The sequence below is a fragment of the Lutjanus erythropterus genome, chromosome 21, assembly GCF_056507025.1.
Source record: "Lutjanus erythropterus isolate fLutEry1 chromosome 21, fLutEry1.hap2, whole genome shotgun sequence".
NCBI lineage: Eukaryota > Metazoa > Chordata > Actinopteri > Lutjaniformes > Lutjanidae > Lutjanus > Lutjanus erythropterus.
Genome location: NC_139337.1, coordinates 16,292,617 through 16,580,974, shown reverse-complemented (window position 1 = coordinate 16,580,974; position 288,358 = coordinate 16,292,617). Strand labels below are relative to the sequence as shown.

Here is a 288,358-nt window from a genome sequence, read left to right as displayed (position 1 = left end):
CCAAACATGCTCGTTAATTTAGTTTTAATGGATTTGAGGGAATTATTGATTATTTTTGTTTTGCATTATTGCGCGCTGCCTTCCCAGCTTCAAGACTGATTTCAGCCTACAATTGTAAATGGATGGGAAATGACATATAGAAAAGACTTCAGGCCATATCAAGCACAAGAAGTAACAAGACCAAAATGTGTGTAATGTGTGTGTGGTGTTCATTTGATGTGAGGTATGTGTGTGAGCATATTTTGGCCTGTGTGTGTGTCCATCCTGCTGTTTGCCTCATCAGCACAGTGGCAGGGCAGGATGCTCTGACCCCCAGGCCTTATCTACACCGACTGAATATTTTGGAAATAACAAGTGGTTCGCAAAAGTAAATACACTGGGTGAGAGGTGGGGTCACTAGACAAGTCGCTGATTCATCACAGGGCTGACGCGTAGAGACAGACAACCACACAAGTTCACATTCACACCTATGGACAATTTAGAGTTATCAATTAACCTATAATGCTGCATGTCTTTGGACTATGGGAGGAAGCCAGAGTACCCAGAGAGAACCCATGCAGACAAGTTTAGATTTAAAATATATGAAAATGTACATTATCCACCACAGCTGTAAAAGATGTAACAGGACAAGGATAAAGTATAAGATGAAAACAATGTGTAAGATGTAACAAGATGAAAACACCCAAAAAGACCTAAGAAGACGAAAGTGAAATAGCAAGATGACAAAGATGTAACAGGACCCAACATTTAAATACATGTAAGTACTGTACAAGTACATTTCAGAGCCTGTGCAGTACCGAATCAGTACTTATACTTGAGTAAAAAAAACGTGTGTACTTTTGCCACCTCTGACATGTTGAAAATCTGCACATGCAGCATTCATGTGCCACTCCATCTATTTTTTTTGATATCTCCACTATAGCAGGAGTCAAAAGTTGAGCTTCCCTTTACAGAATAATGCTTTCTAATCAGAATAAATTCCTCAGAAGATCTTTGAAGTTATTTTTTTTTTCCTCTAAAGAGGCAAACACGGTGTCACTCACTGTATATGTTTTATGGAAAACAGAAAAGAAGAAGGGCATGAGCTTTAACACTGACGATAGATCAAACCTCTCTGTGTTACCGATACACTGCCGACTATTTTCTTGCTCTGTTGTCTTTTCTTCCCATGAAAGAGAATTATAAAAAAGACTTCCAACACTGCAAGAGAGGGAGAAAAAGTGAGTGTGAGGGGGGAAAGTGAGTGAGTGTAGAGAGATAGTGTTTATTGCTTGTGGGAGGTGAATGATGGCGCAGCATAAAAACCCCACCAAACCGAGCAGATGGAGCCTATGTGACAGTAAAACCCCAAACGTCCGCTGAAGGTTTTTACCAGTGACTTATGAAAGCTATCTGTCAAAACAAAGGCAAGAGTTAGCAGGATGATATGATAATGAAGCAGCTTTGCTCCGGTGACAAATTATGTTCAAAAGGTAAATTGTTTCTCGACAGAGCCCTCAGTGTGAGCAAGGACGGCGGTGAGTGCCAGATTATTGGTCCACGAAGTGACATGAGACAAGTGGTTAGTGAAGTTCACAGAGAAATGGAAACAATAAATCTGTGCTTTTTGGGAGGAGGAAATGCTCCAACAAAAAAGAAAGTGCCGCAATAAAAACTAAATTAATAAATAACTGAAAAAAAAAGTCATGGTGTCATACTCTTAAATCTCCCAAAAATCGATGATAACATGACTTTTACACACAGTGCTACAATAAGTTCTACAAACAGGCCTTGGTGAAATACGTGTATTATATTTTCTCATGTACTGAACTTAACTACAACTTTGAGGTACTTACTTTATACTTCTACAACACTATATTTTTGAGGGATAATATTGTACTTTTATTCTAAATCAGGGGTGTCAAACATCCAGCCGACTGGATCACTTTGCAAACAGTAAAAAACTGCAGAGCAGTCAATTCCAGCCCTCTGAAAAAAACAGTGAATACTTACTGTGGTCATATTTAGAGATATAGATCGTTGTGCAAAATATTGTCAGTCAGCAGCTTCAGTACAATCTGTATCAGACTTATATCTTCAAACAGAATTGGTGGAACCATATACTGCTGCTGCTGTGTGGTGATGCCAGTGTTACAGGAGTGGAAATGTGTGGGGGAAAAAAAGACTGACGGGTTGTTTGAATCATAAAGAAGTAAAATATTGTTGTATTATATTGTAATTCAATTCCAAAATATATAAATGTTTGTGCATTCTTAGATCCTCTAGTTATCATGAAAAAAGTAATCTTTTTAAGAACTGCCATATTTTAAAGACTTATAACAAAGACATATATCAGAATATTTGTCCAGTAATACTTAATAATGTAACTAGGATCTAATTATGTATTTTTTCAAATTTAAAATTTAATCTGTGCTGATTCCAATTATTTATTTTTGTAATCAGATCACAAAAACAGATCACAAGTAATCTGTTATCACCAACCTCAGCTTATACAAGTAATAATTCTGTAGTTCTATTAACAATTTAATAATGTCATGAATAATAATATGACATCACAAAAAACAATTTGCAGAAGAATGAGTACTTTTCCTTTGGTACTTTCATTTTGCTGAAAATATTTTTGTACTTTTACTTAAGTAGTATTTTGAATGCAGGACTGACTTGCATGACTTCCTGCAAATAAACGTCTCTCTCACATTGAAACAATGGCAAAAAGTGTGGTTTGATGACATCATGAAGTGGTGTGGCATCATGGAAGTTGTTGTCAACCACCATTGCAGATGAAAATCTATCTGACATGAATCAGGCAAAAATCATGTTCACAGATGAGTGACTGGTTTTATCACATCATGTCACATTTGCCAACTTCCTTCATCATTCTGTTGTCCCATGTTTTCCTGGAAATTATAGCAACCTGCAGCTGGTAGGAAACACACTGTTACCTTATGGGAATAAATAGGGATACACAACTCAACAAAATATGCAACATTTTATAGCTTTAAATAAAGAATCTGGGAACTTCAACTGCATTGTCAAGTTATACTGTTTAAACCAGTGAACAAAGTGTACTATAAAACTGTAACAGAAGTTGACAAAGTAGGTTAGTTTATTTCCACATTTAAAGTAAAAATAAAAGCAGTTAAAGTTGAGAGAAAAAGGAGGTTGCTGTGAACAGAGGGGGCATTGTGTCTGCAGCCAAAGCCTATGAAGGTAAGAAAGGGCAAAGCTGCAGGAGGTTCTATGACTGAGTTATTGTCAATGTTTACATGCCAGGTGTCAATGGTGTCACAGATTGCCATCCCAGTGTTCTCAGCAAGGCTTCGGCACAGTAAACAGACTTCAAAGGAGACGGCTCTGCGCTGATACAGGGACACATATGCACGCATGCATGAGCACACAGACACGCACACACGCACTGGAGAAAGCATGTACGCAGCAAAGTGCACACATACACACGTGCATGATGGTGCGTAAGTGCACTGTACTGAACAGAAAATGGTCAATCTATCCTGCGGTGAAGGGAGGATTATTCAGATGCTTTATGTGAATAAAGTCAAGCACAATGCAATCACAAGTTTGAGTCCCACATGAGAAATGCTACTTCAGTAAAGTATGGAAGTATAACCAGGACAATGTATTTAAAGTGTTGAAAGTAAAAGTATTTGATGCAGAAAAATGGTCACTGTGACTGTTACGCTCTAAAAGGTATACATGTGATGTCACAGTAGGCGAGCATAGAGTTACTATGGTTACACACCCTGAGTGGCAAAAAGACGACTGAGTGGCAGTGTTAGTCACGGGTCATCAAATACAGATGTTTTGGGTTGGTAAAGCACAGCAACACAGCAAATATAATGACAAAATAAGAAAAACAGTAGCACGGGATAGGTTCTCTGCAGAACCAGCCACCACCACACACTTCTAGTGGATCATGCGTGATCATTGAAATGTATTATGCTTACATGATCGATAGATAGATTGTTTTTAAGGAAAATACTGCATATTATGCCTTTAAAAGAACAAGATTTCCTTCTCAAATGTAGTGAATTGGAAGTTTGAAGTGGTGTAAAGTGGAAATACTCAAGTAAGATGCAAGTGGCCTAAAATGTAATTGTACAGAATTACAGTAGTACTACAGTAAATGTATTTAATAACATTCCACCATAAAAACCAGTGTAAGCATGAGGAGGCTCGAGCACAGCAACAGCACATGAAAACTGCTCCATTCTGAGCAAAAAGTCACTTGAAATGTCACGCCGGGCTGAAGTACAGTATGGGCATGACAGGGTGGATGATTTGATGTGTGCATGTGTGCTTCTCTGAGGCTATATGTGCACTTTTGTGCACTGTGATGTGCCTGTGCGCATGAGAAAGACTGTGTGTGCTTGTATTTGTTTGTGAGGTTTACCCCAATGGATTGTAGGGATTGCGTACTGCGCTGCCTGCACTATTTAATTAGGATGAACTTTTCAAATAATCCATTATTAGCAAGAGTGGATCATAAAGGGAAAACAAAGACAGGACTAAGTTTTATTACTTTCCTGCTGCCTCAGTATCCTCAGTAAATTTAGATTATTATTATTTACACTGTGAAGCTGCCTCTCTAAATAGGTGAAAGAGCAAATAACACAGCATTACATGGCATTGCAACAGTATTTAAATTATTAATTAACTCAAACGACTCACTATTCTGTGTTGTCTTTGTATGCTATAGGCCAATTGGTATTCCAATTGTATGCAATGTTTTATGAATTATGAAGCCGATAGCTACTGGTGAAATATTTTCCACATCATAAAGAATCTGCTCATATATGCACAGCAGTTGTTAAGACAAAGCCGGAGAATTTGGTGGAGCAGTAAAGGTTTGATGTTTTAGGGGGTTTGAAGGTTTGCAAATCTAAAAAAAAAAAATAAAACATCTCTCATCTCTTATGCAGGCAGAGTGGATGTGCCTTGAGATACACGTTTTGCTGAGCCACGGTGGAGTGTTTGATTTCAGACCAATTTTTAGCTGATCATTATATTTTATTAAAAGCATCTCAGTTCATTATATAAAAGCCCTCTACCAACGTTAGGAAAGATGGGGGGGGGGAAAAGAAAGAAAGCCTTGTATCAAAAGCCACACACAGAACCAGGGAGAGTAAGCCTTTAATGGGAATCGGAGTTTACACATTTATGAACCAAACAAATAAATGCTACCACAAGAGCTGCTGTAGACTGTCAGACTAAATGTATTATTGCTGTGATATTACCCAGTCAGAGTTTTATTCTTTCTCTTCAGATATTACACACTGTACTCCAGTCCTGTGTCTTCCTTCCAGTACCAAATTAGATGGGTAAAGATGGCACAATGAATTTATTTTCTTGTATTTGACTTTGTTTCAGGTGAAATAAACAGAGGGTTGCTTTTCGTTTTTTTTTTTTCTGTTTTTTGTAACATACTCATACAGGACTTTAGTTGAATCAAATCATCCTTTCTCATTAACTTAATGTAAATAAGTATTTATTCAAGGTTAATTAAAATTTAAAATCTCTAGTATTTATCTTCAGAAAACATCAGAAGCTCTTCTAGTTCAGTAATCTCGTTAAATTAAGTTTCTAATGAAACATAATCAGTATATTAGCAGACTTCCCAGCATGCATTTTTTTATGTGTTAAAACTCCTTTTTTTTAGTTTCATTTTAGGGAAATGAACTGATGTAGAAGGAAATCCAATTTGTTTTTTGATTTTCATCAGTGTGCCTGAAGAGTTGTTGGTTCAACTTAACATCTTAAGTTTGTTAAACATGTTTTCTCAAGTACAACTGAACTAATAACAAGTTTATTTGACTCAAAAAGTTCATTTATTTTAAATCATTACAACATTTCCCCCACTCCTTTTTTCAAATTCAGTCAACTTCAAATTTTAAGGCAACCCAGACACTGACTTTATAACAGTTGTTGGTTCAACTTCAGTTCAGTTCAATATCTTCAGCTTAAAATGTTTTGGCTGCCTGGACACTAAATTTTTGAAGTTAAAACAAATTCAGTTTTACAGTGCAGCCAAAGAGCCAATCGGAATTAAGCTATTCCCTCCCAACATGGCGATGTCTAAGGGGGGCACTGTCATCCACAAATCTTTAATATTTAATCATGATAATACAGCAGCAAATCACATCAGAGGCAACGCATGCTAGATCATATTGTCTGATCCAATAGCATGCTCATGTGTTGCTATCAATTACAACTTTGGCACACAACTAATTTGTTTGAGGGCTGGATTGGTAATTTGATTTTCGGGCTCACTCACTTGATTTCCCTTACCCATTAATTTCATTTGCACTTGCCCATCAGCGGCACCGGCACATGTTGAGTCACCCACGTCCCAGAGCTCATCTTAGCCCAGTCTTATTAATACCACCAGTTGTGGCAAGTGCCAGCCTGACACTCACACAGCATGCAGCCGTCGCTCTCATTCCAAGCCATCACAGCCTGCATCTCTCCTTCAGTGGCTTGGAACCTCTTAACCTGTCCACTCTTCACCTCACCAGGCGGCTCACACTCGTGGCTCTGCTGAATATGAATTCTGAGCCTGCGCTTTTCTTTTCGTTTAAACCCTGCCAAACAGTGCCAAGTTTAAAATCCATTCTTTCTTCTTTTTTTTTTTATTATTCTGGGCAACGAATTCTAATTAAATTGGAAAGAAACTCATTACTGCAATTATTTTTAGAAATGGTATGGCAGGGAGAGCTACATTTAGTCAAGAATAACCAATTATGTGATTTAAGGGTTAAGTAAAGAGATGTTAATATTTTTATAAAATGACCAAACAGATGACCAGCCGATACACTATAAAAATAAACTTTTTGTTTAACTAAGTTAATGTTCAGACTGCCTGAAAACTGAAACCAACTGAATTTGAAAAGACTCAGAACGAATCAAAATTTCTAGTTAAATAAACTTGATATTAAATTAGTTATACTTGAGAAAACATGTTCAATCTCCTCAGCCACAATGACAGACATTACAAACAAACTGATTTCCTTTTACACTCAAACAATGCATGCTGGGAAGTCTGCTAATATGCTGATCATGTTTCCTTGGAAATATAATTTAATGAGTTGATTGAATTTTGTATAGTACATTCATTCAACCCATCATTTCAGGTCAAGAGATTTAAACACTTGTGTTTATAAGTTCTGACATGTTATGAAAATAAATACTAAAATGTTTAATTAACTTGAATAAATAAAACGTATATATGTATATAGAAAATGTATAGGGAAATCCATTTTGTTTGCATTGTTCATCAGTTGTTGGTTTAAGTTAATATTTTAAGCTTATTGAACATGTTATACAACTGAATTAGTATCAAGTCTATTTCACAGGAAAAGGTAATTTATTTTGAATCATTTCAAAATGACCTCAGCTTGTCTTTTCAAATTCAGTCAACTTCAAATTTTAAAGCAGCTGGGACAGTCATTGGTTCAACTTTTTAAGTTAACACAGATAGTGTATTTTTACAGTGTAGCCAAGTAAAGTTAATGAAAAAAGATGAGTTGAATCCACTAAATTCCTTGAAAGAATCCCAATTAAAACCTGTGCATTTGAAAAAAAAAACACTGTTGCATTTGCTTTAGAATTTATAAGACATGAGCTACAAGATTAACCAAGAATAACCAATTATGTGATTTTAGGGTTAAATAAAGAGGCATTAATCTTTTTCTGAATACAAAAGGATGAAAGAGATGACAAGGAGATAGTGTCATTATTGTAATGAGTATATTTGAAACATCAAGATAAATTGTTGGGAAAACATATTTGTATTGTAATTTGCATTATGAAAATTCAGTGTTTCCAATTAACCTCTTATGACACTGCCATCAGTGTAATCCTTTCCCGCTTTTATCTTACATTAGAAATAAATGATTTAGCCAAAAAAAAAAAGACTGTGTTGATAGCCAGCTCATAAAGATTGAAACACACAAACAGGAAACTCCTTAAAAATGAATAATAGGATATTCCCTGATGAAAAAAAATATCTACATTTAAACTCACGCAAATCCCATTTGTATTGATGAGCCTACTGAAAAGTGTCATGTGCAAGAGACTTGTGTTATTGAAATTTTAACAAGGATAAATGGCAGCGACACAGTGGCTCCCTCTGGGGAATCTTCCTCCAGCTCGGCACTGGTGTTACAAGGATGTCTTCTGTCGTAATGCTTAAATGAACTGGGCCGTAATTTGAGCGCTTCTCTATTTTTCATATTTCATAACATGTCTCTGAGTGAGCGTAATTCCTTTTCCATATGGACGCTTAGCGGTAAAGGGTGAATGATAAAGGAAACCCAAACAATTATGAGGCTTTAGTCGCGCATCGCTGGCCTTGGTAATGTCAACTTGTCTGTGAGGGGAAGTGTTCTGTCTTAGTTAGAAGCTCTGTCACCCCGGGTCTTTGGATGCCTGTCTGCTAACTGTTGCTATATGGCCTTTGAGGCGTCTAATTTTTTTTCTCCCTCTGATGCCATACAGACGCAGTCTCTTGACACGTGTGTGTGAGTCTCCAGGTCCCATGAGGTAACACAGTCTTTAGAAAACACAAAGCGGCGCTGAAACACACAACCTGAAGTCTCTTTTTCCCCACCAGAAACTGATATTAAAAAAGAAGTATTTCTCAAGCTTAAGTATTGCTTTTCTTTCCCTCTTTGTGCTTAATGTTGCATACAGATGTGGGGGCTGAATGTGTTTTTTTTTTTTTATTCCCGGATATGACTCTCCTCTCCAACCCCGCCACCAATTCCCCTACTTCCCACCCCTCCTGGCAAATTATCAGGGCCTCTTTCATAAATAAGAATGAACGAAAACACATTTGTGGTGTATAATAAGATGCAGTAATTAATGTCATCGATTCACATCTGTAAGGATACTGACTGGGAGAAATGCGATTACTTTTATCACATTTCAAAACTTGGAGTTAGTTTCGGAGCCCTGTAACTCAGTTAGCGTGTGACTGTGGAGAGAACGAGAGGGCTGCTCTGGCTCCGTGATTGATGAGTGCACACCGGGCAGGCTATTAAAAAAGCTGCAGCGTATTCCACAGACAATGGCAATAAACATATTCAGGGTGCTGAATTCAAAATGACTTATTTAGGAAAAGAAAATGCTTTTTTCTTGCACCAACCATAACCATAAACCTTGGATTAATGGGGAATTCCGTGGTGTGCACATTTAAATATGCTGCTACACACACACACACACACACACACATCCTATAACACACACAGACAAAAATGTACACATTTCGCCTGTGCTCCCTTTTATATAAAGGTTATGGATCTCTATTTCAATCAGCAAGACAATAAGATAATAATAATAGTGTATATGAAAGCCTAGATCATCAAATACCAACATTGTCACACAGACGCACAAGGTACCCCATAGCATCTTTATAGGACGCAACGGGCTTTCATGTAAATTCAATGCAAATCCGTCAGGTGATGTAGCATCAAGATCGAGAAAGTCAGCTTATAGTGGAGGTGGGGTAGATATATGGGTCAAATAAACACAGGACTAGAGGTTTTTTAGCTGCTCTGGTTCTGTGGAGCGAAGTGAATTTCCCATTCATTCATTCATTCCACTGATTTTTCAGAAAATCCTTATTTAAAGAGTTTTGATTCAGAGCAAAGACATATATATATATTGGAAAACGGCAGAAAAGGTAAAAGTACAAGACAGTGTACATTGCTATTGCTATTGTTATTGTAAGACTGACAGAACTACTTATCCCATAAACCACTGCAAATAATATTACCTCTTCTTAAATGTGACTTTTGTCATTATTATAGTGCATTTACTGTTAACAATAGTGTTGTATTATGTTGTAGTTTGTGTTGTGTGTGTATATAAATTATATTCACTGTGGCATAATGACAACAGGCCAGCCTGTTAGCATAACCACCCGTTTGTGGATGCGGCATTTCCATGCACTCCACCAATCAGAGACATTACTGTTACACGTAGGGATTGTGGGTAGTGTAGTACTACTCCTTGACATTGAAAATAAAACATGTTTTTCTGAAAGCAAGGCTGATACACAGGTTTGTGGCTTCTACAGGAGGATATACCATTGTTTTATAATCTTATAGCTCGTGGTCAGTCTACCTTGGATGGTTACTCACTGTTGATTATGTTAGGTTTGAAGTAACATAATGCTATGTGCATCATGACACACTTACACAGCAACATACTTGTTTTAACCCAAACTGTGACCTTTTCCCAAACTTAACCAAGTAGTTTTGGTGTCTAAACCTGACCAATAGTTTCAAAACATTAACCATGCGTTAAGAAGGCTGTCTGGCAACCTCTCAAACAGACATGAAGTGTACTTTGTGTGTCCATATGAGACACGGAGGTGCGTGACAAAGGTGTTGGTATTTGACGACCCGTGATAATAACGTGCTGATATGAAGCACGTTGTACCAATGCTCACTGTCAAAGAAATAGTTGGACATTTTGGGAAATAGGCTTATTCACTTTATTGCCAAGACTTAGAGGAGAAAATTGATACCACTTTCATGTCTGTGTGGAAAATTATGGAGCTACTGGTAGCAGCCAGTTAGCTTAACTTAGCACAAAGCCTGGAAACAGAGGGACACAGCTAGCCTGGCTCTGTCCAACGGTGACAAAATCTCTCTACCAGCACCTCCAAAGCTCAATAATTAACAAGTTATATCATATTTGATTTATCTGTGAAAAACAAGTATAACAGCAGCTGGTTTCTTCATCCAGATGACACCAGGACTTCTGTATGGATTCAGTTAACAAGATATAGTCTAATATGTTAATTAGGGAGCTTTATCTGTGCAGGAAGGAGGATTTTGTTACCTTCAGATAGGGGCAAACTAGCTGTTTAACCGTTTCCAGCTAAGTTAAGCCAACCATCTGTTAGCTGTAGCTTCATATCCCATACAAACATGTTGTATTGATTTCTTAGCCGATTCTCACCAGTAAAGGCAGTAAATGTATTTCCCAAACTGTCTAACTATTCAATGATACGTAAGTTCTGCCTTTGGGGTCTCACATTAAAATAATAACAAATTTATAGTTTGATTATGTTATGAGGATCATGGGAGTTGTCATTTTTAAACACCACCATCACTGATGAAACTCTATCTGACACGACTGACAACAGAAATTATGTTCACAGGTGAGATAATATTAAAGTTTTATTCACATTACATTTAGTCACATGCACCAGATTCCTTCATTGTATCTGACCTATTGTGTGTTTTCCAGCTAAGTAGCTAGCATAAGCCAGAAAATGCACCACTACCTTAAATACATTGTGGATTTCTCTGCATTTTAAAATTGTTGGAAACATTTGGGATAATGGTAAAATCGTAAAAGTACACAACTCAGCAAAATATATAACATATATCTAGTGTTTTTTTAATCAATTTTAATGTGAAAATGTTACATAATAGCATTTAAAGGAGAAAAATCGGCTTACAATTCACCAGCAAAATATCAACTATATATTCTGAAAGACTTTGAAAGAAATAATTTGGCAGTCACGGCAGACATGGACCTATCTAGGATTCTGAGAAGGTTATGATTTAAATAGTGCTCCGCAATGGCAGGTGAATAATAGCTTCTTATTTGAAAAGAAATATCTTTGGAGATAGAGCAGGTGATTAGCAATAATGTAGATGCTTTGCAAAATGAGGGAGCTGCTGGGTGGGGAGAGAAAGAGACGGAGAGAAATCCACATTGTTACAAATGGATAATTTATAAATGTGCTGTTCATGGTGACATCTCCAGAGATGACAGAGTACATACATCTGCAAATTGCGGTAGATGAGAGTTTAATAGCAAAGTAATGAGTGTTTTGGCTCTAAATATAATATGCAGCTCAAATACAGTGAGAACCCCTCGATAAACATTTCATCTGATAAAGTTCTTTGCGTTTTTTGGGGTTTCAGCAAACACAGAAAAACATTTACTGTACGCAGGTAGACACATACATGAGTACGAGCGCGCAGGCATGTGTTGTATGTGTGTCGACTGTGGGTACAGGTGCTCCATTATTCAAAGTATCTCCTTGGGCTTTAAAGCTCTGACAGAGAACTAGACGAGGTTTCTCCCCCTCCCTTCAACAACCCCCCCCCCCCCCCCTCCCAACCGCAAAAATATTACCAGAGCTTCCCCGGGGAGAAGCAGAGGGGAAACGTGATCTGGAAGAGAGGGGCGAATCCACCACAACAACAGCTGCTTCCAAATCACAACAACCTGGGGAAGGGTTGTGGGTTATATTTTATGGGTGGAGAGGGACCACGGATGTTCATTTATTTATCTCCACAGTCAGCATTGAGGTGTGTGTATGCGTGTGTGTGTGTGTGTGTGTGTGTGTGCGTGAGACAAGATCTGTCATAGCTCACTTTTTACTTATACAGGAAAAAGCCTAAGGTCACCAGTCACTCTGTAGAGCACTGAGACCTGTAACGCCACATCAAGTCATGTGTGCAAATGATGAATATGTAAAAATAATCAATTTCATGCATCAAAATATTATAATGAATGTATGGAACATAGAAAATCTTATTGAGCTGGTCCAATGCCATTTACTTCCCTCTTCACTCGTTTTCGTAGATGCCACTTCTCCATGGGTATAATTATGCTGAGAGCAATTTCATATTTCAAGTATGCAAATATCGATACTGTGTGGCTACAAACAGTCCATATACAGGAAATATGTAGGCTGCGGCACAGCAATCCTTTTGAAGTGCGGTGCTAGCACATTGTTTAAAATCTAAATTAGCTTGCATGTGCATTTGAACACACACGCACATGCGCGCTCACACACGCGGGATCTAAATTAGCCTAATGGTTCTCAGTAGACCCGACACCAAACACACATGCCTCTGGTGGGGTAAATGGCGGGGCATGTATCAGAGCTGAATACAAACACAACCATTAGCAGCTGGAGCAGGCCAATCTATGGCAACGACCTTGGACATGTGTTGGTGCCGGCTCTCTCCTTCACTACACGCTGTTATTAATTAAATTATCTCTGATTTTACATGCAGATATAATAGCTCATCTGATATTATTTAGCAATAGTGGGAGCTAAACCACCAGGGATAAATCACCAGGATCAGGCTGGAGGAGGTGATAGAAGATGCTGCCAACAATCAACACCTGGACCTGCACACACCTGCCACCTAAACATTGTGTTCATAATAATAAAGTGGTTAAGAAGCGTGTATGTTCAGTTGAAAATATAATGCTGCTGACTTAAATAGTTTCATAAATTTCACTTTACAGATTTGGTTTCACTGGCTATGTTTGTCCTTTTTTTTTCTTCTAGATTAAGGGATTGTGTCGCCGTTCAAATGCACTTCAGAATGTAGGGGAGAGTGGGGGATCTTGGTCAGGCACTAAGTTGTCACACTGGTTATATCTCCAACACCAGAGAGAGCTATCCATTTAAATTTAATAGTTGCATGTGTAACTTTGCTCTAAACATGCCGTACAGTATGTCACTGTAGTCTGCAGTGAGAAATATTTTCATATTTTTAACCATAACACACAAAAAAACTGCACTATTTATCTAAACGTTGACAATTAAATATGTTTAATTACATTATTTTTTGCTCAGAACAAAGGAGAGAAAACTGAAGCTAAAGCTAGCTTGTGGTATAACGAGTAATAGCACACGTCACTTCATTTTCCAAGTCTGATCTAAAATGTTTTCTCTCCTGTGTTTATGACATATAATGATGTATATTCAAGACACCAGTTAGGTTTCTGCTAAAGTCTTCTTTACAGAGAAAATTTGATTTGTACATAAATGTAATTTTTTTGGTGACATCATATGTGCACAAATAGACAAAAATAATCCAGGTGAAGAATTCTTACAGATTCCCATCATATTAAAATCTAATAAAGAGACATTTTACCCTACTCCTGATGTGCTTTATTACACAAGCAAAAGCAACGAGTAACATGTCACGTTTTACATTTTGAAACCATGATTGTTATTTATTTGTCTATCCAGTATGGAATCTTTATTTGTAGCACTGTTTGTTCCTCTCATGTAATTGGCATACATTTGAGTCACAGAGGTAACCATTGAGATAAGATAAATATGGCAACGTACACGAGAAAGACAGGCTATAAATATGAATGTATTTCCACCTGAAACCAAGCAACATTAAAAAAAAAGGAACAGGCTAATTTAATGACTATAATACTCCAATCATCACATGGTGACTCATTTGAAATGCTATATAAATGTCAACCATGAAGTTAAAACACGTGGCAAAATGGTGAGGGATGTTTTTTTTGTTTTTTTTTCTGGTCACGATGTTTACTGATACATGTAATATTGTTATTTACCTGTTTTAGATATGATTCCCTGAGAGGAATATGGTTTTGCCTAAGGCCCTATTTAACCTCTGCCAAGTTAGCTCTTTGTTTTTTTCATCTTTACAGAAAGGTTTGGGTGGACTGTGTAAATAAATAATAGTCATTGAACACACTGCTGAGTCACCTTCCGGCCAGGCGTCGTCCCACCGGGGAAAGCAGTCCCACTGACGTACAAGGTGTTTGCCAGGTGGCTCAAGATTTTGGAGACACTGAGGTGAGATTCATAAGAAAGGGTGTGTCCACAACCGAGCAAGACAGACTCAGTGGACCTCAAACTGCAACTAACTATTTGTTTTACCTTAAAAATATTAGATATGTAATGTGAATTAACTTGCTATTAATTCAGTTGTACTTGAGAAAACATGTGACAGACAGTACAAACAAATTTGATTTGTTCAACAAAATATGAAAGTTCCTTGTAGTAGCTTTAAGTAGCAAACACTTACAGATTAAAGGATTTTTTCTTACAACATCCTCAGAAAATCCGGGTGATTTTATGCAGCTAGTTTTTTTCCTGAAGTATCTTTAGACTTAAAATTTAACAGTTTTTTGCAACCGGGCTGTGTAATTATAGTTTATTCCTTTTTTTCTTCATTAAAGCCACTTTGTGTTTTCCCCATAGGTTGATTTCTTAACTCTCACTTTAATTGTGAAGCCTCATACGTCCCCTGGGCCGCCACAACATCCTGCTATCATGGATTCCTAAAATATGCCGTGTATCAGGAGGACTATTTTTTCCTCTTTCCTGTCTCGAATCACAACTTTTTAACCTCAGTCAGGGGCACTGACTTTGATTCCAAACAACTGATACAGTGACAGATCAAGATAATGACAATCTCCAACATTTGGAGACCGTTGTGTGTGTTGCTATTCCTGCTGTATTTGAAGATGTTTTCTGGACGAGAGATCTGAGAACCGTGGTGCACAACAACTTTTCACCAGGGGGATTCTCTGCCATTCTTTCCCTCTGATGTGGGCCTTCTCGCTCTTATTACCTTTTTGTTGTCTTTTTTTTTTTTTTCAGTGTTTTTGTTCCGCTACACCATCTGTCTGTCCTGTGCTTGTTAAATCAGTTTGCCCATTCATGGCGCCCTCTGCCTCGACTTCACCCCTGGCACTTTCCATTTAGTCTCCAAAACCGCAGAATGATATGCAAGTCTGAGTCAATCCACCCCGAGTTCTTGGATGTTTGTCAAACAATACTAGAACAACAGCATGATTTGTTCTTTGCACGAATCTCAACCGTCTATACCCTCTTGGCATTGTTAAGGGAAGACAGCAAAGACAGAGACAGACATGGAGAAAATATCCCATCAATCTACAGGATATTAGCTGCAAGGCACCCGTTCATACTGCCAATGATGTAACCCTCTGTGCCAGTATGAGCAAGTGCCATAATAAATTACTTCACATCATCCAATGCTTTTATCTGATGATAGCACTCTGTGTGGGTTGTGTGATTTCGAGCTTAAGATTTTGTTGTTGTGGCGGTGGTAGCATGGTGATTAAGAGTGTGTGAGGGGGAGAGGGAATCAGGAAACAAAACTGTGTACAAGACTGTAATTGTACAGGGTTTATAATTTATGCAAAGGATAATGTCTGAATCCAAAAAACCTGGAGACCCCAGCCAGTACTCCCCCAACTGCAGCCACATCTTATTGTTAAAATAATACACTTATTCATCTGACACCTTTTTAATCCCAATTGGTTGTGTTTAGCCTTTTTTGCATGGATAAAACCATGTGTTATTCATTACCAAGAGGTCAGTTTGCTTGTGTATAACAAGGCGAGGATGGCTCTATTTTTAAAAGGACAAGAAATTCAAATTATGAACATGGTTATCAAACGCTAAACTACTTTGTATATTAACTCGACTTAATTGTACTTCACTTATTTGATAGATACAGCACATGTTAATAAACAACAGTATAAAAATACAAGATATACTCGTGCTGGATTATAACAAAAGTGCTTCTTTCTTAGGCAAGTAAGAAAAACAGAGACATTGCAAATGACACTGTGCAAATACAAATATACAATACACAGGTAAAAAGGAAAAAACACAATGTGCATCATGTCAAGCTACAAGTGATCACAGTTTTAGTATGATTTAAGCCATTTTTGAGATGGGCCTTAAAGGTCCAGTCAAATCAAATCAAAAACACATATTTTCCCTCATAACTGTTGTGCTGTTTATCCATCTAGATTGTTTTGGTATGAATTGCAAAGATTTTGGATGTAGAGATTTTCTCTCCAGTATAATGGAACTGAATGGCACTCAGCTTGTGGTGTTCAAAGTGCCAAAAATTAATTTAAAATATGTAACAGACAGCCAGTGTCTCCAAAATTCGGCAGCTCACACCAAAACAACCTAGATGGAAAAATAGCAGGGTAAGAGGAAAAATATGTATTTTTGTTAGTGGGGTGAACAGTCCTGGTTATGCAGAGCACCATCTTATTGCAAATGCAAGCATATTCGAAGTTAATAAAATTCTCACAGCTGAACAAATTATGTTTTTCCAGTGATCCGATTGGTTTAAGTATCATTACATTTTTAAGTGACCAGTTAGTAAAACAATATTCAATATGTAAAAACAAAAATCATTGTGTGTAGAAACATCTGGGCAGCATTAACTGTGTAAATTTGTGTAAATTTTGTAGATTTAATTTTACACTGTTTGATGCGTTCTTCACATAAAGGTTAGTGTGACCCCATGATATGTGAACTCATTTACTGTTAAGCTCCTCCCCTCTCAGGAGCACGTTAAGTAGTTCCTCTGCAGGACTATCCTGTCAGACATTTGTGTGAAATGTTGTCATAATTAGCGTATGAAATCTTTAGTTATGGCCAAAAACCGCTTTTTGTGCCGTCACGGTGACCTTTGACCTTTGACCACTATAATCTAAGTTTATTCTAGTTTGTACAAATGTGAAGAAACTCCCTCCAAGCGTTCCTGAGATGTCACGGTCACGAGAGTAGGACGGACGTTTGAGCTTTGACGATCAAAAACTCTTTGGTTAATTCTTGGGTCCATGGGGATATTTGTGCCAAGTTTAAAGAAATGCCCTCAAGGTGTTCTTCAGATATCACATCCAAAAGAATGGCTTTACAACTGCATCATCTGCATATATTTGAATATTGACATGTGAAAATGTGTTAAGTAGATCATTAATATATTGTGTAAATAGGATTGGCCCAAGGATAGAGCCCTGTGGAGACAGTCAAGGTAAGGAGATTTTGTGCTGTTAACCCACACACATAGCTTCCTATTGGATAGATATGATTTCCTCTTAACTATGTAGCACAGGTTTAGGTAAATATTAACCTCCATTTCCACTCTGAATTCAACCTGTGTGCCAAAACAAAATTGCAAACACCAAATTCTTTTCATTCATTATGAAGCACCCTTTTTCTTTCTTAGCTTTTTTTTCTCCTTCCCATCAATACCTCCAGGCTTGTTTTTGTGGAATAACAGCAGTTTTACTTCATCCAAGCTGAGCTGGCGATAGATAAGAGGAATGTGTGGGCGGTGGGTACCTTGGCATACCTGTGCAACCCTGGACTTGGTGGGCCAGTGGGTGACATTGCCAGACTGTAGACTGGTTGGCAAAGACATCATCACGATCAGGATGAGCCGAGGAAGTGGTGGTGTCCAAGGCAGAGAGAGATTCTTCTTCTTCTTTAGTTACATAAGAAAACCAAACAGAACCTTTTGATTTATACTGGGTTTATTGTAGAAATAATACGTGTCTGACTACCGAGGAAGGAGAGAGAGACAAAGTGGTGGGAGTGTTGGAGGGGTTACAGTATTAATCTGCTTGCTCACTAGTATTAGCTACTGTCTGGCTGCCAACATCCAGAAAAGAGTATTTGCCAAAGTGATGTGAATACCAGGCAGAACATCCATCTCTGTCCCCCCACATAAATCTGCAATGCAATCCTCCCCGGACATTTAACAATAAGACTTACCTATCCATTTACTGCCCATTTATTTTCTGTTGTCAAGCCTCATTAAACTTAAATTTATCACTAATCTCACATTATCGACAGATTAATGTGAAAGAAAGCTATGTAAACAGATGTTACACCAAAACACTTGATCATTTACTAACAAATACTGACCTGTTTACTTTTAATGTAACTTAAACAGGAGGGTGAAGTGGATGTTTGTGTTAGAGAGGAAGTGTAAGTCCTTACTATGATGTTGTTCTGAATCAATGATGGGAAAATAAAGTATTAATTATTTAGGATCATATTGTTAAATTGACAGAATATATATGCAGGTAAGTAGCTATAATGAAAGGGTAGATAATTAGCATTAAATTTATGTTAATTTTTTGTAAAAAATATCATTACAGGGGTAGAAAATTACATGGTCAACTGTGAAATATAATGAAATCTAGTATAATAATCTTGCAGTAATTACAGGAGAAGTAAACAGGATTTTTTTTCTTTTTTGACAATATTTTTTGTGTCAGATATATTTAATTTTCCAGGTATTCTTTAAAAAATCTTGTTTTTGATTCACCCCTTTGTTGGTCCTGGAAGAGAGATTCCTCCTCTGCTGTGTAGATTGAGAAGCCCACTAAGTGTGCAGTTTGTTGGCTTGGAGGTTGTGTTTTTTTTCCCATAGTGATGGGGATTGTGAAAACGGTATCACAGACTAACATTAGATAAACTGGTGCCATACAGTAACTAAGTAGCTTAGCAGGTTAGCAAGGTTAATATCTAGGTAGCATAACTGTGTGAGATGGTGTGTCCAAAACCACATACAATGCACTACATGCACAATATGTGTACTACTGTTCAACATACTTTTTTCATACACATTACTTGTTGAGTGGCTACTTGTCAGTTGAGGACAACTGTGGTAACCAGTGCTAACGATGAATGTATTTAAAAATAGAGTAAGAGTAAAGCAAAGCAAAGTAAAACCTTAAATAAATTTAAAATGAAGCATTATTGATGTTAAACCAAAGCCGCCTCGGTCGGTGTCCGCCCTGCATTGTGGGATATTTATGCCCTATAGTGTTCAGTGCTTACCTACTGGTAATATTTCCCTGGAACTGGTATTACTTGGTGTGCTACTGGTTTCATACAAAGGGTTCAGACATACTAAAAGAAGCTCACACACTGTTAATATAATTTTTTAACATAAATTGTCATCCTACTATGGGTCATTTTTGACCCATTTATGAAAGAGTGCATAGGTTCCAATTACCTGTGCATGTAAATGATCTATACATATAAAATAATAATATTAATAATATTAATAATAATAATAATAAAATAAGATCAAATAAAATGAATAAAATGCCTATAACAACAACCAACCATGTCAGTGATTGTCACTGAAACAAAAGACTGCGTTCTTTCACTTAGCAATGTTAAAATATTCAACAAAGCTGAGATGCACGATGTGTTTGACAAGCTTTCATGGGGTTAAAAACTGATTAATTATGCTGATATTTTCCCTTAATTTGTGAACAGGTGCATGAATAAAAAGCTATGACTCAGAAATTCAAACCTTTTCAAACTGAAAAAAAAAAAAAAAACAAATGCACAAAGAAAGAGTTTGATTTGTCACCTTCAGCCTTACATGTGTGGAGAACATCAGCCAAAGTAATATATTTCTAACAACTGAAAGCAGATTGTGGCTCAATTTAGCAATGATTTTCAGTTAGATTAGTAACAACCTATAATAAATGTACTCCACTATTTACAACACCCACACGTAGTCTCAATCAAAAACACTGGCTGTACATAATGGATGAGGAGAAATCAAAGCGCACATCATATCTTCCAATTTGTTTTCTGCTTGCTGCTGTTTCATCTCCAGCAACACCATGTTTACTGACCTGGCAACATGTCATATTGTGTCAAGTCCTCAGTCCTAAGAAGACTCGCTGAACAGAAAGGTCAGAAAAGCATGCTCATAAAGGGATGTGGACAGCTTTTAGCCTGTGGCTTTGCTTTAATCAAAGCCAAATGCAGTTGCAGTCAGAAAACACTTCTGATTTATTCAAGCAACAGTGAACACTGGCTCTGAGTAAGACCTGTAGGATTTGTGGCGTTGAGGGCATTGACTAAGAAATCGCAACATTTCCTCCAGAGGTATGAGGTGTGCATGTGTGCATATATGTGCAGTGTGTGAGTGTGTGTGTGCGTGCAGGCTGTCCTTGTGGCAAGTCTGTGCCGTGGGCTGTTTTTTCCTGACTTTGTCAGAAACATGTGGCATGAAGCAATACATCTGCAAGTCATGGTGTTAAGTCATTGGTGCTGTGCACTTCACAGTCCTTGGGCCAGTCCGCAGTTAACCAGATGTACTCCTTATCTCACAGAGAACAGCTTCATAACGAAAAATAACTTCCAATAATTTCCAAGTAGCATTTCAAACCTTTCAAAATTACTGCAATAACAACCCAACGTGAACTAATTTTTTGCCTAATTACGCAGATGAATGCATTTTTCTCTGACTCCGAATATAACCGCATCACTGCTTCTATGGCAACAAATACATCTAGTGAGATTGTAGGTTTCTGAAGGGGAGCATTGTGGTGTGTGTGAGAGCAGCGAGCGCCCGTTGTGAAAGCTCTTCCATCATGATGAGAGACGGCCCACACAGTTTCCAAATTGCTGATGAGCTTATTTTTAGTCGAGGGGCTGCCCCGGTGTCTGGTTTACATGTGGGACTGACAGAAAATGTAGAGCAGATTTCCCAGTTAATACTTGTATAGCAAGCCTTCCTGCTCCGTAATTAACCAATTAACAAGCAACATGTCCCACCAACACCATACCTGATTCAGTTTGCAATCAGGAATGCGCGTCTGCAAAGTTTTAATTGTGCCCGAGGCAATAACTTACTGTTTGTAATCACATTCTCTCCCTCCCTATATTGCACCATGGTGCGTTTGGGAGGAAAAAACTTACTGGCGCAAGCTAATTCGGCAAACCTCCATGTTGGAGGTGAGCGCAGTGCACATTACCAGCAGTGCTTGGGGTTTTGCTGAACAACAGAATGAGAGTTAATATGCTCCCCGAATTATTAACACATTGTGCATTTATAGCCTCCAATGAGAGGTGAGCGGCAGGCAGGGGAGCTTTCACTCACCATGTCCCCCTTACGGTAAGCTTGTGTTGAGATCACAGAATGCGGACACATGCAAAGAAGAAACTCCCCGGCTCCATATTTCAAAATGAGATATTGGGTTAATATACTCTCAGAAACAAAGGTGCGAACTAAAACCATAACGGGTTCTTCAGTTTGTCCCCATAAGGAGAAACCTTTTTGGTTCCTGGTAGAATTTGTTTTTAATAAAGGTTCCACTTGGAACCTTTTCAGAGAGTTCTACCTGGGACTCAACATAAAGAGTTATACCTAGAACCATCAGTGAAAGTAATGGAAAGGTTCCACCCAGTGCCTTGCCTGGGGGTTCTATCCAGAACCTTTCCACCCTCTAAGGGTGTGAACAAGAACTGACAGAGAACCTTTTTATATTCCAATGGTTTCATCTAGAACCCACCAAGGAGTTTCTACCGAGAACCCTTCTATAATCCAAGGGTTTTACATAGAACCCACCTAGGGGGTTCAATCAAGAACCCTGTAATATTCCAAATGTTTTTTCTAGAACCCACCCAGGAAGTTCTACTGAGAACCTTTATATATTCCGAAAGTTTTACTTAGAACCCACCCAAGGGATTCTACTGACAATGCTTTTATATTCCAAGGGTTTTATCTATAACATAATAACTTTCATATTATGGTACAAAGAACCCTTGACAAAAGAGCTCTTCAAGGATTTCAACAACCCTTCAGGAACTGAACCCTGCATCAGGTTTACTGGATGCAAATGGTTCTTAATGGAACCCTTAGTCTTACAAAGACCCCTTGCTGAACCCTTATGTTAAAGAACCCCTTTGGAACCCTTATTTTTAAGAGCGCAGTTGCTTGAGTGTATAGTAAAGAAGACAACATTGCAGGTTTTGACTTGCACGGTGGAGGCGAGCCTTGTGCCAGAGCCAATCATCGTTCAGGAGGCAGACATGGCGCACGGACAAGATGAATCACTAAGCTGTCATGTGTCTGTTTCACATTCTGACTGTGGGAAAGCAAATTATAGGTGACTTAATGTTCCTTTTTTCTCTGCTTTCTGGTGCACTGCCAGGCCATACACTGAGCTAAAAGGCAGAAATATGGTCTGTCAGATGGAAGCTGCCACTAATTGTTCAGCTCAAATCCCTCCATTTTCTTTAAGAGACCACAGCCACCCACCACTTTTAAAAAAAAAATACATGGTTGACGCCATTGGCTACAATGGACTTCAAGCAATTACAAGAGTCATGCATTCTAATATGACGGACAGAGGAGAGTCTGGGATTAGCTTTGCACTCTTGATGTTGCATACACACACCCTAACTGCGAAACACAAACAATCTAGGGCAGCTATTCCAAATCCAATTGTTGTGAACATGAAGCCAGCTAGTTTCAGGCAGTGGGGTGAGTTTGGCCCACACATACCAATTAGGCCCGTTTCCAAAGCAATACTGCACAATGCTGCCCAGAGGACTGCAGCAGAACAAGACTTTGATTTCCCTCAATGTGATAGTAATTTCATATTCCTCTGAAAAGCAACATGGCTACAGAGGCTTGAGTCTCGAGATGAGCAATGAAGAGCAATTCACAACAAGATGCTTGTTTGGTCATTTACATACAATTTCTCAGACAAATGCGCAAATATGTTGTGACTGGTTTGGTGTGGAGGTATTTGGAAGACTCGTGTAAACACAGCAGCCTCTGATACACTTTCAGACCATCCAAGGAGACCTCGTTTATTGGACCCACGGCGTCCCTGGGTATAGCTTCGTTAACTGCTTGCATTTGATCAGTTATTGTCTCTCGCTTCCCCCACACATCGGAGAGCAGTCCTTGCATCTGGGATCAGAAATCAAGGCCATAACCGAGAATTGCAGCCTGTGGTCTTCACGCCGGCTAAACGCTGTTGAGCCCGAATCCCACCACAGTGCATCAGACAGATTGAGGAACAGGGAGGGAGGAGGCATGTAATGAGAGCCAGGGGAATTACTACACTCTATTTATAGGGCGGGAGTGCGGGATTGTTTACCTTCTTTCTTAGCTACTTGTTTTGACGGGTGGTGAACTGCTAATGAGAGGAAGCATCTTCCTGTTGCCATATTGTTGTAGAGCCTTGCAGTATAATTACTGGAATTTACCTGTGAGAGCCATAGGCTGGGTTGCACCAAAAAAGATTCATTCTTAAACCAATTTAAATCATGGTTTAACTTTAAATTATATTGCACTAAACTTTAAAACTAGCTTAAAATTAAGAAAGCTAAAATTTAAACCTCAACTTAAATCTAAATTTAGTTTTTTACTCTAAACCTACATTACATTTCTTTCTGTTGCCCCAAAAAATTTGTTGGGCAATTTTTTTTATTATTATTTAAACTGTCAGCCAGTATCAACTTTAAACTTACTCTTATCAAGGTTTAACTTTTAAAATAGCTACCTTTTTGAGAAAATTTAATCCAGTTCCTAGAATAAAATTAAGGGACAAACTCAACCCAATTGAGGTTTATGATGTCTCTTCTTTCTTTCACTCCAGTTGATAATATGGACAAGAAGCTTTTCTCTAAGAAGGAAAAATTATCAGCTTCTCCTGAACCATAATGAGTAAGCTAACTACTTTTTTTAGCCAACGAACAAACAATGCAAAATTTAGTTAACTTTTTGGCTAGCTAGCAAACAATATCAACTGTTTAGCTAGCAAACTATGTATTGTTTAGCTATTTTTTTAATTAGCTTGACATCAATGCATTGCTTAGTTAAATTTTTGGCAAGGTAAAAAATAATATAACATATACAGAGCAACCAAAAGTTAATAGTTTTCTCCCATCTTTTGTACTGACAAGGTCACAATAGAATTCAAATGTATTTATTATTTCTTTATTTTAATTTGGGTAAGAAAACATCACCATATTGATTAAACCCTATGTAATTGCAGTTTACATCACTAAACTTGGATTTCTAAAAATAGATTCTGTTTTTAATTGTGCAACAGAGCTCTGCTTAATTTAAGTCTGCATTTACTCTTTTTAAACCTATTGCTAAGCTCTGATTAGAGCCAATCATAGATTTGTTGGTGCAGCCCAGTCTTAGCTGTTTCTATGATCCATCTTTAAACTCTGTCCTCCCTGTTCGATTGCACTCTCTCTTGCTTCCCAGCGTTAAACACAATAATATTTTTGGTGTTTGGGAGACACAGCAGAAATCGGGTGATGCTTCTTTCAATGTGAGACGATGTGGGAGAACCCATTGTTGGGATAAATCTTCACCCTCTCATTTGAATCACTGGGTATGCTTGATGGTTTGTCACAGGGGAGGAGAGAAACCAAAGTACCCCAAAGAAAGCAGAGGTGTTACTGCATGGAGGCGGCCATATTAGCAGAGATATTCTTCAGGATTATGTGCCCCTTCAACCCAGGCCAGGAATTTGTCAGCAGAAGTGCAGATATGGCTCTATCAATAATCCATGGCATTGTGTATTTCCCAACTGATGCCATTATACGGCTGGGGGATGACAGCACTCACCAACTCCATCATCTTATCCACAGGGACCAGGATCTCATAAAGCGCTCTCAACATAGACATCTCATATAACGGGTAATAACTCCAGCCAGTTAATACAGGGGAATTATCAGGGAGAGGAGCGATGAACCCAGCAAAAAACCGGGGCGGCCACCGCTGTATTATGGCTGTGGAGCGGAGAGTTAGAGAAGGGGGAAGGTGTCGAAGGAGGGGGGGGGACAAAAAGAGAGGTACGAAATGGAGAGGGGCAATGAGAGAGCATGTGAGATAAGAGGGGGAGAGTTGGCGGAAGATAAGAGACGGAGGAGGAGAAATCCGAAGTGAGAGGGAGCGAGGCTGTCCTGTGAAACAGATGAGCAAAAAGTTAAGAGAGGAGGAAGAGGAATGAGTAAGGGGTAAGGAGGAGTAAGAGAGACAAATGAGGTAATGATTTAGCAAAGAGCAGTGTGAGGGCAGAGCTTCGGCAAAGTATTTATGTCATTTTTTTGAAATTTGCTCTGTTGAATATCGTCAGACTTGGAGGATCCTTTGCGGTGAAATGGAAGGTTTCTTTGCAGAAAACTCAGTAATGAAGAGCTTAGACTTGTATCTCCCTAATCCAAATTAAAGCTGTCTGTAATTGTTTTCATTTCAGTATCATTAAGAGGTGGCTATACTTTGGTGGATATTACAGAAAGAGATTAACTCCTTTTTTTACTTCTTTTGGTACTACCTAGTCAAAACTTCTACCAATATAAGCACTTCCACTTGTGAGCAAACTTTGAGTGGAGCCCAGTACATTCATGAATAAACAAGGAAAAAATTATGACATTATGGGTCCCTGGGCACAAATGACTGAAAGACCAACCACCCCTCCCCTGATAGTAGACAATACGAGCTCTTAACATCCAACAAAAAAGCTGAAGGGACAAATACTTCCTCTTGAGCTGTGAAAATGGCTTAATTGTTGTAACATGTTAAATTGAATTTAAAGCAATTACGCCAGGTTTTCTTCAGTGGGATTTTGGCTGACCAAGCCAGAATGTTCACCCATGATACATTTCATTTGTTTTTGGCTGCAATCTTGCACCAAAATATCTGCTCATAGCAACTCAAGCATTGTTAAACTTTTTCTGTTCTGTTTTGACACACACAGCACTTGGTTAAAGTTAAGGAAAGATCATCAGTTTGGTTTAAAGGACCAGTGTGTATGATTTAGTGTCATTTAGTGGTAAGCTTACAGACTGCCATCATATACGTCACTTGCCACCAGATCAGCAAATAACAAAATTCCTTTGCAACAGCTGGATTTGAACCAGTAGAGGGCAGTCAGTTTGGATATTTCCAACACAATTGTAGAATTCAAATACTCTGCACTAAAATGAGTAAATAATAAATAAAACTTTGGTCTTCAATCCATCAATACCACTAAATACTCATATACATTGATTTTCAGCTGAAAAATGTGGTTTGGATGTTTAGTCGTTCTTTAACCAAAACCACAATCTTTCACCAACCTTAACGAAAGTGCTTTTGCTGAACTCATGATGCAAACCCCAGTCTCTAAAGTCAAAGTCCTTGGTTTGTACACCCACCATCCACCCCCAAAACAGTTAGAAAATATTATTAATTGTCATATATCGCTGAGGCTCTGGCTTCAGGCCCCTGAATTCTTGGACCCCACTTGGTAATCCATATGCTTAGCAATAATGTTCTACAAAGACAAGTGTTGGATTTTTTTGTAGGTTGTTTTTTTTTTGTTTGTTTGTTTGTTTGTTTTTTATCATGAAAGATATGTTCTATGTGTGAAAGATATGTGTGAAAATATACGGTTGTGAAATATAGGTTATGCCTGACAATGACTATTCCTCAGCAAACTCAAAATGCAAGAGACTACAAACACATCCAGTCTTTTTTAATTTTGTCAGACACCTCCTTTAGAGGCATTGCAGGTTTTTATCTCTTTGTTGTATGCTAGGTTAGATACCTTTGATTACACTGTAGCAGCCTCAAACACACATCAGGTGGTAACTTGAAGTGAATATAGAGGAAATATGTTGTTTTGAAGCTCATCATTGCTTGGAAAGATGCAAAGTGAAAATAGATATTTAGCTGAAATATGTTATGTCCAATATCTTCCCTTCATTCACAATCCCTACGTCATAAACTATTAGTGTACGGTGCAGTCAGGTGTAAGATTTTGGATAACAACACCATAATTTTTAAGAATGTAGATATAGTTAACTACACTCTTAGACATAAGGGTTCTTTGGATGAAAAGGGTCCTTAATGGAACCCTCTTCATCCAAAGAACCCCTTTTGGTAGAAAGAGTTCTTCAAGAATTGTTGAAATCCTTGAAGAACTCTTTTGTCGAGGATTCTTCAGGGGTTCTTATATTACCATTATACATTAAAGGGTAAAGGGTTCTTAGAACTGCCTAGGTGGGTTTTCAGATGAAACTGTTAGAATTTAAAAGGATTCTTGGTAGAACCCATTGTGTCGGTTCTAGATAAAGCTGTTGGAGTATAGAAAGGTTCACGGTAAGTTCTTGTTAGCACCCATAGAAGGTGGAAAGGTTCTGGGTGGAACATTACACCATAGAAAGAGTTCTTCAAGGATTACTGAAGGCATACATGTTCAAATGTGTTCTTTTCAGTTTAAACAACAGTAATTGTCAGATTGTTAAAATGATGGATGACCACAATATACGTCCTATGGGACTCAATCATTTTTTGTCTCATCTTTTGAATACAATATGGTTCTTTGTAGAACCCTTGAAAGACAAGCGGTTGAAGGTGAAATCCTCAAAATCTATTTTTAGCTCCATTTCGTCCAGGCTGCACAGGGGTTAATCAATGGGAGGGGCCCATGATGCAAGCCATTTTTCACTCAGTTACACAGTGAAAGATATCTGAGAAGCCTGTTAACTTTCTCAGATCTGTAGAGTAAATTTGTACCCAGCAGTGAGTTATCTTAGCTTTTCATAAAACTGGGAAAAGGAAACAGCTGGCTCTGTCCAGAGAATCTGCCCACCAGCACTAGGGGGCTTATGTGCCGGACTGTTTTTTGGACCAGTAGCCAGGCAACTAGCAGAAACTCCAGGAAGCTTCTAGCCATGGGCACATAATAATTGCAGAACTCTTTAGTAAAATGTTCATCAAGGGTACTTGGTACCATTCTAAAAAATGGTTCTTCACACTTAGAATGTGGGGTTGAGGTTCTGAGAGCAAGAATTACACTATAGAAAGGTTCTCTGTAGAATCTCCCAGAGGGTCCTAGGGGAATCATTTCACAGATGGTTCTAGGTAGTCTTAGAAACAAAGGTGCCAACTAGAACCTTATAGGGTTATTTGGCTTGTCCCCATATGAGAACTCTACCATGAACCCCTTTATATTCCAGGGTTTTATTTAATGTCAGTCAAGATTGTTTTTTAAACCAAGAGCCCTTTTACAAATGAAGGGTTCCCTTATAACCCTTACTGATTCCCATAAAATGTCATTTCATGTCAAATCATTTTAATCATTTTAATTACAAATATTTGAACTGAAAAAAACAAAATTTTATGAATAAAAAAATCTCAGAACAATGATGGTTTCATGCTTTTAACAATCCTTGAAGAGCTCCTTCTTCCAGAGAAGGTTCTTTGAATTAAAAGGGTTCTTAATCGAGCTCTTCAGGAAGAACAATTTTGGAACCCTTATTTCTAAAAGTATAGTGTTCTCTGACAGGGTTCCAAGTGCAATCTTTATAAAAAAAGGTTCCACCAGGAATCTAAAAGAGTTCTCCTAAAGGGACAAATCAAAGAACACTTTATGGTTCTAGTTTGCACCTTTGTTTCTAGAATGTCGGTAGCAAACAATGAGTATTTCAGACAAAGCCACTGTGTATATGCAGTGATGTTGTAATATTGCTTTTTTTTGTCACATTTTTTGCCCCAACTTGCTCTCTTATTCAACTGCCTGGACAGTTGTGCTACCCCTTGTCATCTTTGTTCTGTGTCTCTGCCCATTAAATCTTAAGCAACCAATAATAAGCATCTGGCTCCAACCCTTTATCAGGCCTTTTAGTCTTAAATGTGGGTGGGTGCCAGCCACCAGTGCTATTAGCAGGGAGAGGGACAGGAGGGAGAAAATAAATATATAATAATGCCACCCACCAAGCAAAGATATTCAGTGTTTGCATTTCAGGGGACAATAAAGAGGGCCATCTGTTCCTGTCATTCGTGCTTTATTGTTTTCCTCGGCGGGCCACTCACTTTGGAACACCACATCAAGCCCTCCCCCACCTCACATTCTCCGTTCTCCAGACCCCCACGACATACACAAACTACAGTCAAACTGTGTGTACCCAAGCTCTGCCGCACATAAATACACACAGCCAGGCATGTATTGCTCTCACCCTTAGCCTTGTACAGCTGTAAGACAAGGAATGGGCTCAAAGGGCTTTTGCATTTTGGATCTTTGGTGGAAAAAAAAAATGGCGAAGAAAAAGACAAGATGCTGAGGGGGGCATGGCTTTGAATAAATTCTCTGTCCTTGTCTCTCATGTTGGCACCAGTGGCAGTATGGCAAACATTGCCAAATGTTTTTCTTCCATTCCCAAAGCAGGATCATGAGGAGAGGAGAGGAGAGGAGAGGAGAGGAGAGGAGAGGAGAGGAGAGAACTTTTCGTCGCCTGGCTCAGGGTTTACCAAGGAGAAAGTCGGCAATATTGGCTTAGGAAATGAAAGGCTCCTAGGGGACATATCTGCTGCGTTCCCAGTTCCCTTCATAGCAAAATAGGCCTGGCAGCTGGACGTAGTATGAGTCAGGGTCTGTGGTGACATCCTGTGGTGGTACTGCACAGGGGTTAATCAATGGGAGGGTGCATGACGGAAGCCATTTTTCACCCAGTTATATAGCAGAAGATATGGATGATATCTAGCTAGAGCCAGCAGCCAGATAGTTTAGCTTTGCATAAAATAGGAAACAGTAGGGGAACAGCTAGCCTGCCTCCGTCCAAAGTAATAGAAATCAGGAAGATACATAAATCTACCTATTCGTAAAAAAGAAAAACCCAAAATACATGTACACAAAATTGACAGCAGACCCATGAATCCTTGTGCACTCAGGTGAGCCTGCTAGATTCTAGCTAACCAATGTGTGGCAAACTAGTTAGCTACATCAAGAGACTCATACCCTCCATCTCAAAAACCAAAGTACAGAAACTACAGAGAGTGAGGCTAATGCACAACATCAGCCGTGTTACAACTGCCACTGACTTCACAGCTATGGGTAAGCACAAACTAGCGAAAACCTAAAAATATTTAATGCAGTAGGGGTCCATGGCCTAAAAAGCATTTAGGGCCCCTGTGCTGACCAGTAACAAACAACCAGCAGAGACTCCAGGAGGCTCCTTGTTAAGAAATAGTCCAGCACATAACCCCCATTAAAACAGTGAAGTGCTGGTTTTACTAGGAATGGCTCAGTACCACTTTTTTCAAGTCCAATACGGCAACCTTGAGTATCTGCCAATACCCTTACCTTCTTTTTTCCCCTCTCTTAACAACTACACTTTTAAATATACATTCGTATGGATGCACTTTGATTGACCTGCCTATCTAAAGAACATCATGCTCAAACTGTGGAACAAATATTCCATTCTGAAAGGAAGAAGTATAACGCGCAACATTAATCAGTCCTGCAGGAGCATGAAAGAATTTTTGATTGATCAGCAGCATTCAAACATTCAAAATGAAACTTAAATACATTGCTTAAATCAGAAATTGTACTCGCCCATCCCTGATATTTACACTTTACAATTTACTCCATACTTTTTGTATGGAATAAAGCAAACAAGGTTAATGAGCTTTAGAGGCACTGATAGGTGGATTTTGTCACCATTAGACAAAACTGGACTAGCTGTTCCCCTGTTTCCAGGCTTTATGCTAAGCTAAACTAACCAGTAGCTCCATATTTATCACACAGACATGACAGTGATATTGATTCTCCCATCTAACCTTCTGCAAGAAAGCGAATAACCATACTTACTTTAATGTGAAACAAGTCCTTGAACATTTTGGAGATACAGCTTTTCAGTTGACATATTGGTTCATATTGTTTACTGAGCCATTTAAGTTGAGCAACATTGGTTTTGTCAGCCAGGACAGATGTAAACCAACAAACTCAGTCTCAAAGGTACAGTAAATGGGTTCAAGTGTTTTTCATCACATCACACCATATAGATGCATATATTTTTTTTTTTATATCAGCAGCATATTATTAAAAAACTAATAGGCTATATAACTCTCAATAATTTATAATGTATCATAACCATTAGTTATAGATATACACAAAGCTCGAAAACACATTCTTTTGTGCTTTTAAGACAATGACATGACACTTTCATAAATTATAATATATAAAACTGCCGTGGATATATAATATCTTGCAGACACTACCAGATGAAAACACTCACAAGCGATGTTCTCTCACCAGTGATCTGACTGAATGCAAGATTTGCAGGTGCTTTTCCATCACAGTCAGCAAGGTTAAACTCCAGAGAAATTAAACAAATTGCTCCTCTAATGCAGAGTAAAACAAATGGAGAACTTTAGTGCACATGTGGAACCCTCTTGGGTTCTAATTATGTAAAACTATAGACATCAGAAGGCACTGAATTCTTTAATGAGCACTTGAGAGAACAAAGGGAATTTAAGTGCATGTTAATAAGAGAGGCGAGACAACAGGAGGAGGCAAAATGCCACAGAAAGAATCACTACACATTAAATGGGGGCATTTGCTATCTTACCACCAACCAGCAGCTTCTGACAGATACACTGGGTACCACAAGATAGTTGAGAGGAAATCTATTCCTCACTGTGGTTTGTGGCAGTTAGAATGAGCACACAGCTAATGTGCTAATAGGTTCTCCATGGAAACAACATACAATAAATTGAGATGAATTGAGTGTCAGGGAATTGAGATTTTGCTATTAGTGCAGGAGAGAATGAGCCGGTTGGAGATTTCTTCTCCATACAACCTCCAATCAGTGAACTGACTACTTCTCCCCCTGACCAGTGTGGTGTGTGTAGGTAAATTACAGGTTAAACTCCCCTGTTAGATCCCGGGGCTGCCACTGGCTTCCACGGTACCACAGGCACAGTACCATTTGGATTCACTCAATAACAAACAAGGCCTGATGTGTTTGGGAAGCTGTGTTCCACTCCGCTGGTCGGTAGGCTGGCCAATTAGCATTGACAAAGACTCCCGTGTGTACAGGCAGGCAGAACGCCGCCCAGATAGCACATTTCTGTTCAGGAGCCAAAATGGATCGCACTGTGGGGGGTCCTTTATTCCCCACCGTTCCACAGAATAATGTTTTAAATCGAGAAACAGTGGTGCAGGAGAGACACCTTCATACCCATATGTCTGCTCTCTGTGTACCACTGCATACCTTGCTAAATTACCATGTGTGCATGTTTGTAGGCTGCTGTGGTTGATGGTATGCAAGCGTTTAAGGTATGCTTATGAGTGTGAATGCACAGATTTTATAATATTTGAATAATTATGTTATGCTAATAATATAGTTTCTTAATAACTGAGAATGAGAATAGTCCGCTTGATGCTGAGTTATGTTAATGAACAACTAATGATCAGTTTAACGCTGTGAATCTACTGAATACCTTTCTTAAAGCTGGAAGCAATAACTTATTTTAGATAAAATAACCTCTGCATTATCTGATGTTGTTATACACGAATACGGGCACATTTAGCACGCCTCGATTGTTTGCAGCTTGCAACGTTTTCAGCTGACAGTGCTAAAAAACATTCTGTTCAAAGCAGAGCTGCAATATGTTCTTCGCTGTTTTTGTTGGGTTTTCATGCACTTAAATCAACCAAGAAATGTGGGGAATGGATAAACTTCATTTGTGGCTGATTCTATTAAATGGTGACAAAGTCTTTTTGTATAAAAAGTAGAAAGCATTTATGTGACGTAAGCACTACAAACCAAAACGAAAATGGAAATGTGGATGAATACTGGTTCACAGGGAAGAAGAAGCACTCAAAAGTGAAGTAATGTACTAATAATTAGGAATGCGCCGATAGCACTTTTTTTTCAGACTGAGTACAAGTACAAGTACTTACATTTCGGTACATTTGGGTACTAACCTTTAAAACATGTTTTATTTTCATTAGATGATCACTTTCTAAATGTAACAAATCACTGTTGCTGTTTTGTGCTACAAGTGTAAGCATAGTTAACTATGCACATCACATTTTTAGGTTTTTTGTAATTTATTTGTAAGTTACTTTACTGATTTTGTGTTCTTTATTAAGCTGTGCAGTTTACTGTGTATGTGATATATTTCAGAATTAAGTTTACTATCATAAATGGCGTTATATATAATAATTATTTCATTATCATTTACAGCATTTTAACTAGTATTTAATTTAACATTTACATGCGTAATATTTAAGTTTCTTCTTCATGTCTCTCTTGTCTAAGAGCTAATTAGTTCCTACCTGTCATTGTTTAGGGGGGGACAGGTATGAGTGTGGCGCCATGTGTGCAACAGTTTTGTTGACCCTGCTGTGAATCCCAGAGAGTGAAGTTGCGTGTCCTGTGCTGTCAGGACGTTTTGATGAAGATAAAGTACACAAAGAGAAGTTGTAGCAGTTTATTATGAAGAAAAGAGAGTTACAGACTGGTGGCGGCGGTGTTTTTTTTTTTTTATTCGTCTTCGGATTAATTTGCAGAGGGATTCAACTTCTAGTTTAACTCGCCAGGACTTATTGGACAGCGGCTGGCTGCGGTCTGCAGGTGGACTCTGCATTTATTTCAGTTTTACATGGACTTACATAGAATTTTATGGACAGTTTCTCTGCGGTCATTAGTGGATGATGTTGAGGACAGTGAGTCTGATAATGACGGTGCGTCCAAAAAAACAGAAGGTAAGCATCAACAAACACCTTGAACTCTGCATCATGGCGGCTCTTCAGATGTTTACTTGTATCAAGTCGCTACTTTTCGTGACGTGGTGTTGGGTATCGGAGTAGTTTTATGAGTACAAGTATAAGGAGGTCAGTATTGGACCCTGCTAATAATAAAATGAGTGCCAAGATTTTCAGATAAATTCCCTTGCAGTAAACTGTGTACATGCATGAAGTTGGTCTTATTGTCAAATCATGCAAGCGACTTAGTCTTTTTAAATTATGTTATGTCCTGCAGTCATAAAGCAATATCATTTACTTATTGTAGCATTAGACTTATACTTGTTTTTAAGGTAGCAGTTGTTGATGACTTACTGCTGACCAGTTAAGAGAAGTGAGGAGTCAGTTTATATTATCAAGCTCTTCAAGGTTTTCCAGAAGATGTGAATCAATGCAACCAATTAGAGGTCCTTGAGCAGACAGTCATAAACATGCTCAAAAAATATTGATGATGGGTCCAGTTGTATTAACATGCGAGATACATGACTGATCACATGATCTCTGCCAGGTGTGGAACAAAATCAACAATGACGATATTATTCTGGCTCCCAGTAGCTTCCTCTCTGTGGCACTCTGTTGTTCCTACTGCAAATGTGAATCTATTGATCAAAAATGAATCATAATATGCTTTCATTTAAGAAAAAAAGACAAGTAATTTCCTAAAACCCCTGGGCACTACTTGTAGCAAACATTGTAGTCAAAGAGCAGTAATTAGTGTATTTATTTATTCAATTTTTGGCCAAGAATTAATATATATTTGCTTCACTGGTGAGTATTTACAGCAACAGGGCTGTGTCTGTGGGGACGGTCCTGTCTCTTCAGTCAGCATATAACACAACTTTGGACTTTCAAGTAGCATACATAACATACGTCAAAGTCTAGTTTTGCGTGCTGGTAATACGCCAGTCCTTTCCCATAATTTCTGTGGAGAACAGATGCATCCAAATACCACATATAAAAAATATCAGGTGATGTGCTCTAAAAAGTGAGTCCACATATGGAGGAGGTGGGTGGATGGATGAGTCTAACAAACAGGCTGAGGTTCTTGTCCTGTGAGATGCCAAATTCAGCTTTCTTTAAAGTTTTAAATCGTATAACATACATGTGTCATCTGATTTGTGTGAAACGTTCCCCTAAACCTGTGACTTACGTGATGTTACGTAATTATTTTGACGCAAACTCAAACCTAACAAGGTAGTTTTGTTGCCTAAATCGAACTGCAACAGTTTCACAATGTTAACCATGTGTTTATTTTTGTTACCATGACAACGAAGGTCATCTGTTCTGCTCTCCACAGAAGTTAATGGAAAGTATTGGCATATCTCCTGCAAGCAAAATTGGTGTTTGGCATACAGACCGCACGCTATTTGGCACTGTGAAGCAACAATAAATGTTTGTTCTGAGTTTGTCACACCAGCCAAATTTGAATGATTAAAAAGATCACTAAGTCTATAATATAATAATTCAGTCTTAAAATCACAAAACATTATCAGTTTTCTCTGCTTTTAATGCTCTCTGCATTCTCTGCTTTGTAATTTGATTACATAATCCTGATTACATGTAATACGTTACTATCCAACGCTGATTATAATGAAGGAACGTGTCACAGAGTCCAACAGTTTGGTCACTGATTTGTTTGTAGTAGTTTTCAGTATTTGGCTACACAGGCAGCAATTCATTGTTGGTTTTGGACTTTTCAAGGGATTTGTTGACAATAAAAACACACCAGCCTTATCCTCCAGCCACCTGGCAACATAAGCAGTTTGTTTGTTAAACAGTAGCTGGGGAGAACATGTGTAATTAGGTGTGAAATAGCACATAAACAAGAATTAAATTTGTTTTTCTCTTTATATACATATTATAGCTCATATTTTTGCATTTGGAAGCGGTGCATCATGCTGAAATCACTAGGATTGTACAGTTCCTCCAAGATTACCGCGCCATTACTTACCATTTATGTGCCTGCTCAAGTTAAGTAGTGCATCATTTTATCAGGCTGTCGAGCAGCTTGAGCTGTAACTGTGAACGCACCATTAGTTCATAAATAGCACAAACAAGAGACGGAAAAAATTAAGAAAAAGTCGTCATATTCTAACAGCATTTACACTGATATTAATACCCATATGTTGCATTATTTGCTAAGCTACCTGCTAAGGGATTTATGTACCTTGACTGTTATCAATACATGCACTTACATTCTCATATCCGGTATATTTGCATATGTATGAGCCTCTCCAGTAAGTGCTTTGAGTAATTGGAGTGAAGGGAGCCATACAATAGCAAAGTGATTCAAGGTCTGTGATCCAAACTTGTGCTCTCTGTGGTGCTGCAGTTCAGTCAAAAATGAGAGTCTTTGTTTGGCATGAATAGCAGCAGATCAGTACTGTACCTTAGTGAAGCTTGAGCAAAACTACGGCAGTGACAGAACAAGGTTACCACAGAGATGCGGGAAGATGCTGAACCGCACTAACTCAAGGCAATCCTCAAAAGACAAAATCAAAAGGTTTTGTTCATTTCCAAAGAAGTCTTCCTCTGTGACACACGGAAGAATAGAACAGTCTGTTGAGTTAAAGGTCTTGTGAATTATCCATATATTTACCCCTCTGTAGTCACAAGCATTTCCTCATTTACTCAAATGTCATTTATTTGCTCTCACTAACCTCAAAAAACAGACTTTTGCTGTGAAGTGGCATGGCCTTCGCTCAATGATTAATCATCATGACTTCAAAATGCTCCGAGCTTTTTTACCTCTCCTCCAACAGCAGAATTAATACTGGACGAGGTGAAAAAAAAAATCTATGAGTATTTCATCCTATTCTATTCAAATTTCACAGCACCATCTTTGATTTCCATAGTCCAAAGTAAGGTAAGCCCCAGGGCGGTGACGGACTGTCATCCCTCCCCCGGGGGCAGGAACTGCACTCTTCAGCTCCCTAATGATGCGCCTGTCTTTTGAACGAAGAAGCCCCTGCCATGGCCTATCACTTAGCAAGCTTAACCAAGCAGGGGGTGGTGGGTTAGACAGAGAGAGAGACAAAGACAGAAACAGAGGGAGACAGAGGTGAGATGGTGTAGGTTTGGCTTCTGGCAGATGAAAGCTGTCCTTTCAGGATTTCAGGCAGAAATGAGGCAGGTTTAAAGCATTGTTTCCATGACAGGTGCTGTTTTAAACCATGACTTGCTGTAGCAGTGTGGCACACAGGTCACATTAGTTAGTCATTCAGAGAAAATGAGTCAACAGCTTAAAGGGATAGTTAGGAGGATTATTTGATGTAACACTGAATGAGGCACTTATTGATGGTGACTGTTAGACAAGCCAAACATGTCTCTCTCCAAACCAACCAAACTCCACAGGCAAAATCAGCTATTTTACCTCACAGAACACAACTTGACTTGGGTATTTTAAAAGGACAGTTTGGATTCACCTCAGTCATACAATCACACAAACAAACTAATGGATCGAGGCAGCACTAGACCTGCAACTCCTGTGCTCTGTGAGGTAAAACTGCTGATTTCACCTATGGAGTTTGGTTGGTTTGGAGAGAGCTGGCTTATATAACGGCGGTTTCTTGTCCTGTCTGGTTGCAGAGTAGAGTGGTGAAACTATTCTAAATATACTGTATCTTTAAAGGTAAAGTCTGTAACCTCTGTCATTAGGGATCTCTCTCACATTAAGGCGATAACAAAAGACAGTTTGATGACGTCTGAAGCAGCGTGATATCACGGAAGTTGTTGTCTCAGGGAAAAATCACGTTCAAGGACAAGTTAATGTGTTCAAGTTTTATTCACATTATTGTCAAGTGATGTTTGCTGACTTCCTTCCTCACTGTCTGACATATCCCATACATCCCATCTTTTCCCAGAAGCAACCTAACAAGGGAACGCACTGTGACCTTGATGGATTTCTCTGGGTCTGAACATTGTTGGAAACATTTGGGAAAATTTAAGCACACAGCGCAACAAAAAATATAGCACAGATCTAGTGTTTTTAGACATTTTAATGCAGAAATGTTACATAGTATAGCCTTAAACTGGTATTTATTTTTGTAGGTAGACCTTTTTTAAGTGGCTAAAAAACCTTTTGTTGCTGACCCTGTCCACAGAAGTATATTGGTTAGCGTCTGCGCTAGTGCCACTCTCTGCTTCTCCAAACAGGGGGCATGACAACTGGCATCTACTGTAGGTAATACACTGTCTATCAATAAATCCCTCATACAAACCCACTTCAAATAATCTGAACTATCCCTTTAATCTTTGAACTGAACACAATGCGATGAATGACAACAGCGCTCCTGAGAAAGCCCTCAATCTATCAGCAGTCAGGATTCACTGTATTGTGCTCCGTATAAGACGGAGGTAATTGGAGACATGCTGCTATGAAATACATATTGCATAAACAGACAGGCAGTAATACAGCTGTTGTTGTCCCAGTGTCACACTGTAAATATGAACATTCTCAATCTGGACTTGGCATAATCACTGTTTATCCATTATATCCTCCTCTTTCCTGCTGAATGGCAGCACACACAGTCGGATTGCCCTCAATCATTCAGTAATTGATGCTGTGGCATTTCACGCTCATATTACCCAAAACAGCCTTGGTTTACTCTCACCCTCCCTTTCCCTTTTCCCTCTTCCTCCTCCTCCTCCTCTTCCACCATCACCCCCCCTCCTCCTCCCCCCGTCTAGTTCTTCCTCCTTTCCACAAATATCCCAGAGGCTTCTTTCTCTGCAATTTTTAAGTTTAGATTGATTTAAGCTCTCCTGGAAGCCAATTTGGTCTTTTTGAATGTTCTTATAATCTCCTGATTTGATTCACCAGGGGACTGTTGTTAGTTGAACAGAAACAGCCTATACAGCAGAGAAGTAAAGAATAGCATCACACACATTGTGGAGCAAAGGAAGTACAATCCGAGATAAAAGAAGAGCAGCCTGAGGGTGCAGGGAGTGGCCACGAGGACTCCCTTTCTTCCCCTTGCGATTTTTTAAATTATTTAAAAAATCACATAAATGCAGGAGCACCTGGGACAGCCCATGAAGGAGGCAGTGGAGGAAGGAAAGGGGGTGGAGACGGGCTGAGGCACCACCCTAAAAATCCTGTGATTTTGAAGAATATAACAGGATTCTTATATAGTCTGTGGCAAGGATTAAATACAGCCCACACTGCCGAACATAACATGGATCAAGCGCTCTCTTTATTCCTCTCTGCCCACCGCTAACTGAACAGTTTTACTGTGTTCTAAGAATCTAAGAGGTTCAACGCATAACAGAACAGAACAGTTCGATCTTTTGATGTAGGACATGTTTCAAGGTTCATGTGTGGCGTGTTATCACCCCCCCCCCATCCCTCTGTTCCTCAGCATACGAGGCTTAACGGAGGCTAGAAGTGACTAAAGGGAAGCTGGCTTTCCCTTTTCTTAAGATGTTGGCAAAGAATACCAGAAATATGCTACTGGAGAGTGTTTTTTTGATTGTCTTTGCACACATGTGTACATGTCCTGTATTATGTGTGGGTTCGACAGCTGTAGATTTGCTGTCTCAGTGTACAGAAGCTCAGCTGCATCCTCCTCATGCGCAGTCGCATGAAAGACAGGAAAAGGTAGAACCACTTGCCTTAAAACCTGTTTGAAGTAAAGTCAGAACCTGAAAAATTATACGCGCAGAGATGGGAAGGAGGGAAGAAAAGAACGTCGAGGCAGTGGTATCATCTGGTGAACCTTGTGGGAGATAGAAAATCAAGAAGTGTAGGGTGAAAGAGGAGAGAGGGAGATGGAGACGGGGGGGGTGGTGGAGGAAGAGACAGATACAGAAAGTGTTTTGGGATGGGAATGCACTTGGGGAGTAGAAAAAGCACACCACCTTTGCATTTAAAAACACTCCAAAACTTTGCAATATAAAAGGCAGGAGTAGGAAAGCAGGACACAAAAGAATATTCACAATGCCGCGGCAAAAAAAAAAAAAAAAAAGACGCTGTTTCTTCTGCTTCCTCGCCTCTCTCTGCCTGGGTAGAGTCTCTCCACGTTGATCACGATTTACCGTCTGAAGATGCATTGGCAGTTGTTGACAGAGACAGAGTTTGTGATGGTAGTCACAGTTATTCCATAGAGATAGGCGAGGGAGGGGCAATGAGGGGGAGTCGACTCCCCTCCCTTGTTTTCTTGCTGACTCTCTTAACTGTGTTTACTCTTTCAACACTGACATCCAAAGGTATGCAGAGCTGATAAAAACTTTCCTGCCTGCTGAAATTTAACGCTCTTTTTGGTGCATTTTAACCTTCATATTCCTTCAGCATTCATTTAGCATTTAATCCAGACATGAGTAAACAGACTTGGATATTAAATGTAGTTAAATTTAGTTTCTTTTTGAGCTGCATCCAAATTTCATCCTGTGTTTTCAATTAATTTTCATTTCTCTGGTGGAAAACTGATAAAGAGTGCCCCTCTAGTGGAGAAAGTCCAATGAAGTGCCCTCTGGGGCAGTGTTTCCCAAACTTTTCTTTTTCTGAGGACCCACTTTTTAAAATTGACAAACCATCACAATCCAGTTGACAACAGGCCTTATCAGTAAATCTTGGGAAGAGTTTCTGAATGCATTTTACTGCCATTTTCACGCCACATTATGTTTTCTTAATGCGAGTTACTGAAAATATATACACATCTTAAATACTTAACAAAATGAAAAATCATTTAGGCTGAGTTAACAGGCCATCTCACTGAGACTAAATAAGTGCATGTAGGCGGAATTAACAGGCTCTTGTTTTTTCCCCTTAAAACAATATATGCATTTTAACTGCTTTATGAAAAGTGTTCTGCAGATATAAATCTTAAGTTTGCAGAATTTATAGATAGAATTTATTTATTTGATGACCCAAATAAAATCTCCTGTGACCCACCTGTGGGTCACGACCCAGGATCTGGGAATAACCGCTCGAAGGTGCCCTTCTAGTGGAGAAAACCTGATAAGGTGTGCTTAAAGGTGCCCCTCTAGTGGTGAAAATTTGATTAAACACCCTCTAAGGTGCCCTTCTAGTGAAGAAGACCTAATTAAGCCCTTCCATTGGACAAAACATGATAAAGCACCATCTAGGTTGCAGTTCTAGTAGAGAGATGAGTTGGCTTCTACGTGCCTCTAAATAGTAAAAATAGTTTATACCTCCCTTTGTATTTTTATGATGGAGACATAGTTATTGTACTTTAAGTCATATAACAAAACAAGTTCAATCTTATCCAGAGATTGGAACTGTCACCAGAAATTCATCACACCCTCCACCATGCGTCTCACCGCGTACAGCTGTTGTCCTCTGTCTGCCACTGGTTCAGTCCATCAAAGAAGGCGAGACTTAAATTATCCCTTTTTCAGAAGCTAACTGGTTCGGGCTATACAAGAGAACAATAAAAAACCATCTGTATTTCAGAGAACATGAGATAAAAAAGAAATAAAATAGAACACATCATGCAGCTCCTATAAAGATCTACAAGACCATTAGCCTGACTAATGGCCTTGTAAGACGAATAAGATGAAACAGCCTGTAAAAAACAAAAATCAAGTTTTTTAAAAATTAACAGATGGAAGAAAGCCTATTTTTACAGTGGCACGGAGACCTAAACACTCACATTTCCATCCCAGTAATCTCCGAGCCCCGTTTTAGGTTAAATTTAAGGGATCCTATTGTACAAGGCCTTATTCCCACAGGCTAGGCGAGCACTGCAAGGCACTGGTGGCGACGCAGGAGAGGCTGTGATCATGCCCAAGTTTCATCTGAAGCGTCTCTGTGCCGTGATCGCAGGGAAACTTCAAGTAAAAACCGCAAGAGCTAGAGAGTGGAGATGAGAGAGCAGCAAAAAAACAACTGATTTCCATCAAAACAGATTGTCAAACCAGATGGGGACTATTCGAGAACTGGGGCAGAGAGGATGGGGAGGGACTCTGATTGGGCAAATCTCAACACAAACCAGACAGTAGCATCAGAACAAAATGGATTTCCAAAGCACTCTGCTGCTCTGCTGTCATGTAATTCTAAATGGTTTTAAATAATTCTGAATTAAGTTTTTATTCAATATCCTGAATATTAAAGCATTCAAAATGATGTAATTCAGCGTGGGATTGTGCACTTTGAAGGGAGCATCTTTGTGTTTGTGTTTCATGTGGAGCAGTCAGCTCTCTGGAGCTGACTGGAGTTGCAGTCTCAGGGTCAGTCGTGATGGCTGCGTTTAATTTCCTGGACGGAGAAGTGGCTCTGACCTCTCACCTTTCGGTATGATGTCACTGCGTTACCAATGAAGAGCCTGTGAACCAGCCTGTGTGAGCATGTGTGGTTTGGTGTGTGATTCATTAATTCCTCTTGAACCATCAGTGCTCCTGAAATCATTCTGCATGCTCTGACCATTATCATGGTGCCTCTGGCAACACCTGAGCAAATCTCATCAGCATGCCAGCATTGATCCCGCACAAGGTTCTCCCCAATGTGGATTGGCTCTAACGCATCCTTTAAACATGTTATCTGAGCCAACATACGCTCGAGCCTCCAACAAGAGGCTCTTTCTGTCAGCCATAGAGCTCACAGAGTAAACACACAAGCCCACTCGCAGGCCAAAGGGAGGAATACATTAGATGTTGTGGGATAACAGTGTTTAAAAAGCAAAATATGTGATTTCTAATCAGTTGCATCAAGAGGAGAAGTGAAAACATTGACAACATGCAGGGTTTAAAGTCTAATGCATAAGATTTAGGGGGCTTTATTGGCAGAAATGGAACATAATAATCATAAGTCAAGACAAGCCAAACAGTTACAGTAGCTAATTGCAATACTGTTAAAAAATGTGGAATCTGCTATATTGATGTTTTTCTTCTTCCCTCAATAGTGGCTATTTTAAAGGTTTTTAAAGACAACTTTTCATCTCTCCCCCCAGTGTCTCCAACACTCTACAGAATAATTTAGACACCAAATGTATTATTTTGTATTATTTTGAAAGAGTTTTGGCTTCAAAAGAAGAATTAAATGATAAAACTTACATTTAGTCAGTGTCCCCACAGTGTGACGTGACAGGAGAGAATACTGCTATAACCATTTTTAGGCTCAAAATGTGATTTTGAATTTGTTTTCCACTCCAGAAAAAGCAGAAAATGTCCCCAGTTCATTACTGAACCACAGCAGTGCAATTGGGCTTTAAATGATTTGGGAACCCTTTTTCTTTGGGCCCTCTGCAGCCTAATCAGTGGTTAGATTGAGTAGTTTTAAACTGTGATTTACCATATTATGCTCAGCTGGTATTCAGTGATCCAAGTCCAATAGCGCTAACCCTACATTAACCTTCTATTTCTATTTCAAAGAAAGTTTAAAAATAGCTGTGTGAATGCATCCTGTTAATTACATCTTGATATATGGAGTACTGCCTGCTTGAATGCGGTTTTGAATAACATCTATATAAAGAGGACTTTCTACAACCTAAAAGCATGAAATACCATTCAGAAATATAGAGTAATCAGCTCAGTCATCTGATTGATTCTGAACTTTACAACAGTAATGTACAGTATATCACATGGATTTTGAGGCAAAGATATAAATGAAAGCCTGTGTTACTAATTATGAAGGTTCCCTTGAATAATATGATTTAAAACAGGTGTTCTAGCATCAAAATGACCTTCATTTGCCTTCATATTTCTCCCCTGAGCATTTCATGTCAGGTGGGAGAAAATGAAGGTGATTATTGACGGTGAGATGAATTTTCATCGTCACTGCAGTGGACTTACGGCGGACCGACCTCAACTCTCCAGCCTACCGAAAGACTCCTTTTTTTTTTTTCGCCCTTAAACGTGCCTGTAGCATTCCTCAAAGTCCCCCGTGATGCCTCAGGCTGTGGAGAAACTCGGATGAGCACGGGCTCAATTCAATCCCTCCAACGCCCTCCACACATATGTTTACGATAAGATGAGCTTGACATGCTCAGGCTTTTATTTCCTTGTCCATGGAGACATTGATCTGACCTGCAGCAGCATGCAGTTTGTCAATATTGGAATTCTTAAAATATGTAGGCAAAGTAAAATGACATGCATTCAACCCCCCATGAAAAGATATGACACTCACTCTCTTGAAATGTGTTTTTCCATTATAAAACATTTTATTGAGACATGCAGGGGCTCCTTAAATCCATCCTATTTCTGCTGCCACTTACAACACCTCTGAGTACAGTGTACTGCACGGTGAAGCTGGTACTATATGGGTCAAGACCAAAAACGTGCCAATAAATGGGTCTCTACATGACAAAAGCACTTGTATATTTTAATGAGTTCAGGGATACGATTAAATTTGCAGGTTTAGCTGTCATATCTGTTAAGATTTGTAGAAAATCCCTTATGTTTCATAACTTGTTTCACTGACTAAAATAACACAGGTAGGTGTGACTGTCAAGGTGTCCATAAACAATTCTGGAGCAGGAATAGGTAGAGGCAGTGTATGCTGAGCGTCTGGAGCTGGTATCATCATTAAAAGGCAGCATCATGCAGGAGTCCCGGACAACAGCTTATTAAAGACAGACATAATGATGCCTGAGGTTGTCCACCTGGTAAGATGTCCTGTGTACATACTGTTCAAGCACCATTCCTGGTTACACTATGCAATGTTCAGTTTGGGTGTGTTACAGTGAGTGATGAGAGAGACAGAGAGAGAACTTTTAGCAGCACCTGTAATGCATCTCTGTAGCTGACTGTCTTGTTAGTTTTACAAAAATGATTCTGCAGGATTGTGCAGCCTTCTTGGTTTTGTCGCTTGTGTGTTCAAACAACAAAAGAGTGTTCAAACTTATTCACCAGTGCTGACACCTTTCCATAAAACAATTTTACTGTATATTCTTGAATCTGTTTGATTTACGTCTGTATGTGTCTATGCTATTGATGATGAGAACACAATGCTGAATTCCTGCCTCTTTCTCCAAGCACTTTATTGTCAGATATTCAAATATTCATGCAGCGTTTGGTTCATTGCAAATGGTCATAAAAACTATTTTTATGGTGAGAAATAAAACCCCGCTGCTTTCTTAAACCATAAATAAGCAATAATGAAAACTGTTTTTCTTTTAAACTTAGTTTCAACTGTGTCAATATAAAGGCCCTGTCAAAAATATTTACCCCAGTCTCTACTTTTTAAATTCATTTTAATGTAATGATGAAGGGGACTATATACAGTATGTGACAACGTGTTTAATGGTACAAAATGACAATCTTAAAGTGGGATCTAGCCTTATTATCCTTTTTTTTCCACCGGCAGAAGTATTCAGTCAGTCAGTGCAACCACTGCACTGCAACTGTGATATATACTGTCAGGGGTCCATACGCGCTGCTTCCGTGCTATCACAGAGAGTAGTTGAGCTTAATCCCTATGGATGTCATATATTTTAGCCACATGCAGGATTCTGCTGGTGTTGTTTACACCACTAGCACAGAGGCTTTGGAGCAGGCCACGAGGAGATTTCGCTGCAAACCACTCTGGTTCTATATTCCCTTGCGTTACTGTTGTTGTGCAGAATCAGCTAATACAATCACCAGCTGATAACTGAGTTAACAAGATAACAGCAGCTAGATTTAGCAGTAGTTAGCAGTTACTTTAGCAACAAGTAAAGCTGTCTGTTCACTCAAAGCTGTCTGTCCTTCACAATAAAAAAAAAACAACCCATTCTCACCAAAAACAACACAAAGAAATACATTTCACAACATCGTTATGTACTACAATTTATACTCTGTAGGTTAGCTGACTCAGTATCATGGCAGTCAGTTAGTCAAGATGTTTTATAAATATAGTCCCCACTGAAAATGTTCCACATTTGCTAGGCTATCTTAATTTAGCTTGAACAAAACTATTTGTTAGCATACACAGACACAATTAAAAAATGCACAAAACAACATTACTCAACAAAACAATCATGGTGTCCGCAATCCACGCTGACACTGATTCTAAGCAGGTTTATACTATGTGGTGTGTTCACACAAGAAAGGTGACAAAATTATATAATCTTAGGAAAAACATTTCAGTATCTATAAATATTAGTAGAATTAACATAGTGTGGATTGAGGAAGCAGCCATTGTTTGTGTGGGTCCAACTTTCAACATCTCTCTTACGCAAACTATAGTATTCAGGTTTTTTTATGCATTTGTATTCAGCACCCACAGATTGATGTTACACCTATATCTGCTCCACTGAGAACATCCTTTAACAGGCATCACTCTGTGAGGTGAAGAAACTCCTTTTGACAGGCTGATAGAACGACCTATATTTGGCTCCTGATGAACACCTCGTGTGTCATGGGAATAATAACTTTACTGTTTGCATACATTGATGCCATTTTCATCATTTAAGTATGTATGAAAAATTCACAGTTCAGACCACATCACATCAAACATGCAAACAAAGAAACAGACATGTCTGTAGGCAGTGATACGATCAATATTGACCGCATGTTGTCATTACGTCTAACTCTCTAGATACTTATTATCACAGCACCTTCTGTCATATTATAAAGGATGGCTTTTGTATTGGTCGAATGCAGTCTGATAGAAGTAACTGTGGTCTCTCTAGAAAGCAATACAAAAAGCTATGAGTAAACAGCTCACGTCTCTGTCAGTGCAGAACAACAGGTATCATGGAGCTGTGAATACTACACATGCCATCACAGAACAGGACAGTCTTAAAGGAGCATCACGTAAAATATGGCCAGAATTTAAATTTATAATTTTCGAAATAATAAAAATTATCAACAGAATAGTAAGAAGACACATACTTACTAGAAAGACTATGCTAAGCTATGATACCAGGGGTGTAGCCACATGAGTAACGGGCTTTATCTTTTAAATTGACAAACATCATACATGTAATTCATGGCAAAATTCAAACAGGAACAAAGATTTTTGTCTCACAGTTGACTACCATTCATATGTTTTCCAAAGTCAAGTCCCAGGGTGGTCCACTGGAAGGGGAGGGATTTCACCTCCCTATAGGGCATCTACCTGTGCAGCTAACTGAGCTAATCTAGGCTAGTGGGCTAGCTGCAGCCTAAGATAGTTACAGCAGAAGGTATAGTGAGCTGCAGTTAGCAGTTACTTTTGTGATATGCCGTCCCCCATGTGTTTGTAGTCACCTTCAGTAGGTGGCCAGTTTTTACTTGCTGCTCCGTAATGATTTAATACCATTCATGTTTGAAGGTCAACAGGTATCATCAGCATGCTTTTGACAATTGGAATTTTCAGATCAGTTGTTTTTTTTTCCTTCTCATTTTTTTGTATATTTTACAAAAAAGATCATTTATTACAACGATCCATGCATATTAAAAAAACAAAACAAAAACACTTACATGTGACACCTGTTTTGTGGTCTGTCTGGTCCCATCTGCTCAGAAAACAAACTGTGGATGAACCGCCTCAAATACTGAGTTACGCATGGGTTTCCATTAGCAATATAACATATACTGGTTTCTTGGCTGTGGTTGGCGATAGCTTATTTCCAGTTACAGGGGGCAAGAAATGTAACCTTATTAAACCCAGTGTCATATCCCTTCCAAATGATCTATAAAATTACCATAACCAGAATCCACACCCACACCTGTAAAAATAATCGTATTGCTGCTACTGCTGCTCCTGCACTGTATGTGTGCATGTTTGTCACTTTGCACATGCACAAGTGTGTATTTCTGCGTGTGTGTGTCCCTGATTCAAAGGATCAACAACTCTCTGTGTGTGTTTTCTCATGCAGCCCAGCTAGTTGTGCTGAGGCACAGTTTTTCCACATTCTAATGAATGTAGTTAAACTGGTTAGGTGCTGAGATCCAGGATGCTTTCTCTCAGGCTTGCTGCGCCTGAATCTAATGTGTAGACAGATGATGTATTGGAAACCATCACATCAAGGAGTTGTTCATATGAGCCTGGGTTGCCTGGCTCTGCGTTGCCTACTGTCTGTGTGTGGCAGTGGTGGGGGGTGCTGAGGGGTGGGCTTGGACGAGTTGTATTTTCTTTGGGGAATTGCGTGTTTCAGCAGTATGGATATTGCAGGCTGTGGCAGAAGGAATAAACAGACTTTCTCTGTCTTTCTCCTCTCCCCCTTTTCTTCAGGGATGGGCCTGCTCACAGAGGCGGTTCTGTGACTGATGTTTGTCTGTGTTATGCGTCTATTTATTTGTTTGGCAAACAAATGCATTATTAACAAGCCACTGCCACATGTTATCCTCTCGATGTATTCTCCGTTTGCATCAGTGTCTTTCCATTCAAGTGCAAATTAGCTAGGTCACTGCAGAGCCTTAACTGTAACACCGGAGCCTAAGGTGAAATTTGACTCAAAGGATACGACTCATATATGTAACCTCATATAGGCTTTTATTTAAGAATAAAAATATTTAAAGAAAAAATATTCCAAAGTGCAAAACTGCTTAACTCTGTCTCACTCCCTGCACTCATAGAAAAGGGCTCCAGAAGGGTTCTTCCCAGAGGGATGAGGTTCTACCCAGAGCCATCTGCTTCTGAGGAACACTTTTTTGGAGAAAGGGTTTGTCAAGATCTCTTTGTAAGACTAAGGGTTCCATTAAGAACCCTTTTTGGAAGAGGGAGTTTTTTGTACATTAATACAAAAGGGTTCTCCATAGAAACCCCTAGATGGGTTCTAGATTTATAAAATGGAACAGAAAAAGGTTCCTAATAGAACCCAATAATGTGCTCTAAATGAAGCCCTTGAATTATAAAACTGTTCTTGCTAGAGCTCCTTAGGGAAGAAAGGGTTTGTCAAGGGTTATATGTAAGACTAAGGGTTCCATTAAGAACCCCTGTCATCCAAAGAACCCTTTTTAGAATAAAGAGTTATTTGAGGATTGTCAAAATCCTTGAAGAACTCTTCAAATTGTTTGTCACCCTTTTGTTAATATAAAAGGCTTCTCAGTAGAACCCATTGGCTGAGTTCTAGATAAAGCCCTTGGAATATAACAATGTTCTCTGTAGAACACACTGAATGTGTTCTGGATAAACCCTTGGAATGTTAAAAAGGTTCTCCACAGGACCCCTGCGAGGTGTGTTCTAGATAAAACCTTTGGAATGTAACTTGGTTGTTGGATTCTCTGGGTTCTTGTTAGCACCTAGAAGGCAGAAAGGTTCTGGATAGAAGGTAGGTAGGTCCGGGTGAAACCCGTCACAGCTGGTTCTAGGTATAACCCACAATGTTGGGCTCTGTCTGAAATGGTTCCAGGAGGAACCTTTATAAATGGCTGTATCAGGAACCAAAAAACTTTCTCCTATGGGGACAAGCTGGAGAACCCTTTCTGGTTCTGCTTAGCACCTTTATTTCTCAGAGTGTAGCAGAAGAGGGCACAGGTGGTTTTATGTCTCATGCAGGTTGTGTCTCCATGCTTTGCAGACGAAACGCTGCCATTACCATGGCCCCGTGAAATTAGCAGGGCTCATTTGGAGGGGAACCTATGGAAAGAGGTTTTATAAATGATATAAAGAGGTCTGGACCATTAAAAGTGGTGATAAATCCTGACATTCAGTATGCATTTCCTTTTTAACTCACAGCCACATTAGATATTAGATTGAGTGGGCCCCTAAGCGTCATTTCAGACCCAAAAGGAACTGCCTGTAGGTTTGCCTGGGAACAGCTTGAATAAAAATAATGCTGTGAAAGGCTTATTCACACGCACAATCGCACATAAGGCAATTTCAGCCATAACAGGGACTAGGACCGGAAGAAAATGAATCTATGGCAAAAGACACCTTTTCTGAGGGTGTTTTTTTCTCCTCATGCATATCAATGCATTTAGCTCATCTGCAATCAAAAGGAAAGGTTGAAAATCTTGTTAGGGTCTCGCTCCTTCGGCAGTGTGTGTCTTTGAGAGAGATACAATGTACGTCCCCACACTGACTTCCAATAGGAGAGAAAAGAAGAAAGAGGTGTTGAAATTCTGGAAATATCCAAATATCGCATCCAACTTGGCTTCATTAGTCAAACTGACCAGCCAGTGAAATTAACATTCAGAGATAATTGCTTCATAATTTTGTTTGAGTTTTCACTTCATATCTACACACTACATAGCTTCTCGTTATATTTTGCTTTCCGTGCGTCTGGAAGGAAACAAGTAAAGTGAAGTGCTCAGCTCCTCTGCTCTTAAACCACAGGGCTGGGATGGGATTCAAGATGGGTCAGGAAACGATTTCTTAAGGGTCTCACAGTGTGCCAACAGTATCAACATGTTTTCTTGACCCCTGGTCTCTGAATGGAAAAGTAAATGTTGGGTTTGAGGGAGACAGCTTTCTCTGTAACGGAGAAGAAAAGTCTCTAGTTGAGGTTATCGTCAGTTTGTGCTGATACTGGAATCTGTGAAGACTGAACTCTTTATTTGAACACAGAGATGTTTCAAGGTGAAAGAGCCAATTTATTTGTACTTTTATGAAGAAAATGTCAAAAGTCTAGCTAAAATCAGCAATTGTGTATTTTGTTGTAGGTATAGGGCTGGGCAATATATCCAGTATTATATCATTATCATGATATGAGACTAGATATCATATATTTTGCATATTATATTATATTGTGATATGGCATAAGTGTTGCTTAGAGCAGCCATACGTCATGTCCCTGCCTTGAGAACAACCTCGCCCCCCCGTTACAGTAAAACACAGCAGAAACAGCCTGTCAGAATGTACATCTGTGACAGACACTTCATCACAGGCTAGTTAGTGATATCACTGAGTAACTGACATGTGCGTGGATTGCACCTGTAAACTGACGTGAATCATAGTGCTGCTGTGACTAAAGTTTTTACTGTGAAAAACATAAAACGTGATTTTAGAATGGAGCCTGGATCAACAGTACGCTGGGAGCAGAGGGTATTTTAATGTCAATAATTCACATAAATTGAGCTTACCTACCTTCTAATAATGAACCTCGTGAACCGCATAAAGTAAGGTAGGAAGTGGATCTAAAACTGACCTATTTTCTACTTCTCTTCACTCCTAGTGAATGGTTGCTGTATTAAGCTCAAATGGCGATCAAAACAGCAGCTCCCTTACTTTATGGTAAATAAAATGGCTTCTAATAGCTAAAAAACGATATAGCTTTCTTATTTGATGTTTTTAAACTGACAAAGATCTTTGTATTTACCGCCAGTCAAATTAGAGTGGCTGTTTTCACCCAAAAAGGGCGGTGCATGACACAGGAGTGACGTACCTGGATGAGCTTCTCTCATCCATTATAGTAAAGTGATTTTTTTTTTCTGAACTTACCAGAATGTTGTGGTTGTTCTCTTATTTACCTTTTCCCATTTAGTCACATTATTGATGACTTTTCTTCACAAATCTCATTGTCTTAACATTTTGTGAAGGCACCAATAGTAAACCCTACAATATTGTTGTAAAATCGATAAATATCGATATTGTGGTATTTGGTCAAAAATATTGTGATATTTGATTTTGTCCATATTGTCCAAGAACTGTAAATATAAGCTATTTGTTTTAACTTTAAAAAAAAAGTTCATGTCCAGGTAGCCATAAGATTTAATTTAATAAAAATAAATAAATAAAAAGTGAATAAATAAATTTAATAAAAAATAAACTTTTCTAGTCAAAAAAACTTGATATTAATTCAGTTGTGCTTTAAAAAATTCAGTGTTCAATAAACTCAACAAACAGTCAAACGAATATGATTTCTTTTTACATTCAAATCATCCTTTAAAAGATGTCTAGTTAGAAGAAGTAGTGTCTGTAAGTTCTGAAGTGTTCTGAGAATAAGTACTAGATATTTTAAGTTTAATTAACTTAAATAAATTAAACTTGCATATTTACAATATGATAGTGAGAAAAGTTCAGTTTAATCCATGAGTGTAAACTGTTGAGTAGTTTAATCCACAAAAATGCATCATACTCTATGAGACTCTTGCTGTTTGAGAATGAACAGTATGTTATTTTAGAGAGAATGTGTAAATCAAGATATATGGCATAGCCCAAAAATATGAACATTTATAAGAAATATGACCCAGCCCTAGCTTGAGGCTAAATTTTGCAGTGTATATGGCAACTTACAAAAAGTAAGATTATGAGCTATTTCAGCATCAACAAAAGTAAGGTTCAATTTTTACAATTTATTTTTCCAATAAAGACTTTGTCATTCAGGAGAACTAAACAAACAAATAAATAATAGTGATGTTTTGATGCGAGGAGGAAGAGGACGACGGGTGGGGTGGCATTCATGTTGTTTACACAACGAAAAATTCGTTTTTCTTGTTAACATGTAAAAAAGCTGAGAAAAGATGACACTTTACCTGCCAACTATCATCCTTGTTAAAACTGAACAAATCGCCCTCTGAAGATATGCAAAGGCAACGTAATTAAATGTTTAGATGTTTAGAGACTGACTACAAGAGAAGCTGAAATGAATGTCAAAGCTGTCTTGATCTTCAGAGGACGGCTTTCAAATCAACACCAGACAACTTTAATTCTTATTCCTAAAATGGTTTTAATGTTGTGTTTTTTCTTCTGCAGCGCGGATTGAAGATATGTTTAGATGTTTCCAAATATGAGCCTCTTTGTTCAAGGCTGAATGAGCTGGAATTACACTCACTCTGTGATGTGACGTGTGTGCACACATGTACATAATGGTTAAAAAAGTGGAAACGTGTTGGAGCCTGCAAGGGTATTTATACACTAAAAAAAGCTGACATTCTCTGTGGGAGTCTGGAACTAAAGACAACATCCATATGATGAGTGTATTACATAAATCAGACACTAATGCACAGAGCAGTGCTCCACCTTCCTGCTGCGTGGGGCCCACAGTGCAGCCGGCCTATTATCTTACTGCATGTGCTGTGTGCTAGAGTCATGCACATTAAAGGACCAATCCTCAAAAGGATGTGTACCATGAGGACAGCATCTTTAAAGAGCCTGAGCAAGAACAAATAATGCTCAAAAAAAAAAAAAACGAAAAGGCCGTACGAGTTCAGAGCTTTTTAATGGCATCTGCAGTTTTTGTGACTAACTGCATGTGGCCTGCAAAGTGCAGTAAAATGCCATCTGCGCCTCCATTAAAATGGACCCCATATACAAAGACTGATTGTACTTTAGGGCGGACAAATTGTATGTTAATACTCCAACATAACTGGAAACCCTGTATTTACTGCTACAAGGAAAGCCACACTGTAAAAAATAATGTACTTTGTTTGACTTAAAAAAGTTAGTGTCTGGGCTGCCTTAAAATTTTAAGTTGACTGAATTTAAAGACAAGTTGAAGTAATATGTAATGATTCAAAAACAAAACTTCATACTACTTCAGTTGTACTTGAGAAAATGTGTTCAATAAGCTTAAGATATTAAGTTAAACCATGAACTGTTCAGTTACATTGATGAATGTTACAAATAAGTTTTTTGTTTTAACTTAAAATAGTAAAATTCCAAATTTACTATATTTACTAAACTTATATAATAAATTTGATATTAATTCAATTGCATGTTTGTTTAAGAAACATGTTTGACAAGCTGAAGATATTAAGCTTTTTGTTTATGACTTTAAAAAAAGTTTGTGTCCGGGCCATGTTAAAATTGAATTTGAAACTGAATTTGAAAAGTCAGGTTGAAGAAATTGTACTTCAGGCTTTACTTTAGGATTGATTTTAAGTTAATTCTCCAGTGTAACTGAAAAAGTGGGCATTTGCTACTTCAAAACAAAGAATACCACACTGTTAAAAAAAAAAAAAAAAAAGTTAATAAAAGTTAGTGTGCAGGCTGCTTCAATATTTTAAGTTGACTAAATCTGAAAAGACAAGTTGAGGTTATTCTAACTTTGTAAATCAATTAAAACATGTTCAATAACCTTAAGATGTTAAACCAACAACTGTTCAATAACACTGATGAATATTACAAAGTTTTTTGTTGTAACTTAAAAAAGTTAGTGTCTGGACTGCCTTAAAATTTTAAGTTGACTGAATTTGAAAGTTGAGGCAATTTTGTAATGATTCAAGAATAAACATTTCTAATCCACTAAGTTAACAATAAAAACTAATTCACTAGTGCTTGAGAAAACCGGTTCAGTAAGATTAAGATATTAAGTTGAAACAACATCTCTTCAGTCAGGCTGACAAACATCACAAACAAATTTGATTTCCTTTTACATTTTCCCATTTTGACGAGTCAGTTCTTCGTTTCACACTCAAGAGAGTTTTAACACTCATGCAATGCATGCTGGGAGGTCTGCTAATGTGCTGGTCATGTTTCTTTAGAAACTTATTTTAATGTGTTGATTGAGTCTGTACAGCACACTCATTTAACTCATTATTTCAAGTTAAAAAAAAACTTAAAGTTAGAAGAACTGTATATGTAAGTTCTGATGTGTTCTGAAAATAAACACTAGAAATTTTAAGTTTAATTTGCTTGAATAAATAAAACTTGTTGATTTTTACGTTAATGAAAACTGATTAAATGACTAAATTTCTCTATGATAATTTACAGTGCAGCTTGAGTAGAAAACTGGAAGCACTCTGTCATCTTTTATACAACGTTTTGGATAAAATGTTCCCATCAAGTCACAAAGAACTGTTCCAAGATTAAACAAATTCAGCAAATATCTCCCATCTTGCACCATAATAATCCCATCTATAGACATTATATTCTTTACATGATTTAGTCAGACTTAACTGATCGTGTTTTTTGTCTCCATTTCTCATCTGCTGTGTGCACTGAGTACGTGTTTGACGGCTATCTTAATTATCTAAGGGAATCGTTTGGAAACAGACTTTTCATTCCAGTATGGGCACAATTAGCTCTTTATAGGCCAATTTAATACACTCTCCAAATCACTCTGATTTGCTGGCAGTTTCTGCTGCTTTGTTCAGTCCTATTGCTGGCATCAGCAGGCTATCAGCAGGTCTCTCTCTTTGTTCTCAGCTGTTGTTTTCTGTCATACACAAGATGAAGGTATATGGGTTTGTGTTTTTAAAAAGCCACGTAGAAGAAGCAAGCAATCAAACTCAAGTTTCCAGATGCTCACATGTAAAATATGATCAATTACAAATGCAAATGTTTTCCGAGCTCAGCAGCTGTTCATTTTGTTGTGTTGTTCATTTTTTAACCCACGTGAACGCCACCTTTATTTTGTGGTTTTTTCTCATGTTTGTGTTTGACACAGTACAATGGTTAAATGTGTTTCAACAAGGATTATCATGAAGTATTGCAATAAGGCTCTTAACTCTCCTGGCAGATTTACCACAGACATTACTCATAAGTGTTTTTTGCCAATGTCATGCTGGCTTTGTTTTAAATGGACATTTTCTCTACAAAATGGATTTCTGTTTGGATTTCATGATGTTCAGCTAATCAGAAGGTCTTCATCTAGTCACTCGAGAACTTTGTTGATTTAAAAAAGGCTGAAAAAAGAAAAAAGAAAAGGGTTATTTGAAGCTTGACAGCCTAAATTTAGCTGTTTTGAGTTTGATTGAGAAAAGCAATAGCAGACCTCTATATCCCTGCAGTGTATCCTCTCTTCTCTGCACGCAAAGTAATTAAAAAGCAATGCTTTGTATTCAGCAGTGGCCAGTATTTTGTTTGTATTTCATTTTTTTGTTTCCAGAGCTGCTCATGCAGATGTACCTGTTTCAGTAAGGACATTTGCATGCATTACAAAGCCCAACAGCTTCCATACAGGAGGTTTAAAGATGTGTCCCAGAGTGTGTCCCCAGAGTTAACACAGCAAAGTTGACACTACAGTACCACAGCACTGAAAAGTTCAATGGAAAAATTACCTTTTTCAAACTAAGCTGAAGCACGAGTTGACACAGTTTGCCCAGTAGTCTCATATCAGATAGGTCAATTACGGTACATTGATGTGCAAAATTAAAAACAACTTAAAGGTAGAATCAGTAGATTTTGTCCGAGCTGTCTGTAAGCACACCAAAAAAGGTATCTGATTGTTGAGTTTCATTCCCAGGACGTCAAGTGCCGATGTTTTGGCTTGATAAAGCAGCCCGAGCACAGCAAAATAATGAGAAAATAAGGAGAATCGGGCAGAGGGCAGGGCCTGTGTACATACAGCCACCACAACACACTTCTAGTGGCTCGTAAGTGATGATTCAAAGGGATAATGTTCATGAAAGTCTATTTTGTTTTTCTGTTTTTTTTCTTAAAGAAAACATTGCATATTATGACTTTAACCGCAACTTTCATAAGTGTTCAGTACCGTAGGGGCACCTCTCTGACACTGAGTCTCAGCAGTGCTTTTGCTTTAGCTTTTCAGTGCACATCTCAGTTGCCCCAAACTCATCTTCGACTGGTACTGATTTAACAAGAGAAACCGATAAAGGATACAGCCTTTCCCCTGGATATTTTATACATTTGGCCAACACCTAACTTAAAACCTTAAAATAAGGCTATTGAATATGTTATTGTTGGCAAATTCCTCTGCATCAGCATGTTTTTTCCTCCAGTGTCTGATTTCAGAATAAAAAAAATCATTCATTAAAAGATTCTTTCACAGGTATTTGATTCAGATTCAGACCTGGCCTTGAATTTAGTTTGTAGGGGAGGGACTCTGAGACTGTAAGTGTGTGTGCTTGTGTGTGTGTGTGTGTGAGAGAGAGAGAGAGAGAGAGGAAGAAGAAGAAGAAGAAGAGGAGGGAGTGAGAGAAGGTGAGGGGTGATGTGTGTGAGAGAGTGGGAGGAAATATCCAAAAACGTTGATATTCAAAGAAGATGGCATCCAATTATAGGATTATAAAACAAACGGAACACCACTGGGCGGGAGAACTTTGCTCGTGGTAGACTCCAGTACAGACCTCCTTTCATCATTTCAGCCTTAAACATCCATCAAAATGTCTGTTTATTTAATTGGGAGATTCGTCTGTGCTCTGATTCTGTTTCTCTGTAGTTTCGGTGCGTCGTGCGCTGCTTAAAGACGCTCCAGTGTCGTGTTGGGCTCAGATCCAGGAATAATATCACACTCGCCAAACACCCACAACAAGAAACATCATTTTAAAGTCGATTTCATTAAGAAAAATAATATTTTGTACCTATATCCCTTCTTGTGTCTGTTTCCCGACGTGTAACAAGTGCTGCTGCGAGACTTTTTGAATGAGCCCTGCTGTATATTTCAGCACCTCGGACAGCGACTGTCTGTCTTGAGGCCTTTGGTCTCATCTAATGTCATTTACTAAACCCTCACCTCTAATGAACAACATGTTCTCTTCACCTTCTCCTTTTAAATGCAAAGCCATGTGAATAAAAAGCGATAAATACGCCTATACAATACAATATCTTTTATTAAGCGGGACATATAGGGATTCTTCTATTATTTCCACAATGTACATTTGGTGAGCAACGTCACTGAACATTAAATCAGTCAAAGCTACGCAGATTCCGAAATGTAGAACACACAATAATGTGAATATGTAGTTTATAAATTATATAATTATTTTTTTCTTTTAATAAAAGGGCTCTAAGTCGTCTCCGGTGGCTGAAATATGTCGCCTTTTTTTCTCTTTTAATAAATAAACTCGTCGGCGGCCTACATTTGGCTTATTTTCAAATATGTTCAGCATCCAAACGCAACACCATTGACAGCACAAAACATAAAGTAAAAACTTCCACTCGTGCAAAAAAATGCCTTGGGCGTGAAAGCACTTCTTCTTCTTCTTCTTCTTCTCTTTGTTGTCCATAATTCCAGATACTTCACTTGGACGGAAACCATATATTCTTTAAGGCTATACAAACATAAAATAGAGCATAACACACTCGGCCTGTCCAGGACTTCAGTTCTTCCACTCATCTGGTCTTCTTTACCGTGTCCATTTTTTTCCCCATTTTCTGCCCAGGTGCACCCGTTTGTTTGTCTGTTGGCAAACAGTTTGTTTTTCCAAGCAAGAAAAAATCCACATACCCGACAAGCGCACGCCAACTGGCCGATCAATACGTTGAATCATCCAGGTTTGCGTAAAAGTTGACTGATGGATTTTGAATATATGAAACTCCAAGGAACTGTTCATATTTGACTAGATAGTGGACGAGTGTAGGTATACAGATATTAGTCGGCTTCCTTGGCTGACAGTTATTTAAAGTTAAAAATAAATGGCATGTTTTTAATTTCTGTGTTCCTCAGAGTCCCGTGCGACGTGGAGTCATCGCAGGTTCAGATTATAGAGGAAACACTAGAAAGCCTGAGAAGGTGGAGTATTTCCATCCGCCCATTAAGGTGCCACGCTCCAGCTTCAGATAGACCCGGTCCTCCCGCTCCACCATCAGCAGTACTCCGTTGCTGGCCGCCTCTCTCGTCACGTCCTGGTCGCCGGCGAAGGCTGATATAACCGGATAATCATTCTGCATCAGGTTCACCTGAGACGCAGATGGAGAGGAGAGTTTAGTCTCTGAATTATCATCTTTTAAAAGCTGAATTAAGTCCAACTGTTTCATTTTCTCACCTGTATGGTTTGTCTGTTGTAGACCTTCACCACGTGAAAGCTGAAACTATAAATCCCCCTCCTTGGAGCCTGGAAAACACTCGCTTTCAGATCGAAATGGTTGCCGATGTTCACTAAAACCTGTGACCAAAGAAGGGCGCACAGTGAGACAGCGCATTCTTCTTTTTCACTTCACATAACAGCTGTTTTGTGTTATACCAATGTATTGTTTGAGGGTATAAATATATATCAGTCATACTCTCGTTCTGGTATGCCAAATGTTTTGGCTGCACTTCAGTCGCAGTTTGGGATGCGTCCCAATTTGATGCGTAGCTATAAGCAGGCCGCTGTCCAAAGACCTCAGCCGTGAAAACTTATTGTAACATCCGAGCAAAAAGCGACACAATGCACTTGTCAATTCGGCCGAGGCCTGAGAAGCATAAGTGACAAATGATCTTGCGCGGATGAGCATTCGTTTTGGCAGCAGCGCGTCTCCAAATTACGCCAATTACGCACAGCATTACATGATTTTTGAAAGGAAAACAGCATTATATTCTTTAGGTGTAACTCGGGGCGTGAGTAGTGATAGGAAATCAATGAAACATGAGCATTAACTAGTTGCTCTCGCACTGCAAATAGACATGATATATGGTGTAGAGAAAGAAGAGGAGAAATCAACACAAGAGCTACAAGATATTGGCCAATATCTGATCATTCGACTTTTCCTGGGCTGTGTTAGTGCTAAAGTCAGTGGACAGGATCTGACCTGGTCAAAATAGATGGTCATAGACGTGTTGCTCATCTCCGACGGCTCGTGGTTGGTCCCACGCACGGCGGAGAAAGCCACCTTTGCCCCGGCAGAGCGGACTGATATGCCAAGCGAGGAGGTGACCCCCCCGTCCGAGGAAGGGTTCGAGTCGCACACCACCAGACACTTCCCTTCCAGCACGATGGGCTCCGTGTCGTTCTGGCCGAGGCAGAGAGCCACGCCGCATCCCAAGAGGAGGGTCAAAGCCAGCATGGCACAGGGTCCCGGGCAACGCGCGGGCACCATGGTCGGATCGCTGATCCCGTGCACACTGATACAACCCGGCAGCCCCTTGGAGGTTTGTTAGTACTCGATCACCTGGTCCAGACTTACTCCCTTCTCTCCCTCTCTCCCTCTCTTCTTCCTCTATCTGTGATGCTCCCTCACTCTCTCAAACACCCTCTGACACACAGACGCACTCTCCGGCTGTGCACTCCCCTCCCTCCTGTGCGTCTTAGTTGATTTTGGGAGGGTGTTCAGACAAGTGTTGTTGTAATTCCTGATGATTTAAAAGAGAAAATGACAGTTTTCATGTCAGACAACAGCAGAAAATTAATATTATAGAGTTTAGTTTTTGAACTGGAGCGTATTATCCGTGCGTAAAATGGCTATCGTGCGTAAAATGACTGTCATGCGTAAAATGACAGGCAAACGCTGTCAGTAAATACCAAAATCTAAATATTGCGTCGATATTAATGAACATTTTCTATTCGTCCGTTATCAAACCAAGTATTTGTGCTTTCTTCAGCACTTTTTACCAAATTAATTATGCCAGAAATATATTTTCCACTCGTTCTAATTGATAAATGTGATGAAATAAGCACTTTGCAGGCATTTCCGTTGAGGAAAAAAGGTAAATCACGACCTACCTGTGCTCTCCATCCCGCTGGTGTACTCCCTCTGCCTCTCGCAGACAGTGAACTGAGCGCTCAGATCGCTGGTGCTAAAAAAGCAAGAGTCTCTGGGCTCCCTTTCGAGGGACAAACTCACGCCCATTCTTTGTGTGTGTAGCCACTGCAACACTAAGACTCTTCAGGGGAAGTATCCCACGATCAGGAGCACATGCGTGGACTAATGGCTTTGTTTACATATTAATCAGTTCAGTGTTGTGAGCTCAGGGGCCCCTCAGGACGGCAGAGATCACTTGCTCTCAATGTCTTGTCATTTATATGCTGTGGCTTTCTCATGTCTCTCCCTGATTAATCCGGAATGAAGGGTCCTGCTGCAGCGGATAACCTTGCTGTTGCATGGCACATTCAGCATGCATGTATACAGTATGTTACTAATTTGAGACTTAAACGAGCATTTTTAGGAGTCCAATAAAGATACTTGTGCGCCATCCAGTGGCGGGTTTCACTTCTGCAGAACGTGCTGCATCTTCTTATCAGATGCACAGAGAAAAATCAAGGCATAAAAGTATTTAAAACTGTGAGGTATGTCTGTCTAGCATGTTTAATTAATGAGTGTGGGTCACACTTTATTTTACAGCACACTAATAAGACATACCAAGCTGTACTTATTATTTCTAGCTTTTGTCTAATTTAATGTGTTCTTTATTAACCAATTTTAGACCATTATTAGACCCTTATTAGACACCTATTAGACTTTATTAAAGGGTAATTAGGGGCACATTACAACAGAACTGTACTGTAAACTAAACTGTATTGTTTCCCACTGTCACCCATAGACAAAATATTCCTCACCCTCCAGAATTTTGGCATCTGGTACACATTGTTTTCAAATGAGGAAGTAACAGTAATTCACTTAAGTTTACAGTACAGTTCTGTTGTAATGCCAATTAGCTTCTAATAAAGTCTAACAAGGGTCCAACAAATGGTCTAATAAAGAACATATTATTTCTAGTTTTTTTGTCTAATTTAATAAGTACAGCTTGTTATGTCTTAGTAAACTCTAAAGTAAAGTGTGTACTGGCATATGAGCAAAGCATTTCACATGCACATCACACCTACCAACCACCCTAAAAGCAAGTAGAAAGCAGGTGACACTTCAGAAAATGCCCACGTCACAGAGGATGACCCACACCTCTCTGTACCACTCTTACCCTTTTCTTTTCAATTCCTGACACATTATCCTTTGAAGAGCCATGTAGATATGATAATGATGATGAAGACAATATTTGAATAACTTGTATTATTATTAGTGTAATATCTTTATTTACAGAGAAAGACACAAATACATAAAAAAGACAAATACTTTCTCATCAAATGTATTTAAAATAAAATGGAAAATACTGGTATGAGAAATGCATTTGATTAAAATACAAGTTACTTGATTTACATTCAGGAGCAGGAGCAGTCTCAATATAGGTTTGACCTTAAAGGGGCAATATGTAAGATTTTTAGTTTAAAACATTCAAAAATAAAATTATCAACAGAATGTGAAGAAGAAATAGTTTGGGCGTTAAGCCAAAGTCATTTATGTATTTTGTTCCAGAGGTACCTGCTGGTTAGAATGCTAACTAACTAGCCTCAGCCTGTCCAGTCTAGTAATACCACTTTGTACCTCAAGAGGTCATGAGTCACTGTTGTGTCCACTCATCCCTCAGTGCAACAACACTAGGGTTGTTTTCTTGCCAGGTTTGGCTCCTCGCACCTCGGCTATGAAATCACCTGGGTACTGTATTCCCTGTCATCAAACTCACTTCTGTCAGTCTCTGACACTGTGTTTGGTCCTGGTCCAGCCATGTTTACCGGGAGGCTAGTGAGTCTACTGGCTAACTGCAGCTACAGTTAGCAGCTATTGTTAGCAACAGTTAGTGGTTACTCTGGTGATACACTGCCTTTGGTTTTGTTATTGAGTATGAATTTGACAGCCATCTTATTCTTACATATTACACATTTAACCCTCCAACATTGGAAGGATGAGATCTGCTAATTTCCCACATCATAGGGAAGGCTCATGGGAGGCTGTGAATTCAGAGATGTATGCTGGATGGTTTCTGTCGGTCAAAGCAACCACTGAAAGACTGAAGTGGAAAAACTTATTTAAAAGCAACTGGGGGAATCAAATATTTAGGCCACAGTGATGAACAAGTTTGTTCAAATAGGACTGGGCATTTAGCTGATGCCTCGAGATCAATAAATATAAAGTTAGCCGACTTTACAGGCAAAATAGTACAAAACACTACCATTGAAAGTCAATCATAAAGAGATCCCAGTGTCACAGTGTCAGTCCTATCTAGGCAACACAAAGCAGAAACCCACCAACTACATTGATGTTTCCAGCTAGTACATATAGTTGCCCATGGTAGAGCACATTGTTATTTGTGCTTTTCTTCTGTTGCTTCTGTAGCTTGCCTTAGTCTACAATATCTGATCATATCTTCATATTATCATATAAAGTATTTTTCATGCACGTCACATCTACCAAACACCCCATAAGCAAGTTAAAAAGCAGGTGACACTTCAGAAAATGCCCACTTCACAGAGAATGACCCGCACCTCTCTGTACCACCCTTAGCCTTTTCTTTTCAATTCCTGACATGTCATCATCCTTTGAAGAGCTGTGTAGAGGGTCCCTATCAGTGCTCCACACTGGCTCTGAAGAGTCTGAGAGTGCACAGGCTTCACAAGAGGTGAACCCTCACGTTAGACCTTTAATGAGCTGTCATTTTCCTACTTAAAGGTGTGCTACTGGCTACATTATGCACGGTTCTTACATTAAGAGGAGAAGGTACAGTATGGATGGGCTGTCTTCATCTTCATCAGCTCAAGTAAATAGTGGGAGGAGAAGTCTGCATTTCCTTGAGAATAATTCATGAAAACTGTGATCTGTATTTTGAATGCATGTAAGCAAATGGATAGGAGGAAAGCACAAAACCAAATCTTTTACATAAAGGCACAGCTTGGATTTTTTGAAGTGGGGTGGTATGAGGTACTTATCCATAGTCAGTGTATTACTTACAGTAGATGGCAATCAGCATTCCCTTAGTTTTGAGAAGCAGAGAGGAGTACAACTGTAGGAAGCGAAGCAGCTCATTATATTGACCCAGCAGCCATTTCTAAACGCTCAGGGTGGGAAGCTCAAATGCTGTTATCAAAAGGATAATTTCATACTGCAAGGTGTATAAATGTATGAAATCTGACAAATTGTTATCATGTCACCAATTCCCAACTGATGAACAATTTTAAATACAATGGATAGTGAAAATCTGGAGGGACATGGCGCCATATTTCAAGCCAGAACAACAAATCTGACAACCTATTACCATAGGCAAAAGCTAATGTTAGCATTCAACCACCTCTTAGCTAACATTACTTACATTATTGTTTTCAGCACTTTACCTTGCCATCAGGCAGCCTTTTATGATGGGAAATCGCGGATATATAAGCCAAATATCACTCTTTCCAAAGCCACTAGATTTCTTTGACAAAACAAGTAGTTGCTGGTCTACCACTGCCTTTATCTGTTAGTTTGTGTTTTTGCGTAACTGCAGTGAATCAGAACTAGCCCTTTAAAACACTGACGTCACACATAAAACAAACGAACTAACAGGCAGTGGTAGACCCTTATCTCCCATGTTTTTCAAGGTAAAATTACTGCTAAAGGAGTGTGGTTGCTCTGGAGAGAGCGATATTTGGTGTATATAATGCCGGACTCCTGTTGGAAAAGACTGTCTGACAGCAAGATAAACTGGTGAGAATATTCTAAATATAGCATACACTTAAATTGATATTGATTTTTTTTGGGAGGGGTGGATAACCTACGTTTTGCTGCTCACCCTGTCCACAGCAGTACATTGCATAGCGTTCAGCGCCAGTATTCCTGCTGCTTCTCCAAACTGGGGGCGTGCAGATTGACATCCACTGTAGGTAATGCAGTGACTATGGATAAGTACTTCATAAATAACCATTTCAGAAATTATAAACTATCCCTATTATACTGAATGTCCCTATGAATAAGCCTGAAAAGCCTTGACACAGAACAGCACAAGTCTATCAACTACTTCCATAAATGCAGTGTCCTTGTATGATCCACCTCTTGCAGTGCAGAGAGCAGACATTATTTTAGACTTAATCATGGTGATCCGTCCTCCCTTTCTCACCCCACTTGACAAACGCTGCACTGTCAGAGCTGACTGACAAACCATGCGGAAGAGTGACATCAGGTATCCGAGAGCCACAACTGACCGCAGGCCTGCAGAAGGACACATAGCTACAGAAAACATCAAATGTCAAGTATGGGGGGAACATGCAAAGGGAAGGGATGTTGCCTACATGGCATTACCATACCAGGGGCTGCCACTGCCCTAAAAGGGACTTCACTTCCATGAGGCAAGCTGATCGGCTAGACTGACAACAGTGTTACGGTTATTTTCCCTGACAGCTAGCAGAGCCTACTGGCTCCCAGGAACGGGGAGGTCGATTATGTGATGGGTCTTAAAGCGAGCCATCTGCTTTTGAAAAAGAACAGGACTTAGCATCAGTCGGGTTGGTTTTGTGTCTTTCTGGACAAATCAAAATATTCATATTAGCATGATTCACCATCATTTGACAGTGATCTCGCAGTCATATAGAAGTGAGTACTCATACTGAGGACAATTTATCTTATACTTAATACTTCTGTTTCAAATATTATGGAAAATGTCCCACCCTGTGTGCTCATACCACCATATGCTTCATGTCTAAAATACCCTCTTTAAAACAAGATATCTGTATCCATCTGTCTGCCTGTCCATCTGTTTATGTGCAGCTATAAATGAGTCTGTATCTTCATATTTGAAATGAGGTCAGACTCCCAAACAAGTTTATTTGAGAGATTTTCCCTCTCCCTGACTGCAGCCCTGAAAGAAAACCGAGTGAACGGGAGGTAGATTGTGTTATGTCTCTCTTGTCTTACATCAGTACGATGTGACCTCTATCCTAGCATGTGTGAGGAGGCAAATAACATCAATCTGGTCTGTTCCTCCCCTGCTAGTGCTGGACTAACACCCTGATGAGGAGTTATATTGCTAACCCAGAGAAAGGTTACACAGCTGACTGTACTGTGCCTGCTAGAGCCTACAGTAACTGGTATTACTGTACTATGTGTGTGTGTGTGTGTGTGTGTGTGTGTGTGTGTGTGTGTGTGTGTGTGTGTGTGTGTGTGTGTTAAAAAAAAAGAAGCAAAAAGCAGGCTTCCTCAAGGTTAGGGTTAGAGTTAACTCTACAGGCAATCAAAGTAACTCAGTGTGTGTGTGTGTGTGTGTGTGTGTGTGTGTGTGTGTGTGTGTGTGTGTGTGTGTGTGTGTGTGTGTGTGTGTGTCCATATACAGTACTGTATATATCTCAACAATTTATTCCAGCTCCTTTGGTAAGTATTTCAGAAACCACATGTTACACAGATGTGTTGTGCTGCAGGGATAATGAGACAATTTTTGAAAACTTGCATACCTTTATTTAGCAGAATGTACTGTACATCAGACACCAAAATATCTTTAAACATTTGACAATTTTAGTTAACTAAAGATTAGTTAACTAAAAGCTAAGTCAGCCCTGCGATGAACTGGTGACTTGTCCTGGGTGAACCCCGCCTCTCGCCCAATGTCAGCTGGGATAGGCTCCAGCAGCCTGCAACCCTTACGGAATAAGCGGTTACAGAAAATGAATGAATGAATGACTAAAGGCTAAATGTAAAAAAAAATAATAATAATATATAATTAATAATATGCACAAGTGTCAATTCAGTTTAATATAGCCAAGGCACAGTTAAAGGCATTCAGTTTATTTAACACATGAATATGAATTGTTATATTTTTGGTATAATGTCCTCTGTGGCCCTGGGGGAGTTTTGTCAACTCTGAGAAAATAGCTTCGAGGATGTCATCAGAGTTATCTCAGCTTTGGCTTGGAGCCTACAAATTTATAACAGGCAGTCTGTATTACAAACTGTGGGTGAGGAGTTTTAAAAATGTGGGTGTTTATAAGGCGGGGAGGGTGTAATGACAGACAATTAAAGTTTCATCATGGAAAATGTGTGATTCACTGCTTTAGGAGATAACTGTTTTAATTTAATTAATGTTACTTATTTAATCACTAATACTATGACATTGCATAGTCCAGGATGTTATGCTTATTGAGAAAAAAAAGCAAAATTTAATTAGTCTTTATTTTTAATATTGCGACCATGCTTTGATTGTGTTGCAAAAAATATTGTGGAACTGTATGTCATTTGCAATAATCTGTAAATGATATGGGTAATTAGTTTATCTAAGATGTAAGTTTAATTTGTAAAGATTTGGTTGGTCTAGTCCAAATAGTAACAGAGAGACATGCAAATGTGTTGCAACTGTCCCCAGTCTCCCCTACTTAGCTGCTTTCCACCATTGCAGAAATCGCACCTAGTTATAATTGTCATTTAAAAAGAAAAGAAAGACAAGCGATATTATATAAAGACAATCGAGCAAACTACGCCCAATAGTATTTGATTCTGATCACAGACTGTACATTAAAACAGTGCAGTATGCAAACGAACAATTTCTCAGCTTTTATTTTGAAGGCAAATATCGTCACTCTGCACGGAAGTTTTGTTTCTGCGCGTGGAGGGAAGTGACGAGACGTCACCATGGCGACTGGACGCGGACATTTAACAAACGTTAGATTATCGCGGTTATGCTTTGATAGACGGATGGCTACAAAACCCGAAAAACAAACAAACGCTGTTTTTTTCTAGCTAACTTATAACTTTGTTTCCTAGCGTTGTTCTCCGCGGGCTGTAAGCAAAACGCTGTCACACAAACATGGCTTTTTCCAGTTACACGGCTGTGACTTATTAACAAACATAAATTATGTTGTTTCTGTTTCGAAGGGGTCAAGACCAGCGAAACAAATGGCGGAACGAAAAGCAGTTACTTCCAGACAGCGGGGGGCTGTTAGGAGGACGTCCAAAAGAGCTGACAAATCATCTCCAGCGTCCTCTCAAAAGTTTATGGAAAGGTAATCTGTCAGAACATGCTCATATTTCCACCCGCGTGGCATTCAGCACTTCACCCAGGCAGTGTTCAGAAACTGTGGCAAGTCAAGGCTTTATTGCCCTGTAAGTAAAAGGATTTATAGACCGCGTTTGCAGCAAAACACAATAAAAGCCCAGCAAAAATCAATACAGGTGGAAGAACACTTCAATATATGTTCAAATTAGACAGTCTGATTCGCTCCCCATTGAATGCAGGCAGTAAATACAGCAAAAAAAAACACAGCAGCAAGTCAGGATACAACAGGCCTTTTTCACAGAAGCTATGCTGACATGAAACAGTACAGTGAACACAGGTGTTACTATTGACACTAAGTACAGTTATGTTACGTTCATGTCAATCAGAGTCAGAGTCTCACTATTTTGCATGTTAACTCACTGGCAATGACCTGCAACAATAAACAGAGGGGGACTTTAATTAATTGACATCATTGGTAACTCCTGTGTTTACCCTTCATATCATTTTAGCTGCCATGAAAAAGGTCTGTTGTTTTTCTCTTGATGTATCTAAGTGACTTGTCTATTTCATTGGTATGAACTGCCAAACGTAATGCCATTATAGCAGACAAACATTTATACTAAGCAAGATCGTTGTTTTTTTTTGTATTTTGTTTGTTTTTTTGTGCACAGAAAATTCTGTCTCAAGGCTTCAATAAGCACAAATGACTTTATTTTCCGCCTGGTATTAAAATGTGATCAGTATCCACATACATTATCCAGGTTGTTGTACGGATTGTGTTTACACCTACCTAAGACCTCCAGATGTGGTCAGGCAGATCTGATCACATTCTGCTCACGTGGCATTTACACCTTGCATTAACATGCATTTTTCTTTATTTGGATAATGTATTTAGATACGGATAACATTTTAAGACCAAGTGTGAATGGGTTGTCTGTCTCTCTCTTTTTAAAAAATTGGTCACAATTTGCTGGAAGAATATGTCCAAAACATTGCAATGCAAGTAAATAGAGCTACAACTATTAGTAGTTTTTATTATGTTTTTAATTAATCACTCAACCACTGAGTCTGCAACATGTCAGAGAAAAGTGAAAAATGTGTGTCAGTTGACATTTTTCCCAGGTGAAGTCACATTGCTTGATTTGTCTGACAAGCAGTCTAAAACATACTGTATATTCAGTTTACAGGGACATACCAAAGAAAAAAAAACAGCACATCTGCACTTCTGAGACACTGAAACCAGAGAAAGGTTGGCATTTTTAGTTATATAAGTGGCATGGCTCAAGGGATGGCAATGTTGGTCTCTTGATCTTTCCACCGCTTTGGTCCAGACTTTTAAAACTTTGTAATATATAGCATATCTAAGTAGCCTACAGGAAACAGGAAAGGACAAAGTTGACCAAGGTTCCAGGAGGGGTGGGAATTAGGAGGGGTCAAGTATTCAATTGTATTATTTACTGATTAATTTACTGTTGACCCACTAATCACATAATCACTTAATTAATCACAGTAGCTTAGGTTTCATTAAACATCATTAAAATCATTTTATAAATCTTAAAATTAAATCTAAGCTAATCTAAGTAGCACAGGTTTAAGACAAACATAGCACCTTCTTTATGTGCCATTATACTAGCAATGTAGTGGATATATTTTATATAATATTAATTTGTGACTTGTGAGCTTTCTCCTCCTTTCCCCCAGCTTAGAAATGCCAAAAATGACTTAAAACGGAGTCCCTGCCTGTTGACAGCTCTAAGTGTCAGTGAGAGGTTAACTAATTCAATATTCTGAATGTTAAAGCTAAAAAAAAATATGCAACATTCCCCACATTAAAACTGCACCAAAGATGATTTATTCATTTAGTGTCACATTTTTGAAGTTGTTTCATCTGGTTGTTGGTATGCAGTGAAATGTCAGTGATTGACCAGGTAGGTAATGTGAACATGTCATGAATATATCACACACTGAAGTGATTTAATTAGACCACATTGGCATCATTAACTCGGACAGGTGCAACGAGACAAACCTGATCAATATCTTGAATTAACAGATATGAAGCATATCTCAAACCAAGAAGTGTTTTAGTACATTAAACCATGCACATAGGTGAAATAATGATAAAAACAAAACATTGCAGTTGACAGATTTTGGCTTTAACATCCAAGCATACTCATATTCAAACATATTTACCCAAGAAAATTACAGATCTAACATTGGTTAGTTGAGATTTCACACGGATGAGTGCTGCTTGCTGTGCTTGCTGTTCACATTTTGGATCTCACTCACGTTTTAATTCATCACTTCCCTCAGCCTGAGAAGGGTCTTTTTCTGACTACTGAGAAAATGTGTTAGATCTACTGGGTGTCAATTAAGAAGGATGTAACACACTCTCCTGTTTTGTGATTTAGACTGATGAGATGAAAATGTGAAGTTTTATAAGTCCTGAAGTTAATATTGTTTGTCTGATAGCAAATCTGCTAAATGCGAACATCGACACGGGTCATTTAATTCTGTTGCCAGGAGTGTATGATAAGATTGCCAAGTAGTCTGTTGAGAGCACATTTGTCTGCCTCTAAAGAACTGTGTGCTGAACAACAGGTGGCAGGAAAACACTGGTGTCACTTCCTTGTAGTGATGTTTAATTACCTTTTTTGTAGACTGCCATCTGAGATCCTGCTTAAGATTCTCTCATACCTGGATGCCTCCTCTCTTTTCACCATCAGCCACGTCAATAAGATGTTCTATCAGCTTGCGAATGATAAGTAAGTATCATCCAGATCTTGTTCATGCAACACAGACAGAACATTAAATACGTGATTTAGGAAGCCAGTGGAATTCAAGACAGTTTAAATAAATCAGGGAGTTTCTGAGCACTGCACTGCAGAAAGTTATGTTTGTCTGTACTTAAATCTTAAGTCTTTTACCTCTAAACAAGTAAAAAAAAGTACAGGGCTGCAAGTAACAATTGTTTTTGGGGCTGAAAATAATGATTGTTTTCATTGTTGATTAATCTGTCAGTTATTTTCTCAATTAATAGATTAATTGTTTGATCATTGAAATGGCAGAAAATATCTACTCTTGCTTCCCAAAGCCCAAAGACGTCCTCCTCAAATGTCATTTTTATCTACACCCCTAAGATATTCACTTTACTGTTATATAGAAGTAAAGAAATCAGAAAATACTTTTTTTCATTAAAAATTACTTAAACCTATTTTAAAAATAGTTGCTACTTAATTAAATAATTAACAACTAATCAATCAACAGTTGCAAATTATTTTTTGTCATATATTGCCCTGATAATTATTTTCTTGATCAGATAATTAATGTTTTGATAGAAAATAGTGAAAACACTTCATCACAGTTTCCCAGAGCCCAAGTTGACCAATTAAAATAGCTTTTTTTTTTTTTGTTTGACCAACAATCCAAAACCTAAAGGTCTTCCATTTACTGTAGTATCACAGAAGACAAAATAAACCTCGACAGTATGCACATAGTTTTGAACTGTAGATGTTCCACATTTTGGTATGAGATAATATTGCGCCTGAGTGAGGACATTGACCAGTACAGTATACAAATGAGGAAGAAATGTTATTTTTATTCTGATTGTATACCATAGTATGCATTCAAAAACAAGGCCAAGGATTTTTGCACATCAGACATATTTAATATCATTCAGTAATGTTTTAAGTTGTTTTTACTCACAGCAATCTCCTTCCTTTCTGTACCCTCTGATACCATCACTGCAGAGCTCTGTGGAAGAAGATATACCTAGAAAGTTTTGGCAGACTGCAGAAACTTAACCTCATGAATGACCTGCTGCTGAAGATGGCCATGCTGAAGTTGTCAGATTACTACTGGAAGTTGCTGTACTTCAAAGGTGTAACCAAATATGAAATGCAAAACTGGACAGCACATCTTCTTGTCATCAACCCTTATACTGGGCTGCCCAGCCGAACGGAGCTGGTCCTCAGGTAAGAGATGGAAAGAAAATGTGGTTTGAAAGCCACTTAGATGAAGTACCTGAGGTGTATGATTTGTTTAATGTACCGGGCACTTCATTTCACTTACCAGACACTTGAGTATCTTGACAAGTGTTGCTTGTTGTGACTTAAGCTAATCGAGTGCTTACCATGTATTTTCAAGCATTTGAAGCCCTTAGGTACTGGGGTGAGAAAAATGTCTCATTATTTCTCTGGGAATCCTGGTGTCAAATAGTTTCATATCTCGCAGTTTGCTGCTTTGCCTTATCAGGGTTCAATGTTAATGTGTTTTTTCACTTGCCCAGTTGGACAAGTGGGTCAGAAAACTACTTACCTATAGTCAGTATATACTCCCCCGTATGTAATACAGGTATTACATACAGGTATACAGTTTGTACTGTAATTGTTTTCTTTACAAGTGGTTATCAAATAACAACAAAGACTAAAGTTAATTGTTAGTTTGTGGTCCATAGCTCGGTTGGTAATAGTGTGCACCCCATGAACTGAGGCTGTGAGTCCTCAATAGCGGCCGTGGGCTCAACTCCTGCTTGTGGACCTTTGCTGTATGTCACCCTCCATTCTCTTTCCCCACTTTCCTGTCCTCACTTCAGCTGTCTTAAGCTGTATAAGATGTCAGAAAATCGTGAAAAATGTCCATTCCACTTTCTCAAAGTTCAAGGTGATGTCTTTAAATGTGTTGTCAGCCCAAAACCCAAAAATATTCAGTTTAATGTAATAATAAAGAGAGGAAAGCAGGAAATCTACATATTTAAGAGGCTGAAAACAACATTTTATGCGGCTTTAAATCAAAAATTACTATGACCATAATTGTTTCCCAAAGTACAGTAGTTTAATAGTTTAATTCTGTTTTGCCACTTACAAGTTATTTGCTAGATTTACTACCCTGATACACATATATATATATCTTGTGAGAATCATGACAATGGCAATATTACAATTTGTTGACGAAATGATGTTTCACGTTACACACAGCAACATTAAGTGTGACTGAAAGTGAAAGTAACATTGCTATCAGCAGTGTTACCTTCTGTGGAGAGTGAGTTCCAAAAAGGGAGCAACTTCTGGCTCACCAGGCTCTTCCTGTCAAAGAAGCGTGTGGTGCGCGACTTATGTAGCTTCTAACTGAAGGGTTAGGGTTTGAAGTTTAGTTTCTCTCCTGCATTGCTCTTTATACTTTCAGGTATCTGCTGATAGACAACATGTTACTACTCATGAAAACCGTAGAATTCCTTTTGCTTCATAATAAAAGATTTTGAACAGTGAAATAATGGGGAACTTTTATTTATAGGAAATGAAACAACAACTGTTTTATAGCTGCTTTTCTCAAGACAAGCGTGTCATGTGTGCATCACCTTTACATGACATTTTACTTGCTCTGGACAAATGGGCACTCGTCATTGTTAAGCCCTGCTTATAGCCATTAAAATGAGGTTTGTTGGTCATACTTGTATACCATGCTGCAATTTGCCGTTTATTGTCTGCTAGGCATGTGTAGCTGTTTTACAATTGGAAGCAACTCTGAGGTGTCATGGGAACCCGTGCACTGTTCGTGGTTAGCAAACAGTGAAACTTTGCAGATCCACCTTCACTGTCAAGAAAGTTCAAGGGTGGAAGGACTAGAGGACAGTTCAAGCCGCTGGCAATCAAAAACAAAAGCGTGGTTTGTTTTTCATATTGCACTTAATGACACTTTCTTATTAAAGGTGAGAAAGGAGGTCTGTGTCTGAATGCGATGTCTGCTCAGGGGGAAGCCAGCACGCAGGGGAAAGCTCCCTCACTGCCTCCACCGCGGTTTCTGCTGTGTTTTTATAACCTCTGATTAGAGACTGTGCAGCACTCAATTTTGAGGTCTGTGGCAGTCGCTGTGGTACAGAGGGGAAGTAGAAATAATTGTGTTCCTTGCAGAGGCTGTCTGAATTGTTGAAATAAATTACTTAGCCCCCCTACTCCTCATCCAACTCCCCACCCCCAACACACACACACACTCACTCACAGACATATTCACGCACACCTTCCCCCTCCTACCTCCTCCCACCAGCTTAGACAATTCCCTGTGGGGGTTTGTCTGTTAGAGACACTGAGGAGCATGCGATTTACCTTGGTAATAATCATTTCACAAGACATCACACATACAGACAATGCAGAGTGAAATCCCCTGGGTCATCTGGGGCCTCCTGGGCTGCTCCAGTTTTTAGCTTTGTTCCTCCACTTAATTGATATTGGATGGCGCCTCAGCGAGACACCGCCTGCATCACAGTAGGGGCAGCCCTGAATCACAGTTTAGACAGAATTGGATCAAGAGATTTATCACAACAGCTGCGGTTTCATTTCATTTGCTGCATATCATTTCATTAACAAGAACAGCTTAACTGAAGTCATAGTATTCCCTGCTGCTGTCAGAAGCAACCATAATACCCATTAAACTTGTAGTTTGTCCAATTGAAAAAGCAAGAGGCCTTACCCAATACCGCCCAATTATTTGCATTGTATTAACAAGGACTGCACAATTAACCACAGTATGGAAATCGCAATTTGGCCAACTGCAATATCCAAATTGCAAGAGCTGCAGTTTTTAGGGAAATGGTAAAATCTCTGACAAAACAGCATCATGATTAAGTCATATAGTGCTACAGAGATGCCCTGCTCTGTAAATCTTGTTCCCCAGATATAAGAAAACATGTATGTTTGGTACAAAGCCCAATAAATGTCACATCATCATGGTTTTAATAGTTGTTTTTTTTTCTGAGAATAAAAATTGTGAAAATGATCATTTCCACTGATCGTGGATCAGGAATATGTGTCAAAATATCACAGACCTAGTATTAACTTCAAATAAATGTTTAAATATGTCTCCATGTGGCTATTAAAGGTCCAATTTGTAATATTTGGGGGGTATTTTTGTTCTGATTTGAGACGTTTATATCTACAGAGGGTGCGGGTCCTCTTTCATCCTATCCTGTTTCCACAGTAGCCCAGAATGGACAAACCTAACACTGGTTCTAGATTCAATCTTTCACATTTTTCACAGCCATCTTCCACATGCTTGCAAGTGGAGTGTGATGCGAGGTAGGTGTGGGGATCTTTGGGACATCACGGTTTGATTTGATATGATTCTGGTTCATTGGTGTTTGATTCGGAATTGACTCTTGTTTAAATCAATAGAAAGGGGGCACAATTTTCAGAGTGGGAGTCGCCGTGTTGTTATTAATATTATGTCTCCAGCAGTGGAGATCAGCTTCTCTGTTGCCCGTTTCGCCACTGAGTTGGTTGAAGTTGTTTAATGCAGCAGTGTGTGCCGGTCAGCTGATCTCTGCTTCTCCCTGTTCATGTCTCCACATCTCTAGCTGAGAGCACAGAAAGTAATCACAACACACTTTGCATTCATCTCACAAAGGTAATTATTTAGAGATGAAATCAAAGTATGTTTGCAACCAATGACTTTTGTGAAGTAGAATTATAAGCTAATATAATTACAAGATAACTCTTGGCTGTGCACACTGTAGACTGGCTGGGTGCTACACTGCCCTCACAGGTGAATTCTGCCTTTTCCCCCTGTCGACATCATGTTAACTAACAGAAAATCAATTTTTGACATTTGTGAATTAATGCAGAATCTTCTTCATCTGTATCGCCATGCATCTAAGAATCACCTTTTAATTGGCTGCTAAGTGAACAATAATTGCTTGGCTACATGCCTCCAAGTTATATGTAATTAAATTACAAAATAAGGTAGTTGTAATATGTGACAGTAACTGAGAAAAATATTTAATTAAATTACAGTTACTAATTTAAACATTGGTGATTACAAAGAGAGTTTGAATGTTCTTCTTGGATTGCCTGATGGAGACCTGAGACTCTTCTAGTTTCAGCTTTGTGTTTGCACTAGCAGCCAAGCTCTCAACCCCTCTCCCACACCATACTACACTGCATATTGTTCATACTTTAATTGCAAAACCCTGTCATAACTTATCCTAATCTAATCCTGCACTGTGTTATCTTATTGTAGAAGCTTGGATGTCACCTGGGAGCTGACAGTCTCTGATAAGCTGGGGCGTGAGTGCACACATGACCTGAGCTGGTCCCAGTTTTCTGAGACTTCTGTGACTCTGTGCTGGAGCGGAGGCTGCTTGCCCGACTACCAGCAGATTTCCACCCTTCAACTCCACGGTGTCAAGAGGATAGCCCTCAACTGCCCAGGCCTAAAGAAGTAAGACAGCCGGTGTCCATCTCCACACACACTCTCTATGTCTTCGTTTCCTCTTTTCTCTCAGTTTCTTTTCTGTTTTCTTTGCTTGCTCTGTCAGACCTGGCTTTAGGTCCCTCATGGCGGAGTTAGACATGCAGACTCTGACTAAAAGCGCACAGGTCATTGGTCGGGACAGACTGGTTGAACTGAGGCTGCTCCAGCCTGGCATCATCATTGGCATCTGGAGGGTAATTACTTTATAGGCTATTATTCATTAGTTTTTAGTAGCTGAAGAAGTGAAATAGATATCGTTTTTCCTTAAAGGAATAGTTCAGACTATTTGGAGTGGGGTTGTATGAGGTACATATAGTATATAGTCAGTTTGGATAAGCAGAGATAGGCAGCAGCAGGGAAGCTACGTAATGTACTGCTGTGGACAGGGTCAGCAACAAAAGGTATTTTAGCAACTTAAAAAAGTCAGATAGCTTTATATTGCTCTCTCCAAATCAACCAAATTCCACTGGTGAAATCAGTCATTTTACCTTACAGGACACTGGAGTTGCTGGACTACTGATAGCTTGATCTAATAGTTTGTTTAGCAGATCGAGGCAGCGGTAGACTGATAACTACCATGTTCTGCGATGCAAAATTACTGAGTTCACCTGGAGTTTGGTTGGTGTGGAGAGAGCGATATTTGGCTTATAAAATAGTAGTTTCCCCTCAAAGGCTATCTGACAGCAAAGTAAAGCAGATATTCTTAATTAGCTCAAACTGATATTGATTTTTATAGGTGGCTAAAATATATTTTTTGCTGACCCGTGGAGTTCATTGTTTATCTTCCATGCTTGTACATTTCTCTGCTTTTCTTAACAGGGTTATGCAAACCAGCATCTACTGTAACTAATACCTCATATAACCCCACTTCAAATAATTTGAAGTATCCCTTTAAAATGGCTGATTTGGCAGGAGGAATTTCAGTGACGACTCTGTTTGCAGGGCCAGCACTCCATTGCCTTTGTCATGTTCATCCTCCACTTCCACAAGCTGGTGGAAAGAAGCACCCATGGATCTACTCGGTAGGATGCTGCACTTGAACAGACACCTCTTATGCACATGCTTACACAGCGTGCAGTGTATCACCATCAGCTGGTTAGGGCTCAAATGACGACAGGATTCATTTGATGCCCCTGATGTGACCCATCTATGACGCACAGCAGGGTGAAATTTGAAGCGTCAGCATCACTGACACCTGTATTTCACCACCACAGGAGATAATGTGACTGTACCACTTTTTATATATATAAAGTTCTTCTTCTCTTGTGTCAGGACCAGTTACACCCAGGATCTTTTAAAATAATTTTTAATCATATGCCATCATTACTGTGCGGGTGTTAATGCCAAGCAGTTCATGAACAGACTTGAACTCATTAGCACTTTGACCTTAAAACATCCAATTAATTGGAGAAATGTTCTTCTGTTGTTTAGTTTTAATTAAATGGTTGATTAAAAGCCAGTGGGCTTGATTGCTGGTTCCCAACCCAGGGGTCAGGACCCCTCAAAGGGCCCCTGGAAAAAAACTAGAGGGCAACAACTTCTTTTCTAATTTGGCTGTTTTCTTATAAAATATTTAGAGATATAACAATAACAAAAACTTCAAATAATACAAAGACTAGGGTGCGATATTTATCACAATATTAAAAAACAAAGAAGAATGACAACTTGAAAAAAGTTAATCTCATATATACAGAATGTTTTGTTTGTATAAAATGTTTTTATTTTTCATTTAAAAGTGATTTTGCTTTCCTGCTTTAATGAAATAATATATTAAATATTAGAATAAAATAAAATGCTGTAAAACAAAAGTAGGCAGCCATGACCTAAGTATTTGCAAAAAAATTGGCACGATTTGTCTTTACCAATGAATACTTGAATATTGTATGTGCAGTTGCCAAACGAAAACAAGGGTGCAGTCAGAAGCAGTCTTTTATGAAATAAAATAAAATAAAATAATGAATAAAACTATGAATTATATATATATATATATATATATATATATGTATATATATATGTGTGTGTGTGTGTATGTATGTATGTATGTATGTATATATATATCATATAGACTGATAGAGTTGTGTTAGGCCAATACCGGGCCAATAATATTGGTCAAACTATATAGCTGTCTGGCTCTAATAATTACCCATGTAATATTACAATAGATATAGTCACGGTGTGGTACGGTATAAAGACATTTATTTATTAAGATATTGCAATATCTGCTACATTGTTATATCCCTATAAATTGTGGACCCTGTCATGTTTCCAGGCCTGTAAATCCTGGAAACAAAACAGTCTGTGTGGGAAGAGTCACTCTTTGGTTGAGCTACTTACAGCTCTTGTCCACACTCAAGCCATAACATGTGATGATGTGTCACGATTAGACATTACTGTAAAAGGTCAGAAGCAAAACTGTCGGGAATCACTGGGCCAAACCATACAGTATTCACATTTTATTTTCCATGCATCTAAAAATAAAAAAGAATGCATGTTAGAGTGATATGTACAACTGGAGTTACTTGAAGGTGAAGGTGTGAGTCTTGCAATCCAGCACAGTGTGGTCATAGCCCCCTCTCCTGGTTTCTTGTGAGAGCACAATGTTACAGCACATTATTGTTATAGTCCACAAATGTGATAAAGCTCTGAAATGCCCTCTTAAAGAAAAGCTTTTAAAGCTTTTCTTAATGGTCTCAACACTCATTACAGTCTCACAGTAGTTTAATTTACCTTTTTTTCTGTTTTCTTCTTCTAGCCCCTATGTGGAGTCAACGGACAAACCACCTTTTGATGACACAGACCCTGAATGCGGTCTCCATGGTTACCGACTACACATTGTTCTCTACAACACTGGATGCGAGATCATGTCCGGAAGATTTTCCCAGCTCTTCTGCCGGAGAAGTAATTCATTTCTACTTATATTCTATTGAGAGAATTTTTGATTCACATGCATGGTAACTTTTAGAGGAATACTGAGCCGGGTCAATGTAAAGTGTGAAGAATCAGTTTTCTTACTCATGTCTTTTTTTAATCTTGTACCTCATATTTATAGTTACTATGCCTCTGTAGCCACAACTCCAGCACACACAGACTCAAAAACGGCGCCTTTTCTGAGACCATAAGGATAGTGAACTGACATCTACTGTGCGTCCTCAGCCAACCAGCACATTGTCCTCTGTGAATCCTTTGCACCACCTGGAATTCGCACTAAAGCATGTGCTGCACAGGATTTTATTTAGTATGCCTTATAACTGTGATATATTGACATTTTACATTTTTATAAACTGACAAATTGCAGAGCCCACCAACAGCCAGTATACTCTTTAATATTTAACATTTATATCACATATATTTATTATTTATTATTTTAAAATCTTTTTTTATTTATTTTTTTTATTCTCTCTTATTTATAGTATTCTTATTTATTGCACACTAGCCTTTTTGTATATGTAAGTATGTATGTTTGGAGATGTAAATAGCATCATTGGGTAGTTACACCAGGGTGCTAAAATCATTGTTGGCTACAGACATCAGGGTGCTTGTCTCTGCATTGCTAAACTATATACACCCAGGTGCAAATAGCCACATTGGTTATTCCACCCCAGGTGTAAATAGCATCTTCCTTTTTTTCATTGCCTCATATGATTTTTCTCCAACCCACAGAATACCACGTTTGTGAAATGGCGAAGCTTTTTACATTGGTGCTTTTAGCATTAGCTTCTAAATTGACTTTACTCTAAAATGCAAATTATACTGTTTAGACTTACTTGTTGTTGTCTTTGACCAGCTCAGATCTGTGATGGCCTTATCCGGCTGACTGCCATCAGAGGGACAGACTTACTGCAGCACGCACCTTTGTCAAACAACATCACCTTTCCCTGGAGCTGCGATGCCCTGCAGGGCGAAGTACAGGTACAATATGTGCAGTTGGCTAGTTGCACACTATTTCACAATGTGTTGTAGGAAGAAAGAAATTCATGCCCAAAGTATCTTAAGTATTTTTCTGACAAGTGGTTAAAAGTGCTGTTGTTATTGTAATCCATCAAACATTTATTAAAAGTTAGTTTTGAATCTTTCCCTTTCCCTCATCTCCAGGCTAAAGAGAATATAGTTGAAATCTCTTATTTTACCTTGATGTTTGACAGTTTTGATTTTATTTATTTCAAAATTTAATTAGAGGATGACCCCTTCTTCTTGTTTTTTACCTTTATTTATATTTTTCTGATACTATTTATTGTTATGCACCAACAAACCAGAGCAAGTTTGTTGTATGTGGAAATCAATTTGGCAATAAATAATAATTTAAAAAGTAAAAATGAAGGGTAAGTGTGCAACATTTAGTTTGATTTATTGGCAGACATTGTACATAATATTCATCTAAAGTGTATAATCACCTGAAAATGAGAATCTTTGTATTTTTGTTACCTTAGAATGAGCCGCTCCTGCACACTTAGCAGGCGAGTTGGATCCTACTGTTACAAACAGTGTCAAAAAGTTTTATTAGTAAACCCCAGTCCGTACCTGTCAGAGACTTAAGTCTAACTGTCATCTGTGAGGTGTACAGGCCTTTGGACAGTTTTGACCACTGAACTCCATGAGCAATTAGCCAAAAACAAAGACCAAAGATCCTGAAAAGTGAAGTGAAAAGAATAAGTACTGAGCCGATAGAAGTGCTGAGAAATCAGTTCAGCTGGTTCACTCTGTGACTGACTTACCAGGGGTTACTTTATAAACTCTAACAGCTTGTTCCACTGTGAAACAAACAGAAGAGAGAGACAGTCTACTTACGTCCATAGTGCACTAGAAAACCAAACAAAGCAGAAAGATACTAAAACCTAGGGGAATAACCAAAAATATGCAGTTGGATCCCCAACTGGATCCCGATTGAGCCCCAATATGTACCGACCTTGGCTCAAGGGAAACTACATGAAAGAAGAAAACATTTGTTAAATCAAGTTTTATATTTATTAAGTAAGTAAAAGCAAAGAAAGAATAAACAATGTGGCAGGAGTCCCTCCACGCCACTTTGTTTGTTCTTTGTTTTCTTTTACTTACTTAATAAACATAAAATTTGACTTAACAAATGTTTTCTTCTTTCATGTTGCTTCCCTTGTGCCAGGGTTGTAGCACTACACATTGGTCTTTTAAGATTTTCAAGAAGTTGGCACACTGTAGTTTACATACTTAGCTATAATATATAACATTTCCACATCAAAATGTCTAGACCTATGTCATATACAGTATTTTGTTGAGTTGTGTTCCGAAATTATCCCCATTTTTTCCATCAAAGGTCAAACACAGAAAAATTCATAATTTATTTAAGGTAACGGTGCGTTTCCTTCCAGCCACTAGTTGCTATAACTTCTTGGAAAACATGTGCCAGCCTATGTTGTTTACATCACAGAGTAAAACTTTGATCTGTTACCTTTGCCAGAACATTTCATCCGCAGTGATGGTTGTTAAACAATGAAGACAACAACTCCCATGATTCCGTGCTGCATCAAATCGTCATCATTTACGTCTTTTGTTATTGCTTTAATGCCTAGTGGTAGAAATGACATATTGTGCTTTTAATGGACCACACTGAAATCTTCACACTTGTTTAATTCTGAACTTTTTTCCCTAGAATTGCTGCATCATGAATCTGACTCTACTGGACGAATTCAGGAAACCCTTCTGGTGTGTCAGCTCTCCTGTCTCCATGACACTGGAGAAGGCTCCCGTCTCCTATGACTATGATGGTGAGCACTACGTGATTCATTATCAAGACTCAGATGGGCAGGTGAAGATAAACATTGCATCGATGAAGGAACAGTTTTTCATCACAAGCTTAGCCGTCTACTTGTCTGTTAGCAAAGTCAATGAGTATTTCAACAGAAATTACTGAACCTGCAGTATTTCTGGAACAAGTTTTGAATTTTTGTAATGATTAAAGTTGGATGCTACCAGTTTGCTTCTTAATATTTTAATTAAACATGGTATATCTGTATGTGATATGCTCAGGCTTTCAAAATTCTACAAAAAAAACCCAAACAGTATATTGGTCACCGGCTAGCCACCAATATGTCAGGGCTACAGAAGTATGGATTTGCCGAGCCTGCTCAGTCACACAAAACACAGAAACACAAAAGGTGGATAATGACAAAACAAAATGGCAACAAAAAATTAGGAATGAATGGGAGTTTAAGTGGCTAGAATATGTCACATCTAAGGATGTAATATAGTGTGGTGTGTGCAGCCAGTTTCCTCAAGTAGCTGAGAACTCATGCTCATTTTTTCATCAAAAACGATGCTTTGTGGAAACAACACATTACAGCTGCCACATGTATGGAAGGTTGTGTTAAGTTTTATTAACTTGACTGTACTAGGGGTATTATGACTTTCCAAATCCGCAGTTCAGTACAACTTTTGTTTTAAGGTCGCAATATGAATTGATTTTTGATTTAAATTTTGTTTTTTTGTGTTGGACTTGTACAACTGTAATTTACATTTTCAAATTCTTCTTTAAGAAGTTTATATCATATCTAGAATGATATAATGGCCAGTAAGCAACGCTGAGTAATAATACTGTTTCATTATTGTTTTTATGCTGAATAAATTATTACATTTTTAAAGGATTTATAAAATATTGTTTTTGATCTGCTTTGAATTTTTACTAAACTTTTTATTTCCACTGTCCTCTTGTTAGCCCAGAGTTTATTTACCTCTTGGCTTTTACAGTTCAGGTTCATATTTATCTACCAATCATTGGTTTTATCAATACATCATTTTTTTACATCATTAGGAAAGATGGAATAGAAATGTTAATCAGAACACTTAATGAGCATTTTCTAATATGACTATTAAAATGATTTTGAATTACGTTATTTAGATATAGTGACCAATTTGTTGATAGTTTGGATCAGTTAATTTATTGATCATAACAATATTGTAATAAAACAGTCTATAATCATACTTCATGTTTGCACGCAGCGTGTTTGTAATTCTTAACAAAACAAAAAAGAAAATCTGAAAAAATATACCAATATAATAATAATTAATAGTATTTTGTAATTTAGATTTTGTTTGTGATTCAATACATGTTCTGTTGTTTTGTAAGTATTTTGTTACAATTGAGAACACAACTTTTGAACAGTTGTTAATATGTATGAAAGAGGCTGCTGGATTTTAAGTCAGACACATATTCATGCAGATGTGGATCTTTATTATGATGACAACCGAATAGACCGGCTCTATCCTGAGTAGAATGCAGATTGAATATGTGATATATTTTCTACTCTATATTTAAATAAAATTTAGAGGTGATCCAGGTCATTGCAGTTTGTCATTTTGACCAGCCGTATACCGTATTACCACTCCACTAATAACTCAAAAATATTTTGTACATGCACTGTAAGAGCTTTATTTTTCTTACCAGGGCACAGATTGTGATGGTGCATTTATACAGCGCATTACATTGCGTATAGAAACCTTGTGCGCAAGTTGGAGGACAGCTGAAAGTAGGAGTAGGTTGCCGAGAACCTACATCCATCATGTATGCTTTCTGAAATTTGGCCCATGACACCTTAAGGAGACCTCACGGTATCTTTGTCACCCTCCATAGCTGCTTTCATCATTAATAATTCTTATGTCTTTAATGTTTAAATACCGTCGCAGTATTTATCATGCAGTTAAAAAACAAAGGAGAATGACGACATGTTAAAATGTCTTTTATTCAAGATGATATTGATAACATTCAGCCACTAGAGGTCGTACTCCTCCTGCCTCCTTCTGTTGTATTCTAATGATTGCCAGGTTGGCTGGAGTTTTTATTAATTGGCGGTTATCAAATAACAACAAAGACTAAAATTGATGGTACTGGTTAATGTAGGGCTGCAATGTCCAGAAAATTTCCATCCCATTCTATCAAAGTCCATCAAAGATAGTCAATTTGATGCAATACAGTGAGAAAGGCAGGAAATCTCTACCTTTTAGATGCTGAAAACAGTGTTTTCTGTCATTTTGTACAGAAAGAAGTAGTTTAATGATTGACCAATAATCAAAATAGTTTAATAGATTAATTCTTTTTTACTACTCACCCGGTATGCCAAGTGAGTTATTATATTTAGTAGCCCTGCATAAATAAATATAGTAAAATAATTAACTATGTAATATCAAGGTAGATTTTGTCCCAGTCTGGTCCAGTACTGAGACATTTTTTATTATATCGCAACACTTGCGATGTTGTTACATCCTTACTGAGCAGGAATTAAGATTTTTCATGCATCTACCCTTTAATTAAAAGTTTTAACTCTAAATTATTCTTTTTTTATATATAGAAATTTGCCGCTGCAATTTTACAAATTAAGAGCATCCTTTTTTTTTCTTTGTTTCGTCCTTTAGTTTTGTTGCCTTTGCATGATTCTCACAAATCAAGTTTTCTTTTCTTTTCTCACGGCGTTTATACCTGAACACCCACATTACCTCAATTGCATTGTCCGCCATTATGCAATCACTTTCAGATGAAAATTGAGTTTAATGTCCACACCCTGGGCAAGTCTGGCGACAGCGATAGAATTAGTGTGGGAGCAATTGTTGGAAACAGTTGCTGTGCTGCTGATGGGCCAGCACTGCTGATGGCAATAAAATAAGCCAGGCCTCTGGGTAATAGGATTTCAGAGGCTTCCCTTCCTTTTCTCTGTTGAGGGTCATCATCACCTTGAAAAGATGCTTATTTTTCCAAACACATCACCAACTGCATTGGCACTAGATCCAAAATCATTTGGGGGAATGAGCCAGAGGGAAAAAGAGGGGCAACAGTATGTGTGATGAATTGTTTTTTGGTTTTTTTTGTCACAAGCATCACAATTGAATTGAGACAAATAAAGCTATGATGGTGAGAGAGACACTGTCTGAATCATAAGGACTCAATGTGTTGTCATATTTTTTAACAGTTAACTGACCTTGTGTTCTCCGTATCATCCATGTCAGGGCAGGGGATGACCGTATGGCAGGTGAATGGCTACAACAGTACAACTGATTGCTGGCTTGCACACTTAATACACTGACAAGTTACATGAAATTGGCTGTTGAATGCTTGAATGATGTGTACCATGTATGACTTTCAGGTTACAAGTGTGTTACAACACGTCTCCATCACAATGACCTTCGCACTACTATTTGCTGTCACATCATCTGTTGCAAACTACCAATCCTTCATTCTTCATTTTATTAGAAAAAACAGGACCCAAGGGTATTGTGGGATAGATAATGGGCTTGCGAGAACATAAAGCCAGATATCCAAACTGGCTTTATGAGTCGGAGTAATGGCTAAACAAAGAATATGGATTCAAGGGGCAAGGACCATGTGAGTTTTGTCCCTGGTGTTGCAGAAAGTATTAAGTTAATGTTCCTACAATGAAGAATCATAATTAGAAATACAAAAATCATCAGTAGTTGGGAGAAGGAACTAAATTTAATGATTTCACTAGAAATATGGAAGGATATTTGGAGAGAACCAGTTGCATTTTTTACCCAAACAAAATATTCTAAGGAGGCAACTTCAACTTACTGGCAAAAATGTGGGGAGGCAGAAACCAACCACACCCATATATTCTGTTCATATCTGGTTTTGCTGCATTATTGGGCTGAAATATGTGAAGCCATGGATACCATTTTTGGTGCACACTCCAGTTTTTACTGTGTAGAACACCTCAGCCACTTTCTTCAGAATTTGGTAGATATCTTTTTAGAATTTTAAGAGGGGCTGCACTTAAAGGGGCAGTTCACCCCAAAAATATATTTACTTAGGTTTTACCTGAAGTGCTATTTATCCATCTACATAGTTTTGGTGTGATTTTCCGAGTCATCAGTAGAGATGTCTGCCTTCTCCCCAATACAATGGGACTAAATGGCACTTGGCTTGTGGTGCTTAAATTGGCAATAAAATACATTTCAAAAGCTCAACAGAAATGTCCCAGTTACTCAAGATAATCCACAGACCTTATTATGAGCAGTTTCATGTGGGAGCTGTTTTCTTTCTCCAGTAGAATCAAACAGAAGAGAAAATAAATCGTGATCAAGATTAGTAATCTAACTAAAAAATAAATATTATGTTTGAATATTATAGGAATTCTGTAAGACAAACCCTATTCTATTTTACTCCAATTTCTATTTTATTTGTTCATTTTGTATTTTTTTCATGTTTTTTTTTTTTTTTTTTTACATACTTGTTTAAATTTCCTCCCTTTTTCCATTCAAATTTCTTAACAAAATCTATTATATTATTATTGTTTTTCCTTTGTTTTGATTCTTGATTCTGGAATTATGGGGTGGGATAGGGGTGGTAAAAGGTGTTTGATACTTCTGTTTCTATCCTTTTGAGGAGTAACTACTAAGGGATTACAAATTAATAAATGAAGAGTATAGCAAAAAATACAAATATCTATTTATACAAGCATGCAAATGTAGATTTTAGAATACAGTTTAATGTCGGTAGTTCTCCAGTAGATGGCTCTCTTTAGTAAACAATGGGACAATCCGCAAACAGCACAGTGCTTTACATTTTCTCCATCCTTACAGTCTTTGTGAAACCTGCACAAAAATGTCTCATTGCAATGTTTTTATCAGCACAGAATCAGTCTTTTCTGCAAATCATTTATGCACTATACAGAAAAAGCTCTTTTTCTCCCATGCACTTTTTTTTTTCTGCTCTTTTGCACAATAATTGCAAGGCTCTATGTTAATCAAAACTTAAGAGACTTGAACACCAAATAACAATTAAGAGAGAATCCACAGACAAACCACTGAATGGGTAAATTTAGTGACATAAAGCTTCATTAAACTCATCTTTCTTAGTTTCCTCACAGGCTAATCTTGGAAGAAAATTGCTTCCATTTTTAGCCTTTAATTCTCTCCCTTGTGAGTGACCAGCTGGGTCCGCAAACTATTCAGCCTCGGAAGCCAACGACACAGTTCTTATTTAGTCCTCTCATTGGCGAAAAAAACAGTCGACTAATGAAATTCTCAAAGAGGGAGCTCGATTTTGTGTGTGTGTGTGTGTGTTTGTGTGCACACAATCAACATACATGCTTCCCTCATTTACAGTGACCTTGTAAAAGATACTAGAACTCAATTTACATTTCCCAAAAGACTGGGAGATAATCACAGAGAGCAAAGCCTTCTCAATCCCTGACCCCTAATATTGCACGTTTATTACTCCGTTGGGTGAGTACTTTAGGCCAGAGAGGTTAATTGTGCTTGTAATGATCAGAAAAACATCTATCTAAAACACCTACGCCAAGGAAAACACATGCCATACTGCATGATGTAGGAAAATACATTTTATTGACGCCACAAAATAACAGATGGTCAAGAATATTTACATTGCTGGAGGTGAACCCTGCCATGGTACCATCATCCTACTCTTATTCACTTTCTTTGCTTCTTCCACCCTTTTGAACCCTGTAAGGGAGGAGAACTGGATTGTGGGTAAAGCTTCGAGGGGTGACAGTATAATAATAGGCTCATGATGCCCAGTAAGATCCCGCATTTATTCTCCCCTTAAATGGTGCATCAGGACCAGACGGGAGAGGGGAAATCCATTTATATCAAAGCTGCAGCTCATCCTGTGGCACCGAGAGCTCAGTGAGCAGTGAGCCTCAGTCTGCAATGTACAGTAGAACGACTGTAATATTCTTTCATATTTCTGAGGTCTAGATAGTGATGATGACCTGCAGTACACTTACATAAGTATGTTAATACAATACTGAAGCACTTGTGCTTTTCTTGAGTATTTCTGATTTCTGCTACTTTATTCTTCAGCTTCACTACATTACACTGCAGGGCAGTATTCTACATTTTATTTCACTTACCATTTATCTTACAGTTTTAGTTACGTACCATTGACTGTAAATAAAGATAGACGATGCGCTTCCATGTCGTCCCGCTGTACCAAAATGAAGCTAAAATATTGCGGAAACGGACGCTGCCATCTTGCATTAGTGATGCCAGTTGATCAGTTTAAGTAACTCTTTAAGAAAACATGATTACAGATGATTCAACAATTTTCTGACATTTTAGGCAAACAACTATAAATCAATTAATCTGAAAAATAATCCACAAATTGTCTAGTTTCAGCCCTCCACAAGGGACCGTTCTGGACTATTAGTACCTTTACTTAACTTTAAGTACATTCTACTGATAAATCTTTTACTCAAAGCTACTACAAAGAACTTTCATATTTTGTGGATTTTGGACGCCCCTGTGGACAAAGCGGTTGTGTTTGCACTGTAATAACCACCAAATATGATGTAAAAACTAAAATAATTTATAGATAAATCTTCAGCTTCTTTTTTTTAACTGGCTAAAGTACTACTCACTGTAACTTTGTCTGGGAAAATGTAATCGCATCTCCATTTTATCTGATTTCACAGAGAATCGACCCGGTGGCAGACATTAAGAATAACATCATTGGCATCATTGACTTATACAGGTCATAAATGCATTAGTATTAAATCAAGACTGTTTATAACCACTTACACACATTACACATTACAACTTAAGTGTAAATGTGTATTTTTACACAGCGGTGTTAATATTTTTTCCTTAGGAAAAGGATCTGACATGTTAAATAATATACACTTGTTAAATTGCTAAAATTAAAACTGAAGTGAGCCCCTGATTTTCTACATCACCACTTACAGTACATTTATTTTAAAACCTTCAAAGCGTTCAGCCTTGAACATCGTCTGCTCCCAGGGGTCTCCATGTCCTTTACTCTTCTTTACATAATTTGTAATCTTGGACAACTGCAATGGTGAAGTGTTCTTTGTGTCATAAAATAAATTACTTGCCACCATTTCTCTCTCACTTCCTCACCACAAGTTAGTCAGCGTGTGTGCCAGAGAGTGAGAGGGGTGGAATGAGTCAGCACTTTATCCAGTATACTGTAGAGGCACTTTCCACAATTTCACACGGATCACTAGTTTGTATTACCCTCGCAGTAACATCCTGTGGCTGTCTGGTCTCAGAGCAGATGTTTGGTAGGCAGGTAACTGCTTTCTGATCCTGCTGCAGTTGACTGTGGGTTCAAAAAGGGTCGTCTGGTTATCTAAGCACCAAGCTCTGTTCTCTGGGCTGCATTTTAATGGAACAACGCTCAGTTGCTCTCTTGCTGAGAGTTCGATGAGAAGTCTGTACGTTAAATGTGAAGCTGGATCTCGCAGCAGGTTAGCTTAGCATAGACTGGGAACAGAGGATAGCAGCTGGCCTGGCTCTGTTTAAAGATGGCAGCAACTCCAAAGCTCACTAAGTAACATAATATATAGGTGGTGCAACATGGCGGAATTTGTAGAAGAGGACCTGTGCCCTCTGTACATATAAATGTCTTATTCTAAGGTAAGAAAAACACAGCAAGTCTTATTTTCAGGCGTTTATACACTAATGAAAACATACTTAAGAATATTAAATTCCATATCTGCCACATTCTGCAAGTCCTAGCATGCTACTGTAGCTAAAATGTGTATTCCACATCAAGCTACAGACATTACCTCACATAAATAATCACATTTCAACCATAAAATTTGGTGGGGTTTTGTACATTTTCCAATTTTTTATCTCAATCTTGGCCATAAACGTTTTTCAAATGCATAAATGCTTACAAGTGTATTTTGCTTTGGCTACCTCTAAATGGTACAAAAGAATGTCTACTAAGGATAAGGCTAAGCTAACCGTCTAAATATTGAAAAACTGGGGAGTAAAAATTTTATTGTGAATTATTTACATGAAGGTTTATTGACTAAACTACCTGAGTAGCCTCGTATTTACTCTACAGACGTGAGAATAGTATCAACGTTCTCATGTAACTCTGGGCAAGAAAGTGAAACTAAGCTAAGCATTTCCCCAAATATCCAACTATTTGTATTTATCTACCTACTATTTCTAACTAGCTTGCTGTTATTGTAGACATTGTGTATCAACAACAAGAATGTGGCATTAAGCAAAATAAACATGTTTTCCTTGTAACTAAAGCAAATGTCAAACCCAGCACATTTTGTTGGATGCAAAAATCAGGCAGGCTTCACAGAAAACAGCCTCGGCTCTGCTTGTACAGAGTTCCAGGAACAATTGGTTTTAGTGCAAAGGTCTGTGCCTGAGGCGAACTCTATTGATCTGAACCACCATTAAGAGGGATAGACAGAGAGGGGGAGAGGGGGAAACCAAAGAGGGAGAGAGACACAGAGAGGCAGGATTTTGAGACACACAAAGAAAGCCTGCCTCATTATGTGAAGCGGCACACTGAGGTTTTCATAGATATCATGGGTACAAACACCGGACACCTGCAGTTGTGTGTTTTTGATGCCAAATCTAGTGTTGTGGTGCTTTATCTGTGTATGTATCTGAAGTGTCAGTGACATTTTTGGTCAAATACACCAACCATGCTGTTTACCTCCTCTGTAAACTCTCTCTCCAAAGCTATGAATTATTGAAAACCAGTGGTTAGTTGTTTCTGTGTCATAGTAGTTTGTTGTTGAGACTTTTGACATCAGAAAGAGTCCCGGTGGATCATTACTCATCACTTGTGTCTGGTGTCTGGAGTTCTTCACTGGCAGCTTACAGTTTTGACTGAAATGAAAAATTAAACAGAGACTGTTTGGGGTCATGTGAGGTCACTGCTGTGGATCTCATAAGTATTTCCTGAGAAACCAGAAATGCAACATCAGCCATTTGAGTTTCACACTGGAAAACCACTTTTAAACTGAATGTTCTATATTGATTGACATTCTGCTTTATTTTTTTCAGAGGGGGAGATACTGATCTGATACTGCCTACTGGCATCAGTGAGTACACAAATCTATGCACCAGTTGGATACCTCATAATCTGTTAACTCCAAAACGCCTCCTACTTTCCCTCATATGCCATTTTTCTCTAGTATGGTGAAGTCATGATACTTTGAAAAGTATCAATATTTGATACCAGTTTCAATGCCACAGGGAAAATCTGATGCAGTCCTAACCCGAACATTTTAGATTAGTAAATTCATAAATAATCACAGAAGACATTCAGTTTTGGATTGATTTATTTTACCATGTCTCCAAAAAAGACACTGCAGTTCAAGGCTGGATTACAAAGTTTATGCATTTGTGAAATAACAGGCGCAACTTTTCTTGGTGTTGACAAACTGCAGCATTTATTAACCGAAGCAGTGTAACCTTAACTGTACATTTACTGCCAGACTGACAAGTTTCTGCCCTGCTAGCAGCACTGTCACTAAGACCTACGCTACTCTTATGACAGTATCCCTCATTAAAGTGCAGTTAAATGGCAATCACAATAAACAGGCTCTACATGGGAGTATGTTGCTTTTTCACTATGGTAAGAAAAAAAATCCATTCTGTCACATATCTAATTTGTCCCCCAGTTATTGTGTTCTTCCTGTTTTAACATTTTATGTTGCTCATCACAATCCAGACTAACCAATCTGGACAATAAAGTCGCTTCTCCTATTACCGCACAGTTAACAGGGCCAGCTCACCGGTAGCGTATGATTGCCTTTTAATCACATTTCTGTTGTGGGGCCACCTGTGTGCGACACCCATTAAAGATGATGGCAGTCACTGTGGGATAACATTTCCACATACTTGCACCTGTCGCAAAAGCAAATTAAGACAGATATGTGGGCAGTCTGCCACATTGATACTTGGGCCTTTCCTCGGAAACCTGCCAAATCATTTGAATGTCGCTGAGTCATAACATTTTGATTCAGGTTAACTACGGTACCACACAGGCTGCTGGCTTTCATCACTATTGTCTATATGTTCAGTATGAAATTCATCCCATCATCTCTCATGGCACCATAATTGCCATTATAACTGTTCCTTTGCTTTTGGCACTCTATATATTTCTTTTACTGATTCTCTCTGCATCTGTCATTGTGTTTAATATTGCTGCAAGAGTCTGGCTTTATGAGGCATAGCTATTAAACTGATGAGATTCACTTCTCTTGTTACTATGGCAATGACCCTTGACTGAGTGTTTCTGACCTCAAAGGCCACCAGCTTTTGAATACTGACCTTTGGAGAAGAAACGTTCCTGACTTTTCATCTAGCACTACCAGCACAAGATCTACAACTAGATTGGTAAAAAAAAAAATATTACACAGACATTCATGGTTCCCAGAGGATGAAAAAAACAAAACCTTTGCACATCTCTAGATCAACAGATATATAAACAATCACACAAGTCATGTGGTGGAAATGCCATTTAATTTCTGGTCATACATTTGACAGGTAGAAAAACAACAAATGGCCCAATTTCTACCTGGATATCATACACCATGCACTACTAGTTGACCAAAAAAGGAAGAGAGAAGTTTTTTTAATCACTGAAATGGCATGTGGTACACTTCTGTGGTTCAAATGGTGATCACATCAAAAATGAACCTTTCCAGAGTTGACTGGATAATGGTTCAAGACCACCCCTTCGAGGTGGACGCAAGAGCTGGTGTTTGTTTGGCAGAGCTCAAGAGCAGCGTTCACACCGACCCAAACGAACCCCACAAAGGAGCCAAACACTCCAGGGTTTGGTTCAACCAGACAAAACAAGGCTGATGTGAGCCCATGTAAAACTTGTATTTTCCTCTAAATAGCAAATATTACATAACTAAGATGCTCAACAAAGCAAAGTCGGCTTTGTGTAGTTGGGATCATAGATGGAAGATTAGTTCAGTTTGAATACGCACTCCACTGAAGAATGAATGTGAAAGGTCAAGTATGGTGCACCTCACTTCATTACGCTGCCATCTTAATCAAATGCACCTCCTTTTACTCAGTCACCCACACCATGATTGAATGTGTCAGATCTGCACAGGATTGATGAATGTTATTTTCCTGCGACCACAATCCTCGAGGTGCTGTGTTAAATAATGACCAACACACCTGACTAATGAGTGCAGTTAGTAGCAGTTGAGGTGAGAGCTTTCGTTTGTCTCTCCTACTTTGCGTGGCGTGTGATGAGAGATCTCCATTTGCAGGCATGATGATGATTGATAATATTAGGTCCTAACTTTTTCACCGGAGTCTCCACACTTTGTGATCACTCACCTCTGGTATTAGTAAGATGAATGGTCCTCCCTTGTCTAGAACTGGAGGGGTAATTTTCTCTTATACTCACGTGAAAGCAATTGTAGAGAAAAAAAAAGGAGGAAAAAATATGACACAGAGGAAACACAGCTTAATAGTGATTGCTGGAAACAGTATGGATCATTTTTCATGTTTGCATAACTTGTCATGCCGTAAACATTCCCTATAGCTCACGAAGCTGTGTGGAGACTGTGCATTGAGATAAGAGGCTTTCTTTTTAATCAGAGTAAATCGCGGACATTACAGACAAAACCCCACTGGATTTGGCTGTTTGCCTAAAAATGACCTGTAACAGCATGTTGCCTAGTATTTCCCAAGGTATTTAATTATCAGTGTTTTGCTACAGTGATATAGTGGTGAGCAGGAACCCTGGAGAAAGAGGAAGAAATGGAGAGTGGCCACAAGAAGGCACTGAAGCACCTCGAGACTCTCTCAGCCTTTTCTATCTCACAGAGAACTGAGGGCTTTCTACTAACAAACACCTGCTGGTCTTGTGTTTATTTTACTTATTTATTGAGTGTATCCACTGCATATTTTCTCATAAAATGCTGCCTAGTGCTTAATCAGTCATCTTATTCCAAGAACTGATAGTCATCTCTGAGGATTGTACAGGTCATAACCCAACTGTTTGGGCAGATATGCAGAAAATCTATTTTTTTAGGTCTATGAAAGTTTGCTTTATAATCGGTTTAGTTGTTTTCCCTCAAAGCTTGTTTTGGGGGATTGTCTGGTCACGCTCAATAAAACCACACTGATACTGACCCAGTGCTTGAGATGGATGTTCAAACAGCAGTCCTGTCTTTGGTAAAAATGTTTTGCTTGCTGGGCAAATTTAGGCCAGGGCAAGACAATAATGATCCAAGATGATTCTGCAAATAAAGTGCTATTTAATCTGTTACAATTTCAGCATTTCTGCTAAATGCCATCCATCCATCCATCAATCCATACCTGGGGTCAGGTCGCAGTGGCAGCAGGCTAAGCAGCGTATTCCTGACGTCCTTCTCTCCAGCCAAATTTTCCAGCTCCTCTTTTGGGATCTCAATGCGTTTGCCGCCCAGATGAGATATTATTCAGTCCAGCAAGTTCTGGATCTGCCCCAGTGTCTCCTCTTAGTGGGACGTGCCTAGAAAGACTCCAAACGGAAGCATGCAGGAGGCATCCTAATCAGATGCCTGGACTACCTCAGCTGGTTCCTTTCGACACAAAGGAGCAGCGGCTCTACCATGAGCTCCCTCCTGATGTCCGAGGTCCTCACCCCATCTTGAAGGCTGAGCCCAGCCACCCTACAGAGGAAACTCATTATGGCCGCTTGTAAGCACGATTTCATTACTGGTCATCGGTCACTACCCAAAGGCTATGACCACAGATGAGGGTCCAAACATAGATTGACTGGTAATTTGACAGTCTGGTGTAACGCCACCATTATTGCTGACACTGCACCTGTCAATCTCACCTTTCATCTTACTGTCACTTGTGAACAAGACCCAGAGAGACATACACTCCTTTGCTTGGGGCAACAACCTACTCCCCACCCAGAGGGAGGAATCTGCCAGATGTTCCCTTCTATGTCTACTTTACATTGTGTGTGTCAGATTTGGGGAATAACACTGGTGAATTCATTGTCACTGGTTGTTTTAATCAGTTCATAACACCTTACACAGTGGATTTGTTAAATCTTGCTTGCACAAACTCCAAGAAGGCAGAGTAAGGAATTAATTAAGACAGCAACACTGCAGCAAGAATTCATAAGGGAATGCAACGGCACTGTAGAGTACAAGGAGCTTATCTTACCATTTGTTGTCCAAGTCTATGGTCAGATAACATCAGCATCAGTTCAGGAAATGTTCCACTACAAGAGTGCACTTGTAAACTGTACTGTATGTACTCTTGGTTTGTTTACTCACCCAACAACATGTTCAGATGGGTGGAGCGTGAAGTGCAGTGGAGAAGAAACACCCGAAATGGGTCTGCCCAAGGAAAAAGAAGCACTTTATGTCTTATGTCCAGGTGTGATGGCATAAATCGTCTGCTCTCGTGACTCGTCCATCCTCCTCCTGTGGCCTTGCTGTACTGGCTTCCACAACCTCACGTCATCACTTTTTGCTGTACTCGCAACCTTGTGGGCCGGAGCACACCCTGCATCTCATCAGAGAGTATTACCTAACACTCGGAGGACAACATTCATCAACGTCACAGGGCTTTTGCCAACAGTGCATTTCTTTCTGTGGGTGCCCCAAGTCCATTTCAGTTGTTCCAGCAGCATTGCACGGTACCTCGTGTGACCTGTGCCACCTCAGCAGTACATACACAGTATCTCTTTCAAGGTTCTTCAGTCTTAAGTTTCTGCTGATATGAACCACATACTGTACTGTACAATATATCTGTCTGTGTTCTGCTATCAGTTTTATTTTGCTTATATTTTCTCACTGTCCATCGCTTGTGTAAGGTTGGGTAGTGAAACTCTGCGCCAACATGGCACCAGTTCCCATATAACCATTACCTACCAGACTGAATAACAGCACAGAATACAGTGCCTCATTTCGTTGCCACATGGCTGAGCTCTTAATTGAAATAGTAGCCCTCTGTTACGGCAGTGCTCACTCTACATAGCTCTGGCATCAAGAGTCATTTTTCATCAATTATAGTCTTGGTCAATTGAACGTCTGCCTACTCTTCCACCAGTTGATTGGTTGGGGGGTGTTATGAATGTTACACAACATTGGGAACCATGTGAATTACTTATGTTTGACAAATTTTCACATTTAACTAAACTGTTATCATCAGGGCATGTCTATCAAGTACATTTACATGCAGAAGCAACATACACACATACACACCTACCAGTGACAGGAGTCACAGTGACTCCTCTGTGTATAAACAAAACTCAACACTAAGGAAGTGTGCACTGGGAAGAGTGACATTAGCAACATGCCAGCACAAAATTCAACAGGATAATGTACAAAATAATCTCTAGAGCTTATCTACCAACTGACCAAAAGGTGCCCCACTAAAGAATGGCTGTATTTCACTCAAAAGGATTGCAGCGCCGCTGGGTGGGACGTGCAACAAATGTTTAAAAACTATTGCTTGTAAAGGAGTAAAAATCAGGTGATGCACAGGAAACAGTTGAAAACATTTTCCAATACCATTCGCGAAGATCCAAACAAAACCTAGCCCTACTTTTGTGTGAATGTAGCTTTGGCTCTTATATTACTCTCTCATACACTTATATTTATGCTAACTTACTGACACACTTTGACAGGTCTGACAGGAAAAAAAGAAATCAGTGAAAATACTGATGCTTTCTCCATTTTTTGTCTTTAATGCTTGTTAGTGGAAGTTAATTACAAGCAAGCCAGCGTAAATCAGGCTCTTCTTAAGGGAATCATTTCCTTCCAATTTAACAATGAAAGAAAAATCCTAAATATTTAAGACTCAATCATCTCAACCAAAATACTGTCAGTATTTACAGAGCTGATGGGCCAGTGTAGTGAAATTAGGGTACTACTGGGCTTACACAAACCTCCACCAAGGCACCAATGTTGTTTTTTCTAATCTGCTAAACTGCAGCCTCCCTAAACAGTAAGATTTGTTTATCATTTGTGGCCTGTTTTCTAGGAAAAAAGCGCCTGAATGCACATTTACAGGTGATGGACTGCTCGACATCCCTATTGGCATGTAAATACAATCCAAAAACTATTACAAATATGCAAAACCCCTTGTAATTAGTCCCAGATCCTAAAATCTATGAAGTGGATTAGTCCCCAAGGACATCCTGTCCACCAGAACTCAGCCAAATATGATACATTCAGAGGTCTGAAGCTATCGCACCCTTCCAGATGGAAAATCTGCAACAAAACACACCTTATGTCAGTTTTTCCCAAAGGTTTTTTTTTGTCTTTTGCAATATACACACTCTAGGACTTGCAGTAGATGTATGCATAACACAACACCAAACATGCCTAAAAGCAGGTTACACATTAAACTTTCATGAGCTGATATACTGTAACATCATCATCATTTTGAGTGGCAAGTCCACTTAGTTTACAAGCATTGCATCACTTATAATATCAGCGCATAGGCAGGCATGGCATAAGCACTGCTCTGGGGGCTGTATGTTATTTAGAGCCTCTTAAGAACAACAGTCGTCCAAAAACACCCTCGGGAATTTACAATGATCCCACTATCTGAGGGAGTGACGTAAGAGCTACAGCCAACACACAAATGCAGGGAAAATCACATTAGCCACTAGAAAGCCTTTTGATTTAAGAAGTACAAACACGTAAGCTCTGTCAAGGAGGATGGCAGGCATGCGCAAATCATGGCATCTGATTTATTGTCTGAAATTTAACTAGTGAGCTGCGTCCTTGGCATTTTCAACACTGTAGGTGTAAATCTTGAACATAAGTGTTTTGAACAAAGGGGATAGAAAGTGTTTGGACCATGATAAACGGCTGGAGCTTAAGTACGACTATAGGGTATTCAAGAAAGCCTCCCAGCCTATGCAAATGAGTCAAACGGGGATTGTTTTGAAAGCGCGTGAAAGATACAGATAGGAGATTGTAAAATATATACAGTATGTTTGAAAAGGGATCTACACATTTGGTCGCATTTTATTTTACAGTACACACATAAGACATAACAAGCTGTACTTTGTATCAAATTAGACACACACCAGTATTAATATGTTCTTTTTTTTACACAGCATTAGACCCTTATTAGACTGTAATTTTACTAACTCTGTAATTTTGCCTTCATTTGGCAGATCTACATCACATATTGTTTTTGGATGGAGATGTAGTAGGTATGTGATTTCACTTTAGTTTACAGTTTAGTTTACTTATCCCTGCCAGGCATAAGCCAGGAGGGGACTATGTAATCGCTTAAATGTGTGTGTGTGTGTGTGTGTGTGTGTGTTTGTGTGTGAGAGTGATCACTGGAGCTACAGCTTGTCCGCAACTAATCTCAAATACCACTGGACCAATCAGCCAATTTTTTTTTTGTCCACATTCAAGACTGTGTGCTGAAGGACCTCTGTGGTTCAGAATTCTTGAAAAACCTTGAAAACTTTTTTTTTTATTATTATTACTTTTATTTTTATGTTTTTATACCCAGAGGCAAATTTGTTCAAACTTTGCACAAATGTTTACTTGGACTCAAAGATGAATTATTAGATTTTGGTGGTCAAAGGTCACAGTGACCTCACTAAACACATTTTTGGCCATAACTCAAGATTTCATAAAATAATTATGACAAAATTTAACACAAATATCTAATAGAATAATGAGGGGATGACATTTTATATTCTAACGGTTAAAGGTCAACTTCATGTTCAGCTCTCTGGCAGTCCTCCGTCCTCCTCTGTAAAAATAGTCTCTGAGTAAAGACAGTTGGAATCACACATCGCCAAACAATACATTAATACCTTTAATTAAATTCCTATACAGGTTAGTTACAGGTCAGTATAGTTCCATATTAAGTTCCTCTGGTGTCTTCACAGCATACATTATATGGACAGACATGGATGTAAACTGCAACGTGACTGGTTGGTGGAGACAGAAACACGAGGCTGTAATTCTATTTTTTGACTGCTGTTTTTCATTCAATAGACAATATATGTGGGGTTCATGTAAATGTTGGTGAAACATTGCAAATATCATCTGGTTGCATCTGGCAGTTGTGGTGGCATTGCAGTAGGTGCTTCACCATCTGTTGCCTGGTTGTTCTGTGTCCCTATTACCCTCTAAGAAAGCCTAAGCCTGAAATGAAGTGCAACCCACATTTTCATATAAAAATTCCAGCAATGAACAAAACAGCTATTAAAAAAGGCTGCACCGTGGATAATAATTACCCCTGTTCGTTTTATTTATAACAGTCATGTCACAAGTTGTAAACATGACATATGACTAAGCGTTCATTATTGTGAATCACCATGACAAAGCGTGTTATTTTCCGCTACAACTCGTCTCCTTCTCTGTCCTTTACTACTTTGCCCTTTCTTCGAGCAGATCAGAGCGGCAAAAGGTCGACGTGGATCCCGGTGTATACACGCAGGTAGACCAAAGCCAATTTCAGATGTGTCAGTGGAACTGATGCTGCCAGCTTCCTGTGACAGCTTGGGTGGAACAGCCTCAGTCCTCATCTCGAAATCACCTCTGCTTAGTGAGCAGAAACCGTTCGTCACACATGCCTGAAATGCACTGTCAAGTCCTGTCAGCACGCATCTATCATTATTGTTGTATCATGATTATTGTTATTATGTGGATGCTTCTCTGTGATTTAATTGATCATCCTCTAAATCCTGTTTCCTTAACTCTGCTTACATATTTTATGTATTTTATGTTATGATCTTCAGCTGGTAAGGATGGTCACTTTTTGCCGATCGAGGTCCAGATGTGGACCAAATAGCAAATCAGTCTGGACTCAGCCGATAAATTGTCATTGTCAATGAATATGCATTGCAGCTGAAGCCAAGGTCTACACGGGTCCACCCTGTGACATGAGGACATGAAACCTGATCCAGGACCTGTACAGGTTCAGATCATGTTTTATATAGTCAATCAGATCCGATTAGTTCCCGGTCTACTTTCAGGCCAGCATTTCTCAGCTCTGCATGGGTCTGGGTCCCAGCCTCCGAATCATAGACGGGCCTAGTTGTGAGAAGTATATTTCTGGGTCTTTTGGGCTTCAGGCATGAATATTTAGACGCGTGAAGACCTCAGAGCTGGAGATCATTCACAGTAATCCTGCCCCCAAATGAATGTGGTTTTTAAGTGGCTTATTTCCCTATAGTTGACAACGTTATCATGGCAAAGTTAACTGCTGGACAGGTTTTTTCTTTGCAGCTGAATTCATGCATTAACTTCCAAACTGAATTTTCTGACCTTGATTAAAACAAAGATGTGGACCTCTGAGTAACAGCCTGAGAACCCCTGCTTTAATCTTTTATCTTTTAGCTCAGTAACGTCTGTAGCCATCTTGTGCGGGCTGAGTTTTCAAACAGCTCAAAGTTCAAGCCTTAACATTAGCTTATGCTAACTAACTGCTTAGACTACTGTTGCCTTTCAAGCTTTCCATTCTCAGATGAGTTCACAATAATAACACTCATAATTCCTTTTAATTTTTGAAACAATGGGTCCTTATGTTGTATTCACATGGATTCAGGCAGATGGTAGACAGCAGATGTAGGACACATGCTGGACAGAATGGGAAAAACAAACAAGCAGTCTGATGGAACAGCAAAACAAAACACGTGATGCTATGTTGCAATGCTGACATATTATTTACAACAAATGGAATAAAATACATTAAATAAAATTATTTTATGCGTATCATTTTACATAATTATTGGCTATAAAATCCTACTTATTCATTCATTTTTATCATAGATAGTGAAAGCAGAACTGCACTTTGTGTGTCCAATGTTCATGTCTGGATATGTCAGCCTTTCTTGTAACATCTTGGTGCAACTGCAAGTTTTGCAAGTTTTTGTTGTCCAGATCCAGGTTGTAAATTGATTAATCATATTTTGGACTTCTACCACTACCATCACCAGTATTCTCTGCTGGCCTCATCTAATTTTACTGTCCTTCTCTCATGCTTCAGAGTGATATGGTGGTTTGCTGTCTAACGTCTGTCTGAATCCATGTGGATACAACATTATACCTCTGCTCCTATGTCTATGGTAAAAAAAAAAAAAAAAACTCTGTGCACACTACTTCAACATATGGAGAAATCCAAAGCTTGATCTGTTTGTGGTGACTAAACTATAATTGGATAATTGCTGTTTGGGAGCAGGGTTTAGGGGACCTCATTTAACCTCTTATAATAAAGTAGTGAATCAGCTTATACAAATTGCCTTGTTGTATTTTTGTCCCTTTCCCTTTCTTAGATGGATGCCAACTGTGTTCATTAGCTTCACCTCCTCCACCAAAGCTTGACAACATTTTGCATGCTGCTTTCCCTCCTTATTTAAGTTCTGCATTCCGGGATCATTGAAATAAAACTTGTCAATGTAATTGGAGCCTGACAGCATCCCCAAAACCCCAGGCTGAGTGTGTTCTATCTGCAGTGAAGTCGCTCCCCTGACTTAAAAGAAGAGGGGTTAGTGAGACAAGCACAAAGTAAACTTTAAAGCGTGCAGTAATGTATGCGGGCCCCTCCGTATTTGATGCTGCTCTGTTGCATTAAGATCCATCCCTCAATGCCCATATTTAATGTGTCGAGTCGGAGCTTTTCAGTGGCAGAGGGCTGCTGCAGAGCATGGCGGGTGTCACTGGGGAGCTGCGATCACACAGTCGCAGCACTACAGAAAGCATTCTGCGTTGTCCCCCGAGGAGCTCATTCAGCGTATTCCTGCATAATTACCTCAAAGTGATTACAGAAATCAATGGAGCACTGTCACTGCCGAGGGCACTTCCCAAAGCCTCGGATAATCACAGTATACATACCTGTCCAGCTTGCTTGCACAAGATTTTGTAAACACTCAACAACGAGCTCAACACACTACAAATCACACACGCATTTGTACTCCTCCAACCTGTTGCCCTGAGGACGTCTTGTGTCTCGTATGGTTATTGGAAGTGTAAGACTGGGAGTGTTTGCAGCTTTTTATGAAGCCCCGGAGACAAGTGTCAGGATGCATCCCTCCATGAAACCAACAGCATTTTTTTATGAGATTTCGTATCACAGATAATGACTGAGAGCGGGGAGTCTACTAAATCATCCATCCTGAGGCCCAGTTGGCAAAAACCGCTTGTGCTGGTGGTTTTTCTCGGGAGCACACCAGACACGGCAACAAACCAAGCGCACCTGGTGGTCCTTTAATTTTTCGTGCTGTTGACTATAAACTGAAGTAAAACCCAGAAGCAAAGTCTGACCTTGAGAGAAAATGCTCAGTGTGAGGAAGCCAAAACGTGTCTGTGCCTGTAGGTCAGCCCATGTCTTGTGCATGCAGATGCAAATGCATAAAAATCTCTTGCCTGCATTGTGCCTAAGATTGAGACACGACATAATGACCTACAAACCTGTGCCGACGGCTTGTATGTGCACAATTCAAGGACTGAAAGACTGAAGGTAATCTTTGATCACAAAGTGAATTTACTGTTCATCCATCGTGCAAGATGTGTTTACTGTAGTTTGTCATAATATTCCACTTGTTCAATTGTATTACTTTAATGGGATTCTTTGCTGATGCAAGGCATATCGATTTCAAGAAATACCCTCAATACAGAGGCAGTTTTATTCTCATTTTGATGAGCAAACAAGAAATAGAACAGAAATATCATCTGAATTGTGTGTGTATGTGCTGTATGTCAGGGTGTGCTTGTTCCTCTGTGTGAGTGACTTATATACGCCAAGTTTATATTTTACACTTTATACTTCCTCAACCTAGTCTGTCCTTGAAAAAGATATGCACCACCAAGGCACAATGCATCAGGATGACAAAATATCTGAGCAACAAATTTAAAAACGTCCACAAATCTATCAGCAGCTACACACAAGAAAGTCCTAAGATTTTTTTCTATCTCAGCATCGACTAGCAGCACCAATAATATAGGTGGTTTGGGTTATAAGCCAATAAAAACTTTGCCAGATTGAATTCACACACATATACTTAGAACATTTTCAGTTCATCTGTGCCTCTTTTCTTAGCCACATAGATGTTGGAAATAAGGTGTGGGTTGTGTGACCCCTTATCAACAGCTTCCCTTAACTTGTACTGAAAGGCAGGTACAGTTTGATAAAATACAAATTAATCGGATAAAGGGCGAGAAAAGTGAAAAGTTTGAGCACAAAATGTCACAGAAAAACAAAAAAATCTCAAGGTTGAGCTGCAAAAGTTAATACATAATATTTTGCATAATGGACAAACTTACATTTTGAACTTAGGCAACTGGGCACAGAGTTGCTTGTGTCCTAGGCTCAGCGTTCACAGGCTCTGTCTCTGACCCTGTCAGGCCAGGTTCTGCCATCACACACACGACCAGCAGCTCTTGGCATCCTAACTGCTCATTACATGCCTTTGCTCTGTACTGTGTACACTTAACCTTGCTGAAAGTGTGGTGTCATTTTGACTAAAATATCGGTTTGCAAATATACCAGGGTGATTCAAAGCCCTTTCCTGTAGTTTCAGATCCATTCACACAACAGAGGACACGTCAACAAAACCAGCTCTGTAAAAATACTATTTTTTCTGCTATTATTCACTCACACGGCTGTATGTTACTGGCTGTGGCCTGTAAGTCACAACCATTCAAAACACTCAATTGTGCAAAAACTATTTTTCACTCAAATTAAAGATCAGACAGGGGAATCAATGAATGGAGGAGGCATGAATAAAAATATTGAGGAAACTAAATAAGAAGGAAAATATCCAGGATTTCCATTTAGAGCCGAGCCATCTGTGCAGCACCCCTTACAACCCCATTTTAACAACAGGCTAGTAACGATAATATATAAAAATGAAGATGCCATAGCCCACTGATAGCTGAAGGCATTCGCAAAAGTGTTTTTTTAGTTCACATCGCTGTGAAATTGGATCATTCATTTATGTGTGCATCATTTGCACGCAAAATTTAATTTGAAGAAGACATAACACGGTTATGTCTCCCATATTGCTTTCCCATTATTCTATTACAACCCATTTGCGAACACCTATTCATTTGCTGGATATGACTAAATTTGTATTCACAATAATGTGACACTTGTCAGGGCGGCCATTCATAAAATGAAGGTTTCACCTCGAGCACTGACACTGTCACTAATGCAGCAATGTGCTTGATATACGATAATGACTCCAGGGTTGATTGTGTTGGGCCTGTCAAGGACTCCTCACAACACGCTTAGAGCAGAGGTTGCAACCATAATTGGAATTTAGGAAGCTGACAGGCTTTCTGTAATTCACTGACCTTGGACCGGAAAACCTGATACATGCGGGGAAGGAGGTTGGGGATTACAAAGAAGGAGGGGAGCACAGGAAGAGAGAGAACACAACGTGGACCTCAGAGAATATACAGTATATTGGTCATTTGAGCAGTTAAAGTTCAATTTATTTTATTCTTATATCATTTCATATTTTAAAATATAAGATTGCTTTCAAATATTTCATTTTATTGTGAGATATTATCTGTTTTTTTTCTATTGTTTTAGCTATTTTTCCTAGTACTTTTGTACTTTTTATGTTGCTGTTGTTTTGTCTTGAAGGTCGGAGAGTCCCAGGCATTTAAAATGTTACTGTAAAAAGTAGCAGTGCACTCAACTCCAAATCTTGATTAATGTATCGGGTTCACAGTCAGTTTAAGGGGCAAAAACAAATACCGGCACTCAGAACTGTGTTGTTGTCTTGTTTGTTTTGGGTAAAAAAAACGAATGCGTTTCAGCACTAAACCACCTTCAGCGTAATACAGAACAGCAGAGATGGCTCTTTATAAACAGATGAGTTCATCAGCAAAGAGAATACAGAATTACATGACAGGATATATCCATGAAATATAAAGAAAACTGCTTATCTGTGTTTATCAAACACAATTATTCCAGGCTTGGATGGAAATTTCAAAGAACAACATGCTGACATTCAATTTAGCTTGTTTCCTTCATCTCCAATGACACATTGTGGTCGTTTAATTAATTTTGTGCAGTAAATATATTACAGATTTCTCCTTTAAGGTATGGATTCTGTGAGACTTTTCCAGACAGGCAGTTTCAGACATCTCAGGAAATCTTGTAAAACGCATGGCTACACAAGTTTGAGTCCATAGCACAGGAAAACGCTGCCTGACATAGCTGAAGAAATGCATAAGCAGCTGTGTTTTTTCTGAATGCAATAGGCAGGTGTTACATGACGCTGAGCGCCAGCTAAGGGTGCATGTGATGGCGGCATTCTATATGAGAACAAGTGGAAAGCTCAGAAATCCAGAAAAAATGAATCACATCCCTAATGGTGCGACACTCCACAGTGTTGTACACAGGTGGCTGAAACATGACAAATTTAACAGCTGCTTAACTGAACCGATGGCACGATGTCAAGACCTGCAACATCCATGCTGTGGAAGACAACTTGGAAAAAAATCAGTCCACAAGGTTACTGCTAACCTTGTAAATGAGACAATTTACTGTCTTTGTCTGACCAGATCGATCACATTGTCTCTATAATGGGAAAGGGCAGTGCTATTTCAAGGAAATGTTCTGCATATGTTCCACCTTTTGTTATGAACGATGTTGTTCGTTCACTTATTCTGTCACACTTGGAGAACTGCCCAGTAATCTAGTCAAGTGCTGCTTAGAAACACCTTAAAAAACTTGAAATTGCACAGAACAGAGCAGCTAGATTAGTTCTTTGTTGCGCTTTCTGTGCCAATGTGTGTGAGATGCACACTTGATTACCTTGGCAAACTGGAGGCTGAACTGCAGTCTAGTCTTTTGTTAATCGTGCATACTGTCATCTTGAATAACACACCTCATTTCTTTGGTGGTAAACTACTGTTTATTGTATGTGACATGTCAAGTGAGTATCGGGCCTCTGGGAACACCAAGTCCAGGGACAACTGTATGATGAAAATCAACAGATGGATCAAAAACAGATATTTCTCCAAAAAGTCATCAAAATAAAAACAGATGAATTACATGTATGTTCTGTGACTGTTGTTTTGGAATCTATTTATTGATTTTGTTTATTAATATGATACGGTGTGTTTCTGACAGTTTTGGTCCCGCCCTGCTGTGCACTTTGCTCCTAGTTGAGCAAACTTGGTACTTCGGTCATCTTTCTTCTTTCCCTGTTTTGCAACAGTCACATCTTAAACTACCTCATGTTACCAAAAGCTAACTCGCAAGCTTGTTTTAGGAAAATGCAGCCTAACTGGTGTTTGACGTAGATTATCTAGCTAGTTAGCTATCATTTTGCTAAGATCAACTATCCCAGCCTTCTTCAAAATTTAGTTTTATTTTCAACATAAGATGAGCCTAGGACATAGCATTTCTACATACAGGAAACAGGAAAGGAGAAAGTTGATGGCGGTACTAAACCTACTCAGCTGTTATTGGAGCACAGAGTAAAAAGGGCCAGGACTTATAAAGATCATACTTTTTGGGTTATATTGCATTTTATTGTGTTATTAACACTGCATGAGTTTGTTTTGTGTTGTCTCCAGGCAGTCACAGCACCACACCAGGACTAGATGGGGCTATGGTCACATTGCAAATCTGTGTAGCCATTGTTAAGTCTCTTCAAATATTTAGTTATTTTTAAATGAGGAAATAATAAAATAATAATAAAGTTAAGTTAAAAGTCGTTTCTTGTTGGCTGCACTGGATATTAACATTACAACCTGAAGCGGAGCGAGGGGGGGCGAGAGGGAGGGCAGAGAGAGCGGTCATCTCAGGCCCACGGCCCTAAGCGGGCTGACCTCGGGTCCAAATCTGCATGACTGAACTTGAATTTTTGTTATTTAGTTGAAAAGTTTGAATAAAGTTTGCTTGTATGTCTTGAATAAAAAGAAAAAAAAGAGAAAAAAACTCAGACTCAGAGCACGCATGAACAGCGCGGTGTTGTCATTGATTCCACTCCCTTAGTACCCCCTTAACAGGGCCCCACCGCTCCGAGGCAGCTTGACTTTGACTGCGGGAGTTTTAAAAGCTGCATCTTGTCCGTCTGCTGGATTTAAGTTTCTCTCGCTGCTTTAGTAACAATAAAGTGTTTCTAAAAGGATCAGGACATTTCTGAAACAACCAACAACCCAACCTGCCTGCCTGCCACGTGTCCTGCTGCTGGATCCAAACAGGCCGAGCAGAGGAAAAGGTTTGCTAGTTTGGATATCGGACTTTTCATGTGTGCTACACTGGACTCTGTGTATGGTTTTTTGCTGGATTCAAACTGATAGCTGCTGATGAAAACATCACTGGTAAGTTGTTTCTGATTCATTATTTGTGATGACAGGATCGTCATAGATGCAGGTTATCTGCGGTGTTTGTTGCTGCTCCTGTTGCAGCCGTGTCTGCTGGTTATTGTAGTTTTTTTGGCCTTTATGGGTTAATTTTGTGGCTTGGGGCAGTCAGCGTCACTGAATGTAAACCTGTGTATTTGCCTTTAACTCTCATTGGCTACCTGCCCTGTTAGTTCAATCTGCCTCACTGTTTATCCTTTATCTGACTGAGGTTTGAGCACATGATTGATAAAATCCGTGGTTCTGAAACAGACCATCAGCTGCTGGAATAAGACACATTTCTCTCCTTTTCGTCCTTTGACATTATTCATTTCATTTCTGACGTTGTTATATGTCATCTGAAATACTCTCACCAATGCACGATTTATGCATATGGACCAAATGCACTTGTTGTTGTTGTTGTTGTCACATTTTGGATGCTGTCCAGTGTTGAATTCTTTCACCTCTGCATGTGAAGGACGTTTTTGTGATTGTGATTTTGCAAACCTCAATTGCATGAGGCTTATGTGCTATGTTGATGAATATTCTTTGTCTAAATTCAGTGAAAGACTACATTTTTTTCAGATGTGCTGTGTGCCATATCTGCTTTTATTAAAAAAATCGAGAAATAAAGTAACTCTGAAGTCATGAAAATGAACTATTTACTTAGCATCTCACATTTACATAGAGAAAAAATCCAAATAAAGAATAAGGGTTGTCTATGATAGAGCTGGGTAATATGGCTTAGAGATGATATTTCAATATTTTGGTCTGTTCTGCTTTATTCAATATGTCTTGATATATATGTTCTATAAAGCAACATACCACACATTCTCAAATAGTGAAAATGTGATGATTGTAGAGGGCAGGTGGATTTGGACTAAATAAAATATCACTATTTTTTACTAGCTACTTCCAAAAGCTAAGACTATCTAGTCTCATATCTCCACATCAATATAATATCTTTATATCACCCAGCCCTAGTCTATGATTTAGATTAGACTCTTCACAGGATAAAACATTTTAACCAATCTTATTAAATTTTTCAGATTTATTCATAGTAAAACTTTAGTATGGGACACAAGAACAAATGACATGTCAGAGATAAGTGGATGAATGGGTGGGTGTTTGCAGTATGTTTTCAGCATAGAAAGACTTAATGGGCAACTATCCAACCTGTTTTGTCTCTGAATTATGGCCCATAAAGTTCAGGAGATCTTATGGAATTAACACAAGAGTTATATTCTTACACTGTGTTGCTGGCAATGACTCAAACATACTATATTTTGCCGACCTCTTGGGATTTGCGACGTACATTTATTACTAAAAAACATGCAGCTTGTAACATTGAGACTCTGTTTAGACTATATATTTTGGGCTTAAATCATCCCACTTTCTCCTTTGATCGCTTGTTCTCTTCCATCAGCTTCTCGGCTCTGAGTAACCGTGCATGGTAAATGATGACACAGACTTGAAAAACAGCCTCGCAAAAGCCCACTTTTGTCATTTTACACGACACCTTGCAAATGTTTTTTTGTGTTATCTGCTGCCGCTGCAAAGCAAAGCTACTTTATTTTAACCTGTTGTTGCTAATTGAATCCATAAAAGTATTTCACTTTGAGATGTAGAAACAATTGTGCCACAGCTTTCCCCTCAAGTTAAATTATTAACAAGATTTAGTGCAAGTCTATTTTTTACTGTTTGGGGGGTATTATGACTGAGCTGTGCTGAAGGGGAGGCGATTACTCTCCCTCCATCCTGCGAGGGCCTGCAGAGCAGGATTATATGATAAAGTGCTTTAACCTTCAGTCATAAAGAATCATCAGTCAAGTGCATTTGTTTTGCCTCTAATGATGAATGCATTTTATAATAACTCTAATTCTGACGGGGACAAAGGAAAATGGCTCGAGAACAGGTGAAATACCCCATTTAACTGCTTGTTTTGCAGGTTTACACCAAATGTCTGCTGCAAAGTCTCTCAGAGGTATTGTATGGAAGTTTAAAATTGGCTTTCATCAGACTTCAGAAGGAAAGACAAGAGACAGTATATTTCCACACACCTGCGAATATTTCAGAAAAAAACCACAGAAGACAACAAGTAAAAATATAACTTTAATAATATGAAAAAGAAAAACAAGCACAGGCATGTCCATCAGTCCAGCACGAGGAAAGCAGAATAATATCAGTTATTTTTGTGATACAATGTGAAAGACAATTTACTGTAAGTGTCTCACAAAGAGCTATTCTGTAGCAAAAAAAATCAAATTTAGGGCACACTGTATATGTTCAAGATGAGGTTCCCTAACCATTTTGGCAGTGCTGAGCAGTCCTCAGCAGCTGAAGCATCCTTCGAGTGTTAGAGAGTCTGTCCTACAGTTGAACCTGTCCCTAATCTCCCTCGAGGAATGGAAGACAAAATTTCCCTCCCTGGGTAAATAAAAGATACTAAAGTATTCACATTATCACAATTCCATTAAACCCCACCAGGGAACAGAAGACACTGTATTTTTACCAAGCTCGAGCTGTAAGAACACAATCTCATTTGACTGAATGTTCGGTATTTATCTATTATTATTCTAATCTTCAGGCAACAGAAACTGGCTGGTATGAATGTTTAGCATTAAGCTAACCAACGTTTCCTTTCACAGCAGGTAGTCTGTTTAGGTTGGTGTAAAGTGGCTATAATCCATATTTTTATCATTATAAAGCATGAAATGTGTGGCATGACAGGTGTCAGTTGTAGTGACAAACCCACACAATAATAATACCACTGTTTCCAGTGAAAAAACTTTAAAATCCAGTGAGCATTTTGCAGATAAAGGAACAGAAATTTCACATTTAGGAGTAAAAGGGAGAGTGAATATTGGACTTAGATTCATCAATTGGCTACACACACAACTTCAAATGACATCATGTATTTTTTTTAAATAATATAATGAGTTAAATTGAAATATATATATTTTTTAACTTGAAGATGATGGTTGATAATGATAATTAGAGATTAAGGGGGTAAAGATCCATAGGTGCCTTGCCTCATATTTGCCTCCAAGTAGGTTAATCTGCCCATGTTGGTAAGAACTTGGTATAAATGGGACTATTCTCTCGCCCTGTGATGCAGTCTGACAGTGACCTACCAAATTAAGTAAAATAAGAAAATCAAGACCAAGTCTTGAGGGAAGAGAGCAGGGATCAGACATCTCTTTGTGTGATTAAACGCCCGGCTTTACTGAATCACTTCACGCAGCGCTCCACACTTTGATTGTAATTCCCGCAAATACGACATATTGCTAAAATAAACAAAGTCAAGGAAAGTCCACTTCTGCAGCTCCTTCAGTCAGCGTAACAAAACAGCTGTCTGTATTACACTGATTTTGTAAAAAGCTAAGAAGTGGATGATGGGAACTAACAATTGAATAATCAAAGGGTTTTATTCCATCAAGCAAAACACTCCAAACACTTAAAATAACACAGTGGCGCAAAATAAGTGGCACATAAGCACCTCTATATGGTATTTCTACACAGATTAAAGCGTGATCCAGCTAATTAAACCTGAAGACTACAACTGCCTTATAATAATACACGCTGTCTAAGAGCATATGCTGCTGCATTAGCTTCTGTGAGTGTGTGAAGTGAACACCCTGCATGTCAGCACACATTTACACTGCAGTATCTGTTTGTTTATGTGAGACAAATAAACTCAGTGTTTTGCCAACACCTCTCCGACAGCAGCGGGTCGGTAAAAGTGTGAGAATTACTGTCAGCAAATCACTACCGAGTCTGAATCTGTCAGCTTCCTCAGGAGGATGCAGTGTGCAGATGTGCAAGACAGTCGAGATATTTAAAAAGGCAGAGACGGAGGGGGAGTGACTTTACATCCGACAGAAGTTTAATGCCGCACATGCTCAGCAAAGTCCTGACACCGGGACGTCTGAACCCAGCGTACAGTTGGCTGCGGCCGCGTGAAATCTGCCCAAGTTTATTTGAATCAAAGGAGGTGTGCTGCTGCTTGACTGACTGATTACCTTTAACGCCTGAGTAAGCTCCTACTGCAGGCCTGAAACATTTTCCCAGCACCTCTGGGCCCTTCTTTGAATTTCACATGGCTGACAGTGAAATTGAACTGTTTGAAACATAAACAGGATTAGATATGTTTTTCTTCTTCAAAAAGAAAGCAAAGATAACCCCCTGTCCATTCTCCTCTGCTGGTTCTGCACTGATAAAATGTGATTGATATTGATCCTCTGATTATTTAATAACGTTACCTCGCTGGTATGACGTGGTTAATTCGGAGTGTGTGTGTGTTTCACATTGCAACATCGATAAGCAAGTAGAGAGAAAAGCTAGACCACAAATTTTAATATATATTTTTCTATTTTAATTCACTGTGTGTAGTGGCTCAACCACTTGATGCCTGATAAGATAAAATTCATAAGATGCAGCAGGATTATATGATGAAGTACTTTAACCTTCAGTCATAAATAATCATCAGTCAAGTGCCTCTAAGTCAAGTGCCAAATGCATTTCATAATACCTCTCATTGTGACAGAGACAAAGGAAAATGGCACAAAGACAAAACGGAAAAAGAAACTGCAAATGAGTTGCATGTATTGCATGTTAATACTAGGTGACTGTTAACAGTATATCACCACAAACCTGCAAAAAAATTACTTGCCGAAGGCACGAGGCAAAAATACAACTTTAATAATGTGAAACAGAAACAACAACGTCAATCAAATCATAAAATATGTTAAACATTTGTGCATTTTTGTGCCAGCATGTCAAAAGCGGAGTTGTTTCAGCTGAATACTAATGAAAATTTACTTTAACAGCGTCACACAGAGCAAAATGGCAACAGTAATTCAAATTTTGGACATGTCTTCTATGTTAAAGATGATCACCCTTTCGGCAGTGCTGAGCATTCTTCAGCAGCTGAAAGTGTCCCTCAAAGTTTATGTAGTCTGTCCTATCCTTCCTCCCTTGACCACTTAGTGCTTCATTCATAAGAAGCTATATTTGATATTCTGATCATATCTTCTGTTTATCGCAGTTTAATTTGATTTTGGTGTAGACAAGAGGTTCCCTAAAAATATAAAATATGATTTGTTATGCATTAAAATTACCTCTATGAATGATGCTTTTATTGGTTTTAGTTCTACTGTTGTGAAGGTCAGAAATGAAGGAGGGCACCAACTGCCACACAACACCTAATGATTAAAAAACATTTAATAATGCTGAGGGCTTACAACACACGTACTTAACACATAACGGGCAGTTAGCTTGAGTTAAGTACAAATTTGTCTGGATTGTTGGAAATATTTGAAATAATATAAGTACATAACCCAAAAAAATATGTAACATATGTCTAGCATTTTTAGACATTTTAATCCAGAAGTAATACATATTATTAGGGCCTGACCATCACTGGATTTCTGGGGCCAGTGCAGATATTAATATTATGGAGTAAAGAAAATCCTCATCGGGACATATTGCCTGATATTCTTTATGCACATTATAATGTACAAAATATAGAATGTCATCTTTAAAGCTAACAAATAAAGCAATATACATTAGGTTCTGTTAAAGAAAAGTTTTCATATATGTTCTCTGTCTACGTTACGTTTACAAGCTAGGAGATGAGGGGTTTTTTTTTTGTTAGGGAGAATGGAGACACATGCCTTTCTCTCTTTGCATCCTCCAGCAATAAGCAGCTGAATCAGGTGCTTCTCAGTTCGAGGACAAAATCTAAATCTTTTTGAAGACACAGCAGTTCCCGAGTCTCTTTGCACAATCAAAGGCTGTGAACCAGTCAGTGTGCTCCAGCTGCTTTTTTTTCCTTCAGAAGAAAGGCCGCACTGTAACCTGTTTGGTTTGAAATGCCCTTTTCTATATTACTTCAACCTACAAGTTAACATATGAAGTAAATGAGTGAGTTCATTAACTGATGATCAGTTAAGGGTCTAAGGGTTTAATTTCAAGTAACTCTGAGTTACTGAGTTATTTTTTTGACCAAGGAAGGCTCTTCTATGATGAGTACATGCTGCAGGTCAGGACGGGTCACGTCGGCTGAGGGTGGAGGATGAGGGAGAGGCAGACTTTCCACAGGAGGAAGTATTGGCGTTATTCTGTGTTTGTTTGGCTCCTTTAAAGAGAATCTCTGGCGAGGACTCTAATTTGAAGGCTACACTCATAAAGATAGACTTCCACGCAACAAGGCTGCCAGCAAGGTACGAAAGTAAGATAGTAATATAATGAGTAGTTTAACTAATTCCTATTCCATTGTGTTTTCATGTCATCCCAATTTTGTGAATGTGATATCTCCAGAACTTGAGTTGGTTTCAAGGAAGAACTGATTAGTATTTGGCGGTCAAAGGTCAGTATGACCTCATGTTAAATTGAAAAATAAATGTGGTTACATCCAGCTATTCTTTTCGGGTTGCCTGGTGGAGCTCTGCACTCGTCTAGTTAAGCGCGTTTTGCACACTTAGTGTAAAGTGTTAGATCAAAGCTTCAACAGTTGAACATTATACAATGCCAATTTATTCTTATTGCACTGTTTCACTCACAAGAAAATAGGCTAAGCTGCTCCAAAAAGCTAAGCCTTTTCCTGGTTCAGTGGAGCTGAATATCCAGCTGTTGAGGTTGCTTTTGTGCTAAAAAAAATAAATAATAATAATGTACATATGCACGTATAACATTTGTTCATTTTTATTTATAAGTGACTGAACATTTCTGATGTGTCCCTGATGCTTCCTCCCTTTGTTTTCTGGCATGTCTTCTGCTTCTGTAATCTAAAGAGCTTTTATTCAGCACTCACACTGGATACATTTTGTCTTTAGGCTTTATCTTATACTAAATTACATTCTGTATCACTGTGGCATATAGAATAGAGGGATTTGTTTTCTAATTAAGAGTAATGTATTAAGATAAGTGCAGCACTTAGCCTAATAATAATAGCTGCATCCATATTTTTATCCTCATTTAATAATCACTATGTATAAACAACATTACCATTACAATGCATGTAAAGAGGCTTCACATGCATCCTTCCCTATGCTTAAAATCCACTGATCTCTCTCTCATGACCTCCCTTGTAGCATTTTGTGGATGCAATCTTAACTGACAAGCTCAACTGTTTTGCATGCAGGGTGGAAACATTAAAGACTGAGTTAATCCTCTCTGATTCCCTGCTGCTGTCACTCACACAGCCTGACTAAAAGCCACAAAATGTTCCTGAATCAAACAACGCCGCATCACACCTTTGATACCGCGTGTAATTTTAGAGTAAAATACAGTTGTACCCCATCATTTACAAAGGATTTAAATTGTGTTTAGTGGTAATCACATGAGAGATTAAAAAAAGAAAAAAAACAGATATTTTGAGGCGTCCTACTATTCCACATTTCCAATTAGGAGATTGTTCTTTATTTTCTCTGTCAAAAATAAAAATAAAAGTAGATCCATAACTCAGACAGACAGCTTTGCTTCCCTGCCCCTCGCTGAACTCTGGATGTTATTTCAAGGTGCTCATTTCAAAGTTCCTCTTGATTATTGTGTTGGTCATTAATCTGTTGATTAATCATTTCAAGCAACTTACAAATTAATTTCACCGGCAGCAGTCTGTTGCAGCTCATTAGCATATCATGTCCCATTTCCTTGCCAAATAGATTTGTCCAACAGAAAGATAACAAGCCGGCATGCATGTAAATACCCGGATGTGATTTTGGCAGTATTTATAACTGTAACAGGAAGCGTACATGGTGTACTTTTGGACGTACTCTGAAAACTACACTGAAAGTACAGAAAGTCTGACTGGGTGACATTTATGTAGGTCGTATAGAAAGGTATCAACAATAAGTTGAGACTGTTTCAGAACCAGTTAAAAACTCCTTGTAGCAGCTTTAAAAAAATTAAGGCAGTCTGGATACTAACTTTTAAAACTAAGGTTTATTTTTACAGTGTTCATTTAATTTCACAGGTGCAATAAAATCTGTACAATTAGGATGATGAATGTTTTGTGGCACTAATCATAATTCTACTGAACGAATGGAGATAAGGCCCTAACCTTGCTCTTTTGCTACTTTGTTCAATGTGAAGTGGATTTCTTTTACTGTATGGAAATAAAGATGTTTTACGATGCATAATGAAACACCATTTTAATGCTTCTTTTTGCCGGTATGTGTGTTTCACATGTGTGTGTGTGCCTGTGCGACTCTGTGCTGTGTGACTTTATGCAACCAGAATTTCCACACAAAAGACAAAAAGTGAACTTGAACCTGAAATGTAAACAGTTGCAGGGTTTTTCCTCAATCCTCTACCCTAAAGATCAGTGAAATCTTTACTGTTCTCCAAGAATGAGCAGACTGCAAAATACCAGTTGAGGAAATCACTGGAATATAAAAATTCTTGCAACACACTGCAGACAATGTCCACCCAGCCCTGTTATCATTTATTAATCTGTCCATAACGTGACTGTTGTGTACAAATTCTTCTCAAAGTCATACGTTTTATGATCTGTCAGATCAAAAGGCTAAACCCATGCAGCCTTCACTTGTTTACAAATTGTCTGTATGTGGATGTGCAAATAAATCAAAGCGAGAGATAACGTCAGAGTGATGTATACTGTGTGTGGCTCGACGTATCTTTTAAACTTGATTATTCAGCATTGGATTAGAAAAGGACACAGGCAGCAGGAAAGTTAAGCATCTTTGCATTAGTGCCGTGTGTCATTTAAGTATAACAGATGTTTTCTTTATGTCCAAATCTGCACTGGGATGTTTCTGCACTTCTGTGGAAACATTTCAGTGACATACCTTGTTATATTAATATACTTTTATTAAAGATATTTCTATTTTGTTAATATAAAAGATTTATTTTTACAGAGAGAACTTTCCTGCATTACTTTTGCTTTTCTCTTTCTTTTTGTGTGTTTTGCTGTGTTAAATAGCACTATGCAAAAGAATAATTCAATATACGGGAGATATACTTATTCGCTTTCTTGCCAAGAAAGATACACCATGTCTGTACAGTAAATATGAAGGTACGGTCAGCGGCCTCTGAGCTTAACTTTGGGTGAAGACTAGAAACACTGGGAATGCTACGTTTAGTCACATTAACCGCCTTTCTCACTCTGACATGTCACGCCCTCCCTGCTACCCACTGGCACCCCTCACTTTAAAGTAACCGTCACCCAGTGAGTATCTATTCATGTACTAAAGAAATATTTATGAAATTATGTAACTTTTTTGCTGAAAAGCCATTTTCTGCAGCCATAGATTATTACATGTAAACTTCAAAACAGTGTTGTCCTTTAAATCATCAGTTCAAAACTATTAGAAGGTGGAAGTTTTCACCTCTGTTTGGCTCTGGGTCTGATTTTCTTCTTCACTTTAAAAGATAAAATATAACCTCCCTGTCATGATAAATCACAACTACCTCGCTCTTCGGGTGGACTCTGTGTGAAAAGACTTCAAGCTGGTGTCAAAGATTAATAAATAAAGAGACTAATAAAATATTCTCAAACAACATCTCCTGTCGGTGGAAATAAAGATGGGGTGCCAGGATGAAGGTGTATTCCTGCAGTTCCGATGGAGAGTGATGGGTAAATGACAGTGATATCCAAACCAGGAGCAGTAAAGTACAGGCTCAGTGACTCCGCCTGGCATTTGTTTTGTTAAGGTCACATCTGTAATGTAATTCCCTTACTTAACTGCCATACGTATTTGGTGAAAGGCCAGTCTTTATTAGGCAAACGTCATGTACAGCACTGTGGACAGGCAACAGCATGCATTATTCAAGAGATCTCTTTTCTCTCTGCTCTCACTTATGCGAGCTGGATGTTCCCTTGAGGTGACCTCTGTCTCCGGCTCAGCCTGGAGGTGGACCCCCTCAAACCAGAGTCTCAAACATCTCCTTTCTTACTTGTATTTAATAACATCTATCATAACATTTACTATGAAACATCCATAAATTCATCTGTTTTACCACTTAATATATGATTGATAACACTGCTACAATCATATTTAATATAATTACTCATGTGTTAACCTTAAAGAGATAGAGAAGAGAAGAGAAGAGAAGAGAAGAGAAGAGATATATAAATAACATCATTAATAAATATGAGAAATAAGAGTTAGGCCTATTTAAACATTTTCAAAGTGGTTTTATAGTAAGCCAAGTACTGTACCAGTCTTTTATTGTTTCACAAATTAAGGGATTCTATCCACTGAAACACCAGAGGGCTTTAAATCTGAAACAGGAAGTGTTGAGTTTTGTATTAAAACCTGTTGATTCCCCTGACACCATCACATCTGTGCCACGGTTTTGATCTGTCCTCCACACAGCTGCACATCCCACCAGCAGCATTTCAGAAGTGGAGCATTTTGCCCACTTGATTATGTTGCACGTACTTAGTATGTATATGTACTATTATCTGTTATTTTGAAAACTGAGCAGATTCTTTACGCCGTTCCTGTGAACTTTCCCGTTCGATCTGCTCTGTGCTGACTGACATGGCGTCCATCAAAAATAGACTCGGCATGTATTTGAAGAGATGCACCTGTGGGACGGGCCGCTGGCATCACAAGCATTGTGTACGGTGCAGCTCAGCCATAATGCGATGCTGCAATGCTGAGTGGAATCGAGCTGTAATGCAGTAATAACTTTAACAGGGCAAACAGGAGCAGATCAAAACAAGGCTTCATACTTACCTCTCCGTCTGTGTTACCAACTGTACTGAGAAACTATAGCTAGTTAGTTCGCTCACTAACACAGCAAACAGTCAAAGACAGGGTTATATCAGAGTTAGACTGAAAAGAGAAAATGATGAGTCATTAGTAAACAATTCAGCCCTGCACCACCGTCTGCTCAGCTGTGATATGAGCTCTCTTAAAGGTGCTGCAGAGACTGCCTACATGTCCCATGATACCTTCTAGTGCTGGAACACACGACTAAACTTCACAAAACAACTCCGCTGTTTGTTTTTTTATATTTTGCTGTTGTGTTCCAAAATGCAAATCTTAGAGTTTGTTAGTGTTTGTGATGTGTCTGTTCAAAATGTTGTGGTTTATGTCATTGGTAATTGTCATTTTTGTGCTGGATTATAATGAAACACAATGTGTTTTTGCATATGTGATAATATGTTTAACTTCATAATTGATTATCATGAACAGCCTCCTTCTGTAACTTTGGTATCTGCCAACAACTCCTAGTATAATCAGTTGGTGTGAAATTAGACTTGTTTTACTGTAAAACCAAAAACTGACCCAACCCTACAATGAATAAATACTTTGGTTTTTTTAACTAAATTTCTAACTTTAATACGTCCTTAAATCTGCAATAGACCCTTCACTTACTGTTTATATTATAAACCGTTCATAAAACTCTAAGTGGGAGTGTTAAATTAAAGTGTTAGCAGCTGGTGTAATTTTAATCTCCATAGGGGCTTATAGAGTGGGAGTAGTGTATCATAAATTTTAAAGTCCACATACCAAGATGTACTGTATATTTAATGTTTAACCATCTGTATTCATGAAAGAACCATATTTGAGCAGAAACTGCAAGAAACTAGACTTTAGATTTTTTACTCCACATGATATTTAATTTATTGAAACCACATGTTTGTATAAGTAAACATTTTTGGTCATTTTAAGTTCCTCTGTTGCCTTTTGTATCCAGTCACTAAGAATGGAAAGGCTCGGTTTCCAGTTTATCAAAAAGATATGACAGTGGCTGTGATGAGCTCTTGCCAGTGTGAACATTTTTGGCAAAACAGGATGTGGGCAGAGTAAAAACAAGCAGTCATCGTTCCTGTAAATAAACAAATTAAATAACATATGGTCGCCGTTTCGTTCCACCGCCCGTCTAATTATCTCTCGATGCTTCTCTGTAACGTCCTAACTTCCTCCCAGGCCCTGCAAAGTTTGGAATAACTCTTCTAAATGTCTAAATGTGGACACGACTGAGCATGCATCATCTTCATTGACCTTTAAAGACAAATCCTTCTGCATCTGCGATGCCTAGAAGTGGTTCAATAGTCCCTGTGAGAGGGTGTCTCCTGATGGGGCAAAATCAATAACCAGTTTTCACACAACATTCATCATGGTGTTTACATTTGCCTAATCAGCAATAGAAAGAAATCACTGACACTCTGTTCAACTCTCACAGGCCCCACTCAGTAATAATACTGTTGCTAATGCTAATCTGTTATCTCATGCGCTCTGGCATTTTCTCTTGCAGAGTGCCTGTTAATTGGCTATGCTACCCTGATGTTTGCTTATTAAAACTATAGCTGCGGTCCTCCATCTCTTCTTCATTCCTTTAATTCTCGCAGACCCTCAAACAGCTCCTTAATTAGCATATTCACACAGTACAGTTATGAGCGTTTTAGACACTCATCAATGCAGGTTCTCTGTATTTCTTTAAATTGACACTGGGAATACCAACCAGGGATATCTTGAGCTCAGCTTTATCTCTGTGCACTCTCTTTGCCTTTATCTATATTCACACACAGGCTTTGGGAGTAATAGATTACATGTAACGGGATTGCATAATTAGTATACAAAAAAAATGTATGCATGCATGTCCGTAATTTTCTCCAGAGCACGTCTTCTGTGAAAAGTGGCTACAGATTAAAGGGAAGTGTCAGAGAAACCAGCCTCTGCCAGGACTTTTTGACAAGAGTCGAAATTGAACAAGGATGAAAACATGATTGGAGGCATCAATGCTGCAGATGGGAAAACAAAAACCATTATTGAGAATGATACTGCAGAAGTGTCAGTGCATCCAGGGATGGAAAACCCACGGACAGATGATGTGATTTTGCACTGACACATCTGCACATTTTTACCTGCTGATCTATGCAAAGATTTACTACAATATCGAGCCCGTGTGTGGTCAGCCTGGTTAGAAAGCGTCGTGTCTGTCTTCTTATCCGTTTAGCCTCGGTGCCAGCAACATCAAGCCTTTCACACGTGTCAGCACAGGGAGCCACTATATTTCAGTTTTCAATCAGCTCTTAATCATTAAAGTTAGCAGCTGGACCGCTGATCTGTCTCCCTGAGCATCTCGAATGGCTCCTGTGGTCATGGAGCCACACATGATCGATGCCTCGCGCTCTGTTTCTGTCTCAGAGGCTGAGCAAAGGTAATAACCAGACCATGACCCTCTCAGAGACGTTTCCCTTTGTCTTGAACACCTCCTAATCCCACAAACATCCAGATCCCAACACACTGACTGCTGCACACACACACACACACACACTGAAAGGGGAAAAAAAAATACAGTACATTCACAAACATACACCCCCTGTCCCCTGGCGAATCAGAGCTGTGAGTCAGCTATTGGAAATGTGGCAACTAAGGCAAGCACTTGATATGCAGGCATCTGCTTTGTGGCTTATCTCCACTGCTCAACTGTGCAGAGCAATTGCTGCTTGGCTGGCCCTGCAAAAAGCTTTCCCTTTTCTTTTTCTCTCCTACTTCTCATCATTTTCTCGCCGCCTTCCTCCTCGGCTCGGTCGACTCTGCCGCGCCGATGGCTTCACTGCTCTTAATTGCTATTTTGGAAAGACATTATTAGAATTGCTTCCAATTATGTCAATTGCAATCAAATGGATGATTTAACCGTAATGTGAAAGATGGCCCAGTGCCGTTCCAAGAAATGTTAGTGTCGCTGATAGGAGAATGAGGGTGGGAAGCGTGCAGGGAAGGAAACAAAAAAACTTCCTAATCTGTAGTATGGCAACAATATGACAAATGAACTACAGAGGTAATCTGACAACAATGGCAAATATGATTAATCCTCGTTTCACGATCATCTCCAAGACATAATATTAAACACTGAGTAAGCTTTCCATCAGAGCACAAATATAATCTGTGGGGTTAAAGATCTTGACCCACTAGATGTTTCTTCCAAACACAGGTAGCTGTATGGGGCACCTTTTTAAAAGTAATTCTTAAAGGGATAGTTTCCCACAAAATCAAAAATACATATTTGTCCTCTGGCCTGTCATGCTATTTATCCATCTGAATTGTTCTGGTATAAGTTGCCTAGTTTTGAAGATAATGTATTTTTTGGCACTTTGAGCATCACCAGCCGAGTGCCATTTAGCTCCAAAACTTGAGAACTCAAACCAAAACAATCAAGATGGATAAATAGAACCACAGGTATGAGGAAAAATATGTATTTTTGGCTGTTGAACTGTCCCTTTTAAAGCTATGGTCACACCACAGCAAGACTTTGGACAAAATTTGCTTCCAGTAACAAATGCCTGCATTCCTGTGTCTGCCTTTTTGTTGTTAGATTTCAGCAAACCCAGATACAGTATGTGTCACTGCACTGTTTTTCACTCTTGAGACAGGGACAGACTGTATAACAATGTTTCCTTAACATAATAGTGTTTGTCTTTTGTTGGCATGCTAGCTTCAAGTACTATCTGACAACAGGAATATGGAAATTTCCAGTTCAACCACAGGTCAAACTCTGTTTACCACAGCAACTTGAGTAAGACTAGTATTTCATGTTAGATTTTTACACACATACACAACTGTGTTTCATCTTAGTGTGGCATATTCCTTTGCTACAAATCATGCAGGAATTAGAGAAAAAATACAGGGGTTGAGGAGAAGCCGTTTTTGCAGTTGTATTTATAATTTCCTGAAACCAGCATGGAGCCAAGGAAGTTCATTTAGTGACACAAAAACCAAGTGTACTCCTGCAAATATAATTGTTTAGGAAGAAGTTACATATTTATTGAAATAATAAATGCTTCACTGTTGTGCAAGTCATTATTAATTATTCATAACATAACCTTTGTGAAATACTGTATGCTCCATCCAGTATGTTTCATAAATTGGTCCCTTCTTTCTAAATATTACTGACAATCCAGGCACTCCAAAAAATAAATGTAGTGATGGGGAAGGAAAAATTAAAAAGCCTTTATTATACTGGCTAAATCGTTTAAATTATCCACAGGTGTCACAAAGTCAAGGATTACAACTTGACAGTTATTATCCTTTCTATAGGACTTACTTATGCTGTATTGTACATATCAGTAATTCTGGAAAGCCTGCGGTTGTAACAGCAAGAGAGGATAAATGCAAAAGCTTCTTTTTCAGTAATACAACAGAAGAGCAACTGGTGTATCAGTTCACAACACAACCAAACAAACTCACATTGTTTCAATAAAAAAAATCAGTCAGGAATAATTACAACCTAAATCTAATTTCTTGCTGCACATTGTGTGCAAGTAGTTTTCCACACAACAGGATGGGGGGCATAGTGAAGGTGGTTACATTGCTGAGAAACTGAGGGTGTCCAATCTGTTGCCTGCAGTTCCTCATCTAACAGCTCAAGGTGGCTGTTCTGTGTTGTTTCATTACTCCATGCAGTATTTACAACAGGTCTGTTGATGAAAAATCATAAAAAATTACTGTTATCATGTTTTGTAGACACATCTTTCACCAACTGAATGCTTTTAATGTGAAGCATCAGTGGTAGGAAATGACCAGTTTCACAGTGACTAAATACAGCTCTGACACAGTTTACAGTAAATGATGAGGCTGCTGTCAGTGAGATAAAATTATACTGGATTTCATGCATGCATTTTTTCCCTGCAAGTCCCTCATGTTTAGGCAGCCAATCTGAATCCAGTGGGAGTGTGGTGGACTGCACCACTACATGGATAAAGGGCTCATTATTAAATGTAAATGCATCAAATGGTTATTGCAGAAAATCTTCACATTATATTCATTATGAAATCCATATCAGAGAAATAACAGTAAACATTTAAGTTGATGTTTTCAGTTGATTTGTGTTTGTAAAAACGATTTTCCTCATGAGAATAATATCTCATCATGAAACAAGTACTCAAACTGTAGTACTGAATGAGGTAACACAATGGTGATTGAGCCCCTGATGAAAGTATTACAACATTTATATACCTGCAGTATTACAAACTGTCTGTGGCAACATTCCTGGAGAAAATGTTATATTAACTTACTACTAATGCAAACCAAAAGCTTCCTGCTGCTGCAGCTTTGATGGCAAAACAAAAATTGACTTTTATTGTGAAGTAGTTACAGGAAATGTAATGTTTGTCAGTGAGCTTCCCTACAAACGCAAAATGTCACAACAATGTTTTGATCCTGACACTCACCTGTAGCGACATTCTTGCCACATTGCACTTAAAATATTATGCTTCAGCAATGTTTCTGCAACATTACATTTGAAACGTTACACTGTAGCAATGTTCTCCAACATTGCACTTTAAATGTTACGTTTCAGTGACATTCCTGCAACGTTACTCTAAAAATGTCACATTCCAGCATCATTCCTGCAACATTGCATTTAAAACGTTATGTTGCAACAATGTTGCACTTAAAATATTATGTTACAGCAATGTTACTTCAACATTATCCTTTAAATGTTACTTTGCAGTGACATTACTGCATCATTACACTTGAAGTGTTATGTTGCAGCAATGTTACTTCAACATAACATTTAAAAGTTACGTTGCAGTGACGTTACCGCAACATTATACCTAAAATGTTCTGTTTACGGATGTGACATGCAACATCCTGCCAATATGTCATAACATCTCCAAAAAGTGGTGGAAACATCAGGACAATATACGAGCAACATTTAAAACAATATGCTGGCTATGTCATATTTCATCAGTGTCACATGTCACAAAAGTTACATTGCAAATACGTTCTTACATCAAGTTTGTGTTAGTAAGGTTAGCATTTACAGCAATGGTTCATGAAAAATGTGTCTACAAAACAACAAATTGTCGTTATCAGTGTTTTGTTTTTCACAGCAGATCAGTTTGAAATATTACACTTCGACTGTTTGCAGATCAGTGCCAGGTGCATCATAAAATCACTTGCTCACAGAATGATGGAAAAAAGGCCAATTATTTTCTGACTTCTTTATTAAAACCACAATAGTCTGTTTGGCTTTCTTCACAAGTCTGTGACCTGTGAATTGTAAATTTAAGCTGGCTGGCTCTCCTCCTTTGATGGCATAACAGTTAGAGCACCGGTTCTTTCATCCCATCTCACATGGAGCAGATCTGAAATGTCACACTGACAGTGTAAGGCCTGATCTAGTTCAGGCAGCGGCTCAAATGAGATATTAAAATATTAAAATGAAGACAAAAAGTTTCGCCCGCACAGATGAGAAATGTTACATGTCCAGAAACTATTGAAATCTTCCATCCAGTTTTGTATAATGCATTCAATCCACTAATTATTAAAAGGTCATGAGAATGTAACAGCTCTGGGGGCTCTTCAGGGCTTCAGTCCTGTTTGATCCTCGTGCAGCAGTAGCACACAAGTCAATGCAATCAAGTTATATTGAGTTAGAAATAAAGCACATCAAATTGGGAATAGAACACCACATCACCAAGCAATTGTTCCACATTTTACCATCCTTGACAGAATGAAAGGAAATCATAATGTTCATAATCACCCTTTGGCATGAAGACGCCCCCAACCTGCAAATCCACAATCTTGAGTCTGTGATCAACTCACAATATAAATTAAAATACAATATCTCATCCAAAATATGCCTTTATTTTAACCGTTTTATGCATTGAGCGTCTGTGCTGTTGAATAATCTTTGCTGTGCTTCAGTTATTCACCCTGAAGTGTGTCTGAAGTACAGCTGAATAATGCTGATTATTATCATTAAATAGCACAACTGAATTATTTTGTTGCCACTCTCTCAGCTTAATTCCCCCCACCTGCCTGAGGTGCATCTTTTCTCCAGCAAACCTCAAAGTGGATTCATTTATTTTTTGCCTGTGTACACTTTTTTGTATAACCTCTGAATACCTCTTTTTTTTTTTTTTTATTCCCAGGCCGGTGTAACAAGGAGAAAGTAGCAGACAAATGATAAGGACTATTTGTCAGTTATTCCCAGTTCACAGCCATCCCATTACTTTTTTATGAGGGCTTGTGACACCTTTCCCGATGCCCACATCTATCACTTAAGTTTTCTCGTGCTCTCCAGCAATAATCAGGTTGCATGCACTGTCTATATTTAGTCCAGTCAATGTCGCGTAAGGACGGGGAGAGATATCCATAGAGTAAGCATTATGTGAAAGGGGTTGTTAAAGCTGGTCTCTCTATAAAGACACTCAAACATGTTGTCAAACCCATTTATAGGTTCATAATATACTTCAAATGCTTCTTTCAGTGCCATCTCTATCTATCAAATGTAATTAAAGCCCTCTCTCTCTCTATTTCTTGCTGTCTCTCTTGTTTGATGTCAGTTCTACTTTGAACCATTCACCGTGCTGCTTCTTCTGATTGCTCGCTCTGGCTTCATTATGTATGTTTAATGAACAAATAGATTCACAGACACCATTAACTCCTCATACACACCCAAATGTAACTCTTCTAATTGAAATGAGGCTCAAATTACACTATCAGAGGGTGGCAATTTACCCCAAAGTATCATCTCTTCTTGCTGCTTGTAGAGCACTACGCTCTTAGAAATAAGGGTTCCACTGAGGACTGAGGTTCTACCCATAACTATTTGCTCCTGAAGTACCGCTTCTTGAAGCGAGGGTTTATCAAGGGTTCTGTTTAAGATGAAGGGTTCCATTAAGAACACCAAGGGGCTCTTTGAACCATGATATAAAAGTTTTCTCAGTAGAATCCCCTGTTGGGTTCTAGGTAACACTCTTAGAATAGAAAAAGGTTCTTGGTTGAACCCCTTGGTTTCCACGTAAAAACCCATGAAAAATAAAAAGGTTCTCTTTGGAAAGCCTTGGGTAGGTTCTGAGTAGAACCCTTGGAATATAAAAGGACAGTGGGTAGAACCACATGAGTGGGTTCTAGATAAAATAATAATAATAGTAATATAAGAGGTTCTCAGTAGAATCTCCAGGTTGGGTTTCTAGGACTATAAACAGGTTCTCGAAAGGACATCTTGGGTGGGTTTGATGAAAAACCCTTTGAATATAGAAAGGTTCTCAGTAGAACCCATTGTGTAGATTCTAAATAAAACCCATGGAATATGAAAAGGTTCATGGTAGAACTGGATGGGATCTTGTTAGCACTCTTAGAAAGAGGAAGGGTTCTGGATAGAGCCCCAGTACAGGGTTGGGGGTGGAAGACGGGTTTCTCTGTTAAATCTCTCATAGAGGGTCAAAGTATAATGTTCTATGTTGGGTTCTAGGTAGAACTATCTGAAAAAGTTCCAAGTAGAGCCAAAATGAGTTTTTAAAATAGGGTTTATGGTGCTAATTAGTACCTTGAAGGCCCTGGATGGGCTCTAAATAAAACTCTTGAATATAAAAAGGTTCACTGTAGAAGCCCCTGGATGGGTTCTTGCTAGCACCCTTAGGAAAATGAAGGCTCTGGATAGAGGGTTCTGGGCAGAACCATTATACCATAGAAAGTTTCTCTGGGTGAAACCTTTCTCAGATGGTTCTAGGTATTACCCTTTTTGTTGGGCTCTGAAGGGGTTGCCAGTGCAACCTTTTACGAAAGGTTCTACCAGGACCCAAAAAGCCTTTCTGGTTCTAATTAGCACCTTTATTTGTAGGAGCGCACAGTGTAATACAGTTATCTACTGGCTGTCAGAGTTAACAGTTGGTCCAGGAAGACAAGTGACATTGAGTAGCACTCTGGAGTCAGATAGAGTGCCTCTGGGAGACTTTTAAGTGTTGGTCTGGTGTAGTGGCTGCCTGATAAATTGTTTGGTGAGATGTGGTCAATATAACCGATGCTGTCATACTTAATGGATCACTGTCAGTGCTTCACATGACATTTGTTTAAGGAAGAAAGAAAAGAAGAGGGTGTTTTAAATGCAAAGATTGCAACAACAAAGATTTACTCCCGAAGATGAATAAGACAATAAGCTCAGGTTTTTACAGCGAATCAATCCACCTGCGCGACATCCATCCCGTCTGACAATGGTGGCGTGAAATATGAGCGCGGTCCAACAGCGTGTGTGATTGATAATTGCTGTACTGTGGCTGCCTGCCTGCCACATCCACAGTGGCCTGCCAATTCATCAGGCATCAGAGGCAGATCGGCCCGATGACTAATGTCTGTGTCTGTGTGTGACAAACCTCAGCTATACACTTTCTGCCGCAGCCAGGCAGCACGCTACGACTTGCAAATCTGGCTTATTTGTGGAGTGACAGTCCAACTCTTGGCAGCAAATAATTATATTAAAGGGGAAGAAACTGTTCCTGACCCTATTAACACATTAACAGTATCCCAAATCAGTCTTTGGAGAAATTTAAAGGGATAGTTAGGATTTTTTGAAGTGAGTTTCTGAGATATAGTGTATTAGCAGGAGTGTAGGAAACATGTACTGCTGTGGACAGAGTCAGCAACAGGATGTAATTTAGCAACCTAAAAAGGCCCAGCTAAACAAATTAATATAGCTAAGCGTACACTATATTTAGAATATTTTCACTGTTTTACCTCGCAATCAAACAGCCTTTTCTGATGGGAAACCACCCTTATGTAAGCCAAATATCACTTCCTCAAAAGCAACCAGACTCCTTTGGCAAAAACAGTAAATTTTTCTCGCACAATATGGGAGATACTCAGCTACTGTTGCCTCGATATGTTAGATAGTTTGTGTTGTTGTATCATCCCAGTGAAGCCAAAGTAAACTGAAGTCACACAATAATACAAACGGACTAGCAGCTCCAGGCAGCAGTAGACCACCAGCTCTCATGTTCTATGAGGTAAATTTACATTTTTTGCCAGTGGAGTCTGGTTGCTTTGGAGGGTTTGGAGAGAGTGATATTTTGCTTACATATTGGCAGTATTTTGTCACAATAGGCCATCTGATGGCAAAGTAAAGTGGTGAAAACTTACTCAATGTGGCATACACCTTACACAAATCAAAGCCCTTTTTCACACTGGTCAAAGAACCCGCTAACATTTGACTTGGCTTGACTTGGTTTGATGTGTCAGCCAAGCACAGCAGAGTTTACATCCACTAGACAGTGTGTATTTTACTGATACAAGCTAGTCTCGAGTCGAGTGGCTGTAAAACAGTGGATAAACATCCCCATAGATGCTTAACAGTAAAAGTTCCCTGTTGTTTTGTTCTTTAAAAACCACAGTCAAACCACAGTGGTTCAGTTAGCTGCTAAAAAAAATCCAGAGTTTTTAAAAACCTTTCCCTTTGTTCTCCTGCACACACGAGGCTTTCCAGGGCACATCAGAAATAAACATAAAGTGAAATGGCTCTACTGGCAAAAGGAAAGGATTCAGTTTCCTATTTTGAGCAGGTTTAGCTGCATTTAAAAACCCTGTATATACATGTTAATTTTGGTGTAACACCTTTATGATATTGATTTAAAATACAGCAGTACATTCCTGCGGGTACTCATGCTGCTTCTTCAAGCTGTAATACTCTGACTGTGAATAAGGACCTCATGCAACCCCACTTCAGAAAATCCAAAGTATCCCTTTAAAATAGAGCCTTTCTGAAACTGTATTCCTAAATGCGGTAAGTTAGCAGGTGCTGCCAGCTTCTCTCTACACACACCATCCCGTGTGTTAATGAGGCAAGGATACGCTCACTCTCTCTGTTCTTTGCTGATTGACTTCCTATTTCCATCCTTCATTCTTAGATAGGGTCGTTATTAAGCAAATGAGTTGCTGCTCCAGTGGGCTTTGCCATCAGATAGCCGTGACTGAAGGTTAATGGCAGAGTTGTTCAATGGGGAAAAAGGAGCATGGGGGGAGGTTGCTCGCCGAGCATGACGCCCCTGCTGTGTACTGTACATGTGCCCCTTGACCTGCTGTCACCTGTCTCATGCTCTGGGTCCCAACTCCCACGGGTGCACATTGGGCTCATGCAAGCAGCACCAGATGCTCACCACTAAACAGAAACAACATCATTAATCAGAGCAGGTAAAGGTGTCCTTAGTTTACTTTTCGCTTCCGCATAGATTGTTTGTTACAGTAATGCATGGCAGGGCTGGTTGTCGTACAATAAATTAGCTAGTAGTCAAGGCTAATGCACCCAAGACGCAGAGGAGAGGGAGGCTGTTGAATGTGCCTAAGGTTGTTTTAAATTGAGCATCATGCTAGACTGTAATTTACAACACAATCTCACAAGGTACAATAGGTGAGTACACCAGGTTTGTACTTATTATTATTTCCAATTATGTTAGCAGCAGCAATCTTGAGTAAAGATGCTTTGCTTCTGGCAATATGGTAATCAAGTGATTTCTAAAGCAGTGACAGAGCGGCATGACCTCAGAGCTGCGCTTGAAATATCTTTAACGCAGCTCAAATTAATTGCTTTCCCTGTTTGATTTAATGTTACTCCTCTGCAAAACTTTCCCTCTTGTACCAACGTGTTGTTTAACTTCATTCAAGTCCTCTGTGTTGTTAAAACCATTTGCATCTGCTCTATAATTAGGTTCTCTGCTGTTTTTTTCCCCCCGTCAAAGCAAACCAACCAGCAGCTAAGGAGTTTAGCTTCCCTTTTTTGACAAATCCAAAATCCGCACCAAAAATCTTTTGCCGCAGGTTAATTGCCACGTTTGAAAAGTCGACCTCCTTTGCCAGTCTTGAATGAATCCTTTCTTTGTCTCCTGTGTGCCAAACATAAAAAGAAGAAAAATAAATAGCTAGAATCCTTAGGGCTGGCAGTGCCAACAGACATTGTGCTTGGCTCAGTGCCTGGTTGCAAGAGAAGATTCTTTCATTTGCAGCAGGCTTTCCTCCCTCAACAGGGGGATAGAAGGGGGATAGAGGTGGATTTTCCTGTATTACACCAGAAAATCACTCTTTTAATTTGAAATCTGGGTATTTCTTGTCGCTTTTGTCTTTAGCGGGGAAATATGGCAGCTATTCTCAGATGAGCAGCAGGATATACAGTATATTCAATTTGATGCTTTAGGAGTTGCAAGGAAATATGTACCAGTAACAGCCAAAACAAGTAGGCGATAGCTACTGTAGAGGATTTACATGACTGTTCAAATAGCAAAAAGACTTATTAAACCTCTAATTAATCTATTGATCTCAATAATACATCCTGTTGAATTTTGGTGTAAAAAACATCAAAAGAAAAAAAGCACAGCTGATGTTTCATTCAATGCTGAGATTAGTGGATGAAGTCAGATAATCACTGCAAAAAAGCACTTTAGGCAACATTTCTGATTTCATCTAACTACATAAGCCCTGCCTTAGGTAGGCCTGTGCAAAGACCTTTCAGTAGATAAAGCACTTTCCAAGATGATTCCCCCTTCCATTGATGTGTCAATATGTGGATTACAAGACACTCATTCTTCTACAAATTCTGATGTACTCTGATAAACATGAAAGAGTTTTTCTCAAGTATGAGCCACTATTGTTATCTTGAGGCAGCACAGAATGATTGCGTCATTGGCCAACAAATGCCTGGTCTACAGTCAATGGCAGTATTTTTGTCCTATTTAAAGGATACATTATTCAGAGTAGGATGTGTCTACATAGATGGGTTCACAACATGCGCACAGTCTGCTTCATGGATACTGCAGTTAATAAGTGGGTCATAAAAATTATCATTCTGATTGGGGGATGGGTTGCAGGTGGTTGAAATAGAGTGTAATGTTAAGAGAGACGCTGTGCACATTTACACAGAAGCACAGCAAAATAATTGTTGAAGAAATGATTAAAATGACTGAAAGCAGCCTAATCATTAAATCATCTTTTTAATCGTGTTGAGCGGTGTGCGCTTTCCAGGTGATTTCTTTATGGTGTGTTGTATTGATGCCTGAATGTTTTCTTTAATTTGCTTTAATGATTAGAGGAGCTGCTTTCAGTCATTATGTCAGTCATGTCACAACAGTCATGCTGCTGTCGCTCATGCATAAATGCGCACAGTATCTCTTTGGGGAGACACTTCACCCTGTTCCATTCACCTTCAACCTATCCGCTAGTCATAATGTTAATTTTTATGACTCAGCCCATCTGACCTTCAGATTAACAGCAGTGCCTGCATTGCGTCAAGTGGGTTATTTTAGCGTCCCCATTTACTTTTCCGACTCGCAGAACCCATCATGTAAATAGCAATGCACCGGAGGCAGGCGCACCTGGCTCTTAAAGTAAAAATGAGATGACACTCTTATTGGTTTAATTCATTTCATTCTATTTCAACCACCTGCACCCATCCAATTATCATAATGTTAATTATCATGACATGGCCCTTGCAATCACAAATTAACTGCAGTGTCTGCATCACCACAGTTGGTCATTTCATCATCCATGTTTGCTTCTCCAACTTGCCGAACCTTTAATTTAAGTAGCAATGCACCAGATGTAGGCACACCTGGCTCTTAAAGGGAATGGAAGATGGCACTGTGTTACGCCCAACACAACTATGATTAATCAACTAAATTTAACCCCTTTTTATATAGCAAAGTGGAGGTGGACACGCCTTAAATGTATTTGCGTCATGTACTTAAGACCATGCGCTATAGATTGTCTAAATAGGGCCCAAAACTGTAAATGGGAATATGAATATGGATGTGATTGTTGAGATATTGGGTTGGAAATTTTCTTTACTGAGTGAGCAGAACCTAAACATCTGTATTTGAGTTTAACTTGAACCAAAAAATATATTTTATCTCAGTTAGTCTCAGTTATACTTGCAAAACAAACATGTCATGAATGCGAAGAGCGCATGTTGCAAAAGAGTTACACAGAACACGAAGCAGACACCTGTCTGACAAGTACGCACATAAAGCTCAACATGTGGGTGTTTAAGGGAGTGAGACTCTTTGGTCTGAAGGGTGGGGAGGGTTCATGTCTATAGAGGGCTGGTTGATCAGGGTGAATGCTGTGGGAATGACTCTGTCCAGTTGAGGGTGGTGCTGCTGACACTAATGCACCAGAAGTGGCTTCTATGTGAAAGAGGCAGTTGTTCAGATGGAAGAGGTCAAAAGGAGTCCTCTTTTCCTCTTGGCTTGCTCTGACACTGAACACAGCCATCAGCCAACAACCATCCCAGCCAGTTAAATTACATGGTTGCAGGTTTTGGCTCTGCAGCGAGGAGCAGGAACATCCTCTGTTGGGCCATGAAAAAATCGACTGCATTGTGTTCAGAGAGCACAGAGGCATTGATTGCCAGTCAAAGATGAGCCTGTCACTCAGTCCTCATCTCCATATCCTTGCAAGTGTTGACATTTTCTGTGTGATGGGAGCTTTTGCTCATTTCTTTCTCTCAGTCGCTGTTTGCAGATCACTGCTTTTATCTGGCCTGCAGAGCGGAGTGTGCCAACCACATTATTAATTACTTGCTCAGTGATTAATTACAACAGATTAATAGGTATATAAAAGCAATTTACAATGTGACTAAGTGCATATTTACATGGCACAATCAATAAAGCAGTTAATAAACAAAATTAGCAAAACATTCATTAATTAATCAGTCTATTGATTATTCATGATTCTGTCTCTGAGCAGTGAATAAATTTGGCAATTTATGAATGGATTTGTCCAATTATTTTGGAGCCTGATGTTGTCTTGTATTCTAATTCAACTATGCAAAACACAAATGGCAGTTGCTTGTTCAAAGTTTCCTTTATTGAATAAATTATAAATGTCCCGAAGAGCTTTCTGTGGCATTAGGAGTTTAGTAGGAATGAATAAAGATGAACTGGCTGCACTGTATTTTTTATTGCACTGCATGCATTAAAGACTCATCACTACTTCACACACACTTTAAATGAACTACAGTACAGCCCCTTTCAGGCATGCTTGTCTTCATGTAAATGTGATGGCAATAATTATACTGTGAATGTTGGTCATGTCTGAATAAGCTCCCGAGTAACTTTTACATAAAAGGCATTGAGTCAGCCTTACTAGGAAGGACATGGTAATACTGCAGACACGACACATATCTGAATGAATGCTGTCAGATCAATATAAAGAATGAAGCAGCGCAAGTTTAAATACGCTGTAAGAAATGAAATGCACATCTTGCCCATTTGATGAAGATCGCTGTAATACATCTTTCATGTAGATATCATCTCCTGTGCGCACTGAAAATAGCAGTTTATGACTCTGAAACGCTGTGAATGAGCCAGTAGGCCAAGTCTGTCATTGGCCAAGTCGCCATTTCACTCTTCACTCTTTCACTTCCATCTCAGTGCACTCATTCTCAGCTCAGGCAGTGTGCACTGAGCTGCTGAATGAGAGTGCGGGTGGAGCAGCAGCTGGATGGATGGTCTAATTTCATAATATTTCATGTCGAAGCCAGCGCAGGCTGCTATGTGGCATGGACATGAACTTTTGTGCATTTTGTGGTTCCTGCACAAATTCTGACAAAATTGCCTCAAATTATGTCACTTGAGTCAGCGTCACTTGGAGCTGAAAACTAAAATTTAAATAATCTGGTGGTGAGAAGCTAGGAAAAAGTGAGTTCAAAAGGCCAACGTAGCCTCATCTCTGCTCGAGGCTACATTAGCTGTGATTTGTAAGTTCAAATAATCCATCTTGATTTCAAGATTTCAAGTTACGGCACAGTCACACATGCATGAATTTGCATCATTTCTTCACGCTGAGTTCATGTTTGGTGCTGGAAGAAGTAACAGCCCCAGCTCTCAGCAGGTGCTGGCCATTCCTCTGCATTACAATGTGTGACTGGTCCCTCGTGTACAGTGGTTTGGGCCAATAAGCATCCTACAAGCAGCTATTATCATGCTTTAGGTGACAACAGCTGGAAACAACTTTTCATTCAAAAACAACACTGATGGCTTCTAAAAACGCTAGCGCAGATGCATCTATAGCATCAGTTACATCAGAATTGTAGAGTATTTCTGAACAGATGGGAAAACAAAGAACAGCCATAAAGACTTTTCTCTTCTCCCGACAGGGTTCTGCTTCCCTATTATGTATTATCCCTCATTGGTTATCGTTAGCTCATAACAGACAGTAATAGTTCAGCCAATTGCCTGCCAAGTATTTTTGGAAGTGCCTGCCCTTTTCCAAAAAGTCTCCATGGACAGCTTCTCAAATAGTGACAAACCAGCTTGCGCATCAGGTTAACATTAGCCTGTACTTGCATAACATGATATAATCTCCGACCTAATTGTCAGCAGTTGAGTTGCATTGTTGGCAATGCGGGTGGCAGGTTTTAATGAAGATGTAGAATGTGTGGGAAAAAAAGATAGATATCTCATTCTGCTGCATCCTTTTTTCAAAAACAGCCCACTGAGAGTCAGACATTGTTATGTGAGTGCAACGCTAATCAGGGAAATGCTCTTTCAAGTACAAGGTGGATGTAAAGTGACTGAATTGCAGCAAGCTCATTTAGGTCATTTTTGGAACAGTCACATACATATGATTTTTGAAGATGCTCACAAACAACCTATTCAGTCATTTCGTTACAAGGACTTTTTGTCTGATTCATGAAAAGAAAATAGAATAATACTGCCCCGTTAGTCTTTGTAAATTAAATAAGAGACAGGCAGCTGTTACAAAAATGAGTCTCAGATGCCTGGACTCTGAAAATGAGTGCTATGATTAAAGCTTTGCCAATTGATTTTTTTTTCATCATATTACCTGGCTTACTCTCAATTCTTTCTTTATTACAGACTTATGACTAATATATGATACACAAGGGATGGCTCTTTCAATTCCATTCACCTTTTTCAATTAGAAATTAATTATTCAGGAAGCTATCCCAGTTAACTGCCAAACCTTGCCAGTCAGACATCTTTCATTGCCCATTTGATTAGTGATCATTTGTTCATCAGCTTGGTAACGTTTAATAGAGAGCATCCGCAGACAGCTGAGTCCGCGATTCAGAAGTGAGCCATCTGAGAAAGAAAAGCCCCCGGGTAATGATTATGTCACAAGTTATCGCTCTTTTCTTCTTCCTTTCTTTTCTTTTTGCTCTTTTCCAACTGAACTGAGTTCGCCAGCACAACATCAGTGCTTTGGCCCAGAAGTTCGAGCATTTCATCTCCCAGTGAGGAAGAGGAGCGAGCAATTAGGCCCATAAATAAGGGAGAAACCCAAATCCAAAGTGAGTAAGGCAGCCTGTTTTGTCATTGTAGTGGGTTCACGACAAGGTCGAGTGTTAAATATGGTCCATCATCCAAAAATAGCAGACTTGCGGAGAAGAACAAATGTCCAGGAGTTTGTATGCTACAATATCATAAGAGCATACATGCAACAGCCGGGAAGTCTCATCATTAATGATTTATGTATAACTTCCCACGGCAGCATGTTGCTTGCTGTTGGAGTTGACCTATTTATCACGCCCACTGTGGGCAATAAATGATCTCTTGTATTATTAACACTGTCTCCGAAGGACAATTGTCACCCGTTGTAACCCACCATGGAGCGTTGTTCCTAATGCATAATTTATGCCGTGCAATTAAGTGGGATCAAGCAAACTAGCTTGGCTTTTCCAAATGTCTGTGATATTTGAGTTTGCATACTCTGTAGAGACTTTATATCAGCATCAACTATGATACTTGGGGATTAGACCTTACTTGAAAAGTCACACTTTCATCCCTGATCCAGTGTCCAGTTTAAAAGTGAGCATTTTTCTGTATCTCATTTGAATCGCTAAAGCTGAACTTGCTGGATTTCTTATATCAAAACCAATTTATTTTAAAACTTGCAAGACTAATCAATTGAATCTCTCTTTTGTGATTCTTTTCCAGTCATTCTGAAGCAAATCCGTTTCAGCACTTACAGCCCAAATTATCTGCCTTGACTCAGGCCATTGTGACGGGATGAGATGGGATTTAATAAAGAATAAAGGTGAATTGAAGAAGAAAGTTAAGGTCAGTGCACAGCGAAGACAGGTATAGCTTCAATTTGGCCTACTTCTGCTTGACCTGTATTGCCACTGTGTGCTCTATGTGTCCGTGCAGCATTATGCTTGACTGTGAGCTGCAACAAAGCAAAGACAGTGGCTCTTGGGACACAGATACAGTATCATGAGGGTCACAGCAGACCAAGAGGAATTCAGCAACTCTTTATCACCAGGGATGGGAAAGGACGGACTGTGAGGTCATGCGCTTAAAGCATTGTTTTTCTTCTGTCTCGCCTGCTCACAGTCATTTTCTCCATTTCTCTATCCATTACTGGTTGAAGTGAGGCTGCGGCTGAGTTGTTATATTTTCCGATCTGGAAAGATTGTGGGTTTTTGTGAGGGACTGAGGGAGGCAACAGCTAAAACTTTAAGCTGAGTGAATGGTCTTACCAGATGACTGTATAAGTTGATATGATGGGGGACTGGCCATTGTTCCGACTGCCCATTATTTCCGAAAAAAGGCCCATTAGACCAAAATTCCTGTTTGTCTGACAGCCCATTATCCTGAAAACAAAAGGACATGGCTCCTAAAATATACACTCTCCCTGCTGTTGCCTGCTGGCCCTGTCCATGGTGCTGAAACGTCTGGGATCTTTCTGGCCTTACACTAAATGGTATTTCAAACTATTTTACTGTTGCAGACAAGTTTCCGATATCAGAATTAAAACCATGAGTGTTTTACCGCAGTTGGTGCACGCCTCCATGCACGCCTCCAGTCATTATGGGCTTACGTTTAGGGTTAGGAACTGCAGAGAGTGTGTGAGGAGAAATGGCTAATGGAGGAGTGAGTGTTTGTGTTGGGGATAACAGGATGTTGGGAGGACATTTTTCGGGCTATTGGGTTTTTTAACAATGGCATGGCACCTGATGATGAACTTGTTAGTAAATAGTTGTCCATTTACATATCAACATATATGGTGCAACATTAGCATTCATTTGGATTTGCATTTGTGTCCACCTGGTGAAAATAAGTCCAGTGTTCATCTCTTTTATCTCTGTGTTTGGTCTCCACCACTTTCTGATAGAAATAACTTTTTAGCCACTAATTGTTCCACTACATTCACCTGTTAGTCACTAACTGTATCTGACTGTAGTGCTCATTATTGGATATCCAATTGTTACACATTGCTTCTGAAAAGCTTGTTTGAATAGCAATAATTGGATGATTCCTGGACTAGTCAGAATTGTCTTTTTCCCCGAATTGAGGAAATCCTGGTGTTTTAGAATTCAATGCCATGCTTTTTAACCTTTTCTATCCATCACTCTCACATTTGTGTGTGTGCACCTGTGGGCGCCGTTGTGTCCAGCCACTTACATACAGTCCTGCACATCCTACCATTAGCATATTTATTTTACCAGCTCTTTCAGGTCACTCAGAAAGTTAATTGTAGACACACTGCCTTTACTTTCACACTAAGTTTAACCTAATAAACTCAGGAGACATATTTTAGGAGATTGCAAAACATGTATGGCAATTTCATGGCTGTTGTACACATTTAATTAGAAACCATGTGAGTGTGAATAATGTCAACAACAAGCTCATTGCAGTCTCACAAATTACATTTACAGCTGAAAATTTATTTAATGAAAAAACACAGATTTCTTGATTTGATTGAACTGATCCCAGCATCAGTTTGGTAGTGCGATTTTAGCAAACAATCATCATTATTGTATTGAATAAGCAGAAGTTATGACAGACATTTACGCTTTCATTATTTCTGGGAACAAAGGATTAGTGGTAAAGTATGAGGGGAGTTTAAAGTGTGGTCAAGAGAGCGCAGCTAGCTTTTGTTAGTGAGTCAAGTTCTATTAGTTAATCAACTTCAGGAACATCTGAATGAACAGCATAATGATATTGACAGTTAATCATCATTTAGAGCTACAACCACTCTGTAGACAATAGAAATACCTATTCATCTTAAAAACTCACAGGAATGGTAATGTGTGTCATTACAGCCTATTGTCCCTGCTCTGCTATCTCTAATATGGTAGTTTGAACAAGGATTGTGGGTACATGATTGATTGAGAAGGTAAATACTATTATTATAATGTGATGGCCTACAATATAGGAGTGGATTGGGATTCTTTATTAATTATTGTCCTCATCCATCTCTTCTGTCCTTCTCTTCGGTTCCTGTGAAACCTATTTATCCTATTGATTTTTCATCAGACATTAAATTACAGAGCTTCCACTTTGTTTTTTCCTCTTTTCTCTGTTTGCACTTTGATAGTCTCTGGAGATTTTGGTTTGTAATGAGTTCTTACTTCAAGGTAAAATGGTGACTCACCAAGAAAAGCGTTGCATCTGCACTCTGATTCAGTTTCGCTGCTGACCTTTTTTTGATTTTGTGAGTGTGTGTGTGTGTGTGTGTGTGGACTGAGGAGAAAGTGACTGAAAGCGGGATGACAGGAAGCAGATGGAGAGGTAACCTCGAATATATACTATTAGCCACGGGGACATTTATGCCCTGTGTTTAGCAGGGAGCTCCAGCATCAGCTATGAGTCAGCGTCCATAATGACTTCAAACCTTCAAACCTCCATGACACAGAGGTGTTTGTGTTTCTAATGTAGTTACTAACAGGACCACGGTGTGTGTGTCATTTGTCCAGGACTGCCAGTCCCAGTGACTGATTGGAAAAAAAAAGAAAAAAACTAAGCGGACAAAAACCACGTCACCTCAGGATGTCAAAATTCAAACTTGCAGAGTTTATGTTTTTGTTTTAATATGAGAGAGAACCCATAATGGCAGAATATTTAAACTTAAAATATGTAAGTTTGAAATTTCTGAGTGTGTGTGCAACAGCCTGGGCGTTGTAAATATAACTGCAGACACGAGAGGCTTTTGAGAATACAGTCATAAATGTGCACAATAAATTTCTATGTTGATTGGTCCAGTAGTATGTGAGATTAGCTGCAGACCCACATACACACAGACATGATGGAGATAATAATGATCCTCACACAGATGATTATTGTGTACATTTGCGGCTAATATTGATCAGACTATTCTGTCCAAATGATGCAACAATTTACTTAAAATAACTGTCTATCTTTAATCAAAATACCAAAACAAATCACATATTTTACCTGAGAATCACTTATTCTTTATACTACAGTACATGCATGGTCCTGCTTTCTTTTTAAAGGTGCCACTCTGAATGTTTTTCCCCAGCAGGCAGAATTACTGTAAGTGCTACTGGCACTGAGTAACAAACTAAATGAATATTTTTTTTAATTCTGCCTGGGTTTTTTAAATGGAAAAATATCCCTGCAGATTACTGAAACTGGTCAAAAAGGTCACTAGGAGACCCCAAGAGAGAATAATGGAAACATCAGTACAGTATAATGCTCTTTACCTTGTTACAAATAAACTTTGTGCTTATAAAGGCATCACAACAAGTGCTGTGGTGGAAAAAAGGGTCACATATGAAACCGCTCACCGTGGCACGACCAAAGTGCACCTTTATTTTGTATTTAAAACCTGCGTACTGTAATTTGGGGGATTTCATTGGTGATACAAAGCAGCAATCATCTGCACAATCTGTTGCAGCGGGCTCTTCCTTTACATGGGAGAAGAGAGGCAAAGTCTTCCTTTCAACTCAGACTCTCATTGGCTGTTGTGGAGTCTGAAGGTGTCAGACTGGAGGAGGGAATGAGGTGCTACGTTTCTACACTGTGAAAGGAAGGAGAGAGATGATTGGAATTAAGGATTACAGATTCAGATAGCTGTTTTTTGGGGCAGTTTTTCTGGATTTTTTAAAAATGGAAATCATGTGTTTTGGACTGAATATGTCAAAGGATTGGATCAAACGGCACTTTGGGATTTAAAGAAGACTGTTTTTGTCAGTTTTGATCAACATTTGGCTGATTAGGGGAGCCTTGACAATAAGTGCCTCACTGCTGAAATAGGTTTTTTGCTGGCTTGTCACGCTGACTGCAGCAGCTGTTGTGACTGTGTCTGGACATGCTTGGCATCAATGAATCACAAGAATCTCAGCTTTCTGAAAATGTGTCACAGTATATATGTTCACATAATAGTTGTTTGTTGGGTAAATATTTGCAGAAGTGAAAACATCAGCTGGCTGACTTTGTACATTTTGAGGGTATTTATGGATCTGATTGTGTGTTTTGGGCTGAAAACGTGACTTGACTGGATTTAATAGACCTTGCCAGTGTAAACATAGTGTTGAATATTGTTATTCTACAGGGTTACTGTTGATTTTTAATATGCAGGTCACCTAGACCTGCATATTTATTTGCATATTTCAATAGTTTTCTAACTTGTTTGTTTGAGGTGCTGATTGTACCTGCTGCTGTGACTGTATCTGGAAATGTCTGGCATCAATGGAAACACAAGAATTTAAGTTTTTAATGGTATAGTGCATGAGTGTATATGCTCACACAATAGTCATACAGTTTTATGGTGCACGATACATGGATACCACTTAACACTCAGACATTTCACACTTTCAACAGGTGACGAACCACACTGAAAGACAGAAAACTTTGGACAGAGATGACAGTCAAATCATTTATAGAGGGCTTGGGTGGTATATATTTTTTCATACCTTCATACCTTTCTGACGTTTCACTGGGGTATATACTATATGACAATTAAGCTTCTTAGACATGTCTTGATGGGTTTAAATACTTATGGCTCACAGAATAATAAATACATAACACATAAGGACTCTTATTCCATAGATTCTTGCTAATCTATGCAGCAGCTCATCAGTGAAACAACTAAAAGGATCAGGAGTTGATCCAGGCGCTGATGGATGACTGGCATGCCCTACATCAAGAGATTGAGATCCTGGAACCAAGAGTGGTGCAACTGGCTGCAACCAGCTTAAGAAGCCAGCCCAAGAATGAGGAAGAGGTCGATCAGGCCCTCCAAATAGAAATAATTCAGCTGAAGGAAGACCTGACGGAGCAGGAAGAGGACGCCCCTGCTGTTTTACAGACCCTCAAACTCATTCCAGAGCCAGGTCTATTCCGGATGCAAGATCAGCTGCAGACAAGCTCCAGGTCTGTTCATCAAGCATGCATTCTCACACACACACACATACACACACACACACACATGCAAGCAATGGCATGATTTCCTCCAGGCTAATGCTTGGCATTGATAGTAAAAATTCTGCCTGTGTAGCTGTATTTTGTAGGAGTAGTAAAGGTAGGTTGTTAAGCAGTATTACACACAACACTGTAACAACAAATTCTGGAGTGGATCCCAATCATTGTGTGGATACATTATTATTTTTCATTTCATTTAACATGACATTGCACCTTTGCAGACCCACCTCTCCGAGTGCCCACTTCTAGTTTCTAGTGGAGTCTTCTGCTTTTGAGAGACATAAGTGTCACACATTTCATTCATGCTGATGTATTTAATGGCTCTTTTCATTACAATGGAGCTGCTCTATTGTTAAATGATGTTACTTCATACTTTTTTATTATACTAGTGCTTGTATGATGGATTAAATATATCAGTATCACAAAAGAGACCTAAATAACCCAAAGATAAAGACAAATTTGGAACATTCTGTCTTAGCCATGTAGCTTTTGTACTGATGTGTGTTTGTGTCAGTGTATGTGTATAGCAAGTCCAAGTGGCGTGGGTGTTTTTGCACGCACATGTTATATGTCCCCACATGCTTGTAAATTACAAGTGCCCCCACTTCAGATCCTTTGGCCCCAATAATTTGAGTTTGATTGTGTAGCTGTTTCATTCCACACGTAGGTCTGCAGAGATAATAAATATGGGAAGGAAATGTGAACAGGGACTCTCGAACATGAATACCTGAAAGAGCAAGCACTCAACAGCTCAATTTCAGCTTTAATTTTTCTCCCACATGGGCATAATTATCATGCACAAGCATTTTCTTTTTTTACCCTTCTGCCATCTCTAAGCACCTTTAAATGAACACTAGTGTGTCACCTTGTTATCTGAATTGTGTAAAAGTCAAAAATGGAGCCCCCTCGTTCCCTCACAGCACAGATGGGTGCACCTCTGTCATAACTTGCCACACTGACGGCACTCTCTGATTGCCGTTTCAGCTGTCATATCTCTGCTTTTTCATGATGCTTAGTGATACTTTTAATATGAGCCATCAGAGGACTTTCTCTCCTTTCTTCTTTCTCTTTTCATCTTACTGCAGTAATCAGATATTTTACACCACACAATAAAAGACCAAGGGCTAAAGGAAGAATCCCTGACTACTGATTTTGGTAGCTAATCACCCTCAGTGCTCTGTGGGTAATATGTGCAACCTTCTGGACATTAACAGTGGCTTATTGGCTGCAAGTGACAGCAGAGTGCTGTTTTTCAAGGCTGGGGATGCGGGGTGCTGTTTAATATGCATGGACTCACTAATTACAGCCCTCTTACTCTAATGATGTGGCCTTGAGACTGGCATGCAGAGGAATGGGCTCAAATATGCATGCATACACACACATTCTGTCTCTTTCACACACAAGTCGCCAAAACACACAACACCCAGGCTGCTGGATAAGTTTGAATCAATCTGAGGATCCCCTTGAGCAAATCAGCATGGTATAGTGGAAATGTGAGATGGTGCGTGGGATGGCACGGCACATATGCTATAACAGATAAAACACAACACCAGCACATAGACGAGAATGACAAGAAACGTTTAGACTGCTATACTAAGATTAATTTAATCTAAAATTAGTTTTAATTAGAGTTAAACAAAGGTTAAACATAAGTAGATCCAGATTTTAAATTAAGATGAACTCTGTTGCACAATTAAAAACTAATCCTAATTTAGTAAATCCAAGTTTAGTGAGGTAAACCAAAAATGATCAGAATGGTTGTTTACCTAAATTAACAATTGCTGTCAGTACTTAAAATATGGGGGGACTTAACTTTTAGCTGCTTTGTTTTCCTGAACAAAGCATCGGATTGTTTGCTAGCTCACTAAACAATTAACAAAACATTAGCAGGATTATGTGCTAACTAGCTAAAAGTTAACAAAACATGACACTGTAGCCCAAAAGTTAACAAATTTTACATTGTTACAAGTTACAGGTTAATAAAACATTAGCTAAACAGTTAACCAAACATTACATTGTTGGTTAACTAAGTTGGTTAGCTGACACATGATGGCGTGACAGAGAAGCTCTGGAAAAAAGCGTTCGGATGAGACACATCATAAAACAGTTGAGTTGTCCTTAACTTTCTTTGAGGGGCTTGGTTGTATCGTTCAAACCGTCTCAAAAAGGCTGTAAATTTAAAAAGTAAACCTCCTCCATTGTAAGGTTTAAGTTAATACTGGATCACAGTTTAAAGTGTAGTCTAAAGTTTTGGTGCAACAGAATAAATTGGTGCATTCAGAAAGAAACTAAACTGTGAATTAACCGTAAACTTAATCCTTGTTGGTGCAACCCAGCCTTAATGAAATAAACAGTCACATTTGGAGAGATCCAAATAGATAAGGCAGATTTATGGATAAGAGAGAAAATTACTGAAACACACAAAAGATGAACATGCCCATAGAAAATTGTAATATCAATTGGTGGATCAGAAGGGCAATTTTGGTTTTCAGTACAAGAGGTTCAGATTCAGTTTCTCTGGCAGCGGGACGTCGACCTGGGAGGCTGCCTAACACACTGTCACCGAGTGTCAGTGAGTAATCTGAAGTCTCCCTTCCTGCCTCCCTAATCAACCATCTATTACACCGCTGTCTGCAGCTCTCCAGGAAAACACTGCCACAGCTCGCATGTACATCACACTCTTTCAGTACACACACAATTATTTATCTGCCCACGTCTCTCTCTCCAACACGCTCTCATCCGAACACAAGCCCGAGCACAAAAGCTGCAAATTCCCTCGGTACTTTTGTTTCTGTTGCTGTCTCTCACACACACACACACGCACACACAAAAGTAAACACACACTCCCTCTCTCTAGCACTCTCCAAAGGCACTGTGGGAGCTTGCTGTGGCGGAGACATTAAACACATGGAAGCAAAATATCCTGTTTGAGCCAGGGCGCACTGACACCACACTGCGGCTCTGCTCTTTGATGAACGCCCAGCTGAAATTTAGAAAATACACTTCAGCAGAAAATACTGCACATTCAGATGCTGCCCTGTGTCGTGGGAGGTGATTGCATTGTGTTTGTGAAACACAAAGCGAATTAATAATTCACACAAGACAGAAACATATTGCACAATTTACATGCCGCCTTTGCATTACCATGAATCGTGCTGGATTAGTTAACGACGGTACAAGCTTTTTTTATTTTATTTTTTTTTTTTATGTAGGGGTTCTTGTACAAAAAAAAATGCACTGGCAATTCCCTTGAGAGAGCTCAGGCTGAAATTGAAAGCAAGGCATCCAAATTGTTCCTCAGCCCTCAGCAGGGCTTCTGCTGCTACACGGCAGAAATTCCACAGCTCCGTGCCGCACCGTGGCTAGCAGAGGGGGAGATTACAGCATTGTGCATGCTTTCTGGAGCCGTATCTTCGCCCCCTGCTCTGCGGGTGGTTTTCACACCCACAAAATGGATCAATTATCCAGTCACAGACACCCATCCACACCACTCTCACACAATTAACTCGGCCTGACACATGACAAGAGGACTGGATGATTTGGGAACAGCTTCTTCAGTTGTAAAATCGATCTAAATGCATACCCTCTCGACCTTCTCCAAAAATAACAAATCTGTCCTTTTTTCTGTTTTACTCCAGCTCTCCTTCAATCACAACAGGGCCCATCTGTGTAGTAACAGTAGAGGCAACGCTCCCTCGACACTGGCATATGTAGGAATGTGACTACCAAACTGTTTGGACTTAATTAGATGCAAACGAAGCTGAGATGCACAGTTGTTTGCACAGTCTCCAGCACTGACCCAATTGGCAAAGTCATATTGGTAACAAAGGGATACAGTCTGAATGTGAACGCCTCCTGCAGTTTGTTGACAGAGAACATGATGTTGCTTTAACTGCTATTTTGTTCTGTGCTGAAATGCAGAGGACACATTGAGGCAGTCAGGGAGACATTTCATGGGCCAACGCTTAGACAGTGTCATAATGTTTGACTCAATATGTCCTGGTTGGCCTAGATTAAACTGTAATGAGGTTTACATTCTTCACAAAACAGACAAAGAAACGCGGCAAATTTTTTTCTTTCAAGTTTCAATATAACCAGCATTGCAGTAGTGTGATTAGTTGTTTCAGTGATAAGTAGTGTATCAGTAAGGTTACTCAGAAAAAAGACAAATGAATTGTTCCGGTCTCATGCTTTTAGCTTCATTTAAAACCTGATGGATGATTCCTGAATGGAGGCTTGCCAGGGATGAATGTTAGTGGCCCAGCTCAGAACACACAACATACAGTGTAAAATACAACAACTTCAAAGTTCACAGGAGTCACATTTCTCTTTTTTTGGTCAGCTTCATTAATACTGTATCTCCGGTTTCTGTGCCTAACATGAACCAGATCAGTCTGACAACTGTAAACAGAGAATCAAACTTGATATGAACTTTCCATCAAACATAAGTACGACAACAAATAAGTTCCCAAACTGCTGAAATAATCCAGACATAGACGTTTCTGCAAAAAAATGACAGGCATTATTCCATTGTTTTCTCTAAAAACAATCAGGAGAACCCTTGTTTCTTTACTTTAAAGCAACAATAATCAATTGGTATATAATAATAATTTGTAATGTGAAAACAATAATAATATGAAAGGGATTTCTCACAGTGGTGAACCTGTACAAAGCCTGTACACAGCTTTAGAGTAAGTTTTAGCTCATTGTTTAGCTACCTGGTGCATAACTCTACTGTTTTGGTTTACTCTCACTGCTATAGTGCTATTTTCAGGAAAAAAAGACAAAAAACAAATCTAGTTCTAAAAGCCCAAAGTACCTTACCTGCTCAGCACCAAACAGCAGACACAGTTAGGAATGGGCTGTTGAACATAATGGGGTGTTTAGTAGCTGAAGGGACAGACGTTTTCCCTCAGGAGGTGGTGGAGATGAAGTAAATATAGGAATTGATGTTACTAAAAACTGCTGGTTATGAACAACACAAGTTCATCATATCAACTCAGCAGGCGATATGTCGATATTTTGTCCACGACTTGTGTCCGTTTCCCCTAAAGCCAAAATTTACTGTCCGCGAGTGCACAGGGGTCCACGAGGATCCGTGTGGTGCAGCCGTCATCGTCAAAGGGGTGCATGTGAAGCCTCTGTGTGGACGTCCATGTACCCATCTATTTGTTGTGACTACGCAGACTTGTCCATGAACTTGGGATTATAAGGTAGCCAAAAAAAAATATTATGTGTTGAATATCAGTGGATCTTGGGTTTCAAGTTGTGTAAGAAGTACTTGCATTACAGTTAATCCAAGTAATCTTGCATTACTTTGACAATTTGAGGGTTAGTTTGTTTGCTGTCTTGTATCTTAGGAGTTTGATGGTTGGCTGTTATCAGTTTATTATCGGTGTATTCAGTAAATCGATTGATCTGGTAGGCCAACAGGTTAGCTTGTGGAGATTGAGGCACCTAGCTAACCATGTTATGTGTAGGTTTGAAGGATTTTGAGTTGTTTAAAGATGCATTTGATTGGAGCCTCTTGGTAGCTGAATGTCTTTGATTGAGCTGAGATAAATCATGTAACTAGTCAATTTTGCTCATGTTGTGATTACTTTTTCATTGTGATGAGAAGTTGATATTTTTCGAGGAAGTTTCTCAGCTCTGAAACAGGATACACACAAACGAGTCTGCAGACACACGCGCAGCTCTGATGAATCGTTGTACCTTTCAACCCTGATTTTGCAGGTAAAGAGCGTGCAGTCATCCATCGTGCAACTCACCGTGAACTTGTGTGTGTGTGTGTGACTGTGTGAAGGTAGTAAAAGGAACGAGAGGTACTGGAGGAGAGGAGGAGACAGAGAGAAAAAGGCTCGGTGAAGGACAAAGCTGGCTCAGCACTCTGAATCTCCGACAACCTCAACTAGGTAACCTCATCATCACTCTTTGGGGGTGATCATCACGCTGCGGAAAACGGCTTTGCTACATTCAATATGATCGTTATATGAATTCATATATAACGGAGTCACGTCGTGGCAATTACTTTGGGACAAACTTTTCAGAACAACTCGCATTTCCATTAGCATATGTTCCGCCAGACATTTTATTGCCTCCCTGGATTTTTTTTATTGCTCCAGCAGATGTTCTAGTGGCTATCATCAAAGAGATTTATGCAAGCTGATTACAGCCAAAGAGTCTCCAGAACTGAATAAACATATTCAAGCCGGAAATGGACCCAGGCTCCTTCTGTAGCTAAATAAGGTCTGGTCTCCTTTGGTCTGGAGTTTAACCTGCATGTGGAAAAAGACTGGACAAGTTCTGACATGTAGGAAGTCAAAAAGTATGGACTTTTCCTCAAGACTTGAGTGCTTTATAAATAAAGTCAACTCTAATATACAGGCTTAAAGTGCAAGAAAAGTGGATGCATATCAAAGCTGGCTTTCCTTCTCATTCTGTTTCCTTTTAGTTGCTTTGTTACAGCACCAAAAGAAATTTGTTATCATGTCATCTCCGGTTCTCAGAACTTGAGCCTTATTTGCAAGAGTTTGCAGCTTGGTCCCATCTTGTAATGTTCCTGCAAGAAACTGTCAAACTAGGAAGGTTTTACCAATTATCACACACTTCGGCTTTCAATTCAGCACCACTATAATGAACAAAGGTCAAATACAATCAACCCCGACCTCAACAAATCCACTTTCTTGTATTTTGTTAACTTACAACACTATAATTTCCCCCAAAGCAGGCTTCTCAGGCAGCGTTTACTCTGTGTATGACTCCCAGCCAGCTCCACCAATTAAGATGTCAAAAAACTATGTGTAAGCCTACACCTGCACTTCCAATTTCCATCTAAAACTCCCCATTTTATTTATGGAACTTATTGGGAGCTGTACAAAGTCTGGAAATATAAAATACCTCATACTGTAGGCATCATTCAATATAGGGCAAAAAATAATCCAAGATTCTGCACTATTTTATTCTTTTGAATTTAGAGCAAACTATTATCTGGTTCTTTTTCCTGCAGGCCTTACAGGGATAGTTTGGTGATTTAGTGAGTACCTGCATGGAAGCTAAGCAATGAACTCCTGTGGACAGGGTCAGCAATACAAGGCATTTTAGCCACTTTAAAAAAGGTCCACCAGAAAAAAAAACACTACCATTTTAAGTGTACACTATATTTTGAATATTTTAACCACTTTATCTTGGTCATAAGACAGCTTTTTCAGCTGGGAAACTGCTGCTATATGAGCCAGATATCACCGTCTCCAAAACAGTCAAACTCCATTAGTGAAATCAGTAATTTTACCTTGTTTGCTTCCCCGCCTGTGCACCTCTCTGCTTCTCCAAGCTGGGGACATGCCGACCGCCATCTACTGTAGCTAATACACTGACTATGGATAAGTACCTCATACAAGCCCACATTAAATAATCCAAACTATCTTTTTAACATTTGAAACTTTACCTCAATTTTGTTGTAGCAAAATAACAAAAAAAAAAAAAGCTTGCAAATTGTGCCAAAGTTTTTCAGAAAAGCTTTAGTAAATTCAGTCCTAACTGGGCCACAGTAATCCCAATATTCTGCGAGGTCATGGTGGGATATTGTGTGTGCATTCCTGTCTGCCTTTGTGTGTGTTTATGCCTGTGTACTCTCCACATGTTCTATTGTGTGCTGGCGTACCTGCTGCCAAAGCTGGAGTCAGTGACTGTGAACAGCCGGGCCAAGAGTGGCAGCTGACAGTGTTATGTGCTTGTTCCCTCGCCGTTCCCGCGTTCCCGCACCACTGAAGGCAATGAATTAAGCAGTAAACAGGTTGTTTGTCTGCGCTTAAACATTTAATTAGAAACTTCTGACTGCGTGCCTCCACGTAATAAATAATAAGAGTTCCCGACGGCCTCAGCAGGGCTGTGGCCTGACCTATCTATCAGTATTCAACTACTGGAAACATTCAGTCTGAAGTGACACCAATTCATTATAGACATGCAGCACAAGGGACCACCAAGGCTGTCTCCTGGGCTCCGAGCTGTCAATATGAAGGACAGAAAGTCAGCCCATGTCAGCAATTAACAAATAACCTCTTACATTTATTTACTCTTAAATCAAAGTGGAATAGTAAATACCTTGCAGCTGTACTGCTCTCATGAGTGTGAAATGTACTGTTACACGCAGCTCTGGGGCTTCGGGTTAATGAATTCAACTTTTGAAAATCTAAAGTAGAAGAAATTATAGAGTAATATGATAATGAGAGAGGATGAGAGGGCATTTGTATAAAATCATATTTCTGATTTCCTCACATCTATGATGCTAAAGGCTCACAATCCAAATAAACTTTAAAGGGACTCAAAAGGAATTTTAATTTATTTTAAAAAATCGATTTTTATTGGTTATATTTTTTGGGAGGAAAGCATTTATGGTTTGTTGTAAGTTGTGATTCCAATTTTCAGGGAGAATAACAGGATTTCCTTCTGATATTAAAAACTAAATTACAAATGTTTTACACTCAACTGCGCAAATGTTCATTAGTTGTCTAATGTATGAGTTTAACAACATAAACGTTTTGTTCTAACATCGGAGATCCCCTGGAGAAATTAATGTCTTCTGTTAGCGAGCAAAAAATCTTATCTGTTCCTGACACAGCACTATCCTGCTCCAGTCTGAGGGGGGTTCAGCTGCTTTCATGATGAGCTTTCGTTGAAGGCTGAAAAGATTGATTAAAACACCAGAATTATGTGTCTCGCGGCACAATTAAAATCATTGATTTTCCAGAGGGCGGCTAAAAGGGATTTCTGTCCTCATTGATTGTTTGTCCATTCCAATTTGTTGATTATTTCAATTGATCTGAAGCTCTGGTGTGATGACACCTCGCCGAAGTAAGTGCAGTTTTTACCTTAGGCTCATTGAATCTCTGCATTAAAAGGCAAAAACTGTCAGGCTTTGGATTTCTGCACGTCACAACAGTGCACATGGGGCTCTGAGTTAGAGGATGGTGGAAATATATCTCATCCCCCAGACTCACCCACTGTTTCATCTCTTCTGTTGAGATATGAAGGTCTACGGCTTATCTGAACTGTTGTTTGTTAAAGGCCAATAAAAAAAGCATAAATATGATTGAACAATATCAGATATCGCTATTCATGTTATTACAAATGCCATTGATTTTTTTTTATTACCTTTTCTTACTTAATGAAACAGAGCCTGCAAGTTGTGGTTTCACCTTGGCTTTCCATCTACTCATTGCATGGCCTTATGTTTTGTTACCAGAGGTCAGGGTGATATTAGCAGCTCTGCCCTGATTTGTATAAGCTGACATTTCAGCGAACACAGCACAGTTGTAACTTGAGATAGCACCACATACGCCAAAACACTTTGGTTAAAAGCATTTTCTCTTGTATCAATTCAAGTAAAAACTGACCCAGTTAATTACAATATTGCAGAACATCTGGACCCGAACAAACCGCTTGCTTTTCATTTCTTGTGACGAGGATGCTTCTCAGCAAAAACATACAGTGACAATGATCTGTTGATAATCATGTCAGCAACATTAAACCTTTCACTACAGCTTCAACATCTACATCTGTAGTGTCACAGTGCAACACAAAAATACCGCCCTTGATTTTTCTCATGTCATCTTTTTATTTCTCTCTCTCTCTCTTGCTCTCACTCTGAACAAGGTGAAAAAAAATCACACTGCTTTCTGATGTCCTCTCCTTTCTTTTCTTCACGTCTCATCTGCAAACTCATTGTGGAAAGATAGGGCTGGCAGTAGCCGGACTGCAGCAGCAATGCTGCCCGTTTTGTCACCACTTGCATTCGAGCTTTAAGGTAGCCGTCACGCACAGGCGGCATGGCAGGCAGCTGATCTTAAAATGGAGTCTGACACAGTGCTCACTCCTCAGCACACCAGGGCTTTGTTATAGGCTATCACTTTCAGCAGTCTTCATTGAAGAACGAACCAAGCAAAACAGCATCACCGGTCTGTTTCAACGGAGTCGTCTCTGGTCTAGCTCAGCTGAAAACACACTACCAAGCCTGTTTGTAAGGGTACCATGCTATCTACATTTCACCTGTCTCTCTCCTCTGCTCTGCTCTGTGTGTGGAGGGACTCAGCCCTCTGGAGAAACTAGCATGACCATAAATGACACTAAAACAGTACAGAGTGGAGATAAATTAGTTAAAAAACATAAATGAAATATTTTGTTTCTTTCAGAGGGGGGCAGGAAGCCCCACCGGCGTGGGCAATGGCAAGGAAAACACTTGCATGTCAAATGTATTTTTCGGTTTGCTGCGGCACTAATGTCTGTATTTGCATTTAACTGGGTGTTTTAAACAAACACATGCACACTCACACACGCACACAAGTTGGATCTGAGATGGTACGGGCCTGTGAAGTGCCTTCTAGTCCCTGTGGTCTGCTGCTGGCTAAGCCTCTGTTAATTTCACTAACCACCTTGGCCATCTTCTCTACAGTCATCATTAATCATCTCTCTGCTCTCCTCTACTTCCCATTCCTCTCCTCTCCTCTTCTCTTCTCTCCTCTCCTCTACTCTCTACCCTTCCCCCCACATCCTCGCCTTTATTTTCCTCCTCTACAGTATCTTTTCTGCTCTCTGCTGCTGTCTAGTGCTCCAGCATTTGTGCAAGAGCTGCAGTGATGAGATAACACCAACAGGCCTAATGGCAAGAATGCAATAAAGTTGACAAAGAACCTAGTCCATACAAATTATACAGATTATGTGCTGCTACGCTGGGGTGGAACACTGTTAACCAGAAAGTGCTATAAACCATCTACACCAACAATGTAACATATATATTTTTTTAAATTACATTTTTATGATGCAGGTCATTAAAAAAGGCTGCAGACTAAAATGTTGACCAGTATACATATCTAAGCCTGCAGCTTCTTTCTTACTGCTTATAATGAATGAAAATATGCGCTGACATAATGGTTTTTCTTAAAAATTCTCGAGTTCTAGAGGTTGATTCTGTGTGAATCTGTCTGGTATAAAGTGGCAGTATGACAGAGGCTTAAACTAGTGAATAAAATCAATTTATTGTCACACATTATGATATTAAGCCATTCACCATTCTTTTGAGATGAATCTTTTTTTTATATGCAAAGTCAGCTATTATTCATACTAAACGAACAGATGTGCTTCAGTAGAGAAAATGTGGAAAAGAAAATCAGCTAATTCAAATGAGAGATCACAAACGGATATTTTTTACCAGCATCCCATGAAGTGTACATGGTAAGAGATCGGGGCAATATGGCAAGATCCCCGTCTTTGATGAATTATGTAGCTGCCATATTGCAACATTTGGACAGGCCTATGATTCACTCATGAATATGCCACCGTGTCCTTTTGTGTTTTGTTCAAAATAAATGCATTTAACGACATCCTGGTTTCAGCTCAGCAGAACCATTTGCAGTGAAATTTGTCAAACTGTGTGCTCACTATTATTACATCAAATGGCTAACAGCCAATAGGCAGACAGCGGGATGCAGGGATGCAGCTCTGTCTCATAAAAATGGAGACACATAATGCCTCCTGAATTACATTCAATTCAAAATTCAATTCAATTCAAATTCAAAATTTCCAAGAGTTCCAAAGTTTGTACACTATCTTCTGTTTACTCCCAAAATGCCCTTGTTGGAGTATGTTTTGTGATTGTTTGTCATTTGTTATTTAGTTTTTCTGTCATTAGTTGTGCTTACAAAGCTAGCTAGAAAACTAAGCACCTGAAGCTAATGTGTCGCGAATATATTGCAATATATTTCAATGTGAAAATAATTGTTGGATTAACTGTTATGTATTTTACTTTTATCAGTTTTTTTCTTGCAGATTATATGTATAGTTACAAGATTAATTAATGTGATGTACTACCTACCGGACTTACTGTACATTGAATTTTCATGAGAGACGGTGTATGGTCTCTATCGCACTGCAAGCTGACAGACCATCCATCCATTTTCTTCCCTTATCCGGGGTCAGATTGCGGTGGAAATAGGTTGAGCAGGGTATTCCAGGCGTCCCTCTGCGCAGCGGCACTTTCCAGCTCCTCCTGGGGGATCTGAAGTCGTTCTCAGGCTAGATGAGATATGTAATCCCTCAAGCAAGTTCTGGGTCTATATCGGGGTCTCCTCCCAGTTGGACATGTCCGGAAGACCTCCAAAGGAAGTTTTCTGGGAGGCATCCTAATCAGGTGCCGCAAAGGAGCAGTGGCTCTGCTATGAGCTCTCTGGATGTCTGAGCTCCTCACTCTTTCCCTGTGGCAAAGCCCAGCCACCACTTCACTTAAATATATACATGTATATGTTTCAATAATCTCAAGTTAAATCAATTTTAAGTTTCTGCTTTTATTTTCAGACCACCTCAGACCTTATAAGCACGAGTTGTTCTAACTTTTCCTCATTTTGAGTTGAATGACTGTGCTGCAGTAACTTCACTCAACTCATATCACCTGATTAAGGTTAGGTATAGAGATCATAGTCTTAGTTTAATATTAAAAATGTAAATCATAATTAAATCGTGTAACTTATGATTTTTGATTCCTGTCATTCTTGTTTTCCAGGTTTGTTTGTTCATTCTTTGTGTTCTGGTCTAACTCTCTTGAGCCCACGCTTTTGCCAGCGCAGTCTGTCAACAGCTAACAACAGCTAGTTGATCTGGGTGATAAATTTGACTGACACATCCAAACTGCTCAAAAGTAGCTGTTGATAAGATGAATACTGCTTCTAACGTGAACACTTTAGAACTGAAGCTGAGACGTGACATCTCTAATGGCACTGGTTATTTTTGTAAGAAAACTGTCTCTATAAATGTACATACTGTAGCGTTTAACTCGGTGCCGTCTGCAGAATGAATTGAGAAATTCTTCTTTACAGAATCAAACTTGTGACAATAAACTTTAAAGTTTGTATAAAACTTCTCTTTTACTTAGACAAAATCATTTCTTCCATTATAGACATTAAATGCTGCCCCGTGCCCCAGAAAAATGAATTTGTCACACATCAACAACTTGACTACACATATCAATGAGTACGTTAGGACTTCTTCACATCACACAGCCTCTACCCCAGCAGTGCCTGTAAGGAAGATGAGAAAGCTCTTGTTGGAGAGTCAAGTTGTGTTACATAACTAAAAAAATTACAGAAGGAAGTTTGTATGTTATAGCGCTGAAAGAAACGAATCCCACTGGATTTTATTTCTGCCTTTTGTTCTTCACAAGCAAAATCTCCTATATAATCCTGACTTATTTCCCCAAAGTGTACTTCACTGTGACATTTTCAAAAGCAACATCAGTTACTGCAGTTCAACTGAATGAAATGTACCATGCACAGAAGTCGAGGTAACTGACAATGTGGAAACTGAGCGGGTATGTTTAAGGGTGAGAGGATCTCAGCAGCCGGGCGGTGTCTTCAAACATTGGGGCCAATATAAAGGTCATCTCTCACCACTACACACACCCACCTGGCATTTCAGTGGAAATGATCTGCCTGCCAGTGTACAGTGGGGTTCCTTGAACACACGATGAGGACGAATTACATTTTTACACCTCCACACAGAGGGGAGTGAGAGAGTGTGAATTAAATTATACTCCAAATATGTCCCACCCCAGTCTTAGGAATATAGGCTGGTTTATTGTCAGCAAATTAACCACTTGAAATTCACCATAACTTTTGAAATAATGGCTCATCTAGTTCATACAGAGGTAAACAAAAAGGCTTCTCAACTGTTACTGGGGATTTTAGCAGTTGAAATGACTACTATCAGCTTTTGCAAGCTAGCTAAGCTAATGCTAACTTAATTTTATGAGTTGGTTGAAAACCCCAAGGTAAAAAAAAGGTAAAAAAAAAAAAAAAAAAACATATTCTCACCAGTTAAGGATCTTTGGAAAAGACATGGAAATAAAAAATATACATTGTGTATTGCAGGGTACATCTAGTTAGCCCTATTGTAATACAGCCAGTAGTTAGCTTAGCACAAAGCCTCTGGGAAAAGCTAAGTTGCACCTGTAAAACCTCATTATGTTGTTTTAACACATCTGTTTTTGTACAGAATAAACATATAAGATATCTTGGTAATTAGTGGGTCTTAGAGGTGCTGGTAGGTGAATTTTGTTTCTGTAGCTGGGCTAGCTGTTTCCGTCTGTTCCAGTCTATGTGCTAATTAAGCTAACTATTTGTCTCTGTGCACCTCTATATAAGAGTACAGTATTGTTTAAAAAAAGTGGATGTTTTTTTATGGGCCAAGAACATGCTGAGCAACAGTGGTTAGATTTATGACACTTGGATTTGGTTGCTGGACTGTAAACTCCTCTAAACCAAATAAAAAGCGGGGAGCCTTTCTCAGCTCGGATACAGGTTACTTTGCTCCCAACAGGTGAATGTTCCAGTCCTGACAGAGTAGTTTTCTACGTCGTAACCCCACAAAGTGTAGTTAGCTAATGACATCACCCCTTGCCTTTGGAAATAACTCTAGGTGTAGGTTTTTTGCATTCAGGAATGAGGAGTGGATGTCATGTGTGTTGACATGGAACAGCTGTAGACTGTAGGGGGAGGCAGGGACAGTCTCTGCCTGATCACATTGTTCAAAGACATTGAGAAAACTGACTACACATGCACAAATCCATAAACATGTTGCTGCAACTTCAGAGCAGACAGAGGCACTGCCTCAACTTTCAGGAATGGTTGTTTTTGAGAGCAAGCTGTGTAAATAACAGTATGAATGTGGAGAAGTGATCAACAGATACAATTATCATGTAATCCCAATATTTATTTTAAGCTTTGGTGAGGCACTGCCTGCCCTGACAGCACATCAGTGACATGAACAATGTTTTGGCGTGCAAAATCCAAAGCTTGACAGGCCTGCTGTGCCTGTTTATTGTTGCTAAGCTATTGGTTAACAGTCAGTTGCAACAGATTTAGCAAATAAATGCAAACGTGATTCATTGCATGCAACATATGAGCTACGCTGACTTGAACCATTGTGTACATAAGCAGCAGACTGAATCAGTGTCAGCTCTGATTCTGGCTTCACTCATTCAACCTCAGTCCAAAAAACTCTGTGTTTTGGTAGCGGTATGACATCTAATCTCCCACTGGGGGTGTTATGGCCCACAGAGTGTCGCTCCACAGTGTATGACACCCCCCCTACCAAGTGGTTAATGAGGTCAAATGACGAATTACACAGTCAGTTTAACCCAGGGGCTTCATGGGGCTTGATGCGCAGAACAGATTGCAAAGGGTATGTTTGCCCAAATCCAGGACACCTGTGAAGCAGCAAGTCACTGCTTCTCTCATGCTTGATCATATGGACAGGAAGGCCGAGTGAAAGACATCCAGAGGAAACAGAGACAAAAGATCTGCTGAAAAGTGCAAAAAAAAGAAAAACCTTGCCCTCTCATATAACTCCTCTCAGTAGTATAACTGGAGCAGAAATCTGCAGACCAGGCGTAGCAATTCAGCAGACGTTTAGGTTCATAGCCAGTGCAGCTGCCCCTCTTGGGCTGAGATTAATTGCTGGATGGATAAAGCCACTGTGATTGACAGATGAGTTGCAGCATTGAAGAGACATGAGAGAGATGAATGTGGAGCAGTTCAAAGTGAAATTAGCATGCAGGCCTTTTTTTGGAATTCCTCAAAAGAAAGTATGCTAAAACCAAACATTTGGAGTTTATCTTGCAAAATGTGATTTTTAGCGTCATCAGAGTTAGCAACACTGGTCGATTTATAGATGTTGCAGGTGTCCAGGGTTTTGTTCTGACTGGACACTCCTTTGCAAACATTTCTGAAAACTAGTCTAAACCCAAAACTTAAAAAAACATTTATGTAAAAATGGCTGTTCTGTTGTGTATCTGTGCAGTGTTACGTGACTCTACTGATCTAACTTACTAAAAGCATTTTTCACTTGAAGGTCATGTAGTTCATGTTGCCTCCATCTGTAACCACTTATATTCAGACTTTTTTAAGTGTTAATGATCAATTACTTCTAAGTCTTTTTTTAACAGAAGTACAGTCATGGCTGTAAAATAATTTAATTGTCCCTGGTTTTGCATGAAGGAATGGTGGCAGCTTCTTGGTCTTCTCCTGCTCTTTCATTAGCTTTTATCAGGGGGACGTCTCAGTTTTCTGATCTGGACTGTTACAGTGCTTAACCTTCGTCTGCACTTTCTCAGCCCAGTAGGCTTTATTTGTTCCCGGCCTTCATCGCCTCATGGAGAATATTAGATATTCTACTGTGCTGCATGATTGGGGCACATATAAGGTTCTGTGATGCTGTGACATACTTCCTTACTGCACTGCAATAGCTTGTTTAAAGTGATCAAACACCAAACAGCTCATCAATGCTGGTACTGTATACTAAAAGATAAAGAAGTGATGATAATACAGTACGTACTTTTTTAGCTAAAGATTAGCCTGAACTGCTAAGTTGGGCAATTTTACTAATGCTAATGCTTGAGTTGAAAGCCTAAAGTAAATGTGCTTAAAATATTTAAAGTTTTAAAATATATCAGTTGTGTTTTTATGGTTACGGTGATAAGATAAAATCTAAGTTGTCTCACACTGTTCCACAGCAGCACTAAAATAATGTGTCCATTAATGAGGGTAGCAAAAACTAAAAAACAAACAAAATTTACTTTTCCTAGTTACATTTAGTTACTTTTATAAAGCTTTCACTCAGTTAGTAATATTTCTTTTTGGAAGCAGTAATTAGTAACTGTAACTAGTTGATCATTTTCAGTAACTTGTCCTTTATACTAGAAAATGAATATATTGTGGGTTTGGACTGTTGATTTTTTTTTATGTCATCAACCTGGGCTTTGGGAAATTTGATTAATTGAGAAAATAATTGAAAAGATAATGTCATTCCATTATATTATTATTTTTCTTCCACATCATAGCTGCACAACTGGCAAATACCTTATATTTTTCTCCTCTGAGAAGTTCTTTTTTTTTTCCTGTAACCATGTGTCTATCTGATTTTTCACACCTTCCCTCACTTTGCATATTATAAGATGGTCTACCACTTTTTATGGAAAGAGCGGGAGTGAGCACAGGGCGTAAAATGGCATGCTGTATTGCAAACTAACAAAAGCACCTCGAGAAAACTGAAGCCACAGGTAGTTTATGGGCTATCATCTGATGGAATTATTTTCCCACTGGCTCCAGGTGCAGGGCCGGGATAAAGGCAGTCTATCACCAGAGACCCAGACAGCTAATGTAGCATAAAGAGCAGCTCAAAATTCACCCGTGGTCGGAGCGACCCTTTCTTGTAACTGGGTCTTGCTTAATGAACTACAAGGCGCCTTGAATGACAAATAAATTGTGTTTTTTTTTAGGCCAACAAACTGCTCAATGCATCACTAATAAGGTTAATTTGAGTCCCACCGGGCAGGAGGCATTAGCCTAAGTGTTTATCCGCTTTAGCTCTGTCCCCTGTTAGACTGACAAAAAGAAACAGTGCTGGCAGTGTCATTAGAATGACACTAAGTAGAAGGTGAACGCCCAATTTACTCATCACAACTGAGCCAAATGAACAGGATGCAAACATGAATTACTCAGTGGTTTGCATGTGTTACAAGATAATAAACTTGTTGTGACTGTTGTTTGACGTGTTTTACATTAAGTGACGCTCGTGAGTCTTGATGTTTGGGAAACAAGCCGGAGAAGTAATGAAACTGACGCTGGACAAGGAGCAATCATGACGTTTAAAGGGATCATTTAGATTTTTTTTGTTGTGTGAGATACTTAACAATAGTAAGTATATTAACAGTAGATGTTGGTCAACACGCTCCTAGTTTGGAGAAGCAGAGATGAGCACCAACATGGAAGCTAAGCAATGAACTGGACAGGGTCAGCAGTAAAAGGTATTTTAGCCACTTAAAAAAGGTTCACCTAAAACAATCAATATCAGTTTAAGTGGACACTACATTTAGAATATTTTCATTGCTTTTCTTTGCCATCAGAGATCCTTTTCTGACTGCTAAACTGCCTTTACAAAAGCCAGATATTGCTCTTCCCAAACCAACCAAACTCCATTTGCAAAATCAGTCATTTTACCTTGCAGAACACAGGGGCATAGGGATGTAGTGTGGAAGCATAAAGTTGGATAAAATGGAGCTCAAGTAAAGTATAAAATAAGTACAGTACTTGATATAATTGTGCTCATTTACAGTCCACCACTGATTACAACTCTGAACTAATGCAAGATGGAAATTCATGGCTTGACAGTGATTGATGATTTGTTAAAACTATGGAATTTAAAATGTTTATATGTTAACATTCACTTAAGATTCTATGCAAAATATTCTAGTCAATAAATATTGTGGGTATATCTGCTTATTCTTAAGCAGGTGTAACTGTGTGGCAAATGGTTTACATGAGCAGAACAAGCAAAAACAGACTGAGGCAGCAGCAGACCAGCAACTCCTGTGTAGTTTGGTCGGTTTTGGAGAAAGTGATATTTGACTCATATAATGACAGTTTCCTACGTGACAGCAATTTAAAACTGAAAATATTTTAAATATAGCATCGACTTAAACTGATATTGATTGTTTTAGGTAGACCGTTTTGTTGCTGATCCTGTCCACAGCACTTAGCTTCCATCTGATACTCCTCTCTGCTTCTCCAAAGCCTGCATCTGCTGTAGGTAATACACTGACTATACGTAAGAACCTCATACAGCCCCACTTCAAATAATCCAAAGTGTCCCCTTTAACTGAAGATAAAAGAGCAAACAGATAAGTACACGTGTATGGTATTTTTCTGTTTACCTGTTTGTATGTGCTGTATGTAAAATGCGTGGTTCCCGGCCGTTTGGATGTTCCATTTCCCCAAACTGATTACAATTACAAATTTAGGTTAGGCCGACACAGCACAACAGTTATCTCCGGCCAAATGATAGACTTCCTTAATTAAAAATGGCAGACTTTGAGACTGCTGTTGAATGAATTATTTCTGTGCGATGCTCCCACTGCCTCAGTGCCATTCAGTCAAACAGACAGTTTATACATGCTGGAGAGCTAAACTGGAGGCTGCTGTTAAATTCACCAGGGCTACTGTTGCATACAGTGCGCCAGATAAGCCTCATTTGAATAATTCCCATATAGCTGTGCCGCTTTATCTCCGAGTTTACCCATCAGAAACGTGTGGTGTTGTGCTTATAAAGTTGTCAGACACCACAGCAGCACCACTGTTAATCAATAACAAGCTTTGGGCACCGCGTTGTATTTTGGCGCAGATATTATTGACATCCCCTCAGACTTTAAGATCTATAATAGGCTTTGCCTTTGCAGCGAAATTGACATTTTAAGTTCTTTTCAGCCACGTCTTTGTTGTGTTTGTGAAATTTAGGGGAAAGCGGAGCGAGCCACGCTATACACAGTGGGCTTCAAGCTTCATGGGAGTTGATTGTACAGTAGCAAAGAAAGTGACTGGCTAAGCTCCAGGTCTTATGTTGGGGGGTCCAAATCCCAAGTCCATTAAATCACTCTGTATAACAGATTAGCAGGAGCCTATTAGTTGAAAAGAGTTCTGAGATTTCCCACTCCCACACGTATTCTCAAAGTCAGCGTGGCGCCCGCAAAGTTTGCATTACCTGCTATAAAACCAAACACTTTTAGAGCAGTGAGTAACAGGCCAATCTCTGGGACAGGATGTAATTAAGAGGAGGACGTTAGAGACGATAGTAAGTCTTTATCTCAGAAATCTCAAGAGGGTTTTATGCGCTAGAAAAAAAAATACACAGAGGGAGAGAGAGACAGAGGAGACAAAGTCATTGTACTTAAGTCTGTCATGGGCATAACAGCATCCACTATCAGGGCGGTTCATTAACAGTGTATTTTAAGCTGATCCAAATGCTAACCAGTGACATTAACATACACACAGAGGGACCGAGTCCAAGATTGCCTCTGCAGCAAGAGTATCTGAAGATGGATATTGTCTGCTGGGTGCCAAGACTATTTTGGGAGCCTGAGCCCCTGACTTGTCCCTGGGCACCCTCTGATCAGCTTTGTCATCAGGTGTGAGAGCGACTACACACTATACATACATCCAGACACTCACACCTCAGGAAAGTAAAGGGTCTTTGTTACTTTTCTGAGAAAAAATGAAGAAAGGAAAGGGAAAAAAAAAAACCTTCAGACTGCGCTGTACACTTCTCTGTACCTTTCCTTTTTGTTGTAGGAATTGAAAACATGGAAAGATGTCTTCTATGGTAACCTTGGGTGGCAGTTGTACAATACATTAAAGCTTTTGGTGTATTTTATAGTAGGAGAGACCAGAACATGTTTTGTCTGAGCATCATTAAAGCAGCTGTTTACGCTAGGTCTCCCAGACTTTTATTTTTTCCCATATTTGTCTACAACAGTAACAATTAAACAAATTTAATGCCCGGCAAAACGTCTGTCAAGTTTCTCCTTTCCTGTACTTAGATATGCTATGTGCTAGTTGACAAGAAATTTGAAAATGGTTCAAAGATATTACATTTTAACTTGTTAGCAGCATACTAAGTGATACACTAGCAATCAAAATTAGCTATCCAGTTATGTAGTATTTTGCTAACATTAACCATCAGATGTAACTGGCTAGCTAACAATTGATGTAGATTAGCTAGCTAGCAAACAGAGCTAACTACAACCTAACTTGTATCTTGCTAACATTAGTTTAGGTTAATTGGACACGTACAACACATCACAGGTTATGTGAGTTAATGTCAAATACAGCTGGCTGTTTAAGATGCCCCGGGCTGTTGACGTAGTATAAAGAGGGAGAAAGTCTGCACATGGAGGATGTGGGGTGGCTGGATGGCTCAAACAAACACAAGATTATCACCCAGGAGACCAGGTTTCGTGCCCCATGTAAAACCAAAATCTTGTTAAAAGTTTGAAGGCACATATCGTTATGTGGGTCACGTGAGTTTCGTCTGAGTGACGTCATCTGACATGCATACCTTGTGCTTTAGTGTTAGACGTAAGGGGGTGACAAATCGGTGATGTGCAACGAGTTGGGATGAGAATGGGTTGGTACAATAAATAAATGTTGCTCACTGGGATGTGCCATCTCTCTTCTGAGCTCAAAACGGAAATGGGAGTGTCTCCTGTTGATGACATCAGTACAGCACTTTTACAGTTGATCAAACTGACATTGTTACAACTAACCCGGTGTCACAAAACTCCCTGGTCTCCCCCTACAAATACAAAAAGTGACACTATAGAGATGGTAAAAGGGAGTATTAGGTTGTTTTTAACCGGAAACACAGCTGTTACTGTGTTGAGGAGTCAAAGCAGGATAAAAACATGATTTGGTTCTTCTAGTTTCTACAGAGTGCTGGATGTCTATTTCACTCTGCAGCTTTTCTATGTTAGTTCATGTTGATCGAGCTCACTCTCTGACACGTGTGCGTTATTGCTTGTTTATTCCATTTCCTATCTCATTGCCTTTTCTGCTTACCTTTCCATTTTCGGTGCGCGGCACATCGCGGCGAGCTGAAATGAATTCTGCGGCGCGGTTATTGTTCAAACACACACGCGCACACCGGCGCGCACGTAAACACACATTGGCACTTCCCTTTCTACTTTTTTTTCCTTGTGTGTGTTCATGCGTGTGTTTGGATGAAGTCGTGTCCTGGAGAAGTTTTCGATGCGTGCGTCAAAACTACGTGAGGATTGTGGCGCATTGGACGGCTGTAGTGTTGAATGAACGGGAGGAGGAGGGAGATCGTACATTAACTCCTGCTGGCTGCGGGGACTCTCCAGTTGATAGAAGGAGCCAAGACAGAGGGATGCACTCTCAACTACACTGACAGCTTTTTTTTTTCTGAAAGACACAGAAGCGACAAATGAAGCCCAAACGAAAATCCAGTTAATTGTGGTTATCCAAGGGATTTTACGCACTAAAAAGAGAGTAAAGAAAACGCTGCAGAGATGAGTGTTGCGTGGTCTTTCATGCTCCTGAAGGATCCCCTCTCCTGATACAGGGACCAAAGAGGACAAAAACAAGGCTGTCCATGATATTTTCCAAAAGAAGATTGCAAAGGTGGAGCGATTAGAGAAGGGCTGATGACGGGACTATTAATCCTTTCAGTGCATCAAAAGCACCAAAGGGTATTAGAAACGCTTGGATGGAAATCGGGCGAGTGTTTAGAACTGTTTTTGGTTCTATATGAAACTGGTGATTAGTTGATGTGACACATCTGCAAGGATTTTTTTCCCCCACTGGAAGTAAATTTCCTTTTTTTTTTCCTCCCCCACCGAAAGGTTGTAGCCTATGGTATGAGCGGTTTCCCGGCGTGAAAACTCTCATCTCAATCTGTTTTTTTTTCTCTTCAAGTATTCCTAAATCTAAATGGAATTAGTTGAGTCTGAAGCCGTTTGTGAAAGGAACAGACATGGTACATGGGCACAGCTTCCATCACGGTAAGACATCAACATCAGCTGCTTGATTACCCTCGTGAAAAAGAAGTATTCGTAGTAATCCTTTAATCAGCGTAAAAATACCAGAGCAACAGATACGACTAAAAATAGAAACAGAATAGTGCTTTCTTGAGATGAAAGGAATATAACGAAGCGACATACAGACATATTGCATCCTACAACCTGTAAACTCTCTGCTGAAGGTCACACTAAGTTCTTTTTGCTTGTTTTTTTCCCCTCTTTTTCTTTTAAACATGTTTTTGCTGAGTGAATAATGTTATTAAGAAAACTGATTTATGGAAACTCATGATACAGATGTTTTGGTTGTACATCTGTATCATTTTTAGTCATTTTTTTTAAAACAGAGTGTGGTTGAACAGTACAGGCCAAAAGGTTATGTTTTGAGCTGTTTTGAGTAGAGCTGCAGTGATTAATCGATTAATTGATAAGTTGTCAACTACTAAATTAATCAACAACTATTTTGATGGTCAACTAATCATTTTTGAGTCTGTTTTTTTTTTTAGAAAAAATGTCCAAATCTGATTTCAGCTTTGCAAATGTGAATATTTTATGGTTTCTGTAGTCATCTTTGACTGTAAACCGATTATCTTTGGGTTCTGGATAAAACAAGATATTTTAGGACATTAACACTGGCTTTGGAAAACAATCATAAACATTTTTCAACATTTTCTGGCATTTTGTTGATCAGGCAACTAAGTGATTAATCGAGAAAATGATCAACACATTAACTGATAATGCAAATAATCATTTGTTGCTGCCTTACTGTTGCAAATCATGATAGAGATGTTTTGGTATTACATTTTATTTTGTTTTTAGAAATTTCTGTGGTCATTTTTTTTTAGTTATCTTCAAAAATGTTTTTTTTTTTAAAACAGAGTTTGGTTGAGGCTGTAAATAGGTGTGCACACTACAGGCCAAAAGGTTATGTTCTGAACCATTTGAATTAAAAAGCCTTGGATTTTTTACACTACATAAAATATAAATAATCATAATTGATAATATACCAAGAATGACTTGTTATTGTGATTATTTTGGGTAATGTGTGCTGTATTGGGCTTCTTTTAGGGTACAGTCATCACAGGTTTAGCATTAGCATAAGGTGCACAGTCCATGAAAACCAAGACCTGAAATTGTTGCTTCTTGCTGACTCAACCCTCCCCCAGCCGGAATCAAGCTGTGCTGCAAAACAGAGAAAATAAGAGAAAAACAATATGTGCATGCACGTCACACTCTTCTATCAAACACGCATTTGTCTCTCTGTTCTTCCAGTTGTTGCAAGTCTTCTCATACTTGGGTTGTCTGGGGCAACAAGGAAGGATACAGCAGGTAATCTTCATCATCACAGCTGTACGCATGTCTTACCTCCATATATATCCTCCCTTTCAAAGCTTTAATCTCACATTTTCTTTTCTTTTTGTGCATATTTTAGTGAAAAACAATTCTGGAGTGAAGCCTGCAGGTCAATGTGGAACGTGGGTGAAAGAACCAGAAGGAGGGCTCTTCACTTCTCCCAATTACCCAAACAAATACCCCCCAGACACAGAGTGTGTTTACATCCTCGAAGGTAAATCTTCCCTTTAAACACAGCAGCAGCGAAGGTGATCCAGCAATTTATTCTCTAAAGTTAATGCATTCCTGGGGTTATGCTCAGAGGGAAATCACTGTAACTTCTTAGAGAATCATGAGATGGGTTATTAGACAGTAAGTGGCTATTTCAAGCTGGTATTTCTCACATTAGGAGGTGATAGTTGATTGATCAGTGCAGATAATAAGGTTAAAAATCACCAAAGTGAATATAGAAGCTAAAGACTATTACAGCTCTGCTGTTTTAGAGATGAACTGACAAACAGCCGAGATTGGAAGTGTGTATTGAACATGTGGCCGTGCTGATAATGAAACTGGTTCGTCAATGAAAGCATGGCTAATATTTTACTCCCCGCTTTGCGCTAGGTGGTAATTATTTTCATTGTCTTCCAGCACCCCCAAGGCAGTGTATTGATCTACACTTTGAGGAGAATTATTCAATCGAGTCCTCATGGGAATGTAAATTTGACAACATCGAGGTTCGGGATGGACCGTTTGGCTTCTCCCCATTGCTCGGACGCTACTGCGGTCAGCACAGCCCGCCCGATATCAGGAGTAGCGGCCGATATCTGTGGATAAAATTTGTTACGGATGGTGAACTGGAAGCGGTGGGATTTTCAGCAAGTTACAACTTCACTGCAGGTACATTTTGTTTGTATACTTGTTTTTGGCTAATTCTATTTCTTTCTCTGTAATCATATCGGTGCCACTTTATTTTACACTACACTAATAAGACATAACAAGCTGTATTGTATCAAATTAGACAGAAACTAGTAGTAATATGTTCTTCATTAGATGGTATTTGACTCTTTATTAAAGGGTTATTAGAGACACGTTACAACAGGACTGTACTATAAACTAAACTGTATTATTTCCCACTATTAGACTTTCTTAGAGGGTAATCTGGGACATATTACAACAGAACTGTTCTGTAAACTAAAGTGAAATCACATACGTCCCCTACATCCCATTTTAATAACAATGTGAGCCAGAAATGTGTCCCAAATTCCCCTCTATGAAAGTTTAATATGGGTCTAATAGTGGGAAACAATACACTTTAGTTTACAGTATAGCTCTTTTTTAATGTGTCCCTAATTACCCCTAAACAAAGTCTAATAAAGGGTTGAAAAGTGTGAAATAATGCACTTTAGTTTATGGTACAGCTCTGTTTAAAGGTGTTCCTAATTACTTTCAAAGACAGGCTCATAAGGGTCTAATAAAGGGTCAAATACTGTGAAATAAAGAACATGTTGTTCCTTGTTTTTGTGTAATTTGATACAAAGTACAGCTTGTTAGGTCTAATTAGTGTACTGTAAAATAAAGTGCGACCAGTACATCCATGCTTTATAACTCTAACAGAAATAGTCGAAACGAATAACAAACATCATCCAGGGAACGCACCCTTGTGGGAGCCTCTTGCAGTTTTATTGATCGTCTGTCTGCACACACTCGGTATTTCCATTGGCAATATACTGTCATTGGCCAGGACACTCTTGTGACTGGTTGGGCTAGGCTGTTATTTCTTTTCTCTCAAGATCTGGAGTGATGTGGAGCAGTGTCAGATTTTCATTCAGTTCAGCAGCACCACTCCTCAGTTTTCAGGGCTGGAAGAGGCAGAGGGAGTGTACAGCAAACTAATCACCATTGTCAAACACAATCACGGCATTACGGTTGTGCTGTAAAACCTTGGCTTTCCTAATTTGCCCCATCTTTGGTTGAGATCCCATTACGGAGGCAGCGTGAGGATTGATGACAAGGAATCAGGGTATAACCATGATTTAATATTCCTTCACCTACACTTGACTGGGTTTAATAACACTGTCAACTTTTTTTAGTGTATTTGAGGCTTGAAAGGCTCAGTGCCAGGAAACGCGAACGGTATGCCAATTTGTCTCCTCTTCAACTGCACCTTCAGGGATATTTTACCACTGGAGATGTGAGTGTGTCATTGTTTATATGAGGAACACTTATTCAGTACATCGACCTTTCAACCAAAAAACATGCTACAAGCTGCGGGGCTATTGAAAAGAAAGCTATCGGGGTGAAGAGGGACTATAGATTTATCTCTAAAAGCTTTTGTGCGCCTGTTGTTATCGAGAAATCAGGATGGTGAAGCTCTTCATGGGAAATTACGGTGAAGACGTGCAGTCAATAGCGATGAAATCTACTGAGGATAAAGTGAAGGACTTCATACCATGGGTTGTTAAGCAGAAGTGCTGCTGCTTTTCTGAGATTTGTAAGACGAAGTAAATGTAAAACTACACTAAAGGTAAAACTGCTGCAGCTGAGAGTGTTACACTGTCAAATGTGATCTTTTCAATGCAATTCAGAAAGGAGTTAGAAAGAAAAAAAAGAGCAAAGTGCAAGAAAAGTTAAACATGAATCGACACAAATTTGAAGAGAGTGTCAGACGTGGATATGTTGCTGTGTTATAGAGATTGCTGTCTGCTGAAGCGCGAACCTCTTATCCTGCAGCTGTTTTGTACAAATCAGTTGCTCTGTCAACTTCAATTTCAAGTTTTACTATTTAGAAATGAACTTGTGATATTGCTTTGGATGTTTTATTTAGTTTATGGTAACTGTGCTACCATTAAAGGAATAGTTGAATTGGGAAGTATGATTATTCTCTCTTTTTCCAAGTCTTAGAGGAAAAAATTCATCTGGGCTCAACACTAACTCTTAAAAGTGATTGCCAGGCTGGCATCAGCTTTTGGTTGCCGAAACTGAAAATATGGTTGCCTTTTTTTTTTTTCAGCTCATATTTTGAATAATTACTTTGCAGTTATATGTTGTCATAATGAAAATGTGTTGTAAAAGAATGTTTAAAAGAAAAACTTCACCAATTTGCTTTTCCTTTTTCATTCACGTTCATATGGTTCTTTGTCAGTTGACAAACCATTAGTTTGCACATTTGTTTCTGATGATGATTTCAGTTTAACTTTTCACCCCGCTGTCAAACAACGTACAGTAATTTGATTTGTCACTGTCTTTAAAACAGATGCTTACACGCATGTGAGTACACGCATCCACAAGTGCAGTGTTGTTGTGGGTCCGGTATTTAAATATTACTAATGCAACAAATAGAGTCCTCAATATCCTTTATTTTGGGGTGCACATTTTATGTTTGCAGTCCATATTTTTTTATGTTTTAAACAGTAGTTGCCAGTGATGACAACCAAAGTCCAAAATTGGTTGCCACTTTCTCAAAAAGGAAATTTCTAAATTTGTCTCTTTCCTACACCTTTGGCCATTGAACATTTTGTGCAATCCTTATTGATTCCTCCTAAAAAGCCCGTTTACCAACTACAGCATTAGCATTAAATGTAGTCTACGCACAGATTGCATGTATTGTGTTATGTCATACTGTGAAGCCCTTGGATCATTCATGTTTAAACATTTCCAACTAACATGGAGATGGTTTTGCGTCAGTTCATGCCTCAGGGCTAATTTTGCACATTGTTTTTTTTATTTATTTATTTTTTTACTATATATGCAATTTTGTCACCTCTAAAATTTGCCTCACTTTGTGTCTGAACACACCTTAAAGGGCACTAAAGCACCATATCTTGTTTGTTTAGTCAGTACATAACCCAGACTTTGTTTTTTATATGGCTAATCGGCTGTGCTAACCAGCTGCAGCTTATGTTCACCTTACAAAGAGTGATATTGATCTTTTTGTTGTAGCCAAGAAGGAAGAAAGCAAACAGGCTTATTTTTTCAAAATGTCAAAGTATTTATTTAGCATATAGCTGTATTTTTATGTTGACATTACATTACATGCTTGTCCAGGTTTCCTGATGAAGTGAGGGATAGTCTGCATAATTCTCATCTGTAATGGATATGAATAAAAACTGAAGTACAGTATATCAGTGCATCAATACTGGAGCTTCCAAAAAATGTTTAGAAAATACAAATACACAGAAAGCGTAATTTGTTATTTCCACCCCTGATTGTCGGAGATAGAGAATCCAAACCACATTTTCTGTAATGTGCAGTTGAAGTATTGTTTCCTCTGCCTGCTTCTCTTGGGAGTCTCATTGAAAATTTGCTGAGAGGAAAAAAAAAAGCTCTGCCTCTCGACTTGATAGGAAATATCTGTGGCATATGATTTACATAATTAAAGAAGATAAAAGTCCTGAATTCACTCGACTTGATACTCTGAAATCTGGCAATGTGAATAGCGTCTCACATCTGCAGCTGCTCTGCTAACCATGCTAATTCACACAGCTCTCGTCTGATGAATGGGAGAGGAAAAAAAGAGGCAACAAAGGTGACATGAATCAGCTCCTCTTACTCTCTTTGCTCAGTCATTTTAGGAGCAGAGAGATAAAAACTCTTATGCCTCTCCTTCACATTCTGCCAGTGTCCTTTCAGAGCCTCATGCTCTTGATGACTAATGCGGTTAGTACAGCAGCCAGTGAAAGAAGGAGCGGTGACTGGAATCTCACAATATCCGGTATCATATTATATGTTGAGGTACTTCAGTGGAGCACTTAAAGACTGCAGATGCTATGCATTCAATTTATATGTGGCTTCAGAGGAAGGAAGTGATGCTGCTGTACACTAGAGATTGACTCAGAACAGCGACTAAATGAACTTGGCTGCCACAGTGATGTGATGCGCAATTTATTTGTCAAACAAATTACACCCAGATGCCTCATACTGGGTCTTTTCTTGCGTCACAGAACTTTTACAGCAGTCCCTTTCGCCTCTGCAGAATACAGTGTCACTTGTTTTTGCAGAGGTGTGAAAGCTGTAGGGGGAGTTTGACAAAATATATATTTATATATCATCATGCAACTGTTTCCTATGGGATTATTCAACAACAAAGACACGCTTTCAGTGATGAGGCTGTGTAGCACCTGTGTAAGGATCAGTAGGCTGTGGAGTCCATCTGGCAGGCTGCGTGTGTGACTCACTTTAGTTACTTGAGAGCACCTCACACTGTAGTAAGAAATTACACATGTGGGCTCTCAGATGAATCATAGTCACAGCTCATGCAGCCATTAATATAGATGCCATCTATGGTGTACAGTCTACTATACTTCAGCCCGCTCTCATTCCCAGGTCGTCAAATACTGACATTTTTCATGCCCCTCTGGGACTCATACAGAAGCACAAGGTAACCTTTAGTGTCTGCATAACATGCATCAGGGATTCAGTAACTTCAGTGTAACTTCACACATGTAACATGATGCAAGACAACATACTTATTTAAACCCAAACCATCAAGTCTTCCTAATGCAAACCAAACTAGTATTTTCCTAAAATATAAGCAAGTAGTTTTGGTGCCTAAATCAAATGAAACTGTGAACTGTGTAAATAAAATCTGTACAGTGTAACCAGATTCTTGAGAAGAAAATCCGTCCAGCCACACTTGACACTGGGACATGCTGTTTTTTATTGACAAGTCTTCAGACCCTGCCAGTCTATTTTATGCCAGTCTTTAAGCTATAGGTAGTGATGATCTAATAAAATATGATGCATTCCTGTAGATTAAACTGTCCTACAGTATATAAAGTAGGGTTGGGACAATTATGATGATATGTCGGACTGATGCACCATTAATGAGTTTCTCAGAACTGCCAAGATGCACTTAACATTACCTGTTATCCTAATGCCATTTTGCAGCAGCATGCAGAGTAATTGTATCACAGACATCACCACGTTCTGCTGCTCCACAATCAAGTCCACATGTGAAAAGCAGTTAAGTCAATTAAGTGAGGGAAGCCTGGGACAGAGGGTTACGTAGTAAACCACCCACTGGAAGGGCTGGAAGCCTCAGGCTCAGTAAGTCAAGACTGTTTTTCACTTTTCAGAATAATCCCTGGGATGACTTTATTTTTGTTGCTTCATCCTTTCTGCCTTTCTCATTATTCTGCCCACATGTATTTGTGCCGGAGCAATAATTTAGTTTTGAAATAGTGGCAAATTGTGAAAGTGTGATACTGAGCCATTGTCTATGAGCTGATTCCAATAGTGTGTTGATACAAATGGAAACACTGCACACGTGAAGTTGGCCCACATCATGTCTGGAGGTCAGCTCCAAAGCCGATGTGTTACATTTTTGACCGACAGCCTTACAGTCTAGACATATAATATAAAATTGCAGTTGAATACAGCACGGGCAGGGAGGAAAATGAGTCGAGGAAGCATTTCTGTGTGTATGTGTGTACGTGCAAAGCCGGTGGGAGATTTGAGCAGCATTCTGCTTTTCAGGTCGTCCTAGGGCGCCGTGACCTCAGAACCCTGTGGACTGGTAGATTAAGTGGTGTTTCAGCACCTTAAGCCAAAGCCAGAGCAAATAAAAGCTGCAAGTTCTCCCCCTCTTGCTCTCTGCACTCTGATCACAGGCTGTTTGCGGAGCTCAGACCTGGTGCTGAGGCAGATGCTGCTATATGGGGACTTAGGCGGTATTTGTGTATTTTCCTTCATCCAAGGTCTTTTGATATGCTGTTGATTTATTGAAAATACTGTGAGGACGTGAAAAATATGTATACAGTATACTCATGTGGCACATTAGGGTTCTTTGATGGGATTTAAATCTCTTCTGTTGGTCTGTGAATACAGTTTAAAGATGAAATATGGGGACTTTTCTCTATTGCTTTAAGAAAATTGACATGAATTGAATTTGATTTGTGCATTTTGAGTGAAGAATGTTTTTATATGTATTTACCATATCAGTGGTTGTCAGGTGTAGACTGGGGAAAGTCCTTGATAAAATTTCTTGGACCTTAGCTCTAACACTTCTAGTTTAAATTAGAAAATTGTGCAAATTTGTGCCAATCACTATTTGATGAAATAGCGAAATGGAACTTGGTTGGCATGTAATTCAGCCTCATATGTTACGTATTGCACCTTCAGTAGGTCTGTATGTTTTCTTCTATTAAGAATTCAGGCCATGACAAATTAATCTATAATCAAGATGACACTGATTGATCTACGTGCTTTATAGCCCAACTGGACTGAGAATCTTTTTTTCAAATTAAATGACTCAAATGGCATTTAAGATTATGGCTGGAATAGGATATATGGCCCTATCATAAAGGAGGCAGGGCCATGAGATTGAACCTAGATGGGCTAAAACTGGAAAATTGAAAATTGAACCGTAGAGATCGACTCTTCGCTCTTGGAGGGAAGTGACTTCGGCAGCACCACCGACTGTGGCTGGACAGAAAGTTCAGCGACTTCCCAGTTTCACATCTGCCTCCAGAGTCATTTGCCAGTGGCAACACCCGACATTTAAATGTTTGAGCCACATTTTGTTCAACTGCATTCACTAAATTCTCAGAATGTTGTTTCCAAAGACGCTGACATTCACAGCATTGGCAGGAGGCATGTTATAATTCATGATGGCTATCATTTACTGTATTTTAGGACAGAACTGAACCGCAATCAAAGAAAGAAATATGATGAGACAGAAGTAGCTAACAAGAAGATGCTGAGAGTTGGATCTGGGGTTCTTATTCTGAAATGTTGTTTTATTAACAGTCTAAAGCAATAGAAGACGTAACAAATATACACGCATATTTGCTAGAATTGCTGACATAGATTTTTGACAATTAATTTTTGATATACAAAGTAAAGCTCTCAGTCCCAGGAACTATTTTTCAAGGAAATAAAAGTTTCCTTCAGCCCTTTGTTGTCTCCATTTCCACTGCAGTCTAAAGACCTGGGAGACAAATTAGTCGACTGACATGTGAAAAAGCAGCTGTTTTTACTTGTCATTTTTGTACTAAACAATACAACTGTCCATCAGTTGTGTTTTTGTCCATATTGATGTGTCAAACACAACAAACAAAAAAACAAACTGGTTTGTGGCAAGAGATTATCAAATATAGGGGCCAAAATAAAGTGCTGCACTAATCAGAAATGTTCAGCGCTGCAAGCTCTATCCCCAAACTTTTTGTTTTTTTTAGAAAGTACTCCCCCTGAGCAAAGACTATTTAGGGTAAAACAATGTCCATGGAGCTTAATTTAGACCCTGGTCCTTGCAATGGAAATGCAACAAGTTCCTGAAAGGTTCTGAAACCCTGGAGAAAGTTCCTGAGGTGGAAACATGGCCAAAGATACAGGTGGTACATACAGATGGTAAAGAATCATCACTGTAGCTTTGAATATCAACTCCCAATTGAGTCTAAAACCCCTACTTTGAACAGCAACTGTCCAATCATAGCTTATTAACTGTAACTGGGCATGAGAGGCCTGTCAAGCTATAGATGTCTCTACATGTTGAAGTGGTCAGCATGGGACTGTGAGAAGAGCGACACTCAATATCTCAAGAGTTTGGACGGTGTCTTTTTTGTCGTCTTTCAAAAACCTAAAACACAACAGCGAACACGTGAGGAATGAATTAAACTTTGTCTTTATCTGCTTTAACGTCCGCTGCATGTTGTTAACATGTCCAGCTACTAGCTTACCATCTACAGTACCTCCAGCCAAACTTGTGTTAGATTCCACTGCATCTGCCAAAATCATGATTTATTCCCAGGGATGAAATTGGGATTTGTTATGTGGGAGGTTTGTGGAGGAGGATGTGGGCTTGTGGAGAATCAAAGCGGGCTGACGATGCATCTCTCTCGCTCATTCTGTCCAAGCTGGGCAAGCTTAGCTCTTATCCCAGCTCTCGTCTGGGATGAGTGGTTTTAAAATAACTATACCTTACCGTTCTGCATCATATTTGATTACTTTCTTCTTTTATTTGGAACTCTTCTTTCAAAATGTAAGCTTTAAGTTTCCAAATGAGAACAACAATTTTAAATACAATTGGTACAAATAAATATCAGCCTGGTTGGGTTGCCGCTTGCTCTGCAGCAAACCAGCTTGGAGTTGCACAACCGCCAACAACTATCACTCTCACATCATGTCAGTCCTGCTGCTCAAATCACATTACCTTGCGAGGAAGCCGGATTCATGAGATCTTGACAAGCCGCATGAGATCATTCAAGAATAGCTCCTGCCGTGAAAAGAGCATAACCAAATCTCTACTGGTGGACACATTTCTACTGTTGCATAGTATATACCATAATATCACCCAACCTTACAGTGATCCCACCACTGGTGGCAGTGTTTGGTACGTCGGGTCCGGCTGGGTGGTCAGAAGACACCGTGGGTGTCTCAAGGTCTGCTGCACTTAGTCTAATCCCTGTGCTTCCTATCAAACAGGTGACAGTTGTCTCCTGAGACCTACATTTTTTCTGCCACTGATAAGACAACCGCACCAATTGCCAGGCTGTCACTGGTCTTATTTTTATAAAGGAAAAACATGGAAGTTTTTTTCCATATGATTTACCCAAATCTTGAGAAACAGACCGTACAGTTGCAGAATCATGACAAGAACAGTAGTTTAAATAGATGTCTTGCAGTGGAAACTCTTGGGAGATGTGGACTGCCCTTTTCTCTTGTGATACCTCTCAACCTCAATCCAATGAAAACATTGTCAAAACTCTGTCCCACACTGGTACAGCACCTGAGGCACTGCGGGTAAAATTTCATTTTCCACGGCCCAACACTGGTGCGGGTTCAGATTCACAAAGGAGCACAGAGGAAGAGGTAGATGGAATTCATGAACAGAAATGGAGAAAGAAATCTCATGTGGTGCATTTTGTGGTGTTCTCAGGAAGAGTGTTTTTGCCTTGCATATAGTCAGTCCTCATAAATCACAAAAAAGGTCTTCCTTCCAATGTTTTGCTCTAATGCTTATTGCCATTAGTGCTCCCTAGAGTGCTAGTCGCTTTCTCTAAGAGTTTTCTCCCTGATTGTTCGATGCTGCCTACTGTTCCTCTGATCATGATGGGTTTTCTCCACTGGGAAAACACGTAGGTGTACATTACTCACAGCGTAGGTATGCTCCTCATGTGTTATACATTTCAGCGTAAGAAAGCTGATGGTCTAGACAAAGAAACACAAGTGTATTTGAAGAACAGGCTCTCTTTTGGTTTTCCCGTGGAATCCCTGATCTGTTCTAGAGGTGTGTTTTTGATTTCTGGCTGCCCATACCAGTCTCATTTCAAAAAGAATATCCTGTGCTCGTATGTGGTGAGGAAGCAGAACGGTTGCTGCGTTTGAGCACAGCTGAAGACACCCTTCCCTCCACACCGCCTCTGTTTTAGCAGAGCGAGATGGATGGAGCGAGTTAGCATTGCAGGCACACCTCTTGCAGCTGTGGAAGAGGTCGGTCGCACCCTCGCTCTCCTCACTCTCACACTGTCTCTGGTTTTCTCAGCTAACACTGCCTCTTTTCTTCTCCCCCCCTGCCTCTCGCTCCCTGACATGACTGGCTCATGCTCTCTGTGTGTTATGCACCAGATCCATGTGAAGGGAGATGTCCAGGCATACATGTTTTAAATGCGCTCTGTGGTGCTCCAGGAAATTCAGCTCTGCAACCTTTGTCCTATTTTTCATAGTTATCTCATCATCTTTATCTGCAATAATAAGAGCGTACTTACCTATTTAATTGTAGAGATCTGTGAATGTTGCAAGCAGTCTGAAGATTATTCAGGTTTTTAAACAGTCCCCCAGGTTAGCTAAACTACTTTGGAAGGGAAAATAAAAGGCACAGTTTAATTACTGCCCAAAATATTTTGTTATTAATCTTATCCCTTACAGTTTAGACTGCCTGTTTCAACTTACAAATTATTCTTTGCTCACACTATTTCTGTGCAATGACAGATTATTACTGACATTTTAAGTGTTCTCTTTTTTATTTTACCTTAAGATAAGGTAGTTTAGATACATGTGTAATGTAGCTAAAATGTTAAATCTTACTCACAACCCATCTAATCATCTGAAAGGTCATGTTTCTTGCCTTGGCTTTGGTGTATCAGTCAGCGTCAGTCACCATGTTGCTAATCTTCATCAACAGATGTGTACATATCAGTGCAGAATCTTTATGCAAGGTACAGGCTTATTGTCTGAGTGGTACTGACCAATCATGTTCAAGTGAGCTTTGGCTGCTTGCAGGTAAACCTTCCACTTGGTCTGCTTAGCCTCCAACTCCATTCTCATGTCTCAAGTTGGTAATAATTGGACTGTAAACAACAACTGGTGCACAGAAGAGGAAGTATTAGTTTAGATATCTGTTATCCTGGATAATAGTTATCCAGCTATTGTTAATTGGTAAAACACACTTCATTCAAACTTGACAGACACAAAATAAAACTCATCAAAAGTGTCTTGGTTCTTCTTCCCACTTTCCAACATAAACTCCAGTTTGGTCAAAAGAAAATCTGTGAATAAAATTCACAGAGTTGGATGTGAAAATATTCTGGTTCCTCACACTGTTTTTTTTCTCTTTGCCCTAGCTGGCCTCTTTGTGCCACTGGGTTCGGTAGCTGAACATGAGCAGTGGCTCTTACTCATTCATCAGACAATAATCATTAACTTAGCAAAAAAAAACTCTGTGTGTTAGCGATGAACTGAGCCAGTTGCTAATAGTCCACATATTCCAATTATCCAACCCAGACAGGGATAAATTTCTTGTGATACTGTCTGGTATCCTTTTTCCTCTTTCTCTTTTGCCCCACTTCTCAACTCCTCTCCTACCCCTCCTCTGACTTCACACCTTGCTCCTTCCTGCTCAGCAGAGAAGTCCCAGCACAAAATGTTCACCAGCTTATCAGACAAGGAGCCTTCACTCAGGGGACAACCAGTCAGAGTTTATCGCCCCGTGGAACTTAACTCACCATCCAACAGGATAGCTGATATTTATGTCCTTTGGCTGTTTGAGCCGCTCCCAGCCAATTACCCTGCAGATCAATCAGTGACTCAGCCTGCCTCCTGCTTCCTTCCTCTGTGGCAGTTTGTTAGCCAGGCCTGCTGTTCAGCTACAGATGCTGTGGGGGTCAGGGCACTGCTCTGTTGTAGCTGGAAATCTGCAGTAATGTAAACCATGCTGGGTGTGGGGGTTTATTTGTAGCTTGGATTGGGAATTTGAGTAAGGAGTTTGTGCGTGTTTCTACTGTACACAAAACCATATGTATCAATACCCGCAGGTAAATACAGTTTGCTGAAATGTGTATCTATGTGTGTTTGTCTACACCATGCATTTTTCCAATCTGTAACAGTATCTTGGCTGCTTTCCTATTCAAACCCCTGTGTCCTTGCTGTGCTGTATCCACAGTGGAGCGACCTATTGTGTATTCACGCAGTGTTCGCTACATTATACACATGATACATATGGTCTTTGCTCTCAGAATTGCATTGGAAATTAGCCGGGTTGTCGTAAGCGTGTTTTTCCCCCCGCTCCCTTCCTCTGTAGGTATAACAGCTCGCCTAGGGCTCTTTGTTTCATTAGCCTATCACCGTGGTGGATCCTTGGCTGTCATGCTGAGAGCCTGACTCTCTCCATTATGCTGTATTAGGCAGCAGTGAGATTGAGCTGTGCGTTTTATCTCTGCACACATTAAGGCTTCAACCCACTGAAAATGTCTTGGAAGATTATTCTCTTAAGACTTGATTGAAAAGGTCTTTTCATTTTTGGAAGGTGAACGAGTTTTGTTTGCTCCTGATTTGTACCTCTGATTTCGAAGGACATCTCAGAGCAGATTGCTTTCTATGCTTGACGAATTTTGCTTTTGTTTTCATTTTCCCATCAGTTGGAGACTTCCTTAGGGAGCACCTGTATTAATACGCAGGGATAACATGTCTAATAAGTGCCTCAAAAGGGGTATGAATGATGAATGTTCTGTTTCCATTATTTACATGCTGCTCCCCACCATTTTCTTGCGGCCTTTTTGGCAGTGGATTGGACCCTGCATTCCCAGCTTATCATCTAAGAGCAAATTTCAAAGGGACCTAAATCGCATTTGGCATCGGGGTAATCTAATAGGTAATGGCAAGCTTTTGTTTTGCCGCTGGGAAAATGATGTCAACAATGAAGGAGGGCAAGACCATGATGGGATTATGAAATGTGGAATTTGAGTAATCCTCACAACATTTCAGAATGATAAAACAGTTGTGGACGTCCACAACAACGTACAATGCTCCCTTATAGGAAATGACAATAAAATGAGTTGATGGCACATTTCATAAGATGAAAGTGCAGTGTGGGTCGTATACCAGCTGTCCCGCTCTATATACTGTTGGGACTGTGTATGGAGGGTTAATGCATATCATTACCATTTGATAGGCTTATAGAAAGGCCATGACAAGTGGTTTGTAGTTTACAGCTGACTCTCCGCCTCCTCTCAGTCCATCATATTTTCTTTATGCCGGGGTTCAGCCAAGGAAGATAAATGTAATAATGTAACAATATTTATACGGGGTATAAGAAAATATCGACACACTTGAGTACCACAATATTATGTATCAAAAACACTGTATTGTGATATTGTGGCACATGCAAAAATTCATGGCCATGGTTCATTTCGTGTTGTGTTTAAACCCTGGAACGTGAGGTAGCACTGTTGCTATCTATCTTCACTGTTCTAATTACATAGCAAGTAAACGTTATCAGCTCAGATTTTGTGCATATGGTGGTGTTCTTTGTATTGGTGGTTCTCAAACTGAAGGTCAGGCACCCCAAGGGGGTCGCAAGAAAATTTATGGGGGTTTCCAGATGGTTGTGGGGAATGAAATATCCTATGTCCTCCATTGTGTATTATGTGCCACTGCATTAACCAAAGAAAGAAAAGTACAGTGGCAGAATAGAAATGTTAATTTATTTATACCAAAATATGATACTAGTAACTTGTCCCACTTTGCCCCACACACATATTCTTTGTCCAACATTTAATTTGTTAGGATCTAGTCCTTGAAGGACTACGATGGAGTGATGACTTCTCAGAAAAAATATTTCAGCACAAGACTCAGGCCAGCAGGAGACTGGAAAAGATATGGAGACTGTGTCTCAAGGTGGGTCACCTGAATGTTGCCGCCCCATCAACCGAGAAAAGCAGGCGCTGACGTTTCTAACAGAGCCCCAAGCTCCCATCAAGCTTTGGAAATATCACTCCGACTTCATGCAGTATGGAATTTTTTGTTGGGGTTGTGAACACAGCTGATTATTGTAAGAGGTCTCGACTAGGAAGGGTTGAGAACTACTGCTTTATATGGCAGTTTTTCTAAAATGTGATTAAGAAAGCAAGATCACTTTGTTTGCAGTATTACAATATATTGCAATATATTGAATAGTAATAGTATTGTATTGTAATAGTATTGAATAGAATAGTGTCATCATGTTCTTGCTAATACAGCACTACTGTTTATATACAAAGCAGAAAAAAAGAAGTCTGTATTGGTCTGCATCTGTATCTGCTGGGTTTGCAGAGATGGTTGTGAAGTGAGGCCTGATATTGCAGCTCATTCGTAATCATAATGGCAATATTTCAAGGCAGGCCAAGGCTAAATTTTCCACAAAAACCCCTGCTTGGTTTTCCTGCCTCCCCCTATTTTTCCTCGTCTGTGTGACGGATTGCTATTGCACCCAGAGGATCCATCATGTGAGCTTTCGGGCTGCTAAACAGTTCCTACAGGACAGACCGGGTTAAATTTGAATGTTTACTGTCTGACGTCCTAAATGTTGATTTGACATTTGGTGTCCTGGAGGCGTGAGATAGACTGTGTGATGTTCTATGCAGTTGTTTCACTTCACTCTCAGCCATTTTGCTGAAGGTGTCAAGCGTTCTCTTGGCTCTGAAACCTTGAGTCAGGAAAGCTGAAAGAGGTGTCAGGATGACAACATCACAAACATGAACCCGTTGTTAGCGAGGTGTTGGTTTCCATCAGCTTTTCTCGCACATTCCGTCTTCCTTCATCCTTGTCAAAGCTCAAATTGCTCATCCATCTGTGATTATTGAGTTGCAGGGGGGGTATGAGAGAACATTTTATTTCCTTCGCAGACCACTGACTATACACCGATGGAGTTGAGCAAGTCAATTAAGACCATCTTCTTCCATTGGACAACTGAAGTCTTTCTGGCAGATTGCCGAGAGCAAGGACCTGGAAAAGTCAGGAAGTCGATCATGTGTGTTCATCTCCGTTTCTCTCTCAAACAAACACTAACAGCCTGCTGAACAGCATGGCCTTGCTGGCATTTCATTTTCCATTTGGCAAGCTCGATTAATCACAGCACTCCTATACAATGCGACGCACGTGGCCACCCATCGCTGCTGGCTCTCATTATTCCCCTACGCAGGAGAATGTACAGCCAGGGGAGAAACGGAGGCAGAGAAAGAGCAAGAAGAACACCAGAGCCACACTGCTGTATGTACTGTATATATGAGCGATAGAAAAAGAGAAGACAGGAAAGAAGGATTCAGCGATACAGAGGAAGATTTGGATTGCTGTGAATAGGTTACGGCCATGCTGTGAGGAAGACCGATAAAAGATATTGGGGCTGCTCCATGTCCCCTCAAGGCTCTGCTTCTATCTGAATATTCATTGAGCTGACACTGGCTTTTCTCGCCACCGTCTATAAAAGGATGCCAATTGGCTTTTACCTTGTGGCCTCTAATAAGCCTCTGTGCCTAACATGCATACAAACGACTCTTCATGTTACACAGATGAATGTATAGTGATTCCTGGACCTGCTCACGAATAGCCATAAATCAGCTTAAAGGGATAGTTCAGATTATTTGATGTACTTATTAGTACTTACAGTCAGTGTACCCCCAGCACACCCCCAGTTTAGAGCAGTACCAAGACAGAAGCTCAGTCATTAACAGTTGTAGACAAAGTCAGCAACAAAAACTATTTTAGCCAATTAAAAAGGTCCACCTAAAAAAATCAGCATCAGTTTAAGTGTACGCTGTATTTAGAATGTTTTCACCACTTCACTTTGGCATCAAACAGTCTTTTTTGACATGAGACTGGAGTTATATAAGGCAAATATGGCTCTCTCCAAACCAACCAAAGTCCATAGTAATTTTATCTGACAGAACAGAGTTTCTTAGAGAATGGAGTTGCTGGTCTGCTGCATCGATCTGTTAGTTTGTTTGTGTTATTGTCTGGCTTAAGTGAATACAAACCAAACTTTTAAAACACAAAAGTTACGCAATAACACAAACAAACTAATAGATCATGGCAGTGGTAGACCTGCAGCTCCCATGTTCAGTGAGGTAAAATAAGTGATTTTGTCTATGGAGTTCATGGTTTTAGAACGATATTTGGCTTATATAATGGTGATTTCCTATCAGAAAAGACAGTCTCAGACCTTATGCTGCTGACCCCACATCATTCCATGAGCAAAATCAGTAATTTTACCTTAAAAACTGGTTTATCTACTGTAGGTACCTCACACAACCCCACTTCAAATAATCAGAACTATCCCTTTAAACTGCCCTAACGGTTTGCTCTCTGTATGTTTAAACTGCTGTGCATGAAAAATATATTACCACAGTTGATGACAGTTTGTCTGACAGTTGTTTGGCTTCATATCTCTAGGACTGAAATTGAGACTTGCTGACTTTATCTTCTTTCATGCATGCACTATGATTGTTTAGTTATTCTGTATAATGAAATATCTGATCTGCTGCAGGGGATAAAATTGTTTTGGGAAATCCTTCAGTTTGCCAAAAACTAGTAGATTATTCATCCATTCAGCACTTTTATATAATTTTTATTCAGTTATGATCCTGAATAGCGAAGTTTAAGATAAAGCAACTTTTGTAAATTTGTAATTTTGCACAGGTCAGAGGCATTCTTTGCTGACAATAGTTTGTTTTCTGGAAAATCTGCAGACTGCAGAGACAACATCCTGCAAGAATCATGCATGCTGAGTCTGTCTGTGTAAACAAGACAAGTGCCAATTGACTTCACTGGTGGAAAGAGTAGTTTGCACATGCAAAAAGTACAAGGTTGCTCTTATTTTTGTGTCCTTATGAGCTGGAGAGGACATTCTCATCCAAGGCTTGAGTCGAGCTGGATTTTAGCTGGAGGAAACTGCTCAAATCTGTATGCTACTCCTAATCCCTGCCCACAAACACAGACATACACACTGGACCTCCACTGAGCAGCTACATCTGAACCGTCAGATCAAAAAATCCTTTTCATTTTGCTCTCCAGTTTGTTTGTGGAGGTGATGCTAGTTTATGTGCTGCTGACTGCAAGAACAGGCATGATTGTGAGGAGGAGATAATAGGAGTAAACTAATGTCAGATTTATCATATACAGTACGGTGCTGCACACATTTTTGTCTGTTCCCCAAAAAATACTTATTCATAACCATCACTCACCATGTACAGCAATCTTAAATATTCAGGCATAATCCTTGTGGGGCTCTTCTGGTAAGATGTAGAATTCAAGTGAGATTGAAATCACCATCCCTTTCCCTAGATAGCCGTGTGCCACAAGGACATAATTTTCTTTTTCTTAAATTAGAAAAGATTAGGTTGAATCTGCAGGGCTCAGCTCAGAATTTTGTCGCCCTCTGGGCGACACTTTATTTCCCTGTATTTCAGAAGTCTGCCAACTTTACCTTCTGATTTAGTTGATATTTCACAGTCTCTCTAACTCTGTCTCTTTGTTAAAGGAGTGCGTGGGCGCTGGCTGTTCTGGTGATTCATAACAGAAGGAAAATAATTTGTCTTTGTGCAAAATGAACTTCACTTTATGACTTCAGAGATCTTTGACTTGATCTCCTCCACTTGTAGACAGTGAGAAAAATACTGTACTTTTAATTCCATCTAAACCTTCATGCAAAAAGGGCCATTCCACTGCTCACATGGAATATAGTTTATTGTGTTTGTACTCACACATTTGTGAGCTAATCTCCACGGCCCCAGCATTTGTTTCGCCACAGCACAGAATAAGGTAAGAGGGTCATACATCAGACAGAGAAATAAAGAAATGTGGGAGATGGTGGGAGGATTAGGTTTAAACCCCGCTGAAAAGAGAACTCTTTGTGTGTTTGTAGCTTATAGGAGAGATTGACTGTGATCAGGAGGGAAGTCTGAGTCATTGATTTTATCGTGGACTGCCTCTGAAGAGGCGAGGCTTTGTGGAAACTTAGATTGTGGTAGAAAAAGCTCAGTGAAAATGCTTAAATTGAGTGTGTGGAGAGGAGGGCTTTGGTGTGGCTTAAATATTCATTTGCTGGTGGCACTAGCTCTGGAGTGAGGTTTTAGCTGCTAGCGGTGGATCTCTTGACACACTACTTGTCAAACAGCGGTGGTTTCACCCTTCTGGCTTAAACAAAGGGTATTTTAAAAGTCTGGCATTTTAAGGTTGAATTGCAGTTGAGTGATTTCTGTTTTTTAAGTTGTTCACTCTTTATCAGGTAAGGGAGTAGGTAGACATGTGTTACATGTGTGACACAAGTTGCAAGCCACTTTCTCTGAACACATATTGACTCAAAGTAGCAGGTTCCCTCTTGCCAAACAGTCCTTCCAGGAATTGCACTGTAGCTCTATAAAGTTCTATCATATTAAACTGGAAAGCTGTCAACACTAACAACCAGCTTTTCCCAAATTGTGTGCTTTTACAGTCGGAGTAAAAAGCCCCTGTGCTTCCACAGATTATAAAAACAAGTATGATTGGTTGCCACTCCCGCTCCTCAGGGGAAATTTGACCTTTTCTCAACTTCTCCGCTTTGTGGTTGGCAACTTTTGAGTCCAGGATGTTATTTTTGAGTGAGTGAAAATGCCACCACCTCTTACAAAAAGGCATCTCAGCTAGTGCAGTGTCAAGTACATGATCCCTCGCTGACTTCCCCACATGTGAACCCATGCTGCCTTCAGATGGGAGAATCTATATGAACACCCCGTCTTTTGTGGTATTCACAAGCTCTTGTGAAGTGGAAATTTTCTGAAAGCTCAGAGTTCACAAGTTGTGTATAAAATTTCCCATATTGTAGCCAGGAGTTCATGAGTTCCTTTTGAGGGCAGCAAAAATCTGTTGTGTTTGTGCTTGTTGAAATGAGCCGCCACGCATCAGATGCCGCTGCCAGGACCTGTTTCCCAGCACTCGGTAGTGATGATCCTCCATTAGGGTCGCCACAGTGGTGACATTTTCCCTTACTAAGAGCAAAACAGATGCTTAGAAGGCTGCTTTATTAAGTTTCAAGTTGGCAGGTCTATCAAACATCCCCCACACTGATCCCTGCAACTGCAGCTGATGTCCACAGACAAGTGTAATGTTAATATTAGTTCATTACCTGCCAGTTTTAATATTGCATTCTTGTCAAGGCTAGCTTGGTTTAGCCAAGTTTGGTGACGACTGTTTGATGCTGGAGCTCTGTATATTCGCCCACTAGCACATTTCAGTCGGTAACCATGTCTAGTTGTCAAGCAACCTCATTTCTTTAAACTCTGTTTAGAATTGTAGTGGCTATTGTCCGACAACAGACAACACATTATGCACGCCTGAACATTGTGTAACACATCGTGACCATCATGATAATCAATTCTAGTAAAAAAAAAAGTCTCAAAGACAACCAGTAAAGTGTTAACTAATGGAGATGGAGCCAACCATGAGTAGGTGAAACAGCAGAGTCATTGATTGGCTTTAAGAAGCTGTTTACAAATGAGCTGCAAACTCACTGGACTGAAACTGTGGCATGCTGGTCTGAGCTGAAGACACTGCCTGACTGCAGTAACAACACAACTGCTTTCTTCATGGGATAGCAGCCCAAAAACCTTGATTACTGCAGCAAGCCTGCAGCGATGGTGTTGTTATGATATGATCTACAGCAATGATGGTAGCTGTTGAGTTGTCAATAGAGTTGTTATGACAGCTGGCAAAATGTGATACTGAAATGCTCATTCTGTTGAATTAGATGCATTGAAATACATGTGGAAAACATTGCTGTCAGTATGCAGGGTCAGCTTTACACAGACTTAAGCATTTCTTAGCAGAGTATTGAGAGCTTTATAGTATGAGTGAGTGTTGTGTTAACTTGTTTGGCACAGCTTGTGTTTTGTCAACACGCCTCAAAATCTCTTTTGGGTGTTCTTGGTGCAATCTTGATTGGGATTTGAGTTTTTCATTTCGTTAAATGTGAGGAGGATTTCATCAGCTAGAGGCAACTGTTAGCCTGGGGTTCAGATGTGTGAAGCAACAGAAATGATAGTTTTCCTCCGATAAACTAACAGATGGGATTATATGAGAGACGTTAGACACCAGGTGACAGAGGTTTAGATGAGGGCACGGCGTGTCAGCCGGTGAGTCCGTCTGTGGTGCCAAAGGTTTTATTACATGTTTTATAAGAGAAGAACACTGAGCTAACATTGCATCTTAATCACTTTCCCACTTCTGTCATTGCACCTTTTTTTGAGCAATCTGTGCTGCAACATGATTAGCCAGCACACCGAATAGCAGCATTTCATTACACTGGAGTGAGATCTTTATTTGATCCTTCTCTTTTAGCACATTTCCCTGTTAATACCCCTTCTGATGTCTGATTCAAACTCTCACAGTAATGTGCCTACAACCCCCACCCACTCACACACACCCTCTATCAGGCACAAAAAGCCAATTTGAGAAAATTAAAAATCTTTTAAAAGGATGTAGTTATCTCACCCCTTTCCGACGGACATTTTTATGTAACTCAATTGATGCATGACTGCTTCCATTAACTTCTGATCCCTAAGTTGGTATAAATACTCTTTTCAATTTAGATAGTGGCGAGTGGTGAATGGGGCGTTGCGTTGGCGTGCATGTAGAGTACCGACCTCCGCCAGACTTCCTGACGAATCATTCATTCTTTTTATGATTGAGCTCGTGTTCACCTATTGCAGCTCTGCCTGCACATGCAAAGAACCAGCTGTCTCCAGTGACGTGGAGATATACATCTCTAAATCTTTTATGCTGACTAAAGCCTGAAATTGCATATGTAAATCTTTTTGTAACACAACCCTGTGTCATTATCTGATTTTTTCACTCATTCTCCATCATCTCAATCAATTTGCCTTCCTCTTTCTGTAAGCAAATGCCAGAATTTTTCCCACCGGTTAATAAACTTGTGACAACACCAGTGTTACCAGTTACACCAGACATTTTATAAGCATATTAAGCGTATTAATGGATGGCGCTCAATATCTGTAATGTTAGAGCAGGTCTTTGATCTTATAAGACAGACCCAAACACAGACTGCAGCTTTAAAGATTTATTGCAGTACAATTCAAAATACCCTGTTGAAAAACAAAGGCTTACAGAGAATAGTCCACAGCAACAGGTAAAAATGTCCCAAGGCAATCAAATCCAAATGATCTGGGCAAAAATCCAAAGTCCAAATAACAGGGAGAATCCAAGAAGAAACAGAAGTCCAAAACAAGGAAAACACCAGGAATGAAGCTAGGACATTTGGCACAAAGGACAAAGACAAACTGGCAACAAAAGAAGGGTAACACTAAATACAGAGGAAAGTTTATCCATGTCACAGGAAACCATTAAGGTTTGGAAAAGACAAGAGGGAAGAAAAACAGGAAATAACTAAAGAAATCCACAACTAAAGCCTGAAATTGCACATTTAAATCTTATATAAGTCTGCCTTGTGCCATTATGTGATTTTTTTCAATCAATTTGCATTCATGTATGTAAGAAAATAGATATGGAAGTTTCAAACAATGTCACCCATCACTGTCTACATATTTCCGTGTGTCCATTGCATTGGCATGGATGTTAAGCAATGCATGCACTAGAGGGCGCTGCTCAGGGTCAAAAGTTATTCCAAAGAAGAAGAAGAAGAGTCAAAAGTTTCTGACCACAAACATGGCGACGCTGCTTTTTGTAACATCTGTTCAACGTCCTCTGCATGATGTTTCCTGTACTTTACATAATGACATTGCTGCAACAGTATCTCAAAAAAGTGGTGGAAACATTGGGACAATATACTATCAAAGTTTAAGAAAAAAATGGGGACTGTGTTGTAGATAGTAAAAATAATCAGGTATTAAAAAAGGCGGGAAAAAGGTCAAAGACAGGAAGTAAAGAAAACAAAGACACAAGGGGGACGAAACTCAGCAAAATAAATCGGGAAATAACTAAAGAAATCCATGACTAAAGCCTGAAATTGCACATATAAATCTTTTGTAACTCAACCCTGTGCCACTATCTGATTTTGTCACTCATTCTCCATCATCTCAATCAATTCGCCTTCCCCTTTCTCTAAGCAGATGCTGGTTATTTATCTCCTCCGTCATCCACTTCTTCACTCACTTACTCAGAATTTATGCAGTGTCGGAGCAACCTTGTATTTTTGCCCTCACACCCATTCCTCTGAGGCTCATAGCCTGTAAGTGTGTGCAAGGAAGAGGCGAGTGAGTGAGAGCGGGAGAGATAGCGACACTCTAATGGGGTTTATCAAAGTCAACCTGAATACTCTAACAGTCTGGGCCTGAACATCAAAGCCGAGTCTCCACTCCACTGCCAACTACTCTGGACATCCATCAAACACCCAGGCAGGAGAAAGCCTAAATTGACTAAATTGGATGACGGAAATGTTTGTATTGTAAGGACAAATACTCTGATGAAGGGCTAATCGCAGCGTGTCAGTGTGACTGTGATAAAACCTGACATTTTGGGGAGTTAGCTCAAAGGTGTCGCAAGAAGCTGCCTTCTATTTCAAACTGTGTGAAAGAATGAAGAAGCCAGTCATCCTCATCGGTAGATTATGCCAGAATGCTGCAAGGCCTGCTCCAACATACTTTATGACATGCTATCGATTCAAGAGAAGATGAAAGGAAATGCTGTGTGATTTGATTTCTCATTCAGGGGTCTTAATTCCCCCTGACACGCATTGAGAAACAGACGGTCCTTTTGATTGCTGTGAATCTGACCAACAGGGTTATTCTCTCTGGGAGATCAGAGTGTTTCTCCCCATTTTTATTAGACTTCAAAGGTTACATACAGAAATAAATGCAGTGTATATACAGTAGACATATATATATATATATATATTATTCATCTGTTTGATAGCTGTGGGCACACTTGAATTCATGAATGTGTGTGTTTGTGCATGTGTGCGTGTGTCCATTTGTATATAGAAAGATGTTTGCATACTTTCCTGCCAGTGATAAATAAAACTCTATTTTCGTAATAAAAAAACATTGACACTTTGCACAGTAAACCCATGTAAGGGATGAAAATCCATTATGTGGATTGCACTTTGCATTCCCCACAGGTCGCCCAAACATGTATTTGCATAAAGCTGATCATGCTTCACTTTGAATTGCATAGTGACATCTTCTCAGCAGCCATATTTTGCCACTCTTAAATGGAGCCTTCTAGTTACGATTGGGCATCAAACAGAAATGGATTTTGGTACTATGATGCTCAGTGAGATTACGACCCGCCTTCTCGGGTGTATTTATGGCTGTAATATTGTGAAAGGAGAGGAGGGAGATGAGATAAAGGCAGCATATTGACCATGAGCTTTGGTTTACAGCCCAGCGGAGTCTTGATGAGTAGCAATACACTCTGTCCTGATCAATTAAAATGATTTCTTAAAAGTGCTTACAAATCAACATATTCAAATAAAAGGCAAGGCAATAATGCCTAATAATGAAAAAGAAAATACACAGCCATGGTAGCGGCTCTGTGATGCTATACGTAGGCACAGCAGTGCTTTAAGCTAAATGCATTGCTAATTAACCCTAAACCAACAGTACAACTGAGGCCAATGAGAATGTAATTAATTTTGCAGGTCATAAATGAAAGCCACAACACGTAATTTTTGCCACTAGGAGTCTCTTAATCAAAAACAATAACAAAAGATGGACTTTGATTATTTTTGTGAAGTAGCATGGCATCATGGGAGGTGTGTTCATTGTTAAACAAACGGCCATTGCAGATGACAAGCTATCTGACGTGACTACATGTGTATTAAAGCTAAAATATGGAACATTTTTACATTAAAATGTCTGAAAATGCCAGACATGTTATATATTTTGTTGAATTTTGTATTTACTCTATCTCAAATGTTTCAGATAATCTTCAAACGTTAAGAAATACATAATTTATTCAAAGTAACGGTGTGTTTCCTGCTAGCCCTTGGTAGCTAGTCTGTAGTTGCTTTAACTTTCGGGAAAACACAGAATACATTGGAGACGTCATCTGATGTTTCGAAAGTTATGGCGAAAGTTATTGACAAGCAAAACCACAAATATCTGTAAAATAAAATTGTGCCAATCCTTGTGTCAGACCTTAAGATATTTCACAGTATAAGGGAAAAATCTGACCTGATGGCTGCCGTAGATAAAATGTCAAAGATTACTAAGATCATTAGGCTTCATCCTCTGACCACCGTGAATATATGCGCCAAATTTCACAGCAATGCATCCAGTTGATGTAAAGATACTTCATTATGAGCCAAAGATGTCACCTTGCTGATGGCAGGATTGAACAGGATGGAACAGGATTCATCTGCTGGGGAACATGAATGTCTGTACAGCATTTCCAACATGTTCTCACCCCAGTTTGTCAACTTCAAGGTTAGCTTAGCTTATCTTAAAATGCTTAGGTTAGGTTTAGGAAAAGACCATTTTTGGGGTTACGGTAAGTGTGTTACGTTACATATGATGTCCTGTGTTTGTTTGATCAGTCCATCCACCTCGTCTCTTCCAGACATGGACTTCCTCGCTCGTTGTTCTACTTTGAAAACCCGGTGTGTCTCATTCAGCCACTACCATTGTGTGTGAGGGGTGTGAAAAACTGTTTGTATTTGACAACTTGGAAATGATGACTGATATTTCATGGCAGTCCGTCCAGTGGTTGTTAATACATATCAATCTAGTGAGATGAATAAACTGATAGTACAGTACAGTAGCTTATTGCAGATATAGGTAGGTTAGGAATATGTCGACAGATAAGTCACAGGAAATTGCAGAACAAAAATACCATATAGAAACCGTGTCACCAGTACATATTTTGTACACCAAAGACAACTGACTGTAAAATGTCCCACTAAACTCACAATATTTAAAAAAAAAAAAAAAATCGACAGGAACACATTTTTTTAAACAAATCAGTCCATAAAAATCACAGACAAATGTGCGCATGCATGAATTCACACATCATTCTCGTACCATATGTTTCCATCAAAATGCAGCAGTGTTAATGCAGCGTAAGCAAATTGTAAAGGAGCCCACTGCACCAGTAACACACATACACATGCACACAGGCGCACACACACCTTAACTGTATAGTTATTGATTGCTCCTCTCTATTTTGCTGAGACAGATGCTGTTTCTCCCAGGATGCTACTAGACCACTTGGCTGGTGGCCTTTTCCCCACCCCCCCACCCCTTTTTTTTCTAGATGGCTATCCTTCATCAGCACACACACACACACACACACACACACACACACACACACTCACCTCAAGTCATCACATCACTACTAATCACCTGCCTCTCTCTTCTTGAATTTAGACAGCTTGCAGTCTTTCACATTTGTCTTTTTTCCCATCATTCTCTGCTTCTGTCAGGCTCTGTTTTCCACATTTGCCATCACCTGCTTTTTCCCATTTCTCCACGCTGGTTTAATAGTGAGTATTCTTTCACTTCCAGCCCCTGCCATTTCTCCACCATCTGCTACTACCTTATTCTCTTTCTACTCCAAAAAACCCCTCCATGTCTCTCCTTCTCTCACTTTTCTCGACAGCCAGGACCAATTTCTCTCGCCCGTGTCACTCTTTGTGTGTCAGCCTGTTATTCTTGCCATTTGGCCACCGACAGGTTGTACCCTGCCTCTGTCTCTTAGCACCATGCTGGGCACCTCGCTGACATACCGCTCACCCTTGAATGATCCTGTCTGTGTCGTTCGAGATGATTTACAAAGCTTCTGCTCAGTTTGTCTTTCATTTTACTGCTTCACCGCCAAACTTCATTATAGTTTAGAGCACTTAGAAAAATGATATCCCTGTGCTGATTATTTCCTAAATGAGGACTGCAACTAATGATTATTTTATCACTGATTAATCAGTTAAATTCAATTACTCAAGTCTATAAAATGACAGAGAATGTTGGAAAATGCCCACAAAATTTACCCAAAGAGAAACAAGTCTAAAGGAAGTAACTTGAATCACTACGGTGTAATATGCAAAAATTGTGTACCCAGAAATAAGTACAGCAGTCCAAATTCTGAGTTGGGGCCATGGATGACATATTAAATAGGTTGAAATCCTAATTTACAAATGATCTATGGTTGAAGGTAGTTGTTTTCCCCGCCCACACTTGAGTTCAGGCCGGCTGCAGAAAAGCTGCATGGATGCAAGATGACCAAAACATTATATTTTGACAACAAGCAGTGATGAGTCCAACGCTGTAAGCCGATCAGCTTTTTCCATCAGTTGTCTATCAGTGTAAAGCTAAACCATTAACATGAACATATTGCTTAATTTATCGGTTTTAAACATCTGCTCCTTTTAAAAGATTAATTTGTTACAAATTATAAGCAGACGCTAACCCATTCTGTGAACATTAGGCATTCATTTGAACTCTAATTACCATGCAACAGGCAAACAAAAATTACAGCATGGAGTGGAAATGTCAGAGGGAGACACTACAATGGGGAGTAGCATTGTTGCCAGAGAAGGGAGTATTTCAGCTTAGCATGTCTCCTTGATCTCTGATGACTTATCATTGTCATTTTATGATTTATTACAATAAATACAGTTTCTTCTTTAAAGTGTTTTGTAATAACATTAAAACACAAGTGAATACATAAAAAAGCAAATTGAAGCAAGTGCAAACACTGCATGATAAAACCGAGCAAATGAATAACACATTTTTAAAAAGGCAGCAAAAGACAAAATATACATAAGACATGTTCATTAATAAGGTGACCAAAGCAGTTTTCTTTCATTTAAGAAATTTTGCAGAGGTAAGGCTGTTCCCGTTCCAACGAGATGCTGAAAAACTACTGTTCTTTTCACCGCTATGCCAAAACAATCCATGGCAGAACAGCAATTACTCTGCTGCCAGGCTTTTTAACTAGAACAAGAAAGAGAGAGCATCTCACCCCTGTTTTAGCAAACTTGTAGTGCCTCCCAGTATCTTTTAGGATTGATTAGAAAGTACTATTACTTAATGGTTTGGGACCAGCCTACATTGCAAATTCTTTGACATTTTGGTTCAAGCGTTCACTTGGACACAAGGATGGACTGATCAGAATTCAACTCTCTATAGTCTCTAAGTGAAGACGGCATGTTTCTCATTGGATGAGATTATTTATAGTGAGATCTTACATTATACCAAAAAAATATGCTTAAAACCTTTAATTAAATTCCTTTAAAGTTACAGGTCAATATAGTGGTAAATTCCAAATTCATTCAAAGTCTTCACCACATACATTATATGAGTCTGGACAGACATGAATAATAACTTTAACTTGACTGGTTGGTGGAGACATACAGCTGTGAGACAGTAATTCTGTTTTCTGACTGTTTTATATGAATATTGACAGCTGATTTCTAAGTTTTCTTAACCAGGGATGCTTCGGGAGGCTTCTGGGCTTCAGCCTGTTTGGCAGCGGCGTGTAGCCCCCAGTCAACACACTGTGCTGGCTTTGGCTTTGAGGTCAGAGCTCTTTAAAAACGTAACAACCAACGTTTATTCTGTATTCTCCATCTCTGTCGAGAGCCGTCGGCCCAGTTTTACACGCAGACACACACAGGAAGAGCAGACTGAGGACGGCTTCGGCTGTATTCACACAAAATCTGGTGCTGTGCAAAGGTTTGTTCTCACTACTGGGACTCACAACTTATGTCTCTCCCCCACTAACTCATTTGAATGAATGGCGCTTTTATAAACACTGTTGCAGATTCTAACTTTAAACAATCCACTTTACCACAGTTATTGCCACTTTATTTTCTGGTGATAATGACTAAATGATTCACTGAGTAATCGTTTCAGCCCTAACCCGCATACAGTATCAGGAGGTGTGCAATTATGAAACATCTTACACACATGTGACAGTTATTCATAAGAGATAATATTCTAATTCATCTGTATAATGCAAAGACTTTATATTGAACATTTTTTCCTTTGGCCAGAAGACACTAATTTAAAATTCTCCAGGAAATAAAGAAGACAGAACATTTAAATATCTGTAATAATGACATCTCCTCACATTATTTTAAACCCTAGGCTTTCATTTTTATCTCTGCAGTTCATGTGACTATAAATAATTTGTATGTATTGTAGCATTCATGCAAAAACGCAAGCGGTAGTCGTAGCTGGAAGACATCTATCCAGAATGTAGATCGCTGATTGCTTGACATATTTTGACAAGCAGATTCAGGTGTTGTTTTTGCTTTGTTCAGGAAGGTGTTACTGATTACTGCATGTGTATTTGACACTTTTCAGTTATGTTCAACTAAAGCAGCACTATGATTTATGACAAATCTGTGGAAAGTGTAGATTTTCTGTTGGGTTATTAAATACGCAGCATGCAGGCATGTTTTTTAGCTCAGGGGCTTGTTGGGCTGCAGGATTAGAGTGAAAACAGCATCAGTTTTTTTTTTTTTCACATTAGACTGCTGTTGGAGAAATAAGCAGCGGAGGAAATTGAAGTCGAGCTTCGTAATGAATTCAAATGAATATTGAGCGCTGTCGCTTGCAAATTTAAGTTAACGCAAAAGAAAGTTGTTTCACAGAAAGCTTGCCTAATGCCGAGGGAAGTGTTCAGGAGGATTTAATGAAGTCATTAACACAATGCACATGTTCAAATGTATAAAACACCAGATTAAAAAGTCTCTGTCAAACTTGACCACTGATAGAGCTGTAACTGATGTTTCAGGCATCCGGCTCGTCCCCAGAAGGCTCTCTTGTTTTCTAACAAGTGAACTGTGACCTGTTGAGTAATTTGGTTGTGGGACCCACAGTCGGAGCAGCTTAACCAGCAGTAATCTCCTCATCTGGCGCCACGCGCTGTGTCAAGCACAAGTGGGCTTTATTTCACTTATTCGTTGGTACCCATCAAAAATAGATAGAACTATTTTTAACTTGGCACCTGTGAAATAATGCATGTGAGGAAAGGATAATGAATGATCATAGCAGGTGTCAGAAGTATTCTGGTTTAAAGCCTTGGGGCTGAGGGAAAATTGGACAGATCTTGCTGTGTTTATTTATTCATGCTCGAATCTGGCAGACATGTAGCAAAATCTATGTTGCGGTGCAGCTTCCCTGCTGCTTAGACCCCTACAGCTAGTGCTGAGAGCTAGCGCTTGGCTAGCTTCCTGTTGCCTTCTTATTGTGCTGGTGGCAGGCGAGGGTCCCACTGCCAAGTAGGCCTTATCCTTCCTTAAAGCTGAAAGTGTTATTTGGTGAAAAAAAAAGCACCATCACTGATAAATGAGGTTGGTGGAAATCTTAACTCCCTCGAACTCAAAAACATTTAAAAAGTCAGTTTCCTCATAATTTTTTTAATCTAATTCTCTTTACACACACATTTTTTAATTAAGAACAAATATTGATACTTCAGTACAAAAACCCTGGTAAAAGTAGAACTAATTCAACTTATTTACTGAAATGAAAATGAAAAAGTACAGGCTCTTAAATGTACCCAAAGTATAAAAGTAACAAGTTGTCCTCTGAAGGACATTTCTACACGCTGTTTCTGTGCAAAGCTAACTGAACCTCACCTCTTCTCCTTGGACAGTCTCCTTCTCTGTCTATTTTGTCTCGTTACATTCTGTCTTTCATTGTTTTGATCTTATGTCATTTTCGTCCCATTACAGCTTTTATGTCAGTTTCGTCTTGTTGCGTCTTTGCGTTACATAGTTTTCATCATGTTACCTCTTTTATGTTATGTCCTTTTATGTTGCTTCTGTCTTGTTACATCTTTTACATCATTTTTCGTCTTGTTATGTCTGTTGTGCATGATATGTACTAATGGATACACCAAGGAATCGTCTTTTCTATGTGTTTCTCTTCCATCAGTTTAGGCTGAAAGTGTTCTGGATGTCGAGAATGGTGCGCAATGATGCAAAATAAAAACAATCAATGATTTCTCTCAAATGTATTAAAACTACATTTAAGAGCCTGTTTTGAAAATGTAAGTAGCAAAAATTTAAATACTCAATTTAAGTATTTGTACTCTGTTACGTCCCTCCCCAAAGTAAAGTTTTACTCAAAGCTCTGATTTCAAAAAAGGTGCAGTCCAAGAAATCAACACCTCCCACTTCAATAGTGACTGCTAACAGATTTGAATTTCCGATGACAGAAAGAGGAAGATAAACCTAATTTGAATTTAGGATTCTTGTTAGTCAAATGTTCAAGAAAGCCTAAAGACAAAAACAATTGTACTTACCAATTAGATCTTCTCAACTGGAAACATCTTTTTCTCTGTACTTACCTTATAAACAAGCAGGCACTGACACACACACACACACACACACACACACACACGCAGGGAGAGGAGAGCCTGTCACAGAAGCTGCATCAGAATCTGCACTGACAGGGCAGATATTTGCAGAGCTTGTGTCAGTAATGATAAAAAGTGTGTTTCAGCGTTTCAGAGTCTCGGTGGAGAAGGTTATAAATGTTTTTAACTTCAAATAGTTTTCTGCGGGATCTCTGTGGTGGAGGTCCAGCGTTGTGCTGAAGGTGTGTGTGTGTGTTTTCAGCAAAGCTCAGAGAGGAAACCTTAAATTTCAAGCTGCTGTTGATCTCCCTTGTGGAGGGAAGGGGAGCTGGGGATACATTTAATAGAGACTGGCACACACGTACACCAACACTAGTGCAGTAAATGTATCCTAAACATCTTTATCCGCACAGCCACAGTGTATGCATGCCATATGGGCTGTAAAACTCATGCTGTTACTTAGGAACACTCACACTAATGTCATGCAACAGCAAGCTCATAAAGCTCATGATGCAAACTCATAAACAACAATATGAAGTTGTTCATTTACATTCTCTACCGTACTCTCTGTTTTATTTTATGAATTTGATGAACTGATAAAGAACTCATAACTTATGTTTATACGTTCTTTGTGGGAAAGTAATGTCAATTTTGTTTCTATAAACTGCTTTATCTAAACAATTTGTAGAGTTTGCCAAAGCAGGAGACTTGAGACACTTCAGGCAAGTTTCTAAATGTACTAAATTTTGATATATCAGTCTGGATCAGTGAGTGTTCAATGACCCAGTATTCTTGATTCAAAGTGAAAATATCAATCTATGTGGTCATCTTAAATACATGCCTCTATTTTGAAATTCCCATGACATGACTGTGTCACAAAAGTCAGAAAGAGTTCAGCCATAAAATGGTTGAATCACAATGTTGTTGCCTTTTGTGAGCTGACATAAATGTAACTGGTGCGAGATATTTGAGCTGCAAGATGTTCTTACACAGATACCGAGCTTGTGAAGGGCCACGGGAGGAACGATGTGAGAAGAACACATGTGGAGAATGTTAATGCAGCTGTAAAAAAAAAAAAAAGACAAACCACATGCCTTCATTTCAATTTGAATACACAAAAGGTCATTAATAAGCCTTGGATAATTATTGTGATTTGTTTTCCCTCTTTTGTGTATGTAATCACAATCACAACACACAATTTGTCATAATTAAATTATTTTAGCTGATTGACTATTAAATTAAAGGCACCCTGTGGAGTTTTTGACCACTAGTAGCACTGTGGAGCAATGTTTTGATAAGTGGCTACCTGTTTTGTTTTTCTTGGTTGTTTGTTTCCAAGATCTCCACAGGACCCTTAAAACCCCATTATGTAACTATAAAAGAACGTTTTTTGATACTGCATTGATTTGTAGAAGGGAGAATGGTGCCGCTGTCGTTCCCACCCTGCACATCTCATGCAGGGTGGGAACGACCCATTCCACAGAAGCTCTGGAGTAGGAGGGAGCAGGAGGTTTTCTTGCTTTTAGTTGTTGGCCAAGCTGTTCTTCTTACTTTTGGACTAGTAAATATTAGCTGGCTTTCTTTGTCTTGTGTTGCTTGCTTGATGACTCGTTAGCTTTTGACCATAAGTAATATAATCATAATAATTGCACTTGTACAGCTGTTCATATTTACAACAGCAGTCAAGTGAACTCTACTCTGAAACTGGGGGCACCAAATCACAAAAAATACCAAATCTCATACATAATGTCGCATTAATACATTTGGTGTAGTGAAATGGATAGAGATAAAAAAAAAAAAACTGAACATTACACTTTAGAACAATAACAAAAGACAGTTTGATTACACTATGAAGTAATTTGGCATCACGAGAGTTGTTATCTTCACTTTTAAACAACCACTATTGCCAGTTCTCTTCCTCATTCTCTGACATATGCAGTGGTTTGTAGGAAATGCACCATTAATTGGAATAATTTATGGATTTATCTGAGATTGACCATTGTTGGAAACATTTTACGATAATATGTAATAATAATCATAAGAACGAATATAGAAAAATAGTCTCAGTTGGGAAACTATTGAAGAGTAATGACAATACAGAGCTCCAGTACTCGTGAAAGTGCAAAAGTATTCTTAAAATTAAAAAGACTGTACTTGTAACCTTGTGTATCACATGTTGTTGCCCATCATGTTGGGTGTCTTGACTCAGATGTCACATCACTAACAAGGCAACGCTTAACATCCCTGATGCAAAGCGATGCTAGGCGTCTGTGAGACATGTCGAAATGATGCAGACCTCAGGGTCTGAGTCTGGTGTCTTTGTTTCTGGGCTGTCATCGTTCTCACGAGTCCAAGGCGAGTGACCTTAGACCCTCACAAAGACAGCGGAGCACAGAGACCACAGATCCACAAACATAGGCTGAATCCACTCATGTCAAACTCATGAATTCCACGATATGGAGCTTGGATGTTAAACAGCAACCAATACGTTGCTTGCGTTGGACGACACGCGGTTTGATGGGTGAAAATGTTGACAGTATGTCATACAACAGTTCAATGTCGGCTTGTTTGACATTTCCAACTCAAGAATGATGTGCAAAGGCTGGAAGATGAAGGAGGAAAGTGAGGGGAAGAGAGGCTTTCCTAACCCCTCTCTGTTCTGCACCATGGGATAGAGAGCACAAGCAGGGGGAGGCTGACAGGACAGAAGAGAGAAAGGCTGGCATGTTGACAGCTGCGATCTCTCTCCCTCACGCAGGCATGCATATGCAGGCTACACATGAACTGAAGGGATGATTTAAACACAAAAATCTGCTTTATAAGTCCTGTCAGAGGTCAGCTGTGTGGCTCTTTGCATCATAATTTGTTTTAAAAGTAGGTGCCCTGTCAACACTGTCACCTTGACAAGTGAACTATAAAGTTCGTTTTTAGGATGCAAAGTGTGCCAGGAGCTCCCCGAAGAGCACTGTTAAAAAATTTTTAGCAGGATAATAATAAAAGTGTACCGCAGAAGCTGATAGAGGGCAAAGCCATCAAAACTAAAAGTACTCAGAGAGAGTCCATAGAGAGGATCTGCCAAGGATTATTATCTTTACTTTTTCATTGTTTTCCAGATTAAAATCAACCAAACCTTTACTCCAAAATACAGATGATAAATAAGTCTTGTTTGTGGCTCATAGTGGTTTACAAGAAATCCAAAACATGTGTAAAAGGATTTTGTTTTCATCCGTTTTATACAATTGTGTGTTATCCTATTTTAATCTGCCTCTATAGTAAAAGCTATAGTAAAAAAAAATATGCAATCTTAATACATCTGCACAAAAAGATTATTGTACTGATAGCCACTGCAACAGTTTCTCTCCTCTCCTGTTTACAGCAGACATTTCAGGGGGTTTGAGTGCAGTGACTTACATTAGAACTCAGATACAGGGGGAGACTGGGGATGTTTGCAACACTTTTTGCATTTCTCTGTCAGTATTACACTGTCGAGAAACATCAGACAAGACTTATCTTGGTCTTGAGAAGCTGCAGCGTTTATTAACTAACACACTGTAACCTGTACTGTACATTTACTGCCAGAATTTTGAAAACAATCAGTGTAGTCTGTTTTGATATGGCAACCATGACAGAACATCATGTGCTAGCTGGACACACTGATGGGAATTTAAACTTCGTAAGTTTTGAATAATTTACACAAAAGGTCAGGACAGAATGACAAAAATATCGCTGTTAAAAGTTACTTTCATAGCTGCAGAACAGCAGCAGATGTTGAATGTGTCAATGGCTCAATATGAGTCTCATTTCTGATTGGAGAAATGGAAACACTTGTTGCAGCTGTCCCCTGTTTCAACCACCCCTAATCTGTCCTACAGAAAAAAAAAACGTAAATGAGGAAAAAAGACACAGGAAATGAAGGTCCTAAAGAGGCAGAGCAACAATGCAGTCGTTAGCCCTTTCCCCCTCCGAGTGTCCAGGCTTGGAGTCACTACGTTTCATGGACATCCCAAACACAAGGGACACATATAGATTAACACTCAAGGGCAATCTCACACTGAGCCTATTGGTACTGACTGATTATAGATTCAGCTTGACTGTTCTGCCCCTGCTTCGACTAAGGATCTCAGTAAGGGGGCAATGCCTGTTTGCACTTTCCTTCTTAAAGTCACAGTCAATATTAGACTAAATATTTCACCAAATGCTATCACCGGTGTCCTACAGAAGTTTTTTTTCAAGTTTTTTTTCTCTTTCAGTAACACCCTGTTTTATATTCATGTGCAGTTATAAACTTTTCCCTTATTGGAAATGCTCACTTCAGGCAGTATTCCACTGTTTTTACCATGCAGCACCAGCTTAGGTTAGGTGTAACGTCGTTGCAGAGGTGGGTGTGAGAGTTAGATATTCACTTTCTTCTCTCAGATTTGAACAAGCAGCCCTGCAGCCTGCTTCTCCAACCTTTGGACCTGTTTCAACATGTCTTTTTTTCCATTATATGTCTTGACATTGTTTCCCATGTGGAAACAAAACTTAAGAGTCTGCAGCCATGCTAGCAGCTTCGTGAGGCTGCACTGAGGCACGGTGGTGCTTTAAGCCACTCATAACAGCAGCGTGCTACCATGTTCACAATGACAATGCTAACATGCTGATTGTTAGCAGCTAGAATGTTTAACATGTTACACCATCTTAGTTTAGCATGCAAACATTTGCATGCTAGCTATGCTGGAGAAATTAAAGATTCCCTTCCCTAAGAAATGTGGTTTTCTCTTGTCCCCTACTATGTCTGACCTTGACTAGAGAGATATTTTCACAATCCTGTGTGTGCTCACTTAAACTCTGAGGTTTAAACGAAAACATAAAAGCAAGCTAGATTTGGTATGTACAAATGCAAAAGACAGTCACTGTTTAATATTCAAAAACCACTTGAAAATAGACCTGAAACCTTACAACTAGTCATGTGAGTCTGGGTTTGACTGAGGCTAAAACACGTATGGCTGAATCTCTTGATGTGCGCTGCTGTTTCACTGGTCAACCGCAAGCAACAGCAGTGGACAGTGCGTCATATAACAAACTTCAAGTTCTTATGGTGGACTGTGTAGGACAAGAACCACAGATCTCATTTCATTGTGCCGCTAGAAGAAGTCAGAGGATCACTGAAGTCATTAGGATTCATCCAATGGGCATCATAGATATCTGTACCACATTTCACGGCAAACAGCTGTTCAGATTTTTCAGTCTGGACCACCAGATAGTGGTGGACCAACCGACCAACCAACAGACCCATATCGCCATCCATTAAGCCATGCTAGCTTGGCAAAAAGTGTTGCCTGTAAACAATAACACATAGCAAGAGAAATCCATGCCTTTAATAATGGAGTTTTTTTCTGCATTCATTGAGAACTGATCTATTTTAATTTATTACTCACTTACGTATTCCAATAAGGTTTTACTCTTTTGTTCTTTTTCCTCTTCTACATGGGGGTCAGATTGTCAGGTCAGAAAACAGAACTGTGCATGTTGAGAAACTTCAATCAACTCCTTAACTAGTATTCATGCAGACACGGGACCTTAAACCCTGCATTGTCGCTGATACTTATACATTATACAGTCTGAACTGTCTGCATAACAGCAGCAATATGCTAACTACTTCAGAAAATAAATGAGAAACTCTTTCATTATCTGGTGAAGGGTTTCTTTTCTTTGTATCAGTGCTTATCAGATATTCAGACTGACAACACTGGACAGAGTTGGACATGATTGTCCATCAGTGGTTACAGTGTGGACTCTGGCAGCAGTCCAATGTTATTAGAAGGCCTTTCAGTGGCCTTTGCTGACTGAAATTATGAGGCTGTCACCAAAGATTCGTCCATATGGGAGCATGTCAGAGGAGTCATAAAAGCAGTGACAGCAGCAGTACGACAAAATGGAACATCTGGACACTCAAAGCCTATCCGGCATGCAAATCTTGAATGTACACACATGCAGCTGCATAATTGGATGTGAGCACTAATGTATGCACACACATACTTGTATGACTCATAGTCACACATGCACACATGACCACATATGAATGCTGAATCCAGGATCCCTCGGCTACAGTTTGATCGACCACAATACCATCGCAGTCTCATATCTCACCCTCCTCTCAATGAGATCTGTCCGTGCTGACAGTGATCAGTCATGTGCTGGGACGAGGGTGTGCTGAAATTTATTATCTGACACTCGGGCACCTTTCCCTTACAGCATGATGTTGGTGAGACCGGAAGATGAGGAGGAAAGACGGGCCCAGCAGTGTTTCAGTTGATAGTTCATCAGTAGCTCAATGTTCATGCTGATATTTGTTGCTTTGCCAACAGGGACTTAATCAAGTGCCACTGCAGTGAGTGGAGGCATATTTATGTGTGCAAACCTATTTGTGTCTGTGTGAGAAAGTGGAGGGAGTTAACATCTTGTTGTAGTGAATAAATCTCTTCTCTACTGTGAAGGTCTTACACTCATTCACTTTCTTGTCCTATACAGTAAATATGATGCTACAGCAAGCAGACGGTTAGCATAGCTTAGCCTAAAGTCTGGAGAAAGGGAAAAAACTAGACTGGCTTTGTCTAAAGGTAGCAAAAACCCACCCTCCAGCATCTCTAAACACCATTAATCAGCACATTATATCTTTAGTCCTTAGAAAACCAAGGTGTAAAATGAAAATAGTCCTCTGTGACCTCCCATAATACTGCTGTTACACCTCAGTTTTTGTACAGATTGTTGAGATGAGATGTAAGGTATTAATAATGGCACTATTATTACCTGCAGACCTCAAATTTCTAATAATTGAGGAGGTCATCAATGATCTTCATCCTATGGGGACCTGCCACGTCCATAATTTGTAAAGTAAAAATTCCACTGCATATTTCACCAAACCACGAGGTCCTATTAGCCTTGTCATCTCAGTAATCTGAAGTCATAATTTGTTCTCAGTTTTCCGTTGTCAGTCACAGTGTGTAATATGTTGAATAGCCGTCAACAGTGTGTGATATTGGTTATATTGACGTTTAAAATGAGTGATGATAACAGAGAAGGTTAGGAGCAACTGTCATATTCAAGTACAGCAGCAAAGCATCTGTTGGAGCATCTAAATGAGCTGCAAAGGTGTTTTTATGCTTGTAACACATGTAGAAAGTGGACAACATATCTGAACTATATTGTTACTGTGGCTGGCGAAGAACATACGGAATATAGAATATGCAGGGGGATAATGCCAGTAAATTTGAGTGGACTTTCTTTATCCTGTGTGAATGCACCACACAAAACACAGATGTGGGGTCATTTCTAAATCACATGAGGTTTCTTTGTAATAATAGACCCGTGCAAACAGGGCTTCAAACAGAGCTAGGCTGGCTATCTTCCCCTGTTTTAATGCCATCTTTATGCTATGCTATGCTACAGTAATAAGCTGCTGGTTTTAGCTTCATAAATAATGGACAGATGTAAGAGTGGTATCAATCTTTTCATCTAACTCTCGGGAAGAAAATGGAAAAACATTTTTCCCAAAATGTAAAAGTATTCCATTGAGAGCTTGAATGTGAAATTAGATTTGCAACCTACCTTTCTAACTGTGACAAGATGGTGGCGTGCAGCAGTGTAGTGGCTTCGCTACCTCTAATTGTTATTGCCTGCACCTGGAACTCATGCCTCTTTTTGTTCTCTTTCATGTAACATGTTCTGGGATTACAATAAATATCCCTATTTTTTAACTTAATTCACACCTTATTTAAATCCCCAGACCCCATTTGTATTTGTCATGACACAGTATGTACAAATGTGCATTTGTGCACACATGGCTTTGCGGCGCTGATTTCAACACTGTGTTATTGATTATTGGCTCCCAGTGGCAGCAATAGGTGAGATTTCAGTCAAGGTAGATGAGAGCAGAGTAACCATGACTGTAAGAAGTACAGAAGTGCTGAGCTTTTAGACCTGTATCAGTTTGATAGAGGAATTGACACGTACTTAAATATTCTGACCTCCTGCGCTCGGCTGTGAGTCCAGGTAGGAAATGCTTCAGTCAGCTTCTTTTTTTTACACACAGTAGTAGCTGCCTTGGAGGATTTTTCTCTCTGCATTTGTTACCTTGAGAAACACCTGCAGGATTTTCCAAATAGGTCCTCTTGGAGGTGAAGCAACAGTTAATAAAGTTGTGCCGAACCGAACCCTGGTGTGTTTACTACCTTGATGCGTTTTATTTGGGTTGGTGTGAATGCTGGCCAGCCACACAACTTCTCTGTGGTCTGCCACAAAACAATGATTTCAGAATGCTGTCAAGTGAACTCTGCAGCGGTTCATTTCTGGTGTGAACACCTTTCAAATTCAAGAGCAATTTATGTAATCCATCTAAAACCAAAGATAAATATATGCCGAGCCAAAGCTCTCCAGCTTCTCTACAAACAAGAGTGTGCAGTGAGACTCAGCTTGTGTCTGTGCAGGAGATCAGAGAGGAAGAGGTTTTTAAAAGTCCCCTCATGTGTTCAGCTCTCAGTACTCAGTTCTAAATGAATCACTGTGGTTTGAAGTTTGGTTTCTCTCCTGCATCGCTGTGTGTACTTTGAGGTATCTGCTTTATTTTACTGTTACATGTTCACTTTAGCTGTGTAGGAGTAATGATAATTTCCTGCTGATGAAAACCCAACAATTCCTGAATTTGCTACCTCAACAAAAAAACTGTTTAACAACAGGGGATTTTCATTGTGAAGGATTTTTAGGAAATGAAATGTCCATGTTTGAGCAGCCACTTGACTTAAGACAAGTGTGTCATGTATGGGTCACTGTACGTGTTTACAATATATGGACTGTTTGAGTTTGTGAACACAACCTGGGCCAGTTAGAAAATAAACAATGTGTCATCCTTGCATTGGACTTTATGGTTGGAACCTGCCCTTAATCTCAAATACCCCAAATGATTTTATGATGCGCTGAATGTCTGTTTGAGTGTTTACTGTTGCTCTGAACCTGCCTACAGAGACATAAGACGTAAAGAAAGATGAAACAAGAGAGGCTCCTTATTTTTTCTTGCACAAAATCTTTGATGACCCATTCTATGGTGTCACTGCCAGTATTAGCACCAATTAAGGGGAATAAAATGCAAATAACACAGGGGTTCAAATTATTGAAATACTTAAGGGTGTAGATTTCTAAAGCAGCCCCCATTTCATTTCAGTGTTCAGGCATTTCAGCTGTTTCATTGTTCCCAAATCGCCGGCGAAATGAAGTCCAACACTGCGGTCACCCTCCATTACCTTCTAGTCTGCTCTGCTGGGAGTTGTTTGGAACAGTAAAACCTGAGGTTGCAAGTGTAAATGCAGTTTTCAGTGTGCAGATAGAAATTTAATTTCTATTAGTATGTGACTACAGTACCACCCAGCACAGCTGCCTCTTCTCTTTCTCTGTTGATTGCATTTACTTATTTGGATGTAATGGCCGTGGCTCGAAAATATGGCATGCTGCAAGAAGAGCACTCAGCTTGGGTATTTGCTATCATTATGTTTAACCACTCTGGGTGATTACTCACCTGGCAATTTCATGCGATTTCATACTTAATGTAACATTTTTGGGAGAACTGACACAATCTTTGATGTGCACAAAGTGAATTTTCTTCTCCTCCAAATAGCATCCAATGAAGAAATGAGTGTTCCGGTGGGTGCAAAGCCAGATTTGTCAGCTCGCTGCCAGTCACTCTGTCGAGGAGTCTCTCCAAGAATAATTTGCTGACTGGCATAAATATTTTCTGCCTGTTATGGCCTTAATGCACAATCAGGGTTGGTTAAATTTAGCAGGCCTAAGTGTTTTGGAAATAGGATGCATAGAGAGAGTCAGAGAGGGTAAGAGAGAGACAATGGCACTCAGTTTAGTCCTAGAACAAAGAGTACAGTATATTACTTTTATTATGAGCAGAATTGAATCCGATAAATCCAATTCAAGCTGATCAAACCTACATTTACTGTCATGAACAAAACGATTATGTAAAAATACTGAGGAAATAAATCCAGTTCAGTTTGATCAAATGTGGAATGAATTAACAAGAGGGTCAAAAATGGCCTTATGTGTCCCCATACAGCTGCTGTTTCCAATACTGGTTGAAGACACACACCAGCCCTGCATGGATTATCCTCTGGGCTCAGTGGAGAGAGGCTCAGTCAGACCTAACACAGGTAGCCCACCACACTGAATACTTCCACTCTGATCCAGCCAATTTAACACCTGGTGTATCCCAGCAGACAGAGGTCAAAGTAAAAAAGACAGGAGATCGAAGCTTGTGGGTTTGTGCACGTCAGGGTCGAGCAGCTTCACTTCATCTTTCCCCATGACATGCTTCCTGGGCCTGGTTACCTGTGTTGGTAGCTGTTGTGTGGTCAGAGAGGCCACTGCCGGGGCGCAAAAAGAAGCTGCATCTCCTCGGTGACAACAGAAAGCCACGGCTTGCTGACACATGTAAAGAACGTGTGGTTATTAGGTGTTAACCATTAGAGGTGTTGCTGAGGCAAATAACTAAATAAGAAGTCCAGTCACAGCTTAACATCTAATCAGGCAGAAAGACACTATAAGAGGAGGTTGATCTGGTATTATAGCATAAGACTTCTGCAATGATTTTGAACTTAGTTTTCCAACCTGGCTGCAGTTTGCTGCTGTAGGCAGCTTGACTTTGCTTGAGGTTCTTGTTGATGTTTCACCTCTCACCAAAAGGTTTCTTTTTCTTTTTCTTTCTCACTTTGATGTGGTGTGATATAAATAAATAGGCCCAATTTGATTTAGTCTTCGCTGCTATGATTAATATTTTCTATTAACAATTGATCATATGACTAAGGGCACAATCATACATAATCAGGCGATACTGTGAAAACACCAGGCATCACATTCATTTTGAAAGAGGGTAGTGCCTTTAGGTTGCAGCAGTGGGGGCCATAGGGGATGCTGAAAAAAAAGTTAAAACAGAGTCAACTTTTAGAGAAACATAACCCGATGTAACACTACCGTGGCCAATCACATAGTGAACAGCCTGTTCTGCTGTCAGCCTGAAATATATCTCTGAAACTGGGCGCTATCCAGACAGAGTTCATGGACCAAACGATGGTTCTCTCCCAGTTGCGTCCTCGCTTGGGTCTGGCTTGCAGTTTAAGCTGTAATATAGGGACACTTACTTTGGTTTGTGTCCATTTGTTTGACAGAGAGAGAGAGAGAGAGAGAGAGCACATGTGCAGCTGTGGTCTGCAAAGTAGAGACTGAGTAAAGTGAGGGAGCACTGGTAGCGAAAAAACTGGTGAATCAGAGATATAAAACGTTTCCAGATTGTCTCATATTGGTTATGTCCTAAGCACAAATAAACAGTCCAGCACAGCACCGCACAACCCTGCAGCTAATTGCCCCACAAATGTGATTTTGTCCGAATACATCCTAAATAGAGTTTGAGGGGTTGTTTGTATTGACATCTTAACATTTTTTTTATTTTTTGTTTTGACCCTCTAGCCCCCAACTTTATTGTTTTGGTTCTGTTTCACTGCTCCCATAGCATCATTTTCAGACACATCAGACATTTATATTTAGTAATAAAGCTCTAAAAACCAACTATACACTACTTGCTCAGTACTATATGGCAGACAGATAAAGCCTGGGACTAGCTAGTAAAAACATAGTTGGTGGAGAACAACACAGAGCAAAAAGTAAAGTGAATATTGTATTTACATTAATCAGGTGGCCAGTGTGTAAGCAAGTTTACAATGTCAACTTCAGAAGTGAAAATGTGTCAAAGAAAAAGAAAAGAAAATAGATCACCCTGGTGACAGAAACAAAGTACTGTATATGTCAGTTTTGGGTAACATTTGTTCTTTTCTCAAGTGCTCAATGTTTAAAATGTCTCTCTTGAGATTACTCCTCAAAGGATAAATGTCTTACTTGTGTATAAAGTGCACTCCATACTGCCAGCCTTGTTTCTAGAAACAGACATTAGAAGTAGCTGTTGTAGTAACCCATGTGTTGTAGGGATTATGTTCTCAAAGGGAACATGAATGTTAGAAATGTATCCAGCACGGCTGACAGTTGTGATTGTTACCAGAACTGTGGGTTTTATGGCTCGCGCCGCCTCTGGTCTAATGACCAGTTCCCTTCAGAGCTCTTGTTGTGCTGCACAGCTGCACTGGTGGTGTAATATTCTTAATGCAGCTGTAAATCCTATTACGCTTCTTTTTAACAATTTGTCAATCACTTTAGTGATGGAAAAGTGTAAGAAACCGTGGAGCTCGGAGGCCAAAATCTTCATCTGCATCTTTCTCCTTCTCCCTGTTCCTTAATCTCTCTCTCATAATCTCCCTCTCTGCCTCTGTCAGTCTCTCAATCCTTCTCCAGATTTAAATGCTTTCCCCCCTCACTGATTCAGTTTATTTAAAGGCTAATATTATGGACAATTTCTCCTTTAAATCACATTATTTCTAATCTTAAACCACGTTAGCATAACTGTTACTGTGCTAAAGTGGCATGCAATTTGTTCCGCATTCCCTTAAATCCACTTGTGTTTGTATTGGCCACTAGCTGAAGTGTGTTTGGCTGCAGTTTATCACCCCACTGGGTCAAATCGTAGCCTGTTGTTGGCATAGAAAAGTCTGTGAGCCATTGATTCCCCCCTGGGCCCTCTGGAACAGATGCAGAGCGGCAGTGAAAATTGAAACAGGAGTCTGCTACCTCTCATAATTCCATGACAGTGAAATGAAACACTATCTCAAGAAAGCAATCAGATTCTCAAATTACCTTTCTTGGGGGGGGCATTGTTTGCAGATCAGCAGAACTGTCCCCGCTCTGTCCCTTTATGTCATTGTATCGCTCTCTCTCTTTGTGCCTCTCAGACACTCTGTGTGCAGTAATGAGTGGCAGAGTGGCGATGTTGTGTTGATTTATTGCATGGTTGCCCAAATGGAACCTGGATGGAATGTGTCTGTCATTGGGGCGTCACTTAGATAGAAACACCTGTGATGCCTAGGGACAACTAACTGCTCCATCAGGAATGGCTTCCCGCCTGAGCCTTCAATGCATCTTACACACACACACACACAAACAGAACAACACACACAAGAGTTTAAGAGATATACAATCAAATGCACAAAATGCTCAAAACAAAGCGTGCACTCTACACTGACAAAGCTGCAGTCATTTGCACAAATTTGCTTGCAATCTGACAGAGCCGCACATACAGTAGTATCACAGCTTGTGTTGTGATGTGTATACGCAAGTATATAGTGTAGTAGTTAAAAGACTACAAGGTACATGGTACATTTATTTATCATTATACAACACTGGGATCTATAGTGAGATTAATTTGTGCTTCCCTTTTTCCTACTCACTAAAAACAATGTTAAATTTATATACAGTAGATTGGTTGGATGAATAAAAACTATTTTACATGGCAGAGTTCATGATTTTTCCAGTAAGAATGCTTTCTCATACTCTTCTGTAAAAGTTAAGAACTTGCTGCTCCACCTATTTAGCATTTCACGCTTACAACATTGTTAGATTTATTACGGACAGTAACGCAGCAGAACCTAAGATATCGTCTGTGCTACTCAACACATTTTTCTGCCTCCATTACCCACATTGAGGCTCGACGACTTACCGTTCAGCGGAACATTCAGGTGTGGTTATAGCTTATAGCTACTCATGTAACCTTGAGCCAAGCCAGCCTCAAGTAAAGATGAATAGTGGCTAAAGACATCTGGTACCATCACTTGTTTCTAACTCCACAACCCCAGATTTTTTTCAGATTTGTAGTTTAAAGTCAAAACCAACACCAACTGAAGTGACTCACTGTTGTTTCATGACCTGCAAACTTCAGTGAGGTGTATAAAACACTAGTAATAGTAGCTAACAAAGTCTGCAAGTGCACAGCCACAAATATAAAGCCAACACAGGAAATCAAACTAAACTTGATGATGAAGCCAACGACAGTCACAAGCTGGAGGATGAAGCATCTCCAGATGGAGAAGTGATAACTCTGATGGAACATTAGTAAACAGCACTACACTGGCAGCAGCTGAACTGCAGGGTTTCAAAAATGTTGGTGATCAATGCCATTGTTACCCGAACATGTACTGAGATTTCAAGCTCTCTTAACAAGCAAGCTGGTGCGTGGTGATGCGTCCTCTGTGTTTTGGCTTGTGAAAACACAAGTCATGGAAAATAACAATAATACATTCATTGAAGTGCTCTATTTAAGTATAATTTTGTGGCACTTGTATATAACGTTTAGATTTGACATACAAAACTGATGGTCATCTTATCGGTGTTCTGTTACAAATCAACAACAGCAGCTAAAGGTTCTGCAGCCTATTCATCTACCAAGACACCACTGCAGTGTATCGATGTTTAACCACACATACACACGCATTCACGTGGGATGGGAGACATTGTTCGCAAGGCGCTGGAGCATCGTTGTTTCAGGATTAGCTTTGTGCCCTTGTCATTGTTTCCCAGGGGCATTCTGGGAGGAAGGATGGAGGGGAGCAGTTAACAGCTTGACCAATGGAAGAGATTGAAGAACACATACACACACACACACAACACAACTATGGACACACACACAAAGCTACACACACACACACATACATAGAGCCATAAACAGATTTCTCAAATCCATCACTGTGAATAAAGCTGCAAAATGAAGTGAAACTCCATCCCAGCGACCAAATTCCCTACTGTGCTCTCAAAGCAAAAATCTAGATGGACATTTTTATTTGATGTGACACACTGTATACACTGTGTGAGTGTATAGGCAACTGCAGTATGAAACAAACTCCCAACAGTAGAAATGTTAGAGGAACACAATATAGACGGATGTGTGGACAGAGAGATGGCTGAATGAACAGATGAGCAGATTACTGTAATTAACAAATGAGAAGTTTTCTCCTTCACCACCAATATGCCCAATGGGCTGGAGACAAGAGAGACATTTTAGGCAATAAAGTCAAAACTAATTAAGAAAGTAAATGAACAATTTGTTCACACAGTTAGTGTATTCTTATAGTGCAATATATTGTACCTATATGGACATCCAATGTGTGTGCATTAAGTCATATAAGGTATGTATTTTATATGGCATGTATGAGAATTCCATATATGTCCATATTCACAATTGACACAATTTTTTTTATGGATATTTATGTTATATCAATGCTGTTCAAAAGTTTGGAATTGTCTGCCTAAAAGTTTGATTCAGTACAGTCAGATGGCTGAGAGGACTACTCTCTATTTTTTTAACCTTCTTTCATGCTTCCAGAAAAACGTGCACAAAGTCCTCCTTAGAAATGCATTTTATTTTGTATGACGGGTTTGCAAAAAAAAGTTGTTTGTACTTGTACAACAAACTAGTGAGAGACCATGAACTGAATACATGTCCTGTAGCCTTGCAAGCGTGTATTTAAATCACATAGAAACTTTTGAGAATAACAGAACTTTGTTTTGAACAAAGAAATGGCTCAGCTCTGTCTCCTGCTTGTGACTTTGTAACCATAGCAACTCCTGTGGTAGACAGACAGACGGACGAAAGAAAGAAAGATCCAGGATAAAAACACCTCTGCTTGACTCCTGTGTTTTCCTGATTAAAGGAAATAAAAACAATGAGAAGGCCTGTAAACTCAGGCTATTTATTTTTTCATTCATGAAGTATTTAACATGTAAATGTTTTCAATAGCATGCATCATTATGCACAAATGGCAGTAAAAACGGGCAGGAATATTAATTCAGGCACAAATTAACTCTTCCCATAAGGTGTATCGTAATTGGGTCACAATAGTTTTTCAAAAATGGGACCCCAGGAAAAAAAGTTTGGCAAACAATACTGTAAGTGGTTGTGGTTTTAACGCAAATTTAAGTGAAATGAACTAAACACTGACAATTAAATTGCATGAAAAATTGTGTAACTATAACCAATTTTATGTAATAATAACCAAATTGAAGATGAACCAGATGACCCTGACAGTCACATGCTTGCCCTGATGAGCTGTCCTTGAGCGAGACACCGTATCCCCGTCCACATCAAGAGCGGTTTTACAGCTGCTTCCCTTATGGTGATCAATAATGTATCACATGAATCATTAGTTCACACACAAGGGCAGAGATCACACAGTTCTTGTAACTCATATGCCTCTGTAATGCTGTGACCGTCCGTCCTCCAAGCGCTGACATTTATTTAAGCTGATATTTCTGGATACTTAATACTTCCGCTGGAACGTAGCCTACAGTGTTGGGGTTAAATGCCTTGCTCAAGGGCACTCGAACCACCGATGGTTGAGACTGGAGTGGGGATTACTCAGTAGCGTGTTCCAGTGAGGTTTTGAACCCCCCATCACTGCATTCAGTGAACAGATACAGGTCAACGGGAGGCTATATTATGAATGTGAATGTGGGTGAGTTGAGCTCCCCTGGATAAATAACGCACAAACTGTAATTCATGTCACTTTGTGCACTATGAGCACAAGACACACTGTGTCTTTCCCTCTGCAGACTAGTCCAGTAACAGTTCTCAGCAGGATCATTGGTGTGTAGCTGGTATTGCTCGTGGCGTGGCATTGGGGTACACATCACTGCTAATCGCCGTTCGGGGCACAGACCCAGCTCACTGGCCATGACACCCAGGGTGTGGTAAATCCTATCAGTCCTCAGCAGATCCTGTGGCCCCCCTCTTTTCACAGCTACTGTCCTGTGTAGTCGGGTTGTCATCCGTTGGGTCAACAAAGCCTCTCGAGTGGGTATTAGCTATATGACTAATCTTTACAGCGCCATTTGATCGAAAAAAAAAGAGGGGTTTTCACAATGGCCTTTTGTTTGCAATGTTTTGGAATAGTCCAGTATACAAAAGTTATCTAACAAGCTGCTTAGTTAAATCCCAACACAACATCATACAAACATCAGGTGGCATTATTTATGTTTTATTGTCTCTTTCAGTAGTTTTTGTTTGTGATTTTTTTAAACAGATATTTGCTGTTGGTTTGTTTAATGTGTTTAATCTGATTTGTTTTTTGCTTAGGAAGTTCAAGATGACTCATAGTGACCTGTCTAGTATGACGGTTATGTATTAGACCTGTCTGTACATGTTGTTCTGTGAAGAAGTCAGATTTACCATCTACTATTGCATTTCTGGCAAAAATGAATAAAACAGATGTGAATTTCTCCTCAACGGTCAACCATGACAGACTGCAGTGCATCATTGTGACATTACTTCTGTGAGAGCAGTGAAGAGCTAGTCGTGTGGCTCTATTTTCTACAAGTTTTTTTATATCCTGCTGCACAGGACCACACAACCGCACAGTACCCTGGGTGAAAGAGGATAAGTGCCTTGCATCTGGCTCATGTCAGAAGAAAGTAGTTGTTGCATAAAGCTAATGATCTGTTGATCTTTACAAATCATACAATCAAATAAGAACCTTTTAAAGATTCAGAGTCCCAGGCAAGCATTCTTTGAGTGCTGAAAACCATACAGTTTACTTCTCATGACCCAGTTGGACGCAAAAAATGAATAATTAGTAATTCATTGCAAAACACTTCATGTAGATCTGAGCATGGTTGAGTCATCTGCATACATTACAATATTCGGTTGTTCCTGGACCTCAGGCAGATCATTTGTGAAAATGGAAAACAGAAGTGGACCAAGGCAGCAGCCTTGTAGGACTCCACGGGATAAATCTTTGTTTTCTGAGAGCCTACCATTGTAAAATAGCCTTTGCTTTCTTCCAGAGAGATCATGTCCATCCAAAAGAAAGGAAGCTACAGCTAGCTCAAGTACGTAACATGTAGGTTTGTGTTTAGTTGAAAGGTGGTTGAGTTTCTAGATTGAAAACTGCAAACACGTACTCAATACAGGAAACTGTGAAATTACAGAATATATTTTAGATCAGTTTAGTTTCTGTGACTTGGTCAAACACAGGATTGAATTCATTTCAAAACATTTCATTTATTTCTTTGCATGTAGTCGCAGTATTGAACATAGTTGAGTCATCTGCATACAATTCAATATTTGCTTGTTTCAAGACACAAAGCAGGGCCCAGGAAGCTGCCTTGTGGGACTCCACAGGATACATCTTACCATTAAAAATACTCTGCTTTCTCCCAGACAGATTCGGCAGTCAGTGAGAAGCCATAGCTCACTGGTTATTAGCAGCTCAAGCGTAGGCAACATGTATGTTTGTTTTTGTAGTTGAAAGCTGAGCGAGTTTCTAGATTGAAAACCAAAGACACAGACTCAATACAGGAAACTCTGAAAGTATGACGGACACAATCACCTCTGCCAGAATTGTTCTTTAGTTGTGATTGAACGGGCTGGAAGTAATCAAACGGTGGAAAATCTTTTCTCTTCATTCTCTATCTCCCTGCCTCTTCCTCTGTCAGTCTCTTCAACTCTGTCCACACACACAGCTGTGCCTGCATGGTGTGATTAATGGCAGCCATTCATTAGCTTGATCAACCACTTTAGCAGAGATTATTAATCAGATGCTTATTTAAATGTCACCGCTGAGCAGCTGAGAGGAAATGAGGCCACTGGGAAATTGAGTTCTTGTGTGTGGGCCGCTCGTGTGTGTGTGTGTGTGTGCACTTTGTTTGTGTCCTTTGGTTCCTGGAATATTGCCACACACTGATAACCATGAGCCTCATTCTTATGCTGCTTTACATACATTTGGCTCAGCAGCTAATACTGGAGGGATATGTAGCAATGGAGCCTAATGTTCAATTCCAAATGAGATGTGTCTCATTAATAAAACATAATGTTGTGCCTGTATTATGAAGAGCAATACAATACTTCTGGGATTGTACAGTTACTAGAAATTTACAATTTCCTGTCAGTTCTGCAATGTTTCATCTGTGTGTGGGTGTGTGCCTGTGCTTTCTCAATAAAGGACATTTCCCACTACACACAATCCAGCCTAATCAGGGCCTACTCATCATTTGTTTCAGAATTTTTTACTAGAACAAATTCCTAATGATCATTTTTGTGTCTGGCTGCCAAACTGAGTTACGATTGCAGCACTGCTGGCATTATAAACATGTTTTTGAAGTAATGTGATGAGCAAATTTGAGCTGGCATTTGCAAGCTGCTCGTATTTGCTTCTGGGGGCATTTGCACATAACTTCTGTAAATTCTGCCCCGTCTCTTTGTATCTCTCTGCAAGCAATGCTCTCATATACAGATGTATAACTACTGTACATTGGTGTGAGTGTGAGTGAAGTTTTTTTTTTTTTTTGGCAGGATTATGATGATGACAGCGTTTTTTTTTTTTTGCTCTTTGAAGAGCTCAATATGTGCAGAGCTGTAGGGCAACTTAAAGTCTGTGTCGCGGGCTTTAAAGTGAGCCTTTTCTGTGTTGCAAAGGGTAAATACAGTAAAGCCCCTGAAGATTACACACTTAGTCGAGCTTTATGAAGAGAGGAGAGGGTGTGGCAGTGTGTGGATGTGCTCTGAATTCAGCTCACTCAGGCAGAGGCATTTGTACGATGCAGTGGAGAACGCGAGCACTAAAGAGAAGCTGCAGTGTGAATACAATGGCAGCACAGAATGCACATATTCCACTCAGTAAAATTTCTATCTGTGCTCTCTTTGGTATGTTAGGTAGAGGAGAACAGGGGCGACATTTTTAACATTTTCTTCCTTATCGCACAGAAAGCTTGAAATACATTAGTCCTCTTTTGCTATTAGAAACGTAAACTAATTAATAATACAATTGATATATTTACACTGATAAGGATAAGACTATAACATTTAATGCAAGAAGTTAATTACAGTTACCCCCTTGGTGGGGGCAGTTGTAATAGTGGCTGGGGTAATTGTAACATTAAGAGGAATTTGTCATATTAACCCACTGTATCTCAAATAAAAGCACACTTCAAAATAATCACACTTTTGCTGTAGTATCTAATTACATTTTTAATCGAGTGCTGCAGGGATGATGTATTTCTCCCGTTGAATTTTGGATTAGTGAAGCAAATAGGCTTTTGTTCAGAAAGATAATCTACAGAAATGAGCAGCACTTTGTGATTTTTGAAGCATAAATGCAATTGCCAGAGGTATAAAGTTAATGTCAGGCTATAAGCAAACTGGAAGTGCTAATATGCTAACTCATTTCCAGGATGTCGTTGTCAGGCATCATATGCATTCAAAGTCAATTTATGTTTTTACTTAAGACTAAACAACTGTTCTAGTGGTTACTAAATTGTTTGAATTGTCCTAAAGTAGTTAGTTTTACATTTAAATTTTATGAAATGTATTTAATGTATAGAATTGTGTTAGTAGTGAGTAAAGATAAACAAGGGGCTTACTTTGGGCCAGAGGCAAACATATAACACAGTGTTACAACTGCCCCTGTTCTTGCAGCACCTATATTAGCACAGTTGTTCATATTAATTTTTAAACAATAACCTAGAGATAAAGATTAATGTAAGTTTAAATTCCCTGTCATATTAAGTTTCAACAGCAGAAGAAAAATACTATTCAAAAAGTTTATTATTGGAATATTCTGCCAAGGTGAAATTATCCTGCTCGTCATCCACAGGAAGAGACAGACTCTTCTAAGCATGTGCAGAGTGAGTGTCATCACTCTGGCTTGTCTCTGATAGGAGGAATTAAGTGTGTTGCAGACTGACCCCCCCGGTTACAATTGCCCCTGCTCTCCCTGTTTATTGTGGTGTTTATTATTCAGTGCAGCAACATGCAGTGATGCTTTAAAAGTTTCCTGTAATCAAACATTACACGGCGTGACTGAGCTGTGCTTATAAATAACAAGGTTAAATCACACACTGTGGAAAGAGTACACGCACTTTGTATAGTTCATCAATCATTTTATCAATCCATGTAATTGATTGAATCGATTAATCAACGAGGGCGGCGAAGGAGAGGGGGTGATTGATGTTGGTGAGAATGGAACTCACCTGATTGAAATTCAGGAACTGGAGTCTAAAAAGGTCAAGGGTCGCACGGGAGACATTTATAGGCATAGCAGGCTCTTGGTGGGACCTTTGTTGCCATGTTAAGAATAGCCTTTATCACAGGTGTGCGTTTGCGAGCGTGCATGCGTGTGTGTGTGTCTGTGTACATCGTGCATCTATTCCTCTGAGGTTGCTTGGCCTTGTGATCGTGGTGGGTTAAGTGATGCCACAGCCCAATAATAAATCTCTGACACAACCAGCACAGATGACCTGAAGGTCACTGTTTCATTAACTGTCTTCCACTTTGATTTTCTCATCCCTTGTTCCCGTCTGCTTCCCCACCTGCCCACCTGCTCAATACACACACCTAAACATAGAAAGCAACATGGACAGACATGTTTGGGGAAAATAGGCTCGTGTGTATGGTACAAAAAAAGGATAGTTCAACATTTTGATGATTATTCACTTTCTTGGTGAGAGTGAGAGAAGATGATCGATATCACACTCATAGCTGTATGTTACATAAAGTTAGAGCCAGAAGACAGACAGAAGCTTAGCTCAGCATAAAGACTGGAAACAGCTTGTCAGTCTAAGGTTGAATGAATACACCTACCAGCAACACTGAAGCACACAAATAATAGTTGTGTGTTGTATTGTTTTTTTCTAACCCCTATAAAAGATGCTCGTAGGTGGATGTTTTTTAGTACCACAGTCATAGCTGCATGTTACACATGAAGCTAGAGCCAGAAGGCAGTTATCTTAACTAAGCATAAAGACTGGAAACAGCTACCCTGGAGCTATCCTAAATTTTAAACAATTTAAAGCTCAGAAAACAACATTAAATCATTTTTATATCAGACTTTTTAATCCCTACAAAAGGTACTAGGAGGTGGATATTTTTATAACTCTTGGACTCCAGGGCTAGCTTGTTTCCAAGCTCAAGCTTCATATTTACCTCACAGCTTTGAGTGGTATCAATCATATCATTGAATTCACCGCACAAAAGAGAATAAGCAGATTTCTCGTTATGTCAGACTAAACATTTTACAGCTTAATTATATTACTAAATTAAGTCAGTTGATGATGTCAGTATTTGCTGGTTTTGCGTGGCTTGTGTAAGTTAAGCCTTCAGTGACCAGACATCTTATTGCCAGGACTGTCCCAGTTTCTAACTAGGTGTCCCGGGTCCTGACAAATATCTGTAAAACACAAAAACATTCACTCCCAATTTGTCTCGGTTTTCAGCACAATTAATCAGGCTACAAGGGTGCAAAAGCACACATTGCACCCACAATTAAATATTTTGTACCTTCAGTTGAAATTTGTACTGTATAATGAATGCCAAGTGCAAGGTGGTAGGTCTGGCGCACAGACTGTGCGCCTCTACGCGCATCCTCCTATTTTGGTTCATGAACATGCAGCAGCACAGTGTGGAAAGGTTAAACTTTAGCAGCCTGGTGCTGTCTTCATGTGTTTTAATGAAGGCAAACACAGTGAGTGGCTGTGTATAACAGGCACTGCGCTCTGGCGCAGCACTTCTCAGAGGCTGCAGATTTATCAACATATCAGTCCTGCTGCCTTCAGGTGCTGCTGGGATTTCATGATCTGAGGAGAAGCTTTTCATACAGTATAAATCAGCTGTGGACAGCTGTAAGAATCACACACATTCATTCATAGATCAATGCAGACTGATTTACTGACTTTCTTCTGTGTGTGTGCGCGCGCGCGCGCGCGTGTGTGTGTGTGTGTGTGTGTGTGTGTGTGTGTGTGTGTGTGTGTGTGTGTGTATAGGATATAAAATTTTGATTTATCCTGATGAAAACGCCTGTGGTGGGAAGACCATGTGGTACACTTAAGGATCTCAGTTTAGAAGATTGAAAATTGGAAATATGTTAACTCTAGCTATATGATTAAAAATAACAGTTTACCAAATTCATTTACTTTCTTTCTGACTGAGAGCTAGATGAGAATATTATTAATACACTAACAGCTGTATGTTACATATGGAGCCAGAGCCAGAAGACTGTTATCTTAGAATAACATAAAGAGTGGAAACAGCTAGATGAACTCTACCAACAACTCTAAGACTCACAGACAACACTTTGTATCCTTGTAGTTTAATTTATAATAAAGGTGCATATAGGTGGATTCTTCTTTACTCTTGGAGAGTGCCAGGCTCGCTTTGTCCTGTTTCCAGTCTCAATGCTAGTTTAAGCTAACACATCCCCTAGCAGCTGAGGAATATGAAGCTAGAGCTATGGCCTGGCTCAACTTTCATATTTCCGACAAAACTGAAGAATCCCCCAAATATTCAACCATTCATTTAAAAGTTTTACAGCTGAAATGATTAGCTGATTAAAAAATTAGTCAGAAAATGATTCTGCAACTCTTTAGATAATTAATTAATCATCAATTAAAAATGCCAAAAATTTCCAACTTCTAGTATTTTAACTGTTGGTCAGACAAAACAAGCAAGCCAAATATGATAACTTGAGCTTATAAACTAAAATGTTAGCTGGTAAATTGAGAAAAAAAATAGCAGAGGCATATGCCTCATACAATGAAACATGCATATATCACTGAGTGAAATCAATACTGTCTGCACATTGTCTGAATAAAAAAGCTGGACGGCTTTGATTCACTTCAGGGGGAAGTAACAGAGGAAGAATTACAGTAGATGTCTGTGTTTTGTACTTGAAAGACAAAAAAAACAACACTTTTTGTGCTGAAGTATAAAACTTGCCAGCCACCTCTCCAGATGGAGAGCGGCCATGTGGGCGGATTTGTTTGTACTGTACAAGGAAACCACAGCTTTCACCCAAAAGACAAAAAAGAAGTTGCTCATACCGCATAGCTGTCCAAGGCCAAATGAGCCACTTATAAGCAGCATTGTATTCCACATTCAGCTTTTTATAGGTAGATCATCTGAGCCTTAGTTGAAAGTAGCAATGAATCGGTAGGGCTTTGTAGTGAGAAGCTCTTGAGTAGAATCTAAGCACCTCTCTTGACTGCTTTTGTGTTCACATGAAAATTTACTACACTCTTTGAAATTACGGTTCCAGAAGGGTTCTTCCTGAAGGACCCAGAAAAGTTTGCTTCTGATGAACCCTTTTTTGCAGAAAGGGTTTTTGGAGGGTTCTTTGTAAAACTAAGGGTTGCATTAAGAACCCCTGTCATCCAAAGAACAAAGAACCCAAGGGATTTGTACCATTATACAAAAGATTTCTCAGTAGAACCCACTGGGTGGGTTCTAGATAAAACCCTTGGAATATAAAAGGATTGTTGGAAGAATCCCCTGGGTGAGTTCTAGATAAAACCTTTATAAAAGATTCTACCAGAAATCAAAAGGATTCTCCTGTGGGGCCAGAGAACACTTTATAGTTCTGGTTAGCTCTTTTGTTTCTAAGAGTGTATGTCTTGGTTGGTATTAATAGTGCCAAGACAGGAGACGGTTTCTGCAGCCCTGCTAGATTTGCACACAGATATTCATCGGGATCTTCTTCTTTTAACCATGAGGGAAGGTTCACCTCCTCTGAATCCCCTCTATGACACAGCTGAAATCGGGCCAAGAATCTCTCTCCTTTGATTATAGGTTTTATGCACCGAGTGTCATCATCAAACACACTGAATGCTCTTCCTCCCTCACCCGGCATTTCATTCATTTTTTTTTCTGTCACCAGGCGTCAGGTATATACGGGACCTGCTCCTCACGTCCGGCATACACACACACACTGAAGCTCTGACTCATGTCTAGACAGCGAAATTAGGGCATACATACAGACAAAAAAAACTGTGACATTTAGGCAAGGTGTTCACGCTGCGCAATCAGACTTCATTTTCCACACTGAGCTCAGTCAGTGGTAGCCACGTCTCGATTTGGCGAGGAACAATCAGATTTAATGTGAAGCCTTTTTTTGTGTTTCCTATTTCCGAAGGCTCTATCCTCAAATGAATGCAGCCCAGAGCTCACAGCTAACGGCGTATATCTTTGAAAGCACAACTGCTTCCTCCGTTAAGGGCTGGAATAAAATAGAATCAGCAGGAATGCATTTAATACTGTGGAGTTTTTCTATTTCAGACACAATACTGCGTGTCATAGCATGGGGACAAGGTGACATGATGTGCCATTATAGCTCAGAAATTAGTCTAAGAACGATTATCCTGTGACTACTTCAGTGGGTTTCATTATTATTTCCTTTTAGCGCGTTAAAAACTGAGACAGGCCTATTTGGAATAAGTGACAGAAAGGCTCATAACAATAAACTCATTTCTTTTTTGTTTCTTAAAGTGAGTTCATCATAATTTCAAAACCATTTATAATTGAGAAGCTGCTATATCTGAAATTCTGCTGGAGTTTGGTGGGTGAAACACACCAAACTCCACACACACACGCAGAAATGATGACGTGAAAGAACAGTAGAGATTGTTCAAGAGTCAATTTCTGTCTTGTGTGAAGTCATCTGAGCAGTGATATTGAATCTTTGGGGATAAGAGACGAGGCTGTGATGTTTCACTAGCAAGACGAGGTAACACACCTCAGTGAGGCCGCGCTTGTTGATGTAATTTATTGCAACATTATACAGGAAAAAAAAACTTAGAAAAAACCTCTTCGCTTCAAGCTGACTTTCAAAACTTTACCAGACGCTTTCCCTTATCTTATTTAGCTGACAAAACGTACGGCCTCAGCTTGGCTTTGTTAAAGTTTCTATTCTGAATGTGTGAAAGTTTGGTTAAGGATTAGATTCACAGTCCCCAATGGTCTGCTAAAAATTTCTGAAACCTTTCATAGGGCAGTTTCTAATGTTTTTGCTCCTCCATTTATCTCTTAAGCTTCACTTCTGTTTTGTTCTGACACTGTGAAAGGAAGCAAAGATAAGACTTAATGTTATTTGGTGAGCACAGAGGACTTTTTACTCATATTTAGTGCATCAGTGCAAAAAATATTATCCCTGTTGTGTGACTTACAGTGTAATCGGCCCTGTAAGTCAACAGTGACATGACAGCAACCTTATTGTCATAAGCCTTTAATTGCACTGGCTGTTATTCCCCCATAAAACAGCAGCACCACAGGCCTACCAAAGATTTTTACAGCTACTTTGTCTATGAAAATATATCTGCTCTTATTATACTGTACTAAACCTAATTATACCAAATTACTGTCAAAGTTGCTGTAAAATACAGCTGCATATTCTACTGATTAGCATGTTGAATGAAACCCCAAGAGAACATTGACTGCACAAGAGTTTGACCTTGATCCTCTAAATTTGCTTGCAAAGCCTTAATTGCCAGTAAATTTGGTTGATTCCAGATTTTGAGTAATATAGCTCTAATGAGGCCATTTTACATAATTTTACAAGAGCATGGAGCTCATTCTCTACAATCTTTCAACACAAAAGCAATTTAGAGTTCAAATTTTATGTATTTTGGTAGAAAAATTTGTTTTTTAATATAATGCACTGGACTTGTTTTTACATACAGCTGGAGTAGACTTGGACGTAGACACTTCAATTATTGTAATGAAACTAAGAAATAGAGGGTTTAATTACTTTCACCACCACTTTGGGCCACACTGGAATATCTTAACTTTCAGAGGGATCGGCCTGAAATCTGCTGCAGACATTCTTGCCCCTTCATAATCAATGTCAATAACAGAGGGCACAGAGGCCAACATGTTGCACTGCTGTATTTCTACAGTAGCCCAGAATAAACAAACCAAATACTGGCTCTAGAGAGGGCCTTTTGTGTTTTGCACGAGTTTGATTCTCCTACACACTATGACGGAGACGCTGGTCCTTTGAATTGAATTCCAAGAATACTTACTACTTAGATTGCTGACTATGGTTTGTGAGATTAATAGGACTTTCATGGAGGGTTTTTGCCAATGTGTAATCAAACAGTGCAACAATCATGCATAAATGGAGGGTCAAATGAAGAATCTCAAACTTCGACCACGAGTTTTAGACTTGTGATCATGACTAAACATGATATGAGTGACGACTAGCATGCTCAGCTCTCATTATCAGGCAAATGCAAAGCAGCGTGAGTTGAGAAGCATTCAAGGATGCCAAAAAAATTTAGGAATGAGGGCAACAATTTGTCTGCAGGAAGTTGCTCAGTATATTGTTACACCTGGTTGTTTTTGCCTATATGAGGATCCTGTTTTGTAATCATGTTTTAAAAATGAATGCCCCCACCCCTCTTCTGCTCTCTCCTCAGATCCGGACTTTGCAGACTTGGGAGTACCCCCACCTCTGCCCTGTAGGTATACTCCCTCTCTCTCTCTCTTTCTGCCTCTGTTTCTTCCTTTCTATCTTTCTGTCCCACTTGTTTACACATTCACATGCTCTCACGGCTCTTTTTATTATTATTTTTTTATTATGTGTACCTGTGTGGTATTTGTGAGTCCAATGTGTGTTTGCTTGAGCCGCACGCGTGTATATATGTGCGCACGTTTGTGTGTGTTTATACATCTGCGTTTGTTTCAGCCTGTCAGTATGACATGGTTGGTCCAGAAGGTATCGTTGAGTCCCATCAGATCACCAGGGACGGGAAGGCTGGCGCCGCCGAGGCCGTCGACTGTAAATGGTACATCCGCGCTCCGCCGCGCTCCAAGGTTAGTGACATAAGCTACGCTCCCATCCAACTGTGAATTAGATTTACTGCCAAGTTTTGAAATGTCACATAAAATAAAATGGAAATGAAATTGTGTTCCCATCAGCTGGGATGATGACAGCATAACGCGGTTACATCAGACAGCAAATCAACAAGAAAAAGAGATGCTGCAAGACTTTGACAAACACTGCGTGCGTCTTCATTCCTTGTGATATTTCCAGCCTTCGAGATTCTATTGAGATATTTTTTTCTTATTAATTTGCTGTTTCCATTCAGCATTCCTTCACACATGCAGTAAGATCAGGGGGTTGCATCAGGAAGGCTTTGATATTGCATGTGGGTTTGTCTGCAGCTGTCAGCAGTATCCCAATGTGAGTGTTCGTGGCTGCGGGGGGACTTGTTCCCCTGCTAGGGTCAGACAGATAGGCAGAAGGGTTTATTTGGGGTCAGGCCCATTTTTTAATCAGCAAGCTGTTGCCAAGAGGAATAGAGGGATGGAAGGAGATAGAGATAGAGAGGAGTGGAGAGGAGGGGGGGGGGTGGACCGGACAGACAGAGAGAGGCAAGGAGCGTTGCTGCTGATGAAATAGTGTTGCCATGCGATTTGACCCTGAGGCCTGCTGCTGCAACCTGCATTTGTTTTCTCTGCTAGTGTTTTCCATGCTGCCCTGCATGCATATACAAACACTGACATATATCCACATACATACACATGCACACGTTAGCTACATCGCCTAAGACATGCTTCCTTATCTAACAGAGGTACCCGAGCTGCATTAATGCTACAGGATTAAAAGTTTCCTGAGGGTAGAGCAGCAGTGCAGGAAAAGGCCACATTTTAAAAGTGCTATAACTTCTCGTATAAGTCTATAAGGTTTGATCACACACGCACCTACACAGTCCAGTCCATGACTGCAGTAAATCTGCTGCTGAAATAGCTCTGGCCCTCTTCTGGGTATATTTGTAGGGTGTAATTTAACAGAATAAGGCCACATTTACTTTGACTTTTATGGTTAGAACAACGGATTCAAGGACAGAGAGTATTACAAGGAGGATTTAAAGGGCTTGGTCACATTTATAATACTGTAATTGTTAATGGTGACGTAAAATAGACCTACATTTTATGCTATATTGGCTTAATGCTGAAAATGCTGAAGCTTGTCTAACATTTCATTTCAGATGCAAATGTAAAAAATGTAAATCTATGAGATTTGGTAATATTGCACTTGAAGGGGTGTGCATAAGTTTGTCATTACATTGTCGTAACCATGAACATGAGGACTCTTTATGAATGTATATGGCTGCTGTCATTAAATGTGATTTAGTCAATTATGTTGTGTTCATTGTTTGAGATGTCTTTGTTATGACAACTCATTAACATTAACTAAGACAAACTTCTAACTGTCCATCAGGTAATTCTGTAAATCACCTTGGTTCTGTACTCTGTTGTCAAACTGGCCTTATAATATTTAATAACATCTTTATAACAAGTCCAAATACCACAGTAGTTTAGGTCAAGTTAATAATTAATTACACACTTCCGAATCATTGACAGTGTGATAAAACATCTTTATGACAATCCAAAATGTACCACTTGACCTGAGTTCAGGGAAAGTATTTATGACACACTTATAATGGTCTAATGACAGATAATGTCAAAACCAAAGACTTATGACAGTGTAATGTCATGTTAAAACATAAAGTTCAACAGTTCTTTAAGTTTGATAATGTCATTTTGTCATGATAAAGTGATTGACAGGTTAGGTGAAGTTGTCATAGAAAGGACATTATTTGTCTCAGTTTTGTCTCATGACATGTTTATGACAGTGTCGTGACAGTCTTATGCACACCACTTCAAATAAAGTGTTTTGTAAAATTTATATAATAATTATAAGAAAGGCCTCCTGTTAGCATTATACTTCAAAGAATTTAAGTCAGTGCATATGAAATGGTAATTTGCTGTATAGGTTTTATTAGTGGGGTTCAGTTTGCAGAATGTGTGCATTCCCCCGTTACTCCCAGGAGTGAGATAAGGCAGCTGCAATGTCAGCTTAACCGTGTCACTATTTGTTTCACTAATTCAGCGCCTGTTAATGTTACAAGATGTTATCCTTCCCTTTGTGGGGCCACCATAGAGATAGTTTTTAAAGTCATACAGTCCACATTAGGGAAGCTATTAAGCTTCGTTCCATCCCTGATGAAAACTGTGATTGGTTCATAGCAGTTTATCACGCGGGTTTTTCATACTGTGCTGCAGGCTCTTGTACTGTGCACACGCTGGTTTATGATATAACTTGCTGATAATATTGGTGTGACTGTGATTCATGGCCGCAGCAGTTCCTTGGCTCTTATCTGACATATTCTTTGGGTCGCATATTTCCCGCTAATGCCCTTGTTTCCCTTCAGAAATGTCCTTCACATTCAGTTACTTTTAAGCCTGAAGGCCACAGGAACTGTAAGACTGCGTCATCATCCACCTGCAGCCATTCTTTTCTCCATTAGCATTCATGTGAAGCCATACAATAAGTGTAACATTGAAACAGGCATTAGGAGGGCCGTTACGGTCGATTCAAAAAAGCTGCATTGATTCCTCACTCCCTCTAAGTGGAGCTGTGTAAGTCCGGCAGGACACCGTGGCAACAGCACCGAAGAGGACCATAAGTCAGTTCCACATGTGTCACCTGTGTGTGTGTGTGTGCCTGTGTGAGGCCTGCGTTTTGAAGATTTAAATGGTTTGGTCACATTTATAATACTATAAATGTAAATGGTGAGGTAAAACAGACCTGCAGATTATGTTAGAATTGATTGCAGATGCTCAAAAAGCCTGTTTAACATATTATTTCAAACATACCTAACATAACTAGCAAGTAAATGAATGATGTATACTAGCTGGCTAAAATTAACTAACTTAAGATGTGAGTACATGTTGCTTTTACAGGTTCAACAGCTATATCTTTAAAATGTGTTTTTCTTTTCAACATAGATGAGCATATAGCATATCTAAGTACAGGAAACAGGAAAGGAGAAAGTTGACCAAGGTACCAAGTTTACTCAAATGTCATTTGAGCATAGATTGAAAAGGGGCGGGACATAGGAAGGTTCACTTTAGTGACTTTAGTCTTTTAAAGTGATAGTTTGGATTTACTGAAGTCAGACAATAACACAAACAAAGAATCTGTAGTAGCTGTAAAATTACTTATTTCGCCTAAGGAGTTTGGTTGTTTGGTTTGTTTCGTTTGTGTGTATGTGTGAGGCTCTGTATGTGCATGAAAGAGCGACAGAGTGAGTGAGCCTGGCAGTATGATGTATTTTACTTGGTGTGAATCAGTGTCATATTTCGCCCTGCAGGAGTGTCTCACAAGGCAAGTCATGGGCCAAAGGCTGACAGTCATTGCCGCTGATGGACAAGTCGGCAAATAAAATTTTTAGCACACATCTATCTTCAGTCGCACACAGTCCTGCAGCTCTCACCTCCATCAGCTCTGTTCACACCCAGTTACACATGAAATATATAAAACTTACTGTATCTCTCTGTTTCACTCTTCCTCAAACACACATGCATGCCCACACGCTCACTGCGGTGAAGCCCCAGCCCGTCACTGTGTATGTGCATGCATGAGGTTGTGCTGCGTGCAGGGCAGGGCTTTCATTTCCCTATGCTGATACAGTACTGCACTGTACCCAGTGTGCCAGAAACAGCAGAGAGATAATGACATCCTATACCGGAGGCTCTAATTAGACTGCACCGGAGCACTCCAGAGAGAAGGGAGGAGAGGGGGACAGAGGAGGAGGAAAAATAGGGAAGGAGGGGATGAGGGAAAGATATACTTAATAATGCATTTTGTCGGCGATGTAAATGTATAGGGATGAAGTTTAGGGGTGAGGTGGCAGATGGCAAAGATAGAGATGGCGTGAAAGGGAAGGGAAGGCGAGACTGGCCGAAAGATATACCTGCAAGTAAGCAGTAATGACCATGTGTTGTTGCCAGAAGTGACAGCACTGCACCAATTTTAATGCCATAATGTGATTGCCTTACACCACCATGTGTCATTTTAATTTCAGCTTCTTCTATAAATAGATTTCTCAGAAAACAACCTAAAAAAAAACTAAACAAAATTTGTAGAGCCTGACCGATATATCGGTTGACCAATATTATTAGCTCGATATTGGGCTATTGCAGCTATAGCAGTCAGTATAAAAGTTATGATAGTATCTGATACAGAATGTGCCGTTCCTGACAGGTTGTTGGAGGCTCGAGTCTCTCCCAGCTCACAAAGCCTTTCTTCAAAAAAAAAAGTACAAAAAGTAATGTAAAGAACAACCAGACAACAAAAAAAAAAAAAACACATGCAGTTAGTGGCGAGCCTGTGCAGCACAATGTCACCTTTTAGGATAAAGAGATAATCTGTGTTTCAATGACAAGAACTGGATACTAAATTGTACAATATAACAACTCTCATCAATTGCAATCTGTGTTTTTCTTGTAACATTTCATCTTGTTGGTTTTTTCCTGTTTGGACAGCTGTCCAAATTCAGCTGACAGCTGTTAGTTGTGGAGGAATATATTTTAGTTGCCTTGTGTTGACTCATAACAGTAACTGCATTTTCCTCAGACATCATTTGTGTCCTGTCTGTTTCCCACAACCACACCTGCCTGCACTGTCTGACACCTTCTGTATCTTTTCATGAAGATAATGGCCAAAATATGGACATCTATTCTGACTGTAATGAACAGCACGAACACTGTGAGAACATATTCTTCCGCGGTCGGTGATGGATTCTGCGTCATTATTGGGCGCTGCAGAATCAATGAAGAGGCAGCCTATTTTCCTGCTGGAGCCAATCTCTCCTCCTACAAATTGGTGATTGTATCTATCTGATCCATTGCCGTCATTTGGCATTGTGATGCCATCTGCACTCTGATTTTTCTTCATCATTGGTCAGTTAGAAGAGTCCAGCAACAAAAGCTGTAGAGAAAAAAGACAATATGAAAAGCTTTCCTTTGGGTTTGTGCATGTCTCTCTCTCATAATGAGGCCTTCTTGATCGCCTCTCCAGTCAAATCTACTAACTGGCATCAATCACACAACGCTTTAGGGAATGCAAAGGCTGAGTAAAGAAAACACAGGCATGACAATTACACTTATTGTATTTCTATGCGTAAACTCAGCAGAATGCAAATGGAAACAATTGCAGCCTGTGTTACCATTTACACCAGTCATTCCCAGAGACTGGGTCGGGACCCACAAGTAGGTCACAGGAGATTTTATTTGGGTCCCCCCAAAAATAGAAGACTATGGAAGAAATTCTGCAAACTTAAAATTTATATCTGTGGTACACTTTTCATAAAGCATTTAGTATTTGCATATTGTTTTACTGATGAGAGAAGAAAAATGAGAGCTTATTAATTCCACCTAAATGCACATTTTGCGTGGTTTATGAAGTAGGCTAAACTTGTTTTCCAGATGAGAAGAAATAAAAACAATAAGATGGCTTGTTAACTCAGGCAAAATGCCTTTATTCTCATTTATAAAATATTTAACGTGTTTATGTTTTCAGTAACACACATCAGTATAGTATAATGTGATACAGAAATGGCATTAAAAAAGGTCAGAAAAGTTAATTTATGCACAAAGTAAATCTCTTAAGGTTTAGTGATAAGGCCTACTATGAAATGAGTCGTGATGGGTTGTCATTTTAAAAAAGCGGGTCTCCAGAAAAATAGTTGGGGAAAAACTGATTTACACTATTTCATGTAGTAAAAATATGTTTTTGATTCAAGACCATAAGGCTGTCATCTTTTACAGCATAAAAGGGTGTATGTGGCAGCAAAGTATAAAGGCTTTTTCTTTTATCACTGTGTTTCCACCCTCTGACAAATAACAATAATTGCAAAAGCTTTTCTTAGTTCTTTGTTCTTTCAAGTTTAGCCTGCAACTATCAGCACATATAATAGTTACCATGTCCAGAGGACACATTTCCATCTGTCCTGCACCAGTGTTCCAGGTTTTACAGTTCACACTGGCAGCAGAATGACAGTAGTTGGATTTTTTAGATCCGGTTATACATCTGTGGTGCTTCTAGGTAAAAAGTCCAATAAATAGATTCAGTGAGCCATGCTGTTTTTCCACATAAAGTACAAGCACATGATTGGTTTATTTTGCAAGAGTACATCATAAATGGTCATCGCTATATTGCTCCTAATGCATTGCAAAGTTATGAAAAGTTCACCTTAGTTTTAGTTTTAATTGACTAGACTATGTATAATCTGAAATTACATATTAAGTAATGCACTGATGCATTAGTGCAGCTCTGAAATATATAATACTCATAAAATGAAACAAAACAAAATTACATTTTAAAAAGATATATTTCATAGATAATTAGAAAAAAAGAGTTAACAGCAGTTTGGTAAGGCTTTATTAAGGCACTGCAGTGCTTTTAGCCTAAATGTTAACATTAGTATGTTAACATGCTCACAATGTCAACGCTAACATGCTGATGTTTAGCCAGTATAACATTTACCTTATTTAACATGTTCACCATCTTAAGGGCTTTTCACATTCCACTCAGAGCTAAAAGCATTCCTAGAACCTTCTTAGCTCAGGGCTAAGAAAGCTTTCACACTGGTACAATCCTGATTAATTCCATAGTGGGCTAAACCTGACTTTAGCGTAGGGCTTCCTGGCCCTGCCCAACCCTCCAGAGCATGGTTTGCCCCAAGTTTGCGGGACCGTCACCCGAACACCAACTAGACACAGGGCCAAAAAGTGTCGATTTAAAACTGGGTTGTTAAAATGTTGTTACCCGTCGACCTAGAATGTAAATTAACTGATGTTCCAATGAGCATTCAGAGCCTAGAGCTGGTAAAAATGAGGTGTGAATCTATAATCCTGAAGGTTAACCCTGGGTTAATAATATGTGTGTGTGAAAAGGAGGTTATCCCAAGCTCAACTCTTAGCCTAGGGTTATCCTTAGCCCTGGGCTGAGAATCTGTTTTAACTATTTTTGAATGGAAGCAGTTTTTGTGTATAGTAATAAAACTGAAAGATATGTTACTGGCATAAACAGTAGGCTACACAGAAAAGATATTTCAACAAAGCAGTCCCGTATACGTGGTCTGTTTGTGAATATGTGGCTGACATTAGATTGCTGGCCTGGATAATTATCCCAGGCAGCCAAAGTCAGTATTGTCATTCATTGTCTCAGGTGAATGTCCAAACAAATAAAATCTTGTGCTAATCCGTCCGGCATATGTTGACATATTTAACAAGATAAATGAAAACTTAATTGAGTAAATAAAAAAAAAAACATAATGTTAGATGCATGCTATAGGGACCATAAATGCCTGTACAAAATTTTTATGGATCCGGTGGATTTAATGCAATTCATCCATCTCTGGCTGCAAAGCAGTAAACTAGCCACCACCTTCCTCCCACTTCGTCATAGGCTGATCACTTTAATCAGCCATTGCAACCAAAAAATGTAGTGTACACTTCATCAACAGTACTTTGCACTTGTAATTAGTCCCCACTGATTAAATTACTTTTTGTTGGTTACACACTGGTGCATTAACTGCATGTGCTGCAGGTGGAAAACTTCATGTCTAATTTGGCTGCTACTGTAGCTGACAGTAGAATGACTGGGCCAAGTGACCTAATTAACATGCTTATAGGTACTTTTTCCCATTATTGGCTTCTCGAACTCAAAAACAAATGGAGACAGAGTTGGCTGAGAGATCCCAACCATAACCTTATCCTTGACTACAACCTTAACAGTAACACATTAAAGCCGACTTCTTTGGCCACATGCCACATGGAATGGAGCCAGTTTTAAATATCATCAATCCATAGGAACTACTTTGTACTTTACTTTACCGGAGTTTTCTTCAAATCCTTGCAGCATTTTTTTAATCTAACTTCCAACAATGTCATGTACCGTTCCTCTCAGATCTCTGACCTAATCACTGTGTCGTCCACCCTGACTAGAAACCAAATTTTAAATGCACCATTTCATTCTTTTGATCACATTAAAAGGCATTGTATTGGAAAGCCATGTAATATTGACGAGACCACAACAGCACTCCACCATGACGTCTGCTAAGAAATTGTCTTCCATCATCCGAACCCTCCCTGCAATATCAATACAAGTCCATACACTCTGGATGATTAATTAATTTAAGGAAAGACACATAGGATACACTGGAGACGGTTGCAACAAGTCTTATTCCAAGTCTTATCTTGTTCATGTTGCAACTGTCCCTATGGGGTCAGTTACAACAACTGACTTCATACAATCAAATATAATGATAATAATAATAAGAAGAAGAAGAAGAATAACAAATTTATAGACACAAAATGTAATCATCTGTAGATGTTATGGGTAATTATGAGATAGATGTAAGTTACTATATAAAAATTTGGTTTGAGCAGTGTTTCATTCCAGTATCACAGCATGGAAGACAAAATATGCCCTGAGTCTTGTGCCAGAGGAGTGGCTGAATATGTCAGATTTTTATTAGACGGAAGATTATTGACACCACTAAGAGAACTTGTAGGGAATTGGCGAGCTTGTTTCGCCCCCCCGATCCATTTCACTTGTCATGTTGTGGAGGCCCAGTTGACATTGCGAGGTCCATTATCCTGCTCCATCTGCAGCTTTCGTCTTTGGGCATTTAAAGCGTCACATTTCCCTGTCACAGTTCGGGAGCGGTCCACTCATTAACCGTAATGATGGCGGGTGCTGTGCGCAGCCAACCAGAACCATAGCTGTGATTGGGCGATCTCAGCCTGATGAATGAGTGACAGACAATGATGCTCAGGCAATCAGGAAGTGTTAGTTTCACCTAGAATGGCTGTTGTAGAGAGTCAAGGTGGAGAGCAAGGTGGATATTTCACTCAATGAGGGATTGTTACTGTAGGATAATAAAACAGTCCATATACTGTATATATCTGCCGTGGTTTGAAAGTCTACAGTCCATTGATCAAGAAAGGAGGAGAGCAAAATGAACTGTAAGTGGATGACATTTTCTCTCTTGAAGCTCCAAAGCTCGTGGCAAAATGTCCAAGGTCTCCTTAAAGTTTAACAAGGTTGTAGGTTTTGTGTAATGCCTTATCTCAACAGATATGGATAATGAGTCTAAAGCTAATAGACTCTGTCTGTCTCTGAGTCCTCATTTGATATGCGTATGTAATGACTTTGTACAAGCTGCAGTCTGTCAGTCTTATTTCATTACAGAGCTGCTATATCAGGCACTGGGATAATGAGTAGGATGCACAGGCCATAATGGGAAGGAGCTGAAATCTTTTCTGTCACTCCTCTCTGTTCTATTTTGTTCACCTTTTTCCTCTGTCATGTCTTCAAATTTCCTTATTTGATCTCTGCTTTCTCTCCTCCTATTTTCTCTCCCATCTGCCTCCTTGCATTGGACAGATCTATCTGCGTTTTCTCGACTATGAGATGGCCAATTCTAATGAATGCAAGCGCAACTTTGTGGCAGTGTATGATGGTGGCAGGTGCGACTTTTTGACTTTTCCTATCTTTCTCTTTCGTTTTGATAAATCATGCAGAGGCTCAAAGTGGTCATTGACTTGTTCATTTTAGCATCTTTATCTTGTGATCATGATCTTCTTATCTTGAGATAGCAACTTACTTTGCTGCTTAAGTATTTAAAGTGTAACTTCACCCCAATCCTCAGTTCCAATCCTTTTTAGCTCTGTGGTCTAATAACAGTTGAGCAAGCTTGGGGACTCTGTCCACTTTCTCCTTTATCTTGTCCTGTAATCAGATATGTGCAAGACTTGTCTACATTGAAAAGAGATCCAAATTTTGAAGACCGTAAAAAGATGCTGCAAAAAGTGACTCATTCACGTCTTAAATTAGCTAATTTTTTAACAACATGCTAGCCACTTAGCTAGCTAATCTACATTAATCAGCTAGCTAGTTAACTAGCATTGTGTAACATTAGCTAACTTAAGATATGGCCATCTATGTCACTTTTACAGGGAACGAGAAAGTTGGCCGAGGTACCAAGTCCACTAAACTGTTAATGGAGCAGAGAGCAAAGAGGGGCAGGACTGAGGAGGGCTCAGTTTTGAAAGATGCAAAAAAAAAAAAGTGGGCCAGGTGCTGAGGAGCAGAGAAGGGTTGGGTGAATTTGTGAGGCAAGATTTGTTCAGTGTGGTAGACTTCTGTTTAAAGGCTATTTAATTATTTTTTATATAGGGTTTTATGATGTAAATTAGATTAAATTATGTCAGAATTGGCCTTGCAAGTGCAGGACAGAACTTTTTAATCTCAAGATAATATGATATTAAAATCATGATCAATGAAAATAATATTTGGGCTTACAAAGAAATATGAGCTTCCCAACAATCTAACTTTTTATTTTGAGATAACCAGAATTTAAAGTTGTGATCACATGATAATGATCCCTGTTTGCTGCAGGTGTCTGTTGAATAATGTGCTTTATTGAAGCAAATAACCATCCTGCTTGATAATAATCTGTGGGTTCTTATCTCCTCCTGTCTCATCTCAGTTCGGTTGAAGACCTGAAGAGCAAGTTTTGCTCGACTGTGGCCAACGACATTATGCTGGTCTCCACGCTGGGCGTCATCCGCATGTGGGCGGACGAGGCCAGCCGCAAGAGCCGCTTCCGCATCCTCTTCACAACCTACCAAGAGCGTAAGACAACACATATCTACACTCACACACATGCTGTTTATCATAAAAAGAGGTTTACTGCAAAATGACCCACCTGCTGAGGGAAACTGATTAGCTTTATTCATCAGACCGCCACTCTGTGACAGCGACCTAGACGCCAAAATAAAACAGGTCTGGTCTTTAGTGGCAGCCATTAAATGAAGATGGAAGCGCATCGACCACGTTTATGGCAAGTTATACCATGTGTCGTTCGTAGGAAAGGTGCCGTCAGAGGTTTCCATTTAGTTTTATGACCATTTAAACAGCACCAAGCAGGAAACCAAGGAATATGATTTCCATTATAGGGCATATTGCCTGTGGGTGAGTGTGAATATGACAGTGGTGGTGGATTTTAGCTCAGCACTGCAGCACTATAGCAGCACTGTTCTTAATAGATAGCTAGACAAAGGAATATCAGGATGAGCTACGGTGTGTTGACAGCTACCTGTTTTCTTTGAGCCAAACACACAGACACACACAGACACACACTGCACACACATACACAGTCCTCTTTCTCATTCACTGGCTCCTCATTGATGGAGCTTGTAGTTTGACAGGGGTTGCAGAGGGCATTCTTTGTACCTGTGAGGTGAATGAAGAGGGTCTGAGGCTTGTGTGTGTACAGTATGTCACTGTCAATGGCATATAATGACACATACAAACACACATACTGCTCTGCTCAACACAGCATCTGCATTTTCTTAAGGAGAAATAATGAGAGATAAAAATTTAAAACAATATAAAGATGCACAGAAAATGTATTGTGACACGATTCAAATAAAAGAATTATGTTAAAGGGATAGTTTGGGTTATTTACCTACAGTAGATGGCAAGAAAAGATACTTTAGCTTCTTAGAAAATGGTCCACCTAAAATGGTCAATCAGATTAAATGTATGCTAAATTTATTTTCACTACTTTACTTTGCTGTCAGAGAGCACTATAACAGAATTATTTTGTATCTCTTTATTTCTCATGCAGATTACCATCTAATTTACATTTGTCTATTAATTTATTAAATGAATATAAATTAATTAAACCGATAGCTTCAATATTTTTCCCTCACCATGGACCCACTCAAGGCAGCATTACCTGACTTTTCTGTCCCCATCACAAGCAAATGGTTTCTGAATTACTGTAGTTTTACTGTCATGTATGAAAAAACCCAAAATGAACACAGTAAGTAGACTATTGGATGTTACTATAAGCAAATTATTTTAACAGTATTTGTATCAGAGTGATTCTGTTACAAACCTTTTGATCCATATAAGCGATCCATATATTGATCACTATCACCATCTATCACTATATGAGGTTTTCACTTTATAAACCAAATAGCATGCTCACCAAATTAACCAAACTCCATACACTAAGTCAGTCATTTTATCTTGCGCAACATGGGAGCTACTGGTCTACTGCTGCCTTGATGTTTTAGTATGTTTAAGTTATTGTGTGAATTTGTGGTTTTAAAAAGATAGTTAAGCTTCATCAAAGTCACACAATAACACAAACTAACTAACAGATTGAGGCAGCAGTAGACCAGCTACTCATCTGGTCTGTGAGGTAAAAATGCTGATTTTCTCCATGGAGTTTGGTTGGTTTGGAGAGTGTGACATTTTCTTTTCAGAAAAGGCTAAGTAAAGCAGTGAAAACATTCTAAATATAGCCTAGACTTAAACTGATATTGATTGTTTTTAGGTGGACCTTTTATAAGGGCTGAAATACCTTTTGTTGCTTCCTACGTCCACAGTAGTTCATTGCTCAGCTTCCGTGCTGGTGCCCCTCTCTGCCTCTCCTAACTGGAGGCATGCCAACCGCCATCTACTGTAGGCAATACACTGACTTGATAAGTACCAACATCAATTAATCGGAATTATCTTTATAAAGTAGTTCACTGAGTCTCTCTTACAGTTCCTGAAATTGTCTCTTAATTTTTATGACAGCAAAAGGAAAAAGCCCTGCCAGATGCTTCCTTTCAGACTGCTCCATTAATGGCACAGTACATCATATTCTTGCTGTTGTTACTGGGAAGAAGAAATAATGCATCTTGGATGAAGCCATGTTATTTAAAAGTGAGCAGTGCTCACTTTTCTTTCGTGCTGCACGGTCTACTTATTGAATGACACAAACTGTACCCACACATAAGCAACCGCCAGACCTTGAAGGACAGTCAGCCATGTACGCCAGCAACATGTCTATATTGCTTTGTACATGTATACTGCAGTGATAAGAGGAGATAAGTGGCCAGCTTCCACAGAACAGGCGACAGCAGCGGCAGCGGAGTTGTTTGTGTTGTGAAGTCCGTGTCCCTTTTGTGAGGCCTTTTCACCAAGCAGAGCCAGGATGTGCTGTTGCCGGGGCAACGCTTCTGCCTAAGTCACTCAGGCGATCCCCCAGCCAGACCTCAGCCTTTAGAGCAGCATCCACCACAGCTCAGCAGCACTGCACCAAGCCTGTCAACAGTGGATGTACACAGGTGCAGCAAAGAACTGGGACGCTCACAAAGTAGAAGTAACTCAGTGTAGTGTGTCTTCTTAACTTTCTTCTGTAGTGTAAATAAACTTGTTTTTTGAAGAAAATGTAAAACATGCTATGGTATATCGATAACAGTGGAGTAAGGCAGCTAATTTATTTGCATCATAATTTGTTTAAAGGGACAATTCACCAAAAAAACAAAATTACACATTTTTCTTCTGGCTTGTAGTACTATTTATCTAGATTTTTTTTTTTTTTGTTTTCTATGGTAAAAAGAAAGTAGTATCTTGAGTAACCCAGTCATGACGTCTGGAAATAGACATTTCTGATGAGTTTTTCAAATGTATTTTCAAGCCGAGTGCCATCTAGTTGTATTATATTGGAGAGAAGGCAGACATTTCTGCAGCTGATATCTCCAAAACTTATGAATTCAAGGCAAAACAACCAAGATAAATACTACCAGTGTATATGTACCTGTAGTATGTGCAATTACATTTCTTTTTTAAGTATTGTAAGACTATTTTAACTATAGAAAGTGTAGAAGATGTAATGATCTGAAAGTCTCATACTTGTGTTCACTCTGTTATGCACAACATAGTGAAATATCTTTATTTCTATTGCTGATTTCATAATGAAAGACTAGTGTATGTTTTTAAAGGCTGAAGTAATCAAATTTTAAATTGTTTATCAAGATACAAAAAGTAGAAACAAATCCTTAGACAACATTTAAACATTACTGGTGCCTGAGAAACCAAAAGGCATGTTAAATATTTTCATGATATTTAACAGAACATTTATAGTATCAGGCTTTTAAAGGAAAATTCCATTTCCTACAACTACAAATATCTATTCAGTGTACCAGTTCTAGGCATCTATAGAAAGTAGCAGATTACAGAGTCCTGCATGGGTCCAGTTTGTAAACCCACACCCCCACAGCTGAGTACCAGTGCCAGCCTGTTACCCACAATTATCTCCAAGTCAAATCCAGACCTCCCCTGTCCCGATAATATAAGTCCTGCGACCTGACCTGTGCCTAAACACACAGACTACAGTCACTCTTGGAAAAGAGTTTGTCAGTTGCTGCAGCTGCTGTGCTTTTTACAAGCATCAAAGGTACTGAAAACATTTGTTCTCACAGTCTCTTATCGCACCAAATTCCTCCCAAATGAATTGGCCTTCCGCAATGTATTGTCTGCAATTGGTATTCACCGCCGGCTATTTTGGCCTTTATGTCATCCATTTTGATGTACTAGTCTACATCACTGTCAGAGATGAATTTAGGGGTCAAAGGTTCTGGTGGGCTTTCACAATAAAAAAAAAAACCCTGGCAGCTGATTGGGCCTGATAATAATAGCTGATTTAGATGTTTAAAATACTGCACAATCATTTTCATTTCAGATTTATCCAAAAGAAAGACATATTTGTGGTCTCACCCACAGTTACCTGACCAATTGCAGGACTCTGGTAGATGTGTTTTTGTTGTATTTAAGTCTATTCATTAAATGTTCCCATCGAAGTTTCTCTTTACTTAACCAAAAACATCTTTTTATGCTTTAATACTGAATAGTTTACTGAATAGCGGACATTTACTCTCAGTCTTATTAGAGATACCTTCTATTTGCTTTTACCAGAGCAAATTTGGAAAACTTGTAAAAGACACAGTATTATGATAATCCAACAAAAACTGTTCCAAGCACAGTTTAAATACAGTGGACAGTGCAGTTGGACAGTGGCTTGAACAGAAAGCCAGAACTTTTCATAACTACACATTTCAATGAAACATTAATTACAAAAACTAATAAATATGTGTTAAAAAAAAAAAACATTGCTTAGGAAAGATAGAGGGCAGGCAAGAACAGCTGACCTGTGATGTGGGGTTATACACACTGTTTAGTACAGAAATACAGTAAGAAGTTATTTAATTTCCCTCCTCAGGTGAAAAGAAATATGTGTGCACTCTGTTACAAGTGCATTAGCTCAATTTGCAGCTTATAGGGCAGTTTTTACACTAAGCGCTCCCTTGTTACAGCAGATCCTGAAACTTTTATATGTTGGTTCACGGCTGCTGGTTCCCAGTTCCCAGCTTCCAGAGAACCATTCATAGCTGCTGACTCCCAGTGAGATGCTCCAACGAGAAGAGAAACGTTCCTGAACCCAAACATCCACCTTTATCAATTTTTTCTGTGTTCACACCTGCTGATGCTACTGATCTTGCTCTGTTTCCAGGCTCAGTCACACACATACACACACCCACTGCTGCTATGTAACTTCAGTGAAAGATTACCAATTTGAAGTATAAGAAAGTGAAGCCTATCTTTACCCAAGAAGCAATTATGTCTTAGGTGATAAATGTGCTTGTGCGACATCTGAGCTGTCAGCATTGTTACGCCTCATCAACAGATACTCGTCTCTGGGGCTGCAGATGGAAATTTGGTCTGGCTCCTCTACACACATCACTTCTTTTTTCTTTTAAAGCGTCCTTACTGTATGCATGAAAGCAGTGTAGAACAACACAGTATGCTGATGTCTCTTAACTTATAGATCTTGGCTGGTTCTTAGACAATAGAATGTCTCTGAACATGTTATCTTGGTTTTAAAAAGAAGCTGTGTGGAAGCTGCACCATTGTACAGTAACATACAGTAAGATGAGAGGTAGGGATGGATGGATGGATGGATGGATGGATGGATGGATGGATGGATGGATGGATGGATGGACGGATGGATCTTTTACATCATCCAAATTCCATGGACTGGGATATAGTTACATGGTAACTATATAGGTAAATAACAGTTACAGAAACAATTTAAGCATTACATATAATAATTAAGGCCCTGTTAAAGCTGGGGTAGGCAGTTTATTTTTCACATCTTTGAGCATATTGTAATTCAAATGGTGTGAGAGAAAACTAGACTCCTCCTCCTCTTGGCTCTTAATTCATTCTTTTTTTAGAAAATCTAGCCTGTCACGGGAGACAATTATCTATCAACAAATATCTATATTTTTTTCCAGAACGCCTATTCCACCTTAAAGGGGCCATTGCAAAAAGATGGTTCTTTAGCTAGGATTTTAAAATTGTAATAAATGTGGAAAAGGAAGAGGGAAAGTGTTCCAGGGTCTCGGTGCAGCAATGGAAAAGGCTCAGGCACCTGCATTTTGGATCAGAGGTGTCTTGACTTAAAATGGGCACTAAAGCCCAGTTCAGACCATCTCTCTGTGACAAGATGAGCTGAAACTTAAAACTACTTGCAAAACAGCAGTCCACAATGTCATGAAATCTTGCCAGTTTACACTACAGCAACTAGACAAGTTGGTGTATCATCTCTACTGCAACGACTCTCTGTACTTCAGTTCTGACTGCCAGCTATTTAGGCTTTTTTGTAGCTGGATATAAATAATTTTTTTCTAATTTTAAAATATGAATGAGCATAGTGATGGTGACTGACTTGCTACAGTTGCATTACTAGTATTTATTAAACGGCAAAAACATAAAAGGTGTGTGCGTCGGGAGTGTGGTTGTGAGACAGAGTGCAGCTGTGCGCAATCAAGATAGAGTCTGAACAAGATGAGGAAGTGCTGGTAGCTAGGTGGCTAATCCTCGCAATGCCTGATTCTGTCTGAATGTGAGTTAGGGTTGAAAGCCTTGTGTCATACAAACGCAGCTGTTCCTCAAACAAATTGATAAGGTGATCCTCTCTTTCCTCCGTCCAAAACTCTGCCATTACTTACAGTTACTAACTGACTTGACCAGCTAACTTCACTATGAGCTGATTGGCTGCTGAAAGAGGTGACGTGTCGGACATCCTAAAATTGGCCACTGGCGACTTGAAAAGCTTGACTTGAGTCGCAGGCGACACCATCAGCTGGCTTGAGTTGAGCTGAGACGGGCCAGTTCACAAAGTTACAACTTTTCCCTGAAACGTTCTCAAACAGTTTTAAAAAAATGTCCATCCCAGTTTTTCAGTCTGAGGTGATGTCTTTAAATTTCTTTTTATGTCAGTCCAAAACCCAAAGACATTCAGTTTAATATGATGATAGATGAAGAAAAACTTGAAATCTCCATATTTGAGAGGCTGAAAAAAATGTTCTGCCATTTTGCATGAAAAATGGCTTTAATGATTAATTGGTTATCAAAAGCATATCTACACTCTTGTTAATGATTTTTCCAAATGTGCCAATTTATTGATTTGCGTCTCACATAAGCATCAACAGAACTGACACCAAAGACAGGAGCACTGAATGTTCCATAGTGATATAATGACTCCTTCTTTCTTATTTTCCTCGGTCTGAACTGGTCTTAAGGAGATTAGAGATGTGAGCTGGTGCCAGTGTATATTGTGATTTAAATACAAAATCATTTAAAATTCTATTCTACGGTACATGTCAACGGTATCCAGTGAAGGGAGAAGAAAGGAGGAATGAGTGACTGACGCCCACAAAGACAGAGTTGCAGTATTTACTATTATTTACCATGTTAACGTATAAGTATTTTCTGCCAATGATGGCAAAAAAAAGTATAGAAAACTACATTAACATCATCAGCAAGAGAAAAAAGGCACATAACCTATAACTGACAGTAATTTTCATGTTAGAACAGCTGACAGGTTACATCCCTGTAGGTGTGAGTGCTGAAAAAACATCATAATTGCAAAAGGAAAACAACATATGGATGAACAGACGTTATCCACATCTCCTAGAAACAGCCTACTATACTCCTATAGAACGAAAAGACACAAAACATAGATCTCTGTAAAGGTTATTTGATTAAAAACAAATTAAATTCAAACCATGTGTTGCTTCGAGCACTACACTGCTAAAGCTTCTTTGCTCTTGGAGCCCCCCTCTGCAGAGACAGCCAGACTATTTTCATCAGCCACTCATTTAGGAGTTAATTTATGCTTCCAGCAGTGACTGGGGACGTTACTGTGTGGGCAAAAGGGCACTTTTATTACAGAATGTCTTGAAATTAATTTCGCAGGAGATTAGTGTGGATCTCGCTCTTTATAACGTCTGGTCTCACCCTGTAGTGTGTGGCGGAGGCGCCAAAAGGAGAAGGAGTGGGCTCCCTCTGCTGGTTATTAACACGGACGCCGTTACTGCTTTTGGCGTGTACTGTATGAAAGAAAAAGGATGAGGAAGAGAGGAACAGTGGCAGGGGGAGAAAATGAGAAGAACACACACAGAGAGCCAATATGAGTCAGGAAATGCTGGCAAAGGCCCAGACAGGATGGGATACAGAGACAGATAGAGATAAGTCACTCTAATTTGGTGTGTTATTATTCACTTGGGATGAGTGCAGGGATGAAAACAGCCATACATCACAGTGGTAACACTGTCAAATAGTCCCCAGCTCTGCCATACCACTGGCAAGCTGCTTTAGTACCTGATGCCAGTGTTGTGTGTGAGAGGGGAGAGAGTGAGAGATAAAGAGAGACAATGAGAGACATACAGAGAGACACAGGGACGGAACTAAATAGAGCCATCCATTATATTCACGTGTCGCTGGAAAATAAGTAACTTTTGGAACATTCAGAAAGTGAAAGTGGTCTCAAAATACTTTTTCCCGTCACATAATGGATAATACTTTTATGGGTGATTCTTAAATTCTATGCTGAAATGGCAGAATATAACAAAAGTATATTTACTCAAGTCTTGCACTTCTTTCTTGTGCATGTGTCTATTTTCTGCTACGTTATAGTTCTCCACATCTCAGAGGTGAATTTTGTCATTTTTTTCCACTATATTTATCTGGCAGGTGTCTACAGGTGTGTTTACTTTACTGATTAAGATTTTACAAACAAAACCTATAATGAGCTTGTAACATATGAATTTAAAGCATTAATAACCCAGCAGCATGCAAAATAGTTTAAGTGTACACTATATTTAGGATATTTTCAGCACTTTACCTTGCCTTCAGACAGCCTTTTCTGTTGGGAATTTATAATAATCGCTCTCTCCAAACCAACCAAACTCCATAAGCAATATCGGTAATTTTACCTTGCAGAACACCGAAGTTGCTGGTCTACCGCTGCTTCAATCTGTTAGTTTGTTTGTGTTATTGTGTGACTTTGATAAATCCAAATTATCCTTTTAAATGTCCAAAGTCACAGAATAACCGGAAACAACTAGCAGATTGAGGCAGCAGAAGATGAGCAATTCCCATGTTCTGCAAGGTAAAATGACTGATTTCACCTATGGAGTTTGGTTGGTTTGGACAGAGTGATATTTTGCATCTATAACAGCAGTTTCCTGCCAGAAAGGGCTGCCTGACTGCAAGGTAAAGCTGTGAAAATATTCTAAATATTATGTACAAAAGGTTGTTTGTGCTTAAATGTATCAGTGATAATAATACAACAGCATACTTTTAAGCGTATCTAAATATATTTTGTAGATAATACTTTTACTTCAGTAATTTTGAATCTAGGACTTTTACTTGTCCTGAGTGTTTTTACTGTGTAATGTTGCTTTTTTTCCCCAATGGATCTGAGTACTCTTTCCACTCCTCTTATTCTGACACTGTGTGTGTGTGTGTGTCTATTTCTGCCAGGAAATATGGCTATAATCCTCTTACAATATATGTAATCTTATGTGGCGATATTGAAATGCAGTCTTGAAACGAGAGATTTTCTGTAAATTCTGTACTGAAATTTACAGAAAAACACAGGCAGATGGGAAAATGTATTTTTGGCTAAACCAGTGAAATATATCACAACACAATGATGAAAAAAATCCTCTAAATCCAATATTGCCATATGTTGCTACTGTCTGCAATGGCTGTCTGTACTACAAGCAGGGATAACTACTGCTGAATAAACCCTATAATAAAATCTCTACCAGGTGGCAGTGAAATTACACAATACACCGTAGATTAAATTGGACAAACTATTTGAGCACTTTTTGCCACTGTGATTGACAGTAGGAAGCAATAAATTGGCCAATCAGCTGGCTTATGCATTAGTATGATTGGTTGTTGAAAACAAGGGCACCTTGGTTTTAAATTATGTAGCTCTGTCATCATATATTACAACAGAGCCTGTAACATTATCACACTGGTTTTATGATCACGTCTTGCTGACAGGTGGCTCTACCTCTCACGATATGGTGGAGACGTGATGGCGGTGTTCTGTCTCAGATAGGACATGCTGAGGGGTGCAGGTGTCATGACGATGATCATGTGTTTGAGGACATGTTCTTGTTTATGGCCCAGTTTAGATTTGTGCTGTGCACTGTGGACAAATAAATGACATGTTGCATAAATAGGAAGAATTTGTGTGTGTGCAGATGATTATGAAATGTCATGGCTGTTTTTCCAGATACCCCCCACACACACACACACATTACACACACACACACACACACACACAGTACACACACACTACACACACACACACACACACACATTCCAAGAAATTCATTCATATCCACAAGTTGTCTCTGCAAATGTTTGAAGAGGAGGATGAGGATGAAAATTCATGAAGAACAGATGGGTTCAGGGAGAACAGGTCTGATTTGAGTAATGCCCGTCCAAATTTATTTCCTCAAAACCTGGCACGCCGGAATTTGTCTTCAGCCGCACTTCAAATACTGATTTGTGCTGCCACATATTTAAGTGTCCTGCACATTTGCTGTTGTTAATGATGGGAGATTCACTAAAAAGTAGCTGAACTCTCTAATCTTACTTTTAGCCTAAAGAGCTCTCAGTGTGATGACTGTGTTCATCTGCTCTGTCCCTTTCCAGCTCCATGTGATGCAGATGCCTTCTTCTGTCACAGCAACATGTGCATAAACAACACGCTGGTGTGCAATGGCATGCAGAACTGTGTCTACCCCTGGGATGAGAACCAATGTAAAGGTGAGATGTTACGTTTTAGCTCAGTTGTTTGAGAGTTATTTGAAGAGCGGAACCAGGAGAGACAATGGTTGGATGTTTCAGCACCATGGAGAGCGACAGGGAGACAGAGTGGGTTTGAACTGGGTGGCTGTACTTAAGTATGAGAATAATACACTTCTAGTAGTACTGGGCAGCAGTAGCCATTTAGTACTGTGTTAGCTTTTACGTATAATTTAGCTATTCATAGTTGCATTTGTTATCTTTCACTTTTTTGTACCATTTTAGCAATATTTTTATTTAAAGGCTGAAAACAGTCAACCAGCTTTTCAATATTTTCCGCCAACAAAGTTTGAACAGTTTGCTTATTTCATATGAATGTATTTCTGTTTTTATACTTATCTCTGCGCTCATCTCACTGGTTTGAAGGGGGTGGGGCTAAGCTGAAAAAAAGTTAGGTCACCAATCAAGTAAAGCTTTTATCATTTAATAATAATACTGTTTTGAATGTAAGCAAGCATACCAGTCCACTTAAATCATATAATGATAGAATTCAGAAGATCAGATTTTATGTTTGACTCTCAGCTGATCTTCTTCTTGGCCCAGGTCAGTGCACAAGAGCTGGATACTTGTGGACTGGTCTTTCTCCAGTGTTTTTGTTCTTTAAACATGTCCTTATTTTACCCTGTTTCCTTGCCTCTAGGCAAGCAAGAGTCTGAGTATTCCCCGACTTTGTGATACTGTCAATTTCTTCATTTCCTCTCTATCTCGACCCCTCACTTCACTCAGAATTTTAAACCCACTGGATCTATACATCGGTCCCTGGTGTCTTGCTCCTGGCAGCTCTGTACTTTCTGTATACCTCTAAGCTGAGATTGCCTTATTTTAGCATCCCCTTAAATGATGACGGCTGAGATGTGTGAAGACTGTGGGGATAAGAGAGTTTTTCTCTGCATTATATTGCCAATTAATTAGCCTTCTGTTCCTCAACCTTTCATGACCCATCACTATCCAGTGCGTAGGTTGAGATCTATACTGTAGCTCCCCTGAGCCCTCTAGCATTAAAACTCCTACGTCAATAACGACAATTTATTTTTATTTTTTGATGGTCATTATGTTGCTGTGCTTGTCTTGCAGTTGAGATGCGTTCAAGTTTGTTTTTCCAAAGATATCCTCCTCTTCATTTCTTCGTTTTGCAGCGCCACAGTTAGTTGTACCACTCTTCCTTTAGACCGGATAGAAATGCTGCACACAGAGAGATGCCTGTGTTTTCCGAACATAAAGCGACTCTTTAAAGCTTTAAGCAGAGCTGGTGACAAATTGATTCAATTAAGTAAATCCTGCATGGCCTATTTCTCACTCAGACTAAGATACCTTTCCACCTTGCAGTCTGAGTTTGAAATTGTGCAGAACTCAGCAAGAGGAGGCCATGTTTCCCAGCCTCCTGCTCCGTCTTACGCCGTCACTCCGCTCTAGTAATGCACAGGGCACCGCAGTGCTCACATTTGTCCTCATTAGTGGTGAAATGTCAAGTTTTATTCCTTTCTCCTTTACACATCTGAATGTAACCATTTACTGTCATTGGCGCTCAGCGTGCTGTGTTACATGTTCATCCAGCATTTAAATGTCACGGATCTCCCCACAGATTGCCCCTCTACACGCTCTGTTAGCCTGTGCTTCTCTGTGTGGTTACCCCTATGATAAATACACAATAGCTATGACCCAGTATGACCTTTTGTCCATATTTTTGATAGTTTAATCTTGTACATGATAAGCTCCATTTGTTAGAAAATTTCTTTATATGTGAGCTATGTTATCTCCTCAGGAAGTCTCACACACACTTAGTTACTGTTGCCACGTCTGTCAAGCTTTACATCCTTCTCAGTAATATTTTTAAGTAGAAGGGCACTAGAAGGGTGAAGACCTTAATCAAGACCAAACGCTGTATCTCACCATGTTCAGGAAAGTAAATAAATAAAATAGTTTGTGTATTCACTCAGGGAACTTTTTGCCATTTGTGACACCTGGACTTGAATGTAACAGGCATTTCTATGTTTATTTATATGTAAAAGTTCCACACTCCGGCTTTAGATATCGACACCTTCAACAGATAAACCAAGTTAACAAATCTTGATTTGGGGAGTTTGACATTTGAGAAACCCAGGTACTCCACACAAATGAATTCCAAAAGGTTAATGTAGGGAACTGCCATTAGGGAAACTTTTTTCCCATTCAAGGTGTTCATTTGGGAAGTTTCCCTAGGATCCCCTTACATATGCATTTTAAATGTCAAAGCTGATTCAGGGAACAGCCATTTGGGAAACTTTTTGCCCCTTAGGGTCTACATTTGGGAAACCTCGGTACCCAATACAGAGCTATTCCAAATATCAGAGTTGATTAGGGAACTTCCATTTGAGAAACTTTTTAATCACGTATTTGGGAAACCAGGGTACCCCACTGTATGAGGAATCTGGGTTTCCCAAACGGACACCCTGAGTGGCAGAAGCTTTTCCAAATGGTAGTTCGAGAAATCTTGTAGGGACATACGATTCATATTCTCATAAACCTTCCCTTTCTGTTGTGTCGTCTCTTCCACTGCACAGAGAAGAGGAAAGCCAACATCCTGGACAACCTGAACAACACAAATGGGACCATAATTGGCGTCACCTGTTGCATTGTCCTCATCCTCCTCATCGTCTCGGTCATCGTCCAGATCAAGCAGCCACGCAAAAAGTACATCCTGCGGCGTGAGGACTTTGACCCCACCATGTTCCAAGAGGTCTTTGAGCCGCCTCACTACGAGCTGTGCACTTTACGGAGCGCCACCACAGCCGCGGCGGCCTCAGCAGACTTGGTCGACCTGGCGGAAGACTTTGAGAACTACCACGCCCTTCGACGTGCCTCCTCACGCTGCGTCCACGATCACCACTGTGGCTCCTCCTCCAACCCTGGCTCCGCCCACATATCTCAGCTGTCGCTCAGTGGACGAGGGAGCCGCGGAAACTTGAGCGCTCGAGACACAGCGGCCGCCACTCTGCTCACAGACCTTCCGCAGCCGCCCATGGCAGTGCGGCCCTTGCTGCCGGCCACCGGAAACCGCAGGAGCATCTTGGTCATGAAGCACAGCTACTCGCAAGAGGCAGCGGACAATGGATGTGACCTGGACGACGACCTGGAAGAAGTTCCCACCACCAGCCACCGGCTCTCACGCCACGAAAAGGCAGTACAGCGGTCAGTATCCATAGATTTCTGATGAGGAAAGAACAACAACCCTAGAGTTAACTATGGGGATGCTTGAAATGTGTGTGGGATACTTACATTTATTTTTGTTTCCCTCTTATGTTAGCTTTGTTCTTCCTCTTCCCCTCATTATTTTTTTAAGATTATGATAAGCTTTTTTTGCATTGATCCTTGTTCTTTCTCCCCTTTCTATCATTAAAAACTTTTTTCACAAAGGGCTAAATTATGATAGACGAATTTGCCCCCTCTTGCATGCTCATCCTTGAACATGTCAAGCTAGTGGTGATTTATAGCGTACATCTATAAACTCTACTGTACTTTGAGGTTTGACACCGCCCTTTAAGCAAACACAGACCTCATTTTAGAAGACATTAATCCTGTAACCAGTCCAATTTTGACTGTTAACACAAGGGCTTGAATCTGTGCCTCATAGAGATGACTAACTTCACTGACATGAATGCAAATTATTATGAAATATGCATTTCTATTCGTAACTCTTATATTCTATACAGCTCAACATTTTGGCATGAACAAGATTTTCTATAAAAAAAAAAAAAAGAAAGAAAAAGAAGTATTTTACTGTGTACTTGCACCTTGACTGCTTGAAAAGTAACTGTACATGTTTACAAAAACACCATGTGAAGGTATCAGAGTACAATTTTGGAGAAAATACTTTGAACATGCAACCTTCTCCTGCATGCACTTTCTATGTGCTCTTTCCAGAGATGTTCGTGACTGTTTATTAATTTTCTACAAGTCTGCATGCAAGGCTTCCACAGACTAGCAAAGCACTAATGAAGTTTATTGCTGTTATATGTAGGACATTATGCATTCTGACCTCTCTATGCAAAAGGAGTTTGATATTAAATGAAAGAGCCGTGACATTTCAGGTTCTGCCTCATTGGCTCTTTGAGCAAACATGAATCAGAGTACAACACAACTAGGGTCTAAGAGACAATCTCAAGGTAAGCACCCTTATCAAACAATCAACATCTTTATATGTTGTGTAGTCATCATTTGCCCAGTCAGTATATACTTTTATGTAAGTTCTTTTTTTCCTTTTCTGTGATTTTTGCGCGGGTTTATGTTTTGGTTTTTTTTAATGTTTTTTTTCTATTATTTATTGTTCATTTTCACCAAGATGGTTTTCTTGCCTGCAGCCATCTTGCCCTCCTAGTGAGTTTGTTTGAAGTCTTTGTGATGCTCAAGTATACTGTATGTCCTCCCGAGGTCATACATTGTGTCACTCAGTGGATATTCATAGCATGGACTTTTTTTTTCCAATCATTTTTAGTTGAAGCTGTTATTAAATAATGTCTAACCTCTGCACTTTTCTCCCAGTAGGCATACAGCAAATCATTTATATCAGTCATGTGGAGAGACAGGTTAAGACTACATAAATAAAAGCACAAATTTTAAACCGACACAATCCCACATGTTTTCATTAAAGGAGAAATCTGTAATATATTTACTGTAATAAATCATAAGATTAAGGAAATATGCTAAGTTGAATTACTTTCGATTTCGGTCCTTTTCACATGAATTAGACTTAAAATTAATGTCGAGTCTGGCAGTAAGAAAGTCACTGAACTCCAAATAAAGAATGTATTTTTAGAGCAGTTTTTTGCACTTTTTGTTTAACACATTTCCATTGATAGACAATTGACAGTTATAAAGAACTTATCAACTTACAGCGTCATCACTTGTTATTTATTGCTGCACTTGTCTTGCCTGAGCTTCCTCAAGTTAGGGGAGGAGGGGGCGAAGGGAAACAACTCGCTTCAACCATAGACTGTATGTTAAATAGGATTTCAACCTATGTAATATACACTCTGTGGCTCCAACTCGCTATTTGTACTGCTGTACTCATTTTTGGACGTGGCTTGTTACATATTGCTCCTTTAAATTAACATCAATGGGACTTTTTTGCACACACTAAAGAAAGCACATTGAGATCAATCAGACATCTTATTCACCTCTTTGTAATTTTCAAATCTTTACTGATCACACACTTGCACAGAATTCCTCTGTAGTTTTGCATGATTTATGTCACTTGTAGTAATTGATTTTGTGTTTGGTTAATTGTGAAGCATTTATGCCTGTGTGTAACAGTTCATGTGTGTGCTCCACGACTGTGCTTTCATGTGGTTGCAATAAGCACAACAGAATAGAGTAATATAAGCAATAGAGAATAAATGATGAGAGGATTTTTCCATTAAAACAGTAAATTTAGTAGAAATTCAATGCAGAGCTATACGAGTTCATGCTTGCAGCTTTATGTCTGCATAAACTGGAGCAGTCACATAAAGTGCTACCCATTGTTTTGTCTTTTAGTGTGAAAAATGTGCTGTCCTGTTGTGTGTGTGTGTGTCTGCTTATGTTCTACATTATGTTGCATTGTCTCCATCATGTAGACTTCTTGAGAATAGTGCAATCCTGGATCAGTACGAACGGGCGTCACTGACATATGAAAAAGCGGAGCGGAGATTTACACCAGCATGATGCTGATGATGATGATGATGATGATGAAGGGACACTTTGACGAAAGGATACTGAATATGTATTATGTGAATTCTGTGCAAATGAACACAAAGGACTAGATGAAAATACCGCAGCTGCGATGCTGTGAAGAACTCAGTCAGCTCTGTGCGTATTGTAGTTAATCCAGATTTTTTTGTCTCAATGGAGAGAAATGGACCTTTAAAATGAACGTGACTACTGATTATTCATTATTACACTTTAAATTTGGGATGCTAGTCAGAAACATATCTGTCATTGTCATAGATTCCTCACTGATAACAAAATTAATGTGATCAAACATCTTCAAGTTAATTTCTAAGCATGTGTTTTTCAAATTAGTAGCATACAAGTTATTTTAATAGCTAATTATAGATGCTTGAGGTTTTTCAAATCTAGGAAGATTTATTTTATTAGTGAAAATTGGAATTAAACTCAATTAATCACTAACTCAATTAGATTTAATCCTGTTGGAATAACCCGAAGCAGTTTAATTTGGATAACAATTCAAGGCCGAGTTGTATGGCTTGTGCATGCTTCTTTTATATCCATTAAAGCATTAACATACTAACATTTAAATATGAAAAGACCCCATCTACTAATACATAAGTCGTAAGTGGTGGAGAAAAGCATCTTCAGAATTAATTACCTGCATCGCATGTTGTTGCTTAGCTAAATCATTAGGTGAAGAGAACTGCACAGATGAATTCACCGTTTTCATTTTAACACAAACTCCCTTTTAAATATGTTGACTAACTTTTTGACAGGCAGTTTTATTAAAAAAAAAAAAAAGTTGTTTTTTTTTGTTGGCAAACATTTACTTCAAGTCTGTTTGTCTTCTAACTCTCTTCTACTGTAGGAGCTTAATATCTTTGTATTAAAACAGACTTTTTTACTAGGGCAAACTGAAAGGATGACCGTTTTTACAGTTATTCCGATTATCTTTCAGGGCTGATTTTACTGATGCTTTGTAAAAATAAATAACAATAAAGCTTCACCTTTTTTCTTTGTTTTATTTGGCTTTTGGTCAGTAGTTCCTCTGTCCCTTTAGTGTTGTCCTCAAACTGTCAGCTGTACATGTCTCACAACCATATGTTTTTAGATGTATTTGTTGTGGCTGATTTGCTTTAGAGGAAGCAAAGGGATTTGTTTCACCAAACAGGACAATAAAAAACGGTTCCTAGATAGTTCAAATAATCCCAGGTAATCACAGGTATCTGACAGACAAGTTAATTGACTTTTTGTGTTTGTCCTGATGAGATTAACCCCATATATACTGCAGAGGAGACAGGTCAGCCTCACACTCTAAATAACACTCACTGCTGGCAGGCTGGCTTTGTCGGAAAAACTGAAAAGCAACCTGCATTATGTGGAAAGAGAGAAGAGTAGATCAACTGTGAGCACAAGGACGTATACAAATACAATTCACACACATAATGCATCTTTTTTCTTACGCTCTTGCATTGTCCAAGTACCTGTTTTCTTCTTACTGTTTCAATTTTTATGGTATTTACCATCTATATGTACATTATTTTCTGTATTCAGTATCATGTATGTATTATTTACATCCATGAGCTCCATTCTCTTTTTCATCCATATATACACATTCATACACAGACCCATATTTCTGCAGATACTGAATAAAATATGTTTCTTTTCTATACATACATTGTGCTGATGTCTGTGTGTTGTCTCTCTACTTTGCAGTTGACTCTTCCTAAGTCCCGCCCCCTTTTGCTTTGTGCTCCAATAACAGTTGAGCAAATTTGGTACCTTGGTCAATGTTCTTCTTTTCCCATAAAAGTGGCAAAAAGGGTCACATCTCACTTTAGCTAATGTTAGCAACATGCTAGGTAATCACCTAGCTACTGACTGATGTAGATTAGCCATTTAATTAGCAGTGGACTATCATGGGACCTTCAGAAAAAAATATGAACTTTAGTCAATAATGAGAGAATTTTTTTTTTTACCCATTTGAATTGTGCCATGGATTACACACGTGGTGTTTGTCATTTTGAAAGCTAATTTTACATGTCAAGAAAGTCGCTGTTTGTCGCATAAGTGATGTCATGACTGTCTGAAGCCATGATGCATTACATGTTTTCTCACTTCCTGGCTGATAAAGGGACCAGGAGACGCTGGATACAACACTACAGGTAAGACGGGGTTCACGCAAAATTAAACTTAACTTGGACAAATGAACTGCTACTGTCTTGTTTTTTAAAATTAGCTTTAAAATTGGCAAACATCATATGTGTAATTCATAGCAAAAGTAAAATGGGAACAAAAAATGATTTGTCTCTTGCCACTGCCACTAGCACATCAGACAGGGAAGGACTTTGTCTCTCAATAGCGTCATATCTTAATTCAGTTAATGTTAGCAAAACGCTTGCTAACTAGCTAGCTAATGATGGATGTAGATTAACTAGTGTTTTACTCAGATGAGCTATGGACCTGTAAAAGCCACATATATTTGCATCTTAAATTAGCTTGTATTAGCAAAAGGCTTGCTAACTAGCTAGTTAATCTACATCAATCATTAGCTATCTAATTAGTTAGTGTTTTGCTAACATTAGCTAAAGTGAGATAAGTTGCTTTTATGTTTACTCAACTGTCAATGGAGCATCAAGCAAAAAGGGGCGGGACTTAGGAACCATCAATCGTGCCAACACTTCAGTTGTAGTATTCAAAAAGTTCTACCACAGTTAACACATACTCTTTTTCTCGCTTCTTTACTCTCTCTTTTTAAGGCGCACACAAACACACAAACCAACAAAGTCACAACCTCATCTGCCAGTATATAGATAGAGGCAGACACCTCAGTAATTAAGTAAGTCTGAACCAATTCGATCACAAGCAGCCCAGGCAGGCAGCAGATGAGAAAAGCTGAGGGCCCAGAGCAGACTTCAAGTAATAGTTTTTTCATTTCTCTGCAGATACATCAGACAGATGCATCATTCCGCTGCATCTTGCCAAGTTTGACAGCATTCGGGGCTAAGGTTTCTCTCCCTTGCATCTTGAGTGAACTGTTGCCCTGAGCAACTTTACCAATGTAGAGTGTTGTGATGAGAAAAATAAATAATAAAAAAAAAGGTTTGTGGTGTATGCATCAAGTTTTTCTTCTTTGCTTTTTGGACTGCAGAGGTGCATTTTCCCTACCTGTGCTCCACAACTGGCTAGGATTGACGAGCCATGGAACACTTGATAATTTCAGACACGGGACTGAAACTGTGGGTTTTTTTCTGAAAAATAGAGTACCTTTAATGTAAAGTTGTTCATGAAGAAAAAAGAAACAGAATCAGGTTTTTTTTAAATCATTTTCATGTAACCATCACAATATGACAATGCATATTTCAGCTGCTGATTTCACATATTTCTTATTTTGATGCCATATCTTTAGAGCATCAGGTTGTGTTTATATCTAACATTGACAGAAAGCCTTGTTGAGAAGGCGTAAAAAACAGAATGTTTGAAATAAAGTGATGTTAAACTTCTGAGGTGCATATACATTATTCTACTGACCTGTCAACTAACCTTTATTTATTCACACTTCCACTGATGTCTGAACATTATTTATTTTTATTTATTTGTTTTTTGTCTTTCTCTTTGTCAGATTTCATTGCATTGTGGTGTTTTTTTTAACCTGTTTGCATATTTATTTGATAAAACATTAAGAAAATGCTGGACAGATGTTTTCAATAAACTAATGTTTACTGATTTTATTGTGATGATTTATTTTGTCAGTAACAAACTAATTTCCTCATTAGTTATGTTCAGCACCCTGGGGATATTAAGCTCATGTCCTCAATGTATTTTGTGGGTTTTTAATAACCTGGGAGATATCTATATTTGTTATATTAAACAATTTCAACAATTAAAAAAACTGTGGATATGCTGATCCTAATATTTTACATCACATTAAGAATACTCTCAGGTATACTTAAATCTGACAAGGCCAGCAAACAAAGAATTTCTAGCAGTGTAGCTGTGACACTCTATTCAGACTTTCAGTTGAGAAATAAAACTTCCTGAAAATATGACTTAACTAAAATGAAATATAAAAATCTTTCACATGTCAATTTTGGTTGCTCTGATTTAACCTCAATCTCCTCAACACCAAATGACAGACAAAGTTTATGAACATAGTGGAGCAGTTTGCCATTATAGAGCCAGGTGTTTCCCTCAAGAGTTGGTGGAGACCAAAACCAGAGCTAAAAGATAGTGAATGTTGGATTTACAGTATTTTATATATTCATCAGGTGGACGGATTGCTAGAGTTGCTCCTTTATTGCCATTTGTGAAAACAGGAAGTGCAAAGAACTGTCTGAAAGGTTAAACAGAAAAGAAAATAGTTAAAAAACTTTCATGTCCATCTGGTTGTCACTGATCCAAACAACAGTCTTCAAAAATGTGTTTTCAAATCTGACTTTAGTTTTTGTTTTTCTTTAAAAGAAAATGAGATTATATATTTGTCACCATTTAATGTTACTAACAACTATTAATAACAGCATTATTGTATTCTTACCTGTCTTTGAAGGTGTGTAAGTGCGACCACAGCCGGTGCGAGATTTAAAAACTCATTTTCCCATGAATCCTGTGACTAGTGCGTGACGACAAAAGTTTGCGCCTCAAGAATACAAATACTGTCTGACCCATTGACTTGACACAGACCACGGCGGTATTATGTTAGCGTCCTTTAGTTAGTTTTGTCATTTGTGTATTCATGTCGTGTAATAAGTCACTTTTATATTATTATAGCCTCTGGTAGGTTACTGTATAATTCACAGCTTTAGCTATCTAACGTTAGCTGTTGGACGTGCTAAAGAGCACATTAGCTCGGTTTGCTAGCTGTCTGTGCAGAGTTTAAGCTAACTGACAGAGGACACAATCATGGCTTATAGTCAGATATTGAAAGCGCTACCCCGGATTGTACAACAGACGAACACGCAGTACTCCATACAGAAATGTTTGCTCATCCACACACACAGGACGGTGTCAACAGTGTCCAGACTGACCGTCCACAGAGGAGTCGAGGCTCCTTCGTCTGTCATCCCTGCACTGAGCTGCTTCATCCAGGCACGGGGACGGCGGTGTTTCTCCCTCGATTCCACAGCCAGGAACAAAAACAGCCCCGAAAACAGAGACAAGTCAGTGTCCAGGTATCAGAGTGGGAGTCCAAAGCCTTCAACTGCACAAAAAGGTAAGCAAGACACTCATACTGTGTACAGATCACATGAACTGTGTACTTTGGTTTCAGTACCCTAAGTTGCATGATAAGATTAACACTGTACACAGTTTAATCAGAGGTGGAAGTATTACTGTATTTTAAATAATCGTCTTTTCTGCTAATTATATTTTAAAATATTAATCTGAACATGCAAAGTAACTAGTAACTTGTGTTCAGTTTCATTTGTGTAGTGGAGTGACAAGTACAGTATTTGCCTCTGACATGTACTGGAAGTATGAAGTAGCAGAAATTGGAAATATTCAAGTAAAATGAATGTGTCTCAAAATTATATTCAAGCACAGTACTTGAGTAAATGTGCTTAGTTACTTTCCACCACTGCAAAGAAGTAATGACAATGAAAACAACAGGTCTTAGGAGCAGCAGGAGTTGTTGTTATTGATTATTCCTTATTTAATGGAGTAATGGGTTATAATCTGATGATTATGTTTATATCCTCAATCACAATAATGACTGAATCTACAATAGTGTCTGAGTTGTGTCAGATCATCATCACAAGTGACCAGAGTCTAATGCAATGACATAAAACATTTATCATTTATTGAATAAAGTAAGCACCTGTTTGCATTTGCGGGACTCTAACCAGCAACTGTTTGTTGTTTTACTTGATAAAATACTAAACTGTTAGTCACAGTTGACTGGAAATAACTCGCACCCTCATTGTGTTCCAGTGAAAGAAGCAGGCAGAGACTTCACCTATTTGATAGTGGTCCTCATCGGTCTTGGAGTGACAGGTGACTACAACCTCAAGATTTAGAGTGTTTCCATCACAAACATGCAGATTTTTCATCTCATTTCAACTCAGATCCCAGATATATGTGCATTAATGTTTGTTGTTCTCTGTGTGTGTGTGTGTGTGTGTGTGTGTGTGTGTGTGTGTGTGTGTGTGTGTGTGTGTTTCAGGTGGGCTGTTATATGTGGTGTTCCAGGAGCTGTTTTCTTCCTCAAGCCCAAATAAAATCTATGGGAAAGCCTTCAACAAAGTCAGGTTAGACCCAGAGGTAAGAATGAGATCACAGGTTTGAGGCCAAATGGCATTTCTTTTCTTAATAGTTAAGTAACCAAGACAACTTCATCTCCAAGAGAAGTGCACTAAAATATTTTTGTTTACTGAAAATGTAGGTGATTGGTGCATTTGGGGAACCAATCAAGTGCTATGGAGAGACGACTCGCCGAGGAAGAAGGCAGCAAGTCAGGTGGGAATTTTGTTATTCTGTTCAAACAAGCTGTAACATTAATGGATAAGGTGCATATTTTTGTTCAGTTATGACACTTTAAATCAGGACTATTTAGTTAGCAGCCTGTGAGCCGAATCCTTTCCTTTAGCAACCTGAATCTGTTGCTTTCATCATTTATAAATGTGTGAAAAAGTATAAATAAATAATTTCTTCAAATAAAAGAGAGACTAGTTCTACCATTCATTCATTCATTTTGATCCTGTTTTGTCTCTTTCCACTATAGTCACATGGAGTACCTGAGGGATGGACTGAAGCATATGCAGCTTAAGTTTTACATCGAAGGCTCTGAGCCTGGCCTCAAAGGAATTGTACATTCAGAGTCGAAAGAGGTTTGTATTATAAAATGCAGTTTATGGAATGGGTGTGACACGGCAAAGCAGTACTGTTGTTTATCCGTCCCAGTAGTCAAGAATTATACACGTGAAGTAAATACACGGAAGTGATCTTTTTGAAATGATTTAGCCAGTATCTGCCAAGTTGATACACTGTTTTAACTTCTTATTGCTTTACAGAATCCTGAGACTGGAAAATATGAATTTCGTTACATATTTGTGGACGTGGACACCTACCCAAGACGGACCATCATTGTGGAAGACAACCGATAAGACGGATTATGGACCCAGAAGTGTCACTTAAATGAAGAAGCATTGGGTTTGTGTTATTGGAGAAATAACTGACTTCACACTGTTAATTCAACTTTATTTAACTGTTATAAGCTGTTAAGTTAAACTTAAACAGTTTGGGCTGATTTAAACTTCACCACAACAATGTGCTGGTCAATATTTGATTTTTTTTACAGAAAATAATGATTGGCTTGTATGTGCTGTTGTTTTAAAAAATCTTTACCTTTGACTAAAAGACCACAGGGGTGATTTCAATTTTGAAATAACTTGTAATAAAAAATTGTAAATTGTAATAAAAATGTTTATGTGAACAGGAACAGGCACAACAACAAATACAGTATCTGTTTTGGGGTTTTTTTCTGAGAGTTGGGTTTGAAACTAAGGGTGTCACTGTGATCAATATATCACCTATATTGAATTGGATGTATAGTCTAGTTAGGGCATTTTAAAAAACATTTTAAAAGTGTTTGTTTAGAATGAAGTGTCAAGCCTGTCATATTGGAAATCTTGAAAATGTGGATTTCTTGTGTTCTGTTTAGAAAATTTTCTTTTCAGTTTACATTTTTAGTTTACAATATTTAGTATTTGTTTACTTCATAACTCTGTATTAGGCTGTCTTTTTGAAACGGTATATTGCATTATACAACAATGACCACTAGATGGAGGCAAAGAGCCAAGAGGTTGGAGCGACCTGACACAACCTTTTAGATTATTTAATAATTTCTCATTCAGTTATATTTTTATATGTAATTAAACGAGTATCTTGAGTAGTTTTTCAATCGATTGAGGAAGGTGGCATGAACAGAGTGTAAAATAACATAACGTGAGCATATGACCTGAAACAATGAACAATAAGTGGATTAATCTCACCTCTTGATCAATGTGTAATCAGGGCTGTAGTAGTAAATGAAGAGGTGGTACCCAGCTTGCCCATAGTTGGCATAGTTGAGCTGAAAGTACAGGAACAAACTCTCAGCCTCATTTTAAAGAGGTAGTTAAACTGAATTTACATGGGTTGATGCCCCACTACGCCCCTGACATCGTTCATGGCAAATTTCCGTATTTGGTCCATAGAGAGAACATTTAGTCCCATTTTTACCCTTTTGTTTGCAAACGAAACTATGCTACCTTCCATGACCCTCGGAAATATTGGCATTCATGATGGACGGCAATCAAACGCACTGGCAATAACCCGGGAAAGATTACTATTTTCCATATAGGCCCACCTTTTGTACATAACAGTACGTTTTCTTTTATATAATTATTTGTTCTGCTTTGTTGTCTTTGCTCTTAGCTGTTATTTCTATTACTGTGCAAGTGTATTGAGAGCAAAAAAAAGGGGAAAAAAAGAATTCTGTAAAGGTGTACACATATTTTGGCCAATGCAGAATCAAAATCAGAAACTTTTTTAACCGGCTTGCGTTACAGTTGCACCAAACAATAACAGAAATAATTATATGATTAAAAGATATGTTTGTTACACTACAATAGTACCTGTATAACAACAATATATAGAAAAAAGCAAATACATGCGTATAAATATGTATAATACAACATATAACAGCAGGGCACAAACAATGATGCTGAAAATTGATTCTAATAAGTATGCCTAAAATCCAAGAATATCAATAAGAGTATTCGTTCAAATGTACAGTATAAATATAGTTTTATACAATTGTATCAGAGTATTGCACAGTTACATTATTAACTCATTATTATTATTATTATTATTATTATTATTATTATTATTATTATTATCATTATTATTGTTGTTGTTGTTGTTGTTGTTGTTGTTGTTGTTATTGTTGTTGTTGTTGTTGTTGTTAAAACAGATTCAGTTTTATTAATTTTAATCGCCTTTTGTAGACATGTTGCTATATTTTACTTCTAGGAAGCATACTTTTTAAATAATTGAAACATCCGCTATTAACCTACTTGACATGGGCTTTCTAATTATCCTGCACAGATCAGCTCGGCACTGCTCGACTGATACAAAAGTCACCAAAGCGCCATTTGAATTTACTATTTCTGACAGAAACAACAGCACTTGAACGCAAAAACTAACCGATTAGTTTCAATGATTACGTCTGTGTTCAGGAGGCAGTTTACGGGAAGCAGTGAAGGCAACAGTTCTTGAACGCCGCCCACCGTTAAACCAAAGGCAGTATTGAACGCACGGGGATGAGCTAGTCAGACAACGCTAGCTAAAACTCTCCAGGACTAGTTTAGTTGTTTCTTTAATGTTAAGTTAACAAGTAGTTTGACGAGTAACTAGCTAGTGACTTTGCGTATAATACTAATAAGGTGTGTTTAAAAAGAAGGTGAATTTCAGTGGTTGTTTTGTTCGCAGCGTGGGTAAATACAGTACGGCTGTTGTTGTTGTGGCCTGCTGCTACACGTTAGCCTAGCTAAACTAGCTACTGGTTCCTGGAGCTCCACTCGTATCACATCCCCAGAACTACAAGGGAAATGGCACACACCTTTCCAGCTTACTGAGGGGGTTGAGTTGTCGCTATAAAGTAAGTTCAAAATCCACGTATTGTCATGTTAGCGCTGAGCTAGGTTAGACAGCGTAGATACAGAAGGAGCTGTCGGGCTAAACTTACCATCTGTTTTAAGTTACTTGAACATTTAATTCAACCTAGCTTCAGTGGTGAGATGCTCTGAGCTTTTTGCTTTATCAAAGTGAGTTAGTGTAAATCATAACCCATGATACTATGTTTTATTAAATAAAGCGATGTAATCATTTTGCCACTTGGGAAGAAATACTTAAAATTGTTACTTCTTTCAGGGCAAGTTGTGGATTTGGCCAGGGATCAGAAAGTTGTTCCCTAGCTATGAGAGTCTCTACTCAGTGACTGACATCTCACAAACATGGAGCTGTACTGGTATATGTGAGTATAACTTCTTTTATCATAGTTATAGATAGGCACAAATACATCTAAAAGTATTGTGGTAAAAATTACAAATACTTGCTCATCATAAGTGTTAGTTGTAATGTATTCTCTCTCTTACTTGCTAGTTTTATTGTAGTGTTTTCAATGTTTGAAAAGCACTTGGATTTCGGATAAAGAGCTTGAAATGGCTTAAAATTGTAATTGCAGTGTTTTCATAATAAATCGCTACCTGACAGAATTGTTTGCCTTTTTTATTTAGACAAGGAGATAAGCCAGATGTTGGCTCAGTCAGGTTGTGTGTTCTATGAAAAATAATTTTGGTTGTTCGTGGCATGATAACAGAAGATTTAATGTAATGAAGAAATGTATATAATCCTTTTGAGCACATTTGACTTTGGAAAATGTGTAGGAACCCTGTGTATGCGTAATATATTTATTTACAATACAAATAATTTGAAAATACAAAAAAAATTCTATACATAATGATTTGGTAGTTTAGGCATTTAGTAGCTTCAGTATGCGTCTGACCTTTAACTGTCTACATTAAAAAGATCTACCAAGTTCCTGCATTAGATTTGAAGTGGCCAGTCAGGATATCTCTGAGACTTTCTAGCTAGTCTGTATATTTGCCATTTCCAGAGCACATGTGTTTGTTAAATGCTGTTTTCTTCTGCTGCACTTTAGTAGTGTCATTTATAGGGCTGTCAAAAGTATCCATAAGTACTGATATTTTTTCAGTACCTTGTGTTCATTAAAATGATACAATATTAACATAAAATACTGTTGAAAGTCCTGAAGCTATAAAAAAAGATCTAAGTGCTCATTCAAGACCTCAGTTAAGGTCAGGCTTTACTTCCTGCCTGAAATTTGTCTTGCAGTAAAACCAGACAGTGTTCAGTGAGTTTTTCTGTACCAGCACTATTTGCAGGTTGGTAATTTGAATTGAATTGAATTTATGTGCCTGGGATTTGTTTTCTTTTTGTCATGGTATCAAAAGAGGAATTGTTAATTATTGTTTTTTTTAAACTAGTATCCAAGTTAAGTCTTCTATCATGACAACTGTAGTCATTCAGTAAGCTTGCCTTAGCATGCTATATCTGATCATGTTTTGATTACACGTCTTTATCTTAGGGGAAATTTGCACCAAACACCAAAGCAGCTTTCCCCAAGCTACTGATCATGAGTAACACAAATGAAATACGGTAGTTCACAATGAGCATATTGCTCATATCCTGACAGGATATTTAGCCAAAGACTGGGATAAGGCTAATTCGTGTACAGCCCCCCCCCCCCCACAAACACAGTTTAAAACTTTGTTATAAGTTACATCTTGTTTTTTTCTACCCAGATACATATTTTAAATACATTGCATTAAATACTGCCAATCTCTGATTATATCTTTCTTTTTTAATAAACCTGGAGTTTAAAATTGATGCATAATCCTTACCATCCCTGTCCCGTTCCCCTTTTTTTTCTCTGTTCTCTTTCCTTCACAGAGTTGTTATCATATTCATCATTATCAAGATATTTTTCTATGTGTGCTGGTATCGATCAAGACAAAGGCAACTGGCAGCATACCTGAGCAACCCCCGCAATGCTCAGATAGTCATTGTTGGAGGACGGGCCTACCTTCATCAGATGTGTGAGAGGCAGAGTGTAAGTGAGACACTAATATCAACTTTTCCTATATTTGAAAGTCATAATCTATAGCTGTCAACCGCTGAAGTGGTTTTACGCCTTCAAGATGTCTTTTATTGTGGCTGAGGTCAAATATACACAAGTTCAAGGGTTTTGCTCATAAAGAGAATCTCTTAATGGACGGTGATGTAGATTTGTTGCTATTTTGAAAGAGATATATATTATCCTGTTTGTCTGCCCCCAGTGTTGGCGTTACTCTTAGTGTGATACAGACATAAATAATGGAGGATATCAAAGATGGCAAGAAAACAAATACTCTATTCCCACAACATGGTACGGTTGAATGATTTTAAGAAAAATAAAACTACATTACACATTTCAGTACAGTTGCTCACTTTAGACAAGGAAGCTGTTCAAAGACCCGGGTGCAGCACACTTAACTGAACCTGGATAACCAGAGTGAAATGAAAAACTGCTGGAATATCTGCACAGTCTTGGACTATATAAATAGTGGTCAACGAACATATAACAAGAGGAAGGTACTTGGAATACTGTGGTATACTGAGAAACTGGTGGAATACGAGAGGGCACTGGTAAATTAGTGGAATACTGCGGGGTACTGGGAAGTTAGTAGCAGATCTGTGCTGAAGAGCAGCTGCCCCACGATTAACAAACATCCACCTCGTCAACTTGTATATTCCTCTCCTTTTACCTGTCGGTCTGTAAGCAACAGCATGCATGCCAGACCAATGCTGATGGGATTTTTACAAAAAGTGTTGAAATTTGTTATCGAGTGACAAAGCATTTTTCAGTACTTAATGGGATCGAAGCAATTTGGTCAGTGCCAGAACAGTATTGAAGTTTGCTACCCACCCCTAGTTATGATTTAAGACTTATGAGTGGAGTCACTAAAGTTTGTTTCAACATTAAACACATTAAAAAAAACAGCTTTTTACACACCATATGAGTTGCGTTGGAAAAATCTGCTGTATTAACATCTTATGCTAATAAGAGTCTATGCGATTATGTGTACAGTGATGTCAATAAGAAGATCTTGTGTGTAGTTTCTCTGTAACTACTTTAGCTTTTCTTTCTACTTTTGCAGTGACACACTCGAAGCAGTGCGTTGTACAGTGAAGTTCGGTCCTTTTCACAGAACTGTTTGCAGGCCTGGAGTAAGAGAAGTCAAATGAGGTCACAGTTGTTACATTTTTGCAGAGGAGTTGTTTGTTCTCTCAAGAGGGAATGTGGTTTTCAGTCAGTCAGCTTTCATTCACATTTCACTTTCAGTGACACACTGAGCGAACGTGTGGATGCGTATTAATAGGTACAAGCCTCCGGTTTGCGTGGACTTGCACACTTACATTTTTCTGTTAAGTTTGTTTGACCCCATTGACGTCAGAGGTCTGGCAGGAGAGGTCACCGTTCTGACATTTCTTTGGTTAGAAAGTAATGGTGTGTGTGACTGGGTGCTTGTTTTTAACACATTTGTAACACTTCAACCATGCACATGAGATTTTTTAGAGCATGTATCAACTGTTAAGATGGGAAGACGAGTAGATTGATTTACACAGTCTTTTTATTCCCCTACAAGTCCAGTTTTGATTCACTCATGGAACTGTGGCTGCTAGTGTTTCTTTTCCCATGGAAATCATAAGGGAGAAAAAGGATAGTCTATTCTAATGTGCAGTTTGCTTGAGATTATGATAAAATGATGTGATTTGTCTGGGTTGACCTTTTAAGAATCATTTGATCACTGCAATGTTATTTACAGTAGTCTTTTTGCTGTCATATGTTTTTTTTAAACATAATTTAAAACTGGCCAAAGGCTTTTCATTAATGGTTCCCTTCAAGTGCTACTTTAGATGAATGTAGTTTTGTTGATGTTTTCAGTGACATGTCTAGAATAGTAATGCCTCTCCTCACCATCAGTTTATATGAAGTATTTTCTGTGGGCTATGCCACGGGTATAGACCATCATGATGATGGTGTTTCCCACAGGGCCTTTCTGCTTTACTGCCTCTCTAAAACACCTGGAAGCAATCTCCATGACTCAGAACCTTCCTAAAATATGCTTCGTGAATCATATGAAACAGGTTTCTCTGACGTTTCAAACTCATTTCTGTTCTTTCTTGCCCACTTTATCCACTTCTTAGTAGTTATTACAAAAGGTGCTCCATGAACTTGATAAAGATAATTTTCCACGAAATTATTCACTAGATGGAAGTCAGGATAAAAAGTCAGTTTAGTCATTTCCTGTTAATCTTGATACTGCCTCAGCTTTTGAATTATTTTACAGTGTGGTAGTTAGTTTCATCGAAGAGGCACAGATATTTTTAGCATTGTTTGGAATATTTGTGTAACAGGAAATGCCCCAGTTGTAGAAAAAATAAATGATGCAGTTGAAACTGAGAGATACTTCTGACCTTGGGCTTCCCCAGACCACTTAAAACATCCTGTTCGCTATCTGAAACATTTGCTCGAGTTCAGAGAAAGTCCATTCTTGGTGTTTCTTTATGGTGAATTACACGTTCAGTAACCAACCCACAAACCCTCCTACCGCCTTCTTGGAGCCATATTTTTCTTTTTGCCTCCTCAAGTCCCTAATCTCTCCTTGTTCCACAGCTCCTATGTTTGCTCTCCTTCCTCTCCTATGTCCTTCTCCTTTCTCCTCTTCTGTTTTTTTTCTGCTCCTCTCTCTTTCTTCCTCCATCCCTTGTTCCTTCAGTAGTCTCTGGTGTATAACCTTCCCTGTTTAGATTTTAATGGAATGTGCAGCAGGGAGGCCCCACGGTCGTCCATAACCCGGCACCCTGAAAGTTTTCTGGAGAGATGCCAGAATCAGTCGAGTGCTGGGCTTAAATGAATCAAACATAGTGGGAGGGAAAAGTCTTGACGTGGTATCACTCATATTTTGGACAGTCGTATTGGTGGCTACCTGAAAAGTGAATCCAGAATAGCTATGAGGAAAAACTTTTGATCCATGCAGGTGGAAGAGTTGGAATAGTTTATATCTTATTAGATTATCAATATGTTGTGGTCCAGTTCTTTAAGCCTACAGAATAGAGCTTTTTCAGGGTAGCCATTAGAGATGAAACTATAAAATTTTCATGTCAAACTTAGCACAGTTATCTGTATCATCACAGCATTGTTAAAATGTGCTGAATATTTTCAAAAAGTATTGATAAAGAAACTGAAATCATTTAACAGCTTTTCCAGTTAAATGCAAAATTAGCAGCATTATGCACTTTTTGTTTAAATTTTAAAGTAATAACAGCCATTGGCCAATGCACACAAATTCTGTCTTTTGAGTTGCATTTTAGGCCTGTATGCAGTGACACCTGCACCTAGTTAGTCACCTAGTTGGGTGACTAAACTTCGTAACATCCCATCGTACAATGGGCGAGTAGGGTTGGTTATCATTGAGGTTTTTTCAGATACCAGTACTAATACTTTAAAAATGGTGCCAGTGTGTAAAGTCCCTGAACTAATACTTTTTACAAAATCAAAGCACAAAATGGCAGTAGGTAACATTAAAAACAGCTTTTTTTTTATTGCCAAAGCCAATTAGAACTTGAAATTGAACAATATATTAATGCTTAACAGTTAAAAGTTTATTAAACATATAAATACAAAACGCATGCATTAGAGGGCAACTTTTTAAGTCTGCAGTTCAGGCAGGCGGCACCATAATCTGCATTGTGATTTGGTCTGGTAGGTACCAGCCATGTAGAAACCAGTGCCATATAGGCTCCAAGTTTTGGTACCCAACCCTCGTGGGCAGCAGATGCATAACATTACAGCAGCAGAGCATTGTGTGTGTAGAAAACACTGAAAGCTTCATCTTACATATTTACAACCTATTAGCAAGTCAGACAGGCAACCCACAACATTTGCCCCCATTCAGAAGTACCCACATCATGTACTTATCTAAAAGTTCACTTAATTTGCATTTGCTGCGAAGTAGTGAGTGCTGACAAAGATAATACATGAGATTTGAAGTGTTTGCCTCTTTCACAGCAACATTTTTTCCCCTGCGTGTTCTGCAGACAGGGTGACCATCTTTAATCAAGTTTACCTCAGCACTTTTGTAAAAACCAAAACATGACCACACTCAAGACTTGCCAGATACTTTGACTGCCTTCCACCATAGTCATTACCCACGGTGCATAGCACACAGGGTAAACAAACATGGTGTTGATGATAATTAAAACTTGAAGTGGTAATACTAAATGTCAGGAATTTCATCACAGTTTATCATTAAACCGGTTAACGTTTCATCCAAAGATGTTACCAGTTATACTAATTAAGCTTTCAGTTTGTGTTGCTGGGCTTTTCCAGTGACCCAACATGCACAATAGCGGCACCCTGTTTGACCTGAATGTGTTTACTCTACTATTTTATGTGAAAAACAGTCTACTTGATTTGGCAAAAACATGTGGTGATAATTATGTGACTTCATACTCTATTATAGGTTATTTGTGTGGTAATTATTTTGCACATGGCGTGGTCTGTTTGTGCTGCATCTTTCCTCATCACCCTCTATCATGCCTGCAACAACCGGATGGCAGTTATGAACTAATTAAGACATGTGTCTGCAAGGGCATTCATCCATCATCAGTGGCACTGCATATGCTTTCCTCCTGTTACTGCTGCAGTCAGCTTGGCAACATGAGTAAAAAAAAAAACAGAGCTTGTTCAGAGGAGATTAAAGAGCAAACACGCCTGTCCAATATTCAAACCCCAGGCCTTCGAAGAGTCTAACTCCTCTAACAGGTTATTTGCTAAAACTAACTGTGAGTGCTTGCTTTCCTTGTCTCTCTCAAAGAACATAATTACCCGTTTCAAAGTGTGTAGGCTTCTAATTCTTCAGGCCAGCATTTCAGCCTTTCTTAACTTAAAGGGACTGATCTCATCATAAAATATACAGTATCTTGGAAAATGATGTGAGCATGATGAGTGTCACAGTCTTGTGTAACGTGCACAACCACTGCCTGTTTATGTGATCCACCGGCAGACGTCTTGCTCCAGCGTTTTGTGTAAACGACTTTATAGGCAGTTGTCATGGTTCATCAGGTGTGGGGTGAACATGTTCCATGCTGGTTAGCCCCGATGTTGGAAAACACATGTTTGAACACAGAATTACCTATTTACACCTACAACAGCTTATTCCTCTCCAACAGTATTGTTTTGCTGTTTGTTGAGTGATGTTTGGGCTTCAGTGTGTGTAGACATGCTTGTCAGTCTAGGTCTGATGAAAAGAGCTTAAAGGAAGGCTTGGAGGAGCAAATTCATAAATCCAAAATTGTCATAAGCAGCAGTGTCATCTCTAGAGATGTGTGCAGTAAAACCAGCTGGGTCAGTTTTCTGTTAGTGTTAGTAGTGTTGACTAGGGCTGTACTTCTTGATATTTTTTTAAGCAATTCATCTAATGAGTATTTTTGCAATGAGTTGATTAATGTAACAACTAATTTATCAGTTTTTCTAAAGATTATTTTTTTATTGCTTGATTAATATAACAATTAATTTACTCAAAATAACAAAAACTTGCCTCATTAATATTTAAATATTTATTCAATCTTAATCCTGAAAAATACACATAAAGCACATTGAAATATTGACAGTAGTGGCATAGTTGTCTAATTTCCACTTTATTTCATAGACTATTTGTCAGATGCCTGATAAGAAAAATACTGGACTTAAAATTCATAAGGATTGCTGTGACCAATATGATTTTAATCACAGTGTCAACTCTCTCTCTGATCAGGAGAATCCGTGTTTTTACTGAAGTACTTGGCTTAAAATGATCATGACATTACGACATTACTTCATCACTGGACTGTTACACATAATCACTGGCAAACATGTTTTTGGATTAGTATTGAGCGAGGAAAACAACGGAAACGATTTACAGACTGTAACGACAGTCTGTGACATTAGCTTAAATGATTAAATAAATGGAAAATTTTAAAACTGCTGAAGATGACGCAGCAGTCATGGCTGCTTGACAAAGCCCCCTGGTGCTTTCACTTCAAGTACTCATGCAGAGCAGTTGTACTACTGAAAAGCCATCTGCAGTCTGCAGAGCTTATAGAGAAGCATACTGTAGCATCTCTGTCCAAAATACTCCCACACTTGGTGGGCTTGGTCTGTCAGCTGCAGCTTGTTCTCCGGGTGAATCCATCAGCAGCAGTTCATTGTGACATGTCGATGCACATTATTTAAATCAATGTATTTTCATGATCGGTGAGGTTGATTACAATGATGAATCGTCCCATCTCTAGTGCTGACATTTGTATATTTGGCTTTATTTAATAGATCTGTGACTGTCTAAATTGTGTTCTTTTGTTGCCTGTGTGTGCAGAAGTGCAAGTCAGTATGTACTTGTATGTGCACTTCTGTATTTATAACTTCTGCTTTTTTTCTGTATATGATAAACTCTCTCTGTGTTACCTTCCCTCTGTAGCAAACCTCTGTTTGGCCTAGTTGGTATGGCGTTCAGGATGACCTGTCTATAGAAGAGCCCTCTACAGCCCTGCCACCAGCTGCGTCCTTCTCCCACTTGGACATGCCACCACCATATGAGGCAGTCTCTGGAGGTAGGATACATACACACACACACTCTAAAACACGGCACTGTTCTGCTGCTTCCTCATTCACAAACCTCATTAAAGGTCATGCCAGGAAGACTACTTTATTCATATTGTTTCCTCCTTCTACTTCTTAGTTCATAATGTCCTGTAAACCACAGTTCTTGACTGTTATCCACTCTTATGTTTTTCTCACTAGCAACTACAGTGGCAACTGTTAATTGATTAGTTGTCAACTATTAAATGAATTGTCAACTATTTTGATGATTGATTAATCTGTTTTGAGCAATTCTCTGATTCTTACTTCTTATTCTTATTCTTCTTTACTCTTCTATGAGTGTCATCAGGGTTTTGGACAAATCCAGACATTTGAGGATGTCATCCTCCGCTTCAGGAAACACTGATTGATATTTTTCACCACTTTCTTACATTTTATGGATCAGATAAAAACAAAAAAAATAATTAGTTGCAGCCATAGTGGCAACTTTAAAATTTAAAATGCAATTCTTTTGTAGGTCACAGCACCTAGAAAATAAATCCAGATTAATTTAGCTGTAGATACGTCTGGAATAAATTTTGATTTTTAGTTCAGCTTCTGATTTCTTGTAATTACAGTTCCCACAGTAATTGTGTTTACATTGTTTCATTCACTTTATGTCACAGTAACAGTGCAGGAGTCTGCTTTGTTTCATTACTGAATATTCCTGTGAAGTCGCTGTATTTATGTAGTTTATTTTCCAATAATAGATGGCAGAGGTACTTCAATTATGGCTCGTCTTACAGCACTGGTCTAGACCCCTACTAGGAGTAGCCAAAGCTTCATGCAGGGTTACTAGGTCCACCAGAACCAGTGAAATGATTGGCAATCTGGAGATTCATGTGTCTTACTGATTGAAGTGTTAATTGTCACAGCCTAGAAATTAACACCAGATGGAAGTGTAGCCTGAAGTGCAGTTCCAGAATACTACTAATACTACTACTAATACTTTTAACTGTAAACTAGTCTCTTCTGATTAAAATGAGCACACATGTATGCACACACATAGACACACACATACTTTATTTGCTCTAAGAAGACAAAGTGCACTGTGTGTCAGTAACTGAATCGTTATGAAACCCCTTTGGGGTTTTCTTTGTATACTGATGTGTGCTGCTCGTGTCAGTAAGGTCTAGAGTTAACTCGTTTCTGTCGTCTGTTTTTAACTGTGCTGCCAGAAGTGAAGCTAGTAAAGGGGGAAAAAAAGCTGCAGTCTACCAAGTACATGAGAAGCTCACATGCTCAGCACACTACATGTGCTTTGGGAGAAGTCAAATCTTTACCACTGGTTGAGTTTCTTTATTCTATGTCACCTCCTGTACCAATCCTATTCTTTTTTTTTCTTTTTGAACTATTATGTCTGTCCCCCGTCACTCTGATTTTCCTTTCTTAGCAGTTACATTTTAAGGAGGGGAAAGCGAATCATAATGTCCTGTTAACAGTCAAGCATCTGTCTCTTTCACATCAACAATTGGAGATTTGTTTCTTAACATGTCATTGTGAGTTTATGAGAGGGGGCACAAGTCAGCCTGGCCAGTTGTGATACATCTTTGTATCAAGTTTCAGTCTCCTCTTTTGCAGACAGCTTCTCATTTGATGTGAAGTGCTCATTCAGTCTGACAGCAGGATGTGGTTGTAGCGGGTCTAAGTGGTGACATTTTGACTCTTAATTGCATTACTAGATGTTGCAGCCTCATCCCCCCCACATATACAATATGATCTGTTCTTCTGTCCAAGATAATACTTGAGAGATACCAGGTGTCTAAAGATTTGCTGTATTGTAAATATTTAAATTGGACTATTGTGTGAGTGTATAGGGTAAGATCAAATAGACCTTTTTCACAGCAGCCATATTGACATGAAATAGAGTAAACTCAGGTGTTACCAGTGAGTTGTTAAGGTTCTGTTCCATTCATGTCAAACAGAGTCAGGGTGCTCCTATTGAGCATGTTCTCTGGAAAGGTTCTGCTACACTAAATGGAACGTGAGCGTAATTAGTATCACTGACAACACTTGTGTTTACTGTTCTATTTCATAGAATTTTAGCTGCAGTGAAAAGGGTCTGAATTTTAAGACCATTTTGAAATATCAAAAAAAACAGTGCGCCATCGTCTCAATTGGTTTGTTTTCAGCTGGCAACCAATCAGACAAGAGAGAGAGTGTGGTCAGACAGTCACTAGGTTTACGTGTGCACTAATTTCTTATGATTATTTATAATCTGACAGTACTATGACTTTGACACAGGTCATATAAACACGGGGCTCAGTACGTATATTTGTATTTGTGTTGCACATGATACAAAAATATCAGCCTGCAATGTCAGCCATGCAATTGGTGCAATTGGTTGCCATGTGCAATTGGTTAACTAGTGGACAATCTCCCTTTAGTCCAGCCCTCCCAACCTGCTTTCTCTGTTATGTGAGAGCGGTCTTGTGCTGCAATTTTTGTGACCTTTGCTACAAATCTTTCAACCTCGGTAGCACCACTGTTGTGTTTTGTGAACAAACCAACTGTCCTACAGTTTGCAAGGCTGGGGTATAAATGAATGCACAAAAGAAAAGTCCATGTTTCTCTTTGGAAGTGGAAACGCACCTACTTTTAAATTTACGGAAGACTTCGATACCAACATAATTTTTTTCACAACGCTAACCTTTCCAAGAAGGTGAGTGAACAATTGGAAGAGGGAGGCTGTGTTTGTCCGCCACCAGTGGAAAACTATCTTCAGCCATTTCAGCTTTCCATAATCAGAGCATGTATGGCTGAATGTAAGCGTGAGTATCTGTGAAATATTCATTTTCATTACATAAACTGTTCAGTCATTTTCTTAATAAGGGTAAAACGTGTAACATTTTGTGCATGTAACGAGGGAGAGACGAGTGTGCTGGAGTTGCAGAGGTGGCCGTAGATGAGTGAAGAGAGGAAATTTTATAATGATGATACAGCAAACAAGCACAGACGTAACCGCTTTGTGATGAGAGGAAGTTGCAAAACAGAAGAAGCGCTGCAAATGTTTTTTGATCTGAGTGACCAGGGGGGATTCCAGTGACTCAGCTGCTAATGGGTCAGTAATCTCCAGCAACATTTTTTCTGCTCCTCTTCACCATTACCATGTTTTCCGTGATTCTGACACATTTTTTGTTGTTCCTAAAAACACAATTTTCTTTTATGTCCCCTACACACGTTAGATTACAACAATAAACTTAATATCTTTGGGTTGTGGACAAAACGGGTAATAAGTTTTTGTCATTTTGTGACATTTTATGGACCAAAGAACTGATCATCAAGAAAAGGACTGACAGATTAATCGATGATGAAAATAATCATTAGTTGGAGCCCTAACCTGTTTTGTCCTCTCCTTTCAGAGGATGACCTGAAGCCTCCTCCCTATAGCGAGTGTGCTCGTGGTGATGAGGCCGCCGCTCCCCGTCCCTCCCATCACACTCCTCTCATTTCTGAGGGAGGAGACTCCATTAGTGTAAACGAAGCCCCGCCGCCCTATACGCCATCTCCGCCTGCACAAGTCGGCCCTGCGAGCCACAGCGAGTCCCAGGCGGAGAGCAGGTCCACCTAATCTATCCCCGATGCCAGTTTGCCTTTTCCATGCACTGCCTTCCTACATGCGACCTCAGTGATCGTTGCCAGCCTAACTCTCATCACATGAGAGCAGATGTTTATTTGGATGCGAGTGTGTATGTGTGTGTGTGTGTGTGTGTGTTTGGTGTTTTTTAAAATTAAGTTGTTTTTCTACTTTGTATTGTTTAAAAAAAAAAAAAGTGGTCATCTGATCAGTTTGGCAGTACTAGATGACATCAGCAAGCCTGTGTGCCTCAGTCAGGAACGCAGAATCTGCCTCCCAGCAAGGATGAGGATAATCCCCCTGACCTCCAAACTCAAAGGGAGGCAGTGAGATACAGATAAGCAGAGAGAAAGATACTTTCAAGGTTGTTCTGTTTTATAGTTTCCTTCTGTACACACTTCCTTTCACAGATCTCCATCTATTGACTCATTCACCTTAAAAAATACATGAAAATTTAAGATTCATGTTTCTTATTTGATAACTGTTAATGAGTTGAATAATTTGTAAAGGGGCAAGAAAAAAATGGTTTCAGGGAAGTAGATTTCATGGAAAACAACATTACTGTTGAATCCTGTCTTAATTTTTGAAATACACTTAAAACAAAAAAGGTTTACCAACCTGTAATCTTTATTGAGATGATTTACTTGATTCTTTGAGTTTTAGAAACAAATTTTGTTTTTCAGAATTTGCTGAGTAATACTTGTTAAGGTGAAGGTGAATAATGGTTAATGACAAATTGTGTTCACAGCCCACTGAACAATTTTTGAAATACAGAATTTTTGGGGTTTCTAGATTCAAATTTAAAGTAGAAAAGTAAAGTACCTCAATAAAAGGTTGGCAAAACTTTGTTTAGTTTATTTGTATTAGTTTGGGTTTGATTTAAAACTCAAATTGAAGTTTTTTCAGCTTTTTGTTTTTTTATAGTGTTCTGAAAGCACGATTTGGGAACTGAGCGGATGCTTGACAGTTTTTAGTTCCTGCTACGGTGAAACATAATATGTGGGGTGTTACGTCATCCGTGTGTCTGTCTATAGACATCGTTCTGTACACAGTGACTCAGTAACGGTGTGTGATAGAAAATTCAAAACGTCGCCAGTCTAATTAGATTTTCTGGCAATTTGCTGCATACGTGTGCATATTGAATAAACTGTTTCAACTTCTGTGAGATGTTATTACTCTCAACGCTTCATTAATGCTGCACATGTATTATTTGAAGACAAAGTATGTTGACTGAATACTATTTGATAATGAATGCACTCATCGTTTTAAATAATGGCCTCATTAGCATAACTAGTTCTGTTTAATATATGATGGTGATTATACGGGCACATTAGGCATTTAAAGTGGTTATTAGATCTGTGAATGGAAGTGAGCAAGGACAAGTTGATGAAATAAATGAACACTGTTGATTATCACCTCTACTGCAGGCTTCTGTCTGTTGCTGCTTTACATAAACACCTATATATCAGAAAACAAGGCTCTGAATGATTTACAAAGTTGTGGAATTGGACAAAAGTCCTCAAAAAAGTGAAAAATGTTGCTTTTTCCCTTGAAAGATATGAAAACACATTTTCTGTCATTGTAAATCCAGCCGTAAGATAATCAGATTTGATGTTATGAATTGTAATGTTCAGCTGAAGAAAAGAAATATCATAAACGACAAATGTGTAATAATCCTGAGTAAAAATAAACACATTACTGTGAGACTCAAAAAAATGTTAAACTCAGTTATAATTTTTTTCCATAATTGTTGCAAAATGAAGACTAACCAAAAAATGTTTTTAACAACGGCTTCTGATTCTAGTAATCTTCATGTTAATCTACCACAGGCTGGTAGACGTCCACAAACATCGTGTATTAGTTCTGTTTGTGTTTTCTGTAAGAGTATTGCTTTGGGAAAGTTATTACTTTGCTTTTTGCTTTTTTTCTGTCACTGCGTTTCAGATAATCCAGACATAACACTGTAAGAAGATGCTCCCAAATGATCCACCTCCAGTGTTTGTTTCAGCAACAATATAATCAGTGTACAGTTTTCTGAACATTACAAAAAAAAAAAATAGGAGAAAGTAAACAAATTGAATGCTGTGTAAATGTATTTTGGGAGTTTGGGAAAGTACATAAACAGGGGGATCAGAATTTGAAATGTTAAAAATGTAATGTGTTTTAATGATAATCCTGTATTGTGATGACAAATCGTGGAGCATCTGTCACTGATGCCTTTAAAAAAATCTGTCCTGTGGTTTTACAGACTGGAGGATGCAACAGAAAAGAACTTTGAACTCTGTTGACATCAGTAACATAGCAGCAGCAGCAGCATGATGACGATCGACTACCTAAATCATTGTGTTACAGGCTTCGACTGTGACGTACGTCCTGTTTGTTAACTTCATGTTTATTCCCATGGTGGTCGACATCACATCGCTCCAGGAGCTTTGTGAGTTGAGGGGAATTTAATTGTTTTTTCTGTTTTGGGGAAAATACGTCCTCTGTATTAAACTGTTGTTTATAATCTTGCTGGTGTTATTTTCTTGCTTTACAATTGCCTGCACTGGATCTCAACTGTGGTTGCTAATACACCTTATTTTTTTTATTTTGCACCTATAGTAGACAGTCATTCCTATTTATTTGCTTAAAGCTGTATTCATTGAATGTATTTTGTGTGAAAGTAATGAAAGGCTCTCCAGTTTCTTCCACACTAACCGCTGTGTGGAGTCAGCACAAGCGAAGAGTTTTGGAGAAAATGAACTCAGTGTTGAAATGTTTTTAATCAATTTTGGTCACTGCAATTGATCCTTTTAAATGTGATTATAGTGTAAGAAATTGGGGACAAAATCCTCCCCTGTGTGTTGTGTGTAAAAATAGATTCTTAAGTTCAACTGAGGCTATTATGAGCAGTCTCAGTTACCTACATTAAGTGAATGTCTACAAAGGTTACAGTTTTTTTAGTCCAAAGAGAGGGACCTTTTGTACTTACAAAACCCCAAAAAAACTTGACAACTTGGATTTGTGTAAGTCTGACAACACAAGCCTCATATCGGCTTTGGATGAGCTTTGGAAAATATAGTCCTTCTAAGACCCAGTAAATCTTTTTTGTCCTCTGTTGGGGGACATGACACTTAGGCCTTTATTTCAAACACTCCTGTCCTGATGTCTTCTATAAATCATATCCTGGGCTTTCAGTTGATGTAACACACATGAGGCCAACAGAGCACATCTCCTGTCATTTCAAGATCAGTAAAGATGTTATTTGGCAGTAAGGGAGTTAAATGATCGCATTCATAAAGATAAACTGTTCGTTTTCACAAGGATGTTGTTTTTTATTTATGGGTCTCAACTATATTGTAGATTTTATAAGTTTATGGCAGTTTTAAGCCTTTCAAAACACACATTTTAACTCGTCTTTAATGGGGGACAGCGGGACTTTAACGGATTTCGTTCTGTGTCCAGAGTCAGTAATGTCAAGTCACACAAAGAAGTGGACTTTCTGCATCATCCCACAATTCTTTAATCAAAGAGCTGGATCCGGTACAGGTCAGACCACTTGGCTTATGAGAGACCTGCAAATGATAGATTGCAGTATGAACTTTATTCAAAAATGGTGCAGGAGAGAAGGATGCAGGGGGAAGATGTTTTTAAAGTGTGCAGGATGTAGCATTAGTCTCAGAGACCAAGAGCTGCTTTCTAATGTTCATGTCATGTGTCCTGAGTAATTTTCACTGACAAGGTTTACCCACTAAGTAGAATTTTGAATAAAATTAAGTACTGCTTTATTGTGAAAAATATTTGTTCAAATAACAAATGATACAATTTATTTTAAATTGATTTCCAATTTCCATGAAATGAGACAGAATAAAATAAAAATGCAGAGAAAATGAAAAGTTATCACTACCAACTAAATGTCTTATAATGTGTTTTTTGTGGAAAATATTGTGAAAAACATATTTGTGATATGTTTCTCACATCCCAATTACTTTAAGTATGTAAGAAAAAAAATATTAAACCCTTTTTTCCTGTTCTCAAGAGGTTATTGTACAGAAAATGTACTGTAGATTTAGTGCCCCATCTCTTACAGCTATCACAGTACTGTTACAGATTGATGCATTCACAGCCAGTATAGACACAAGGAATGATTACAGTGACCAAGAACTTTTTTATCTACACTTGTGCACGTTTTTTTGATTACAAAAAGAATACCATGTTGTGCCACTAGAGAGCAGTATTGCACCAGTGATGACTCCAGCCACATGTGCCTGAGCATCCTGCACCTGTTGCTGCTGAGTCCTGAGAGCAGAGAGTGACACAAGCAGTAGTGATGTTCCCTTCACTTTAGTATGGATTGATGTGTTTTATTACACATTTCTGTGACAGGGAGCGGCATTGACATTTGTTCCAAAGTGTTAGACTTTAGATGGAAAAAAATAATTGGGCTCGATCAAGATCAATCGTACAGCCCTCTTGTGGAATGTATAGCGGAGCAGATACTCAAGGACGTTCATTTTTCATATCTAAGCCTCTCAGCTGCTGCATCGCTAAGCTGCATACAGATGAGCTGAGCTGGAACAATTCACAGCGTGCATGCACTTGATTATGGAGCTTTTTGGTAAGCAAAATATTGCATGTCAGATAAATCAGGTAACTGGTAATTTGAAAGGCAAGTAGAAAAATGAGCAACAAAAGAAAAAGAAATAAATACACAACTACTGGGATTGTGTTCTCATGCCTGTTATTAATGGTAAAATATGTATTTATATGTATATAACTGGGAATTGAAATGTCACAGGACACATTTGCATGCTTTATCGATTATATTATTTATAGTTTTGAAGCTGTTATTCAGATTAAACGCTGAAATGAAAGCAATCCATCAGTAATACAGCTTTCATTCATCGATTCATGAATTCGTGTGTCTTGCAGTGAGATAAGCAGTCTGTGTTTGTCACTCCTCTATGCAGTGCACTGGTTTGGCTTTGAGTAATTGATGCTTTCGGGGGAAATATTTGCATTTTGGAGAACAGGCAACTATCCATCATGTAAACCACTTTACTAATCATTACATCTCGGTATAAACAGCTGTATAATAGATACAACACTCTCCTCAAGGATAGTCACTGAACCCCTCTCAGGATTATTATTGAGGTCTTCAAGGCCATTTGAGAAACAGAAGCGACGGCTCAATTACCCTCTGTTGTCTTGTTAAAGATGTATCACACTTCTCGGAGCCCTTGCATACACAAACTCCCGTTCCAAAAACACTGGGACACTGTGTGAAATGTAATAGGTGATTTGCAAATACAGTCCAAAGACAAGGTATTTAATGGTCAAACTGATAAACTTTATGTATTTTTTAAGTATACAAATGTAATGGAAGACAGATCTGGACTGCAGGCAGACCAGTCTGGCAGAAATACAGTTTGTCTATGAAGCCTCAAGCCGATGTAGTGTCTTTTATACGATTGTGGGTTTTTAATGCAGTGCCTCCTGAGGGGTCAAAGGTCGTGGGCACTCAATGCTGGTTTTCAGTCTCACTCCCTGTGTGCAGAGATTTCTCTCAATCGATTGTAGTGTTGAGAAACATTGTTTTTAAACTGTTTAACCGCTCTTCACAAAGTGGTGACCCTCATCCCATCCATGCATGTGAACAACTGAGCCTTTGAGAAAACCTTTTTAATACCCATGATGCTGTCACCTCTTACCAATTAACCTGTTAACCTGTGAAATGTTCCAAACAGGTGTTTTCTGAGCATTCCACAACTTTTCCCAGTCTTTTGTTTCCCCTGTCCCAACTTTTTCAAAACATGTTGCAGGCATAAAATTCAGAATGAGCATATATTTACTAAAAACAATAAACTTTCTCATATCTCATCTTTGTACTGTATTCTATTGAGTACAAGTCAGAGGATTTTGCAAATCAGTGCAATCTTTTTCATTTAAGTTTTACACAGCATCCCAACTTTTTTGGAATTGGAGTGTGTAGGTGCAGTTCGTCTCAGATGACAAGTATTTTGAGGGTGGTATGCACGCGGTGGCCATGAAGAAAGCCACACCTTTTGAATTCAGCACATTCCAGGCATGGGCGAGGACGGATACGGTGTCAAAAATGTATTTCTGTTACCGATTTCCCACCTCAAAGTCATTTCAGACAAGGATACCCATCACTAGCTGGGCCAAAGGTGTTATTTTACACTGTTTAAATTTTTATCTTGCTGCAAATTAATAAGACATCCCTGTGCAGGGAAGGCATAAAGCGACAAGACACAACAGAGGGACCTTAATGAGTTTTGCAGGTCATTTAACTGCTAACAGATTTCTTCCCCTCTCTGTCTGAACACCTTCATCACTTTTTGTTCTAATGTCTTACTTCACTTGTTAGTTTGGTTCAATGGCATGAGGCCAAATATCCACTTAATTAAAGTTCATTCAGAGTTTATAAAACAAGGGAGTGTCTATCTGCACCAGGGTGGGGTACAAGGCAGCTATTCAGCTATTGACCCCCATTAGTTTAGCTACAAAGAGCAACAAACTCTCTGTAATTCGCTGTTTCAGGAAAGTGGGATTTTAGTCTAGTGTGCATTAGATGTCAACGTTAATTGTTAGATTTAGTTGAGTTATTTACATTTTTCAATATTATTATCTTCAACTTTTAGTCGCACTTTGGTTAGATTTAGGAAAAGATCATGGTTTGCCTCTGCAATGTAGTATAAATAGCCACATTGACTATTTACAGCCTGGGTGTAAATAGCACTGTTGACTACAGATACCAGGGTGCTTGTCTCTGCCATGCTGGCTGTCTTTTTCAAGCTATGTTTGTGTCAGAACTAGCTGGTGGGTGTAATCGTCTTTATTGAGTTTATGGAAGTATATTGAGTTTAAGTATCCAAACCTCAGAGACACTGAATCATGTCAGGCCAGGAGTTTGACATCTTTATCCACCTGGTTCCATGGTCTCACAGGGTGTCCAAAGCTTTTAAATCATGTTGTGGAGACAAATTACGTCATAGATTTTTGTTAACTGTCACTCTTATGCAGCCTAAGTGGTACACAAAAGCCAATGGAAAGAACTATAAAGTAACAAAGTACGTTTACATACAATTTGATGTACTTGTACTTTACTTGATATTTCCATTTTAGTCTCCAAATCAGAGGGAAATATTACTCTGACAGATGTAGTTACTAGTTACAGAAACACTATTTAAGGGTCTGCCCATAATACTGACATGACACCTGTCATAAACATGGTGGAGTCTTTATGAATGTTTATGATCTGTGTCATTAAAGAACCAGGGTGTATGATTTAGTAGCATCTAGTGGTGAGCTTGCAGATTGCAAACATGTTGCTCCTATCATGTAAAAGCGGTGGCTGCAAGCTTGCAAAAAAAAGCAATAGGGTCTCATTAGGGGCAGTGTTTGGTTTGTCCATTCTGGGCTACTGTAGAAACATGATTTCAGTTTCAGTTTTATGCACATCCCTTCAAACAGTCTTAGCCTTTACTTTATAAATGAGGATTTTACATAAAATATACAATAAGCTCATAACAAACAATGAAATGTTGATTTAAACTTGTGGTTGCATACTGCATAAAAAACAGAGTAGTTGGGGCTTCAAGTCACGTTGCAGATGTTTATAAGTTGTTAACAGTTCCACCAAGGAAGAATTTCTCCTCTAAACTTCTGAGATGTTTCATTTCATTACCTGTTTGAAGTAAAACTCTCAGATATTTCACACAAAAAAAAACAAAGATCAGAGAATAATATTCCAAACAATGAATACAAATTTGTGTTGAAGAACTTTATTTTTCTTCTTTCCCATGAATCACCTCATGACGCCTTAGATTTATCTCGTGACCCTTTGAAAGAGGCCGGCCCTTGGCTTGGGAGCTACCGGACCAAACTACCTAACTTTAGAAAGTTGATGAAAGTAGCTCCACTTCTAGCAACTATAACATTGAAATGTTACTCATGCATTGCAGCATCAGCATTAACAATCTAATAGTGTCATATATAATCATTTATGACACATATTTTGTGAATACTTGATTCTGAATGGTCAGTTAAAGCATTATTCAGTCTGTTATTTCCGAATAGCAGACTGCTGTTATGAATAACAGGCCTTTGCTATGAATGAAGTTCTGATCATACATTCCGCAAGACTTAGTGGAAGAAATAAACCCTATTTTTGATTGATAAAATCATTTTACGTCAACATTTTTTGTCAAATTATGGATCCTTTTTTTTGTCTAGCTATATTGTTTCATGATCCATTATATGTGCTCTAGATTAATACATAAATTTTATTAAAACATTGATTAGAAATGAGGGAGGTTTTCCATGATTAGTCAGGTCAAAGAGTGTAATTAAAGTCAGGGTAGATTTTTTTTCTCTCATAATAGAACTGAGTGTGTGCTTTGTGTGTGTTGTTTTTAAATACTGCTGTCTGTCCATATTCACTGTCATCAACATCAAGTGTCAACAGCATGATAAGCAGGTTCATCATTTCTCCTTGGCCCGCCACCACAGATATAATCTAGAGGGCAGGGACATGGCTGCTGCTGCTGCTGTGTCTGTGTGATGACAGGATAAGTGAGGATGTCTGAATGTCAGGGGGGAAGGAAAGATGAGTGCCTGGTGCAGACGGACATGTATTGGAGTATCAAGATGTGGCACTCAAGATATCAGGTTGTTTCATTTTAAGAATTTATTATTACCTGCTGGATATAATCTTAATTTTCCTCAGGACCTATTCTTGAATGGCTGCACTGCTTATTAAGATCCCACCTCCACCACTGACTCAATTTATACAGTTAAAACAACAGGTCTTAAACTATAACTAGCAAATTAATTATATATACGTATATATATATATATATATATATATATATATATATATATATATATATATATATATGTATATATATATATATATATATATTGGAACACGGCATTAGACAGTCAAATGTTAATGTAAATAATGTTAGGTTTTAATGTTAAGTTTTTTTTTAAACATGATTTATTTTCATTACATCATCACTTTCTAAATGTAACAAATCATTGTAACTGTTTCATTTTACAAGTGTAACCATAGTTAACTATACACATCACATTTTTAGGTTATTTGTAGCAAGTTCCACTACTGATTTTGTGTTTCTTATTAAGATGTGCAGTTTACTGTGTATATTTCAGTATAATAACTTCACAACATTATTATGGACTTGAAGAATTAAGTTTACTATTATAAATGGTGATATATGTGTTAATTATTTCATTATCATGTACAGAGTTTTAACTAGTATTTTAATTTAACATTTACATGTGTAGTGTTTAAGTTTCTTCTTCATGTCTCTCTTGTCTAAGAGCTAATTAGTTCCTACCTGTCATTGTTTAGGGGGGGACAGGTATGAGTGTGGTGCCATGTGTGCAACAGTTTTATTGACCCCACTGTGAACCCTAAAGAGTGAAGTTGCGTGTCCTGTGCTGTCAGGACGTTTTGGTGAAGATTAAGTACACAAAGAGAAGTTGTAGCAGTTTATTATTAAGGAAGGGGCGGAGGTGTTGTTTCTTCGTCTTCGGATTAATTTGCAGAGACATTCAACTAGTTTAACTCGCCAGGATTTATTGGACAGCGGCTGGCTGCGGTCTGCAGGTGGACTCTGCATTTATTTCAGTTTTACATGAATTTACATGGAAGTTAACGGACAGTTTCTAAAGTCAGCGGAGAAGACAGCGAGTCTCTCACTGATGATGACGGTGCGTCCAAAAAAAAAGGTAAGCATCAACAAACACCTTGAACTCTGCATCATGGCGGCTCTTCAGATGTTTGTTTGTATCGAGTATGTGAGGACAGTATCGGACCGATACCCGATTCTGGTATTGGTGCATCTCTATATTATAAGCTAGGTGGATTAAGACGTCCAGGCCATTTAAGGATGTTTAATCAGACATTTACTTTCCTAAGACAAGATATGCTACGTAGACTGTGTTATGAACTAACTAACTAGCTAGGTAATGTTTGCTTATACCATAGCCTAGCTAGCATGTCATGTCTTAAGTTAATAGTTTGATTAAACAGCCATAAAACAGTTGCATCTTATATCCACCTAGCTGTATTTAGTCAAGCAAACATACCTTTATATTGTTGTCTTTTCTCATCTTCTGCTTTGTTCTTTCCTTTCTCTGCTGCAAAAGATTATGTCCTTTTTGCAGCATTACTGTTTTGTTGCTTTTCCCATAGTCACAAAAGAATTTGTCTGACTGTGCCGCTTGCAACAAAATGCAATTAAAGTCACAGTCAGTGCACAGTATGTGTATTAATGTGACACCAGATCTGACAAAGGCACTGTGATTTGATTTTACCAGAAGATAACAGTTTATTTTTTTTTATTTTTGTATGACATAATATAATCTCTCAATTCAGGCTCTCTTGTGGGACATTTCCATTGCTCATGGGTGCCCTCTGCTGGCCATGGCAGCCTTGAACAGGTGCTTAGTTTGCCTCTGCCTCTGGCCAGCTCTGCCACCAAGCAGCACACTCTTCCAAGAGGGTAATTTGTTGGTCACTGGAGTCAATAAGTTTTGCATTTTTAATCCCCGAAAATGTCTTCAAATGGAAAGTTGTCATCCAGGCAAGTGAGTTTGTGACTTATATCCACCACTTGCTGAATCCGAATGATGAAAATTAGAAACACTCTCCTCCTGGAGGACCGGCAGCTCGCCTCAGCTGTTGGCCTGTGAAGCAAAGCATTCATCTATCCCACCGCTGCTCCTGTTCCTACAGCACTGTCAAAAATCAGCTGAGAGTTGGTGCAGAAACAGTTTGGAAATATCTATTTGACTTGCAGAAATGTTGTAATTCTTATCTGGATCCAGCGTTCCAAAGTGTTGCATTTGCCCTTCAGCGTATTGGGCTTTTGACGTGACGTGCATTTTTCTACCACGAGTCGAAAGAAGTGTGTCAGCTCCCTGCAAACAATGTCTCTCCGCTTGTACAGTTTGTAGCGAGACTTCAAAGGTGCAGGTGCAGACCAGATTGAGTTTTTCTGGGAGCTGTCAATACAGCAGACAAAGACCTGCAATACACAGAAGATATGTGCAGGAAGTGCGAGAGGGAAACAGCAGAGACGAGACTGAGTCTGTAAATCTCTGTGAATGGCCTCAATCCTGCCAACCGCTGACCTTATGTTAATTTCTCCCTTTGCCTGCTGGGCCTCGTTGCTCACCTGCTGTCCCACACAACAACTCCCGAGTCTGGTTGCAGAAAGACGCCTCCTGTCTGGTGCCCGAGGAACTGAGAGCACTGTTGTTCCCGTTTATCAGCTTAGCAAGAATTTACATTTTAATTGAATCCTGACGTTTGAGCCAAACTATACTTGCTGAGTAACTGGAGCCCCTTCAGAGAAACAACTTGAGGAGTGAGTCCACTGAAGATGACAGGCAGTCAGACCCGTTTATTGACGAAGCAGAATCCAACCTCATGTGCCAAGATTGCTCATGCAGCCATCACCAGGAATATCCTTTGATTGTGTGTGTGTGTGTCTATAGATGTCACAAAACTACAGCTGTGCTTTGTGTGTGTGTGTATTTACACATCAGCTTCTATGTATTTTAATGAGTTTGATCGTGCCAAGAGTTTTCATGCTTCCTCTGCCAGGCATACACTTGGAACGTGTGTCTAAACACAGCAGGGAATTAGAGCTGGGCTCAAGGTGTGTGCGTGTCTGTGTGTGTGTATCGTCTGTGTTCTCAGATCACTCACAGATCAGCGCTCTATCATACTAATTAGGATGGACGCGTCCACTCCTACACTCTCTTTGATGTGGCATGTTGGCCAACTCTGCTGATGTGAGAGATTCTGTCTAATAAGATATGAGATAAAAAGACGTGATTCGTCAGCACCTGTCTTTGTTTGGCCGACCTTTTACATCTGTTTAGAATATTATATCAGACACTTCGGGGGTGTATGCTGTGGGGTCTGGATGGTGAAGTTCATTCATGTTTGCCTTATGATGTTAATGTAATTCGTGTTTGTCTTTTCATAACAACTAAATCCTGAGATATCACCTTTACCACATAAATACAACAAGCACGTCTTCAACCTTTTAGCACATAATTCTTTCCAACATTAAGGTGAAGGGCTTCAACTAATGATTATGTTCTTCATTAGTTAAGCTGCTGGATATTTTCTCAGTTCATCTATTAAATATTCTATAAAATTATTTATAAAATCTGTTAAGTGTCACAAGTTATCACCAACAGACAAAAATTTAAAGATCTTTAACTTGCAATACTATATGACAAAGAAAACAGAAAATCTAAACATTGATGAGCCTGGAAACAATAAACAAATCTGGAGCAGTAAATGTCTGCAGAAATTAACAGCAGCTATGGGTATTGAGAGCCGGTTCCTGACTGGTCACTACCAAAATACTGAAAAGCTCCTAGACAAATGATACTGCAATCAGTATTCATGTAATGTTACATAAGCTGCTGACGGGGCAAAAGGTGAAAAAAAAGCGTGGGCTCACTTCACTACATTTAATGAAAATGCAGCTAAATGTAATAACTTTGGAAACAGTTGAACTTGTTAGGCTTCTGCAAAAACAAAGTAATAATAAAATAACTGTTGGATCTTTCTCATCTTTTAATGTCATGCCTTTGTTTTTTGCACCATTGTGATGAGTCGTGTCAACAAGAGTATCAATGTCATCACAATTATCAGAACTGATAAACAATATCCATATTAGTATTAATAAAATCCTGATGAATACTCATCCAATAGCAGCTCTGTGAGGCTGTGGATGGGCACAGTGTGGTGTTTGAGCCAAATGCTGATGTAATTTTAAGTTTTGCTCTGTAGTTTCTACCTTATTTATTTTTATTTTGAATACCTTTAAACTTTTTATTTAACTTATTTTGTAAGTTCTCAATTTGTCCTTGTGCTTCTGCTGTAACATCTGAATTTCCCCTCTAGGGGATCAAAGATTATCTCAGAAGCTAAGCTCAGCATGCTAACATTCTCACAATGACAATGCTAACATGCTAATGTTTAGCAGGTATACTGTTTACCATCATCACCATCTTAGTTGTGTTGTGTTAGAATTCTGATGTTTGGCATGTTTACCATATTAAATCAGTGTTTGTATGCTAACGTTTACTAATTGGCACTAAACACAAATAACAGCTGAAGCTAATAGGAATGTTACTGGTAATAGACTGAACTGTTTTGACCCAATGAAGGCACTAGAAGAGAGGGCAGGGGATCACCACCAAATTGCAAATTTTCCTCGAATGTACCAAATTTAATTGGACACATTTCATTCCACAAATATCACCCTGTTGTTGCTGCTACAGTAAAAGTTGGACCAACCAACAGACTGCTATCCATTAAACCGTGCCGCTTTGAAAAATATTTTAAATTACACTTTTTTTTGCCAATTAACTTCCTGTAGATCAACTTATCAATCGAGTAGCTTTACTGAGGCCATTATCTTTTTTTACAGGTCCAATTACAAAAGAAAAAAGTTTTTGTCAGGTCCTTTCTCTGCTTTCTCGTCTGGATTTGTGAGGCATAGTACTAACTGATATCACAAGTTAATATTTGGACTGAAACCGCTGGAAACTCTGTTTACCCTTACTCTTGTAAGATTGAAAGCTCTTCCCATTTTCTCATTAGACTAGCAGCAGTGCTATTTCAAAGCTATTGTTCTGTGTTTTTTCCTCCACAAAGAACCAGGTAAGGGACTAGACTTACTCTATGTCTCATTTACACCGGCATGGACGAAAGCCCAGCCTATTACAATGCAATTAAAATGCATTAAAATGCTAATTTCCATTGTTATTATTACATTATTTCCAGACTGTGGCACCTGCAGCCTCCATCCAAAGTGCTGTACATAGTAACGAGATAGTGATTAACTTCTGCAGTATCACACTGATAAAGAGCAACTGAAAAGTCAAGAGCATAAATTGAGCGACAGACTGCCAGCGCCCGTTTGCGAAAGAAGTCATTAGGATTCTGACTAATTACATCTAGTCTGACCTTCCACTCTCATTGCTCCAACGCGAACAAATAGATGTTCTTCTCTCTGCCTTTACCTCGTATGCATATGGAAATGAAAGTAAAGTTGTGGTAAGAGATGGCAGCGGCGACATTGTAACTTAAGCAGATTATGCTTCGGTGTGACACCAGAAAGTAACAGTAAAGCAGATAAGAGTTAATTAACTGATAATGGCACTCTATTCACTAAGATGAAAGTCAGTGAATGGAAATAAAGGGTGGGAGTCAAAGAGAAAAGTGGACATTCAGTGTAGATGTAAAAGAAAAGCAGATAATTATATTCCTCCTGATTAAAGTTTCACGTTGGGATGGCGTGGTTACCAAGAATGCTGAGTAATCTTCATCATAGCTGCCACAACAATGACCTAAATCAAGGTGTATGAATTTCATCACGTCTATTTCTATACAAATTGCACAACAAGCTTCTTGGAGAAAACATTTCACCTGTCACATCAGAGCCTTTGATCTCTTGACGATGACCTCTTTTATTCACTCCTACTCTTCCTCCAAAGCCCAGAATAAGACAGCAGAGCAAATCGATAGCAACAGCACAAAGAACCCCGAAGATGTACGTATTTTGGGGGGAGTAAACTCAACAAGAGTGCAAGCAAAATACAATTCTTCCTTCCTGCATGCGCAGCTTTTGATCAACTTTCCAGCTGGGCAAGTCGGGGGGTTTTATCGGCTCTATCCTCCTCGCTCACAGATGAGAAACAATGTGCTTTATTCCATTACACTGTAAATCCAATCTCATGCTTCACGCTCTGTAGAGGAGCCGCAGAAAGAGGGAATGAATGAGATGGCATGGGGAAATGTTGACACAAATCCCACAATCCCTAAGGCGACACCAGTCGGTCATTGGGGTACAGTTGAGGGATTCTGAGCAATTAACCAATCAATCAGGAGCTTGATTGGGCCCCCATGTAGCTATTATGGTAATACATGTGTTGCTCAAGTGAGACGTGTGCACTTGGCTCAACAAAGGCACCAAAGTCAGGCTGTTTATTCATCCAGTTGCCTATTCCAACCAAGAGGTCACACTTGGGAAATCAGCGCCCCTCCTCAGGGAAAGCTTTCAAGTATACAATTAAGAAATAATTAGCATTTTGCTGCTTGAAATGTTGACTTGCAAAGATAATTCCTGCAATGTTATCGCCATAGAGGGCAATAGAGCACATTGTGGTCTTATGAAAGCGAATGAAAATTTCGGAACATGATCGGCTTGAGAATGAACATCTCCAGAAGCCCTCCATTACTGCTGTTGACTCTCTTAGACATCTGATGAACGTCTAAATTAATAATGGATTGGGGGGAAATAAATATTTAATTGGTTAAATCTGTTGCAAACAGCTTGTAATATTCACTGATCTATCCCCGGCATGATTCACACAGCTGCATAATACCTTTAAAAAGCCTAGAAGCTATATATTTCTAACACTCAGGAAGACCAGAGTGGCATTTATCTCCTGGCATCAGTTAACAAAATGTCTCACATATGGAGCTGTCTCCATTAGGTGTTGAACACTGCTGACTGCAGCGGAAGCCAATGTGTGACTAACTGCTATAGAGGCTGTTACCGCTGGAAGAAAAGCTGCTCAAGATCTAATGAAGAATATTGCAACATAAAAGCAGGTCTATTCGCAGCAAGCTGGAATCTCACATAGTCGACATCTTCATTGACTGAGGTCACTTAAGTCACTTTTTTAAATAGTGTAGCCTGTTGACTGAAATTGCTTTGCTCTGGTTAAGCTCGTTTTTGAACAGACTGTAGATATAGTACGTTTTATTACTCTTAAGGTCAAGATCTCTGAATGCAGTTAGACTTTTTAGCCACACTAGAGGCACGCTAAATGGTTTTCAGTCAGTTCACTATTTTAATTTGGACTGGAACATCTCAACAATTATTTTGTGAATTACCTCATCATCTAGTGACTGACTCAAACTTTTATACAGACATTCATAGTTCCCAGAAGGTGACCCTAGTGACTGAGGTGACCCCCTGTAGTGCCAGGCGCCACCAGTGAGGATTATTCATCAGCTCACCATCACACCTGGTAGGTGTATTGCTTAGGACCCAAGGGAGAACAGTGTTGAGAATGAAGTCGATTGGATGAGCGGCTCTGAAGAACGCTGCAAGTAGCACTTCCAGGGGCTAAGCAGTCGGGCCACTCTCAACATGCACACGTTCCAAATGTCAACAGACTCTGAACAGGCATGACCCCAGACAGCAGTACAAGCAGCCGCACCAGGAGCCAAGCAGTCTGTCCATTCAGAGTAGACGTGCTCTGAACAGCCATAAGCCCAACAGGCACTGCACTAGCCAGGTTTATATTAGCATGCTGACATTATCATTTAGCTTACAGCGTCACTTACTGCAGCCTTTCATGATGCATGATCCAAGGTTAATCATATACCAAGACAGTGCACAGCGATCAATAATACTTGCAAACAGGGTTTTATAAATCTGGACAGTTATCCTGGGAGCAATTATTTTACTTTTCGACATGACAGTTGTGAAGTAAACAGAAGAAATAGTAATCCATCCGTCCGTCCATCCATCCAGGAGGCAGCAGTTCCAGTAGGAGGCAACAGACTTCCCTTTCTCTGGCCACATTAACCAGCCCTGACTGGGGGATCCTGAGACGTTCCCAGGGTTAGGGTTAGAAATAGTAATGTACTAGGAACTGTCAGTTGCATACGTGATTGGCCAACACAACACCTTGTTGGAGGACATCACATTGTGTTACAGCAAAAGCTGAGCCTGATTTGTTTTTTTTTCTTTTGTTTTTGTTTTTTCATAGCTCTCTGCATCGGCATCCCTAAGTGAATGAAAGGGCTGTGTTTTTCATGCAGGGCTGAAGTTAGTCTGAACACAGCCTTACAGGGCAGCTAGCATGGCTGTAGACTTGTTAGTTTTTGAGCAATGTGATCAATTAGATTCCTGATTATTCATCATGTTCCACTGTACTGATCACAGTTAAAAAAAACTTCAAATAAAAAGAAATCAGTCTGCAGGTGAGGATTTTAGACCTTACATAGTTGTTTTCTGTAACCAGTGTGACCACCTCTGAGTCTATTAGCACTTATTAGAATCGATTAATTACGTGACTTCATTATTAAGCAATGAATGTTGCCCACTTAACACAGTCACATCTCTCTGCTCACCAGTTTCTTTTAAAAATTTTATTCCGCCATGTGATGATGTTTTTCAATTTAGTGCAAAAGCATGCCGTCTGGCCAGTGCCATTAAACCATTACAAACTGTCGGCAGTCTCTTGTTCTCCTTTGAATTCTTGCTTTTAGAGGCACTTTACTTCACATGAGCTGTCTCCATATAGTTTGTCTAGCGTACCCTGACTGAAGTGTTCAGACATTTGCTTTCATCTTGTCCAAAGGCATGCCTCAAAGATGGGAAAAGGTGAAAGTGACTCCGGGAGGTTGGGAAGGGGGGGGCATGTTCAAAGCCGAAGCAAAAGAGTTTCTTCCTTCTCACAGAGTGGCCTAAATTTACCGAAAACAAGCAGGTGCCTCCATCTTATAATGCCATTTTGACAGTTTCCGTTCTACTGTGTGGAGACAGCTAGACTCTCCTGAGCTCAGTCTCTCCGTCAATTGGCAGAGCAGCTCTTAAGACAACTTCAGAGGGAAGTCTGTCTAAATATATTCTCAGG

General features: G+C 39.1%; 5 protein-coding genes across 8 annotated transcripts; 4 read left to right on the top strand and 1 right to left on the bottom strand.

Annotated features, from left to right (window-relative positions):
• Positions 1-57,207: 57,207 nt before the first annotated feature.
• cbln2b (cerebellin 2b precursor) lies at positions 57,208-60,385 on the bottom strand. Its single transcript, XM_084747731.1, has 4 exons — positions 60,037-60,385; positions 59,126-59,666; positions 58,381-58,500; positions 57,208-58,294 (listed from the first exon to the last, which is right to left on the bottom strand). The coding sequence occupies exons 2-4, from the start codon at positions 59,411-59,413 to the stop codon at positions 58,097-58,099; spliced, it is 606 nt and encodes a 201-aa protein (XP_084603857.1). The 5' UTR covers positions 59,414-59,666; positions 60,037-60,385; the 3' UTR covers positions 57,208-58,096.
• Positions 60,386-66,730: 6,345 nt separating this feature from the next.
• Positions 66,731-81,323, top strand: fbxo15 (F-box protein 15). Its single transcript, XM_084710396.1, has 11 exons — positions 66,731-66,760; positions 66,863-67,101; positions 69,752-69,856; positions 70,841-71,065; positions 75,102-75,302; positions 75,400-75,529; positions 76,278-76,357; positions 76,428-76,430; positions 78,088-78,233; positions 79,120-79,244; positions 80,959-81,323. Exons 1-11 carry the CDS (start codon positions 66,731-66,733, stop codon positions 81,217-81,219), a joined length of 1,545 nt encoding a protein of 514 aa, XP_084566522.1. The 3' UTR covers positions 81,220-81,323.
• Positions 81,324-161,805: 80,482 nt separating this feature from the next.
• Positions 161,806-252,513, top strand: neto1l (neuropilin (NRP) and tolloid (TLL)-like 1, like). 4 transcript variants are annotated; one of them, XM_084747504.1, is made up of 12 exons: positions 161,809-162,651; positions 163,939-163,995; positions 164,099-164,233; positions 164,647-164,895; positions 221,644-221,685; positions 221,913-222,040; positions 231,471-231,553; positions 232,576-232,721; positions 242,949-243,062; positions 245,642-246,269; positions 247,169-247,243; positions 251,732-252,513. In XM_084747504.1, exons 1-11 carry the CDS (start codon positions 162,624-162,626, stop codon positions 247,227-247,229), a joined length of 1,671 nt encoding a protein of 556 aa, XP_084603630.1. In that variant the 5' UTR covers positions 161,809-162,623; the 3' UTR covers positions 247,230-247,243; positions 251,732-252,513. The 4 variants fall into 4 exon arrangements, with proteins under 4 accessions (XP_084603631.1, XP_084603628.1, XP_084603630.1 ...); XM_084747503.1 differs by lacking the exon at positions 251,732-252,513 and adding an exon at positions 248,693-249,808; XM_084747505.1 differs by lacking the exon at positions 247,169-247,243 and having other exon boundaries at positions 161,806-162,651.
• Positions 252,514-253,405: 892 nt separating this feature from the next.
• timm21 (translocase of inner mitochondrial membrane 21) lies at positions 253,406-256,060 on the top strand. The gene is made up of 6 exons (XM_084747208.1): positions 253,406-253,995; positions 254,712-254,774; positions 254,944-255,041; positions 255,163-255,236; positions 255,502-255,607; positions 255,791-256,060. The coding sequence occupies exons 1-6, from the start codon at positions 253,686-253,688 to the stop codon at positions 255,881-255,883; spliced, it is 744 nt and encodes a 247-aa protein (XP_084603334.1). The 5' UTR covers positions 253,406-253,685; the 3' UTR covers positions 255,884-256,060.
• A 1,967-nt stretch (positions 256,061-258,027) lies between these two features.
• Positions 258,028-271,133, top strand: LOC146307468 (uncharacterized). Its single transcript, XM_084747587.1, has 5 exons — positions 258,028-258,420; positions 258,693-258,795; positions 260,295-260,454; positions 266,903-267,035; positions 270,426-271,133. The coding sequence occupies exons 2-5, from the start codon at positions 258,776-258,778 to the stop codon at positions 270,632-270,634; spliced, it is 522 nt and encodes a 173-aa protein (XP_084603713.1). The 5' UTR covers positions 258,028-258,420; positions 258,693-258,775; the 3' UTR covers positions 270,635-271,133.
• Positions 271,134-288,358: the final 17,225 nt, after the last annotated feature.

Coding starts and splice junctions, on each gene's coding strand:
- cbln2b (XM_084747731.1), bottom strand. CDS start 59,413: ATGGTGCCCGCGCGTTGCCCGGGACCCTGTGCCATGCTGGCTTTGACC. Junction 58,501..59,125: donor TGACCATCTATTTTGACCAG/GTCAGATCCTGT, acceptor CTTTGGTCACAG/GTTTTAGTGAACATCGGCAA. Junction 58,295..58,380: donor ACAACAGACAAACCATACAG/GTGAGAAAATGA, acceptor TCTGCGTCTCAG/GTGAACCTGATGCAGAATGA.
- fbxo15 (XM_084710396.1), top strand. CDS start 66,731: ATGGCGACTGGACGCGGACATTTAACAAAC. Junction 71,066..75,101: donor CGAACGGAGCTGGTCCTCAG/GTAAGAGATGGA, acceptor ATCTTATTGTAG/AAGCTTGGATGTCACCTGGG. Junction 79,245..80,958: donor CCCTGCAGGGCGAAGTACAG/GTACAATATGTG, acceptor TTTTTTCCCTAG/AATTGCTGCATCATGAATCT.
- neto1l (XM_084747502.1), top strand. CDS start 162,624: ATGGTACATGGGCACAGCTTCCATCACG. Junction 222,041..231,470: donor GCGCTCCGCCGCGCTCCAAG/GTTAGTGACATA, acceptor TGCATTGGACAG/ATCTATCTGCGTTTTCTCGA. Junction 231,554..232,575: donor GCAGTGTATGATGGTGGCAG/GTGCGACTTTTT, acceptor GTCTCATCTCAG/TTCGGTTGAAGACCTGAAGA.
- timm21 (XM_084747208.1), top strand. CDS start 253,686: ATGGCTTATAGTCAGATATTGAAAGCGCTACCCCGGATTGTACAACAG. Junction 255,237..255,501: donor GGAAGAAGGCAGCAAGTCAG/GTGGGAATTTTG, acceptor TTTCCACTATAG/TCACATGGAGTACCTGAGGG. Junction 255,608..255,790: donor TACATTCAGAGTCGAAAGAG/GTTTGTATTATA, acceptor ATTGCTTTACAG/AATCCTGAGACTGGAAAATA.
- LOC146307468 (XM_084747587.1), top strand. CDS start 258,776: ATGGAGCTGTACTGGTATAT. Junction 258,796..260,294: donor ATGGAGCTGTACTGGTATAT/GTGAGTATAACT, acceptor TTTCCTTCACAG/AGTTGTTATCATATTCATCA. Junction 260,455..266,902: donor AGATGTGTGAGAGGCAGAGT/GTAAGTGAGACA, acceptor TTCCCTCTGTAG/CAAACCTCTGTTTGGCCTAG.